General features: G+C 43.0%; 5 protein-coding genes and 1 long non-coding RNA gene across 49 annotated transcripts; 4 read left to right on the top strand and 2 right to left on the bottom strand.

Moving 5' to 3' along the window:
* Positions 1–3,737: 3,737 nt before the first annotated feature.
* Positions 3,738–13,868, top strand: SNRNP27 (small nuclear ribonucleoprotein U4/U6.U5 subunit 27). Its single transcript, XM_060658605.3, has 6 exons — positions 3,738–3,847; positions 4,850–4,970; positions 6,446–6,558; positions 7,357–7,436; positions 12,390–12,454; positions 13,466–13,868. Exons 1-6 carry the CDS (start codon positions 3,814–3,816, stop codon positions 13,518–13,520), a joined length of 468 nt encoding a protein of 155 aa, XP_060514588.1. The 5' UTR covers positions 3,738–3,813; the 3' UTR covers positions 13,521–13,868.
* Positions 13,869–24,075: 10,207 nt separating this feature from the next.
* MXD1 (MAX dimerization protein 1) lies at positions 24,076–51,629 on the top strand. Of its 2 annotated transcripts, none has more exons than XM_060658627.3 (6): positions 24,076–24,408; positions 25,153–25,252; positions 30,124–30,153; positions 44,822–44,936; positions 46,540–46,699; positions 46,936–51,629. In XM_060658627.3, the coding sequence occupies exons 1-6, from the start codon at positions 24,336–24,338 to the stop codon at positions 47,118–47,120; spliced, it is 663 nt and encodes a 220-aa protein (XP_060514610.1). In that variant the 5' UTR covers positions 24,076–24,335; the 3' UTR covers positions 47,121–51,629. The 2 variants fall into 2 exon arrangements, with proteins under 2 accessions (XP_060514610.1, XP_060514602.1); XM_060658619.3 differs by having other exon boundaries at positions 24,081–24,408; positions 46,933–51,629.
* A 13,162-nt stretch (positions 51,630–64,791) lies between these two features.
* Positions 64,792–176,038, bottom strand: ASPRV1 (aspartic peptidase retroviral like 1). Of its 40 annotated transcripts, none has more exons than XM_060658684.3 (10): positions 175,001–175,463; positions 174,098–174,186; positions 171,431–171,577; positions 160,318–160,368; positions 155,541–155,723; positions 146,204–146,342; positions 142,436–142,631; positions 78,783–78,937; positions 78,369–78,526; positions 64,792–72,435 (listed from the first exon to the last, which is right to left on the bottom strand). In XM_060658684.3, exon 10 carries the CDS (start codon positions 67,852–67,854, stop codon positions 66,727–66,729), a length of 1,128 nt encoding a protein of 375 aa, XP_060514667.1. In that variant the 5' UTR covers positions 67,855–72,435; positions 78,369–78,526; positions 78,783–78,937; positions 142,436–142,631; positions 146,204–146,342; positions 155,541–155,723; positions 160,318–160,368; positions 171,431–171,577; positions 174,098–174,186; positions 175,001–175,463; the 3' UTR covers positions 64,792–66,726. The 40 variants fall into 40 exon arrangements, 24 of the variants coding, with proteins under 24 accessions (XP_060514667.1, XP_060514732.1, XP_060514632.1 ...); XM_060658749.3 differs by lacking the exon at positions 160,318–160,368 and adding an exon at positions 148,354–148,433; XM_060658649.3 differs by lacking the exon at positions 160,318–160,368 and adding an exon at positions 74,723–74,786.
* LOC132694952 (uncharacterized) lies at positions 94,678–121,931 on the top strand. Of its 2 annotated transcripts, none has more exons than XR_009617572.2 (3): positions 94,678–95,117; positions 101,732–101,840; positions 121,684–121,931. It is a non-coding gene; the product is annotated as an uncharacterized LOC132694952 (long non-coding RNA). The 2 variants fall into 2 exon arrangements; XR_009617571.2 differs by having other exon boundaries at positions 94,687–95,117; positions 101,732–101,807.
* Positions 176,039–176,179: 141 nt separating the features above from the next.
* Positions 176,180–177,804, top strand: PCBP1 (poly(rC) binding protein 1). Its single transcript, XM_060658972.2, has one exon. It carries the CDS (start codon positions 176,347–176,349, stop codon positions 177,415–177,417), a length of 1,071 nt encoding a protein of 356 aa, XP_060514955.1. The 5' UTR covers positions 176,180–176,346; the 3' UTR covers positions 177,418–177,804.
* Positions 177,805–229,745: 51,941 nt separating this feature from the next.
* Positions 229,746–262,060, bottom strand: CA3H2orf42 (chromosome A3 C2orf42 homolog). Of its 3 annotated transcripts, XM_060659020.2 has the most exons (11): positions 255,835–255,900; positions 255,301–255,740; positions 247,369–247,649; positions 246,157–246,991; positions 245,097–245,207; positions 243,441–243,545; positions 241,461–241,565; positions 236,528–236,635; positions 235,150–235,250; positions 233,610–233,772; positions 229,746–230,434 (listed from the first exon to the last, which is right to left on the bottom strand). In XM_060659020.2, exons 4-11 carry the CDS (start codon positions 246,977–246,979, stop codon positions 230,226–230,228), a joined length of 1,725 nt encoding a protein of 574 aa, XP_060515003.1. In that variant the 5' UTR covers positions 246,980–246,991; positions 247,369–247,649; positions 255,301–255,740; positions 255,835–255,900; the 3' UTR covers positions 229,746–230,225. The 3 variants fall into 3 exon arrangements, with proteins under 3 accessions (XP_060515003.1, XP_060514987.1, XP_081651387.1); XM_060659004.3 differs by lacking the exons at positions 255,301–255,740; positions 255,835–255,900 and adding an exon at positions 261,979–262,060; XM_081795261.1 differs by lacking the exon at positions 255,301–255,740.
* Between the last annotated feature and the right edge of the window lie 2,019 nt (positions 262,061–264,079).

The raw sequence follows: 264,079 nt of genomic DNA, 5'->3' as shown, positions 1-264,079 counted from the left end.
TAACCGACCAAGCCACCCAGGCGCCCCAGGACATGTGTACTTTAAATACAGTTTATTGAAAACTGTCTGGTTGGGGAGGGAACTTAAAAGTGTGATCACAGGTGTTGACCTGGCCCCACTGAAATTCCATTAAAATGGAATGGGGGAACCTCAAACTATCAAAAATATAGAGGATTTTCTTCCAGATACTGTGCTGAAAGAGACACAGTGCTCAATAATCTACATCCTGAGAGAAGGCAACTTGATCAGTAAGGAAGCCCTGCTGAACCCAATTTCTGTCCCACATATTAAAGGGGAAGGAGCCTTTTGGAGACACCATCTCTTTTCACACATAAGGTTTAGTCTCAGGACTGTCCCTTTAGGGAACTTATTCCTTTGGTTTTTTCCTTTTCTCTTCTGTATCTTTACTTTTTTTTTTCTCTATACTAACTCACTCACATGAATACTTAAATGTGCTTAAATTTCTCCCATCTTTGAAAAAAACTTCATTTACTTCCACCCACTGCCATTATTTTACTTGCATCAGCTAAACTTCTCAAAGGGTTCTTCAAATTTCCATCTCCACTTCAAAAGCCATTCACAAACACTGAGTCAACAACTTTGTTGCTAAATTTTATGTTAGATGTGGTTTTATTGTTTTTTTTTAACAGTTAAAATTTACCACTTTTTGGGCGCCTGGGTGGCCCGGTCAGTTAAGTGTCCAACTTCAGTCATGATCTTGCAGTTCGTGGGTTTAAACCCTGTGTCCGGCTCTGTGCTGACAGCTCAGAACCTGGAGCCTGCTTCGGATTCTGTGTCTCCCTCTCTCTCTCCCCCTTCCCTGCTTATGCTCTGTCTCTGTCTCAAAAATAAACATTAATTTTTTTTTTTTAAATTTACCATTTTGTCCTTAAAAAGGAGCCTTTTTTTAAACTTCTCTGACATCACACTCACCCAGTTTTCATTCTGTTTCTCTGGCCACTCCTTAGTCTCCTTTTTTATTTATTTATTTATTTATTTTTGGGACAGAGAGAGAGCATGAACGGGGGAGGGGCAGAGAGAGAGGGAGACACAGAATCGGAAACAGGCTCCAGGCTCCGAGACATCAGCCCAGAGCCTGACGCGGGGCTCGAACTCACGGACCGCGAGATCGTGACCTGGCTGAAGTCGGACGCTTAACTGACTGCGCCACCCAGGCGCCCCCTTAGTCTCCTTTTGATGACTTGTCTTAGTCACCTCTGGCTGTCTCTAGGCCCTTTTCTGTCCTGCGCCTGCACCAGGTGATTTCATGCACTCTTATGGCTTCAAATGAACCTCTATATTCTGATGATTTATTTTTCTGTAATTCCAGGCTGGATTTCTCTTCCGAGCTTCAGATATACATCTAGTTGGCATCTCCTCTTGTGTGTTCAAAATGGCACCTTAAATTAGCTTGTCCGTATCTGAACATCCTCTTTCTCCAGAATTTATCATATATGCCTTATCTTAGCAAGTGATGCTACCGTCTATCTACCCAGTTTCACAAGCCAGAAACCTGGATGTCATTGTTGACTCTTCTAATTGGCTCATCCACTGTAGCCAAAATCATCAAATTTGTCCAGTTGTAGGAACTATTTCTCAAATTCGGCCACTTTCCACCTTACCTACTGATACCATTCAAGTACATGCCACTGTAATTTCCGATCTAGATTATTTTGCCAGCCTCCTAATATATTCTGCCTCTAGTCAAGTATCCATTATCAAGTGTTCTCTGAATACTCAAATCTGATTCTCTCCCATCCTTACAACCCTTCGAAGATTCCCTGTTTCCTTTGCCTCAGGATAACACTTTACCATAGATTATGAGCCTATTCTAGCCTCACTTGCCTCTCCCTTGCCCCTTATCCTTACACATTCAGTGTCCTCTGCCTGAACAATCTCTTCCATTTCTCCACACAAATGTCACCCCATTTCCCCTGGCTAATTTCTACTCATTTTTAAGGTCTTGTTTGGACATTATTTCCTCTTGGAAACTTCTTGACAACCCTCACCCTCAAAACCAGTTAGGGATCTGTCTTGTGTGTCCTCACAATCTTGTTTTTCCCCTATCAATGAATGCACTTTTCACACTGTTTACTTGTTTGTATCCCTCACTGGACTGCAAGCAGCTCAAGAGCAGACTTTTGTCTTTTCACTGATCAATCCTCTGCTATATAGGTGTGCAATAAATGTTTGGGTGAAAACTGTATTTGCCTTTTTATTTCTTTTTTGATGTTTTGCCATCTGGGGCCCTGCTGAGACTGCCCTTTTCAGGGCTAACTGTTCCTGGAGATAGCAAATGTCTCTCCTTCTAGCCAATAAAAGCCCAAACACTCTGACCACCTTCTTTATCAAACTTTCACAAGTGAAGGCAATATGGCTCTGCCCCAATGACCTCAGAGCCAGGTACCAAACAACTCCGGATAGCCCCAACATCTCAAAGCGGGCTGAAATTTTTCTAACCAATCTCAAATCTCTTAGTCAACTTACCATGTCTCTGCTATTCCTGCCTGCAAAAACCACAATAAAGTCTCTCATCCATGCCTGGCCCTTGCCCCTTCTGGTTCCTGCCCCACCCTAGCGCTTGCTTGTGTGGACTCAAACTTTGCATATGTTATGTTTAGAATTGGTTTGATATAAAATGTTTTATGCATGTCGGGGCGCCTGCGTGGCTCAGTCGGTTAAGCCTTAGACTCTTCATTTCCACTCAGGACATGATCTCACGGTTTGTTAGATGGAGCCCGGAATCTGGCTCCACAGTGCCGAGCTTACTTGCCATTCTCTCTCTACCCCTCCCCTGCTCATGGCACTCTTCTCTCTCTCAAAATAAATAAACTTAAAAAAAAATGTTTTATGCATGTGGACAAGAACTGGGAAGAAAAATGGGGGTGGGAGGAATAAGAACAGTATCGGGTGTAGTATTCCGCTTTACCAGGCCTTTCCATGATATCTAGCACATTTTAACACCCATCGTGGACACAGAAGATGGGGAAGCCACTGGGAAAGTGTGGCTGGAGGAGCGGAGAGGACAATTCTCTTCTCACCAAAATCTTGTTACCAAAGTGGCAGGGCTTTTTTTTTTTTTTTCTTTTCTTTACTACTCAATACCGTTTGCCAAATAACCAAACATATTTGATGGGAAGCAAGTTAATTTATTCAGTGGCCAGAGAATAGAGAAGGGGAGCTCATGCTCCAAAGTCACTTTTTCCCCATTTGGTCTGATGGTCAGGGTTTTATGGGGTTGGAGTAATTACGGGGCTGGTAAACAGCTGACCTGGAGGTTTTGAGGGGAAGGGAGAGGAGTCCTCTCAGAACCAGAGTGCCAACTCTTTTCTTCCCCAGAATGGTGCCCTCGAATCTATCAAGGCACTGCTAGCTGTGCTTTTTGTTATTACGATTAGATGGTAATGATCCCGAGGCCATCTGGAAGGTTCCCAGGTAGGCTGCCCTGAATCAAATCGGTGGGTGGGTCACGGGGCGGGAGCAGGAGGCTTGTTTGTGGACTGTGTGGCTTCCGGCATTTGGCCTTAGTTTCTGGTGGCAAGCAGCACCTGTAAGCGGGGCTCAAAAACTGGGCTTGTTTGGAACTTGTTAGCGAGTCCCTAGTGACAACCTCTGGGCTCAGGAGCCGTGGAATCCGGGCAGGCCGCTTGATTTCTGGGCAGGCTCAGCGCAGCCTGCCTTCTTCAGACGCCGGAACCTTCCAGAGAGACCTTTCTACGTTTTCCAGTCGGCGGTGAAAGCTCAGCGCCCGGCGCTCCCGGAAGTTGTTGCGCAATCGTTTCCGGGGCAGGGTGAGGTGGAGGAAGATTCTCAATGGGTCGTAGCCGCAGCCGTTCTCCACGGAGGGGTGAGTCCAGAAGGACTTGGGCTGGTCTGGGGCTTGGTCGGAGACGTGTCCTCCCTCTTTCCTTCTGCAAGTACGAACGTAACGGAGACAAGGGCCCTTTTCTCCCGAGAAGAGTGAGAGTGGACAGGGGAACGAGGACCTGAGCCTTATACTCCAGCGGTTTGAAGGCAGTTCCTCCCCAGCCCCTAAGTTAGAGTTCGTGGACACCTTGTCATCCTCATACAGTAATTTGTTATATTTGTGACTGAGGGATTTGAGTCAGACCACGATTCGCTCAATTTCTGGTGGCATTGTGCAAGTCATCCATCCTTTCTGTGTCCGAATTCCCGTAATTGGACATTGGGGGTGGGGGGTAATACTACCCATCTTTGAAAACTGACTTGAGAATTAATGTCACATGCCGTAACACTCAGCACGTGATAATGCCTGGTTCTTGAATGTTCAATGTTAGTTTCCTTCCCAGTTTATATAATAGGAAAATCGACATTTAGAATTTTGCGTTCAAGGAGCTCACCTCGTAATATCTTCTGGCTCCCACCCCCATAAATGAAGCAGTGGGATGTAAAGAACCCAGGACTTCGATCAGGAGATCTGACTTAAACCCTTGATTCTCCCCCTTTCTGGTTAGTTTTTATCACCTTCAACTAGTCAAGACTTGATTTTTTAAAAAGTTAATGAGGCCACGATGCACATACGACGATTGAGCACTTAAAATGTGCTCAATCCGAATTAAGAAGTGCTTTTTAAGTGTAGAATACACTCCAGATTTCCTTTTTAATACGGAAATAAATGTAATATCTCAATTTTTAATATTGAGTACATGTCGAAATCATAGTTGGGATATATTTGGGTAAATGACATAGTGTTAAAATTAATTTTACCTGTGTTTTTTTAATTTGACTATTAGAAATGGCTGGCATTATATTAATATTGATGGCACAGCTCTAGATATTTGAGGTAATATTTCGACTCTGCAAAAAGATTTTCTGTGTTTGTATTAAGAGCGCAGGCGGTCCAGGTCCACGTCTCGTGAGAGAGAACGCAGGCGCCGAGAAAGGTCCAGGTCCCGGGAGAGAGATCGTCGAAGGAGCCGCTCTCGATCTCCGCACAGAAGACGCTCCAGGTGAATGCAGAAAATAACCAGAAGTTTTACCACAAGTCCCAAAGAAACTAGTCGCTGCCCTTAATTTTGTTTTTTTATCACTAATAAGGCATTTACAGTTTCATGAAATGAGGGGAACTTAAGCCCACCTTATTTTATTTTATTTATTTTTAATTTTTTTAACGTTTATTTATTACTGAGAGAGAGTGAACAGGGGAGGGGCAGAGAGAGAGGGAGACAGAATGGGAAGCAGGCTCCAGGCTCTGAGCTGTCAGCACAGAGTGGACGTGGGGCTGGAACCCATGAGCCACCATGACCTGAGCCGAAGTCCAACGCTTAACCGACTGAGCCACCCAGGCGCCCCTTATTTTATTTTTTTTAATAATTTATTTATTGTTTAATTTACATCCAAGTTAGCATATAGTGCAGCTATGATTTCAGGAGTAGATTCCCTAATGCCCCTTACCCATTTAGCCCATCCCCCCTCCCACAACCCCTCCAGTAACCCTCTGTTTATTCTCCATATTTAAGAGTCTCTTATGTTTTTGTCCAACTCCTTGTTTTTATATTATTTTTACTTCCCTTCCCTTATGTTCATCTGTTCTGTATCTTAAAGTCCTCATATGAATGAATTCATATATTTGTCTTTCTCTGACTAATTTCACTTAGCATAATACCCTCCAGTTCCATCCGCTAGTTGCAAATGTCAAGATTTCATTCTTTTTGATGGCAAAGTAATACTCCATTATATATATATATCACATCTTCTTTATCCGTTCATCCATCGATGGACATTTGAAGCCCACCTTATTTTAAACCCAACATTTCCATTGGTAAAATTGGGTTAATAACACCCTGACCTAGAGTTGCCTTGAGGAGTAAATAAGAAATAGTACATGAAAAACATTAGCATTGGGTTTGGCGGGAGTAAGAAATAAGTGTATTGTATATTGGGGGTTTTCTTTTTTAATTTTTTTTTTTTAAAGTAATCTCTACACCCAATGTGAGGTTTGAACTCATAACCCCAAGATCAAGAGTCACATGCTCCACTGACTGGGCCAGCCAGGGGCCCCTGTTTTGTTTTTACTGACTTTTGGGTATTAAGAGTTTATTCAAGTATATAGCCAAGAATGTGAGATCTTGAAAGAACCTTAGAAATTGACTCTTGATTCTTAATAAGTGTCAGTTGCTGTTTTAGTCAACTTTTTGTGTGTTTGTAATTATTAGAAACTTAGTTACATTTTCTGCCTTAAAATTTTTTTTTAGCCCTAGCTGATGATTAAAGCAGTAAACTATATTTTTGGGTTTTGGTTGACAATCAAAGGGCCTAGGCAGAACCTTCTTCCTTATTCTGCTATGGGGAATGGACTCCTCATTCTCTGGAGCCTGGCTTTTGTTCAGCCTTTACCTTTTAGGAACTCATGTATATCATTGCCAGTCAACACAAGTGACCAGGTATATCTCTGCTTCTGACATCTTCACTTCTTCAATATTAGATCCCCAAGACGGCATAGATCCACATCTCCTTCCCCTTCTCGACTAAAAGAAAGAAGAGATGAGGAAAAGAAAGAAACAAAAGAAACAAAGAGCAAAGAACGTCAGATTACTGGTAATGTTATTAGATAAATAACTGTAGGAAGAGTACAGCCTTGTTTAGATAACTTTAGTCATGATAAAATTATATAAGTATAATTTGGGCACATTTTAATATTAAATTTTTTATACAGTTCATTGCATATGGTTTTGAGATTTTGTTATCATTTGTACCTTAGTGAATTCGTATTTAGCTGTGGTGCTCCTGAGATAGGAAGGACAGTTAAAAACATGAGAATATTCCATTTTGGAAGTACCTTTAAAACTAGTGTCAAATCTGATATTAAAGTCTCCAAATATGTCCTTTTAAAGCAGACCTCTCTGGTGGAGGATAGAGAGCACATTCCTTCTTAGCATCTTAAGTTATATTGTGTCCAGACTGAAGAAGAATTTTTTCCATTAGACCCAAGTCTTTAGCTAATTATTTTGTGTATTCTCTGCTGCTGAAGTGGAATGACTATTAACCTATTGCTACCTTTTTATACAGATGTCCCCCTCCCCCCATACAAAAGTCAAGCATTCCTATGAAACCTTACTTAAGCTGAAATGGCATAAAGCAAAGAGTATCCCTTACCTTCTGAAAATTTGTGATATGCCAGTTTGCTTTTACAAAAGACCTACATTAGCACAGTAATTGCTTTTTTCTTAAAATTAAAAATCCTCTTTGGGTGTCTTTTGGTTAACGAAAATAAGTACTAATGTAGGTCTTTCATAAAAGTAAAGTGTTGTACCACAAACATTGGGAAGGCGGGATACCTATATATAACGATGATAGAGTTTTCAAAAATATTTTATTTTTCCGTTATTTTTGCAGAGGAGGACTTAGAGGGCAAAACAGAGGAAGAAATCGAAATGATGAAGTTAATGGGATTTGCCTCTTTTGACTCTACAAAAGTAAGTAAAACATGCAGCCAGTTAAACATTCTGATTTGAATTAATCTATTATGATTATCACATTTTCCTATATTCTTTTGCTGTTGCTTGTAATGTCTTCCATTGATATGAGTCTTGTCTTTAGAAGACATTAAGTATCTATGTGAAGGGCATTGAGAACACAAAGAAGGAAGCAATGAACTGCCATTAGAATTCAGGGACTGTTTGCCTGATATTTGATTTTGATCTTAAAGGTGATCAGATGAAGAGGAGGAAGATCATTTCAAGTAGAGGGAAGAGCTCCTAAAAATGCCATGTAGGCATGAAGAAGCATAGTATATTGCAGGAATTTCAAATTCAGTGACTGGTAAAAGGGTGCTGATGGGATAGTGGCTATGAATGAAGCTAGAAAGAGGGATGGGGGTGCCTGGGTGGTTCAGTCAATTCAGCATCTGACTTCTGTTCAGGTCATGATCTCACAGTTTGTGGGTTCATACCCCATATAGAGCTCTCTGCTGTCCCCGTGGAGCCCATTTCGAATCCTGTCTCCCTCTCTCTCTCTGCCCCTCCCCTGCTCGCTCGCTTGCTCTCTCAGTCTCAAAAATAAACGTTAAAAAATATCTTTAAAAAAAAGAAAAGGATAGGAAGCAAATCGTGGAAGGCTTTTGATACTCTTAGCCATGCTAAGGAATTTAGAGTTGATTCTTTAGGTGTTGAGGAAAGGAAGCAATGATTTTTAAGCAGGATTACATGTGTGTTTATTTTTTTTTTCAAAGTTATTTTCTTTAATGTTTATTTATTTTTGAGAGAGACAGAGCATGAGTGGGGAAGGGCCAGAGAGAAAGGGATACACAATCTGAAGCAGGCTCCAGGCTCTGAGCTGTCAGCCCAAGACCAACGTGGGGCTCAAACCCATGAGCGGTGAGGTGACCTGAGCCTAAGTTGGACACTTAACCAACTGAGCCACCCAGGTGCCCCTATATGTGTGTTTAGAAAGATGAGCCAGGAGGGGCACCTGGGTGGCTGAGTCAGTTAAGCATCCAACTCTTAATCTCAGGGTCATGAGTTTAAGCCTTGTGTTGGGCTCCGAGCTGCGTGTGAAGCCTACTTTGGGAGAAAAAAGAAGAAGAAAGAAAGATGAGCTAGGACAACATGGAGGACAGATGGGAGACAGACGGTTTAGATTGGAGGCAGGGAGAAATGCTGGGTCATGCAAGTGAAAGATGATGAAGGTGTGAACAGAGACCAGAATATTGAGTCCCAGTCAGGAAGCAGAGGTGGTGGTGGTGGTGGTGGTGGTGGTGGTGGTGGTGGTGGTGGTGGTGGTGGTGGTGGGAGTGGAGTGGGTATGAGAGTGAGTAGTCATTGATGACTCTCAAGTGACAGGCTGAGAGACTGGGGGATAGGCTTAACCAAGAAAGGTCCTAGGAAGGGGAAGTGTTGTTAAGAATTAAATTTAGCTGTAGAGAAAGATGCCATTGGGTAGCTGCATGCATATCTCCTATCTCAGAAGAGAGGAAGATTAGAGAGTGAATGCTGTCTAGCCTCGATCATAACACTGGAGAGAATAAGGAAGTGGGGGAGGAAAAAGAAAAAAGGTTTGTGGAGAAGGAGATGAAGAGGGATAATAGGGAGGGAGAGGGGAAATGGAGAGAGGATGTGAAAGGAGAGAAGGGATAGAGAGAGGGAGCTAGTAAGAATAAACAGGGAGAGGGCTGCCTGGGTGGCTCAGTTATTTAAGCATCTGACTTTGGCTCAGGTCATGATCTCACTGTTTGTGGGTCCGAGCCCTGCGCTGGGCTCTGTGCTGACAGCTTGGAACCTGGAACCTGCTCTGGATTCTGTGTCTCCCTCCCTCTCTGCCCCTCCTCCGCTTACACTCGGTCTCTCTCTTTCTCTCAAAAATAAACATAAAAAAAAATTTTTTTTTAAATAAAATAGGTGAGAATTCATAGATCCCATAAAAATTAAGGAATACCATGAAGACAAATGGTATCAGTTATTTTTGTAAGGACATCTACAAGGATGTTAGTTTAGTTTGTATGCAGTTGCCTTTATGGCTGCCATCTATAAAGTCTGCTCCTTTGTGTTTTTCAGTAATGTTTTTTGTGACATTTCATCATTGATCTATGGTGATACCTTTTCATATGCCAATGTATTCTCTTATTTTCCCTTTTATTTTCACATTCTGGAAAGCTTCAAAGTTTGGTTATGTTTATTAAATGATAATTTTCTATTTCAGCATGTAAATCAAAACAGGCTAATAATATACAACTCTGCAAATAGTTTTCAAAAGTCAGTAAGCCTTTAGGAAATGAACTTAGTAAAAAGGTTAGCATCGTTTACTTTTTTCTAAGCCAGTCTTTCCAAGTCATGCCTATTACCTATTCTTGGGAAGGCAAAATTATATACCTCACGTAATTTCTCCCTCTCCCCGCCTCCCCCCTGCCTCCACACACAATATAGTGAAAACAGGAATAGAAAAATAAGACCAAAGGGTGCCTGGGTGGTTCAGTTGGTTAAGCATCCAATTCTTGGTTTCAACTCAGGTCATGATCTCATGGTTCATGGGTTCAAGCCCCACATTGGGCTCCGTGCTGACCGTATGGAGTCTGCTTGGGATTCTGTCTCCCACTCTCTCTACCCCTCCCCTGCTCACTCTCTCTCTCTCTCTCAAAAATAAATAAACATTAAAAAAATTAAAGAAAAGTAAGACCAAATATATTCATTTTTAGCTCCACCTCAAATATGTAGCTTACCTGTGCGTGCCTTTAGGCTAGTGGATAAAAATCCTGTTTAACCTAACACAGATACCTGGTAAGTGTGCTACACAGAAAGGGTATACTCTCATGAGCAGTAATGGGGGAGGGAGGGAGTTGGAGGTCGCATGTGTTTATGCGTGCATGTATGTGTGTGTGTGAGATGGCATTACCCAGTGATGGTCATATATTTAATAGTCATTGTCTGAGCACCTGCAAGTACAGTGGCCTAGGATGTGAGAATGCAAAGGTGACCCACATCCATATCCCTCCATCAAGGAGCTTTCAGTCTCATAGGGGAAGTAACATCATGTATATATGCATCATGATAATGCAAGGTAGAAATGGAGGGTATTGTGAGGGAAGCACAGTTAACATTCTGCAGAAGGGTAGAGTGTGCTTTCTGGCAGCTGAATCATTTGAACTGGGCCTTGAATGATGGATAAGAACCAGATGGTTGGGGTTCTTGGATGGGGGTTGAGAAGGCAATTCAGGCATGAAGAACAGCAAATAGTAAGTTAACTTGGCTAAATCAGAAGACCCATAAAGGAATTAGTGAAAAAGAGGGTAGATGCCACCTAAGAAAGGCCAAGATGTAAAGTGACACTTAACAGTAGCCTCTATTACTCTGTATTCTGATTCTTTTTATTTTTTATTTTATTTATTATTTAAAATTTTTTTTAATGTTTATTTATTGTTGAGAGACAGAGCATGAGTTGGGGAGGGGCGGAGAGAGAGGGAGACAGAATCCAAAGCAGGCTCCAGGCTCCAAGCTGTCCCCACAGAGCCCGATGCAAGGCCCGAACTCACGAACTGTGAGATCATGAACTGAATCAAAGTTGGACAGTTAACCGACTGAGCCACACAGAAGCCCCTAATGTTTATTTTTTGAGAGGGAGCATGAGCAGGGGAGAGGCAGAGAGAGAGAGAGAGAGGGAGACACAGAATCTGAAGCAGACTCCAGTCTCTGAGTTGTCAGCACAGAGTCCAACATGGGGCTCGAACTCGGGAACGTGGGGCTCAAACTCGGGAACGGTGAGATCATGACCTAAGCCAAAGTCGCACGGTTAACCAACTGAGCCACCTAGGCGCCCCTCTAATTCTTTTCAAAAATCAAAATTTGGGGGCACCTGGGTGGTTCAGTTGGTTGAGCGTTTGACTCTTGATTTTGGCTCAGATCATGATCTCACTGTTCACGAGTTCGAGTCCCACATTGGGCTCTGTGCTGACAGCATGGAGCCTGCTTGATAGTCTCTCTCTCTCTCTCTCTCTCTCTCTCTCTCTGTCTCTCTCTCTCTGTCTCTCTCTCTCTGTCTCTCTCTCTCTGTCTCTCTCTCCCTCTCTGTCTCTCTCTCTCTCTCCCTCTCTCCCTCTCTCCCTCCCCGTCTCTCTCTCCCTCCCCGTCTCTCCCTCTCCCTCTCTCCCTCCCCCTCTCTGCCCCTCCCCTGCTCGCACTTTCTCTATCTCAAAAATAAATAATGCATAAAAAACTTAAAAATCAAAATTCCAAGGCTATTCAAGAAATGGGATATCAATGAATGGTGACTATTCCAGCTGTGATTTGAGAATGCTATGAGCTAAAGTCGTAAGTTAAATTTTACGTGAATATGAATTTTCCTAGAGAAAATCTATAACTGGTATTTGGTTTCAAAGAATTCTTTGACCAAAAAAGGTTAGGATCGGGGCACCTGGGTGGCTCAGTCAGTTAAGCTTCTGACTCTTGATTTCCGCTCAGGTCATGATCTCATGGTTCATGAGTTTGAGCCCCTTGTAGGGCTCTGGTTGACAGTGTGGAGCCTTCTTGGGATATTCTTTCTCTCCCTCTCTTTTTCTCTCTCTCTCCCTCCCCCTCTCCCTCTGTCTTCCCTCCCCCCTTCCTCTGCCCCTCTCCTGTTTGCTCACTATCTCTCAAAAATAAACATTAAAAAAAAAAAGGTTAGGATCTGTTACCCTATTTCTCTGCATGCCTTGCACATAATCTATACATCATGAATGTTTGTTGGCTTGAATATTTGAATATGTTGCATTATGTGACTAAAATTGTGAACAGAGTTGTAACACTTGAGAATTCATGGAATATCATCAGGATTTGAAAATTCTCACTACCTTATTCATAAATGGATTTTGCCATGTAAGCATGTCTATAGGATCTAGCTCTTTGAAGCACTTAATATATCCTTTCCATTTTTTATATTTGTTTATTGCTTTTCTCCAGGGGAAAAAGGTGGACGGCTCTGTAAATGCCTATGCCATAAATGTGTCTCAGAAGAGGAAGTACAGGTAGGCTTAGCCCCCATTATTACATTTGAACTAATGATACAAATTATGTGCTTGAGAAAGAATTTATTTATGGGATAATCATGTTTGTAGGAAATGTACCAGTTTCCATATAGTCCTTTGTTTTAATATTCTTTGCTTCTATTCTGGTGTGTTAAAATAATTTCCAATTTATATGTGAACTAATTAACTATTATGGGGAAGGATAGTTAGCTTAAATGTTTTAAAGCTCTACATAGTTCTTCAAAACAGCATAATCTCAATTCTTTAAGCTTTAATTTCATTATAATTATAGGTTTAAAATAGATCCATCCTGAGTTATTTACCTAGATTGATTGTTTAAGGATTTCAACTGTAAATATATTTTTCTGTTAAGTATAGGCATATTTTATTAATGCCACAGAACAAACGAGTCCATATGTGAAATCTCACAGAATTCCTAATGAATTGAAAAGTTAAGACATTATCAAACATTGCCTTTCTCTTCTACCTTTACCATGGATAAAAGACTAATATTCTGATTAATTTAGAATATGAATAATGTAATCTGAGGATGCTGTGAGTTAAAGTGATGACCAGAATCATCATTAACTGTTCCTTGTAAAATTATCTTCAAATAGAGTCTTATGAGGAGAACTAGTACAATATGCAGTTGAATTTACTTGATGGATACCTATTTTGGAGCACTTCTTCATTTCTTAAAACTAGGTGTTTATAGGTAACAACCTATAAATATGGGTAACAACCTATACATACGGATTTTTTTCAGTCTGTAAAATCTTTCCAAATAATTTTGAAAGTATGTTTCCATACTTCTATTTGGATTTTAAAGAAATCTGAAAGGCTTTAGATTATTTTGAAAGTGAAACAATATCCTTAATTTGAATTAAATAATCATGAATACTTTTTACCCTAGGCTTTGCTATTTTAAAGATGATTTATGTTACTATTTTTTTATAAGAGGAGTTCAGAATTTTTTTTAAATAAACAATGAGTTTTCTCTTCTCATCATAGGCAGTATATGAATCGAAAAGGCGGATTCAACAGACCTTTGGATTTCATTGCATGAGAACTAAAATGTTAAAGAATGATTTTTTTTCCCTCATCTTGCTCAGAAGAGTGGATTTTGTATTTCGTATTTAATATTCATAAAAAAACATGATCACAGTCTTTACTCCCTGTAAAAGTAAGAAAATGTTATTTATGATGTGTGCATTTCACTTACCCTGACTCAAAAAAAGAAAGGTTAATATTTTTTCCGTTTAGGAAATGTCATTTGGGGCAATCATCAACCCCAGTTTTTTGTTTTTATTGTTGTGGAAGCTGTGTATGTTTTCTTCTTGGATGCTCGTTAGGACTTTTGAAAACACATAAAAGTAATTTGGATGTAAGTTTCTCAAATAAAGCAATATTTCTACCCTTTTGTATTTGATAAATATTTTTATTACTAAATAAAATTATCCCCCTACACATTTTCTTTTTTCCTACATAGATTTATATTTCATTAGTAATTTAAAAATAACTAGATTTTTGTATCTTCTGTGGTTCTTTCCCCAACTATTTACCCCATTTATTACCTTTTCCCCAGTTATTATTTCCCTCATTTATTTTTTCCCCTTTTCAAAAGCAGTACATGCTTATTATATAAAAACTTAGAAGAAACCAAAAACTAAACAGAAAGGCAAAAATCGCCTATAATCTACCCCCAGAAAAATCAATATTTTGGTATATGTCTTTCCAGCCCCTATGGTGTATATTTATTGACACCACCCATGATACTGGAATTTATATGCTGTTCTCTTGCTAATCTTTTTTCTCCCAAGTACTGTGAACATTTTTTAATATTCTTAGATATTCTTTAGAAACTTTTAGTAGCTACTTGGTTGTATAATAATTTATTAACTAATCTTTTATTAGTAAACATTGGCTTCCCTCCCATGACTTGCTGTTTTAATTAAAACTGAGTAGTATCCCTGTTACATATATCTTTTTGTGCTTGTTGCATTATTTCCTTAGGTTCATTTCTTAGAAGTGGCATTGCTGGGTGAGAACAGGGGTATATGTGCATGTTTTAGGAGTATGTATATATATATATATATATATATATATATAGTTAGAAAGGTAACAACCAACTCTCACCAGTAAAATATGAGCATTCCCATTTCATATATGTACACCAATATTGAGTGTAATAAATTTTTTTTTTTAATTTCCAACCTGGTGGGTAAAATAATACTTGGTTTAATTTGCTCAGTTTCTAAGGAGGATGAACATTTAAAAAATGCGTTAGCCATATATATATTTTTGTGGAATGCTAATTCCGAATCTTGGATCCACTTGTCTTGTGTCAAGACTTTCTTTTTCTCATTTGAAGGAAGCCCTTTTTATATTGAAGATAATAGCCACTACTCATTCTGTTTCATATCTTGCTGATATTTGAGGCTCTGTGGTTGGATTTTATTTTATTTTGAGTAAATAATACAAACACATGGAACACAATTCAGGTAGAAGAAACGGTATATAGTGATGAGCTAATTGTGTATCCTTTCAGAGATATTCCATATATATACAAACATGTATATATCTTATTCAGATGTAAGCAGACTCTACACCCTTTTGCATCTCACCTTTTTTTACTTACTAGTACATCTTAAGATAGTTTCTTATCAGTACATATAATACCACCTCTTTATTAAGGGCAGGAGTTCTAGTTCATTATAGGATGGACTATAATAGTCCCCACTGATGAGCATTCATTTTTTTTTTAATCTTTTACTATTTTTTTTAAGTTTATTTATTTTGAGAGAGAGAAAGAGCACAAGCAGGAGAGGGCAGAGAGGGAGAGAGAATCCCTAGCAGGCTCCGCACTGTCAGCACAGAGCCTGATGGGGCTTGAACCCACAAAACCGTGAGATCATGACTTAAGCTGAAATTAAGTCAGATACTTAAACAGCTGAGCCACCCAGGTGCCTCCTTTTACTATTTTTAAAAATTCTAAATAAACCTTTTTTTTTAATTCTATAATCACTATTATATGTAAATTATTTTACAAGACTTTTTAGCTGGATTTTTAAATCCTTATTGCATCTGAAATTTGACCGCCTACTGTAGTTCTTCAAAAACTTTCCTGACAAGTTCATTTCCTATAAAGAAAATAGTAGTACAGGGGCTCCTGGGTGGCTCAGTTGGTTAAGCATCTGACTGGCTTAGGTCATGATCAAATGGTTTGTGGGTTCAAGCCCCACATCAGGTTCTATGCTGACAGCTCAGAGCCTGGAGCCTGCTTCAGATTCTGTGTCTCCCTCTCCTATTTGTGCTCTCTCTCAAAAAATAAGCATTTAAAAATTAAAAAAAAAAAAGAATAGTATGACTACATTATATAATATAGTGTACAAAGCACCTTGGTTTATATAATCCTTATAAGATAGAGCAGGTACCATGATCTCCATTTCCCAGATGAGAAGGCTGAGGCTTTCAGACCAGATATTCAGACTATAAAGCCCAAAATATTGGCACTTATGCTACATAATGCCTTCAGTGCTTAAATATTTGAATGTGTTACATTAGTTGCACAACTTTTAGTGCCCATTGCACAAGTGTCACTGTCCCAGGTGGTTAGATTATTTTGCTTGGAATTTTTGCCAACTGAGCTAAATAATTACTACCCTACCCCTACTTACCAAAAAAGCTGTCTATCTCTAAATTATCCATGATAAAGACTATTTCTGACCACATTTGTGTACACTTAAGGAAGGCAAATCCAACTGTGGTTTTAATAAGGAAGCTAAAACTTCTGAGATAAAATAATATACCCAAAACCAAATTACAAGTTTTTGGATTGTCATCTTAGTGTGGTGTTCATAGGGATTTGACCTGAGATCCTCAAAGCAGCATACTTTGTGAAGTATGTGAAGGTTGGCTGGGTGGCTCAGTCAGTTAAGCATAGGACTTGGCTCAGGTCATGATCTTACAGTTTGTGAGTTCAAGCCCCTCACTGGGTTGTCTGCTGTCAGCACAGAGCCTGCTTCAGATCCTCAGTTTCCCTCTCTCTCTGCCCCTACCCTACTTGCATGTACACTCTCTCTCAAAAATAAACAAACCTTTTTTTTTTTTAATTGAAAAAAGAAAGAATGTGAGAATACCTGGTAGGTGAGTAGGTTTGCTGTCCATAGCTAACACCAAGAAATGGAAGAGGAGGACATCTTTGAACATCCAGAGATAAGACACCTATGATCCTAAGGGAAGTCCTGGTTTAAAGGAACTTTTATCCATCAGATCATCTGATTCTGTAAGAATAACAAATAAGGAGCATCTTTGTCTTCCTGTAACAAGTTGCTACCTCTCCGAGACATAAATTGTGCCATATCTTCTGTTTCCGAGTGTCTAAATATTGAAATTCTCTGGGACTCAATTCCTGGACTCTCCATTCTCTCCCTTAGTGAGTCTTCAGTGTGCCTTCAGATGTCTTCTGTCACGGCTCTCAAATTTATACTTCCAGCCTGGCCATTTTACTGAATTACAGGCTTGTATGTGCACCTAGATTATTAGGCACCTCAAAGTTAAGGTTAACTGAATTCTCATTTCCCTGCACAGCCTTCTCTGATGCTTCCCCAACTCAGTAAATGGCCCATCCGTTCACTCCTTGGCTCAGACCAAAATCCTTAGGGTCATCTTTGACTTCTCTTTTTCCCGTGCCCTACATTTGGTTCATTAACAAACTTTTCGGCTCCAACCTCAGAGTATATATTTTGAATCCAACCACTTTTTCCCCCCCAATTTATTGAGGTATAATTGACGTATAAAATTTTAAGAAATGTAAGTATCCCATCACAGTGATTTGGTAGGCATTGAATCCAACCATTTACTATCTATACTAACGTAAGCCATCTCTCTTGCTCGGACTACTGCAATAGCCTTCTAACAGCCTTCCTTCTTTTACCGCCTTAGTTTATTTGTATTCTTCACCTAGCAGCAGAAGCGAACCTTTTAAAATGTGCACGAGGTCACGTTGCTCCTGGCTCCAGTGGTTTTCTGTCATTTAAAGCCAGTCCTTACTGTAGTGTACAAGCCTATACAGTCTGGACCCTGGCTTCCCACAGCCTCATGCCCTTGCTATTGCCCTTGGCCATCCTGCTGACCTTGCTGTTCCTTGAGAACAAGTGTAAGTCTACCTCAAGAGTCTTCCCACTTGCTCTTCCTCCTGGAATGTTCCTTTCTGCTCCCCCACCTCCACCCCAATTTGTGTTTGTAGCTTCTTTAGGTCTCTGCCCCAAATAAGGTCATTCCTGACCACCCTATCCAGAACAGCAACCCCCTTCCCTCTCTGCCTTTTTTTTACTCTGTTTTACTTTTTAAAAATTACATTTAAAAATTACATTAAAAAAAATTGAGATATACACATACCACAGAATTCATCCTTTTACAATAGTCCCATTTCAGTGGTTTTTAGTATATTCAGAGTTCTGTATCACCACTGTCTCATTCCAAAATATTTCATCACCCCAAAAAGAGACCCAATACTCAATTAACAGTCACTCTTCAGCACCTGGCCTTAAACAGGTCTATTGATTCCTTCCTCAGGAATTTTGACACTGGAACTGAGTGGAACACATCCTCTCTCTGTAAGTGGCTGCACTATAAATGTTAACTTGGACACCTTCATCCCCCACCCCAGAAATTGCTAATGTACTTTTTGTCTATAAGATGTGCCTTTTCTGGACATTTCATATGAATGGAATCATACAGTGCATGGCCTTTTATATCTGGTTTCTTTTACTTAACAATATTTTCTAGCTTTGCTCATATTGTGTCACTACTTCATACCTATTTATGGTCAAATATTCTGGGAATATACCATATTTTTATAATTCATCAGTTGATGAGCATTTGTATTTCACTTTCTGGTTTTTATAAATAATAATGCTGTTGGGGTGCCTGGGTGGCTCAGTCAGTTGAGCATCCAGCTTCGGCTCAGGTCATGATCTCACAGCTCGTGAATTCGAGCCCCGCGTCAGGCTCCAGCTCAGAGCCTGGAGTCTGCTTCAGATTCTGTGTCTCCCTCTCTCTCTGCCCCTAGCCCACTTACATTCTGTCTCTGTCTCTCAAAAATAGAAAAACATTCAAAAAAAATTTATAGTAAAATAAATAATGATGCTATGAACATTAGTATGTTTTTGTATGAACATGTTTTCAGTTCTCTGGGGTATAGAACAGTGGAATTTCTGGGTCAGGTATGGTTTGGCTTTTTGAGGCATAAACCATTTTCCAAAGCAGCTGCACTGATTTTCCATTCCCACCAGCATGTGTGAAGGTTCCAGTTTCTTCACATGCTGTGCGAGGCTTCCTTTTCCTTAGAGTACTTATCATTCACTGCCCGACACACTGTATTCATTTATTACAGTCTGGTTCTTACACTAAACATCCAGCTCTGAGGATTGGGACTTTTATCTTGTTTGCTGCTGTAGTCCCAGCACCACACAGTGCCTGGCACCAGGTAAAGCACCCGATAAATATTTGCTCAATCCATGAAAATAGTTCAGTAATCTTTTTTTCTCTTAACCACTTCCTTTGATTTTTATGTTAACCCAAGTAATAAATGGACACATTTTTCCTAGAAAAAGTTTAAAACATGATGACAACGCCGAATGCCTTTTAACAGTACCCATAAGTCCCGGTCCTTTTGCCCCATCTTCACTATGAATCCTTTGCGGTGAATCCAGACCTTTGTCTATGCAGCTATGTATGTAACAAAGTTGCAGATAAGGAAAATGCATAGTTTGGACTTGGTTTTTTTTTTTTTTTTTTACATAAATAATATACTGTAGGAACGTTTTGCAGCTTATTTACTCAACACCGTCTTGTTTTGCAGCTTATTTACTCAACACCGTCTTGGAGGTCTTCCCATGCCAATATATATCTCTACTGTTTTAAACTGCTACAATAGTGTTTTGTGTAATATACCAGCACTGTTTAGCTATTGCTCTGTTTTTAAAATCACAAATATATGTGAGTAACCAATTTTTGGAAAGCAGAATTTTAGCTTTTTTTCTTTTATATTTATTCAATTTTTGAAAGACAGAGTACAAACAGGGGAGGGGCAGACAGAGAGGGAGACACAGAATCTGAAGCAGGCTCCGGGCCCTGAGCTGTCATCACAGAGCCCGAGGTGCCCCAGAATTTTATAGGTTTTTAAAGCTTAACATCATGATACTAGATCATCCAATAATATAATATGGGAGCATCCGAAGTAGCCACAAAAAGGGAATTACTATTATGAAAGTTGCAAATTTTGGTCCTGATTTTTACATGTCAAAGAATAAAATCAATTCCTCAGAAACGTATAAAACAAAATTCGCTATTTAATGTTTATTTTATTTTATTTTATTTTTAAGAGAGAGCAAGACAGAGCGCAAGCCGTGGAGGGACAGAGAGAGAGGGAGACAGAATCAGAAGCAAGCTCCAGGTTCTGAGCTGTCAGCACAGAGCCCGATATTGGGCCCACAGACGGCGAGATCATGACCTGAGCCTAAGTCGGACACTTAACCCACTGAGCCACCCAGGTGCCCCTAAAACACAATTCTTTTTAATGTCATAGTGGTTAGGTGTCAAACTCAGTTATAAATAGAGTTTTTTTAAATTCCCACAGTTTGGGAACTTTTTAGACATTTTGGGATTATAATACAACAGTTGTCTTCCCTGTCACCCTGAGGTACTCACTGAAGAGCCAGCTCAGCGTCACAATCCCCGTAGCATTTTTAATGGACCTGCCACTGGCACTGGCATTTACATACTATCCTATGCTTACCTGGAACATAAGCCCCTCAAAAGAAGGAGGCTGGGTCTTAGCCTCCTAGAAGATGCAGTAAAGGTTATCTAACAAGTATATCTTCTGTGTTCATGCTTCCCCATTTTCAACATTTTCTTTTTCCTTCCCAATTCTATTAGTTTATCTTGACGGCTGCTTGAAAATGTGAACTATTGTTGCACAGCCCATGTTTATGCATAACTTTTTAAAAATATTTTTTATTTATTTTTGAGAGAGTGCAGGCAAAAGAGGGACAGAGAGAGAGAGGGACAGAGGATCTGAAGCTGGCTCTGTGGGCTCTGCACTGACAGCAGTGAGCCCGATGTGGGGCTTGAACTCACGAACCTCCAGATTGTGACCTGAGCCGAAGTCAGACACTCAACCAACTGAGCCACCCAGGTACCCCTGTGCATAACTTTTTATTTAAAATTCTGGTCACAAAATGTAGGTTCAAACATTCTTGAATTCCCATTTTTTATTTTTGGGTTTGTGTCTCTTGGTCAATGCTTTTGTAATACCTTTGAGGCTCTGTGTACTGGGGGTCACCACTTATACTTTGTCTTAGGATTTTCACTTCTTTCTTCAACATTTGTACTTTTGGAGCGCCTGGGTGGCTCAGTTGGTTCAGCATCCACGTTCGGCTCAGGTCATGATCTTGCGGTTCGTGAGTTTGATCCCCACATCAGGCTCTGTGCTGACAGCTCAGAGAGTGGAGCCTGCTTTGGATTCTGTGTTTCCCATTCTCTCTGCCCCTTCCCTGCTCATGCTCTGTCTCTCTGTCTCTTTCAAAAATAAACATTAAAAAAAAAAAAACTTGTACTTTTAGATGATCTTAACTGCATTGTATACATCTGTGTAAGATAATTTCTAGAAAAAGTCTTTGTTTTATAACTTACTACTTGACGTCCAGTAGATGGCACTAAATCCCTTTGAAATTTATGACACTAATTCCTAGTAGGTGTTACTGGCTAATGGATAATTCGTTCCACCACAGCCAGGGAACAGAAAGGGTCCATTCTTTCATCTAATTCTGTGATTGTTATATAACTTAGTATTTTTGTTCACGGTTTAAGATAAACCTGGTGATGGGCACCTGTTGGGCTCAGTCGGTACAACATGCATGTCTGGATCTCAGGGTTATAAATTCAAGCCCCACGTTGGGGGTAGAAATTACTTAAGAATAAAATCTTAAAAAAAAAACAAAAACAAAAACACAACAAACGTGTTGGTATTTAAGTTATTAATTTACTATTTCTGACTCAGATTTCAACCTTTTTTCCTTTTTATGTGTGGTTTTCAATCAAGTTGATTCAAGGGGAAGGATCATGGTATTGAAAAATAAGACTGGGCTAAAGGAGTTGAGGATAAGAGAGAGGATAAAGAAATATGCTGAATATTCATGATAAAATCACAGAGAAAATATAAAAGTATACACAATCCAAATTTAAGATAATGAAATCAAAGTGTTTTCCGATTGTCAGTTTTGGTACTTTAGTAAAATTGTATTCATTTCATTATGATTTCAAATTTGTTTTACAAATAATTTGCAGTTAAAAAATACTCATTAAGGGCCGCCTGGGTGACTCAGTTGGTTAAGCGTCTGACTCTTGATTTTGGCACAGGCCATGATCTTCTGGTCCTGAAATCGAACCCCACATAGGGCTCTGTGCTGTCAGCATGCAGCCTGCTTGGAATCCTCTCTCTCTCTCTCAGCCTGCTTGGAATCCTCTCTCTCTCTCTCTCTCTCTGTCCCTTCCCCACTCATGCTCGTTTAAGTAAACATTTAAAAAATATATAAAATGGCCAGTTAAACTTGAATTTCACATAACAACAAAAATACTTGTAAAAAATGTTATATCTCCATTCTCATTTCTAGTTCTTTGTGCTTTCGTGAAAACCTTTATCTTCACTGTGTTCATTAGCTTTCATAAAGAATAACCTTTTAGATTCAATTAACCATTAAAACCAGAAAATGTTTCCTATGTGTCAGGCATGATTTACTACATTTATTCTACTTGTTAATTCTATTGAGTTCATTTAATTTTAATGGATTTGTCAAACATTAAAAAAAACACGTTTAAAAAATTCCCATCATGCCTACATGCGCATGTTTTTCGCCCCGCCCCGCCCCAGCGTTTGAGTGTCAGTGTTCTGTAACTCCGTCTGGAAACCTATTTCTTAACTCTTGTTTTTAGAACAACTACCAACCGAAGCATTGGTAGCATGGCCTCTAGGCGAAACAGACCTAGGTTCAGTCTCCATCTTTGGCAGAATGGATGACAAGGAAAGCCATTTAGCGTCTCTGGGCCTCAGTTTCCTTGTTTGCAAAATGTAGATAATTAACCTAATGGGGTTATTTGGAGGATTAGCGATAATGTAGGTGACACATAGTAAGCTATTATTTTCATGTATTAGCAACAAACTTTTTAAAAAAGCTTTATGAAATATGTTCAAGCTTACCAATACATTTCTTTTAAAAATGGTGATGTCCATATATTAATGTAACTTGGGTCTCAAGATAGTTTTCATCTCAAAAATCTTGATAGGCTTAGGGAATATTACTTAAATTTCTTAGTCACGGGGGTGGGGGGGGGGGGGAGGCTCTATGCCCAATGTGGGCTTGAACTCACCACCCTGAGGTCAAGAGGCGCATGCTTTACGGACTGAGCCAGCCAGGAGCCCCAGTTCTGTATTTTTATATTGGTACCATAATTTATAGACTTGAACAGAGGAAGTTTTTTGTTGTTGTTGTTTTGTTAATCTTTTCATCCAGAATTAGAAGGTAAGAAAAGACCCTGAACGAGATTTAGGTCAAAGAACCTCGGGATTCGACGCCACTCCGCAGGTACAGTAAGTTTTTGAGCTTTAAAGCCCCCTCGTGTAAGGGAGTGATTATGCCTGCACTTGGGGTAGGGGAGGGGGTGCCATTGAAGAGACGCACAAGACTGTATACAGCCGCCCGCGATTCCACTTTATAGGGAGAGAAAAAACGCTGCGCGGCGAGCATTCAACGAAAGCCAAGCTTTTCCCTCCTCAATCCCAACAGCCACGTGGCGCCCGAGGGATCTCCGGGCCCACCAGCTTGCAGGCGTCGCTCTCCCTTCAGGGGGATTCGACGCGGGGCCCACCACTGCCTAGGTCCGGGGAAGCCTGGAACCTCTGGGACCGTGGCCGCCACACCACGGGCTACAGCCCGGAACCCGATTGGGAGAGAGCGTCCGGCGACGCGCGGTACCAGCCTTCAACTCTAGGGATACACGGCAAGCCCTCGGAACTTTTCCCCGGGGACAAGTCCCGGCAACAGGTCCGAGGCGGGGCCGGGATGGGCCGGATAGACCATAGCTTCGCGGCGGCCGGTGAATCAGCGCCGGCGCCCAGGTCAGCCTTCCCCAGCCAGTGCCAGACCTGGGGAGGAGTAGCGGCGCCGCGGATCACGGGCCACTTAGGGCTCGCCGGGACTGGAGAAAGGTGACGTCACCGTAGCTGGGTGGGGGGGTGGTGTTCAGCAGGCTCCACCAATGGGAAACAAGCAAAGTGGCTTGCTTTCTGTAGCTCTGAGCCAATACTAACAAAGCAAAAGGGGGTTGTCGGTATAGAACCAATGGAAAACAGGGAAGGAGCACGAGGCGGAGTTGCGAATCCTGTCACCAATTGGAAAGAGGGGGTGGAGCCCGGGCCTTGTCAAGCGCAGCCAACCAGAGAGAGGAGCGGACTCTAGGGGGCGGGGCCGTAATGTTTTTCCCCAATCGGACAAGGCCAGGGGCGGGGCATTCTCTAGGGTGCCCAATGAGGAACGCAGCCGAAGCGGGCCTGTCAAGTGAAGGGGCTGGGGGCGGGGGGATGGTGAGTCGGAGATAAACACTCCGCGGCGGTGGCGGCTGCTGCTCTTCTTCGGGTTCTGTCACGGTGTTGGCGGTGCCCAGCTCACCGGCCCCCCTCCCCCTTCCGGCGAGCGCGGTCGCCAAAGAGGCTTTCTCAACCCTGCTCTGCGGGGTCCACAGCAGGGTGCGGGTGTCCGGCGGCGGCGGCGAGCCCGTGGGCAGTGGGGGTTGGTCCCGCGGCTCCGGCCCCCGGTGCAGAATGGCGGCGGCGGTTCGGATGAACATCCAGATGCTGCTAGAGGCGGCCGACTACCTGGAGCGGCGGGAGAGAGGTGCACGGGGATGGGAGGGGTCCGTCCCGAGCCGGGGCCGGGGGCTTTGAGGGGCCCCGCCGCGGGTAGGGGCTCCCAGCCGCTCTGGGGGTGGTTGGAAGCGCGGAGAGCGCGACCGCGAGCGCTCCCAACCCCTCCAGCTCTCCCCACGCGCGGTCCGAAGGGAGGCCACTGCTGCCCCAAAGGCGATGAATGGAGGTGGAAAAGGGGCCGCTGCCCCCCGGGGTCCCGAGCTCCGTCCCCACCCTGAAGCGAATGGGGTGCCCGGGGTCCCCTCGGCCAGGCCCTTGGTTTACCTCACCGGGGCTCGTCCCGACCGGCCCCCGAGTGGGCCTGGCGTCCCGTCCCCCAGCCGGAGGAGCAGCGCCTGCCTTACGCGCCCCCTTCCCCGCCCTCTGGGCTCCGGGTGTTTGCCTTGCACCTTTGCCTGAGGCTGGTCCCACTTAAAGCACACCAACCTGCTGGACTTTGCCAGTGGGAAACCCAGGCACCACGAGCTTAGCGACTTGCGGTGTCTTTCTCAACAATGAGCAGCTGGAATGCTCCTTACACCTGCTCCGAACTGAGGGTATTCACACAATTTTAAAAAACAATCATTGTTCTAAGAATTCCACCTTGCTTCGTTTATTTCTTTCCACGATATTCTTGTATTGAAAAATAAAATTTAAAAAGGAAATGCTGTGGAGGGGAGAGAGTATTGAATGTTCTAGGCTCATTCATTAACTGGATCCTTCGGTTTTCTAGAAGCTGAACATGGTTATGCCTCCATGTTACCATACAATAACAAGGACAGAGATGCCTTAAAACGGAGGAACAAATCCAAGAAGAATAACAGCAGTAGCAGGTAATTTGGTAAATATTTCTTTTTCTCTTTTAGATTATACTGCAGATGACACAAACTGCAGAATGGAAGTTGCCTGTTGTGATTATAACTCTGTAAATACATTAAGTAGCAATCATGATTCAGTGAGGCACACATGGTCTTAAGCCATTGGAGGAAGCAGCCCTTCTGTTTGGGTTGAGCGGACTGAAAAGAGTAATGGGAATGTTTTACATTTCTTTATGAACTTTTAAAATTAATTTTGCTTTTCTTCCCTTTTGGAACAAAAATTTTTGGAAACTTCCAGTGGGATTAGTTAACGGTAACCGTATTTTGCCTTCAGAAGTTGCAGATTCAGGGCAAGTTTTCTGTAATTGAAAATGCTGGATATTATCCATTTCTTTTACTTTTCATAGTGAAGATTTTATAAACATGTTAAAGTATCTGATTTATCATAGGTGGTAGGATTTCATATTCAACATGTAAATTAAATGCAGTTATTTGTCTGATAATCTGTCAACATCTATTTATAATGGCAAAGAGGAATGGTTGACGTTGAAGCCTGCCTTTTTGCTGATGGAAGAACGAATAATATTAAAATTTTAATATGCCACAGTCCTTTTAGGTTAGCCTTATAGTTCTTAAAATCTGTGAATCTCTCTGGGGAGTATGTGGTTAATGTCCAGTGAAGTCACATTAAAGCCCTGAATATAGTTTTTCTTATTAATGATACTGCCCCCTTTTTTCCTCTCTTTCCCCTTAAAATATGTTAGCTAGGAAATCTTCTAGATCTGTTTAATTACACTTTTCATTCCAGTAAACTAAGTCATTCACATCTTCATCACTGATTTAGAATCCTTATTCCTCTCCCGTTGTCATGAATAACTCCCTGCAAGTAACTGTATTTGATTAGCCTCTGTGGCATAATACAGACCACTTAAACCTAAAACTTGTTCTTGCTGTTGCTTCTGTCCTTGATTCACCCCATTGTTGGTAAAAACACAGGATGCGAGCAGCACACATGTGCTGAGCTCTTGAATAGGAAGGCACGTGAAGGATGAACCTGGTAATTAACTACCCCTGTGGTTTTTCCTTTCCCTCCCATCTTTCACATTACCTGAAGGTGGTGCCCAGTAGATCTGTGTGTGGGTCCTAAGGGCTTTTAAGAAGAATGTTAATACTGATTTGTATTGTGCAGCGGTATAAAACAATTCAGCTGTCTTGCATTTTGTTACATTATTTTTAAGCTTTTGGAAGAAATTTGAAGGCTTTTGGTTTATTTTTCTTCAAAAATGTAGTCCATTTCTTGCTTTTATGCTTATCCACAGGTAATTTGGGAGGAATTGTCCACACTAATAGTCAAGGTTTAATCCTTAGCACTTTTTCCCTAAGTTTCACAGGAAAGTTGGAGGAGGTTCAGTGGTGGGGAGAGGAATATGATGTTGTTGAAAGAGAAGGAGGCCGGTCCCAAAAGGTGATTAAGAAACAAAAATAATGATAGTTAAGAATTGCAAGCCAAGAAACAGATTCGTTCTCTTTAATATCCAGCGTTATTATTGAAGAAATAGCTGTAACTTCTGTTTTGGAAAAGCTCTTTTCTTTTAATGAGCTTGGTTTGCTTTCCATGGTTATCACATGTTTCCCATATTCTTGACTAATCATGAATTAGTGTAATACCCTCAGTGGTGCAGGGATCTCTGAGAAACCATGATTAAACCTGGAGATGGCACCAAGCAGATGTGAAGCAAGAGCAGGTTGTTTTAAATGTGATCACTTCCTTCATGCCCTGTTTAGAATGACCCTTACTGAGCAGTGAGACATCTCCCCAGAGAATGCAGTTTGACCCCTTGATTTGAATTCGACTTCTATCCAAGGCCATGTATGGTCAGGATTTTGAACTGAGGTGAGGGCTATGGAGAGATTACTTCTGGTTTACATAACCACTGGATAACAGTGTATTCTTGTTAATTCAGGTTGAAATGCTGTGCTCATTGCTTGTAGAGTCAGGGGGCTACTTTTTTCTAGGACAATTAAAAAAAAAAAAAAAAAAAGATTTAGCCACATATCCAGCTTCTTGGGAACTGAAAATGCAGATCTTAATCCAGTTTCTCTAGTTGCTTGTTTAAAAAACAACCAAATGGGGCGCCTGGGTGGCTCAGTTGGTTAAGTGTCCGACTTCAGCTCAGGTCATGATCTCACAGTTTGTGAGTTCAAGCCTCGCATCGGGCTCTGTGCCGACAGCTCAGAGCCTGAAGCCTGCTTTGGATTCTGTGTCTCCCTCTCTCTGTTCCTCCCGCACTTTCTTTCTCTCTCTCTCTCTCTCTCTCTCTCTCAAAAATAAAGGTTAAAAAAAACTTTAATAAAATAAACAAAACCAAATGAAATCTTGAAATTTTGAATATTGATTGTTTCAGAATCATCCAGAGAACTACTGGAATATAGGGAGGTGGAATCTTTTTCTTTTTTTTTCTTTCCTACTGATTTTTGAAATGAGTTACTAATTATTTAGAATTGAAATCCAGAGTTTTTAAAGGTATATTTTGTTAAATTGGTCAAGCAGGCTTTGGCATTCATGTGAAAGAGGAAGTTCACACCTGCCACCTAGCTCTTTTACGCAACCATGGCCATATAGCTGAGCTGATGTGGAGTCTTTTTGAACCCAAGGACTTTTTCCTATTCTCATACACTCTGTAGTCTGGCTTAGTTATCTTTTTGTTAGAATATATTTTTAATGGTGACATTCGACCTTTACCAGTGATTTCAGAGTTATCAAACATCTTCAATAATCACATGAAAAATAATCTTGACACAAGGTATCTATGTGTTCTTATAATGCTTTAATTAAAAATGTTTACCCATTAACAGAGTTGGCAAGCAATCTCTGGACTGAGGATTTTTGAAAGGCTTACTTTTATTAAAGACACACTCCGTTCCAGTCACCCAAATGCACTTCAGTATTGCTGTAGCCATTAAATAGAAGTCCCCTTGTAAAAACCATGATGTGTTCAATACTCTTAAGTAATCGAATAAGATCTGTAGTTTCAAAAACTGTTCAAAGTTTGGAAGGAGTTGTACTTCCTATGGAATTTGTTAAAAAGTTTCTCTTGGGGATTCAGAATTTTTCTTATTTGTATCTTCAAAGAATCCAGAAATTTTTGGTAAGAGTGCCCTGTGTGCTATTTTCTGTGATCAGATTCTATTTTCAAATATTCACCCTTCTCTACCACTGTCCTGGGATGGTCCTTGTCTATAGTTAAACAGGGAAATCCTGACCAGCTGCTGTTATATACTTTAAAAAATCTGTCAGACTTTGAACTTGCTATTCCCTGTTAAAACTAAAATGCCACGTGCTTTAAAGCCAAAGGTTTGCGGTGCAGGCCTGACTCTTGTTAACTATGATATCCTGCTGGCCGTTGCAGGAAGTAAACCCTCAGAAAAATGTAACTGAAGAAGGCTGAGGGAAAACCAGGTGAATCAGTGTAAATCTTTTAAGGCAACTAATTGTGAGGTCCTTTATCTAGAAAACAAATATTCTAAAACTTAAAATGTTGTTGTTATTTTCTCGGTTTTCTTCGTGAATAAAAATTGGTGTCCCAGATCCTTGTGGAAGAGAAGTTTTAGGGCTAGATTGAAAATTTCTCTTCCCAAGACTGCAAACCCACATGTACACCCTGCTCCCCTTCTCTGGTGTGAATGAACTTGGTGGTGGTTGTCCACCTGATACAAATGAGTGGCTGAGTATTTGTGGAGGTCCTGTTTCTCCGTGATTACTGTGAGAAGTTCTCTGTAGGCCCAGTAAGGTTCTGATTGTGGCCACGTAGAATTCATGTCCTGAGCCAGGGTGTTATCTCCTGAACTGGTTAGATTCCACTGAGTTTCCATTAAGAAAGGTCAAGATTCAGCTCCTTTATAATGCTGGGAGGTTCCTCAAGCTTATGATTAGTTAGGGAGGAGTTGTGTAAGGATAACACTGAAGTGGCCATGTTGACTGGCTTCTCGGGATTTCTGTGTAAACCTGTCCACAAATTCTTTGACCAGACCTTATATTCAAGGTCAGCTATAAACACATTAATAATGGTATTTCACATTCACCACAGCTTTCGTCCAAAGCTCTCTAATCACTTTTACAGTTGCTACCTCATTGATCCATGCATGTTCAGTAGATAATTGACAGTAATTTTTACTCCCATTTTACAGAAGGGTTAACCAAGGACAAGACAGTAAAGAATGTTATTTCTTCTACAGTACTGGTCAGTGACAAAACTGGACTTCAGATTTCACCCTAACTGTTGCTTTAACCAGTCTATGCCATCTTTAGGTTGAGCTGAGTTTTAGAAGCCCCTTCCTGAAATCATTTGGTAGCTAGTCATCAGTAGCATTTGTCAGGTTGTACGTGATCAAATAATTACGTCAGGGAGTAGAACGATTGAGGGAAGAGGTATTATTTTTATCCATTTAAAATTGTGTCCTCTTGTCAAACAACTTAACATAAAGTTTTGGTGTATATACCCCACCTAGAAAAAACTGCAGGACTAGGAGGGGGCTCCACCTCCACTGTTGTAACTGCAGCCTGAAAGCTTCGGTGTTCTATAACCCGAATTCGTATCCCATTGGGCAACTGCTTTCTTCTTTGTACGTAGAGACCCTTGATATTTCCACCAGGGATTGCACACCTCTTAAGTTTGTACCTTCTCCTTGAACTCTATTTTAGATATTTACATTTATCTAACCCCTCAGAGGGACTAATTTCTTTAGCAGAGCCCACCGAGTTTTTCTCCCTTTGTCAGTTTTCTCTACTACCAACTTTGGAGAGAAATTAAAGAATTGTTCTGGTGTTGAAGTAGTCCTTTAAGACAGGAAGAATCTTACTCTTTTCTTCTTGTTCCCTCTTTCAGATCAACTCACAATGAAATGGAGAAGAATAGGTGAGTTGGGGATTTTGCGGGTGGGATAGGGGCCATTTTGATGTATACTCTGTTCGTTGAGACTTGGTTGCTTTTCTTGTCTTTTCCCCACAAATAGCACCTGATACGAGAGTTTACTCAGGCTGTCTAAGCAACACTGCCCATAAATCACTTAGGTAGATGAAGGGCTTGCAGGTTCCAATAGACCACACCCCACCCCTCACTCCTGCAACCTGCTTCTCCTGAGGAGTGCCTTTCCTGGTGACTGTTTCACAGGCCAAAGCATTTTAGGTCATGAGCAGTGTTTCACAAATAGTGTTTTTAAAAAAATTACATGCTACTGAATATAATTGGTAGTTCTGTCTTTAATCATGTACACACCCAGATATATATAAATACACATACATATGTGTGTGTGTATTTACAGTTGTGAATAAAGATTCCAAAATTCAGGCAAATCTATGCATAGCACAAAATGGTGATTCACTAGAGGAGGCCTGCCACCCTCACTGGGATCCATCTGGCTGAGCCTGAGTTGATCTCTCTCACCTGGATTGCCTCTTTGCTATTTGTTTAAATCTTTATTTTCTAAATCAGCTTTGCCCCACCTTCAATAATGTAGCCTACTGGTTCTTGACTCTGGTCGTACATTAGAGTCGTTTGCAAAGTTTTTATTTTAATGTTTTTCTAAAAATATTTTTGGGGCGCCTGGGTGGCTCAGTTGGTTAAGCGTCTGCCTTTGTTTCGGATCATGATCTCGCAATTTGTGAGTTCAAGCCCCACAGCATGCTCTTTGCTGTCCATGCAGAGCCCGCTTCAGATTCATTCTCATTCTCTCTTTCTCTCGAATAAATAAATAAATAAATAACTTAGGGACGCCTGGGTGGCTCAGTCATTTAAATGTCCGACGTCAGCTCAGGTCATGATCACACAGTCCATGGGTTCAAGCCCCACATCAGGCTCTGTGCTAACAGCTCAGAGCCTGGAGCCTGCTTTGGATTCTGTGTCTCCCTCTTTCTCTGCCCCTCCCCTGGCATGCTCTGTCTCTGTCAATAATATTTAAAAATTTTTTTTAATTAAAAAATAACTTAAAAATATGTTAAATACATTATATATGCATTTATATATTTGGGGAGAAAAATTTTATTTCTGCTGATTTTATAAAATAACTTAGAGAAATTTTCAGACACATGAGAATGAATAATGTAATCAAGTCCTATGTGTCCATCACTCAACTTGAACAATTACCAACATTTTGTAAATCTTATATAATCAAAACCACCCTTCTCCATGGAGTATTTTAAAGCAAATCTTTTATCTCTAATAAAGACTTTAAAAAAAAAAAAAGTAACCACTTGCTTTTACCATGCTGGGGGTGGAGGAATTAATGGTAATTCTTTGTAGAGCTTTTAAAAGAAAGAGAGAAACCAATGCCCAGACCTCACCCCTAGCAATTCTGATTTAATTGGTTTGTGTTGAGACTCTGCTCTAGTATTTTTAAAAGCTCCCCAGGTGATTCTCATATGCTGCCAGGGCTGAGAACCATTGAGCAAGCCTCATTCTGGTCTCTGAGCGCCCATCAATTTGAAATACAGGCTACCCGTTCAGACTGAGTGGCTTTCTCAATGCTCTGCATGAACAACATGATGATGTGTAATAATGGCTCTGTAAATACATATGGTTATTTCATGCAAACCTTCTGTGAAGAGGGGGTCTGACTCTGAAAGTCAGGATCTGAATGACCTGTTTCGTCAGTGAAAGGACAGACCAGACTTACTAGGAAAGAGAATCTTGGAACAGAGTGAACATTTAGCATTCTTCCACTGAGGAATTTTGTGTGTGCACATGCGCGGGGTTGAGGGGTTGCATGTGCCTCGCCGCACATTTGCCTCTCCCCAGCCCTCTTCTTCCCTTTTAATTTCTCTGTGATTATGACTGACTGTTGTAAGTCAGAGCTTCCTTTATGCTTTAGGGATTTACATATCCTGAATTGGGAACTCAAAAGTATCTTTTAAGGTGGAAAAGTAGTCAAATGTGACTTCCCTTTCTCCTCTTTAGATTTTCTCTCAACTTTATGCCTTTGGGTGAACTGGGGACACTGGGACTCTTTGTGCTGAAAAGTCTTCCAGTTCTCCTCCCCCATTCCCAACCTCTTAGGCATTTATTTTTTTATATTTCCATTAGGCACTTATTTTTATTATTACTAAGATTTTAACCCTTCAGATCAGGGCTCTTACACTTACTACAACTCCATGCCTTTTACCTCTGCAAGAATGTCACACGATGTCAGTCATAAATAAAGGTCACTTGGACCTTTTATTTTAGCAGTTCAGGGATATTTCTTTTTTGCCTACAATGTCTCAAGAACTTGTGCTCCATACTAGGTACTAAATGAGTTCACGCTGGGGTATTAAATCAGCATGGTCCCCATCCTAGAGAAATGTAGTTTGTCTAACGAGAAAGACACAGAGACCGTTTCAGTGAGTATACTATGTGCTAAGATGGAGGTATGCACAAGAGGCTCTGGAGGCAAAGAATCTAGAAAACTGGAGTGGAAGTCACCACTGGGCAAGCTGCTTTTAATTCAGACTGCTTCTGTATGACCAGTCAACTTTTGCTTGTTGAAGGGTTAGATATCTGGTTTCCATATTGTCCTTTCTGTTCTGGAATTTGGTCTTTTAAAGTCTTGATAATTCCTTCTCTAGTCTAGAGCACATGAACAGAAAAGAAGGAAGTAAAGACTCAAATTTCTTTAACCAAGCATTGGTTGCTGCAGTCCAAGTGAAGAACAAAGTTATCAGGCTCTTCTCCCCTTATTAGTGTAGATGCTTAAGAATCTTCCGGTTTTGAAGTCAGTTGAATAGTTGCTCTTGTAGTCTCCCTGGTTTTAGTGGTTGATTCCTGTAAAAGAATCCTACCTAGCTTCATGCGTATACACTTTAGCCATTCTTTACCTTAAAACATCACATAAAAAAATTGACCTGTCTCTCAAAACCTTAGGAAAAGAACTTCTAATGATGGGAATTATTTTTCTCTTTGATATTGCAGAGTTGATTATACTTGGGTTAGATTTTTAAACAGAAACCTTTTCTGTGACACTTCAGAGATTCTGAATAATTATATTTGGTGTTCCTTTGGACTCTACTATGAGAATATTAGACTCAGCACCACCATATTGATAACCTTTGCATTGGTGAGAAGATAAAAGCCTTCTAGAATGGTGGAGGTGGGGGTATTTTCCATTCACTAGATTAGAAGATGTTAGAAGAAGCTGTGTACTAGGTGCTGGGAACACAGAACCGGATGAAGACGAAACCCCTGGGGTGGAGGGTTCAGTAATATCACTATAGATAGGAGTGCCTGTCCCTTAGCCTGTGTTTCTCTTAACTGTAACGAATTTTGTGGCTCTAGCCTCCTAAGGAAACACCCTTAAGTGAGTGTGTGGTGTTTTTCTTTGTAAAACTAATCTTCTAGAAAATTTTGAGAAATATAGAAAGTCTTTCTAAAAACAATTTATATCATCCATAATTCTATCAGCCAGAGGAAACCAGTGAATTTTGAAGTGTATCTCAACAGTTGTTTTGGAAGATATAAAAATCACCTGTAATAGATCTTGGGACAGTTGACAGCTGCTGACACTCCTGCTAAGTTCCATATCCATCTAGACTTTTGTGTATACTTTTTTTCATCAACATGGGATCATATAGTAAATATTTTGTATCTTCTTTTCAAGCTACATTATGAATATTTTCCAGTGTCCTTAAGTCTCCTTTTCTAACATTACTTTTAGCAGAGGCCAGTATTTACCTCAGACGGATGTGCCATAACTCGTATAACCAATCCCCTGTTTATGTTCTTCCCAGTGTTTTGCTAATATGAAAAGCACTTCCTTAAACCACCTTGTAGATAAATCTCTGTCCAATATCATAATTATTTCCTTAGGGTAAATTTATAGTTGTGAAATTAACAATAATATACATTGTTCTAATTTTTAGTGTTGACAGCTGGATTGTCCACCAGGCAAGTTATAGGCTGTATTTTCTGTATACTTTCACAAGGTGATACTCTAAGACCTTTATGAATTTGGTAAATAAAAAACAAAAACAGACAATTTGTTTTAGTTTGCATTTCTTACATTATTAGCATAGTCAAATAATTTTCGTGTGTGTATATCACCTATTAAATAACATTTGCCCAATTTTCTACTCTGACGTTTCTTTTTCCTTCTTATGAAGAGATTATATAATATAAAGGATATATATGAAAGAGATTGCCCCTTTGCATATCACATAATTTTCTAATTTATCATTTCCTTTAACAGAATATTTTCTCACTGTTTTCTCTCACTGTTTGAAGTTGCTGCCTCTATTGTATATTAAATTCTTGTTTACTGCTGAGTCTGTTTCTAGACGACTACTTCTGTTCCACTGGCCATCTGCTCTTCCTGTGCCAGTGTCCATTGTTTTAGTCACTGAGGTTTTGCCATGCACTTCAAGATCTGGTAAAGCAAATCCCTGCTCTTCCCTCCTCCTTTTTTAATTTTACCATGATCTTAGCTATTTTCACTAGTTTTTTTTTTTTTTTTTTCCCTGATGAATTTTATAGTCCATCCATCTCCCCATCCCTCAAATTCTTTGGGGATTTTCAAAATAAATACAAAATTTAATAATTTCAATATAAATTAACTTTAAAAGTTCACGTCCACATATTAGCTCTTTCCATCCAGGATGTGATGTGTCTTCAGTTAGATCTGTTTTCTGTCTCTAATGTTTTATGGTGTTTCCCCATAGATCTTGCATACTTCTTTTTTTTTCTTTAATTTTTTTAATGTATGTTTATTTTTGAGGAAGAGAGACAGCATGAGCAGGGGAGGGCAGAGAGAGTGAGGGAGACACAGAATCTGAAGCAGGCTCAGGCTCTGAGCTTATCCGCACAGAGCTCAACATGGGGCTCGAACCCACAAACTGAGATCGTGACCTGAGCCCAAGTCGGACACTTAACCGACTGAGCCACCCAGGCGCCCCTTGCATATTTCTTGTAAAAGGTATTATTGCATTTATGTTTTTTAACTTTTATTTATTTATTTTGAGAGAGTGAGCCTGTGTGTGAGTGGGGGAGGGGAAGAGAGAGAGAGGGGAGAGAATCCCAAGCAGGCTCCACACTCTCAGCAAAGAACCCAATATGGGGCTCAATCTCACGAACCACGAGATCATCATGTGAGCCAAAATCCAGAGTCAGATGCTTAACAGACTGAGCCACCCTGAAGCCCCTACATATTTTTAGATCACTACTGGATTCCCAATGTAATTGCTAATTAATTCTTGTTGGAATATAGGAAATCTTTGAATCTGTTGTTGTTATTATATGGCTTTGTTGATGATAATTGTATTTCCTTCTCTTAGCTGGGAATTCCTTTGGTCTGAATGCCTTTCAGTAGCATTTCAGCAAATGGAAACTGAGGGAATGTATATAAGCTGCAGCCAGTGGGTCAGGAGTCAGGTGCTAGAATGGACTCCCCCCTTCCCCCACCCAAAGAAGGCTCTGGTATCTTCTTTAATAATAGACACTCATTTTTCTGGAATGGTACGTATGCAGGCCTTGCTGGAATTAGGCAGCTGGTCTAGAGAGATTACCTCTGCTAGAGTCTTCTGAGCCTATGACAAAAGATTTTTGTGTGTGCTCTGTGGGGAGGACTCAGCAGCCTGATCTAAGCTATTATTTTCATTTGGTCTAACAGTATTTCAGTGGCATCTGGTCTGGCATGAGAAACCATTGCAATCAGGTCTCTTCTGGCAGGATATTGTAATTGATTGCAGATCCCTATAGTTATTTCTTTTGGGTTTTGGCTTTGCAAATGGCCAAGCTCCTTATATCAGTAGAGGGTAGGGGCGTAGCTTTTGCATCGGGTCCAAAGTTGTGGTAGGCATTGCACCATTCTTACTGCTTCTGAACTTTCTTGACCACGTTCAGATTGCACTCTAGGGTGTTGTAACAAATCCACATTGCTTTGTTGCCACATGAGGCTAAGGGCATGGCCTGGTTATTACAAAGAAGGGATGTAGTTATCAGTGTACAAATCTGGTCTGTGTTGATGGTGTGGAGGAGCCCCCAGATTTGTACCACTAGAATCTTTCTTTCTTGGACTATACCTCTTGAATAGATGGCATCTGCCCTTGGAAGAACTTGGGAGAAGAGACGTATGCTGATTATCCAGTGCCTACTGGAGCACTGGGAGTATTCACTGACCTTTTTGTCATAGTCATTAATAGTCAAAGGGTGAGAGAGCTATAGCAAGTACTGACTATAATATGTACTTGGATGTTTTTAAAATTGGGCTCCAGAAAGGAAATATTAATGGATATACTTATGTATTTCATACTTTTAGTAGAGAAATGATTTTATAGCTTTAAAATGTAACCGCCATGCTCCCATATAGCTATAGCACATATAACTACCTTTGTGTTTTTAACAAGGATTACTTTCACAATTATGAGAAAACTTCAAAACCTTCCAAGGTTCCAGTTAAGTTGGTAATAATGATGCTTTGGGCAATTATTTATAAAGGGATCAGTTTAGAGAAAGAAGGCGAATACTTTTTTACCTTAAAGCATGACCTGTGGTCTTCACGTGGACTTTTTGTTTAACCTGGCGAGGCTCTTTCTCAACCCCAAACCTGGCGAAAGTTAGTATCTCTTGTGACATAGAATCACTTTTAGGGTCTAATTTTTGACCCCTTAAGATTATTTGTTTCTTCTTACTCTATACTAAACCTGTTTTTCTCACTATATAGCTTATATGTACCATCTCTGAAATTTTTATTCAACCCCCAATTATCCTGTAGGATTTATGAAGCTATTTAATTGGCTGGATCTGTACCTACACAAAGATAGGAAATAAGAGGGTGAAATTTCAGTGTTAAATAGGCTATTGTTTATCGTTTGGTGTATTTTTTCTTCTTCGGTTAAGAATCTGAAGCCCAGGGGCGCTTGGGTGGCTCAGTCACAGTTAAGCATCCAACTCTTGATTTCAGCGCAGGTCATGATCTCACAGTTCATGAGTTCGAGCCCCACGTCGGGCTCCATGCTGGTGGTGAGGAGCCTGCTTAAGATTCTGTCTCCCTTGCTCTCTGCCCCTCCCCTGCTTGCACGCCTGCACGCTCTCTCAAAATAAATACACCTTAAAAAAAAAAAAATCCAGTCCAATTTTAATGAAAAGTAGTCCTCAGTGAGGTCCAGTGTATTGTGTTTAAGTGGGGTTTTTCTCAAAGAGAAGGGGCATGAATTGCCTAAGATACCAGTTTCTACTCTTGGATCAGCACCTGCAGATGCATTGTTATTTCTAGGCTCCAGTGGGTTAACAGGAGGTAAAGTCTTGGTCTTTTCCATTATTTGATAATGAAAGAATAGTCAGATACATAGGAGGGCTGCAGTGTATGAATGAGTGAAGAAATGAAGGTGATCAATTTGGAAAGGGGAAAACAGGTGATGATAGTCTATGAAAGCTTGACAACCTTTGCGAAGAAGTTAAGTCAAACGAGATATGGGTGAGGGCAAAGAATAGGTTTGGTAGAGGGCCAAGAGGACCCTGTTCTAGAACTTTCAGTGGGAGCTGCTATTTGTCATGGTCTGAAGGTAGCTCAGATCAATAATTCTGCAATAATATGTTTACATGTTTGATCCCCAACTAAATTTTAAGCTTCAAAGGCCAGGACTTGGTCTAACTCGACATCATATCCCAGCACCAAGTAGCAGTGCATAGTAATCCTTTGGAAACGCTAGTGGAGTAAATGAATGAGAGAGCCAGGTGTGTGTCTCTAGATTTCCACCTATGAACTTCTTTACTTATCTACCCTTTTCACTGGCTGCCTAGCCGTACACCCTGCTCTGACCTAAGTCATCTTTGTTTTCTGCGCTTTACTGTGAAAGGAGAGTGTTCAGTTATACCTTCGGTTAAAAAAAAAAAAAGTAATCTCTGATAACCGTGCCTCCCTCACAACACAGACATGTGCCTGATTTGATACCATTCCCAATCGTGATCACATTCAAGTCAGGAAGGACTTTTGGGATAACAGCAAATTCAGGAGCACTGTCTGCAGATAGCACAGTCCACCTATAGTCTTAGTCTTTTCTCATTTATTCCCCAGTTTACAAATCTGCTGGCCTGAGAGGGAGAGAGACCCAGATAGAATTGAGGAAGCTGAAGTCTGGAGGCAGAAATAAAAAGAGCCGCATTCAGAGCTAAGGGCATGCCACCTAGCCCAGATGCCCTCTGTCTGTGCCAAAGCTCCAGTAGGAGGTAGTGCCTCTTCGTTAATGACTTCCTTTCACTTGGATATTTAGTTTCCCATAAGTCATGGTCGAACAGAGTTAAGGAAAACTGACAACAGAAATTGTGGTATCCAAATATATTTTATTTATTTAAAAAAAATTTTTTTAACCTTTAATCATTTTTTTGATAGAGGCAGAGCGTGAGTGGGGGAGGGGCAGAGGGAGAGGGAGACACAGAATCTGAAGTAGGCTCCAGGCTCTGAACTGACAGCACAGAGCCCGATGCGGGGCTCGAACTCACGGACTGTGAGATCATGACCTGAGCTGAAGTCGGACGTTTAACCGACTGAGCCACCCAGGCTCCCTGACCAAATATATTTTATATTTAAATCTTTAATATATATTTGGAATGGATTTTGATGTTAATCTCCCCACTCTCCTATTTTCTGAATAATCCATTCTTTTCCCAAGGACCTGCAGTGTTCTCTCTGTTATAGGTTCAATTCATACCTATTCTTAGGTTTATTTCTGGGAATTTTTTACTCTGTGCACTTGATTTGTATATCTATTCCTGTTTTAGTGTATACTGTTTTGTTTTGTTTTTTTTAATTATTGAAGCTTTATAATACAGTTTAAGATCTGGTACAGCACATTCCTCCTCATTCTTCTTCTTTTTCAAAAAGTTGGTAATCCCTCACACATTTATTCTTCTAGATAAAGTTTAATTTCCCAGCATTAAGAACACTGTTGGGATTTTTTTTTTCTTGGAATTATGTTAAATTTGTGGACAAACTGGGTAACATTGACATTTTTACTTTTAGGTTTCATATCTAGAAATGTGCTTTTTTCCATTTAGATTTTCTTAGATCTCTCAGCAAAGTTTCATGCTTTCCTTCCTAGACCTCCTTCCGAAGCTGTTTTCAGTTTATTCCTAAATATGCTATCCTTTCTTCTTGCTGTTGTATGGGAGATATTTTAGGTTCTTTGAATGTAGATAGCACATTCAGAGATGTGCTTGCATTTCCAAGGTCAGTATTTGCCCCTGTATTTTCCTTTGGCTGTTGTGGTGCTGCTGTAGCTGGGAGAGGAGTGGGTACGCTTCAGACACTTCCCTCCCAACCTTTGGGTCCCTTCTATCCAGGCCTCTACGTGATGTGTGGCCATGAAAGAGTCTTTCCTTTCACATGAATTAGCTGTATAAGATCCTTGCTTATTTTTATTTTTATTCCAGCATAGTTAACATACAGTGTTATATTAGTTTCAGGTGTGTAATATAGTGATTCAACAATTCTTTACTCAGTGCTCATCATAAGTGCCCTCTTTAACCCCCTTCACCTGTTTCACCCATCCCCCAATCCACCTCGCCTCTGGTAACCACAGCTTTGTTTCTAGAGTTCAGAGCCTGGTTCTTGGTTTGTCTCTTCTTTTTTTTTTTTTTCTTCACGCGTTTGTTTTGTTTCAAATTCCACATGTGAATGAGATCATATGGTATTTGTCTTTCTCTGACTTATTTCACTTAGCATAATACTCTCTAGCCCCATCTGTGTCCTCGAAAATGACAAGATTTCATTCTTTTCTATGGCTGAATAATACTGTGTGTGTATGTGTGTGTGTGTGTATATATATATATATATATATATATATACACACACACACACACACCACGTTTTCTTTATCCATTCATCTGTTGATGGCCACTTGGGCTGCTTCTATCATTTGGCTATTGTAAATAATGCTCCTGTAAACATAGGGATGTGTCCATCCCTTTGAATTCATGTTTATTTTGGGGGTAAATATCCAGTAGTGCGACTACTGGACCATAGGGTAGTTCTATTTTTAACTTTTTGAGGAAGCTCCATACTGTTTTCCACAGTGGCTGCACCAGATTGCATTCCACCAACAGTGTAATAGGGTTTCTTTTTCTCCACACCTTGTCAGCACTTGTTTCTGTTTGTTTTAGCTATTCTGACAGGTGTGAGGTGACCTCCTTGTGGTTTTGATTGGTATTTCCCTGATGATGAGTGATGTTGAGCATCTTTTCATATGTCTGTCAGCCATCTGTATGTCTTCTTTGGAGAAATGTCCATGTCTTCTGCCCACTGTTAATTGGATTATTTTTTGCGTGTTGTATCAGTTCTTTATATATTTGGGATACTAAGCCTTTATCAGATATGGTATTTGCAAATATCTTCCATTCTGTAGGTTGCCTTTAAGATTTGTTGATGGTTTCCTTCTCTGTCCTTGCTGATTTTTTAAATGTAAAAAATAGTACCTTTAGCATAAGCAAGCTCTGTATTTCCATAGAAAATAGCTTAACATTTTCCATTAAATTTCTTTAATGACAGAAGATAGCTTTTCTTTAAGGAAGAATTGGATTTTACCAGATAGCCTCTATCTACCTAGTGAGACACTTTGAGTTAACTATTGATTTTAAAAGGAATTATAGTGCTATAAGTATCTGTTTGTTCCTGGTAATTATCAGTCTACAGAGGAAGCTAGGATTGAAAGAATAACTGCTACCAGCTAGAGAGCACTCCTGTCAGACCCTGGCCAGGGGCTTCCATACCTTGTCTCCATTAATACACTGGCCCTCTCAGGTGTGGCCATCCTCTATCTGCTGCTGAGGAAAGTTGTTATCTGCTGAAGGTCACACAGGGAGTGAGTGGCAAAGCCAGGATCCTAAACCCTTACTCTTACATATGACACTAACGCTCGGTTGTATAGTGACTGACCTATTCAGAATACTAAAATAACTAAAAACAAAAACGGAAATTGAGATCCTTTTCAAAACCTTACTGAAGAAAAGCTATAATTTGATCTAACTTAGTTATCCCTAGTTATAGGGCACACTTGATTCTGAGCTTTAGTGATTATAGCTCAGATCAAAGATTGGCCTCTTTATGCTACCATAGACCAAAGGTATATCAGTCCATTCAGAGTAATTAAAGCGATATTTCTGAAGAGTCAGCACATGAAGTTTGTCAAAGTTCGTGACCTAGGTACAAAGCAGTTGGGTCAACGTAAACAGAAGAGGCAGCTGGGAGCAGGAGGGAGCCAGGACCTGGCACAGCCCTCCTGTGCTGGGGGTGGGAGGCTGGTAGGCAGCTCTTGGCAACAGGAGGAGGACTGGCTGAAGAAGATGGGATGAGAGAAGGTCTAAGTAGGGATCAGACAGGAGTATCAAGTGGCTTCCTGTTAAGTCCATGTGGCAGAACCTCTACCGGTTCCCCAAAGGGGAGTTAGACCAGGTCCAGAGCAGGACATGAAGCCCCTCCTGGAGGACCAGAGTCCCGGGCAGGGGAACAGTCAGTATTGGGGAGGAGAGCTGAGACCGGTGTTTGTGTTACTTGCTTTGGATCTTGTGCTTCACGGGTACTGTCAGACTTGGCTGAGGGATTCCAGATCCCAGGGTGCGTGCGTGTGTCTCAGGGTCAAGGAGCTGCAGAGGGGCTATTTGCTTACTTATCTGGTTCAGGAATTGACTTTCACGACTATGTGATAGAATTGAGACTGCCCCCGTAGACCTCACCCCTTCCCTGCATTGGCCTAAGTTCCAGCCTGTGGATGTCTGCAGGCAGGTGGCAGGTGGGCAGGGCAGCCATCGGGCTGGAGCAGCGAGGCGGCGCCGGAGGAGGCCAAGGCAGGCACTGCCAAAGACAGAAGTTGGCTCTGGATCGGGACAAAAATCCAGAAAAGGCTCTGGTCTTATTTTCATAGAACCAGGCCAGAGAACACTGAATGAACATGTATTATCCTTAGCTTGAATTATCAGATGGCTTATTTCTAGTTTCACAACTGGAAGCGTTCTTTGGAAAACCCACATTTGGGTAGTGAAAATTACACTTCCTGGGCCAGACTCCTTGTGTAACTAGAAATGACGATGCATGGAAAGATGACTTTATTATTTTATTTTTATCAGTAGACAAACTTCCTAAAAAATTTACATACTCATATTTGTAGATAAACCCACATCATAAAATGACTAATAGGACCCTGTTCTGAATCATGAAGTCTTTGCAGATAACAAGCAAGCTGAAAAATGTCTAAATCTAATTTTAATTTTTAAACTTTTTTCCTAACTTGACAATTAGTCTATAAACTTTGGGAAAAATAAGTTGGGTAATTGTGTGACTAGTTTTACTTTCTCATGGTGTTTCTAATATGATCTGTTTTCATGGTTCTTTTTGAAGAAGATCTCATCCAAGGTGAACACGGACATTTTGCACACAGGTTCTGCTTTTTTCCCCTCATGTAGTAGAGGGAGGAGCAAACCTCTCATGTGAGTCTTCGCTTGTGGCCATTCCACATGGACAGGTTTTTAGGGCAAGTGGAAGTCTTCTAAAATAGTCAGGCATTTTTGTCCCATTAAATCTTCTAGCTCAGGAGTGAAGGCTGTACTCCAGTTTGTTTAGGCTGAGCGGGCCCTTGGAGCGTCTAGGACAGCTCCTTCGAGAGCTAGACAAGGAAGGAGGCTTGGAAGCAGATGAGGCTGGGGGCAGAAAAGGATGTCTGATGCATCACTCGTTAGATCTACCTGGGGGGAACATCCTGAAGTCTTGATGAGAAGGGTGAGAATTGCCTTCCTTGGTCATTTTCATGCGTATTGAGCTCTTAGAGCTTTCTGAAGCAGTTTTCTTCTTTTAGTCTGCATTCCCAACTTTCACTAATAGGTTCAAAAATGTTAAGGCGGGGGAGGGCAAATTAAGCTTTAAGATTGTCTCCCAGTTCCACTGGAGGGTAGCCTCGCAGGCTCCCAAGAGCCCTGGTCCAAGTGGTCGTGTATGGGCAGTGGGCATGTATTTAAAACCCCAAGAGCCTAAGCACTGTTGGTGGTGCAGGTGTAGAGACAGACCCTGTCCTCGAGGAGCTTACAGCCTAGTTGAATAGGTGACATGAGCCAGTCAGCAAACATTTATTAAGCAGGTGGGAGGGAGAGGCCCTGTGGTAACTCAGCAATGATTAAGTGGAAGTCCAACTTTCTAAGGAGCTTCTAATGAATGGTTAAGTACCAAATACCAAACAATTCAGGCAGAACAGTGAACTTCCTGATGAGTAGTATGAACAAGTGCTCAGAAAGCGGAGGAATCAACTGGGGGTTGGAATGGCCTGTGAAGGCTTTAAGGACCCAGTAGGCTGAAGCAAAAGCTCTGAATTTTGGCCGTTTCTCCCATTCTTGGGATCTGCTAGGTTCTAAAAGCACAAAGAAGGGTTTCAATGAAGTGTTAATTTCTAAAACTGGAGGGACTCTTGTGCTCCTGGCCAGCTTGCAGTAAAGGTTCTCTCTGGTGGCTTACTGCGGCTCCTGCTTCATGTGGCCTTGCTTTCTCCCCTCTGTCCCGCTGCACCATTCCGCCCACTTCAAGACCTGTGTGTGGTTGTCTCTAGCCGTTCTGTGTGCCTGTTAGTGTAGCAATGCCAGTGATGTGCATTTTCCTTATCTAAAAAAAAAAAAAAAAAAAAAAAAAGTAACTTTTTGAATAGCAGTTTACATAGTTGAAAAACCAGAAAATATATTCAGGAAAAATCCACTCCCTTGTCCCTGCCTAGTCCCTGACTTCTCTCTCCCTGCCACTAAGTTTCTTATTGATCACTCCAGACTTTATGTTCACATAAGAGAACAAAAATATATTTTTCTTCCATTTTACCAATATACAGACGGCATATTGGATGCATGGTTTGATATCGTTCTTTTCCCAATATATCTGAGAGTTCTTTCCTCATAGTAAATAGAAAACCTTCTGCTGCTTTTCATAGCTACATCATATCCCACTGTCTAGACCTACCATAATTTAACCAGCTCCCTATTGATGGCGAGTTGGGTTGTTTTGTTCTTTGCATAAAGCAAGCTGTGATGAAAAACCATATGTGTCATTCACATGTGTAAATACTCCATATAGCAGTGCTAGAGTTCTAGTGATCCTGAGTGGGAAAAGAGGAAATATGGGCTGAAAGGATTCTCACCTTGGCGTGTTCTGTCAGGTCACATCATAACCCAAAAAACTGGAACTAACCTGGTAAATGTGCCTCATAAGAGTAGACAGGAGTCCCTGCCCTAACACTTGTACTATAGAGACACTTTACAAAACCCGAGTTTTTGCTTCTTTGTGGCTTTCACCAGAGTTATCCAATTTCCAAACATGTTTGGCCAGAGATTTTTGGTGGCATTTGCCATTACTGGGTCTGGGCAACCTCATACTCTTTAAAAAAAAATTTTTTTTTGTTTATTTTGCGAGAGAGAGAGAGGAGGGGGAGAGGGAGGCAGGCAGAGCAGGAAAGGGGGACACAGAATCTGAAGCCGGTTCCAGGCTCTGAGCTGTTAGCACAGAGCCTGATGCGGGGCTTGAACTCACAAGCCACACGATCATGACCTGAGCCAAAGTTGGACACTCAATCTTAGTGCTACTGTGACCTTGTTTTCATAGGCGGGCCCATCTTCGCTTGTGCCTGGAGAAGTTGAAGGGGCTAGTGCCACTTGGACCTGAATCGAACCGACACACTACGTTGAGTTTATTGACAAAAGCCAAATTGCACATAAAGGTAGGTATATCCTTGGGATTCCTTTCAGCTTAACCTTCAGTAAAGGTTTGCCTGTTGATGCAGGATAGCAAACGTGTATCTCTAGGACAGTCCTTTCCCCTGAACTCCTCCACCTTGCCTCTTAGATGAATCCCAAGCATCCCAAACCCAACATGTCCAAGACCCCAACTGTTTCTCACTCCTATGTAGCAGAAATTAAATGGCCCATCCAGTTGTCCATTTGATTAAGCCAGGGTCACCCTTGCTAGCTCTTGCTGTGTAGCCACGATGTCTAAGTCACCTCTAAGACCTAAACATTTCATGGGCTCGTTTACTTCCATTTCACCCTGCCATCATCTACTGTGGTAAACTCCAGAGAAGCTTCCCTGTATCCCTCTGGCCACTGCTGAGCTAAGCTCCATGTTTCCCAAGAAGAATCCTTCGAAAGATCAAATCAACATGTCCCCCTTTTTCAGATTCCTCAGTGGCTCAGGACATACTCTGCAGCAGGCCTGCCCCAGGCTGTCCGACCTGGTCCTTACCTGCCTGTACAGCATCTTGTGCCCTAGGCCTTTTCAGCCCTTTGCACTTGTGCTGTCCTACACAGGGCCTTTGTATGTGCTGTTCCCTCTGCTTGCTAGGCTTTCCCCTCCCTTCTTCACCCAGTTAACTTCTTGTTATCCTTCAGACCTTAACATAGGTATCACTAGCTCAGGGAAACCTCTACTGCCCTGCTTACAGGCTTCCTGCCCCAGATGGACCTATTGTTGGAGAGTGTACTCTCTCAGCGCTGGTCACAGCTGACATCTGACCATGATTTGTATGACACTTTGGTGGTGGTCTCTGTTCTTGGAAGGGACCAGGTCTTTATGCTCACGTGCCAGAGGGTCTGAAAGAGAGTCCTTGCTTGGTAGTAGCTTGAATAGCAAAGGGGAGGGGAGGGGTATTCAAACTCCTGAGAGCCACAGCCAAACTCACTGTTTAGCATGTTTTTGTAATCCTTTAGTCACTATTGGACAAACGTCACTTTAGTTGTGGTTAGAGGCCTGTATACAGGACAATTCTGGGGGGCGGGGTGGGGGAAGAACCTCTATTCAGAGCAAAATAACTACAGTTAAACAGACTTGTAAAAACAAGTGGTCTACAGAAACGTGTTTAAGCTCTTATGTTGGACCGTTTGGAATCAGGACTTCAAAAGGGACCGTTTGGTAGCAGGAAACAAGTTAACTGGGATTTGGCACGACTCAAAGTGTTTCTCTAATCGGAATGTGTAGCTGAACACCCGTACTTGTAAATGGCAGCGCCTCATGGCTGCCGTTGCACACAGCGCCCCAGCTCAGAGAGGCGGTCAGGGCATCCCCCCAGCCAAGGGGGGGGCTGCCGGCCGTGCCCATCCCCAGGGCCCCGACAGTGCAGGTACCCGCGGCTGAGTCAATACGGAAGAGGTTAGATGAAGGCAGGAGTCACTCGCCAGTTTCCTGCCCTGTGAGAAGCTAGATAAGTGACCCCAACTGGCTTTGGGGAAAGGCTGACACACAGCTCACTGCGAGAGGGGAAGATGCAGAGTCATTGCCAATTTTGAAATCTGCCCATGAGCTCCAACAGCTACCCCTTTGGCTTGCAGAAACTTGAAGATTGTGACAGAAAAGCCATTCACCAAATAGACCAGCTTCAGCGAGAACAGCGACACCTGAAGCGGCAGCTGGAGAAGCTGGGCATCGAGAGGATACGGATGGACAGCATCGGCTCCACTGTCTCCTCTGAGCGCTCAGACTCCGACAGGGGTGAGCCCCCCACCCTGCATGTCCCCCGACCCGGCCCAGGCAGCGCAGGGGAGGAACTCGGAGCCCACGGGTGACTTAGACTCGTTGAGTAACGTGACATCCGGTAACAAGTCCCTTTTTCCTTTTTGCACTTAGGCACCAGGTCCAGAGAAGGGCCTGGCGGGGCTGGCTCAGATTTCCGGCCTGAGCTTTCAGAAGCATGGCTTCACCAGTGTCTCTTGTCCTCCCCACAGAAGAAATCGACGTGGACGTTGAAAGCACAGACTATCTCACCGGGGACCTGGACTGGAGCAGCAGCAGCGTGAGCGATTCGGACGAGCGGGGAAGCATGCAGAGCCTCGGCAGTGACGAGGGCTACTCCAGCTCCAGCACGAAGAGGATAAAGCTCCAGGACAATCACAAGACGTGTCTGGGCCTCTAAGAGAGCGTGGTCTCCTCGGCTGCCTCCCGATGGTTCTCTCGGCGGACGGGCTTAGGTAGTGTATTGGACCCGCCCACAGCCCCCCTGCACGTAAGCTTCCGTGTACCACCTCTACCAAACTCAGCTTTGTAAACGTTCTCGCGGAAGTGCTTAGGATTGTGGGTTTCTGATTGCATCCACTAGCTTCTCTCTCTGTCCCTAAAAATTCATCCGAGAGACTGTACATTCCAATCAATTTGAAGCACCCAAGAATTCTTAGACCGAATAAGCAACTTTCACATCTCAGCAGTTTCCCCCTCTTCCTTACCATCCCCGTGTAGTCTAGCAAACCTTTCTTAGAGTTTTCTGGCTATGTTACTCACCTAGCAGAAATGTCCGAATGTGTCTTGTGCTTAGGAACCTGAAGGAAACAAACTTTTAAAGTCGAGATCCTGATCTCAGAACTCCAAAGCAAGCTTTGAAAGCGGCGTTTAAGAGCACTTAACTGTGGACCTCACCCCCCGTGAGGAGTCAGGAATACCTCCAGAAAACACCCCCTCACACACACCCTGCGCTGCTTCCCCGACCCGCGACCCGTGACCCGCGACCCGCGTGCGGATGGGAGCAGTACTTCTCACTTTAGAATGGACATCTTGATGGCAGGTCTCTGGGGCTGCACAGCTTTATCAGAGCTCCAGCGGCGCTCGTTCCCACCCACCAGACGGTACAATCTCTGCGATGTGCTCTGGGCCGCGCCGTCCACCGCTGTCCCAAGACCCGTTTTCCCCTCCAAGTTTGTTATGCTACTTGTCTCTGGAACATTTTTTTTTCCTACCTCAGAGATAAATGAGATCTCCATTTCCCACTTAACACAAAGCGATTATGCCTTTTTTTCACCCCCCAAATAAGTGACACTTGGTCCAATTCTAATCTATTTTCCTATCTAACTTTCAGCAATAACTGAGCTTTGGCACTAGCTGAGCTAGTGTCCATCATCAGTGAAAGGAAAAGTCCACATTTCTACTCTGTTGCAGGTGAACAGGAGGGGAGGGTACAGTGTTATTAGAATTCCTCTCCTTATTTTTGGATACGCCCAGAATCTTCTTAATGGAGGCTTTTGGGTTGCTAGTTTAAAAGGCTGATCTTTCTTTTTGGTTATGATTTCCCCCTTAAGTGGTCTCCCACTTTGTAGCATTTTTATTTAAGCTAAAACAGAGCACATGTATATGTACATAAGACACATTAAATCTATAAATACTATTTATTCATTTTATATAAACTAATGTAATGGAAAACAAATTCTTATGACTTTGTGCTTTTATAGATGTTCTAGAAACTTTGTATGTAGGTATCTACAAAATTGGTTCGTTCCCCTTAATATTTTTGCATTCATATTTTTGACGTCGAGGTTTTCCACCTCTGACGAGTCTTTTTCATTGAATTTGAACCATTTGTAAACCCTGTGACGCTGAAACAGAGTGTGTGTCACAAAGTGACGAGAACATTCCTAAAATCCACAGACGCACTGCAACCTAAGGGCTCCAAGGCTGCACCAGCCGGCGGAGGGGTGGGGGGGCGGGCAGCCGCCCAGCGCTCCCCGCTGCCTGCGGTCTCTGGCCCCCTCCCAGCCTCACCATGCCTCCAGCGCCTCCGCCTTCCACACAACTCAGAGTTCAAACGTGCTCCACAAGGAAGCTCATTCTGCACGTGAAGAGCGGGCCAAACAAAGATTACTTTTGTTTTTTCATTTTAATGATTCTCTATTAAAAAAATTTTAATCGGAAGTAGTCGATTCCTAAATGCTTCCAAACTCATCTGTCATTCTTCTGTTTTTGTTTTCTTTTTTTTTTTTCTTCATTTCAGCTTTGGGTGGGGGGGGAGGGGCAGGTGACACAAAGGATTTTTTTTTTAATTGGAATCTTTTCCAATGACCAGCTGAAGATTTGCACTGAAATACAACTTGTATGCCTTTTGCATTTTTAAAGCCTGCTTCCTGAATTTAAGCAGAGTGATAGTGTTGAAAGAGCCAGCTCAGCCTGTAACATGTTTGAAAAGATGTATCTGCACTTTGAGGTCCCTTTCGAATGCCATTCACGAGACCTCTCAAGCATTTTAATTGCTACATTCAAGCGCCTCACAAGTCCAAGATGCCAGATGCCTTAAGGCATCGAAAACTCAAGACTTTGGGCAAAGCTTGTGGGCTTGCATCGGGGGAGGGAGGGGAACAGAATTTGTGTATTTGTTTGATTTCAAAATAAGGCATCTGAGAGATGCCATTATTTTCTGTGTTTAAGTTAAACTGCATTTTTGTCTTTTGGTTGAAATGTACTGTCCCAATATAAAACAGTAATTATTTGACCTTTGCACTGTCTGGTCCTTTTCAATTTGATTGCATATAGAAATGTGGAATTTGATCTATTTTTAATGCACTTGTGATAAACTGACACCAGGGTTAGACATTACTTTTCAAAGCTCGAGGTAGACCGAGTCGGCGTGCCAGATAGGCCTCTAACCAAAACTGTAAATTCAGGACCAGCAAACTCAGCCCAAGGCAGCTAATCCTCTTCCCTATGAGGGTGATCGGCAGCCCTCATTTGCCAACCTACCCTCTCATTCACTGATCCACCAGCGTGACTGTTAAGAGCTATAAAGTCTTTTTGGTTGTTTTGGTTTTTTTAAGCAAAATGAAAAACCTTTCTATTAGGGTTGTTGGGGGGAGGGGAATGGGCAAAGATATAAACCCCAGCCTTTAAAACTTTGACAATTGTACGTAAATAGAGATGTGTGTAAATATAGGCACATGCATATTTTTATGTAAAATTGATTTTTAAAAACTGAAAAGAAATCTATACTCTTACTGATACCATCGCAATGCAGATGGGAAGGTAAGAGTATGTAGTCCAATTTCATGCAGTGAGAAAATACCGGTGCGTGCTGTTAACATCCCAGAACACAGTTTTCCACGCCTGTTGGCTTAGAATGGCAGGTGAAGCACCCAGGGTATTTTGTTTGGGTTTCTTCTGCTAAGCAAAGATCTTGAATTCTCCAAGGTGCTGATAGTGACTGCTGACTCCTTTCTCTAGTCACAGACCTAATGTTAGTTTGTGATGCTCTCTGAATCACTTTTTTGAGCAGGACCTAAATTCTCCTCCCAATAAACCCAAGACTCCAATAATGCCCAGGACGATTCAAAATTGAGCACTGTAATAGGCCCCTGACCCTGCAGTTGGCCACTTGAGTGGTTTTAGTTTTTAAAGGAAGCATTTTCTTTTATCCTCTAAAAAAAAAAAAAAAAAAAGAAAAAGAAAAAAAGAGTCCTTACCTGGGTTTCCTATGGGCCTCTCTGATCCGTCCCTTAAGTGGCCAAGAGCAAATGCTGGGGTGCAGGGGGAAAAAAATGTCAACCTAGGATGGTGATGCTCAAAGTAATGGTCAAGTGGAGTCCTGGGGCTCACTATGGGTATTATGGGCTTTTTTTCTTCTTGCCTCTGCCCCATCCTTTAAAGAAAAAACCTATTTTTAGACAGCATATACACATTATTTAGGCTTTTATACCATGCCATATTGGCAAGAATACCACTTTCGTTATGCTTTATAACCTATTCCTGAATCTGTCTTCTCTTCCTCCTCCACTTGCTCAAGCTTCCTCCTTTACCTGCCCTGAGTGTTGAACCCCAGGAAGTCAATGGCTGCAAGGTGATTTCCTGCAGGTCAATCTGTTTTTTTGTGTGTGTATGTCTAACTCTTGGATGCAGTATGCTTAGGTAGCTGGCTACTGAGTTTTAAAATCCTTTCTGGGAGAAGATGACCCAAAGACCCTTTTAGAGGGGGGTGGCTTTTCTCATTCAGATCTCTGTGACTATGGGATATTTTGTTTGCAAAGATATCCGGGGGTGGGGAGGGGTGTGTGTACTATATGTGACTTATCATGATTTCTTCATTAATATTTATTACATGGATGATTTTCTTATACTACATTCTTCTGAAAGAAGACGACACTGCCTGGCACTGCCCGAGTCAGCTATTAAATGGCTGAAGAAATTGAGTATCTTGGTCTTCTCTCAAAATCATAAAATGAGAATTAGTAAGGCACCCAATTCCAAGATTTATCCACATTTTTAAGTTTGATTTCTTACTCTATGGGGGGTGGTGACTTAATGGGGCATTCTTCAGTTTAGCTTTTACCTGAGAACCAAACTTGCCTTTACCCCCCCGTCCCTAGAATTGGTGCTCTGGGAATATTGCTGTTAACCATCAGTGTTGGGGGCCATCTTCCTAATGGTAAACACAGCCTACAGAGGGGAGCAGCAGATGAGAGAGTATGGAATTCTGTTTCCAGATGTTTATTTCTTTATGTAAATATGACGCCAATGTAAATCCTGTGTCAAGATCTAGAGAATGGTGCTTTTTACTACAGTTAGCACATGCATTTTTAGAACTACTACATGTTTTAGAGAATCTTTGCTGTGTATATGTAAACTTCTGTATCGTTCCACCGTTCACAAATAAATTATTTCATTATTAAAGAAATTTGGGTCTTCCTGTTATTTTGTGCCCTCTCGGGGTTTCTTTCTACTTCCAGAACTGAGTTAATCAGACTTTTTAATTTCATGGAAAATTCACTGGCCAAAAGTTTTGAGCGCTTAGGCTCTGTGAGAAGACTTCAGATTGTGTGGCTCGGGCTGAGCTCATGTGTTGATCGGAACCGATGCTGGTGTAGCTGCCCCTCTTACCTGTTTCCTGTTCCACACTCGCCCTTGGGTCACTGGTTACCACGCAGTCACCTCTGCTGATGTGGGCGACCAAGATGGCTCCCGGTCTCTCCAGCCCACGCTCTGCTGGGAAAGACGGAGATGGAGTCACAATTTAATACCACATAGTTGTGGAATAAAGTTGGGCAGGGACAGTGCCATGAGAAGTCACAGAGGTGGTGCCATTCAAGTTGGGCCCTGGAGAAAGTAGGTGTCAGCGAGGACAGGAGCCTAGAGCAAAGGCAGGCGTTAGGAAAAGGGGGCAGCCCCGCAGGGCTGGGGTGTGGCCTGGAGGCCAGAGCACGTGGTGAACAATGGGACACGTGCAGGGAGGACAGACTGTGAAGGACACATGAGATTTACTGAGAGGAGAGAAGGCACCTGCTTTAGGGCATTAATTTACCTTCATTCATTCATTCAACATACAGGGGTTGAGCACCCTCCCTGAGCTGGGCTCTGTCGTAGAGCTGAGGACACATCTGTGGACAAAACACAAAACCCTGACCTCTGGTAACACTTTCTAGTGTCACTGGCTCTGGACCTCAAGTCCCGCCCAGCTAGCCTGATTCTTCTTGTTCCCTCAAGAAAGCACTTGTTCAGAGTCGAGTGGAAAGAAAAAGGTGGCTTTCTCCTTCTTTACTAGGGACCTCCTCTTCTTCAAACCACCTAAAAATTCCAGAAGGTTTCTGTGGGGCCCTGGAAGTTATCCATGATGGTGTACACTCTGCAGGGCTTATAAAAAAAAGGATCTTCCTGGTGTTTCTACTTGGGAGAAGTAGCCTTTCTCTTCCGCTTTCTCCAAAAAGCATGGGCCGAGCACTGGGCCGGTCTAGGATGTGAGATTCTAGAACCCACCTCTGTGGACAGACTCCAAACTGAACCCACCAGGCAGTGAACTGTCAGCAAATGGACAAAAGCTGCGCTGACCCACAGCACCAGGCCCCTGCTCACTGTGGCTGAGGGAGAGGAAGCTCTGGGCCGCAGATAATCACGGAGGCAGCTCTCACATAAAGAGCAGCCCCCACAAGATGACAAATCTTATTCCCAAGGTTTCCTGACTTTGCTCGCTCACGGCAGCCTGGTGAGGTGTCCTTCTTTCTGCCGTATGGGTCCGCATCACCAAAATGGTCAACTCACGGGTCCTGAGGGCTCTGCCTCCGCGCCTCGGGGAGCTCCGACATCAGCTCTGCTGGTGACTGCGGCCACTGTCCCCGTCACTCAGAAGAGGATGCAGGCAGAGGGAGGGGAGGCATTTGGCCCCGAGTCCACAGAGCTGGGGGGCTCGAACACCAGAGCCCACCTTCCTTTGCCTCAATTGTTGCAAGAGCGGTGTCAAACTCTAATCAGTTTTCCATACATAGCATTTTCTTTTTTAAGCCTTTGGATGCGGCCGTTTTCCGAGAAGGGGCCTTAGGCCCCAGTTAATGAGGCAGAAACTGGGAAGGCACAGGACAAGTGTGGATCACCACTGCTAAGTCATCATCCTCACCTTCATCTTAACATCCCTCTCTGCCTCTTGTGAGGAATAACCCCTGACCCTTGAAACTCATGGGGGTCTTGTGACAATAACCCAGCATGCTCCTAGAGGAGGACATTCTGTATAGCACTCGAAGGCATTCTTTCTACACCAAGTCTTCTTGGTTGTAGACCCTGTGACATCATTTCATTCAACTGTTATTTACTTAACACACTTCCACGTAGGCCGTGGAGTTCCCCTTAATCAAGTGCCACTTTGGTCCACCTCTTAGATGTCACCATGACCTAGATGAGGAGGAACACGGCAACCCTCTCTGTAAAGAGACTCTGGAGTAGCAGCCTCTTGTTCCCATCGCCCACTGGGCCTTCCCATTAATTAAGGGCATCGGGCTTCCCATGGCTGAGGGCTCCAGAGGCAGGAACCCTGTAGGAAAGCACTGTTCAGGGCTTGACATGGATTAGGCGGCATGTCGGCCCTCTGCCCACACTGTCCCATGTGGAATTCAGGGGACGTCCTTGTGGGGACCACACAAAGCAGATAGGGCTGCTCACTGACTAGGGGTGAACGCTTGCCCAGAGGAACAGGAAGCTGCATGCTGGAGGAGAGTCACTGACACCCTTTCAGCAGACAGGGGGGCAGGCTGTGCCAGGCCACAGCTTCCGGGACCCTCCCTCAATGTGCACAAAGGCAGCATCTCTGGTGAAGACAGGCTCAGGATTTAGTGGGACAACTGAGGCAAGAGCCGGTACAGAGCAAAGGGTATAGCCCCAAGGCCAGGACGGGGCTGGTGGACTGGGGACTCAAGGGCTGGAGAGGTTCACTGAGGTGCTGAGGGAAAAGAGAGGAGTCTTTTATCAGATGCTCTCGGCCTGACCTGGGGCAGAGGTGAGCGATGACAATCACGGTAGGGAGCTCTGTGTCAGAAATAGGTCTACCTTTAAGGAAACCATGGGCCTGGGAGAGAAGACACGTGGGAGGGCCTGGTGGACAGAGGAAAGGGAGAAACAGTAGCCCAACCAAACTTGCTGGCCAGGCTGGATAACACCCAGCAGCAGTCCCCAGCCCTGCCCCAGAAGGTCTGGGAGACCCAAACCGTCTCCTGGAAAGGTCACTTAAAAATGTCTGAGAAATTCTTGCCTTGCCTTACTGATATTCCCATCGCCCAGAAGGGATAGGATGCTGTTATCATGGAGCACTGGAGTGAATTCTGATCAGCAGTGGAATGAGAGATCGTCTGGGGGAATACAATGTCCTTTAGATACCCTGGATGGGGGGGGATCAAGCACACGGACTCTGGTCAGATGGATCCAAGGGCCAATGCCTGGGGCAATTGTCCTGGACTCCTATTTTCCCTGTTCCGTAAAGTAAGGATAATAATAGTATTTATTTCCTGTGGCTGTTGGGGGGATTATGTGAGACAGGGTATGGAAAGAACCTAGCCCCATGCCTGACTTTCAGGAGCATTCAGCACATGGGAGCAATCAGGATTATTTTACCAGCAAGGAGAGAAACCCCGCACTGTCAGAGACATAACTAAGGCTTTCAGAAGACAAAATTCTAACATTCAGAAAAGAAATCAGCCTGGAAGGGAAAATTACATGAGATGGCAGGGAAGTGTTCAAATATGTTGTTCTGACTGTGCTATTTAGACAACAAACAGCAGGCAGGAAGTGGCTAAACTGACAGGAGAGAGAGGAGAGTGACTCAGGGATAGAATATGGCCAAAGGTGGGGAAAGGGGCTTTTTTTTTCAGGTTGTACCTCACCTAGATGCTGTTCAAAAAGTCAAAACAAATCCTAAAACCCCTCTAGCTCTGCAAGGCGGCTCAGAGACTCTCAAGGAGAGACCAGGAAGTACAGGACTGGTTAAACCAGAGACACCCTTGCTAAAATGCCTACATTTTGCAGGCACCTAATCAGAAGAGTGGGAGGCGCCTTAGAGACTAGGTCTGCAGGTGTCTTTCCAAAAGCAAATTTAGAACAATAGTAGTTAGAGTGCTAGCCAGTCAACAAAGACTCCACATTTCAACTGTGAACTCTGCAACTGCCAGGGCTGTGACAGTTCTCCACAACTTGGCAATTAAAAGCTTTGGTCAAAGCAGCTGCAGGGCAAGCACAGACCAGCACAGGACACGGAACAGCATGGAGCCTAGAAGAGGCATTAGTGGAAACAGATGGCCAAGAGAGGACTTGGGTGAGGCACTGCTTTCTCTTTCCCACACTTAGATCCCTCAATGATGGGTGAAACCACTTTTCAGAACTCAGAGCAGGAATCTAATTGCTTTTCCTGAAGAATGGGTGTGTGTTTCCTCAGGGAAAAGGTGAATCATTAAATGGATCACCTTTCTCTTATTGCTTAGGCTGCCAGGAAGCTCAGAGCCAAATTCACACCTTGCCTTTAGTAATTATGTGAGACCTTGAGATTTGTATATCTAAATTCCCCCTAGTCTTTTCCCTGACCTTGATTTTTATTTAAAATTTCTTTTATTTTAATATATGTAATTTTGGAAGTCATTTAAGTTCACCTTTGCAGAGAATAGGGAAGACACAGTTGTATAAGAGTGCTACCTATGTATGATAATAATTTTTTAAAAATGTTCTGTTCCTCTCTTCAGCAAGCAGAGAGAAGGGAGGTTGACTAAGCAAAGGGTAAGGTTATTGGGGTCCAGAGTGCGGAGAGGGAAGGTTAGTATGGGTTTTTGTTTTTGTTTTTAAGCAATGGAAATAAACTTGCCAAAGGCTAGTAGGGAGCTGCATCAAGGCTGAAAGCAATCCTTACTTGTCTATAGGAACTGGGGCTCCTCTGGGGGTTTCCACAGAGGCTGGAGGCAGCGGCAGAGTTGGCCTGGGTCTGAGTCACCTGTCAGAAGCAGAAGGAACACCACCCTTTCTCCCCAACTCAAGAAAGTTCATTGAATTGCAAGTAAATGAGAAAATTGTTTTCACCCCACTAGCCTGGAATCTGCTCTGTTGTGTATTTCCAAAGAGAAAATCAGTATTCAGTAAATTTCAGTATTAAAAAACTCCCTGTGGTCCCACGGAGATTAAATTAGTGGATGCAGGTCTATCTACAAGAAGGCATCCAGTGGCATGAATGGAACATGTTCCCCAACCCTGTCCCATTCAACATGAACACAATAATTTGGACTCAGGTATGGATGGCACATTCTCCACATCGGAGGATGACCCCAAGGTGGCAAGATGGCACTCAGATTGCCTAACAGAAGCAGGATCCAAAACTTCTTGAGCACTAACGTGAGGGGGCATCTCAGATAAGTGCATCTGAAGAGATTAAGTGCAGTCCCCCACCGCATCCTTGGCTGTGGACACGCCAGTCCCAGAGGGGAGTGCTACCTACTGCCGCGGGTCAGAGATGAAAGGGGTCTCAGTGGCCAGTGTCTAAAAGTGAAGGGGCCACCACAGAGTGAAGCCATGGGGAGGTCACTGGAAAGCTGGTCTCCCCCTGTCTGCCCCCAGGATCTCCAACAAACACCATTATCCTTTTAAAACAAACCTCAGATCCCAGCCTTCCTCAGTGCAAAAGGCAGCTGTGGAACTCTCTCAGTGGAATATTAGAGCCTCCTCAGTGGCAAGTACCCACCTGACCTGGCCTTGGCCACCCTCCTTGACCTCAGGTCCTGCCGCCCTGCCCCATGGGCTGTTCCCTAAACACCCCTGGCGTTTGCACTTGCTACTCCTTCTGCCCAGAATTCCTTCCCCCGACACCTCCGTGGCTTTCCCCTTCCTTCACTCCTGTCTTTGCACAGAGGTCACCTTATCCACGAGGCCCCTGACCCCCTCTGTATAAAACTACATATCCCTCCTCACTTTCTAATCACTATCCCTGTCATCCAGACTCATCTTTTCTTACCACAGGACATTGTTTTGTCTGTCTGATATTAAAATGGATTCTATAAGAGCAAAGACACAGCTCTCCACACCAGTGGCGCCCCGGTACCTACACCCGTGCCTGGCACACGGCATGTTCAGCTGTCCACATTTGCACACAGATGGACAAGGAAGTGAATACGAGCAAGAGACAGACTTCAAGCTCCCAGCTGAGGCAGGATGAGAGTCTCTGGGGCCATGTGGCCCAGAGGGCAGATGGTAAAACACGGTGAGTGAGGGGTTCACTACAAATGAAGGACTTTATCACGGGCGGGGTCAGACGAAGGAGGGCAGAGTGCCACGGAAAGTACCTGTGCTTTAGAATAATCCGCACGACTTCGTCAAAAACAAAAGCAATTTGATAGAAAACAATCTGGTTTGAGAACAAGTTGGTAGGAGTGCGGGGAACAATTCAGCCCAAAGGACAATTCGGTAGAAAAATATAGTCCACATTATTTTTCAAAAATTGGGATTTGGGGGTGCCTGGGTGGCTCAGTCAGTTAAGCATCTGACTTGGTTCAGATCATGATCTCACAGTTCATGAGCCTGAACCCATCATTGGGTGACCATGAGCCCCACTTTGGGTGAGCCCCGCTTATCTCTCTCTCTGCCCCTTGCTCACTTGCACCTGCTCTAAGTAAATACACTAATTAATTAAATAAAAAGCTTAAGATCAACTTTTTTAAAATGGGATTTTGATGTAGAATGGAGGTGGCATGCATCATTTTGTACCATCTCAAGTATTTTGCCTTACATTTCTAGTTAATATTCTAGCAACCTGTCTTAATACTGTTCATTTTTAAAAATGTATTGTGAGGCACTCCTGAGTGGCTCAGTCAGTTAAGCATTGACTCTTCAGCTCAGGTCATGTTCTCAAGGTTTGGGAGTTCGAGCCCCACATAGGGCTCTGTGCTGACAGCACAGAGCCTGCTTGGGATTGATTCTCTGTCTCTTCCTCTCTCTCTGCCCCTCCCCACTCTCTCTCAAATAAATAAACATTTTTTTTTAAATGTATTGTGAAATGCCATGCACATAAAGGTGCAGAGAACATAAATGTTCTGATTAGTGAAGTATTGTAAAGTAAATGCCCACATAAACCCCATCCACTCAAGAATCAAGACACGGCTGGCCCCCAGATGTCCCCAGATGCCCTTCCCGACACATCATCACAGCCACCCTGCTTCTGTCGTAAAAGCATATACTTTCTCTTGCCTTTATAAGTCTGCCTCAATGGGTATCTCTACACACCATGGCTTCATTCGGCCTATTTGTTTTGGATTATTATCTAAATGGAATCACACTGCACATGTTGGTGTCTGGCTTCTTCTACTTACCGTTATGGCCGTGAGGTTTGTGTGTTCTGTGTGGCTGCTTTACATTCCATTTCCTCACTGTGTTGTGAGGTTTGTAATGGCAAAATGTTGAAAACAATCTGAATGTCCAAGATAGGGGATTAGTTACATAAAGTATGGAGAAAATACTACGTCATCCTATTTTTGCTAAAAAGGAAGAAAGAAAAAATAACAGTAGAAGAATGAAGGAAAACGCATCCCTGTAAATGTCCATAATAGAGATAGGTCTGGAAGAATAGGTCATGTCTGACCTTGGGAGGGGGGTGGCAAGTGGGTATAAGGTCCCTCATGGAGTTTCTTTATAGATTTCTGGATTGACCTAATTTTCTGGTTTTCCCATAATGAACACTCACTGCTTTTGTAAAAACACCAAAAACAAATTACTAAAAGGAATTTAAACAATGAAAAAAATTAACCAAACAAGTAACAAAAGGATCCGAAATTTGGGGGGGCCGTTTAGGGGAGTTCTTCCTCCCAGTTTATTCTCAGCCAATTATGTCTCTTCTACTTGTTTGGTAATTTTTATAAATTTTTACAAATTGGCAAAACAAAAAAAAAAAGTTTTCTAACCACAGTGAACATGTTTGGAAGTTTCACAAATACCTTACATACTGTTTAGTTAACCAAGACCTATTTATTGAACATTTCAGCTTTTCACATTCGTTTCCTCCCACTTTGTCTTTCCTTGCTCTATTTATAATAGATGAAAACAAATTCGTTTTTACCAAGTCTTTGCGTGGACTGCCCCAGCAGAATGAATTGAACATTCTGGAGTAAGAGGGCCTTAAACTCTAATTCAGCTCAGCTATTTACCATTTGAGCAATGTTGAGCCAACTAACCTCCCCCAATGTCAATTTTCCCATCTGTCAAATGGAGATAAAACCTACATTCCGGGGGTTTTGTAAGACTTAGAAAGAAACTGCCAAATCAGCAAACTGTGAGTTACCTCAGGCCAGTTTCTCAGCCTTGGCACTGCTGTTGACATCCAGGCCTAGAGGATTCCACATTGGGGGACCACTCTGTGCATTGTGGGAGGCTTAGCAGCAGCCCTGGCCTCTATCCACAAGATGCCAGTGGCACTGCCCCCCACACCTCTCTGAAGTCTGTGACAACCCAAGAGGTCTTCAGACATTGTCAAATGTTCCCTGAGGGGCAAAACCACCCCTATTACCTCAGAAATTGGTCCCTCTTCCCCACTGACCCTGCTTATTAGCCTCTTCACCCTGTACCTGGGCCATTGCTGTCTCCCCAACAGACAACCCCTTCCATCCGGTCTTATGCCTGTGCCCCTTCCACAGGATGCTGGAATGCGCATCAGAGCAGGACATGAAAACAACAGTGTGTGCTTTTGCTCCAGATTCTTCTCCTGACTCTTCCATCTCAGGCAAGTAGCCTGGCCTTTTAGGGTTTGCTTATGTTCCTGGGCTAAAAGCCAGTGTTACCTGTAAGATATGGTACTTTTCCTCCCCAACTTTTGTATCTGCCTAAACCCACGGATGAGAATCTGTCCAAGCTCCCTGGACAGGGAGGTGTGGGATGGGCTCAGGTGCATATGAGATGAGGAAGACAGATGTGCCACAAGGGATGGATGGCGGTCAGTCTTGGAGTGAACAGGCACCCATATGTCACTCAGTGGCCTCACCCTAAAGAAGTGGCAGGACATCACAGGGAGGGGCTGCCTGGTGTCCCTAGGAACGCAAGACCTGAGACCCAGGCTCCTAGTACCCCTGTGCCTAGCACAGAAAACAGCACAGCCACGTGGCCTAAAGGGATCACGTGAACAGGACATGGGCATCTCCATGATAACAGCATACCAGGTGTCCATGACTAGCCTCCCCTCTCCCCACAAGGCTTCAATGCCGCATAAGGTTCTGAGAAGGCCCCCAAAATGACTGAGACTTCTCAATAGTCCAGATGTAGTCAGCTTTAATTTTGGAAAAACATTTTAAACTGTCATTTCCCACACATCTCTGTGTTTGTGAATTGGGGCTCAGATGCATCACTCATGGAGATGTCATGTTAACTGCCTCCCTATAACACTTCCACAGCTCCCCACTACCTAAGGATGAACGCCCTGATTGCACACAGTAGAGGAATCAGGTGCTCACTCTCCACGCTGGCTCCCAGCGTGTTCTGTCCCAGAACAGACATCACTAATCGATCACAGCATCTTTCTGGTTGTGTCTGAACACAGGCAGGACCAGGATGCTTTGCAGCACCACCCACCAGACAGCTGCACGGGTCTGGTTGGTACTAGAGATGAAATCAAGTATTTTCTCTACTTTAGACCTACATCCACCACCACCTCTCTCTCTCTCTCCCTCTTTCACACACACACACACACACACACACACACACACACACACACTTTACTGCTTCTTGAATTGGGATATACCATTGGCACATACATTTATGGTTTTTTTTCAAAAATAATTATTATATTTATAATGTACTTTTTAACTGAGTGCATCTTAAAGCTGAAGGAATCCATCATCAACTATCCCTGGCCTTCTGGAGCCACCTCAAAAGTCATACAAGACCCTCCACGCCTGGTTCTCTGTGTCTCCCCATCCCCAATCACTCGGTTAGCCAGCCCAGCCCCACTGGTCCTTGCTCCCTTTCCTCACCCTCCTCCCTCCACCCCACCTCTTCTTGGGAACAGCCACTTGTCTTCAGCTTATAGATCTCCTCTGTGAAGCCCTTCCTGATCCCCACCATGTGACCTTGTGCTCCCAGTCCTGCACAGATGGGAGTGGGGAGGGGACACAGCACGGAGCCACTCTGAGGCCTGGGGTTCCTTTACAGAGCTGCCTCCTTCCTCAGACTATAAATCCCCGGAGCTCAGGGCTCACTTCGCACACTTCCTAGGGTAGGAAGATGCTCTAATAGGGGCCCAGAGAAGCAGGGCGAGGGGAGGCAAGGCTGGCTGAGGACAAGCCTCACAGACGGCATGTGCTTTGGAGAACTGCCCCACTCCAGGCTGAGGGGAGGCTGGCCCACAGTATGTGAGCAGGCAGAACTTGAGAGCCAATGTGTGAACTCACACGGAAGAACACAGCAGCTAGTTGGAAGAGGTGGTAAGCGTGGCCTGACCAGAGTTTGCCCTCCTTACAGCCCAGCCAGGGAAGCCACATTCATTACCTGGATTGCTTGGCAACAGTGGACTCTGGATAGGACAGTGACTGATGGAACTAGAGCGTGTGGTGGCATCAGCTGACCGCTGCCTCAGTAGCTCTTCAGTGGCTGGGGACCAGGTGGGCAGGCCAGGTGACTCCTCTGGGGCATGGAGGCCAGCTACTCCCTCAGCACTGCCACAAGACGTATGGCCTCCAGTCTCTAACTCCAGCTGCCCTAACAAACACCTTGTGTCCTCAAGACAAACTAATACCTTCAGGCTGACACGTAGGGCCTCACACACCTGGGAGCCTTAGGTCTCCTTAAGATGACTGCAGTCTGATTTCATAATTTATTTTTCTTATTTGCTGCCAAGGACCACCCACACCTGAGTAGGTGATTAATAAGTGGTTGCTTGTAGGTTTGTTTTTCACAGTCATATGGGCTAACAATTCTGAAACTACTTTCTGGGTATTCTAACACTAAGAAAGTAGGTCACTTGGAGTCAGATTTCTCATTGGAGAAAGAGGTTGCAAATGTGGAAAGGGAGAAGGTTAGAATAAACCCTATGGTTCTGGGTTGAAATTGGAGGTATCCGTATGAACTCATTTTTAATACAGAGATAGAAACACATAGAGATATACTGTTGTTGTTTTTTTTTTCCCCTTAGATCTGACCACCCCAGTAGCAATGTAATAGAAGGGTATCCCAGTAACAAGGAACACACCTAACATCCAGATCCTGGTTTCTGAATATCCGACTCCACCAAAAGGAACAAGGGCTCCTTGGAGAAATGGCCTATTCCAAGGCTGGTACAGCGAAGATAGAAGATGAACCTGGAATATCTCATTACAGAAAAGAAGTAAGGGCCCAGATCATGATGGGGATATGGCCCAAGAAGACAGAAGCCAATTTGAAGAGGTTCCCAAGGCCAAATCTGAAATAATTTGAGGGCCAAAATAATGGTAGTAACCGACCATAACTCATGGAATAAAATAAGAGTCTGAGTCTATGATGACATGAATAATAGACAGTAAGGGAAAACTCAGAGTTGAAGGACTGCATATAAATGTAGGGAGCAGAATTGGAAACATCATCGGCAGACGAAGATCATCCATGGATCTAGTGGTTAAGTCTGACAAGACAAGAAACAAGCTATTTGTATAGTCTCACAGGATCAACCCAGAAAACATTAATTATACACAACAGAATAGTCTACAGTGGATAAACCTGGGCAGACACTTTGACCAATGGATTTAAGTCATCACCAGTAATGAACCAACAGGCATCTCGAGGCTCCCGATGTGCACTGGCAAGGACACATCATCACTTTTCTGGGCATTCCCACCAAAAATGCATGACTCGAATCTAAGCCCAAGAAAGCATCAGTCCGCCAAAGGTAGACTCATGTTCTACAAAATAACTGACCTGGCCTCTTCATAAATGTCAAGGGCATGAAAGACAGACTGAGGACTCATTCAGGTTAAGGAGGCCAAAGAGGCATGGCAACAAATGCAGTGTGTGGCTGGACTGAGTCCTGGACCAGAAAACAGTGGTTTTCTTTTGCTATAAAGGTCACTATTGGGATAATTGGAAAAATGTAATAAGGTCTGCAGATCAGGTAAAAACAGTGGTATACCAACGTTAGTGTCCTGATTTTGATCACTGTATTGTGGTTATGTAAGAGAATCCCTTGTTTTTTTAGGAAATAGACACTAAAATCTTTAGAAGTAAATGCATATCTATTTGCAATCTTCAAACAGTTTATACACATCGATACAGACAAGGAGAGAATGAGAAGATAAGATTAATTGGTAAAATGTTACTATTTGGGGAAACTAGGTGAAATGGATGGAAATTTTTTGTACTGCTTTTGCAGCTTTTCTGGAAGTCTGAAATTATTTCAAAACCAAAGTTTAAAAGTAGAATAAATGTTTGCTGGATAAGGCATGAGGAATTATGTAGCATAGTGTGGGGAATTAGTAGCCATTTAGGGTGTGATGGTCTTATTTGAGAAGTGGGTACCTTGCAGGAGCCATGAGTTGCCCCTTAACTAGATTGCTCTTGGCCAGAGCTTTTCAAACATTCCCGTGCATGAGAATCACCTGGCAAGCTTGTTCAGTGGAGGCTCAGGTGCAGGTCTGGGGGGATGGGTAGAGATTCTGCATTTCTAAAATGGTCCGGGGGCCACTGATGCTGCTTTTCTGCTGGCCCGGGTGTCACCCTTTGGGTCACAAGGGGACATAGACAGGTGGGATGTAGACCACAAATTCTGCAGCCTGGCTGCCCGGTAGGACCCTGAAGAACCAGCTTTAGTTGATGCTCCCAGGTGATCCTAATGTGCAGCCAGTATTAAACCTTTACAACCTTCCCTGTCTCCTTCCTATCATCTCAAATTCAGACCCTAAGTCTGAATAGTACCCTAGCTTCCAGAGCTACACTCGCCGCTGCTGCTGTACTCCCATCACACACTCAGAAGCTGGAAGGGTCTTTCTGATCCTCCACAGTTTAAATGTTTGTGTGCAGGTTACGCACAAACTCCTCACAGGCACAAAGCCCTCTGCGATGTGCCCACAACCTACTTTTCCTAGCTGCTCTCCAGGGCTCCCCCCTTGATGCTCTTCTCCCAGAGGCTCATGTCACCGGTCTTGCAGCCCAGGCTCCACCTTCACGTATTTGCATTTGTAACCACACGCACAGCATTTGTCTCAGGTCTCTGGCCCCCAATCCCCGCCCAGGTTAAGAGCCACCGCTTAGTTCCTTCCTCCATGGGAGCCTGTGCTTCAGAAGTCACCGATTTCCCCTCTGGCTGGACCCACCTTGGGGCTCATTTTTCTCCATGGGAGAGAGCTGGTGGCTCAGACCGGCTCCCCTCACTCAGAACAGGGGAGCAAGCATCTCTGCAGCAGAGATACAGGTTACCCTGTTCCTGTTCACATAGGACGGGGCTCAGCAGCTGCTGTACCTGGGGAAGGGCAGAGCAGGGACAACCTGGGTGTTGGCCAGGAGTTCCAACCTGGCACCCAACTCCCCATCCCCTGTCCACCTCCCTACCCTCCCACGGCTCACCCTCCCTCCTTCAGGCTCACCCTCCCTCCTTCAGCCCCACATGTGCTTCGGATCTGAAGGACCTGAAGGAAAATAGGTTACAGGGAGGTGCCACCTGGGTTGTCCCCTGAGGGGAGGGCTTGGCCTAGGAGAGAGGCCACATTTGTTAGGAGCTGAAAACCAAACTTGAGAAAGGGACCTGGGAGGCACAAGGAGACCATCCCCTTCCCCAGTCCTCCTACCTCCTTCTGGAGTTCTCCCACCTCCACAGCCAGGCCTCTCACAGGGCACCCCCTCTCCAGGCCTCACTTCACCGGAAAAAGACTTCCTTCTGATCCAGCACCGCCCACCGCCTCACGTGCCCTGAGCCTGGAGCCAATTCCTTTTAATACGCTTGGCTGCGCAGGGATGGGCTGCAGTAATCATGAGGATTAGGGCTGCACCTGGGCCTCAGTTTCCAGGAGAATCACAGCTGGACTCTGAGAAGGAAGCAAGCACCCCTGGCTCAGAGCAGCTTCAGGAGGGCCAGGGTCAAGTCCCCAGGGGCTTCTGAGAAAAAAGACTCATCCCTGCCTCTGGCTCCTGCTTAGCTATTTGTCTCTCCCCTGGGGACGGATGTCTGGGTGGAAACTTCCAGGAGAGGCTCATCCCACCCTCGTGAAGGGAAGATGGCCTTCATCTTCAACAGCTCTTGAGGCTTTGCACCCTTGGTCTCCCTGCAGATCTTTTCGCCTGGGTGTTTCCAAATTTCCAACCCTACTGAGTTCCAAAGAGAGAGGCAGAAACCTGGGAGCAGATATGAGGTAGAGCCCTAAAAGAGATGAACACCCCATTCCCAGATCTAGGAATGTCCTCCCCACTTCATCCCATCTCTCTCTTTCAGGCCCCAAGTCCCTCCAGGAAGGAGCTGTCCTCCTGATGCCAGAGCGCCCACTGCTACCTGCTCCTCTGTCCTCCAGACTCCCTTGGGCTGCCCCGTGCAGGTCAACACTTGTCCCCTCACCTTTCTGCCTCCAAGGTCACCTCTGTTTCCCCGGTGGCTGTAAGAACTATTTGTCAGGAAGGTACTTGCCCACTTGTTTACAATAACCATAATCTTCCTATCTCCAATCAGCACCTCACAAATAACTTTAGGGTCACTCTTGGGGATAAGAGGCAATTTGGATGCAAACATATTGGAGTTTGAAATAATTAGAGGAATTATGGAAGAAATAAGTAAAAATATTTGAAACTGAGGCTATCTTAGAAAATCCAAAACACATATACAGTCACTGTGTATATATTCTCTTACATCTCCAGGCTAGTCACTCACTGACTAGATCTTCCTTCTCTTTGACATTTTCTCCCTGTTGTACCCAGCCTCTCACATCCATTCCATTCATCCCCAGTCAACACATTATGTGGTTTTTCCATGAGTCAATTTTTATTGGTTTTTGAAGTAATGAATTATTGGCATAAGGCTCGATGGGTTTCAAAGCAATGACAGAAGGAAACTACATCATACAGGTAGGTGGGAAGACCCAACAGGAAAGAATCCCAGAGCAGCTGTGACCCTCATCCGCAAGCGCTGGGTCTTGCCTGTGAGGATCTTGCAGCCAGGACCCAGCCCAGCTGAAATAAACTGCATGCACCTCAAGGTGACTGAGCCATAACTCAGGGGATCGATCTGACGGGGTGCCCCAGTTCTCTCTCCAAGACAGTCACTTCTAGCCTTCTTGGAACCTTCTTCCAGCCTTAAATCTTTGGCAGCAATAACCGCTTGACCACCAAGAGGACTCTCCCTCCCACTGAGATGGCCAGCCTGTTCTCCCTCACCTGTGCCTTTTCAGATAGAAGCCTCCCCCACCAGCGGCAGCTTAAGGCCCCTGCAGAAAGAGGAGGAGGCAAAACCCAGAGGGCTGGCAAAACCCAGTGACCCCAATGGGGATATCTGCCCTTCCCCTCCATTGTGGTGGGTCTTCCAACCAATGTTTGGGGGGTAAAGAAAAGGGGGCTTCTCAGTAGGAGAGCTGCTGTCCCCCCTCCCCTGAGGAGGGCTCCTCCTCTATGAGCTCCAGGTCGAACTCATCTTCCAGGGACCCTCCAACAGGCAGGAGCCGGAACTTCTTCCCCTTCAGGGTGCACGTGCGATGCTCGAAGTCCAGGACGGCATTGTGGTCCTGGAGCACATCGGTACCAATGATGGCTTCTTCAGCACTTGCATTGGCCACTAGGAACTCTGCCTTCAGCTTCAGCTTGCCCAGGGACACCACTGTATCCCAAATGCCCAGGATCTTCATTTCAGCCCCATTGGCCACTTTTACCACATTCTCAAAGGGCCGCAGAGTGTCCAAGTCACCATCTGTGACCTCCTCCCACAAGTTGGGGTGGACCACAGAGACCTGGGCCCCCGAGTCCACCAGGAACCTCACGGGCACTTTGCCAATTTTCCCCTTGAGGTAGTAGCCCTTACCCATGCTGTTGGCAAAGACGATCTCCTTGGGCAGGTGGCTGTGGGTGGCCTCGGGCCCCCCGAAGGCCTTCAGGAGGGTCTCTTTCACAGCCCCATAGTCTTCCTGGTCCTTGGGGCTGAGTCCACTGTAGACCTCCAGGGCATCTCCCCTGAGGGACTCCTTCAGGAACCTTAGTTTGGTGACATGGTCCCAATGGTTGAGGTCATTGATGGCCTCGAAGCGGTGCAGCCAGAGGTGTGGGGCTACGTTGGCTCCATCAAAGGGCTCCGGGATGAAGGCATGCTCCCGACGGCCCTCCCGGCTCCTGGCTCCACTCTCAGCCATCCCTCTGCCCTCCTCTGGAACTGCAGCAGCAACCCACACCAAGTAGAGAAAACCACAGAGCAGTGTGGGCGCAATCACGCTGGAGAACAAGGCCTCTCTAAGCAGAGTGTTGTTTGGTGCCCGTCTGGGGCAGGCAGAAGGGACCGGCGCAAGCTGGCTGACTGACTGCTGGACACAGAGGCAGGCAGCTGCGATAGCCTGCTCACTCTGCAGAGCCTTTTTGATGCCTAGCCTGGGCCCCCAGGGCTCCCCATTCTCCTTTGTTCTGGAAGCCCCGCCCCTGCTCATCCCCGCCCTCCTGCCAGCATCCTGCCCAACAAGCAGGATTAGTGCCTCACCCTTCTGCATCCATCCTGGGACTGGTACAGGGCAGCCCACGGTGCAAGAAAGTCCATCCTCAGTCAGAGGGGACCTACTCAGGTACCCTCCCCAGCCTGTGTCCCAGAATATACAGGTGAGGACACGGAGTATGTTATGACATCCAGGTATCTGTCCTCAGCTGGAGAGGGAAGAAGGAGGGGAGGCAGGGACCAAGGCCCATCAGCTTCTAGGCTGGGGAAGCCCCTTTTCCCTCAACCCCAAGTGACCACTTTGAACGGCTAAAGAAAAGGCACATGCATTCACTAGGCTCCTACTTTGTGCACAGCACGGGGTGGGTAGGTGTTTTTCCTACATTCTAAACCAAGCTTGGAATCCCATAAAATTCTCCAGAGAGGCAGAGAGGACAGTCCCAGAATCAACAATGCACAGAGATTGTTTTTTAAATGAGGGGACACACACACAAGCATTTGCCATGAACTCAATTGCTACAGTCATTTTCCCTCTTTCATCACATCCGATCCAGAGTCAGCACTTTGTGGGGGACCAGACCTCAGCCAGAGCAACCTTTTTAAGGCCCTAAAGTGGGTTGGTGCCAACCCTGAACTTCTGGGAGGGTACACCGGGATCCAGATGGGCTCCAGCTCTGGGCAGACCCCATCCTCTAGGCCACAGTATTGTCTCCTCCCCTCCTGTTCCCTCTCACCTTCCAGGAACTTTCTAAGAGAGCCCCTTCCCCAAGTGCTACAGCCCTCCTTCTCCCCCCTCACCTGCTCATTCATGGAAAGAGCAGCCAGAGAATCTCACTCCCTTATGTTCTGAGAAGGGGAAATGTCCACCATGTTGGCAAAGCCAGTGGTGAGGTTCTGGAAGGCTTTGGATGGAGGAAGTTGGCTGTGTGAGCTCTTGCTGAGGAGGGCAGGCTGCCTTGGGCCACCCCAGGGATTCCCAGAAGGCAGATCTGTGAGTCCTAGGGTTGGGGCCAGTCTGTGCAGAGAGACTGGGGCTATGGAGGTGGGGGGGGCCCACTTTCATGACCCCATTCAAATGGTCAAGGGGTCAAATGACCCCTCCATGGAGTCTTCTACTCTGTCTCTCACATGTGTGCCCACTCCCAGCCAAGCATGTGTTGCCGTGAGGTGTGCTGGGTCATTTGTAACTCTGTCTCCTGCAATGACGTGGAGTGTGACGTTCACAGAAACCAGACAAATGTGACCATCTCCATCCCCCATAGAAATTTACTCTCAGGTCACCAGGTGTTCCCTGCTGGTCTCCAGGCCTGGCTGAGTGCTGTCACCAAACAGGAGGGATTAAGACAGGAAAGGAGCAGGAACAGCAGAACACCTGTAGCTCTGGGCTGTTTTTCCTGGCCCAGAGCCTGTTTCTCATCGGCTCCCTGTACCATTCATCACCCAGTGTCTGGCTGACTCCCAGAGGACCCTGGCCCCAGTCCTGCCTCCGGACAGTCCCAGGGTCCCTGGCCATACAGAAAGATATGGCCCTGCTGCTCTCTCAGCCCCTTCCACCTGACACAGTGAGCTAGCAGAGAGGCAGCTGGGTCAACACCTCTCATCACAGCTGCCTGGCTAAGTAAGGTGGGGCCCTTGTACCATTCCAGAAGCCCAGAGGAGGGAGAGATGGAGTCACTGGGAAGGAGTCAAGTACAGGTGGGTCTCTGAGAAGATTGCACAATGAAAACCCTGCACCCAGAGAAATGGCCTGGCCACAATACCAGGAAGCCCCTTCTACAAGTGGACTTTTGTGGATAGATTCCCAACCCCTGGGATGGGTGTTGTGTTGTTCTGTGGTTCAGGGAACTGACCTAGTGGCTTCCTGGCTACCTGGTGTTCATCACCCTGCACACCTGGTCTCCTGGAAGTGGGAGTGTGTGAGGCAGCTGCATGTGACTGAGGGAGGGGAGAGGCAGGGTGGCTTGTCAGATGGCAAACTGCTAGATGCTCCAAACTAGGGCTTGTCAAACCATTGTAGTTGGCATGGAGTCAGACTTCCCCACTGCTCCAGATTAGAAATAGGTAGTCCCTGGGCCTTGGGCTGTGGCACTTCACTTGACTAGGTTTGCTGTTCACTTTGGCAAAGTCATTTCACATCCATCACCTCAGCAGCATCATGGTAAGCCGCAAGGCTGACCAGCCAGCCTTCCCCCAGGACTGAAGCACAAGGAGCATGAAGGGCTAAATGGCCTGTCTCAAGCCTGGGCTCATGCACTGTCCAATGCGTGCATACATTTTGCAATACAGCCAGGGAAGTGGGAGCCTGGGCTCAGAGAGGCATGCGGATGGGTCCTGGGGGCTTGTGCTGTTGACGGCCTCTGGTGGGGACAGTGAGCTAATGGGAAGTGAGTGAGAGCTGGCTGTTAAATATTCAAGAATTCTGTAAGCCAGTTGTTAAACCAGTGGCAGCTTGAAATTGGACTTGGTGGGAGTATTTACACCACAGACATTGGAAGATTCTTAACAAGGGCTTTTTTTTTTTTTCCTGGAAAGCCAGCTGGTCATCACACCCCTGCATGGGGGCCTTTGTCACTCCCTCTCTCTGGGGCAGGTCAAACCCCATGGCCAGTGATTAACAAGTTTATTGAAATCTCTACTCCTGCTCAATCACTTGGGCCGGAATCCCCTTTCTTGCCTACCTTGCCCTGTACACTTGCCCAAACAACCTTTACACTTCTGGGTCCTTTGGCTTAAGGCCATTGGCTTTCCTCAGGGAGGCCCTCCAGGCATTCTGTTCACACAGTCCCATCTGGAATCCCCAGGACAGAAGACCACAGGAGTCCCATGGTTACTAGGGGAGCTGGAAGGGCTTGAGTTTAGGGACCGGTCTCTGGCTAGGATCAGGAACATGGTGAAGTAACTTCTCAAATTCCCTTAACCCTTGGGAGAAGCCATACCTGGAATACCCCCAGGTATGAGTGGAATACCCCACTCAGGGACCTTGGAATTGCTATGCTAATGCTACAATGATGAGTTAAACCAGCTGGGGCAGGCCGGGTGCCATTGCCTCCTCCCAGAACCTAGGAAATCATTGCTAATTATTGACAAGTATAGGTATTGGGGCGGGAACACCCTCTTTATTATCCATTAGCATCTCCTGAGTGTGCTCTGAAGCAGGCACACCATACTTAACTGGAGAGGAGGTAAATCAGGGCAATAAACAGGAAGGACTTAAGGAGTCCCCACCCTCCACACCCCCTCACTGAGAATTCGGGGCTGTGAGCTCTGCTGCCCCAGTGCTGCCCCAGCAGCAGCTGATCCCCTTTGCCATCTCTTCCCCACAGGTAGTTGTGGTATGTGGCACAAGATCAGTAGAGGGCCCATCAGGGCTCCCAGGAACTGAAGCCCTTGATGGGAAGTGGGGGGTCTTGGAGGGGGCGTGCACATCCCCAGGAGACTATTTTTAGCAAGAAGCAGAGAGACACCTGATGGTACCCGTGATGAGGTCCAGACTGAAATGTAAGGAGGACCAGGAGATGCGCAGGCCACCTGCTATAGCTCCTCTCTGGGCTGCCTCTGGCTAGCACCATACACTCCCCAAATCACCCCGGGAACTAGATGGGGAAAGAGCAAAGGGATTCAAGGACTTACCAAGGTAGTAAAGGAAGGCTGAGGGGAGAAAGGAGGTGCACACTCTCCAGCCAGGGATCGTGGGCGTTCAACCTATAAAGTCATATGGGGCTCCACGCTCAGAAAGGCCAAGCTCGGTTTGACGTGCTGTTGCAGCTGTCTTGAAATTCCCAGTAATTTTGAACAAGGGGCCCTACACTTTCATTCTGCACCAGATCTTGTAAACTATGTAGCTGGTTTTTTCTCCAACCGATCTGACGGAGACTTCTTTTACATACACACACACTCACACACACACGACACAAACATATACGTACACACACATACCCCTTACCTCACACCACACATATATAGGCTATCCACAAAAAAACACTCCCTTCACCCTGTACACACGTTCTGTAGTCCAAAACCTATACCATCCATACACAGTCACACTACAGTTCTTATTTCAAAACAGCTAAGAAATTGTGCAACTTGCATATAGAATTCAGCTCCCGCCTTTCATTTCACAGATGTATTTGCACACACATTTACACTGAGTATTAAAATCATATTTATTAAAGGCATCTGCTGTTTATTAGCCTCTGGGCACACTTGTTAGCTCAGAGAACTAGACAGGTCCCCATCACCATGGCTTACAAGCTAATGAAAACAGGATACAGATGTTTAACAGCCCCTTTTGAAGAGTTTAAGACTGACATGTATATGCAGACTGACCATGTGAAGCAGTCCCAGTCACAGCCATGCCACTCTGAAAGTGGGTCATCCTGCCCTCTGCCTCCCCCTGACTGTGTGAGGCCAAGGACATGATGTCCTCCCTTCTTCCTCTCTCTGGGTACTCACCACCATGAGCTGGGCCCCGACTGCCTGCCCCACTCCTGCACAACCCCCCCAGCCTAGGCTGAGGCCTGGGCCCTGGGGTTGGTGTGGGTGTGTGCATGTGTAGGGTGGGTGGCACAGCTCCTAGGAGCAGGGGCCACAGCTGCTGCTGGCATTCTGCTTCAGTGGGGCATGGCATCAGGTCTTCAAGCTGAAAAGAAGGGCAAAGATGTGAATGCTGCACAAAAATCTAATTAGGGATTCAGATCAGAGACCAAGAGGGTCTGGTGGGCTCTGAGCAAAGCAGGGCATATGGGGAAACCCAAGACACCAGCAGGTTCCTATTTCCAAACCACAAACCCTCAGACTACAAACACCACTGTTCGGAGCAGGAACTACCCAGCAGTCACACCAGTCATGGCCAAAGGTACTTAGGAAAGATAGTTTTTCCTTGACTGGTCCCCCTTCTTGGTCCCACTGCCCTGACTAAACGGTACTTCTGCCTGTAGGGCCCTTCCCCAGTTCTCCACTGTTCCAGAACTTCTTTTTTTCCCATTTGAATTGCCCTCCACCCTCCTTTGCCATCCAGTTCAGAAGCCCTCTAAGAGGAAGTCACCCAGCTTAGCCCACCAGTTGAACCCACTCTGTCAACAGGCAGCAAGATGTCTGGTGCCAATCGTGGAGGGTCCTGAAGAGTTGTGGAGGTGTTTAGGGAACAGCCATCTCAGGCCCCAATGCTACTGCCAGTCCTCCAGGCCCAGGGTTAGGGCCAGGGCCAACCAAGAGTTAGAACAGATTGCTGGCTAACTCCCTAGAAGTCCAACATGCCAAAAGTGGTTCTTTCCCTGTTTTTATCTTTCAATCAAATATGAGTATCACTTAAGATGTTCTCAAGGCCTTCCTGCTCCCCTCCTCACAGCCTGGCCCTCCCAGTTGGGTTCCCACCTTCTTCCCAAGTCCTGATGCCCCCACCCTAAACCAAGCCCTCATCTCTTCCTGTTCTGATTTCTGCCACCCTCACTCTGGGCCTAGGGGTTCCACCTGGCCAGAGGGCCTGGCTCTAAGGAAAGACCCTCTGCAGACCCCTACCTCTTCTCCCATCTCCATGGTCCCCTTCACTTAATTGAGTGGGAGAGTAGGACATGTAAGACAGTCTAAACAGCCCTGGGGGCATTGGCCCACTTGTGACAATCACCCCTGAAATTTATGAAATGTTCAGGCAATCAAAATATACAGATTGGGTATTCTCCAAATACAAGTGGGCTTCTAATGACACCAGGAAACTTGGTTTAGAGCTAGATACATAGAGGACTTTGGTCCAACTTAAAATACCTCAAAGACAGCTTTGAACTGATCCTGAAATAGTTTTAATTACTGCTAATGATAATTGGTATTGTGAACAATGCAAAGCCTCAGAGCAAGGAACTGCTTCTTGTGAGTCCACTGCCAACTTAGATCTACTCCCAACTTACAGAAGACAGGGGGACAAACAGGGGGCACCTTCCCTCTGGCATGTTGAAATGGTATCTTTTCTTTACCATCTGGAAGTAGGGGGAGGCAGGAAAGGGAAGAAGGAAAAAACGGCAGAGACCTAACATGTATAGAAATCCCCATGTTATTGGTAGCGGCAGTAACATACATTTATTGGGCACCTATTGTATTCTAGACACCATGCTGGTGGGTGTAAATTAATATAAGGCAAGAGACTGCAGCATAGATGGGACTGGGCAATGCCAAATAAATGGGCTGATTCAGTTCCATACATATTTCTTGAGGCCAGCTGTGCCTTACGTTGAGATGAATCAGCAGAGCCCTACCCTCAGAGAGTGCTCAAGTGAGTTGGGGAGAGAGGCTCAGACACAGATGTCCCAAATCCAGAGATGAGTGTGGGAGGCAGGCAAGATGGTGGTTCAAGGAGCACTGGACAACTCATCCCACAGAAATCAACCAATATTACCCAAGAAAAACAAAAATGAGAGGAATGTTAAGAGGAAACCTGAATTAGCACTGAAACCAAGGAATGAGGGCACCCACAAACCACAAACTTGGATCAATTGTTGCTCTCTGCAGTCTCTGTGGAGGGCTTTGGGGGTGAGGGCCCTGGGACTGAGCCAGTTCATATGGACACACCAATCAGGAAGGTTTTGAGGAATGGGGTTATTTTCTGGGTAAAAGAAGTCCAATTAAAAATATGTACATAAGGGGCACCTGGGTGGCTCAGTCAGTTAGGCATCTGACTTCAGCTGAGGTCATGATTTCGTGGCTTGTGAGTTCGAGCCCCACATTGGGCTCTGTGCTGACAGCTCGGAGCAGGGAGTCTGCTTCAGATTCTGTGTCTCCCTCTCCCTCTGCCCCTCACCAATTCACACACACACTCTCTTTCAAAAATAAATAAATGTAAAAAAAAAAGAAACAGTTATCTTTTAAAAATATATGTATATAAAATCACAGAAAAAAAAGACCAGAAGGAAATACACCAGAAGAGTGATAGTACTTACTTTGGGGTGGTAGGGTCATGAATGATCTTAATTTTCCTCTATATACATTCTGAGAACATATTCTCTAATAAGAAAAACATGATTTAAAAATAAAGAAACTTGTCCTTGCAATTTCTGTAAGCTTAAAATTATTTCCAAATAAAGTTTTCAACCAGGGATATATGGGAAATCTCTCTGTACCTTCTGCTCAATTTTGCTGTGAACCTAAAACTTCTCTAAAAAAATCTATTAAACAATTTTTTTTAAAGTTTTTAAAAAAGTACTTACGGGGGGGGGGGGTCATACAATAATACTGACAATCATTATAATCACTGAAGTCTAATGATAAGAGGGTTCGTTTGAGTTTCCCACAACCTTTGGGCGTGTTTGAAAATTTTCCACAGTAAAAGGTAAATTAAGTAAACTAAAGCTCTGTGCCAAGACCCTCTCCAGCCTGGTCTGCCCAGTTCTCGACCCAGAGCCTGCATTCTAGATGTCACCCGGTCCTGGGCACCGGAACCACTGGTCCCCCGGGACTGGCAGTCTCAGCTGTGTCTCAGGATCCCTGCTCAGCTGCAGAGATTCTCAGCTGACTCTTGCCAGCAGGAGTGGCCTGCACACTGGGCCCCAGGCTGTGGGCTCAGCACACAGCCCTGCTCCTCCTCAGTCCCTTCCCTTTCTCCATGGCAACAACACCAGCCTTGCCCCTAGCACACCAGAGGCATGCCCCTTCCTGCCTGTCTGCCCACCTGCCCACCCAGCCTATTGCAGATCTCTCTGTCTTGTCACAGGTTCCCCTCTCTCATCCAAGTCAACGTGCACCCGTGTCTCACATCCTAAAAAAATAAACCCCTCACGTGGTCTTGGTCTATGACCAAGCACTCTCCTTGGTCAATGACTCCTTCTCTCCTTCTTTCCTATTTCTGGAAAGGCTGGCCTACACTCAGGGCATTGGCATGTTGATGGTGGGGCACACAGGGCCAAAGCCCAGCCCGCATCCTCTGGCCAGGCCAGCATGCTGGGATGAGGGGGTTAATCTGCCTGGAGGCAGGGGACCCCTTTCTGATTTGCACAAAGGTGCAGCCCTGCTTCCTCCCTGCCTCACTGTGTTACCCCACTCTCTCCCAAAGCCTCTGGCTCCTGCCCCACCACCCACCTCTGCACCCTTGATGGTGCATCACTGGCCTCCCAAATGGCCACATCCCATGGCTCCTTCAGGGAATTTGGTTTTCTGAAGCATTTGCATGACTGGTTTTCCCCCTAAGTCTTTTCTGCCCCATTGGCTCCTGGGACCCAAATTTCTGGATCTTGTGCCTCAAAGACCACTCGCCTCAGTCTCTCATGAGCTCCTTTCTCCCTGAGGCCCCCTTGATAGTGCTTTCTCCTCACTCTGCACTCTCCCCAGGCTGTATCCCTGGCCTAATCTCTCTCCTCTATTCCAGCAGAGAGATTCCATTGTCATGCCCACCTATAGGTGCCATTTTCTTTTCTTTTCTTTTTTCTTTTCTTTTCTTTTTTTTAGTAATCTCTACACCCAACATGGGGCTTGAACTCATGACCCTGAGATCAAGAGCCGCACACTCTACTGACTGAGCCAGTCAGGTGCCCCTTTCAACAGTGAACATGTTATCTTGTCCCTCGGACCCTCTCGGCCCCCTGTGTTCTTTTTCTGGGCAAAAGGTACCATCACCCAGCCAGTTTCCTGAGTCAGCCACAGTGGGGGTCACCCTTGCCTGCTCCCTTCTCTTAGTGCCCAATCCAATCACGGACGGGTGGCCAAGTTCTGCTGGCTCCTCCTGAGTCTCCCCCCTGCACCCCCACTGCCTTCCTTCAGGCCCAACTATTGCAGTAATGGTCCTGCAGGTATCCTCTCCATTAATCTACTCTCCTCAGGTTGCCAGAGTCCTGAGATGTAGGAACATTCATGTCATCCTTCTGCTCAAAATTCCCCCATGGCTCCTCATCCCAAAATAAAATCTCAACTTACAACACAGCACATGAAGTCCTCCTCCCTAATTCATGCTCCACCTATACCAAGTGGCTCATGGTTCCCCAAACATGATGGGCTTTCTTGTGCCTCTTTATAAGATCCTCACTTGACCAGGCTTTTTCCACATGCCTGTTGTTCTGGCAACAGAACAACTCTCCTCATCTAAGGAACTGCCACCTCTGGGAAGTCTCCCTGATTTCCCTGGCAGACTTATGGGCTCTGTCCCCTAAGCTCCTATCACAGGTACTACAACTCTTATGCTATCTGCAAGTCCCCAGTGGCATGACCCAGGCCCTCTTGGAGTTGGACACACAATCTAGGCATGAAAGTCATGGTCTTTCTGACTTTGCTAATACTGTTCCCTCTGCTCATCCATAACCTGGACATCCTCCAAACCCAGCTCACCTTTGCTCGTTTCCCAGGAAGCATTGCCTGCTCTTCCTCAGCAATCACTCTCCCCCTTACACTTGGAACACCAGGCCTGGCAATGTCATCTTTATCTGCAGACCAGTGGCACTCAAACATTTTTATTTACCATGATCATAGAAAGACAGACATTTTCCATCATACGCTAGTACAAACATGCATTATAATATATGAAATATATAACTAAATGAAACAAAAATGTATTTATTACATGTAATATAATCTGATATCTTCTATTTCACTTGACTTCTTTTTCTTTTTTTTTAACGCTGGTAATGACACATGTAATTAAGTTCCACAAACCAGTCCCCACCTACCATCTGAAACCTCTGCTACAGCCAGCACGGATCACTCAGGGTTTCTAGCAGAGGAGCAATGTGATTAGAAGGATGGGTTAGAACAGTGCTTCTCAAGTGTTCTAAGGGGAAGGACTGATTTTCTAAGTTCCCAGTCTGCATGTACTTTATGTTTTAAAAGTACAATAAGAATGAGTTATTAGGAAACAAAGTAACGAAGAAACTTACAAAATGCAAGCCAATTCATTATCATTCGCTTTCAGTAGACACTGCGGAGTGGTGGCAAGAATGTGCTGGCTGGCAAACACCAGACGGGCCACAGGCTGAGGAGGCTTTGCCAGTACTTTTGATGCCCTGAAACCCTTGCCAAGTGGCTGGCCACACCTACCCTACCCATCTCTGTCCTGAAGAGATTCCTATTTGCATAGTCTAAGGGGCTTTGCCAAGGAGAGATGTGCCACTGTGCAAGCTCCTGCCTTGTCAACAGAGCCTAGCTGCCTCAGTTTGCATCCTGACTCAGCCGCTAACTGGCTCTGGGCCTTGGATAAAGGACTTAACCTCTCCCAGCGTTGATTTCCTCCAGGATTGTCCCGGGAGATAAAATAGCAATCCTCACTGCAGGGCTTGGCCTATGGCCAAAATCTAGGTCACTCCCCCACCTTGTAACCCACATGGTTACAGTTCTGCCACTATGGTCATCCCCTGGCTTCCTGAGTCAGCCTCATCCTCCCAGGTCCCTTCTCTGTGTCCCTCACTGATCACTTGGGCCAAACCTTCATCCCGCCTCCGTTCCTCACTTGTCTGCCTCTCACTCTCAGGACACAGCTTGCATCCTACTTGGCAGAGGAAATAGTGAAGCCCAGCTGCCTCCCACCCCAGATTCTCCTCACCCCTGCATCCTTTCTCAGAACTCTCTACCCCTCCAGCCTAATCCCTGTACCTAAGCCTCACTTACCCATCCCTCCTCTCTCCATTGATGGAAGCGTCTTTCCATCGATGAGTCCCTCCCTCTTCTGGGAATCTTTCCAAAGAGTCCAATCTGGTCTCTGGTCTCTCCTCAGCCTAAGGCAATTTGCCCAGTGGTGTGCTGGTAAATATATAACAACAGGCCCTCTGGAGGAAAAAATGCAGGCACATATGAGTTTATTGTAAATTTTACTGACATAAAATATGTTTAGCAATTTACAAGTAGTAGTAAAATATACAGTAGTCTATACTGCAAATCGCATATAGTAAATTGAATCTTACAGAATACTTTCATTGATTTTTACCAACCTGCTAAGTCCATAACTAACCTATAATTGTAATTGACAAATGAATATAGTTCTAACATGAATATTGGTTGATATTTTTGCTTGTGCCAACTTACTGGTTGAAACAATGAAAGTGAAACAATGAAGATACATGTTGCAACTTCACTCCTTTGTCAATGGTATAAGCAACTTCTTTACTGAATCAGGTAATATTTTTTGAATACTGGAAGAACATCTGCTCAATTTCTCTGTTCCATTCACAATGTAATAGCTACAGGCACAATATGTATATAAGTTCAATGTGCATATTAACATTTTCTCCATAATTTTAAGTCTAGACAGTCAACAAAACAATAAATCAAGCCCTGATGTTTGGTGTTTATCAATTTCCATGGTGCAAATATTCCTACCATGGCTGATTTCAAACTACCAATGTGATGCCTCTGAATGCAGAGTTAGGAAGAAAAACACAGTAACACAACATCATATAGTATATTCATAGATATAACAGATGTAAATCATCTTAAAAGCATAAACAAAATACTCTGAAATCCTTAGAAGTGATGAGTTTCTGTTTTTAATATAATTTACTTAATTGTAATTTTATATAATTTAATTTTTTAAAAATAGCCAAATTTAACAATTGTCTCACAAAATTCCTGAATATTTAACTTCAGCTCTTAGGATCATCTGAGCACACTTGGATCTGACCCCATCCCTCTAGCTCTGCCTTGAACTCACAAAGCTCTCCAAACCTGATGGTCCCTTCCAACGTACATTTTTCATGTCTTTTTTTTTTTTTTCAATATATGAAATTTATTGTCAAATTGGTTTCCATACAACACCCAGTGCTCATCCCACAAGGTGCCCTCCTCAATACCCATCACCCACCCCCCCCTCCCTCCCACCCCCCATCAACCCTCAGTTTGTTCTCAGTTTTTAAGAGTCACATTTTTCATGTCTTATAAGCAAAACTGAACTCATTCTCCTGCTCTCGAATCTGCTCCTCTCCAGGCTGCCATTTTGGTGAGGGGCTTCACCACCCACACAGGAACTCAAGCCAGAAACCATGGAATCACCATCCCACAACTCTCAAACCTCCTCTGACTGCAGGTCATGGCCATCCAAGCCCCACTGGAGTCTGCCCCTGATCTTTGTCCCTTGGCCTGCTGCTCTGCTCACACCCCCATCACCTTCTTCCCAGTCCCCCACAGCGTGGCACTGCCCGCTCCTGTCCATCTTCCTCATGGCATCAAAAGCACTATGTCCTGCTCTGTTCTGTACTCAGCAAAGTCAGGCTTCCCAGAGCCCAACAGTCATTGCCCCTTGTCCCATCTCTCCAGATCCACCTCTGGCATATCCTGCATACTCAACCTCTGCCCTAGCTGCAGAACTAGCTGCAGTTCCCTTAATGCATATCACTCTCCCAAACCTCCATGCCTGGCACATACCATTCCCTGTCCCTGAAATTAAAATTCCTGCTTCACAAATTCTTAAGTCATTCTTTTGGACTCACCTCCAATATTATCTCCCTAGTGAGCACCCCCTACTCCAAGCAGAATTCATTCATTTGTTCACTAATGCATTCCTTCATTACTAATTTTTATTTATCACTAACTATGCGCCAGATTCTACGCTAGGTACTAAGGATGCAAAAATGAGCCAGGCTCTTGGAAAACTCTAATAGGAGAAATACAACTAAGGCAATCAGCCCCCTGATAGAGCTCTGTGGAGGGTTCTGGGGAAGAGCAGAAGGGGGACACCTTTACAAAGGCTCCTGGGAGCTGTAGCCCTTGATCTGAGCTTTGTAGGCAGGAGTTAGCTAGGGGAGGAATGTGAGAGAGTGCTCCAGGAAGATGGTGCAAAGGCCCTGAGGCATAAGAATGCAGGCCACTATATGTGATTCAGTTTGGCTAGCCTTCAAGGGTCAAGAGAAGACCATGAAGGAAGGCAAGACCAGATCTAGAAGAGTTTTAACTGGCATATGGAGAAAGCTTGATAAATAGTGATTCTGACAGTGATAAAGGCAATGGGTAGCAATGGAAGTCTTCCCAGTCTAGAATTACAGGCCTTTCAGAAGGATCGATTTGAGAAATAGAAGGGAGAGATACAGGGTAAGAATCAAGACACTGGGTGATAGAATTGGCCACTGGGTTCTCAGAGCAGCTGTGGTGGCAGTTTTCCTTGGAAGCCAAGATGACTGGACTGAGATGTGAGGAAGGAAAGGGGTGTTCTAGGTGAACAGGGGGGATGGTGAAGTGGGATCATGAGTGAGGCACACAAAGAGATCCCACTTACCCATCAAGAGCCCAACCTGCAAACTTGCCTTTCCTTTCTTGTCACACTACCTTCCCTCAGTTTTTTTTTAAATGTTTATTTATTTTGAGAGAGAGAGAGAGAGAGAGAGAGAGAGAGAGAGAGAGAAAGTGCACATGCATGAGCAGGGAAGAGATAGATAGAGAGAGATAGATTCCAAGCAGTCTCCATGTTGTCAGAGCACAGCCCTGAAGTGTAGCTCAATCTCACAAACTGTGAGATCTTGACCTGAGCCTAGATCAAGAGTCTGACACTTAACTGACTGAACCACCCAGTAGCCCCTTCCTTTAGGTTTTTAAAGGGGCCTTGCTCCCTTTAGCAGAGGGCCTTTGACCATGCTGTTCCTCTCCCTGAAGAGCTTCCCAGCCTCCTCCCCCATTCTTTAGGAAATTGGTAAGTTTGGAAAGCACCCAGAATTACTTGAGGAAAAGGATCTGTTTGCAGCAGATACATTTGAATTTGCCAAGAGACTTTACTACCAGTTTCACTCACTTAGAGACAGAAGCCAAGTCATGGTTTTCTCCCTGTGGCCCATGTCTTCATAAATAAAACTTGGGCCGTGTCCTTCACTGTGCATCACACAAAGCAAATGCCCAAAAATTATTTGCTGAATGAACAGTCAGATGAATGTAAGAGCCTGGCCAAGGCTGCGTATATAATGTACCCCTAACCTTTTCCCCATGGTCAGCGAACTTGTTTTCGATTAGAATTTCCAGATGTCCTTAGGGCCACAGGCATATATGTTGGAGACTGCACACCTCAGGACACAAAGGGTTATACCTGTTTTTGCTCAGAAAGTAGAGGAAGTTGCTAAATGGACCAAAAGAAGAACAGCATGCTTGCTGCTCTCCATCTCTCCTCTGGTCCCCAGCTGTTGCCTCATGGAGGGTCAAAACAGGCCAGATAAAACCTGTCCAACTCACAGCTCCAAAATAACAGGAGTTAGAAATGTGACCCAACCGAGGTTCTGTCCCACCCAGCCCTGTTTCTCCCCACTTGCGGCCCAGGGAGGCTCTGACCCAGGACTGGCCACCTCAGGCCTGCCCCATTCCTGCACCAAGTTCCCCAGATTTCTGTTTTGAGACTCTATTCTGATCTCTCATGAGATCCAAATCTGTGTTCACTTTTGGGTAGTGGGCCCGGTTTTCATCTTCTCTGACAAAAAGTCAGGTGTAAGTCAGGGAAGGATGGAAACCTATGATCCTCCCACCCCTGCTTCTCCACCCACTAGCTTCTCAGAGGAGCTACAGTAGCGACTGTCCTTAAAAGCCAGACTCAGCCCCACAGTACCTCCCTCTCTCCAATCTGATCTTGGTGATGTAGCAGTGTAGATGAGCAGTCTTCACCCTCATCCCAAACCCAGAAGGTGGAACCAGCCAGGACTCAACCCCAGAGCCAATGAGGTGGAGTTGGGAGCCCTCATGCAGGCCATGGGACCTGAAGGAGACTGATTCTCTCCCACAGAGCAGAGACCAACCAAGACCTATCCCTGGATATAGAACACATCCTTCCTGGAACCTGATACAGGGCCTTTGCCCAGAGGTGATTTTAGACCATTATGTATTGAACGTTCTCCAGAATTATTTGAGTGAATGAATGACTGATATCAACACTGAGTCAGGAAGCAATCAAAACCTGTATACTTCTGGGTTAAGAAAGGGGCAGTCATGCAGACCCCCTTCTCCCTCCAGGTTCAGAATGTCACAGTCAGTAAGATGGCATGACATCTCCTTCCCGCATGGGCGCAAGTTACCTCTTCCCCATACTTCATTCCCACTTTCCTCTTTGTCACTGTGCCCTGTGCAAAGCATACATGGAGAGCCCTAACCCAGATCAACCTATGTGAAACTGTCTGAGGACAGGAAGTCTAGAATACCTCCCATAAAACACACACACACACACACACACACACACACACACACACACACACTCTCTCTCTCTCTCTCTCTCTCTCTCTCTCTCTCTCTCTCTCTGAAAAAGCACAAACTGGGCAAAAATCTGGGAATTCAATTTCAACAAATCATTTTTTTAAGTTATGGGATTTCCCAGTCTCTCAAAAGAAAATTACACCCCCAGACAAACATATATAAGTAAAAAACATAAAGACACTGGCAGCAAGCCAGTGGGTGGGAAATCACCAGCAAGGGGATCTCTGTTCCCCTTAGAGTTCTATAATTGTTCCAAAGCCATTGTTCCTGCTCCTGCAACCAACCATACTGTAAGTTGTGTAAGACGCTGTCGAAAGAGCACAGGGCTGAAAGGCAGGAACCTCAAGTTCCAAACCCACAACTGCCCCAAGTAGCTGTGTGACCTTAAATGAGCTCCTTAGCATCTCTGGGTTGTCCTATTTCCATCTATAAAATTACGGATGTCCTTTAAATCTTCTGTCTTGGATTTCAACTATATTCACAGTTCCTGGCCCAGTGCCACCCAGGAAGCGATTAACAAGTACAAATGAGGAGAAATGGTCCAACACGATTTTTGCATCAATATAACCTCAATATGAATTAAGATACCATTTCCCAACAAGTTCATCAGGGAAGTTGCACAGAAGGCATCTTTGGAAGGTCACAATGTCTTGGGATTTTCTCCTTTTCCATAGCCAATTTTTAGCCCATGGCATGAAAAAGAGAGAAGTAGGAGTAACTCTATGGGGACAGTGAAGGGATTAACTTTACAGAACCACTAAGGCAGAGGCTTGCTTGTGTCAGTCTGAGCTGCACCACTCCAAGCCCTCTTGGACCTGTCTCTAGGTAATGAGCCCTACATGTGGGTCCCTGCCGTTGAGTGGCAATGACAGTGTCATGTGTCTGCCCAGGGAGTGGATGTAAACCCAAACCTCATCAACCCCACCCCAGCCCAGGCTAGGGTACTCTCAGACCACTTTTGCATGAACACAACTAGTGCCTGTCCCCAGCCACTGGAGAAAGGAAGACAGCCCTTTGCAGGGTTGGCATGCAGCCAGGGTCCTGGGCCTGAGTCCAGGTAGTGACCCCGAACTCAGAATATTTCCTCAGAATGCTTGCTCTCATCTCCAGAGAACCCTAGGGAGAGAGTCCTTGTGTTCCTCCCAACACTCTCTCCATCTCTTCAGCATCCAGGGAGACACAAGCACCTGGGAGTTGTTTGTTTCAGGGTGGGTTTTCCTAGGTTAGTTCTGAGGATGGTCACACAGTGTTCCCAGGACATTTGCCTTCTGGTCCCCTCTGCATCCCTGAGGGGACATAAGCCAGTGGGCTAGAAAGCTTGGCTTCAGAAGGACAGCTCTGCCCCTCACCTACCATGTGGCTGTGGGAAAGCTACTTGACCTCTGTTTCCTCTTTCATGAAATGAAAGTTATCTGGACTGAATGAGCACTCAGGCCAAGCCCAGAGCTAGCTCATATTTACTGTGATGATTACACAGACCTACAAGAGAAACCCTCATAGATTAGACCAACAACAGGCCTCAGGGAAAATCCATCAGAAATGCTGCTAAAGGGGTCCTGGTCAGGTCACACGATAGGGACTGGGAAAGGTCAAGAATGTCAAAATAAAAGAAAACCTTGCCCCCTCCCAAGAAGACTCTGGGATGGTGAGTGTCCAGGGCTGCTTTAGAGCTTATGGAACCCATCCCCTCACTGCACAGCTGAGGAAATAGCCTCAGAGACAATGTATGGCATGCCTGAGGACCCACCACAGGTTTGTGACAGTATTTGGACAAGAGGACATATCTTCCAATTTCTTCTCAGTGTGGCCAGATTATTTTCTCAAACATTAATTTGTGTTTAGATGACTGCATTTTTTTCTTTTCCTTCTCATTGCAAGAAAGTCTTAAATCTGTCCTCTTTTGAGTTTCAGAACTAGACAGAAGTCACCCTGGGCCCTTTTCTCCTTTGCATCTATTTTCCTGAGCCTGAGTTTCTTGCAGACTCAGAGGAGTGTCTTGAAGGCCATCCTGGGAGGGAGAAAATGAAAGTAGAGAGGGAAGTGGGACCCTGAGGAGTAGGAAGAGAATCCAGACCAGTGCCCTGCACCTTCAAGAAGCAGTGGGCCTCAGAGGTGGGGAGGTAGGGTCCAGGGCACAAAGCCTCAGGCATGGCCTGAGGGCAGAGTCTGAGCCTCCCAGGCTACCTGGGCCCGTGAGACAGAGCACAGCCTACAGCAGTACCTCTTTCCTGGGCACCATGAGCCTCCTGGATTCTGGGGTGACCCTTATCAGGAAGGGGCCTATAATGATAGCAATAGAATTTCCTCCCCGTCAATACAATTGGAGCTCAGGGTTAGAACTGAGTCAATCCCAAGAGCATTTCTTGTCCTTCTGGGATGGTGAACTGAGATTCATACTATCCACATAAGGCACTGCTCAGTCCCCTTCATGACATCATTCCCTATAACCGTATCACCCACCCATACAGTGCTTTACAAAGTGCTTCACAACAGTCCATTCAGTCCCTGAGATCCTCACCATTAACCAGATGAAAAAGAGAGAGCCCAGAAAATGGACCAGATTTGCTCAAGTTCACATAGGTGGTAAAAGAACCAGGACAAAATCCTCATTCTCCTGACTACTGGACAGAGCTCTTTATGTCACTGCCTACCAGTACTGCTCTTTGTACACAGCTGGCCTCGGGTTACTAGCAGAGCTTGCTCTCTCAGAGAACACACCTCACTGTCACCCAGGTTCCATAGCTCAGGGCAGGTCTCTTCAGGAGAAACAAGGCCTGCAGGGAACATCCGGCAGTCCAACCCTTCCTGGGTGACACTGCCTTGGTGACTTTGCAGGATGCAGTGATGACTTTCTAGATGCTTACCTGACATTGGCTGTATGTCAGGTTGAATTGAAGCTAAAAGCTTAGACATTGACAAAACCCCCTATCAATGATTGGGAAATCAAAAACAAAAAGTATAAGTGATTACCAGACAGATGAAAAGAGTCTATAAACCCACTAGCCATTAAAAAATGCTCAACTTGGATGCCTGGGTGGCTCAGTCAGTTAAGCATCCAACTCTTGATTTTGGCTCAGGTCATGATCCCAGGGTTGTGGGATTGATCCCTATGTCAGTCTCTGTGATGAGCATGGAGCCTACTTGGGATTCATTCTCTCTCTCTCTCTCTCTCCCTCTCTCTCTCTCCCCCCACCTTGGCCCCTCTCTCTGGCTCACACTCCCAAAAAAAAAATTTTTTTTTTTTAATTATTAAAAACAATGCTCACTGGATGCCTGGGTGGCTCATTTGGTTATGCGTCCAACTTTGGCTCAGGTCATGATCTCATGGTTTGTGAGATCGAGCCTCACATCAAGCTCTGTGCAAAGAGCACAGAGCCTGCTTCGGATCCTCTGTCTCCCTCTCCCTCTGCCCCTACCCTGCTCACACATGCTCACTCCCTCTCTCTCTCAAAAATAAACATTTAAAAAATGCTACCTTAAAAAATGGACAGAAGACATGAAAAGACACTTTCCCAAATAAGACATCCAGATGGCCAACAGACACATGAAAAGATGCTCGGTATCACTCAGCATCAGGGAAATACAAATCAAAACCACAGTGAGATATCACCTCACACTTGTCAGGACGGCTAAAATGAAAAACACAAAAAATAACAAGTGTTGGTGAGGATGTAAAGAAAAAGGAACTCTCATGCACTGTTGGTAGAATGCAAACTGGTACAGTCACTGTGGAGAACAGCATGGAGGTTCCTCAAAAAGTTAAAAACAGAACTGCCCTATGATCCACTAATTACACTACTGGGTATTTACCTGAAAAACACTAATTCAAAGGGATACATGCTGTTTATAAGCAGCATTATTTACAACAGCCAAATTATGGAAGCGGCCCAAGTGTCCATGGATAGATGAATGGATAAAGAAGATGAATAGATAAAGAATGGATAAAGAAGTGTAATATTATTCATCCATAAAAAAGAATGATATCTTGCCATTTTCCATAATGTGGATAAATCTAGAGGGTATAATTCTAAGTGAAATAAATCAGTCAGAGAAAAATAAATACCACAAGATTTCACTCATACGTGGAATTTAAGAAACAAATGAACAGGGGCACCTGCGTGGCTCAGCTGCTTGAGTGTCAACTCTTTATTTCAGCTCAGGTCATGATCTCACAGAGAGCAAACCTGCGTCCATCTGTGCTGGGCATGAAGCCTGCTTGAGATTCTCTATCTTTCCCTCTGCTCTTCCCTCTGTTCCTCCCCCACATGTGTGCTCTCTTTCTCTCTCTCTCTCTCTCAACAAACAAAGAAACAAATGACCAAAGAAAAAAAGACAAACCAAAAACCAGACTCTTAACTCTAGAGAACAAGCTAATGGTTACCAGAGGAGAGGCGTGGGAGGGGATGGGTGAAATAGGTAAAGGGGATTAAGAGTACAATTATCTTGATGAGCACTAACATATGAAATTGTTGAATCACTGTACTGTACACCTGAAACTAATATAACACTATGTTAACTATACTGAAATTAAAATTAAAAAAAATTTTTTTTCATTTTTTTTTTAATGTTTATTTTTGAGAGAGAGAGACAGATCACGAGCAAGGGAGGGCAGAGAGAGAGGGAGACACAGAATCCAAAGCAGGCTTCAGGCTCTGAGTTGTCAGCACATAGCCTGATGCGGGGCTGGAACTCACGAACTGTGAGATCATGACCCGAGCTGAAGTTGCACACTTAACCGACTGAGCCACCTAAGCGCCCTGAAAAAAATTTTTAATTAAAAAAAGAAAGAAAAAATCCAGAAAGAACAATATTTAAAATTTTTTAAAAATGTTTATTCATTTTTTGAGAGAGAGAGTGTGCGCACAAGTGGCGGGGGCAGAGAGAGAGGGAGGGGCAGAGAGAGGGAGACACAGTATCTGAAGCAGGCAGCACAGAGCCTGACGCAGGGCTCAAACCCATAAATGGGGAGATCATGACCTGAGCTAAAGTCAGATGCTTAACCAACTGAGCCACCCAGGTGTCCCAGAAAAAAACAGTACTTGAAAAGTGACAGGGGCACCTGGCTGGCTCAGTGGGTAGAGCAAGTGACTCTTGATCTTAGGGTCATGAGTTTGAGCCCCACTTGGGGGCTTACTCAAGAAAATAAATCTTTAAAAATGAATAAATTCATTGGGGCGCCTGGGTGGCGCAGTCGGTTAAGCGTCCGACTTCAGCCAGGTCACGATCTCGCAGTCAGTGAGTTCGAGCCCCGCGTCGGGCTCTGGGCTGATGGCTCGGAGCCTGGAGCCTGCTTCCGATTCTGTGTCTCCCTCTCTCTCTGCCCCTCCCCCGTTCATGCTCTGTCTCTCTCTGTCCCAAAAATAAATAAAAAACGTTGAAAAAAAAAAATGAATAAATTCATTAAAAATTAAAAAATAAAAAATAAAAAGAGTGACAAAACATTGTTTCCAAAACTGTATGCTTATTTCTATAGCTGGCATCATAGCATTTACATTACATTTATCATTCATGTAATGATATATGTTTTTTAACTTCCTGCATATATGATCTAATAAAATATTCATATACTTAAAAAAAGAAAAAAGAAATGCCCACTAAATTCACACTATTATTGCTGCTGTAATACCTATTAGCTTGGCAAAGTCCTTCCCCTATACTACTGGTGGGAATATAAATTGACACAACCTTCCTACACAAACATCAAAAGCCTTGAAAGTATTCACATGCTCAAATACAACATGGTATCCCAGACTGGATCCTGGAATGGATAAAGGACATCAGTAAGAAAACTAATAAAAGTCAAACTCAGGGGGCATCTGGGTGGCTCAGTCGGTTAAGCATCTGATTCTGGGTTTCGGCTCATGTCATGATCTCATGGTTTGTGAGGTCAGGCTCTGCACTGACAGCAAGGAGCCTGCTTGGGATTCTCTCCCTCCCTTCTCTCTGCCCCTCCCCCCCCCCCCCCCCCCCACTGAAGCTTAGTTAATAGTAATGTACCAATGTTAACTTATTAGTTTTGATGAATATACTCTGTCTGGTTAGATAAGATATTAACATTAGAGGAAGCTGTGTGAAGGGTATGTAGGAACTCTGTACTATCTTTGCAACTTTTCCATAAATCTAAAATTATTTCAAAACAAAAGGTTTATTTCTAAAATGTTTATAGATTCTTTTACCCGGAAATTTCAATTTCTAGGATTTTACCTCAAATCTTATCACAGATGTATGGAGCACCTGGCTGGCTCAGTCAGTAAAGCATGCAACTCTTGATCTTGGAGTCTAGGTTGGGGGCATAGAGCTTACCTAAAAAACAAACAAACAAACAAACAAACAAACAAAACCCTTAAAAAAACCACAACACCTAGCACATTAAAAAAACACCTATTAAAAAAAACCCACAAAACTTATCAGAGATGTAGATGGACATTTACATACAAAGATACTGCACCACCTGTGATAATCGCAAAAATGTGGAAATTATCCACATGTCCAAGAATAGCAGGTTAATTAAATAAATTGTGATGTATCTAATGATGACAGAATGTGGTCAGAAACAATATTACAATATTTGTTGACATGAAAAATGCTTACAATAGAAAGTAAAGTGAAAGAATTAAGACACAAAACTGTATCTCTTTTAAGCTTAATACAATTTTTTAAATGATGTACATAAGCAAGATATGAAGAAATACACAATATATTAAAGGTAGTTATTAATGGGTTATATAGAGAATCTTATTTTCTTCTGAGTACATTTGTATACCTTGTAAATGTTCTACAATGAACATATATGGGGTTTTTGTTTCATTTTTTGTTTCTTTTTATTTTTAGAGAGAGAGAAAGTGCAAGTGGGGGAGATGGGCAGAGAGAGAGAGAGCCTTAAGCAGGCTCCACACTCAGCACAGGGCTTGATTCCACAACCCTGGGATCATGACCTGAGCTGAAATCAAGAGTTGGACACTCAACTGACTGAGCCACCCAGGTGCCCCATGAACATATGTTTATAATCCAGGAAAAAAAGGTATCAAAAATCCCCAACCCACAGCACTTCCTCAAAAATTTAAGCACAGAATTATCATATGACCCAGCAATTCCACTACAAGTATATATTCAAGAAAACTGAGAACATACATCCACAATAACACTTGTGCATAAATGTCCATAGCGATATTATTTATAATAGCCAAAAAGTAGAAACAATCTACACATCCATCAGGGTAAATAAAAGTTGTATATCCATACAATGAAATACTATTCAGCACTAACCAGAAATGAAGTACCGACACATGCTGCAACATGGATAAACCCTGAAAACATTATGTTAAGTGAAAGACACTAGACACAAAAGGCCATTTATTACAGGATTCCATTTATATGAAATGTTCAGAATAAGCAGATCCACAGAAACAGAAAGTAGACTAGTGGTTGCCAGGAGCTAGGGGATAGTCTGTAACTACTAAAGGGTCCAAGGTTTCTTTTTTGGGTCATGAAAATGTTCTGCAATTAGTGATGATGGTTGCACAACCTTGAGAATATACTAAAAAACATTAAATTGTATACTTTAATGGGTGAATTTTGTGGTTTGTGATTATCTCTCAAAAAAGGAAGGAAGGAAGGAAGGAAGGAAGGAAGGAAGGAAGGAAGGAAGGAAATTTCCCTATCCAAATGCTACATTTCACTGCTTCTCATAATTTTCTTTCAAAAAACTGTTTTCTTACCTTTAAATAATGCTCAGGCTGGTGGAGTCCAACTGGCCCACCCCCCAGGCCAGGCCTGTGTACGCAGAGCAGACAGCCATCCATTTATGTGGTGGATAGAATCCTCAGAAAGTGATTGTAATTGTGAATCTCCCCCCATTAGTTCCTTCCTTCCTCACTAGTTCATTCACCTGTCTGTCCATCCTTCCCTCCCTCCTTCCCTTAAGCACTACAGCTATACTACCCAGGGGGCCCCCACAAGGAGGAGCTAATCCTTATAGTTACCCTCTGAAACCGACACTCTGTCCTTTTATATCTCCCCTATAAAATACAAGTTTTCTGGGATTTTAAATTTACCACAACTGTGGAAATTAACTGATCTAACATACAGCAGTCTGAAAAGACAAGAGATACAGAAGAGAGAAGCTTTAACAGGGGAAAGGGGAAGGGGAAGTCTTGCAGCAGGCAATACTGGAATACTTGGAATGAACAAGCCTTGGTGAGGTATGAGGGCACCGGCGGTAGGAATCTTCCAGGAGAGAGGGGAAGACAGGGCACAAAGGCAAATAACTAATCAATCCTGAGAAGATAGGCCTGCTTCTTTCCCTTATTGGGCCTGAGACTGTTTGCCATGAAATCTTACACCTCTGAAGTGTGTCCCTCACACCTAGAGGCCTTTTAGATACCCCGAGTAGATGGCATTGTTGTGGAAGAATACTGGGAGCAGAAAAGGGGAGAGGAGGAAAGCAGAAAATACTGGCAAAGCTAGGGTGTCAGTCCCTCCCTGGGGCCCTGTGGAGGGCTCAGTACTTAAGGACACTTGGCAATTCTCAGTATTTGTCTCTATTTGTCTCAGTTGAGCCTTCTCATCCTACTGGAAACCCAAGATCTCCCAGCAGCCTTCCTAAGAACACATTTCTTGCAGGTCTGGGACAAGAATAGAGTCAAAAGAAAAATCAACATTGAAAAAGTAAAAGTAGGAAAAAACAAATGAAAATTTCAAAACTGACCGGAGGCTCTTTTCTGTAGGGTGTATAGAACTTTGTAAACAGCAGGTGAGGATTTGGGTCTGGAACTCCTGAGAAGGATTGGGGAGGAGGCTGGAGGCTCCGGAGCAGGGCAGCCCTTTGGGTAAAGATGCCACCCTCCTGCTCAGGGTGGGGCTGGGCTGGGCCAGCAGACAGTGTGTTGAAATTAAAAATTGATGGAGGAATTTGAACAAAGTCGGTGGGGGAAGCAGTAGTTTGGCACATGAGGGCTCACCTAGCAGGCCTACATACATAGACCACCAGGGTAGGGGTGGGCGCTGAGGATGGAAGGGGAGTCTCATGTGTGATAGTCAAAAGCTCTGCCTGTCTAGCAGTCTCCCCTCCTTTCTTCTGGATACAGCACCTCACTTTTTTCTTTTTTTTTTAATGTTTATTTTTGAGAGAGCATGAATGGGGGAGGGGCAGAAGGATGGAGACAGGATCTGAAGCAGGCTCCACATTGACAGCAGAGCCCAATGTGGGGCTTGAACCCACGAACCATGAAATCATGACCTGAGCCGAAGTCGGATGCTCAACCGACTGAGCCACCCAGGCACCCCAGCACCTCACTTTTCAGAAAGAGAACTCCATCTCCCTCAATCTCCCACGAGACTGTTAGCACAGGATCCAGACCTGCCAATGAGACTGTCTCAATCACACAAAGAGGCTGGCACTGCCTCTACCCAAATGCAGCCTTCCTTTTCCTGAAAATCCAGGCCCAAGTTTCCTGTCCTTCCTGAAGCCTCAGAGTCGACCCTTTCTTCAAGGCTATGAGCTAGGATTCTTCAAATAAATGATCTTTTTTGGCTTATGTTAGCTGGACCCTCACTGACACAGCCTAAGATACATGATGCTATGGTACTAATAATTCTCATTATTTACTGTCTACCATGTGCCAAGAATGGCATGGGGCCTATCACATGTATTAACCTAACTCTCATTCCACAGATGCAGAAACTAGGACTCAGAGAGATTAATACCATGTCTGGTAGTTCTAGATTTAAAGGAGATGAAAAGGCGATTCAGGCCCACTTTGATCTAGCTTCCAAGCCCAGGTTCATTCTTTCTCCTTCCTTCCTTCCTTCCTTCCTTCCTTCCTTCCTTCCTTCCTTCCTTCCTTCCTTCTTTTCCTCCTTCTTTTAAATTTGGATATTGGGGGCGGAGAGCTTAGTTAACCAAATTCCTCAGTTCCTGGCCCTTGAGCACCAATGATCCTCTCCCTGTTTCACTACCTAAGTTTTTCCCACCTCACCACGCTACCTTCCGAATGCCCAGCATCATAGCTCACACGTGACAGGGTCTGACCCCTCCCTAGTAGGCACTCCAGATATTGGAATTTGGTATTTTTTTTCTCCTTGAGGATCAAAATCTAGTTGGACCTGAGAAACTTTTCCAGGTGACTCTCCAGCACTCCCACCCAATAGCCAACCTATTAGCCTTATTACTGGTTCAGCTCTGGGCTAGACTGAGATGTGGGATTGATAAGAAAGGGAAAGACTCAGTCTCTACCCTCAAGAAATTTAAAATTCACACATTGGTCCACTCCACAAAAACATACGGAGACCTGACCTCATGTGCCAGGTCCAAGGATAGAAGGATGAATGCAACAGTCGCTGCCCTCTGAGAGCTAAGAGTCTACTAGGGGAGAAGACAATTAATTAGACTTTTGCCACAAGGCTATGGTAGGGGAGATGCAGCAAAGCGGGATAGACAGAATCCAGACCTGGGCATGGCTCAGATAGTAACATTAATCCAAGAAATCATTACGAAATATAAATCCGTAAGTACATTTATTTCTGCTCATTTGCCTCAGCATCTTGCAGCAATGGTGGATAGAATTTTCATCACTTGGGGCGCCTGGGTGGCTCGGTAGGTTGAGCATCTGACTTCAGCTCAGGTCATGATCTCGCGGTCCGTGAGTTCGAGCCCCGCGTTGGGCTCTGTGCTGACTGCTCAGAGCCTGGAGCCTGTTTCAGATTCTGTGTCTCCCTCTCTCTCTGCCCCTCCCCTGTTCATGCTCTGTCTCTCTGTGTCTCAAAAATAAATAAACATTAAAAAAATTTTTTAAAAAGAATTTTCATCACTTGGAGGGAAAGTGTGGGACGGCTAGAACTAAACTAAAGACAACGTGGCATGCAGTAAATTAAGTGTGAGGAGTTCAGGGAGACACCTCAGAGAAGGAAGCAGTCATCCTAGACTAGACCTGTGAAGACTGGGATAAGGGAGTCCTGCCTATCGAATGGGGCACAGATGTCCCCATACATAGATACCTTCACTGGAGAAAACAAACAGGGTATCTAATATAAATCCCAATCAAAAGGCACAGCATAGGGGCACCTGAGTATCTCAGTCAGTTGAATGTCTGACTTTAGCTCAGGTCATGATCTCACAGTTAATGAGTTCAAGCCCTGTATTAGGCTCTGTGCTGACAGCTCACAGCCTGGACCCTGCTTCAGATTCTGTGGTCTCCCTCTCTTCTCTGCCCCTCCCCCACTCTCATTCTGTCTCTCTCAAAGATAAACATTAAAAAAAAAAAAAAGGCACAGCAGATAGGAGTCATGGTTGGGCTGCTGCTCACATGGGTAACTTTTTACATGGCCCAGGATAGGTGGCAGTGGGGGCAAATTAGCTAACAGTGGTGAATGGTCTTCCTATACAGCCCAGCTGCCAAGCAGGTAAGAAAGCAGCACTGAGAACTCCCACCACCACCTCCCCCATCAGGTTAGGCACAAGTGTGCCCAGGACAGAGTCTGTTCACCAAAGGCTGCCCCCTGGGGAGTAGGTCGAGGCCACCCAGATCAGCAAGTGCATGTGGGGACTCTAAAAGGTTCTTTAACTTGGGCCGTGGTATCCCCAGCCCAGCTGTTGTTGAACAGCAAAAAACCCACACTTGTTAGTGGGATGACAGTTTCCCAGACCTCAACCAAGCAGACCTCAGGAGGTGGTTCTGACATCAGTCCCCAGCTCCTCCTCACTCAGGGCCTGGGGACCACTTGACCCAGATGATCAGGGACATGAGGGCCATGAGAAGCCCCTCCGGGGGTCTCACAGCTGGCCTCATGCTGACTTGAACACACTGATTGGGGCCCCTGCCATGTGTGTCTCTCACTGGGAGCCAGGAAAGTAGGAGGGGATTGTGAGGTCACTCAGTGGGGAAGACTTTTGTCCTGTGCCAAACTGGAACTGAAGAGGGTTCCCCATAGGTGCAGTGTCACAATACATGCCAGGAACACCATTCTTCCCATCCCTGCTGGTCACAGACAGTGCAGGGCTGGGCTTGGCAGGGATGGGAAGTCAGAAAGGTAGGGAAAGCCTCATAGTGAATATGGGCCTTCCTTTAGGCTTTGAGGGATGAGCCACCCTGGGTTGGGAAGAAAGAGAAAGGAGCAGGAATGATGTTCCAGGGAGGGCGAACAGCCTGGACAAAGATCTAGAGGTGGGCCAGTCTGAGTAAGAAGAAGAAACCAGGAAAAGGATTCCTGGTAAGACTCTCTTCCCCACTCCCAGCCCTCTGGCAAAAGACGCCAACGTTTCCCCAAGTGTCATATCCTCTAGGCATCTCCTGTTACTTCTATCTCCAACCTCAGGTCCAAACAGCCAAGCTCCAGGATCCATAGAAAACTAGGGTGGGTTTTCCACAGTCTGTCACTGCCTCCCTTCCTTCTGTTCCTCTAGACCTCCTGACTCTGATCTTTGCCCTGGATGTACTTTTCCTTTCATGTAAAAATAAATAATTTCTCTCAACCTGTCTCTCTCTCTCTCTCTCTCTCTCTCTCTCTCTCTCTCTCTCTCACACACACACACACACACACACACACACACTGCTACACCTGCTTAAACTCCGGTGGCTTCTCACTGCCTTTAGGATAAAATCCCAAATTCTTACTCTAGGCCTGTCCCACCTTGTTCCTGGGCCCTCCCTGAGCTGGCTCAGCCACACCCACCTCCCCTTCTCAGCTGCCTTTTGTTCCAGGGTCTTCTGGGAGCCCATAGCCTTTCCTCATGCTGCCACCTCTGTGGAGAAGGCTCTTCACTTGCAGGTGGCAACTTAACCATTATTCCCTCACAGAAGCCTTCCCTTCTAGTCTAAACCAGGGTACCTTTCTCATAGGACTCTGTTATTTTCAATCACACTGCTCATGTCACTCTCTATAACCATTTGTCTCTGTGTGACTCTTACTTCATACCAGCTCCCCACACTGGGGTGATGGCTTCTCAGGTTTCATTCACCCTAATTCCCCAGAGCCTAGTACACATCCTGACAAGTATTTGTCTTCTAAATATTCAAAAGACACCCCTCTGGCTGTAGGGTGAAAACCTAAGCTCTTGACACAAAGACCTTTTCATATCTGAGCTTTGCTTGCTCTTCTGCTCCATGCCCCCCAAGTTGCCCCCCCCCCACCTCTGACCTCCTTAGGACCCTGGACTCCGGCCAGACCAGGTTACTTGCCATTTTTTGAACATAATCTGCCCTTTCTCATCTCCATCCTTTCCCATAAGCTTTTCTCTTAGCGGAGAATAGCAAATTCCTATTCACCCTCCAAGGCTCATTCTGGCTCCTTCCTGGACTCCCCCGGGCAGCATTCCCATCCCTCCATTCCCACATCAGTCTATCCCTTTCTTCTTCTCCTACCTGTCTTCTCCATTAACTCCTGTAGGCACCCTCTATTCCTCTTCATCTCAAGTGCCTATTACAGGTTCTAGCACACAGTGGGACCTCAAAGGAAAGATCTGTCAGCTGAATGGTCTCCACTCAATAAAGGAGGAATATTCCAATGTTTCAGCAAACCCCCAAGCAGCATAAGTTTACTTGTGAGGCAATAAACTCCCTACCACAAGGAATTCTTTAAGCAGAGGCTGCATACCCTATCCAACAGTCTTTTTCAAATTCTTTGTGATCCATTACAAACATACATAAATATCACATTAAAAACAAATTTTCACAAAACGATATTTACTTTTTCTTCCATGTGGTATACCCTGATTTTTTTTTCTATTTCATTTTTCATAAATGCTGGTTTTAACCACTAAAAATGGGGTTTCAGGAGCCACAAATAAGTTGAGACCCACAGTCTGACAGACTCCCATGCTGGCCAGCATGTTAGATTCACTGATCTCCAGTGAACCATTTCCTCTTTGACACCAGTGGGCACATTTAGGTAACTTACCTCATCAAAAGGGTGATCCTCCTAGAGCTGAGAAGGGACTAGAAGGAAGTCTCTGTTGACTGCTTAATAGGTAGGAGGGCTCCCTGGTACAGCTGCCCAGAGACCAAGGCCTCCCACTCATTCAACTCAACAAATATTTTTAAGTCCCTACTACATGCTAGGCACTGTCCTAGTCTCTGCAGATACAGCCATAAACAAGATATTAAAAACTCCTGGGGCACCTGGGTAGATCAGTCAGTTAAGTGTCCAACTCTTGATTTCAGCTCAGGTCATGATCTCACAGTTCATGAGTTTGAGCCCCACGTTGGGCTCCATGCTAATAGTGCAGAGTCTGCTTCAGATTCTGTCTCCTCTCTCTGCCCTTCCCCTGCTCATGTGCTCTCGCTCTCTCTCAAAATAAACAAACTTTTTTTTAATGTTTGTTTTTTAATGTTTATTCATTTTTGAGAGAGAGAGCATGAGCAAGGGGGCAGGCAGAGAGAGTGGGGAGGGACAGAGGATCCGAAGCAAGCCCTGACCTGATAGCAGCGAGCCTGACGCGGGGCTCGAATTCACGAAACATGAGATCATGACCCGAGCTGAAGTCAGACGCTCAACTGACTGAGCCACCTAGGTGCCCCAATAAATAAACTTAAAAGGGATTAAAAACTCCTGCCATGATGGCAAGGCCGTAGAGAAATTGGAACCCTTGTGCATTGCTAATAGGTATATAAAATGGTGCATCTTCATGGACAATGGTATGATGGTTCTTCAAAAAGTTAAACATAGAATTATCATATGATCCAGCAATTCCACTTCTGGGTATATACACAAAAGAATTAAAAGCAGGCATCAGAACACATATTTGTACACCGATGTTCAGAGCAGCGTTATTAACAACAGCCAAAAAATGGAAGCAACTCAAATATCCATCAACAGATGAATGGATAAATAAATGTGGTATATACATATAATGGAATATTATTCAACCTTAAAAAGGAAGGAAATTCTGACACATACTACCACATGGATAAATCTTGAAGACATTATACTAAGTGTTTGATTCCACTTATGAGGTACCTAAAATAGGCAAATTCATAGAGATAGAGTAGAATGGTGGTTGCTAGGATCTGGAGGGAGAGAAGATAGGGCATTATTGTTTAAAGGGGTACAGAGTTTCAGTTTGGGATGATGAAAAAGGTCTGGAGATGAATGGTGGTAATGGTTATAAAACAATATGAATATACATAATGCCACTAAACTGTATAGTCAAAAATGGTTAAAATGGTAAATTTTATGTTATGTATATTTTACCTTTTTTTTTTAACCTGGCACTTGGAACTTAGGTTCTAGAGGCACAGACTGGGAAAACAGCTCATTAATAGAGTAGCATTATTTCTCCCCACCTCAGAGCAGGAGCCATAAACTACATCTGGGTTCTGGAGAGTCTGCGTACGGTAGTAGGAGGGGGTCAGGAAATGGGAGGCATGCACAGGTTTCCCCACAATCTCTTGGCACAGAATAGTTCTCTTTGTATCTGTTTTCAATTTTAAGCATATTAAGATGAAATTTTGTTTGGATAAAAGGGCCACAACACAGATTCATCAATTCTAACAAATGTATCAATCTGGTGGGGGGTGTTGATGACAGGGACAGCTCTGCATGTTTGAGGGGCAGAGGGTATATGGGAAATCTTTGTACCATCCTCATAATTTGCTGTAAACCTAAAACTGTTCCCCCAAAAATAGTTTTTACAGGTGGGAAAGACCACTGCTGCCTAAAAACATGTTTCTAGACTACAACCTTCCTTTTCTAAAATGACCACTGGTTGAGAGATGTTTTCATGAAGAGTGGGCAAGGACCACTCTGCAGGAGGGGTCCCCTAAGCATTTCACAGGCAGGTGTTGGCTCTGTGGGGCAGGGGGAGGAGTGGGTCCCATGAATGGACAGTGATCTGAGGAGAAGACTGACCTGGAAGCGTAGGCCTCACAGAACCATTCTAGCCTTTCCCCTGGGCTGAGGTGGTCAGTTATTGGACCTCTGGCTCCATCTCCTCCCAAAGGCAGGTTTCTCAACTGAGTCACTTCCGGTCTTGCCCAGGGTGGGGTATGGAAACAGCACCCGATTTTGGCCTTGAAAACTTTGGCTCCAAGTCCTGGCTCTCCCCTTTATAAGACACTTAACGTCCCAGCCTGTTTACTTAGTTATAAAATGGGGATGACCTGATACCAACCATCTCCCAGGATATGATGAGTCATGACACCACTGGAGAACGCCCAGCACAATGCTAGGCACAGAAGAGACACACACAGGAAGCTTTAGTGTTTGGGCCCTGAAGCTCAGGAATGGTGTTGTAGGCCCCATCTGTGGGGCAGGGCCCCACACCCTTAGACCTGCCAGGCCAGCCTGGCCAGTCCTAGCACTTGCTCTGGGTGCACCTTGTGCACAGCCACCCCCACAACAAATAGCCAGGGAGAGCACTGGACTGATAAAGACAGCAGACCTCATGCCTTCAGAGCCAAGTCACAGTTTCAGGAGCTGGTTTCCAAGGAAGGAAGCCTCTGCCTGCTGCCCCGACCCACCCCTTTCCTGAGGGACCACACCCTGCACTGCCTTGAACTCATCTCTACATATGACAGTTTCTACATTGGGGTGTGACTTCTTGAAGACAGGTGAACTTTGCCCCAGGCAGGGGTTAAGAATATTCCACTAACATCTCCTCTACTATTGGGTACTTCATTTCACTCCATATGATCTCTGTTGTTACTCCTCCCCCCCACACCCCACCCCCCACCATTCAACGACTATTTTCAAGGACAACAAAGTTGGAAACAAATGGAAATAGGGCATTTTTCTTTCTCTCTTACATTAACACTCTGTGTCTCTCCCTGACAGAGGGCCTGTTTTTGCCTCTTTGCCTGTTCATCCTCTTGCTCATAACAGACTTCAATAAGGAAGCAGACAAGCAACCTCTGTGCTAGACGGGCTTCCTTTACAATCACTGCTAATTCTGGACTTCGGTCCTTCTGGACATTCTGACATGGGTGTATCACACACAAGGAATCACATACATGAGAAAAATCAGTAGGAAAATCTAAGCTCATCTGTCTTTTGCTGCTGCTGCCCACCCTTCTCCCTGTTAAAATCGTTTTAATTTCATCATAAGAATCTAATTTCCACTAGTTAGAATTGGGTGATTTTTCTCTACCCCTCACATTATATTCCTCCTGAAAAAAAAAAAAAAATTTATTATGCAGTTTCTTAGAACCACCACTTGACCAAACCCTACTCCACTTCTGGCCTTGGGGACACATCAATGAATGGCTCTGCAAACCTCTGAAATCTTTTCAAAGACTTTTCATATTGTTATTTTAGTTTACTATTATTATTATTATTATTCTCCCCCATTAGGAGAAATGTTTCATCATTTTGTAATCAAACAGCATTTGCAAATATCAACAAGAGAATGTGTAATGTATTATGCACACACACTATATAACCATCTATTGTTAAGACAGAAACCTCCTGGTGGTGGAACACATCTCTAACCCCACTGGCTTCTACTTAATGTTCGCTTTCTCAGATGGCGTGGAATAAATAAATAATCTTTGTCTCAGAAATATTTGGCTTTTCTCTGAGGTCCCCTCACTGATTGGAGCACCCTTGCAGTCATTCGGGGTGACTCACAGCAGCAGATCTGGGGACTGGGTGGCCAGGGAGCCTTGAGTGGACAGGCTACAGAAGAAACAGATACCTGGCTCTGCCTCAGCAAGTAGTCCATTTTCAGGCAAAGCAGTGAACAGGGTGGAATTGGTCTTCCAAGTCCATCTCTGCTACTCTGTAAAAACTCATTCCAGACCAAATCCCAGTGGCTTTGTCCTGTCCTCTGGTCATTTAGGCCACTCCACCCAGGCCTGCCATCCCCAGGGAGTGTCCATCTCAGAGTGTCCTCTCTATACCTATCTTCAGGGCATCAGGGAGCCACTATCAGCAAGCTTTCAGATGGGAAAGTATTTATGCACGATTTCACTCTGATGAACAAAGGAATCCAACAGTAACGGAGAGATTTTAGGCTGTGAAGCAGACTTAGAGCTGGGTGGGGAGGATGTGCTCTGTGAACCTGAGATCAAACCCATGAGGAGTATGGCTAGCCCTAATCAGGATCAGCTCGACAGCATTGAATTTATCCAGAATCACTTAGGTTCCAATAAAATACTTTTCCTAAAAAGTGAAGCTTCAATTGCCAAAACAGTATTTTAATCACTTGGAAGGGAAATGTTGCTAAAATATGGCTCACAGTCCCCCGGTGCCTTAAAAACTATCCTTTTCCCACTGAAGTTGTCATCATTACAAGCAGTCACTGTGAAACTAGACAACAACATGATTTTTGTTTCCTCACTCTTCCTCTGTCCTTTCCCATGGCTTTCACTTTCCTGTCATCTACATGTCTGCCTCTAAAAACTACCTACCACCACCACCCTTCCAGGCTGTTTCTTTTCTTCTGCAGGAGTTAGGAAATCAGACAGCCACTCTTGTCAGAATAGTGTGCTGTCAACAGACTTGAGGCCCTCAGAAGGTTAAAATACACCTGGTTTAGATGCAAGGATTTTGATGCAGTTATTTCTGCAGGTCCTATTTTCAATAACTTCCAGATCAGGGTGCGAGTCCAAAGGGAAATGAGGCTTCAAGACTTAATTCCACCCGGAATGTTCCTGCCATGTATTTGCCATCCATCCTCTGGCTAGTAACATGTTTCTATGGTTGTGGCCTTGCATACAGAGCTCCATGTTTTGCTCTTACTCTAGTTGTTATTTCATAGCCCTACTAAGTGAGCAGCACTGATGAGCCCCACGAGGCCTGGAAGCTTTGCCTCCCTGAGGAGCTTCACCAAGAGGAATGAGATGTACAGCCCTGTGATATCTGACACTGAGCTGCCATCTTTCTTCCAGGTTTCTGGAGCGCTTTACAGACTTCAGCCTCCTGCCACAGCACTGAGACAGCATCTGTGACCATGGCCACTTTATGGTATGACCAACTGGGACTCTGGTCCACCACCAGGTAGACCACCACCACGGGCACGTGACTGCCAGTGCCATCATGAGTTGGCTCTTTAAGGAACCCAGTGGGTGATGTCTAGACAGGGTCACTTGGCCTGTGTTTGGAACGATGATCTCACTCTGCATTTTTTACCCTGTGGGTTGTGACCCATTACTGGGTTATGAAATCAGTTTAGTGGGTCACAACCAGCAATTTTCTTTAAAAAATAAATAGAACAGAAAATATCCAAGTGCATCACACACAGTGAGGGTGTTATTTTTAGAAAACTTATGCTTCGGTTTTATAGATCTGTATGTAGGTGTGTGTGGTAGCTGGGACATGAAATATATTTCTCACAGGGAGTGGTGGTCAAGGAAGTTTGAAATGCAGTGATCTAACACACATCCATCCTGCACCTACATCTTCCTGACACCCACCCCTGCTACTTGCACCCCTAACGAAAAGCCAAAAAGAATCTGTTCAGGGTCCTAAAAATGGCCTCATCTGGAAGGCACCGGAGTCAGGAAAGCCTTCTTGGAGGAAGTGGGGCTTGCTGTGTCATGAGCAGGAATAGGGAGGGGGCAGCATGGCAGAAGGAAAGGCATGGACAGTGTACTGTGGTAAGAAGGAATGAGGTGAACAAGGACCAGGGAAGGCCTACAGGGGATAGCTATAGATACCTGCCTTCTGAGGGAGGCAAACTGAGGGGCTGAAGCTAGAGGAGTGGAAGAAAGAAAGCTGATTTGATTCCAAATACCCATTTTCAAAGTTACCTTTGGGGGACATGTGATAGTGGGGAGTGAAGTGGCGTGTCAGGCCTAGTGCCCCTATCTCTCATTGATCCAGTGATAGTGCCTGCTTTCTTTTATCTTTGTAAATTTAACTTTTAATCAATTAAAATGAAAAACCTTCAGTTCCTCAGTCACAATAGCCACATTTCAAACACTCAATAGCCACATATGACTAGTGGCCATATTCTATAACACAGAACATTTCCATCAATGCAGAAAGGTCTACTGGACAGGGATGTTCTAGAGTGAGCAAATGATTAATTCATTCCAGGACTTCCTTCCCTCAGGAATCCAACAACTTCCATTATTTCTATTACACCCATACTTCTAAATGCAAATATCTCTGGGAGAGGTACTGGGATGGCTTGAAAGAGTAACTGGTTGATATTAACGGCCTGAGGAAAGCCAGAGTCTAAGAAGCCATCCACCATAGGCTGAGTATATGTGACAGACAGAATACGGGATGAAGGGATGTCAGAAGATAAGACACTGCCATAGCCAAATGTGCTGTCTGAGGATACTGAAGAGTAAGGATAAGCTCCTATATCAGGGGATGTGGAAAACTTAGAAAACTGTGAGGAAGTGACCCGCAGTTATTACTCATCTTCAAGTAAGAGTTTATGCCCCAATAGTCCTTGGCAAGGGGGTTACTGTATGGGAAACAAGCACTTCTCTACTTCTAGGGAAGGAGTAAGAAAAAGTGCATGCAGGCCTTCCCTATGAACTTGGCCCTCTTCTGCCCTCTGTATGTGCTCTATGACCACGTCCATGGTTCTATCTCCTTTATACCAATGACTCTCTGAAAAATATCACAGGCCCAGGCCTAGAGACCCAAATACTAACTTGTTATTTCTACCAGGAGCCTCCATTAGCAATCCCAATGTGAATTTTAACAATCTCTGGCCCACTGCCTTCCCTACCCCGCTTCCTGTATTCTGGCTTCTGGCTCACCCTCCACCTGCTCACTCCATCATCCAGGTCAGCACCCTATGAGTCACCACAGACTCCTCCCCCTTTTTCTTTGCTCCCCACCCAAGGTCACATCTTGGCCACTTCTCCACTCTGCTATGAATCTGCCCAGCTCTGATCCTCTCCAGCCCTCACTATCACAGGGACCACCCGCTGGTCTTCCTGCTTCCAGTCACAGCCACCTCTAGCCTAGTGTTTCTTAACCACAGATAAGCAACAGAATAACTTGGAGGCAGTTAAAATATAGATTCTGAGTCAGTCGATCTGGCCAGGTTGAGCATGTGTATTTTGCGAAAGTGCTCCAGGTGATTCTGATGTGCACCCTTCATTAAGAACCACTGCCTCCTCCTCCTCATTACTAATAACAACAAAAACAACAATTAACATTTTTTGTGTACTCACATGCACTGCCTCATGTAATCTTCATGACAACCTTGTGAGGTAGGAGCTATCATCTACTCCCATTTTACAGTTGTTGAAACTGAGGCACAAAAGTGTCATAGTTAGAGGCAGGACCAAAACATGACCCACCACTTCTAACCATTCTGCTCTCTACACCACTGTATAGACATGACTTGATGTGTAGCTCCCTCCTTAGCTTGGGGACACACTCATGATACCCTTCTCCATCCAACCTCCCACAACAGCTCCTTCATGCAACAAGAAAAATCTTGGGGGGTGGCGGGGAGAGGGGAAAATGGGTGATGGGTATTGAGGAGGGCACTTGTTGGGAGGAGCACTGGGTGTTGTATGTAAGGGATGAACCACGGGAATCTACCCCAAAAAACAAGAGCACACTTTACACACTGTATGTTAGCCAATTTGACAATAAATTGTATTTTAAAAAAAAGAAATATCTTGATCATGGTGGTGGTTATAGAGTGTACACATTATAAAAATTCACTGAGACGTGTGCTTAGGATTTGTGAATTTACAGTACATTCACTACTCCTCAGTAAAAAAGATCCTGAGGGGCGCCTGCAGTTAAGCATCCGACTCTTGATTTCGGTTCAGGTGTAAGATCGAGCCCTACGTTCGGCTCCATGCTGATAGCACGGAGCTTGCTTGGGATTCTCTTTCTCCCTCCCTCTCTCTCAAAATATATTTTTAAAAATCCTGGAAAAGTCACTTAAGAAAGGACTACAAAAATAAAGAAATAAAATAAAGGGGCACTTGGGTGGTTCAGTTGGTTAAGTGTCCGATGCTTGATTTCAGCTCAGGTCATGATCTCATGGTTGGTAAGACTGAGCCCTGCATGGGGCTCCATGCTCAAAACGGAGCCTGCTTGAGAGTCTCTCTCTCCCTCTCTCAAAATAAATAAACATTAAAAAAAAAAAAAAGAAATAAAAAGAAAGACCCAAGCAAATGTGAAATCAGTAAAAACAGGCATGCACAGAAGAAACTAGGAAAAAGCCATCACAGTGCTGGTGATTATGAAGAATTCTTTCCGGAACAACACATTTAAGAACAGATTAAGAAAAGATTCTCAGAGCTAACCCACAAGAAATCCTTAGAGGAGACCAGGGTTGAAGACAGCACTACCTGGAGGCAGGATCCTCTGCAAGATGGACAGGAAAACCCCAGTATAGGATGGCTTGGCTACAGTGGGGAGCATGTGGCTAGCCACAGCAGCAGAGACACAGGAGCTCTGAAGGTCCACAGGACTGTCTTTGGGTCAGAGACTGGGGAATACCCCCAAGTAGAAGTCAATGGCAGTGAGGGGCTTCTTCCTTAAAGGACCATGTGATTTCTGCATCAAGAAGTCCAGCCCCATCAAATCCAGCTCCTGTTATGGTTGGATAAGGACTCCACTGGGATCACTCATGTTTCTAGCTCCCCTGTGCAGTCACTTGGCACATTGATTTTGAAGTCTATCCTAAAAGAACAAAGAAAAATCTGAGAAAAGAAGTGTGATGAAGTATACCTCACACTAGCACCTATTAAGATATATTTAAAGAAAATGTGATCAAAACAGACAGTAGGAACAGACAATTCATTGGAACAGACCAGAGAATCCCAGGTATACATGGAAATGTAAGATGCAATCAGTATTTCAGACCAGGAGGCTAAGAATAGGTATTTTAATTATTAGTGACCAGGAAAAAGAAGTTAAATCCTTAACTCTCACAATTCACCAAAATATGACAAACTCCATCTAGACTAAGAATTAAATGTAAATTAAAAAAAAAAAAAGAAACCATTTAAGTATTGCAAATTTATGTGAACATATAACTCTGTAGCAGATAAAGCCTTTCTAAGCCTAACACAAAGACAGAAACACACGCCAGGCCTAGAGATCCAAATACCAAGTTCTCTCCACCAGGAGCTTCCATCAACAATCCCAAGGAGAATTATAATAATCTCTGCCCCTGTCCCCCACCCCTACTTTTTCATGCATTCCCAATTCTGGCTCATCCTCCAATTGCTCACTCTGCCATCCAGGTCAGCACCCTGTGAATCACCTTACACTCCTCCTGCTCCTTCCTCATTCTCCCCCTTCCCAAGGTTACCACTTCTTGGCCACCTCTCCATTCTGTCTTGAATCTGTCCAGCTTGATCTTCTCCAGACTGACCCCCACTGAGGGCCTCACCTGTCACCCCTGTTACCAGCTCAAGGATTGCCCATGGGCCTCTCTGCTTCCAGTCACAGCTGCCACCTCCAGCCCAATGGTATGGAAAGCCTATAAAGACTACCTTGATTACATGGACATTTTAGATTTATGAATTCTTAAATAGTGAACAAAACTAAAGGACAAATGACAATCTAGGATAAAGTATTTGTTATATAAGAAAGAAGAAGAGTTAATAGCCTGAATATGTATCAAGTTCTCTCATAAATCAAAAAGACAAAAAAATAACATACACTAAATAATAAAATACTGCACAAATGAAATGAAAACAAGAAAATAATATACCAGTAGAAAACTGCACATAATCAATTCTTCAAAGAGAATTACCAATGACTAATTGGCCTGTAAAAAGAGTCCGAGTAATAAAATAATTTTTTAAAAAGAAAAGCAAAATAAAGAAGCAACAATGAAATACTATTTTTGCTTATCAAATTTGCAATTTAAAAAAATAATAATGCCTAATATTGGAGAGGATGTAGTCAAAAAGATGCTCTCATAGGACTGGGGTAAGAGCCTAAGCTGATACATCTGGAAGGCAACTGGGTAATATGTATCAAAATCTTTGAAAATGTGCATATTCTTTGATCTAGCAATTCTACTTCAAGACTATATCCTAAGGATAAAAATAAAGATGTACACAAAGTCAGCATTATGTATAAGCCACAGCTGTTAGGAACTTAAGGGGCAATAATAAGGGATTAGTTAAATGTTGGTAGGTACACAATGAAATACTACAGATCTATAAGAAGTTTATTGCCAAGGAAAACCATTTACAACGTATTGTTAAGTATAAAAAGCACGTCATAGAACAGTATGTACAATATGGACCCATTTATGTAATGAAATGTGTAAGGGTGTATACATCCATATATATGCACACAAAAGAGATCTACAGGCATGTAACTAAAACAGTAATAATAATACAAACCTTGGTCTAGTATTTTACTACGATTTCTTATTTCCATCTTTGTTCTTTGTATTTCCCACTTTTATTTTTTTTTAATTTTATTTATTTTTTTTAAATTTTTTTTCTAACTTTTTTTATTTTTGAGACAGAGAAAGACAGAGCATGAATGGGGGAGGGTTAGAAAGAGAGGGAGACACAGAATCTGAAACAGGCTCCAGGCTCTGAGCTGTCAGCACAGAGCCCGATGCAAGGCTCGAACTCACAGACTGCAAGATCATAACCTGAGCCGAAGTCGGACGCTCAACCGACTGAGCCACCCAGGTGCCCATATTTCCCACTTTTAAAAGAAACCCGGTGGTATGATATAGACCTCCTTCTCTACCATCCACCTGGTATGGGGAATTCCTATCCAGCATTCCCACTTGACTCTGAGCATCTACATCCCTTACATGTGACATATATGGTATTTCTTATGTTCCTGTTTAACTTTTCAAACTTTATCTTGTCTCTTCAACTCTCTAGACCATGGGTAAGAGACACCATGGGTGTCTTACAGTGCCTATACATAGCAAGTTCTTGGCAAATGGCCCAGGAAAGACACCTCTGTGCCCATGCCCCTGTGGACTGCCAGAGCATGGACTGGTTGGCTCCACAGGTGTGACATTCAAGCTCAGCTCCAGGCCAGGCTTGAGGCTGCATGTTGTGGGACACCTGTCAATCTGGTCCTGTTGAGGTTGCTTATTGTTGCTGCTAATTATTGTGGAGTGATGGAACTGTTTGTTTAAAGCATAGGCTGCTGCCCCCACACCCAGAGGCAAAGCCAATCCTATGGGCATCCTATAATTAATGAGCCAGTAAGTATTTCCTCTGGTGTGAAGTTGGCTTTGATCCAACAGATCCCTTCCCACTTCTTCCACCACCTTCACCCCATTTACGACTTCCCATCTTGGCTGCTGGAGGCCTTCATTGGAGAAGCACCCCCTTCATCAAAACTATAGGCCTAGTCAGAACAGTCCTGTGTCCCTGGTGTCCCAAGCTTGATTCACCAGCTCCTCCTTGTCCTCCTAGGTGACCAAGTTTGCTCTCATATCTAAGGAAATCTGTTACCCAAGCAGCCCAGCCTGTAGGCCAAGAAACCAAAAAAGCCCTGGGAGACCGCTGTAGGAAAGACACAGGATTTTTTCATGCATATTCAATAAGTCAACCTTCACAGTTGTCCACAATCTCTGTGATCAGTACTCACTTTGATCAAATTCTCTGGAGAAAAAAAATACAAAAGCCATCGGACATGGAAGAGTCAGGATCTGGGAGAAAAGGCCGTCAACTGCTTTTTTTTTTTTTCTCTCCCTGTATAGATCTAAACAATCTCTGGTGCTCCCAAGGCTCTAGAAGGAGCAAAAAGAGAGGTCCTGGATGGAGTGCTTGCCATGAGCATGTGTAAGAGGCATATGGAGACCAAGCCTAGACTGCCACCATGGAAACCTTGGGCTAGGTATTTTACAGCTCCATGCCTCAGTATCCTCATCTGCAAAATGGGATGATAATAGTGGAACCTGCCTCACAGACTTGTTGTGAGAATTAAATGAGTTAATGGATATAAAGCACTTAGAACAGTGGCAAGCTACAAGTGAACAAGGCGTAAGTGTTTGCCACTGTTAACAGAAGCAGGAGGAGTCATACGGTGACAGCCATATGCTCGGCACTGTCTGCCCTTCTGTACCTGATGGTTTCTCAGCCTCAACGCTATTAACATTTTGGGCTGGATAAGTCTTTGTTGTGAACAGCTGTCCTGTGCACTGTAGGATGTTTAGCAATATCTCTAGCCTCTCTCTACCCAATATTCCAGTAGTATCTCCCAGCTCTCCAATACCAATTTGTGACAACCAAAAATATCACCAAACATTGCAAAATGTCCCCTACTAGTGGGTAGAGGCGAAATTGCCCCATTTCAGAACCAGTGGTCTAGTCCTATAAAAGCCACTGTCACGCGGGCACCCAGCTGGCTCAGTGAGTGGAGAATGCGACTCTTGATCTCAGGGTCATGAGTTCAAGCCCCACACTAGGCATAGAATTTATTTAAAAAAAAAAAAAAAAGCCACTGCCATGGAGAAACTATGTCTCACACTCAGCAGGTCTGGTGTGGATCCAGACCTAGAGGTCCCACAATGGAGCCCCTTGTGGTTTGATGCAGGAGCTGCAGGTGGGGAAGTAGAGAGCAGTCAGTTCCGGATCTGTAGGTGGCTGCCATTTTCTCTCCTTGCAGATGGAATGGGAAACTGGGGCCTAGGCAGCATTCTATTTGGGAGGTACCTCACCCATGAGAGACTAAGAGGGTGCAGAGAGAAAAAGAGTCGAGGAGCTGACTTCTTTGGCAGGCTGTGTCTATAGCCTTAATTAGAGGGAGCCCTGCTGAGTCCAGAGGGGAGAAGGCCAGACAGGATTCAGAGCTAAAGCCTTGGCCATGGCAGAAAAAATTCCCCTAACCTAGTGAGGCCTCTGGGCATAGGAGCCTCTGCAGCCCCTCTCTTCTCAGGAAACAAGTGGGCTCTGCACTTGGTTATGAAAAGAAATACACTGTTCCTTTGATAAAATAACCTCCTGACCATTTAGCACTATTAAAGCTTAACGTGCATTTATTTTGACATAGGAGTTGCTACAAATATATTCTATGGTTACATTAGCACAGATGCACAGCATCTCTGCAGGGACCTCACTGCCCGGTTCAAATCCCAGGGTTCAAATCCCAGATCTACCACCTAGCAGATACGTGACTATGGGAAAGTTATTGATCTCTTTGTGACTTAATTCCATCATTTCTGAAGCAGGGGCAATAACAGGACCTATGTCACTAGACTGTTACAAGGGTTATATGAGCTACTACATGCAAAGAACAATGTGGTCAACAAATGCTATAGTTATTATTGTGTTCACTGTGTCCTTAGCTGGTAATAGCTAAAAATTTGGAAATTTATGCCAGTCAACTGGTTAAATGCATGTGGCACATCTATTCTATGAAATACTAAGCACCATCAAAAGAAATGAAGTTGAGGGCGCCTGGGTGGCTCAGTTAAGCATCCAACTTCGGCTCAGGTCATGATCTCATGGTTTGTGAGTTCAAGCCCCACATCGGGCTCTATGCTGTCAGCTCAGGGCCTGGAGCCTGCTTCGGATTCTGTGTCTCCTTCTCTCTCTGCCCCTCCCCCACTTGTGCCCTGTCTCTCTCTGTCTCTCAAAAATAAATAAATGTAAAAAAAAATTTTTTTAAAGAAATGAAGTTGAACTGTATCTAGTTACATAATAGAATTCATTTAATAAGATCAAATTGCTAAATAAAGAATCGAACATGTTACAGATAAGTATATACAGTTTGGGATTATTTGTATATAAAAAGAGCTATACAGAAATACATGTATGTCACTTTATCTACATAGAAAATTTCTAGAAGCACCCTCAAGCTGTTAGCAATATTATATCTCGGGATTGGGAATGGAGGACTGGAGAACTTTTGCTTTCTCCTCTGGTACTGTTAAAATTTCCAACTATGATGGGGCACCTGAATGGCTCAGTCGGTGGAGCATCTGACTTCGGCTCAGGTCATGATCTCAGGGCTCGTGGGTTCGAGCCCCATGTCAGGCTCTGTGCTGACCACTTGTTCAGAGCCTGGAGGCTGTTTCAGATTCTGTGTCTCCTTCTTTCTCTGCCCCTCCCCTGCTCACGCTGTCTCACTCTGTCTCTTAAAAATAAATAAATGTAAAAAACAGATTAAAAAAAATTTCCAGCTACAAGCCTGTATTTTGTTTAAATAATATTGTTTAATTTTTTAATGTTTATTTATTTTGAGATAAAGAAAAAGGGAGAGAACAAGTGCGTACATGAGGAAGGGGTAGAGAGGGAGAGTGAGAATCCCAAGCAGGCTCCACACTGTCAGTGCAGAGCCTAACCCAGGGCTCAATCTCACAAATGTGAGATCAAAACCTGAGCCAAAAACAAAAGTCAGATGCTTAACTGACTGAGCCACCAGGCAACCCGAAAATAATAATGTTTTTTAAAAGGAACAAGATAGGGGTGCCTGGGTGTGTCAGTTGAGTGTCCAACCCTTGATATTTGCTCAGGTCATGGTCCCAGGGTCATGGGGTCAAGGCTTAAGACTCTTTCTCTCTCTCCCTCTGCCCCTCTCTGCTATTTGCAGGTGATCTCTCTCTCTTTCTGATAGATAGATAGATAGATAGATAGATAGATAGATAGATAGATGATAGATATCTACTGATGTGGAAACATTTTTAAGATACTGCAATTTTTTTTCAAAAGTAGAATATGAATAGCACAAGCCACAGGAATGAATCTCATTAATAAATTCAAGTATGCGGGAAACCAAACTTTAGTTTCTATAACTCAACTCAATGTTTATGGTAAGTTTCCATCGTGCCAACAGGAAAGTTAATTCTAGGTGTGTCTGAGTTTTCCAGAACACTGAGAAGTGCCAGTCATGGGACAGAGGAGGTGGCTGTGAGGCTGGCTGAGGCCAGATATAATAGCCTCCACTACTCTGTGCCACCCATGGGCAGCCAGGAGTCTTGCACTTGGCCCCACCATATGGGGCTCTCTTAGCTCTTACTCCTGCCTGCCCAGGTGATCTGCTAGAAGGCAAGGTGGGACTCTGGACACCACAAGATCTTTCTCCCCTGTCTCTCCTGCCCCCACCCCCAGCCAGTCTGGGGAGGGGAAGTCTACAAAGAGTTAGAGGTCTTTCCACTCCAGGTGAAATCCTTCTTCCATCTCGTCTCTTGCCAAGGTATTGAGTCTGTGAAAGAGAATCCTCTTTCTTTCTTTCTTTCTTTCTTTCTTTCTTTTTCTTTTTTTCTTTCTTTTTCTTTCTTTCTCTCTCTCTCTCTCTCTTCTTTCTTTCTTTCTTTCTTTTTCTTTCTTTCTTTATATTTATTCTTGAAAGAGAGAGACCAAGAATGAGTGGGGAGGGTCAGAGAGAGAGGGAGACACAGAATCTGAAGCAGGCTCCAGGCTCTGAGCTGTAAGCACAGAGCCCGATGTGGGGCTTGAACCCACAAGCTGTGAGATCAGGACATAAGCCAAAGTCGGACGCCCAACCAACTGAGCCACCCAGGCGCCCCAAGAGAATCCTGTTTCTTCACTGAGCTATTCAGCAAACCCTAAAGTTTTCCTCAGTGCGTAAACTTTTGGCATACAAGTGCCAGAGATACCTGAAACTTGATTCCATTTTCTAATCTGGGGAGCTAGCTCAGGAGGAAATGAGCTCCAAGAATGTGACAGTGGGAAAAGGGAAAATCCAAAGGGAGGAAAGAGATTTATTTCTCAAATATTATGCCAGCCACACATATGTGTAAATGCAGAGCAAAAAGTCTGAATATTCCCATCAAAGAATTAATAGTGTCTACCAGTAGAGTAAGTTTCAAGACAGGGGAAGGGCTAGAAGGAGAGCTTTACCTTTTTACTTTATGTATTTCTAAACTGCTTTTTATGCTTTAAAGATGAAGTTCTACTGAGTATTGCTTATATAATCTACTATTTTAAATATATAAATACGCATATATCTTTTGCCTCCAGGCTGAAGTTGGGAGGGTGATGCAGGTCACACCTATCTGGCCCACTGATGGGCAGAACCTTGGGGGGTGTATTTGCATGAAGAGTTGAGAGACTAATGTTAGGAAAAAACTCTTTCTAAGGGAAGAAGGCAACAAGCACAATAAGCTGACCCAAAGCCAAAACTTTGCTCAGTGGAAAGAAGGAAATAATTCTGAGCTAAAGTGGTAGTTGTGATGTGCACGTATCAGTGGAACCAAACCTCAAGGCTCTCTCTGTAAGGCAATGGGGGTGCCAGCAGCCTCACAGCCCTGCTCCTACAGTAGAGCCAGCTGACCTCATGCCAAGAGGAGTGTCAGTGGCTCCCAGCAGGCGTCGAGTGTCTGATGGGTGTGGCAATGTCCAGCAGAACTGATAGCTCCATAGGGTGTGGCAGGGGCAAAGGGAGGTTGCAGAGCTGGAGGAGGGGAAAAGATAGCTGGGAGTGGGGAGGGTGTAGCTGTCTAACCTTATCCACCAGCACATGGGAGACATACACCCTGGGGACGCCCAGAATGCTCTCAGGGTGAGGGTGTGGGAAGTAGGCAAGACCTGGAATTCTACACTGGCAGGGAGGTAGGGGTAAGAGTCAGAGATACACGTGGACGAGCTATAATGATGTAATGAGTGCACAGGTGTTCAGGTGCATGCACAGGCGGGGAGCACAGAAGAGGGAGCCACAAAGTCTACATGGGAGGAGGGGTCAGGGAAGCTCTCCTAAGTCAACTGACGTTGGTAATTCAGAGTGGGTGGAAAGGGTGGAGGGCATGAGGAACTGTGTGTGCAAAGGCCTGGAATACAAGGGAGCTAGCCAGAGTTTGGGGGAACTAACTGAAAGCAGCTCAGACTAAATACAGGGGAGTGGTCAATGAGGCCACAGATTATGTTCCTTGGTAAGGAATTTGGACTTTATCCTGCTGGCAACAGTGAAACTCAGAAGAGGGCTTTATGCAGGGAAATTAGATGAACAAATTAGCAAGAAAGCTTTTCACCGTTATGCTCCCACCACTCCTAGCTAACTCCCCCTGGTCTCAGAGGGCTGCTTCCTCCAGTTAAGTGTTCCCTGACCACCTCTTGGACTTAGGCAGCCCTCAGCTCAGGCTTCTAGAGGTTCCCAAGCACCTCCTCTTTCCCTCTCCATCACACTGTGTCTTGATTACCTATGCCCCGTACGTTTTTCTCTCCCCTCATACACTGTGAGGGCTGGAAACCAAGAACTATGTCTATTGAGTTCTACATTGTATCCCCAGCACCCCACACAGTGCTTGGCATAAGTATTCCATATGTATTTACTTAATAGGGAAAAAGAAAAAAAAAAAAAAAAAAAAGCCCATGAGAAGATAATCCTGTGGTTTCCAGCCAGGGCTGAGGATTATAGGTTGGAAAGGGGAGACAAGGGGACCAGGGAGAAGGTTTTTGCAGTAGTTTAGTTAAGGAGTGATGAGGGCCTGACCTCAGGCAGTGGTGGTAGAACTGGAGAGCAGAGAGAGATTGAGAAAATATTAGGAGGCAGCACTGGTAGGCTTGAGTGACTAGATGAGGGAAGTGAGGGGATCAGATAAGGAGAGGAGGGCTCCTGGGCTTCTGATTTAAGCAGTGGGTAGATGCCAAATTAACCAACACTGGCTATTCTGGAAGAAGAGGCAATGTGTTGAGGAAGATGATGAAATCACAGTTTAGACATGTTGACTTTGACATGCCTGTAGGGCACACAGGTGGAGGGGTCCCAGGGGCAGCTGGAATCATAGCACTGGAGCCCAGGACAGACATCAGGACTAAAGATAGAAATTTGGGAGCTGTCAGCCTACAGCTGATTAAAGATCAAGGAGGGGACAAGATACCCCAGGGAGCAACAGAGAAGGGGAAACAACAAGGAGGATCCCCACCTATAAGAGGTAGGCTCAGGGGGAGCTATGGAGGGAAAAGGAGACATGAGAGAGGGAGGGAGAAAAGAAAGCAGTATCACAGGGGAGAAGTGACTTTAAGGACTAGCAAACAGGGTCCAACAGTGTGTAGAAACTTAGAGCCAGCCCCAGCTCTGGTCTCCCTTAACAGTTGAGAAAACTGAGGTCCAGGGACACTGAGGTGTTCAAAGCCACAAGCTATTATTGCCCATAGTCACATACATCAGTGGCTCTCAACTATGATCCCTGGAGTCCGGGGCGGGGGTGGGAGGGAGTCCCAAAGACCCTTTCAGTGTGGTCCAAGAGGTAAAGAACATTTTTATAAGAATACCAATACTTTTTTTGCAGTATTCAGTTTGTTGACATTTGAACTGATAATGCAAAAGCAAAAGTGGGTAAAACTGCTGGGGACCTAACACAAACCAGTGAAGTTATATTCTTCACCGCAGGCACTCTGGTTTAACAAAAAGGCTAGCTTCACATAAGAATGCCCGTGACAGAATAATAATTACTGATTTTTTTAAAAACATGACCCTTGGGACACCTGGCTGGCTCAGTCAGTGGAGACTGTGACTCTTGATTTCAGGGTTGTGAGTTCAAGCCCCACGTTGGGTGTAGAGATTACTTAAAAAAAATCTTAAAAAAAGAAAAAAAACCATGACTCCTGAGTACATCTTGTTAATGGTCTATGCATAAAGCACTTCTGTTACATATCAGGACATACCAAAGTACTACATACATGTATGTGATTGTTGGCATTGAGAAGTGAACCACCTGCTTTTTTCATGAAACATCATTTTATTAGAAAAGCAACAAAAAGAAAAAAGGAAAGAGCGCTGACAAACTGTGATTACTCAGACTTGGGTATCTGCAGCCATTTTCTCAAAAATGAATGAAGTGAGCTTATCACGTCAAGGAAAACTGATAGTATTTTTTTGCCAATGATAAAATTTGAGCTGACAAGTGAAAATCAGAATTATAGAAAACTTGTCCCCACACCATGAGCTTCACAGCTTCCTGGTACTTAAAGACTTTGCTGAGGAAATAAGTGGTAATATTAATGAATGTAATACTATGGATTGAAATGTGTCTACATTTGGAAGATCTGCATAAATCACTGATCCATTATTTTCCAAATGACTAATGCATGATGTCACAAAGAATGAACAAAAGACCCATTCAAACTACAAGACAGATCAATGGAGTTGAATATAGCTGAGGATGAGAAGTTCATTGATATACTTTCAGATCTCACATGGTGATTAACCTTTCAGAAACTGCCATTAGTCCTATTTTGGTGAAATATCAAAGAAGATATCCACAATTATCTGAAAAGTCTATAAAAAATACCAAATACAGGGGTGCCTGGGTGGCTCAGTTGGTTAGGCGTCCGACTTTGGCTCAGGTCATGATCTCATGGTTCATGAGTTTGAGCCCCGTGTTGGAGCCTGGAGCCTGCCTCGGGTTCCGTGTGTGTGTGTGTGTGTGTGTGTGTGTGTGTGTGTGTGTGTGTCTTTCTGCCCCTCCCCTGCTCATGGTCTGTCTCTCTCTCCCTCAAAAAAAATAAACATTAAAAGATTAAAAAAAAAATACCAACTACAAATCTGTATGAAGCAGGTTTTTAGCAATGTATCATAAAAGACTGGTAAAGAAGCAGATATGAGAATCCAACTGTCTTCTTTTAAGCCAGTCATTAAAGAAATTTCCAAAACTGTAAAATAATGACTCACTGAGTTTAAAGTTTGTTTTTTTTTAAGTTTTATTTATTTAAGTAATCTCTACACCCAAAGTGGGGCTCAAACTCATGACCTCGAGATCAAGAGTTGCATGCTCCTCAGACTGAGCCAGCCAGGTGCCACTGAATTTTTTTTATTTTAGATGATATATTTTTATAAAAGGTATGTTGGGGCACCTGGGTGGCTCAGTTGGTTAAGCATCTGACTTCAGCTCAGGTCATGATCTCTGGCTTGTGGGTTCAAGCCCTGATCTCATGACTTGTGGGTTTGAGCCCTGTGTTGGGCTCTGTGCTGACAGCTCAGAGCCTGGAGCCTGCTTTGGATTCTGTGTCTCCCTCTCTCTATCTACCCCTCCCCACTCATGCTTTGTCTCTCTCTCAAAAATAAATAAACATTAAAAAACATACATACATATATATATGTGTATTTTAATATATAAAGGATTTATTACTGTTATTTTTATATAATTAATAAGTACTTCTAAAGCCTGTTTCTAATGTATGTTTCCATATTTGTATTATGGTAAATATCTACAGCTACAGAACACATAAAGGCATCTGAAGTCTTCATTAATTTTTAAGAGTGTAAAAGGGTCCCGAGACCAAAACATTTGAGAATGCTGATACAGACCACCCTTTCCTGCCTCCCAGTTCTTGGATCTTATTTCTAGTACACCCACCCCTCCCATGCATTTCTCCACAAAATACAGAATTATAAAAACTAAAAAAAAAAAAAAAAAAAAAAAAAAAATCAAAAACGAAACTTAGCTGAGGAAGAGATGAGAGAGCAGGCACTGTGAACTAAACAGACAATAAGACCCTTTCCTTCCCTTCAAAATAATGTTCCTTTAAGGGCCAGGTCCTGTTAAATAGCCCTGCCAGGCTAGGCTGGGTTCCTCCAAAAACCCTTCCTACTGCCACCTGTGGGAGAAGAAAGACTGGGGGCAGAGGGCTCAATGGGAGTTCAGGTGTCATCTCCTTCATGTTCAGTATCTGAACATGATGCCTCTCTTCCCCACTCAAGCCTAGAGGTCCATCAATCATTAAAGATGCATTATTTTACTTGCAACTAAGGTCTTCTCTTTAGTTTATAAGCCACATAGGTTTCTTTTTTATCCTCTGTTCATTCTTATGGGTAACTGGTCTTTTTATAATAATTTGTAAGAAAAAGTGACTCTATTACTTTTCAATTGCAAAATTAGTTTTAAAATGATTAAAAGTTGGGGCACCTAGGTGGCTCAGTCAGTTAAGCATCTGACTTCAGCTCAGGTCATGATCTCACCGTTTGTGCATTCGAGCCCCACGTCAGGCCCTGTGCTGACAGCTCAAAGCCTGGAGCCTGCTTCAGATTCTGTGTCTCCCTCTCTCTTGGCTCCTCCCCTGCTCACACTCTGTCTCTCTCTATCAAAAATAAATACACATTAAAACATTTTTTTAAATAAATTTTTAAAAATGATTAAAAGTAAAATTAATGAAATAGAAGGCAAAGAAACAATAGACATAATGCAAAAGTCGGTTCTTACAAAACAGACCTCTAACAAAATTATCATGAAAAAAGCATGAAGCATTAAATATGCAATATTAGGAATGAAAAAGGGAAGATAGAGTACAATATAGGAAAACAAGACTAGGAAAATTTTATGCTAATAATTTTTTTTTTTTTCAACGTTTTTTATTTATTTTTGGGACAGAGAGAGACAGAGCATGAACAGGGGAGGGGCAGAGAGAGAGGGAGACACAGAATCGGAAACAGGCTCCAGGCTCCGAGCCATCAGCCCAGAGCCTGACGCGGGGCTCGAACTCACGGACCGTGAGATCGTGACCTGGCTGAAGTCGGACGCTTAACCGACTGCGCCACCCAGGCGCCCCACTAATAATTTTTTTTTAAGAAAAATTTTAAATTACCAAATTACTTGACTAGAGGAGGAGAAGTAATAGCTTTACTAAGATTTATATAGTAGTAGTAGTAGCAGTAATATCCTGGGGTCTCCTCTTAAATGCAAACCCCTCAGGGAAGTGCTAGTGAGTTCCTTCTTAGGTTGCCTTTTGTGACACAAAAGATGGGTCTTTGGAACCTAGGCCTATCTGGATGGAAGGAAAGAGGGTGCTGAGAATACAGAGAAGGTGCTGGCACTTACCCTTGTTTGACATCCCTGGTTGGCCTGAAGTCAGATTACCAGGTTATACCACGCTGCCAAGACATCCCCTGCTTGCTTCCACAAGACTCAGCACCTCAAACATGAGATTTTGCCTGCCCTGTCAGCCTACAATCCCCTCTTCCTTACCTGCTTCCTCCTTCCCTCCCCTCCTCACTCCTTCCTTTCTCCTTCTCTTCTTCTTCCCTCTCCCAACCTCCTCTCCCCCATCTTCTGTTGGAAGACAGAGTAGCTTCAGGTGTGGTTGGAGTCCTATCAGGTTCTGTACCACCTCTCCCCATATCCAGTCCTCTACCTATGCCCATCGCCTGGTACTTCTGGCCACAGGAGTTGCAGCAAATATGTGGAGGCCTGAAGCCTAACCCTCAGCCTGTCTTTGCCCATTCCCCAAACTCATTTCTAAGTCTGATGTCAGAATGGGATAGAGAAGGTGTCCAAGGAGTGTGATGGTATGTGCAGTAAAGAGAAGTAGTTGTCTAGCTCTGAGTCCTGGTATTGAAGTTAATGCAAGAGATCTATCATTTATATCTTATACTGTCTGTAGCTCAAATGAATGTCTGAAACATATAAGCACTACTGTGTCTCTAATTTGTCAGTTGGATGAATAAAAGTTAAATCTATTTAAATGTGTTACTCTGTCAGGGCACCTGGGTTGATCAGTTGGTTAAGCGTCCAACTCTGAGTTCAGGTCATGATCTCACAATTTGTGGGATCAAGCTCTGTGTTGGGCTCTGCACTGTCAGCATGGAGCCTGCTTGGGATTCTCTCTCTCCCTCTCTCTTTGCCCCTCCTCCACACACACTGTCTCTAAATAAATGAACATTAAAAAAATAAAATAAAAATGTGTTACTCTGTCTATACCAGCTTGTGACCACTAGCACTATCTTAAGCAACAGACTCTAGAAGCACCACCACTACTGTGTGTGTGTGTACACAGTGTGCGTGCACACGCGCATGTGCATGAGCACACGCATGCCCTCACATTGGCAGTGGAAATCCATTAAATATTTTAATGACAGAAAAGATGACCTCCTTCAGAATGGGGATGACCAATGTATACAACATTGCTGTGGTCAAGTTGTGAGGTCATGGCGAGTAGGAGTGGGAAGGAGGCCACAACAGAGAATTTAGTTTAGCTAGAAAAGGTTCCTTGGTGAACTTTGCAATGATTTAGTCTTGGATTGACCCTAGCCCCTAGCAGCCCCTAGGGCAGGTACTTCAATGGACTCTTAAACATTGCTCAAAGCCTCAGGGGTGGGATAGGATGTGGAGGACAGATACTCACTGAGACCTACAACTTCTGCTGACTACCTGGGTCTTGAGTAGCCAGCCTGTCCAGATAACAAAAAACTGATGCTGTAGTGACACTGACCACACCCAAGGGCAGGACACTTGACCGCGCATGTTCAAGTGCATTAACAGACACAGTGAGTTGGAACAATTTAAAATCTGGACCATACCAGATGTTCAGTGGTCCTTACCAAAGTCAGCCTCTGGTGAGAATGTAGATAGGAACCCAGCAACAGAGAACTAAAAACCTACAGGAATAAGGAAAAGGTGCCACAACATGAGCACTTCCTAGTCCAGATTGGTATTATGATTTGAAAGGCCCTAAGGAAGGTCCCCAAACCCTCCACCTATTTAGTAAAATGATGCCTAAAATCCCCAAATTAGAGTGCTCTTCCTTTCACTGCACTTCCACTACTTGGGGCAGTGCTGGGTGAAGCTGGGACCAGTGTTACTCTGAGCTGTTGGCACTCTTCCACCCCAGATCAGATGAAGATTCTGAGAAAGAAGTGTGATGGAAGTAACAATCAGGACACAACTTTCTAACATTGCCTGCAACTGATTCTATTGCCAATCTAGACTTTCAGGTCTCTCTCCCTAATTCCACCAAACCTATCTGAGTTCAATATTCACCAACATCAAGGTGCTTCTTCAAAGTACCCAGCACTCCCTGCCACCTGAGACCTACTAAGTAGGGTGCTCTCAGCATGGGCTCTATGTGGGTCCAAGGGCTAGAAGTGAGTAACTCCAGACCTCCCTCTGCAGCTGCCTCTCTATCCAGTATGAGGTAGGGACTTTGGAGGTGACACAGTAGGAAGCCTGGTATATTTTGGTGTGATCTGTCAGGCCCTTAGAATAAGTCCCCCTTCCAAAAATATCCCTCCTTCTCCAGACCCACCTGGCACCTAATATTTCACCATTAGACGGCCCTTAAAGTTACTCAATAAGTCTCCAGAGAAACACAGAGATCTCTTAACTCGGAGTGGGGGTGGAAGATTAGTGAGAAGTCACATAAAAACAAATCAATGATAGCCCTGGAATTCCTAGATGAGGGGTTTAGAGGTGGCAATCCAGTGGGAAGAGGAGTGAGGGTGGGGAAGTCAGAGGGTCGGGAGTATCTATAATAAAAGCATGTTTTCATAACAAATACAGTTTTTAATTACATCAAAACCAGTCACTTCCCCCCTGGGTCATTTTGCCTGTCAGAGGCAGGCAGACACTCAAGGCTGAGCTGAGGAATATTATAATTCTCTGCAAAGTCTCCTCCCTGGAGGAGGCTGAGGAAGGGAGTGCAGCCCCTTGGGCCAAGAATGGCAGGAAAAGAGCAAAGTTGTAGGCTGGATTGCCTAGTCACATGATGAGATCTCACTGCTTCTTGTCACGTAATCTCTTTTTCCCTCCTCCTCTGGTCTCTCCCTCTCCTCCTTTCCCCTCCCTCTGCTCTGTTTTGATTTGGTTAAAATAGATGCAAACGCTGGTCTTTTCTATTTTTAATACCTAGCCATTACATAATCCACAACGTAATTGCTGACTTGAAAAACTACTGGCAAGAGTAGAAAATCCCCAGAGTTTTAAAACAGGAAAAGGATTATTACAGCACAAAAGCCTCTAGCAGTTTTACTGACTGGTAAACTGTCTGTAATCGTCACTGCCAGTGGAAGTCACATGGGCCCTGGGAAACACTCTTCCCACCCCAGGAAAAGCAGGCTGGGGGAAGGGATGAGCCACAACCTTAGCTAGAGGGAGGCTGCTTTTTTGGGGGGGGCGGGGGGGGCGGAGGGGGGGTGGATCCTGGAGCTCCTACCAGCCCAGACACCAGGGCTGACGGAGTGAGCTTTAGGTTATCTGACCTCCCCAGGACTCCATTTAACTGCTTTTGTTTCTTCCTAGAGAGTGAAGTCTCCAGCAGTGGACATCCCTCATTAACTTCCTGGGCCTTCTACAGCCTCAAACATCCAGCCCCTGAGTGAGGGTGGACTATCCCAGTTAAATATATGAGTTTTAAAGACAGAGGAGCAAGGAAGACTGCTTGTTAACCACTGAGACCTGACCCATTCCTCTGCTTTCCACACATTAGGCCAACCCCTATACTATTTAATTATTCAATAAAATGAACCAATAAAAGTATAATAACTAGAGACTTGGTAAAGGGTTGGAAGGGAAGAAGATTTTGCCGCCCCAAAATATGTCTCTGGCATAAGGATTTTTCTGAGCTAAAAGTAATCAAAATGTGGGGCACCTGGGTGGCTTGGTCAGTTAAGCCTCCAACTTTGGTTCAGGTCATGATCTCATGGTTCTGAGTTCGAACACCACATAGGGTTTTCCACTGTCAGCCATACCAAAATTATCTCATTAAGACAAAACTGTCTAGGGGCACCTGGGTGGCTCAGTCGGTTAAGTGTCTGACTCTTGGTTTCTGCTAAGATCATCTCTCACAGTTTGTGGGTTCGAGCCCCACATCAGGCTCTGTGCTGTCAGCTTGGGGCCTGCTTGGGATTTCTCTCCTCCCTCTCTCTCTGCCCCTCCCCCACTCACACTCTCATACTCTCTCTCAAAATAAATAAACTTAAAAAAAAAATGAAATTGTCTATGTGTGTTAGGGGTATGGCTATTGCAAAAGATACAAAGGGGACACGGATAGCTTTCCCTGATTTTGGCAATTCTGCCACAATCCCAACCCCAATAATCAAGGTCAGTCCAATTTAGGTACTTACAAGTGACAATTCCTTCAAAAAACGTTTGCTGAATGCCACACACTTGAACTAGTTGCTGTGGACATAACAGTGAGCAAAATCACTGCCCTCATAGAACTGCCAATTCAGGGGCACCTGCATGGCTCAGTTGGTTAAGAGTCTGACCCTTGATTTCAGCTCAGGTCATGATCTCAGGGTCATGAGTTTGAGCCCTGTGTCGGGCTCTGCACGGACATGAAGCCAGCTTGGGATTCTCTCTCTCCTTCTTTCTCTGCACACCCCCCCCCCCACCCCCGGACGCACATGTGCTCTTTCTCTCTCTCTCTAAAAATAAACTTAAAAAAAACAAAAAACAAAAAAAAAAAAAAACCTGCCAGTTCAGTGAGAGAGATAGGCATTAATCAAAATATTACATAAACATATCATTACAAACCATGATAAAGGCTTATGAGGGTAAAGTATAGAGTACTAGGGGCATTTAGAACAGGGGGGCCTGATAGGGCTTGAGGGTTCTTAAAAGATTACCTTAGGGACCTCAGGGTCCTTTTAATTCAGCACCTGATCTTCCTTCCCTTCCCCCTCCACTCCCTCCTTCCTTGCTTCCTGTAGTCAGTATTTACTGGTTTTTTTCCCCCTATGTACAAAAGATAATGCTAAGTTATTTATTTCTTTTTCAAAACGTTTATTATTTTGAGAGAGCGTGCACATGCGCACAAGTGGGGGAGGGGCAGAGAGAGAGGGAGAGAGAGAATCCCAAGCAGGCTCCATGTTCAGTGTGGAGCCCAATGTGGAGCTCAATCTCATGATCACTTTGCTAAGTGATCTAATGCTAAGTTCTTCTTCATATGTATGGTCTCATTTGATTCCTACAACAAACTTACAAGTTAGCACTTTTTTAAAAAAAAATTTTTTTACATTTATTTATTTGTGAGAGACAGAGAGAGACAGCATGAGCAGGGGAGGGGCAGAGAGAGAGAGGGAAGAGACAGAACCAGAAGCAGGGTCCAGGCTCCAAGCTGTCAGCACAGAGCCCGATGTGGGGCTCGAACCCACGAACCATGAGATCGTGACCTGAGCTGAAGTCGGACGCTTAACCGACTGAGCCAACCAGGCGCCCCATAAGTTAGCACTTTAAAAGGGTCTGATGAGAAAGGCCAAATCATACTTTGTAATGACAGCTATATACAATTCATAATATGAATTAAGACTCTACTGGCTGCAGGTGACAAAAATCCAAATCACACTTTCAAAAATAAAAAAGGAGAGCCTGGATCCATATAAATGAAATGTCCAGAGTGAGACTAACATAGAGTACGGTTAGATCCTGGTACTCAAAAGAAGCCATTCAGGCTCCAACTCCATCTCGTAACTCAGCTCTCATCTGTGTTGGCTTCAGCATTCCCCTTGGGGTGGCAAGATGACCACTTAGGAACCTCAGAGTTATTCACATTCTACAGGCTTGGCAACCCAGTTGGAAAAAAAAAAAAAGAGAGAGAATTCACTTAATGGTTCCAACAAAAGTCCAGAATCGTAACTGGCCTGAATTTGAGATCATGCCCATACCACCTGCTGTTCTCTGATTGGCATAGTCATGTGTCCTCCCTCTGGAACCAAGGGATGGACTCGACTCCACCAAAACCCAGTCTGAGAATGGAAAAGGACATGGTCCCCCAAAGGAAAATCAGTATGTTCTAACCTAAGAAGAGAGAAATCATGCTGAGCAGTCAAAGTCCACTAAGCACTATTGTCCTCAAAGTTTGGAATAAGAGTGGATTTTAAAACTATACTGTAAGTTCTTCCATCAACTGGGTCTTCCTCCCTAAGGCATGAACATGAGTCCTCATTTAGTGTGACAGTGGCTGGATTTGCCATGGTCCTACTCCAGCTGTTCAGAGAACTTGGCTTCTTGCTCTAGGGCACTTATTGGAGTCTTAATAGATACTTACATACTTACTCAGAGCAGTCTCTAAGTCCCAATACTTTGTGGAAGACTTTTCTGCCTCCCTTCAACTCCCAAATGAAGTGCCCTACTCAGTGCCGCTGTGGCCAGCGAAGCTGCAGCTCTCTAGCCCTTTGACCAGCATCACAGGGTCTATGTAAATTATGAGGAAGAAAGGGAATAACAAGCCCTTTGTTGGGAAGTTCTCCTCCCCTTTTGGAGTCTGAACTGAAAATGGCTTCCACTGAGCAGAAAGAGGAATATCAGGGTAGTTCCTGAACTATCTAACAAATAGATCTCCATAAGAAGGATCTTGGGGGAGGATCAAGACTAAACATTCTATGAGTTGTACAGCAAGTACTACAGCAGCAATCAGATGTCAGCTGCAACCACTTTGTGAGCATGTTTTTTTTTTTTTTTTAATATTTACTTATTTTGAGAGAGAGAGCACACAAGCGTGGGAGGGGCAGAAAAAGGGAGAGAGAGAATCCCAAGCAGGCTCCACACCATCACCACAGAGCCCAACGTGGGTCTTAATCTCATGAACCGTGAGATTGTGACCTGAGCCGAAATCAAGAGTCAGATGCTTAACCAACTAAGCCACCAGCATCCCCAGGCATGTTTTAAAATCAGCCTGGATCCCCCCCATCCAGTGACCCTCCCACAATTTCTGTGAATTCCCAGCAGCTAATGCTTTTGGCTATGATTCCAGCTCCTGTTGCAGGAGTCCTTTTTGGCTATGACTCCAGCTCCTGGTGGATTTTTTATCTCACTCACATCACACTTCCTGAGGCTGATCTCTTTCTTCTGCTCTGAGCTGTCCCCCCAGAGGTGGGACTCAGCTCCCTTCTTCCACGCTTTATCGAAAAGAAAAAAATATGCATACACAGACAGATTTAAAACACTGTGTGTTCATCAGACTTTCCTAAATTTATGAAGAGACAGAGGAGTTTATTGTTATCATGCTTCTTGGCTCCTTTACCCTCTCCAAACATTGCCTATATTTAGGGGGGGGGGGGTCTTCCCTTCCCTCAGGAAACTAAATTCCCCTTATATTATTCAGAGACTTAGCTCTCTATCCCCCTTCCTCTGACATCCAATGACCCATACCTGGAGTCAGCCCCAGGAACCATCCACTCCAGGTTCCACTCCTGACCAGCACTGAGGAACAAAAAGAAAATTCGAACTTCACTCTCTCACCACCACCATTCTGTACTGGTGAAGAGAATGGAACGACTTTTTTCCCCTATGAATATGAATTGGCCCACCTTCAGAACAGAACTGGCTGGAGTCAGTTTTGGTTTTAAATAGGTTTCTATTAAACCACCCTATGTAAACTCTCCAGCTCACAGAAAAACCTATGTTACATGTCAGAAACAATTCTCATACACCCATACTGGGGTCTACTGACACTGGTAATGTTATTATGGAAGGCAGTGTTTCTGTCCCAAAATGTTGCCTGTCTTTGAAAGACAAAGAGGGGTTTTTGTTTTTGTTTTTGGCCTTGTGCCACCCTCTGATGGCATTCCTGATGCTTCCAAGCTAGAGTTCTAGAGCCTCAAATTCCAGGGAAATAGGCAAAACTATGGTGTGCACTTCAAGGTCTCCTTTCACCTAGGTTGGCAGGAGCCTGAGACGAAGACTAAAACTGGCTGAGAGGCTTCCCCAAAGGAGAGGCAAGGACAAATGCAAAGAGCAGGTTTCCTCCCAAAATTCAGGCTGGCTCTAAGTCTTGCCTACCTGGGCCAAAAAAGGTAATTTTCTGTTTTCTTCCAAGGTAATGAGAAAGCAAAGCCTCTCAAGCAGAGGAGGCCCCAGCCCTTTCCACTGCATCAGAGGCAACAGGAAAAGAGATTCTACAAGGCCATGAATACTAAAATGCAGCCAATCCTGGGAAAAAAAGAATTCTGAGCTTTGAATTCCTTTGTTCCTCACACCAAGAGGTACAACTGCAGACACCATGGCCCAGTAGCCTCATTTTAGTTTCTGGGAAGGGAAAGGTAGCGAGGAGTCTCTAAATTCTTCTCAGAGGCTAAGATTTATAATACTAGATCAATCTTTTACATAAGAGGAAGACAAAAGTGAACATTTCATTCGTTAATGTTGTAATTAGCAAAATACAGCCTTGGAGTGCCTGGGTGGCTCGGTCAGTTAAGTTCCCAACTCGTGATTTTGGCTCAGGTCATGATCTCATGGTTCGTGAGATGGAGCCCTACATTGGGATCTGCTCTGCACTGACAGCGAGGAGCCTGCTTGGGATTCTTTCTCTCCCTCTGTCTCTGCCCCTACCACTCCTCCATGCACTCATGAGCTCTCTCTCAAAATAAATAAATAAACATTTAAAAAATTTTTTAAAAATACATCCTTAAATATTTTTTAATTCCAAGGAATCTTTTAATAAAATTTAAAACAGCATAAATACATTCCAAATCAAATAGGAATGTTTTTTAAACATAAATGGGAACACTGTATTCATATTGCTCTGCACCTGCTCCTTTTGCTGATAAAGTTACTTCAAAGTTTTCACAGCCACACAATATTACATAGCACCATATTAATGGATATTTACCAACACAGTGAACATTCCTATCCAGAGGATTCTGTGCTCATTTCTTAAATGAAATTCCAGTTTCATCTGGAATAGATGAAATAGATAAGCTTTTTTAGATGAAATTACAGTTTGCCCTGCTGTGTCTCACCTATTGTATTCTTCACCCATTTTCTATTGGGTTTTTTTTTCCTTACTTATTTATAGAAACCTTTTATAGATTGTAGACATTAATCCATCATTACATATATTGCAAAAACTTTCTCCCACTCTGTTGGTTGTCTTCTAACTTTGTTTATAATGACTTTTTTTGCCAGACAGAAGTTTCTCATTTTTGTGTGGCAATACCAGTTAAAAACAATTTAGAAAGTACTGCCATGGGAACAGTGCACCCTGAGCTCTGAGCCACACAGCCTCTTCTGCTGGGGGCCACACAATCTTGTTTGGGTTCCTGTGCTGAAATGGCTGATTGGGCAATCATTTTCTGAGCTGTTCACTTCTGGCCAGGGTGGTGGTGTAAATGAATCAAGTCAAGAAGGAGCAAAAAGAATTGCTAAGATTTGGTTTGTTTCCAGCTATTTGGAGGCCCTTTCTTAAATGTTTGGAATCATATACTAACAATGTCAAAAGAATCCTGAAACATCAAAAACCCCAAAACATCTTCATAAACAATAATCTGAGTGTTTCCAGACTCTTTTCAAACTGTGTGGGCTTTAGGGCATTGTTTGCTGTCACTGTGCAGGGAAAAATAAATTCCAGACCCCACAGGAACAAAAAGGCTCAAGAGTCTACTGACTCCTAGAGTTTTAAGCAAGAAACCCTTAGTTTCCTTTCAGCCTCTCATAGATAGCACTGACTCAATCTGATCCTGAACAGTTCAAAAACCCCTCGTGGCCAAATAGGATTTTCCCTGCAAGCATTCTTAGCCTGCAAACTCTGCCTAAAGGCCCAGTACTTTGTGGAGATTGTCCCACTTGGCCAGAATCTCTCTCCTCCCACAATTCCACAGTATTGAGGCACACAGTGCAGGCCTAATAGATGGTTCTGGCCTCCTTCCCCTATCTGGGACCTGGCATTCCTTGAGGAACTTGGTTCCAGGCAGTGAAGGTTCTGCCATAAAATCATTTTTCAGTACCCAGTAGTACCAAGAGGAGAAACAGATGGTCTGTCTCAATGTGGCTTCAAAGCCATTACACCTACAACCTTACCAAAAAAATCCTTTCTTTGCCAAAGTCTGTACCAAACAACCACACTCTTCCTCACTGCTGTCAGCTCCTGACCTCTTGGTCATCAAGACCTTTGGCTCCTTGATCACAGTCTGCCTTTACACTCCAAGTCAGACCTTTTGCCTGGTAATGATCTCCTATATCTTTCTACATTTCTACCTCTCCTTGTCTTTACTTCTACAGCTTCATTCTTCAACTTCATTGAGATTTCCAGCCCCTTGACACCCAACCCCATCATTTAGTTGCCTATCAGTCCTTCCCTAAATTCAGTCCGTTCTCTAACCAACTGGACAACAACCACTTTATTACCAATATCCTAGACCCCATTATTCCAAGTCTTCCACTTGCCCCACAAAACACAGCTCCCAGTTGAATACAAATGTCCTCTGCTTTAATCCTGCTGAATACTGCTAAAACCACGATTAAGTCATGAAGGCTGCTTCCTCTAAGAAGTCATTGTCTGCAACATTACCTAGACCTTCAGTGCTACTCAGCTATCCACCTACATGTCTTCAGATCACTGTCATTGGCTCAACAGCTTTTAAAAACTAAGTCATTGTCCCCACTATACCACCTGCTCCTATCAGATGACTTTAATTTCTTCTGTCCAGAGAAAACAAAGCCAAACAGAAGGAAACTCCAACTTTCTGTCTCTCCCAAATCTCAACAAATCCCTCTGCCCCATCACATCCTTTGTCCCTATTAAATGAGACTAGAAAATGCTCAACGGAGTGCTAGCAAAAGGTAAGAAGTTATAAATGGTGGTGATGGTGGTGATGGTGGTGATGGAGTTAAATTCAGTGGTAGCCTTTGTCCTTTCTTTAGTTCAAGTTTAATCTCCCCACCAGTGTTCAGGATATAGTAGACCCTTTCCCACAGGGGCCTTGCTCAATTTTTTTTTTTCTCTTTTCTACCTTCAACTTCTCCCTCTCAACTGGCTCTTTCCCCCACAGCACAGGGACATGCATGGATCTCAAAAAATAAATAACCCTCCATAGACCTTGCATTCCCCCTTCACTTTTCTCATTTCATAAACAAGCTTCATGTAAGACTGGCCTCCCTGACTGGGTCCATACCCTTGCCTCCATTTGCTAGCTGCAGAGGTACTGTCTAGTAAAAGAAAATGGACTGCTCTTATTTGCCAAAGGTCTGCTCTTTGGGAAACTGCTTTAGAGATTAGCAAAGAAGTAAAGAAAATACATTATGTTGCTATTAATTCAAAGTTTTAATAATATGAATAAAAATAAATTTTAATAATATAAATGAGAATAGACTTACCTTTGTATCAATACTACCTCCAACTAGAGTATAAGCTAGATTATTTAAAATGTTCTTTAAAACAAAGAAACCTGGGACGCCTAGCTGACTCAGTCAATAGAGCATGCAACTCTTGATCTCAGTGTATTGAGTTCAAGCCCCACGTTGGGCATGGAGTCTACTTAAAAACAGGATAGGATAGGATAGGATAGGATAGGATAGGATAGGATAGAATAGAATAGAATGGAAAAAAAATAAAATAAAATAAAATAAAATAAAATAAAATAAAAACCTGTTTTCACAAAAGCACCCTGATTCTCTAAATCTAAAAACTAGAAACAATCTCTCCTCTGAGTTCCCACAGCATTGTCTGTACCTGTAATACCCTACCACTTCATCTTCAGTTATTATAGAACTCTCTGCCGTTAATATATATTTGATAAATTAATATATTTTACAAGTACCTATTCAGATAATTCTAATCAAATAAATTCAAATCAATCTAATCAAATCAATCTAATATTGCCTAATTAAATCAGCCCCCCCTGAAGAATCTCTATTGACATTTTGCTAACTTAATATAAGGCTTTTTTTTTTTTTTAACACACTGAATTTAATAAAGTTGCATTCAATCACTCACATCCTGCAATTTTTCACTTACTTAAATGTGCCTTGCAAAGTCTCAAATACTGAGGTCATTATCACTTTGGGTCCAGTCTGAGAAGACAAAGGTAAAAGTCAGTGAGGTAGGAATTACCCAATCCAAAGGCTGTGAGTGGGGCATTCAGGGGGAAGGAATGCATTTTTCCTCTCCCTTACCTAAAAAATACCCAAGAAATGCTCCTCCTGGAGGGACTGAGACTTCCTTTCACACAATGTCTACTCCCTTCTGCTTCAATTACTTTCACATAATCTGAATGTCAGCTCAACAAAGACACAGCTTTGCCCTGCTGGACCTCCCAAAGTTTGCTCCTATCTGAAATAAGGAAGTTTGCCTAGAAAATCTACAAAGTTTTTTATGTAAATAACTGCACATTACTTACAGTGTGAAAATCAAATTTTACTTTGAAAAGCAAGTTCAATGCTTAAAGAAACCCAGTTGTAAATTCTTTTGTGATACGGAAGAATCTTCACATCCACAACCACCCCCAACATAACTGTTAGATTATCTACATGAGACCAATAATTCTCCTAAAGCAGGACACTGAGATGGGTATTAGGAGCTTCTTCCAAAGCATTGACATTCCTGCCCACACAGTCCCTCTGTAGAAGCCAGTCCTTAATCCTTACCAAGGCAGAATTATGGGCTTAAAAGACTGTGCTAAGGGTAAAAAAGGTAGCCAGGAAGCACAGGCCAGGGCCAGGTGACAGGCTCCAGTCCCTATGGAGCCAGAGCCAGAACCTCCCAGTTTGCTTTACCCTTGCAGAGGGTGTAATTTCCAGCAGGCTAAAAATCGCCAATGGCATACAGCCAGAGGGCAGGGCCAGGCTGGGTAAGCAAAAGTCAGCGATGAGCCAGAGAGACTCCAGATTTAGAATGTAAGCAGTAAAGAAGGGTAGTAGAGAGCCTCCTACAGAGGACTTATAAAGTAGCTGCCCTCTTTGGGTAAGATCCAGGTTGCCAATAGGAAATCTCCTACCTCTATGGGCCTCATCACTTGCTCCAGAGACTTTCTCAGCAGCCTCATGTTTTTTAGAAAGAGATCAGCCTACTGATTTTAGAAACATCCCTCCCCTGTGGAGTCAACAGCTCAAGAGCAGAAACTTCCCATGGTACCTCTGTTTCCTCCCTCCCCAATACAAAATCCATGTGATAAGATTAGTCCCAAAACCACCCAAGCCAACCTATAGTATCAAGCTGTCGGAAGATTGTTTTACACAGTTCAACATGCCTCAGGGATAAAGATTCCTTCAGTCCTTGACTTGCTCACTCACTCATTCAGCCAGAGCTGTCTGACTGCCCACTATGCTCCAAGCACAGGGCTGCAAAGACACCTTACAGGATTCTTAGCAGATACCAGTCTAGCAATTACCCAAGAACCTCTCTAAAGTAGACCCTGTTGGTTCAGAATTTCTGACAGGAGATAACTTCTTTTTGTGTTTGTGCTATCAGGAAGGGGTTAGCAAAAATATTTAATTGCATAAATATGATTATCAGTTGGAAAACTGAAGTAACTTAAGAGAATTCTGATTTTCTACTCATTAAAGCACGTCGTCTTAGGATCTCTACTAGTTAGTACATATATACATAAGTGAATTAACATGTGACTCCAAAAGTAAACAAACTTAATGACTTCACAAAAAAATTTTTTTTCCACATAATTAAAGCAGACAAGACCTTCCCTCATAGGTCTAAGTCAATATGCTTCTACTATATTTCTTTCAAAAGAATGAAGCCAGAATTCAATAAACTACTAAGTCACCACACCAACTTGGCTGTAACCAAATTGGCCAACCTTACATCCAAAACACCTCCAGCTATTTGAAAAGATCAGGACTTCTTTTTTCCCCTTAAGTTCAATAGAACACCCGACATTCTCTGGTTTAGAGGAATGTCAGGACCTACAAGGGCCAAGAGGATAGGACAATGACCATGAGTAGCATGGTATCTTCCCTGGCTGTCTTCTTCCTCCCAACTCTTCACTGTGGCTATCCCTAGCTCTAGGCTGCCACTTTTGCTCCAGTCTTTTTCTCCTTGGAAAATTCATCTCTAAAATGGAAAGTGGAGAATGAGAAACGGAATCTGAGGCCTCAATACCTGAGGTTTGAGTCCTAATTCTACTCTCTGAGATTCAGTGTCCACATAAAGGAAGAAAAAAAATAATGCATAGCATACAAGACTGTGTTAGCCAAGTCACTATACAATGGCCTTTGTAAATTGCAGAGTGATCTCTAAACAATGTTGTGGCTGCTGTTTTACTATGGTGATTACTGCTCACTCCTACCTCCTCCCAAGCTCTACTCTCAGGTTCCAGTTGACACCAGTACCACACACTCCTCTCCAGAGTCTGTTAAGACTACCAACAAGAAAGGGAGAACCAACACAATACCACCCTCACCCAAACATCTCAAAAGGTCAAATCTAGAGTCCCACTCATACTTATTACCTCTGCTTTAGAAGTACCTTTTTCTCTAAATGGGAATTCTTGGCCTACAGAATACTTCCTATTGGCCCTTGAAATTCAATTCCAAGAAACAAATTTGTCTCCCCCTTCTAGAAGAGTGGTTCTCCCTTCCAGCTACCCCCTTTTTGTCATGTCGAGTAATTTTCCAACTTCAAAGGGTAGACACACACTTTGATATAATATAACTAACTGTCTGGTTTCAACCAACCCACCACCTCAAGTCAGAATCTGTTTCCTTTTTCTAAGATTTTATTTTATTATTTTAAATTTCTTAAAAATGTTTATTTTTGAGAGAAAGAGTGCAAGCAGGGGAGGGGCAGAGAGAGGGGGAGACACAGAATCTGAACCGGGCTCCAGGCTCTGAGCTGTCAGCACAGAGCCCGACGTGGGGCTCGAACTCACAGAGTGTGAGATCATGACCTGAGCTGAAGTTGGACACTCAACCAACTGAGCCACCCAGGCACCCCTAAGATTTTATTTTTTAAGTAATCTCTACACTCAATGTGGGGTTTGAATTTACAACCCTGAGATCAAGAGTCACACGCTCTACCAACTGAAAAAGCCAGGCACCCCTATTTTTTAAGTGCCTTTTTTTTTCTGAATCAGAAAATTTCTGTTAACAATGTGTTGTATGATTTTTTAAATATATACACATAGCTACAGCTGTATTTATTTCAATCAAAACAGGTTTGTTTGCTACATATTTTTTCCTGTATACACTGTAGGCACCTTTCTATGTCAATAATTATATATTGGGGAGCCTCAGTAGCTCAGTTGGTTGAGCATCCAACTCGTGATTTTGGTTCAGGCGATGATCCCTGGGTTGTACTGAGCGTGGAGCCTGCTTGGGATTCTGTATTCTGTTTCTCTCCTTCTGCCCGTCTCTCCTGCTCATGTTCTCTCTCAGAAAAAAAAAAAAATAATAAAATATATATATATATATACACAACTTATATATATTATATATATACATTATATATTAATATATAACATATTTATTGTAAATATATATTATATAATATATAGTTTATATATATTATAAATACATATTATATATAACATAAAAATATATATATTATATATATGCATATGTATGTATTTACTTAATTTATCATTGTATGGACTTACCACAGTTTATTTGGCCAATCTTCTGATGGCCATTTTGACTGCTTTATAAATTCTGTAGTGACAAATATCCTCATAAACATATCTCTGTACACTTGCCATGGGGATAAATACCTAGAAGTCAAATTGCTAGTTTAAGAGTGTGTACTTCAAATTCGATACATACTGCCAAACTGAACTTCAGAGAGACTACATGAGTTCCAAACTGTAGTCAGTAATAAGTATTTTTTTTTCTTTTTAATATGTGTCAACCTAACAGCTGGAAAGTGAGGTCTCATTTCTATTTGTATTTTCTATATTGTAAGTGAAACAGCCTTTTTCTATAAGGTTTTACAAGTCATTTATTCACCTATGACTTTGGTCCATTTCCTTTTTGTTTTTACTTTTTTCCTATTGATTTATAAGAGCTTTGTGCACACAGATATGTTGAAAACTCTTTTTAACCAGTTTGTCAACTACTTTTTATTTTGCTTATGGTGTTTGTTTTAATTTTTTTTTTAAGCTAATACCCCACACTTTTTCCTTTATCATTTCTGCCTTGGGTGCCACACTAAAATAACTCTTTTCAAGGGGTGCCTGGGTGGCTCAGTTGGTTGAGTGTCTGACTTCAGCTCAGGGCATGATCTCACAGTCTGTTGAGTTCGAGCCCTGCGTCGGGCTCTGTGCTGACAGCTTGGAGCCTGGAGCCTGCTTCAGATTCTGTGTCTCCCTCTCTCTCTGCCCCTCCCCAGCTCACGCCCTGTCTCTGTCTCAAAAATAAATAGAAACATTAAAAATAAATTAAAAATAAAATAAAATAACTCTTTTCTGCTATACTTGTTACTTTAGTTTTTGTTAAGAACCTTTAACTGGGGTGCCTGGGTGGCTCAGTCGGTTAAGCGTCCGTTTTCAGCTCAGGTCATGATCTCGGGGATTCACAGTTCGAGTCCCATGTCAGGGTCTGTGCTGACAGCTCAGAGCCTGGAGTCTGCTTCAGATTCTGTTTCCCCCTCTCTCTGCCCCTCCCCCCACTCACACTCTTTCTCTCTCTCAAAAATAAACATTTAAAAAAAAAAAACACCTTTAATCTATCTAGAATTTATTTTGCTAGAAAGTGACAGGGGTTTTTTTTCCCCGCCCAAATGGTTAGACATTTATCCTAAACACTATCCTTTCCCACTAAAACCTAGATCTGGACTTCCTAATCTACTTTGAGCTCTGCTCACCAAGAAAAATTCTTGTCTCCAGTTGGAATACTTTTTTCATCGCCCACAACAGGTTTTACGTAGGCTGCTGCCTATACACACATTGTTGCCCTTGCCTGGAACATCCTCTCACCTGCCCTACACAGTTCCTTCAAAACAAAACCATTTCTGAGATAAGAAGTAAATGCTGGGGTGCCTAGGTGGCTCAGTCAGTAGAGCATGTGACTCCTAATCCCAGGGTCCTGAGTTCAAGCCCCAAATTGGGCACAGAGCTAGAAGAAGAAGAAGGAAGGAAGGAAGGAAGGAAGGAGGAGGAGGAGGAGGAAGAGGAGGAGGAGGAGGAGGAAGAGGAGGAGGAGGAGGAGAAAAAGTAGTAGTAGTAAATGCTATTTAAAACAAGAAATGCTTTCAAAGGAGAGATATAATGTAAAATAACACATCAGATACTTTGTGTGGCTAAAGAAGTAGATGAACTTTTTACTCAGCTGAGCCATTCAGTGGGCTTTGGACATACAGATGTGAGTTTGGGAGAAACAGTAGAATTCATTTATTTTGCATAATAGAGTAAGAAATATCTGGAATGTTTAGTGGCAACAGAAAAAGAGAAGATTTTAAGCGATCAAAACCATATACATGGGTGATATGAATAGTAGTGAATCCCTAATGGAGAGGTAGACAAAAAAGGACTTTAAGGGACAGGGACAGCCAATATTAGAATTCAAGTTGCTTGCTTTGCTGCAATATAAAGTCTGCTACACACATAAAGGCTTTAGCTGGGAGATATTTGAGTTCTACATCTGGGTCAATATGGATGGAAACAGGTACAGCATGCTTGAGACGGTAAGACCATCTATAATCTGAACTAATTTGGTGGAAGAAAGAGCTCAAAATTAAAATGACCATCAATACATGAGCTCCCAGGAATTTGAAGAATCTGGGTAAAGGAATCAGACCCTACATCTAGACTCCAGATGTAGAATGGCACTTTCAGCCAAATTTTTAAAGGAAAAGATAGCTCCTGCTAACTAATGGGTTACATAAGGATACTCAATCCTTAGAAGCTTTTAAAAAGAACCAAGTGAGTGAGGTTCAGTGCTGATTTGCAGAAGAAATCAGTGGGGGAGGAGCCAATTACTCTGCTTGCACAAGTAGTAAACTAAGGATTATACCCCATCCCTTCCTCACTCCACATGTTCCCATAGGGGTATTTTGGTCCCTACACCACTTAGGGTGTCCTTGGTCAACTCTCCCCTCTTCCATGAAAGTTTCTCCTAAGGTTTTAGCTCTCAGATGATTCCTTTCCAAAATGTCCATTTACTTAGAATCTGAACCTCAGTGTAACCTTTGTGGGTTTTTTTTTCTATTTGTTAACTTCTCTGTTGAATTCAGCTATAGATGCCTTGTAGACAAGAACTCCAACAAGAAAGAAAGAAAGAAAGAAAGAAAGAAAGAAAGAAAGAAAGAAAGAAAGAAAGAAAGAAAAAGAAAGAGGAAGAGAAGGAGAGAAAGGGAGGGAGAGAATGAGAGGGAAAGACAGAGGGAAGGATGGACATTCTAAACATCTTCCATTATACTCAGAGCTTCCTTAATTCCTGGTGGACAAATAGTGGAAGATAGTGATATAGAAGTAAGCTTACTAATGACCATGGATGGTGATGCTCTAAGTCAAGAACAAAGGAGGAATAGGTATAGGAAGAAATAGGGGAATGGGGAAAGAGGATGGCATAATGAAAATATAATTTGGCTTGGGACATGCTAAGTTTAAAGTACCTAAGGGAAGTCTGAGTGGCTCAGTTGGTTATGCATCCAACTCTTGATTTCAGCTCAGGTCATGATCTAAAGGTCGTGAGATTGAGCCCTTGTCAGGCTCATGCTGGGTGTGGAGCCTGCTTAAGATTCTCTCCCTCCTTCTCCCCTTCCCCTGCACGTGCTCTCTCAAAAAACAAAAACAAAAAAACAAAACGATAATAAAATACCTAAGAACCAGGTTATGATGGCAACTGTGTTTGGTCATCACGAGTCAGGAACTCAGAAGAGAGATTTAAGAGTTTTTAACATATCAGTGGTAGCTAAAACCATAAGCACAGGTGACATCACCCAGGGATAGTATATAAAGGGAGAGGGGAGGGGGCTAAGGATAGATTCTTAGGAAATGTCTTCATGTAGGAAGCCTGTAGGAGAAAATAAGCCTTTGCAGTTATAGGAAGTTATGGTTATCATGTCTGTAAATAGTCATGTGCCAATACTTATAAATACCTACGGATGGACCAAATAACTGGCTCTACAGAACACCTCTAAAGGCCCATTTCAAGCCTTCTTTCAACCTTGCTGTGAGCCCACTCCCTGATCTTCACAGTTAAAACCAGAGTATTTCAGAGGAAGTGGCAGAATGGACAAGAGCCATGGACCAAGGCCTCCAGAGTGGGGCTTGTGGGTGGAAGATGCTATGTTGGATGTTCAAAGAACATCATACCTAAGGGCAGGATCAAAGCTAAGCCTTTGTGTACAGTTTGTTTCATGATTAGCTCATCCAACCGAGTTAAGTTTGGTCAGAGATCTCACTCATGACAGTAAAGACACATACATCAGGGTCTCAAAGAAATTTTTTTAATCAGGAGTCTTAGTTGGAGATTTCTGTTTCAAGCGGTCTTTTCCTGGTTGTCCTGATTGACAATAGCATACAGAGGAAGTGGCTAGCTTCCTCTTTGGTTACCAGCTCTGCAGGCTGGAGCTCCTGGCACTTGGTCACCTACCTGCCAGATTTAAATGCTCTCCACCTGAAAGACTGCCCTGCCCACAGTGCATGGGTTTATCTCCAGTGGGGAGATAAGGATTGGGGGAAAAAAAACAGTCTGGCATGCCTATGAGCTATAGAGGGATTTCACAGGAAAAGCAGAAAATTTACAATGTCATAATCATTCTATCCCACTTGGCACTGATCTTATATGTGAAGTCGAAGTCCTAAACTAGCAGTGAGACTTGAGACTGACGCTAAGATGAATATTGCCAGAGTGGGAGCGAAGGGGTGTTCAGGAGTGCTAGAAAAATCCTTGAAGACTTCAAACCTGCGGAAAAAAGCCTTAGAGAAGCCTCCTTCCTTGGATTTAGAAGCTGATGATGGTATCACCCCATTCACTACTTCCTGTATCTGAAGGAAAAAGGAAGAAGATCCGAACATCCGAACTTGTTCTCCGAACAAGGAGAAAGAATGTAGAATCCTTACTCTTCCCCACCTTAGATCTCCACTCCAGATCAGAGCTGTCTTTATGCAGACACACAGTTAAGTAGTCAAATACATGATGTGATTCCATCAGAAAGACTGGTAAATAGTAGGTGCTCAGTGGGCATTTGTTGAATGAAAAGCACCAGGAGAGATTTACTACTTCCAAATAATGTTTTTTCACTGACTGTTCACATTACCTTCACCTGGAATTCCTCCCATTTGATGTCCATTCCTCTAGTATAAAGCCTCATACTTTCCAAAACTGTGTTCCACCAAACACCATATCCTGTGAGATTTTAATATTCCTTCAAAAAAATGGTTCTCTGGTTAAATAAGTTCGGAAAATGTTATATTCTCTATTTCCCTTTTGAAGCCTTTTTTTTTTTTTTTAACGTTTATTTATTTTTGAGACAGAGAGAGACAGAGCATGAACAGGGGAGGGGCAGAGAGAGAGAGGGAGATACAGAATCCGACACAGGCTCCAGGCTCTGAGCGGTCAGCACAGAGCCCGATGCGGGGCTCGAACTCACGGACCGTGAGATCATGACCTGAGCCGAAGTCGGCCGCTTAACCGACTGAGCCACCCAGGCGCCCCTGAAGCTTTATAAATACATATTAAAAGCTGTTTTTGAGGCAGAGGCAGTAGGAGAACTTGCATGAAATTCAGGACTGGGCCTGACTAAGCTAAGAAGCTTGTTCCAGAAGTGCAGCTGAGCAGACCAGCATGACATCCAATTAGCCCAAAGAGCAGTAGGCAAAGTTCAGGGTGGTCAACAAATGGGAGATCTGTGCATGGGCAAGACTCTACCTACCAAAGCCTAGATACAAGAAAAGTCTCGGGGCGCCTGGGTGGCTCAGTCGGTTAAGCGTCCGACTTCGGCTCAGGTCACGACCTCGCGGTCCGTGAGTTCGAGCCCCGCGTCGGGCTCTGTGCTGACTGCTCAGAGCCTGGAGCCTGCTTCAGATTCTGTGTCTCCCTCTCTCTCTGACACTCCCCCGTTCATGCTCTCTCTCTGTCTCAAAAATAAATAAACATTTTTTAAAAAAAATTAAAAAAAAGAAAAGTCTCTAGTATCAGAGAAGTGACCTGACCTTAGAGAGGCTGGAAAGCAAAAGCCCCAGCCCCTGTTGAGGGGTTGACAGCAGAGTTCTAGTCCAAGATAAGACTAGGGGGTCAAGGCAGGACAACTGGACAGATCTTTGTCTTCTTAGGGAAAAGACAAAATAAAGGTGAGATGGAAGAGAGGCAGAGAGTAGTGGACATAGGTGTCGTTCACAGTATAGTAAACCTATCCAGGAGTCCCTCCCTGCTGGGGGCACTGGCTACAAAGTCCTGGTGATCAGCAGATCCTAGCTACATCACTAGATCTTCTGCATGGGTGTGGTGGTTGGGGAGACAGGAAGGGGTGTGATATATCCAGACACTTCTACAGAGTTGCACTAATTTCACAAAGAAGAGAGGTCCAGACCCTGTCAAATTTCAGGAGGTGAGGGGTGGAGACCATTCCTAGAATAGCCTTCTGGGAAATGTGTTGGAAGGACCCCAGAGGCCTGAATGAAGCCAAAAGTCTGATCCAAAACAAAATGCTCTACACTTAGGGTAGGAACATGGATAGAGTAGAAGTTGAAGCAAGTGGGTGAAGGGCATCCTCTGAACCCAACTGTGAGGAGCTGGGAAAGGCATGAAGATTTAAGTTGCTTCTGTCGAAGACTCCCTGGGGGAGAAAAGATGTGAGAATTAGATTACTAAGGCAGTTTGAGAGCAGTGCTAGAAGAAAGATGATGAACAGTCAACTAGAAAAGCTCTCTTTGGAGGAATTCAAGCCAAAAAAGCTGTAGATCTGAATCAAAGGCTCTATGCTGGCAGCCTCTGGATTAGTTATTCTGGCTCCACCAAAGTTAGTGGACAAGGGGGAACTGCACCTTTGCACGGACACCCCAAATGCTTTGTCATTCCTTTTTATGTGGCTTATTTTGCTTTCTGGTAAAGCCCTATCTCAGCACAACATATTGGGAAATCAAGACCAGAAGTTGTCTGCGACCAGCAGCCTCTGAGGAAGTGCCCTGCCCATGTTGTCATCAGCAGCCTCTTTTGCGCCACCATTTTACATCACTTCTGGGAAGCTGCCTCCTACTTCCTAAGATCTATGCCAGTCTTGTCTGAGGACATCACAGCAAACCACAGACCATCACACTCCTTGTTACATTCTGCCTGTCAGCTATTCTCCAGACAACATCATGCCTAAATTCTTCATATCTTCGTTTTTAATAGGGTCTCGAAGACTTAAATTAAGGGAAATAAATTTCACTTGCTGAATTCCAAGCACTAGCAAAGAGCTGAAGTAAGTCTCAGAGGGGCAGGACACATTCTTGGTGCCCCTGAAATTATACCACTTGACAATCCAGCCTTGTTTCTTCTTATTCCATCACCTGACACACTCAAGCTGTCTCCTCTGCCAGCCCAGAGGCCAGGCTCCCCTGGACCTAAGCCAGCAACCACTGCCATCTGGTCTCCCTTAGAAAGGCAAAAGAGAGACACCTCTTGTTTACTCAGTAATAATTCACCGTAATAGTCACATAACAGGTGCCACCAGCTCCAGTACATACAGTAAGGGCACACCACACCCTCACCTCTGCCCCCATCATAGCTTACTCCTTGGGTCACATCAATAAATGTTATCTGGAGAATAGGATAAGTGCCTCTTAAGCAGTAAACCAGAGTTACCAGTGGTGTTTTGACACTTGTGGATTACACTGCAATGAAGACCTAGAGGTAAAGAACAAAGACTTTTTTAAAATCCTCCCCTAGAGCCAATTGGTATCTTTCCCACATATGTTGTTGCAGCATCTCTATATATAGAACCTAGCATTCTATAAACAAGATGCTCTGGCTAAACACGTCTCAACAAGTAAAACTGTGAGGCAGAGAAAGATGGCATCTCTCCCATCTTCTCTGCCTTCCCTACCCTCTTTCCTTAAATCTTGTCAGAGACAGACAAGCTCTGTGAAAACAGCATGGGCTTTGGAACTGGACAGACCTGAGGAGAAGTAAATCCTAGCTCAGCCTTTTATTAGCTGTCTGACATTGGGCAAGTTACATAACTTCTTTGACTATCAGCTTGCCCATGTGAAAAAATGAAGATGATACTTCATTGGTTTCCATTATGATAATTAGGTAAGAAACCATATGAAAAAGAAAAAGAAGAAAAAAAAAAGAAAACATATGAAAAGCGTCTAACATATGCCTGGCTCTCCAGGGATAAAGAGTTTGTTCTCTCCCATCTAGTTCATCATGTACCTGGTGCCCTAATGTTATTCTCTAGCTGTCCAAGGCCAAGGTGTGTGCCCCACACAAACTTAGCCTTCTTTTCCTAAGCCTTATCAGTTTCCATCCCTTAGAACTGATCTAATCACACTATTAAAAGGAAAGCAATTCTGATGAAATGAATTCAAGTAAAATGTGGATGTTGCTGGGTTCCTATATTAATTCTGTACGTGTAGGATTTCTACATTTAAAAAAAAAGAGTTACAGAGGTGCTTGACAGGCTCAGTTGGTGGAGAGTGCGACTCTTGATCTCGGGGTTGTGAGTTCAAGCCCCACATTGGGTACAGAGATTACTTAAAATAACAAAAATCTTTAAAAACTAAAAAAAATAATAATAAAATAAAAATAGAACTAGAAATTCAAATGAAAGGCAAGACACCTAATGATGAGCTTTTCTAGATCACAATGCCAGCCTCTCTCTCTACAAGCATGGCCCACCCACATCACTCTGTGCTGAAGATGAGAAACCATGAGAGCTAAAGGACATCATCTCCGATTGTCAAATGTCTCACCTCAAATCAACAGGTCCAGAAAAGAACTTGGGAGCCTTTGCTACCACATCTTCTCTGGCCACCATACACCACTTCCTTAGCCAAGAAGCTACAGTGGTGCTTTAATCCTATGATGTTTCCAACACTATTCTAAGTTCTTTTAAATGAAGCAGCAATAGATTTGATCACGGTTACAGCCTTAGAATAGCCTATAGGAGGCCTGGGCTCTACTTCCAGAAACATACCTTGCTTCTCTGAATGGTTTCAACAGTCAGATTAATACAGGTGGCAGAGTGGGACTGTGTCTTGACTTCTTAGTGATCCAGAAACGAGGACCACAGAGACACTTCTGGGCTTTCCACATACAGCATCACAGAAGCAGATTATTACAACTAAAAAAGGCCTAAGTGTAATCACTTGGCACAATGTACTATGCTGCCTATAAATCACAATTCAGTATGGGAGTTCTCTGAGGTACTCTTTAGCAACGTGCATGTTCTACTTACTTGACTTTCTTGGCAAGCCCCCAGGAAGCATGAGGCACTAGCATAGGCTGGGATTTCAGGAGCCGGATCCCCCTCTGGGGTGAAAGAGGCTGGCTGGCAACTTTAGCAGATAGAATAAAGAGGAAAAGAAGGTGAAGTCCAAGGTGAGGAAAGGACTGATCCAGGCAGGATTATCCAATAGCATGTGCTTAGAGAACTGGAAAAGCAGAGACAAAAACAGATATTTCAAATTATATTGATCTAATTAGTCATCATGGTAAAAATCAGAATTTTGCTGGATTTTCCTTATACTTATTTTGTGTTTAATATTGTTTCATTTCTTCATTCAATATACATTTCTTGAGGGGCTAGTAAGTACCAGGTTTTTCCTCATTCCTAGGATATAGCAGCAAACAAAACAAATATGGTTCCTGAGTTCCTGGAGCTCAGCCTAGTGAGAGTTGTTAAGAGTAAGAGCAGGACCCAAAGCAAAAGGTCCAAATTGGAAAATAGGCAAAATTCTGCAGCCAGCAATGAGATGCTGAGGAAGGAGATCCCTTCTGGGATGCCAGCAAAAGAGACCATGGGCAAATAAGGAGCTGTTTAGGTAGCTGGGCTGGGTCAGAGAACATCCTTATCCCCCACTCACTTTGGCAAAGGACAGAGCCACTGTGGTATGTTCGGTTTATCAAAAACAGGTGACCAGGGCCCTCAGAGCCAATGTGGCCATGATGCTGCTCCTTCTCTGCTCACAGCCATGAACTGTGGTATGTGCCATCTGAGCTGTGTGTGATATCCTGAAGCTCAAAAACGAAAACAAAAAACCACACCAAGACTTGAGTCGTCTACTGACAGGAGTTCTAGGAAGTATAGCAGGCCAGAAATGGGAAACATAAAAACTGTTAGAAACTGAATGACACTCCCCCCAAATGTCACCCACATTTCTCTAACACTGCATGGAAATGAAAAATAGAAACCCAGGGGCACCTGCGTGGCTCAGTTGGTTAAGTGTCCAACTTCGGCTCAAGTCATGATCTCATAGTTCATGAGCTTGAGCCCTGTGTTGGGCTCCATGCTGACAGCACAGAGTCTGCTTCAGATCCTCTGTCTCCTTCTCTCTCTGCCCCCTCCCCTGCTCATGCTCTCTCAAAATAAACATTTAAAATTTTTTTTTTTATTAAAAAATAATAAAAGCCTGGTATCACCTGGAGGAGTGGGGCTGGGAAGCAACCTGCGGAAATGATCAGGCTATAGTCAGAAGCCTCCTGAGAGGAGTTTCTGCTTTAGGGTATGAAGAAGGCAAGAATGGGGAAGGGCTGTGGCCTGCTGTGTTAGAGGAGGAGCCATTCCTTCAGCTCAGCCCCAGCACTACCAAAAGGTGTAACGGTCGTGGTGCAGAGCTGACAACAGCAACATGAGGAGCTTCAGAGTAAGTGCCCAGCCAGCAGAGCAGTGGCCTACAGAGATCTCAAAGTATCTAACCTCTCTGGGCCTGTTTCCTTATTCGAAAAAGAAGATGATAAAAGAGCATGTTTGGTTTCTCAGGGCTGCTGTAACAAACACTACAAACTGGGTGACTTCAAACAAAAGATATTTATTCTCTCATTGTTCTGGAGGCTAGAAGTCCAAAATCAAGGTTTCAGCAGGGTCATGCTCCCTCTGAAGGCTCCAGAGGAGAATCTTTCCTTGTCTCTTCCAGCTTCTGGTGGTTGCCAGTAATCCTTGCCATCCCTTGGTTTGTGGCAGCACAACTCCAATCTCTGCTTCCATCTTCATACGGACATCTTCTCTCTCTGTGTCTCCCTCTTCATATAAGAACACCAGTCACTAGATTAGGGCCCATCCTAATCCAGTATGACTTCATCTTAACTTGATTACATCTACAAGGATCCTACTTCCAAATAAGATCACATTTATAGGTTCTGGGTGGACATGAATTGTTGGGAAGACACTATTCTACCCAGTACAGAACACCTATCTCATAAAAACTTTATATATGTAAAGTGCTTGGAACAGCTGCTGGCACATAACATATGCCCTGTAAGAATTAGCTACCCTTCTTCATCATCTTTAGCAGATGACAGCTGCCATGGGATATGTGAACACTCTGTTATATAAGACCCACTCTCCCTCCATCTTGAGTCAGAGGCAAGAAACTAGATGGAACAAGAGTTCTTTTTTTTTTTTTTTTTTTTTTTTTAATTTTTTAACCTTTATTTATTTTTGAGACAGAGAGAGACAGAGCATGAACGGGGGAGGGGCAGAGAGAGGGAGACACAGAATCTGAAACAGGCTCCGGGCTCTGAGCTGGCAGCACAGAGCCCGATGTGGGGCTCGAACTCACGGAGTGTGAGATCATGACCTGACCTGAAGTCAGACGCTTAACTGACTGAGCCACCCAGGCGCCCCATGGAACAAGAGTTCCAAAAAGAGCTGCTCTACCTGAGGGCACAGGTAGAAGACAATGGGTTCATTACCATTCAATACCCCCTATAAATACACTACCAATACTCTGGGCTGGAGTGAGGAAACATCCACTACAATTACTTCATTTGTTTTTTGAAAGACACAGAATTTACCATTCCAAATTATCAATAGCCCCTTCAAAGCAGTCCTCAAAGTAGGACCTATTTAGAAGGAGCCTCCAAAGAAGAGCCAGCAGAGAAGCCTACACTAGTGAATGCAGCAGTCTCATCACTTAGAGTCAAGCTGTGAGTTCTGATCCCAAACTGCTTTACACAGCATATTCATCCCACAGCTTAGCAACTGAATGACTACTGAGTCCAAACATGAAATTCATTCTCTGAAATGGAGATTTGCTATCTCTAGGATATCTTACTTTCAAATTAGGGGAAGGAAGATTAAAGATTAAAGGCTGCTGCTCTTTCTTTTTTAATAAACAGGTTTGGGACAGTACACAACTGAAAAGAAATAGAGCCAGATATCTACTGCTATCTTCATATCAAAATAAATTCCAGATGGATCAAATACTTAAAGATTAAGTTTAAACACACACACACACACACACACACACACACACGCACACACATGCACACGCGCGCACACACACACACCCCAAGTATTCAAAGAGAATGAATAACTACTTTTATAATTTTCAGGTAGGGAAGCATGCCTTTTCTAAATATTGGCCTAGCAGTAGGAAAAACTATAAGAAAAGATTATTTTGACCACCTAAAAATGCAGAATTTCCCAACAACAACAAAAAACTGCATAAACACAGTCAAAAGACAAATGACAAACTGGGGACAATTCTGCACCATATATAATGGTCAACACTTTAGCTCTTATGAATTATTAAGAAAATAATACTGGAAAAATGTGCAAAGGACATGGATCAATGACTCAAAAAATATAAACGTCAAAAATACATTTGAAAAGATATTCAATCTTTAATATACAAAGAAACATTAAAACATACTTAGTGAGGGGCGCCTGGGTGGCTCAGTCAGTTAGGCATCTGACTTCAGCTCAGGTCATGATCTCGCAGTTCATGGGTTTGAGCTCTGTGCTGACAGCTTGGAGCCTGGAGCCTGCTTCAGATTATGTGTCTCCCTCGCTCTCTGCCCCTTACCCACTCATGCTCTCTCTCCATCTCTCAAAAATGAATAGATGTTAAAAAAAAATTTTTTTTAAATACTTGAGTGACATATCTCCATGACTATTTGAAACATTTTAGATTAACTGATTTATTCTTCACGAAATAGGAGCTATTATTATACCTACCTTATCAAAGATGAAACTGAGAGATAGAGAAGTTAAATGACTTACCCAAGGTCACACAGTAAGTGGTTATGTCCGAATTCAGGCCCCAGCAGGCTGGCTCCAGAATCATATACCATATCACATCACATCATATCAGAGTCACATTCTCAACCACCATATTTACAGTGACAAGACCACTTTTCACCTGTCAAATGGGGAAGATGAAAAATATACAACCCAGTATTACTAATAATGTGGAGAAATAGACAATCTCATGTTCTGTTGGAAGAAGTTAACATTTTTAAAAAAATATTTATTTTGAGAGAGACAGACAGAGAGAGAGAGAGAGAGTGAACACACATGCACAAGTGTGAGAAAGAGAGGGAGAGAGTGACAGGGAGAGAGAATCACAAGCAGGCTCTGCACTGTCAGTGTAGAGCCCGAAGTGGGGCTTGACCTCACCAACCAAACTGTGAGATCATGACCTGAGCCTAAATCAAGGGTCAATCACATAACCAACCAAGCCACCCAGGTGCCCCTAGAAGTTAACATTCTTAAGGGCAGTTTGGTTCCATGAACCAACATTTTAAATGTGTATATCCTTGGGGCACTTAGGTGGCTCTGTTAGTTAAGTGCCCAACTTCGGCTCAGGTCATGATCTCATGGTTGGTGGGTTCAAGCCCTGTGTCGAGCTCTGTGGTAACAGCTCAGAGCCTGAAACCTTCTTTGGATTCTGTGTCTCCCTCTCTCTTTGCCCCTATGCTCTCTCTCTCTCTCAAAAATAAATAAACATTTTTTAAAAATTTAATAAATGTGTATATCCTTTAAATCAGCCATTCTATTTCTTAGAATTCATCCTAAGAAGGTAAGTAGACAAGTGTACAAAGATTATGTACAGGGTGTTTATCACAGAATGCACATAATGACATAAATGCTGCAAAGAAGGCTCCTGGCTGGCTCAGTCGAGAGCGACGCATGATCTTGAGGTCTTGAGTTGAAGCCCCATGCTTGATGCAGAGATTACTAAAAAACTGCAAATAAAAAGCCCATCAGGGGTGCCTAAGTGGCTCAGTCAGTTAAATGTCTGACTTTGGCTCAGGTCCTGATCTGGCAGTTTGTGAGTTTGAGCCCCACACTGGGCTCTGTGCTAATAGCTCAGAGACTGAAGCCTGCTTCAGATTCTGTGTTGCCCCCTCTCTGCCCCTCCCCTGTTCACATTGTCTCTCTCTCTCTCTCTCTCTCTCTCTCTCTCAAAAATAAATAAACATTAAAACAATTTTTAAAAAGCCCAACAAAGGGGAGCTTGGGTGGCTCAGTCAGCTCAGTGTCTGACTCTTGATATTGGCTCAGATCACCTCACCACTTGTGAGATTGAGCCCGCCATAGATCTCTGCATGACAGCATGGAACCTGTTGGGATTTTCTCTCTCCTCTCTGCCCCTTCCTTGCTCGCACATGCATGTGTGCTCTCTCTCAAAATAAAATAAACTTAAAAAAAAAAAAAAAAAAAAAAAGCCCAACAAGTACACCAAAAGTCCAACAAATTCATTCATTCAACAAATATTTATCAAGTACCAATTGTGTACCAGGAACTGTTTCAAGCAACAGCTACAGAGCAGTGAATAAAAAAAGAAAAAAAAAAATCTGTCTTCATGGAGCTTACATTCTAATGGAGGGTGGTGGGCAATAATAAATAAGAAAAGTATGTACCAAATGGTGCTGAATGCTATAGACAAAAACAAAGGAGAGAAGGGAGAAAGGAAAGAAAGGGGGTTTGCTACAATTTTAAGTAAGGGGGTCAGGGAAGGGCCCATTGATAACAAATGAGATAAACATATTCAATACTGAAGAATAAAATGCATTATGGTACATCCATACAACAAAATATAATTTAGCGGGGCACCTGGGTGACTCAGTTGGTTAAGCGTCCAACTTCGCTCAGGCCATCATCTCAAGATTCATGAATTCGTGCCCCATATCAGGCTCTCCGCTGTCAGCACAGAGCCCACTTTGGATCCTCTGTTCCCCCTGCCATGCCCCTCCCACACATGGGCCTGCCTGGCAGGCCCGCCCTCCCTCCCTCTCTCTCTCTCTCTCTCTCTCTCTCTCTCTCACAAAAATAAACTTAATTTAAAAAATAGAAATATAATTTAGCCATTTATTCTGTATTTATTTACATGATAAAGTGTCTATAAAAAATTATAAAATGACTCTTACCACACACACACAAAAATAGGTAACTATGTCAGGCGACAACCATATTGTGATAATCATTTGTCAATTATATCTCAATAAAGCTGGAGAAAAAATTAAAGAAAATTACAAAACAGTGTAAGTAAGAAAAACAGTATTAAGGTATGATTCCACTGACATGAAATTACATGTGCATACACACTTATGCTTTAAAAAGGAGAAGAGAAACAACACAGAAAGAACATGATAATACTAAGCAGGGGTCCAGGCTGAGTGCCAGACAAGTGGTACCAGTAGCCTTTATTTATTCTCCCCACTCACTCACTTCCTCCTCACACCTACACTTCGTTCCAGAAAAGATTTAAGGACCACAAATCCACCTACCCCCCACAAGTTATTTAACTCTCCCCTTCCTTCCTCATCCTTTTCCCTCTCCTTTCCAGAAGCCAGGTCAGTGACAGGGGGAAAAGGATAAAAGCTTAAGATCAAGGCAAGTTGATGCAGCCTAAGAAGGATGAAGGGACACCCCCATACATCTGGATGGAATTCCTTACTTCAGCATGTAGGAGGTGATTCAGAGGACTGAGAGATCCTGGGAGGCACACTTCCTTCCTACAGATCTATAAGATCTGAAGCAAAGCTATCTGGGATTCAGATTTCCTATTTCATCTCCTACTAAATCCCAAATGCCTTGCAGGGCAGCCAGGAGTAAACCTGACTCTCACAGCAGGCCAGAGCTCTGCCCCTGGCACACAAGTGCGTACACCTTCCTACGAGCAGAAAATTACAAAGAGTTGAGCCCATTTTGCTCCCTATTTTATCCCTTCCTCCATGTCTGCACCCAATAAGCTATCCTGGCTAAGTTAAACTCATGTTCGACCCCCATACATTCACCACCTCGCATGACCATCCTAGAGATTCGCAGTCTTCCCCACTAAGATTCTCAAGCCTAGGTACCTACCAAGAAAGTTGCCCAAGGTAACATTTTCAGTCTGGGGTAAGATTTTGAGTAATCTGGTGGACAGGGTCCAGATATATATGCTCTCAGATATGTGGAAATCAATTACACTTCTTGCCTAAGCATAAAGCCACCAACAAGGAATCAGCAAGTTCCCAAAGGTGGAATCCATGTTGCTATCTCCTATTTAGCCTGAGGGTAGGAGGCACAGGAGTAGAGTTAAGGGACCTGGGGAAAGACTTAACAGTTTCAAAATATTTCTCACATACTCTGTCACCTGTTGGAAACCTACAGTGTGCAAAAGGCCCTGTGTTAAATGCTTTCATATACTATCACCAAAAATGACAAATCACTGTAATCAAACATTCCTACCATATGCTACTAAATTTAGGAAGCCAATGATACATATAGGTCCAAGAGGCCCTGCTGACAGTTGAATACCCAGGCTTGAAATTAGGAAGAGGTCAGAAATCTGAGATTCTCCTCAGGCCTGCAACACAGAAGCCTCATTACACACCATGGGGCCACAGCCTTTCATGCACCATCTAGCTTCTGCTCTTTCCTGGGCTTTCAACAGGGAACATCCCTCCCACACATGCATGCACACACGCACACACATGCATGCACGCACACACACACACACAAACACACACTTTCATTACCTAATTAAAAACAACATCTCTTTCACTTCAGTGTCTCTAGGTCTCTTTGGTTTCTTTTAGAGCAAGCAAGGTGGATTGAGTGATGGCTCTACAGATACATAGGGGTTTGAATCTCAGTTCTAACCGCTTCCAAGTTAATCCACCTCTCACAGCTTTTGGTAAACCAAGGGCAATACCATCTATCTCTTACACAGATAAAATCACCACACAGGGCAAAAAGTCCATTTGAGAGGACCAAAGTGCTAACTCTATTGAACTAGCACTGCCTGGGAAAGTCAAAGACTTGCTCAGAGAAGTGGGAAAGGACAAGAAAAAGTCTGACCAGCTGATGAGAGTAAGGGTGCTTCTGGCAGAGGCAACAACACATACAAAGGATGAGAGTTTGTGCAGAGCCACAAAGAACCCACATGGGTACTGACAAGAAGGTAAGGAGTAATTTAGTCATCAAATACTTCCTGAATGCCTCTAGGCACTGAAAATACAACCTCTAGCAAGAAGGTCCCTACCTTAATGAAATTTATAATCTGGTAGGCAAGAAAGACAAACTATTAAAAAAGCAGTAAGGGGTCTAATGAAAGCAAATGAGGTACTAAGAGAGTAACATGGAGTTACTTTGTATTGAGTGGCTGTACATTTTGTATAAAGGGGGAGGGAAGAGGGGAACCGAAGGGGCAGAGAGAATCGCAAGCAGGTTCCACACTGTCAGCGCAGAACCCCTTTCAGGGCTGAGAGCGTGACCTGAGCTGAAACCAAGAGTCAGACACTTAACCAACTGAGCCACCTAGGTACCCCTATTTATTTTTTATATTTTTAAAATGTTTATTTTTATTTATTTTGAGAGAGAGAGAGAGAAAGCAAGCAGGGGAGAGACACAGAGAAAGAGAAAGAGACAGAATCCCAAGCAGGCTCCACACTGTTAGCACAGAGCCTGATGTGGAGCATGAACCCACGAACTGCAAGATCATGACCTGAGCTGAAATCAAAAGTCAGATGCCACTGAACCACCCAGGCACCCTTATTTTTTATAAGTAATCTCTACACCCATTGTGGGGCTCAAACTCATGACCCCGAGATCAAGAATCACATGCTCTTCCAACTCAGCCAGCCAGGTGCCCCCCGGAATTTGCATTTTTTTTAAGTAGGCTTCACACCCAGAGCTGAGATCAAGACCTGAGCTGAGATTAAGAGTCAGACGCTTAACTGAATAAGCCACCCAGGTGCCCCAGAAATTTGCATTTTATTTATTTATTTTTAATGGTTATTTATTTTTGAGAGACAGAGACAGAGTGCAAGAAGGGGAGGGGCAGAGAGAGAGAGGGAGACACACAATCTGAAGCAGACTCCAGGCTCTGAGCTGTCAGCACAGAGCCTGACATGGGGCTCGAACCCATGAGCCATGAGATCATGACCTGAGCCAAAGTCGGATGCCCAACCAAGCCACCCAGGCACCCTGGAATTTGCATTTTAAGTAAGTATACAGCAACCTCCTCCTTTGCCTGCATGGGTAATTCTGATGCATTAAAGCTTCAAAATCATACCTCTACGAACAGGGCTCATGGAGGAAGGCCCACACTTGAAGCTGACTGGCAATGTCAAAATTAGAGGACTATGTAGAACCAAGAATCAAGCTAGGCATGGAGTAATCTAGAAAGAAAAGTCAGAATGGATTATGAAATTTGAAGGTACCAAAGCAGAAAACAGAAGGCAGGTCATCAGAGCATGGGGCTTAAACAACAGAGGAGTCAAAGATGGGGAGCATTCCTATGGGAATCACTAAGAGTGGCCATGATCTCTGGCCCTCTTAGGTTGGTTTTCCCAGCAGAGCCCTAGGAGGGGAATACAGATACCTTGCCTCACACAGGCAAGGTGACTGGGCCTTAGACTGCCCAGGATGTGCACATAATCACTCCATCCAACCTTCAAAAGAGAATATATCCCTCTTTAGTAAGTACTGCTCCTATCCCCGTGATTCTCCCCAGGTACCCACCGTGATGCCAGCTACTGGTCAGTCTGTAGAAGACTTCCAGGCCACACAGAAAAGCATATAGAATGCCTCTAAGGGCTAATGACTGGCACCAATCACCAAGATTCTCTATTTGGCATATATTAGAGCACACTAACACTGCCATACATTCAAAGACCATTCCAGGTCAGAAACTTTGAAGCCCACTGCCTATACAGCTTCAAATCTCTCATCTATGCACACCCACCCAGTCTTCCACTACTACTATGCCTCACCAACAGAATCTACACTCCCATGTCCTTCCCCACAATTCAGACAGAAATTTCACAGATTCAGGCTAGGCAGAGTCCTGAATTCCTGAGACTGCTGAAGCCAGTTCCTATGCATGGTTTGGTAGGAGATACAGCCTGAAAGAGTGATCATTCTATGTAAAGGGAATATCCTCAGCCTACCTAAAGGGAGCACCAAGATTGCTACAGGCTTCTGTACAGGAAACTTTTTTTGAAAATTAGCTAGTTAAACTTAGTGTATTTAAAAGGAGGGAGGAGCTCCTGGGTGGCTCAGTCAGTTAAGCATCTGACTCGATTTCGGCTCAGGTCATGTTTTCACAGTTCGTAAGTTTCAGCCCTGCATCAGGCTCCATACTGACAGTGTGGAGCCTGCTTGGGATTCTCTCTCTCCCCCTCTCTCTCTGCCCCTCCCCCGCTCATACTTGCCTTCTCTCGCTCTCTCTCAAAATAAATAAACTTAAAAAAATAAAAAAATAAAAAAATAAAAGGAGGGGAAGTCAGCTCTTCGGAGCAGAAACTGAAGTGTGGAGAAAGGTACATGGTTGGATTTCTGAGGATTTCACATTCAGGTAATTAACTTCTAAAATACAAACTAATGTGAAATCTAGCTCAAACCTTTATATGTCAACTACCTGATTCTTCTTTTAATCCAAAAGCTGGTTCCACACTAAAGAGATGAGAATGCCAAAAGATGATTTACGTAATCCCCAAGATTATTTATGGCCTTAATCTTGAATTGCTTGCCCTGTCCTTTCTTACACTCCACCCACCATCCTGATTCTCTAAGTTTCTGACTTAATGATTCAGCTTCCTGTTTCATCTTTGCCTCACCTTATCCCTAAGGCCTTTTGTTTCTTTCCTTGCTGAGGATTGCATTCCACTCTCAGTTATTCTGCCCTCAGCCACTCAAGAGTAAATAATCTGCCTACCCAGATCCCCAACTTTTATCCTCAGCACTCATGCTCCCTTCCACGGGCAAGTTCTCTGCCAGACCTACCCTGATTTTGTGAATATATCTGAGAGAGAGACAAGTGTATTAGATGATTCATCTCAAGCATGTTAGATGGCTCATTCAAGAAAATACTGGAATCACCGAAGATGGAATAAGGAGAATGACAATGAGCTAGGGCCAAATGACTAGACCTTACTCTGACATTCTAAGGCACACTTCTTAGTCCTCAAGTACTACTCTGGGTACTCCTAACCAGCACCTCATCTCAAGAGATGCTTCCAGCCCAAAGCAGTAGCACTAAGAATACATAGTAAGCAAGACCTAGGCCTTTGCCCAACAAAACTTACCATCTAGTAAGGGAGACGAATAATTACAGTATGTATAATTAAAGGTAATGCACATAGAGCTGGAAGACTAAGGACAGTCATGGGGCACCAGGGTGGCTCAGTTAAGTGTACAAATCTTGATTTCAACTTAGGTCATGATTTCATGGTTCATGGGATCAAGCCCTGCATCAGGCTCTGCACTGACACACAGTAGAGCCTGCTTGAGATTCTCTATCCCTCTCTTTCAAAATAAACAAACATTAAAAAAAAAAAAAAGACAGTCAGGTGAAGTTACACCTAAGCTGAAACTTGAAGGATGAATAGGAGATACCCAGGCAGTGGCAGAGCACTTGAGGAAAAGTGATCCTTTTTTCTTTTTTAAAGCTTATTTACTCTGAGAAGAAGCAACTGTGAGCAGGTGAGGGGCAGAGAGAGAATAAGAAGCAAGCTCTGAGCACTGTCAGCGTGGAGCCCAACATGAGCTTGATTTCACGAGCCAAGAGATCATGACCTGAGCTGAAATCAAAACTGTCACTTAACCTGAGCCACTTGGGCACCCTGAGGAAAAGTGTTCTAAGTAAAGGGAACATAATATAAAAAATTCTTGCAGCAAGAAAACACATCTGAAGAGATGGGGGGGTAGGGAAGCCAAAGTAGAAGGTGTCCTGAAGCAAATGATGCTGGGGAGACCAAAAAGGGACTCCTGAGACATGCGAAGTTGTTTTGTAATTCACTTAACAAATATTCACTGAGTGCCTACAACGTGCCAGGCATTGTTCTAGGCATTAGGAAGAGAATAGCGAATAAAACAAACAATACCCTCATTCTCAGAAAATTCTTTTTTTTAATATAAATTTATTGTCAAGTTAGCTAACACACAGTGTATACAGTGTATTCTTGTCTTCAGGAGTAGATTCCCATGATCCATCACTTACATACAACACGCAGTTCTTATCCCAACAAGTGTCCTCCTCAATGCCCATCACCCATTTTCCCTGTTCCACCAACCCCACACCCCCATCAACCCTCAGTTTGTTCTCTGTATTGAAGAGTCTCTTATGAAATGCCTTCCTCTCTGTTTGTAACTGTTTTTTTCTTCCCTTCCCCCATGGTCTTCTGTTAAATTTCTCAAATTCCACATATGAGTGAAAACATGTATCTGTCTTTCTCAGAGAATTTAATTCTAATTGAAGGAGACTAGGGATGCCTGGCTGGCTCAGTTGGTAGAACATGCAACTCTTGATCTCAGGGTCATGAGCTCAAGTCCCACACTGGGTGTGGAGCCTACTTTAAAAAACAAATTAAAAAAAATTAAAAAAAATTAATTGAAGGAGATTATAAACAAATACATGAATAAGACAGAAAAATAACATATTAATAAGTGTTATGCAAAGATTAAAAAAGGTGATGTGATAGAAAGCATAGGAATGGCTACTTTGGAATAATTAGGTGGTCAGGGGAAGGCCTCTCTGAGAAGATGACATTTAGAAACAGGTATATCGAAACAACAAACAAACAAAAAAACAAACCACCATGCAAAGACCAAGGAAAAAGCATTCCAGATGGGGGTGACAGTACATGTAAAAGCCCAATAGCAAAATCACCGAAGTTTTTTTAAGCAGGAAAGTTAGACCATGATCATTTGTATATATTACAAAGATCACTCTGGCTACAATGTGCAGAATGGAACAGAGGTAGGGAAGGATAAAATCAAGACTGGAGGTAGATATGAGAATGGATTATGTACACTAAGATGAGAAGACCCCAACAACAACGGTGACGATGATGATGACAACAATCAATATTCACATAGCACTTACTGGGTGCCAATCTATTGTTCTAAGCATTTTATGTGTGTTAATTTATTTAGTACTCACAAATACTCTATTTTATAAATCAGAAAACTAAGGGACAAAGTACCCGCAATGAAGAAGGAAAGAAAGCAACTGGATCCAAGAAATAATGGGGAGGAAAAGTCCTAGTGATAGGCTGGTTGCTGGCTGTAGGAGGGGAAGGGAATGACTACCAGGCTTTGGGCCTATCAAGAGTGTGCTACTTACATGTGATGAGGACAATGGATGAGGAGCAAGTGGGGAAGAGTAGGAGGCTGCATTTTGCCGAGTATGCAAAACATCCTTGTGATGTTGTCTACATGAGCAGTTGGATACTGTGGTCCACAGAAAGATCTGGACATCATCCATGTGTAGATGGTTAAGTGGAGCTGTCAGAGAAGTTGAGATCACCTAGGAAGAGTATGAGGAAAAGGAAAAAAGAAGCCCTAGGAAAGAATGCTAACATTTAAAACACAACAAAAATCACTTATAGCATCAAAATGGAAATACCTTAATGTCTCTCACTAGGAAAGTAGCTATACACAGTGTATCTATTATACAAAAAAAAACTACACAGTAGCCAAAATAAAGGAGAAGTTATCTTTATGTATCAACATGAAATATTATCAAGGTACATTACTGAATCAAAGAAATACTGAAATAATACATAAAATGTGACCCCATTTATATAAATAAACACAAAAATAACTCTTTTTCTGGGTTCATACACATGTATGTAAACACAAAGAAAAAAATCTGGAAGCTACATTTCAAACACTAACAGGTTACCACCTTTGAGGAATACAAAAATAAGTGAAATGAGTATGGGAGGAGAACAAGAGAATTCAAAATGTCTACCGATTTTCATTTTTTTAGATTATATTACTATATTCCCTATAAAATTAAAGATCAATTTTTCAAAAATAATGGGGACCTCGGGGTGCCTGTCTGGCTCAGTCAGGTGACTGAGAAGAGAAGGTGACTCTTTTTTTGTTTTGTTTTAAAGAGAGAGAGGATGGCACAAAAACAGACACATAGACCAATGGAATAGAATAGAAACCCCAGAACTAGACCCACAAACGTATGGCCAACTCATCTTTGACAAAGCAGGAAAGAATATCCAATGGAAAAAAGACAGTCTCTTTAACAAATGGTGCTGGGAGAACTGGACAGCAACATGCAGAAGGTTGAAACCAGACCGCTTTCTCACACCATTCACAAAAATAAACTCAAAATGGATAAAGGACCTGAATGTGAGACAGGAAACCATCAAAACCCTAGAGGAGAAAGCAGGAAAAGACCTCTCTGACCTCAGCCATAGCAATCTCTTACTCGACACATCCCCAAAGGCAAGGGAATTAAAAGCAAAAATGAATTACTGGGACCTTATGAAGATAAAAAGCTTCTGCACAGCAAAGGAAACAACCAACAAAACTAAAAGGCAACCAACGGAATGGGAAAAGATATTTGCAAATGACATATCGGACAAAGGGCTAGTATCCAAAATCTATAAAGAGCTCACCAAACTCCACACCCGAAAAACAAATAACCCAGTGAAGAAATGGGCAGAAAACATGAATAGACACTTCTCTAAAAAAGACATCCGGATGGCCAACAGGCACATGAAAAGATGCTCAACGTCGCTCCTTATCAGGGAAATACAAATCAAAACCACACTCAGATATCACCTCACGCCAGTCAGAGTGGCCAAAATGAAGAAATCAGGAGACTATAGATGCTGGAGAGGATGTAGAGAAACAGGAACCCTCTTGCACTGTTGGTGGGAATGCAAATTGGTGCAGCCACTCTGGAAAACAGTGTGGAGGTTCCTCAGAAAATTAAAAATAGACCTACCCCATGACCCAGCAATAGCACTGCTAGGAATTTACCCAAGGGATACAGGAGTATTGATGCATAGGGGCACTTGTACCCCAATGTTTATAGCAGCACTCTCAACAATAGCCAAATTATGGAAAGAGCCTAAATGTCCATCAACTGATGAATGGATAAAGAAATTGTGGTTTATATACACAATGGAGTACTACATGGCAATGAGAAAGAACAAAATATGGCCCTTTGTAGCAACGTGGATGGAACTGGAGAGTGTTATGCTAAGTGAAATAAGTCATACAGAGAAAGACAGATACCATACGTTTTCACTCTTATGTGGATCCTGAGAAACTTGACAGAAACCCATGGAGGAGGGGAAGGAAAAATAAAAAGAAAAGAAAAAGAGGCTAGAGTGGGAGAGAGCCAAAGCATAAGAGACTCTTAAAAACTGAGAACAAACTGAGGGTTGATGGGGGGTGGGAGGGAGGGGAGGGTGGGTGGTGGGTATTGAGGAGGGCACCTTTTGGGATGAGCACTGGGTGTTGTATGGAAACCAATTTGACAATTTCATATATTAAAAAAAAATAAAATAAAATAAAGAGAGAAAGGGACAGCGTGCGCAGCAGGGGAGAGGAGCAGAGAGAGAGCATGTGACTCTTGATCTCAGGGTTGTGAGTTTGAGCCCCACACTGGGCATAGAGCTTACTTAAAAATAATAATCATGGGAATCTCTGTTATCTTCCCCTCAATTTTTCTGTGAACCTAAAACTGTTATAAAAAAACTTAATTTGTAAAAATTTTTTTATTTTTATTTATTTATTTTGAGAGAGCGCAGGCGTGCAGAAGTGGGAGAGGGGAAGAAAGACAGGGAGACAAGGAGACAGAGAATCCCAAGCACGCTCTGCACTGTCAGCATGAAGCCTGACGCAGGGCTCAAATTAACAAACTGTGAGCTCACGACCCAAGCTGAAATCAAGAGTCCGACATCCAACTGACTGAGCCACCCAGGCGCCCCTTAATTTTTTTCCAAATGAGCAGAAGAGGGAACCTACAAAGGATATTCTTTGCTTCAGATGCTAAATTTTCTCTGTCCCTTCCACCCCAGATGGCTCTGGTGTTCAGATCTTACAGTTTCCCATCTGCCCACATCTGAGATGTTAACACCAAGCTCCCTAATTCCACCGTCTACCCTGAATCACTAGACCCAGGCCAAACCTGACCACCAATCCCCTAGCCTGGGCCAGAGTCCCAGGAGGAGAGGTCAAACACTAAAATTTTAAACAAACATGGGAGAATGAGGGGCACCTGACTGGCTCAGTCAGTAGAGCATATAACTCTTGATTTGGGGGTTGTGAGTTTGAGCCCCATGTTGAGTACAGATGCTAACTGTACTCAAGGACAAGGATCAGGTAACCTTGCTGGCCAGCAGAAGTCTCAAAGGTGGAAAAGTATTTGAAAGTCTGGAAGCAGTTTTGCAGTGCTGAGGGATGTGGCTGGGGGACAGTCAGGTAAAATCAGGGGGAAGTGGTATGGGGTGAGTTACAGAAAGAACCAGTACCACTTATAAAGATTCCAAGCAAAGTGCTATAGCATCATGGAAACTAGTTTCACAACAAAGGGAAAAGGGGAAGCTAAATTCTGTGAAGGGGTTGGGGCAGGGCATGTGTGTCTAGGGGTATCTAGAGGAGACACTTCACATCAAAGCAGCAATTCCAGGAGGCACAGTATAAACATTTAGAAGCTGGAGCAGCAGAAAGAGGCCAAGGACTTGGCTCCTTCCTGAAAAGAATGGAGGTTCTAAAAATGAGGCGAAAAGACACTGAAATAAAACAATGTCTTTCCTTCTGTAGTAACCCAAGGCAGAAAGATCATGGCAGATCTCTGGTGACTGTACTCTTAAGTTTCAAGTGTCTGAGGATGAAAGACAACATATTTGGTCTACATGTTTTCCTGGTTACCCAAAGAAATGGCACTACCTGGGCCCTACCCAACAGGTGATTCACCATCAATTAGTCTATATCACAGCCTGCTGAACCTTACACTTCACACAGTCACATACCAGACTCTAGAAAAAAAACAACCTGGTATGAGCTGTCAAAGTTCTCTCAGTACCTGACCTCACCCGGTGGGGTAGGTTTCATTTCAAAACTGAAAGGGACTGAGGGCTGGGGAAATCCAAAGATCAACAGAGCCAGGGACAGGTGGTTCCCAGCAGAAAAGGGTCCCAGGCTGGAACTCAAAACAGAAACCAGACCACTGATAAGACACAATTTATGATGTCTGTCTCCAAGCCTTCAGATACTCATATGTTTTCCAATATTTACAATAGGGCATGACCATACTTATCCAACTCCTGACAACTAAGTATCTAGTTATCCAAGTGTTCAATAAACTTCCTGGCTTTATCAAGTTTTTCTCCCTTGCAAAACTAGCTTTATTAAGTTTTAGAGCTCTGGGTTAACTCCAGTAACTGGGATACCTTGTGAATTTTATAGTTCTTCAAATGGGCCACATTTTTATTTATTTATTTTGAGAAAGTCTCAGAGAGAGAGAGCTTGCAAGCATGAGTGGGGAGGGGAAGAAAGAAGGAGAAAAAGGAAGAATCCCAAGCAGGCTCCACACCGTCATTGCAGAGCCAGAAACATGGTTCAAACCCACAAAACGTGAGATCATGACCTAAATTGAGATCAAGAGTCAGATACTTAACCAACTGAGCCACCCAGGAGCCCCCAAATGGGCCACATTTTAATCATAATTAATTTTATCATCTCTTTGTCCTTCTTCATGTCCCCACAGACCCTCAGCAAAATTCGTGTCTCACTAAAAAATTTCCCAAGTTTTTCATGTTGGCCCTCTCAACAGAGCAATATTCAGTACAATGAAAATATAGGTCATCAAAGAAGTCAAGTTATTTGCTTGAAGTTCATTTTTAACTAGCTGTGTGACCTTGAGTAAGTCACCTTTCTGGACAGTTTCTTCTTCTGTGAAGGTTGGAAACAGATGGAAACTTCCTTGAGTTAAGAAAAGACTTAAGTTTTTAGATCTAAAAAAGGTTAACAAGGGGCAAGCAGAGTTACTTTAAAAAGAAACACACCCAAAGCATATCATGATGAAATCTAAGCATGAAGAAAAAAATTTACAAACTTCCAAAGAGAAAGGACAGGTAATTACTTACAAGGAAAAACAATCCTATTGGCACTGGACTTCCCATGTGTATCACTTGAAACTGAAGACAGGAGAAAGCTGCACGTAGACTTTGTAGTGGCAAGAACGACTATTTGAGAATCCTAAACCAAGCCAAGACATCATTCCTACATTATGATAAAATACAGGAGCACCTGGCTGGCTCAGTTGGTAGAACATGAGACTTTTGATCTCAGGGCTATAAGTTTGAGCCCCACGTTGGGTAGAGATTACTTAAAAATAAAACCTTTAAAATATACATATACATAATTGGGCACAAAAGAACCTTGAAAGTACCACCCAGGCCCCTTTTCTAAGATCACTCAGAGAAAGAAGTACCCTATTCAAATTAATATTTAAAATTGGAATAAAGCTGGGAAAGACAAAGTATACACAAGACATGTTTCCCCTCCCCCATCCCCAAAAGACCTTTTAATAAGGTTGTACCAAATGAGTTCTGATGGCCTTTCCAACTACAATCTAAAACTGTCCTGTATACAACTGCCCCTGAAAGTCTGGGTTTGTGAGTTGTTCATCACCTAGTGGCCTGATGAAGTAAATGCAATTTTGTCAAATGCCCGGATAAACTTCCAGCCATTTTGTGAGCTCTAACAGTGTGTACAGGGCAACAGTCTAATGGACATTAGATTACAAGAGTAGGAAACTGCAAACCCTTCAGACTCATATACTATTGTAGAGACTCAGCTCACCATTTATTCGTTCTCCAAAGATGTGGAAAGAGCCCATACTTTGTGCCTAACCATAAGAAGTGAAGCATAGATCTGTTGCAAGGCTGCACTTGCAAAGCAATAAAAAATAGAGACTGCTTTGTGCAGACCAATCCAAACTGAAAGCAAGTTTAGATGCTATGAGAAAACTACAAATGACTTATAAATAGGAAAAGGGTCTTCAAACATTAACAAGATTGGTATATGGAAGATGGATCATAATTATCCTAAATGGTTCCAGAAGACAGGCCTAAAACTGGTAAGTCATCTCAATTAGATTTAATTTCAAAACAAGAAATAATCTCTTACCCAAGAGAACAAGTCACATATAATGGGATTCCTCAAGAAGTAATGAGCTAGCTCCCCAGCAATGGAAGTATTCAAAAAGAACTTGGGTGATCATCTGTCAGGGGGATGATGGAAAGCGTTCCTGTAACCAGATGGCAGATAGTAGGCAAGGAGACTGACTATGGTAAAGGCTCTTTCCAACTCCAAGAGTCTACTATTCTAAAGAAAACAAAAACAGGGCACTTGGGTAGCTCAGGGGTTAAGTGTCCAATTTGATTTTGGCTCAGGTCATGATCTCACAGTTCATGAGTTCAAGCCCCACAATGGGATTCTCTCTCTACCCTCTCACTCTACCCCTACCCTGCTCACACTCTCTACCAAAATAAATAAACTTAAAAAAAACTTTTTAAAGAAAAAACAAAACAAAACACCACCAATAAATAAAGAGTCCTCCCTTTGCTTTTTTTTTTTTTTAAGTTCCTACCAGGCAGTACAACATAGTGGGTTGAATACCACTTTCCACTTGAGTAACTATGGACAAATTATTTAACTCTATTTGCCTCACTTTCATTAACTGTATATTTAGAATAGTACTTACCTCATAAGATTACAATAAAGATTTAAATAACAAACTCCTGTTAAATACTAATATATACAAGTGTATCAAACTGGGAGCATGAAAAGGAAAGGTAGCTGGGGGGGGGCGGGGTGGAAAGTGAAACCTAAATGTGCTGCTTGTTTTAGTTATCTGTAGCCAACTCTTAACCAAAGCATTCCTGACAGTTGCTGGCCAGAGGCTAGGTTCCCTAGGCAACCACCCTCAAAAAAGAGCCCAGACCTACCTTCTTCAGGAAAGCAATGTTCTCTGTCCTAAAATCTGGCATCTTCCCTTACACAAAGCAGACTCCCTAAAACCTCACAAATACCACCACTCCAAAATCAAGGAGTTGAGCAGGTGTTATTCTCCTTACTTCATATGGTCAATCAGAACATTAAGAGTTAGAAGGGATCTCAGAGACCATCTAGAGTGACCCTTTTGTTTAATGAATGAGGACAATGAGGCTAAGAAAAGTGAAGTCCTGGATGTGGCAAGTTGGTGACAAGGTTAGGACAAGATCACAGGCCTCCTTATTTCTAGCCCAATAGTCAAAATCTTCCCATTTTTCAGATGGGAAAATAGGACTGGACCTACTAAGCCACCTACCATATACTATATACTTTACACAGGAAAGAATAGAAACAATAGAGTGTAGAGATCAAGAATGTGGACTCTAGAGTCAGACTGTGTATTCAAATCCCAGCTCCACCACACACACTATGTGAGCTTAAGCAAGTTTCCTAATCTCTCTGTTTCTATAAAATAGGGTTAGGAGTGACTACCTCATACGGTTACATTAAGGACTAGATGAGATAATCTATGTCAAATGCATGGCACATAAAGTGCTCAATGTAGGGGCTCCTGGCTGGCCCAGTTGGGAGGGGATGCAACTTTTGATCTCGGGGTTGTGAGTTCGAGCTCCATGTTGGGTGCAGAGATTACTTAAAAATAAAATATTTACTGGGTGGCTGGGTGGCTCAGTCAGTTGAGCACCCAACTCTTGGTTTTGGCTCCGGTCATGATCCCAGGGTTATGGGACTGAGCCCCGAGTTGGGTTGTGTACTGAGCGTGGAGTCTCTTTGAGATCCTCTCTCTCCATCTGCTCCCTTCCCTGACTCGCACAAAAGAAAGAAAGAAAGAAAGAAAGAAAGAAAGAAAGAAAGAAAGAAAGAAAGAAAGAAAGAGAAAGAATTTTAAAAATAAATGAATAAAATAAAAAATAAAGTGCTTGATATATACACTGCTCAGCTTCTCATCATTACCAGTTGTATAAGGAGTAACAATCATAATAACAAAAGACAGTAGACAAGCTCCTACTTAGGTCCAAGAGCAGTGGGTAAGATACAGGTGTTTATTCAGCTCCATTTCCTGGCCCCAGCCAGGGAACACTCAACCCCTCAGCAGACCATAAATAACCCATCACTCATTCATTTGTTTGGATCTAAGGAACAATCACTTCAGAGAATAACCAGTACATGCTACAGTGTTAAGAGCACAGATAAAGGGGTCCCTGGGTGGCTCAGTTGGTTAAGTGTCTGACTTCAGTTCAGGTCATGATCTCCTAGTTCATGAGTTCAAGCCCTGCTTCAGGCTCTGTGCAGAGACTGAAGCTGCTTCAGATTCTGTGTCTCCCTCTCTCTCTTCCCCTCCCCTGCCCTCGCTCTCTCAAAAAATAAATTTAAAATGTTTAAAAAAAAAAAAAAAGAGCACAAATAAAGCTTCCATAGGTCTGAACCCAAGTGTGACCTTTAGATCTATGCTCACCTCAAGTTGGACAAAATGTGGTTCTTGTCCAGGCTCTCACCCTCAATCCATAATGGCGGTACAATGTAATGGTTAAGAAACAAGAGCGCTGAATGGGGTGCCTGGCTGGATCAGTCAGTGGCATGCAACTCCTGATCTCAAAGTTGTAAGTTCAAGCCCCATGTGGAGCCTATTTAAGGAAGGAAGGAAGGAAGGAAGGAAGGAAGGGAAATGGAGTTTGACTTCCCAGACACAAATTACTGTTCTGTCATTTATATTTGCTGTGTCACTAAGGCAAATTAACTTCCCTCTTTCTAAGCCTCTGTTTCTCCATCTACTTTTATTACAATAAAATTTGGTGAGCACTTTCTATATGCCAAGTACTGTGCTTTACAGGGCTTACATCATTTAATCGTTACAACCTCATGAAGCAGTTACTATTATTACCTTCATCTTACAGAAGAGGAAGAAGAGGCAGTTTTCTCACTCAAGACCACACAGCTAGCTACTGGCAAAGCTGTGAAGTCAGTATAGAAAGTTTGACCCCAGAGTCTATGCTCTTTACTCCTACACTGCTGTACTTCTGAAGGCACCAGCCTTCATGTGGTTGCTATGCTGTTAAAATAAGACAATCTACATAAAGTGCCTGGTTCATCAGTTAGACACTACTATTATTGCTGTTGTTATCATCATCAATCCCTTTGAGCCTCTTCAAATAGTACTTCCTGAACTCCAACTTCACCTAAAAGGAAATGGTTGTTTGCCTACGTAGACACCAGCTCACTGCACAGCCTGGGGTGGGGTTCTAGTATTTCACTGCCCTTCTGTAATACAAAAGTAATTACCTGAGTAGAAACACAAGGAAATATTTTCTAAAAACCTGTTACTCTATAGAAAACAATATATTAATGTATTTTTTTAAATAATCATTTTTTTTTAACGTTTAACCCTAAAGCCCAAACCCAGGACCCTAACATCTTTGTTTTTAAAAATAAAATCTTTATGGGGCTCCTGGGTGATTCAGTTAAGCAACCAACTCTTGGTTTCGGCTCAGGTCACGATCCCACGGTTTGTGAGATCGAGCCCCACGTCAAGCCCTGTGCTGACAGCGTGGAGCCTGCTTGGGATTTTCTTGTCTCCCTCTTTACTCTTCCCCTGCTCACACTCTCTCTCTCTCAAAATAAACAAACATTTAAAAATATATATATTAAAAAAAATCTTCACTACTCTCGGTAGAAATGAAACATAAGTGTATTAAAAAGTTTTTTGGGGGTTCCTGGGTAGCTCAGCTGGTTAAGCATCTGACTTTGGCTAAGGTCATGATCTCACAGTTTGTGAGTTCGAGCCCCACATCGGGCTCACTGCTGTCAACGCAGAGGCCTCTTCGGATCCTCTGTCCCCCTCTCTCTCTCGGCTCTCTGCCCCTCCCAAGCTCACACTCTCTAAATAAATAAACATAAAGAAAAAAAAAATTTTTTTTTCAGTGGCACCTGGGTGGCTCAGTTGGTTAAGCATCTGACTCTTGATTTCGGCTCAGGTCATATTCTCACAGTTTGTGAGTTCAAACCCTGCATCGAGCTCTGTGATGATAGTATACAGCCTGCTTCGGATTCTCCCTCTCCCTCTCTCTCTGCCCCTCCTCCACTAGCACACACTCTCTCTCCCTCTCTCTCAAAATAAATAAATAAACTTTAGGGACACCTGGGTGGCTCAGTCAGTTAAGTGTCTGACTTCAGTTCAGGTCATGATCTCACCATTCACGGGTTCAAGCCCCACATCAGGCTCTGTGCTGACAACTCAGGGCCTGGAGCCTGCTTCAGATTCTGTCTTCCTCTCTCTGTTCCTCCCCTGCTCTCTCAAAAATAAATAAAAGATTAAAAAAATTTAAATAAATAAACTTTTAAAAAATACCTTATAAAAAAAAAGGAAATTGTTCTCTCTTTCCCTTCTCTACTGCCCCACTCTCAAAATCAGTATTTACTCATTTCATCCTCATAAGAAGACAGACTGATGTCGGGGTGCCTGGGTGGCTCAGTCGGTTGGGCGTCTGACTTTAGCTCAGGTCATGATCTCGCAGTTTGTGAGTTCGAGCCCCACATTGAGTTCTGTGCTGGCAGCTCAGAGCCTGAAGCCTGCTTCGGATTTTGTGTCTCCTTCTCTGTTCCTCCCCCACTCGCACGCTGTCTCTGTGTCTCTCAAAAATAAAGATTAAAAAAAAATTTTTTTTAATTTTTTAAAATTTTAAAAATTTTTAAAAATTTTTTAAAAAGAAGAAAGACTGATGTCATTTATCATTATCTCCATTTGACAAGTGCAGAAACTGAGGTTCTGAGAGGTTCAAGACCAAACAGTTAGTACATGGATGACCACAGTTTCTGGAAAAGAACTTTCAGATATGGAGGAAGGTAAAGATAGTAAACTCCTTCACTTATCTTGAAAAAAGTGGCTATGACAGAGGTTCCTAGAAGATATCTAAAAAGAACCAAGACTGATAGCAGGATTTTAAAGAAGCTCCTGCTCTAATAAGACAAAACTAAACAGAAATTATAATCCAAAAAGCCAGTAATGCAGTGAGCTATCAGCAATCCTGCCCTCCCAGAACCAGTACACAAATTATTGATAAGCCTGATAAAGCAAGACTTTACCTCTGGAGAGATCCATACCCTTGCACACTAGTCCTTACCTCCACCTCCCCAATTCCAAAATGATGTAACACTTTATCCTGTTAGAGAACACAGTACTGTTCAGGTCAAAATAAGCATATTTTAGACTGAGCAACTTGAGGGCAGGAACAATATATTATTTATACATATCTTTCCCTCATTATCTGGTACACAATCCCCTATACATTCAATACGTTTTTGTTTAAAATCTGAATAAATGTATTCATTCAACTGCAATGTGCTAGACACTATTCTAAGAGATGGCAATATAGCAACAAGCAAAACAAAGTCCTAGTCATCAGGAAATTTACATTCCAGTGGCAGGTGACAAATAATAAACAGACTATAGTAGAGAGAGTCCCCAGTACAGTGCTTGGCACATAGTAGGCATCCCTCAATAAATATGTGAAGAATGAATGAATGAATAGTACCTCAAACAGTGATAAGTTCTGTGGAGAAAAATACAGCAGGAAAAGGGAAGAAGGAATGAAGAGGGCAGGAGATGGCTTTTACTTTAAATAGGATGGTCAAGGAATGTTTCACAAACTAGGTGACAAGAGCAGAAACCTGAAGGAGGTAAGGGAGGAGACCATACTGGTAACTGGAAGAAGTATTCCAGGCAAAGAATACCACTAAGAAGTTCAAGGCTTGGCATGCTGGAGCAACTGCAAGGAGACCAATGTGTCCAGAGCACAAGGAGAAAGTGATAAAAGATGAGGTCAGAGCAGCTGGGGGAGCACTGAATATGCTATGTGGCCTCTTAGATCACTGTAAGGACTTTAATTTTTAACATGGGTGGGACCCAGTGAATAGTTTTCAGCAGAGGAGTGGAATGATTTGATATAAACTTAACAAAACGACTCTGGTCACTGTTCAGATTAGACTGAGGGAAGACAATTTAGAAGGCTATTCTAAAAGTAGCAGGGGAGGTGGTGAGAAGTGTTCAAATCCTGGATGTTTTTTAAGGTAGAGCTCATAGGACCTACTAGTAGATTAGATGAAGAGAGCAAGAAAAGGAAGAGAGTCAAGGGAGAGTCCTCCATATGTTCAATACAACTGAAACTAAAATGGGGAAGAATTGGCAGAGGTACATGTTTGAGAAGAGAAGTTCCAGAATTAATTTGCTGAATACGTTAAGCTCAAGAAGCTATTAAATAACCAAGTGGAGATGATATCTTGTAGGCAGTTGGATAGGAGTCTTGAGTTCAAGGGAAGACATCCAAGCTAGTACTATACACTTGAGAGCTGTCAGGGTATAAATGGTATTTGAGGTCTTGAAAGAGAGCACCCAGGGAATGAGTATAAACAGAGAAGGGATGCAAGGACTAATCTGAGTACTCCTTCATTAGAGGCTGAGGAGATAAGGAAGAATCAGCTAAAAGGTGGGGGGGGGGGGGGGGGTGAGAAGGAGGGGCTGGTGAGGAGGGGGGAAACCAACAGAGTGGCATCCTGGAAGTTAAACGAAACTAATGTGCAAGGAGGGAGTTTCAGGTGCTACAGGGTCAAGAAGATGACTGAGAAATGACCACTGAATCTGTGTGCTATTTTCCAAGCATGTTCTTCCCTACTCTACATATAGTACTTTTTTTTTTTCTTTTACTCCAGGTAAAATCCCAGTATTGTCCAATGAATACACATAAGGTTTTTATTTAATGCAGCTATATCCATGTCCACAACAGATTTTACATAGAGAATAATGTTAAATGCTTTGTCTGGTTGAATTAACTGTCTAACAATGTTCCCTAAGTCTTGTTTGTGCTCAATAGGGGAGATCAGAAAAATGAGCTTTAGGGGCACCTGGGTGGCTCAGTCGGTTAAGCGTCGACTTCAGCTCAGGTCACGATCTCGCGGTCCGTGAGTTCGAGCCCCGCGTCGGGCTCTGGGCTGATGGCTCAGAGCCTGGAGCCTGCTTCCAATTCTGTGTCTCCCTCTCTCTCTGCCCCTCCCCCATTCATGCTCTGTCTCTCTGTCTCAAAAATAAATAAACATTAAAAATAAATAAATAAATAAAAAATAAACATTAAAAAAAAAAAGAGCTTTTTAAATGTATTTCTTTTGTTCTGCCATAAAGTAGCAATTATTCTTGAAATCCTTTCCCTCCCCCCTAACTCAAAGATCCTAACCAACTAAACAAAGACCCTAAACTTCCACACATACACCTCCTTAAAAACAAAGCAGAATACAATCAAATCCAAAAGTTGGATAAGAAAGGGATATGCTGGGGCGCTTGGCTGGCTCAGTCAATGGTGCATGCGACTCTTGATCTCAGGGGTTGTAAGTTTGAGCTCCACATTGGGCACAGAGATTAGTTAAAAATAAAATCCTGAAAAAAAAAAAAAAAAAAAATGGCGGGGCGGGGGGGATATGCTATGCCTTGCACCTTCTTTCCTTTATTGCACAGAAGTTTAATAACCATTTGCTAATTCAAAGACTGTGCTTTATTTACATTTTCTTCTTACAATCTATAGACCAGAAGTACAATTTCTGATATCTTCATCTTTTACAAAAAAAATTTTTTTAATATTTGAGAGAGAGAGAGAGAGAGAGAGAGAGCAAGCAGGGGACAGACAGAGAGACAGGGAGACATAGAATCTGAAGTAGGCTCCAGGCTCTGAGCTGTCGGCACAGAGCATGACACGGGGCTTGAACCCACAGACTGTGAGATCATGACCTGAGCAGGAAGTCAGACGCTTAACTAAGCCATCCAGATGTCCCTCTGATACCTTCATCTTAAAAGAGAATCCTGCTACAAAATAAGGATTTAGACTTTCTGTGCTCTAGTAAGCATAATCAAGTCTCAATAATGTACACTTCTAAAGCAGTACAACAATCACGAAAAACTGGATCATGCAAACATCCTTCATACCTTCCTGAAGTGGCTTCAACTTCTGAATGGACCGCATACTCTCTGCCTTTGGGCTTTTGCTTCCCTGCCTGGAGTTACTCTTTCCTGCCCTCCACCTTGTAATCTGCCAACTTGGGACTCAGCCTAAATGTCACCTTCACTAGGCAGTCATTCTGGATCCCCTCCAAGGCTGAATCAAGGGCCTTCTTCTAAGCCAGTAACATCCTCTGCTTACTTATATCCTAATACCTTAACATATTGTACTGCAAATCTGTTTACTTGTCCGTGTCCCTTTCCAGATCATAAACATCTTGAAGGCAAGAACAGGATCTCATTCATTTTTATATCCTTAGTGTCTGGGACATATCAAGCAATCCATAAGTATTTGCTGACTGGGGTGCCTGGCTGGCTCAGTTGGTAGAGCATGCAACTCTTGATCTTGGGGTAGTGAGTTCAAGCCCCACACTGAGAGTAAAATTAAACTTAAAAATAGTAATAATTGAAAAAAAAATTGCTGACTGAATGAATAGGATAAAATTTGACCTGGAATACTTTAATGTGATTTTTATAGCACATTTTCCTTGATAAACCAATAGGACTAAAGCTAATATTGAAACTATTGGTGTCTAATCACATCCCCAGCTGATAGTAGAAACAAATTTTCCCTACTTGATATTAGAAAAAGAAGATTAAAAAAGAGACATGGTGGTTCAGATCAGTTCATGAGTTCTCATACCAGCTGTTCTTTCTTGGTGCAAGCCTATGCTTCCCACATCACATAAGGAGCAAATGAACCTCGGAATTGTTCTCTTCATATCCGTTCCACTGATCTTGTTTTCTCCTCTTTTCTCTGCCCTTGTCTTTTTCCTTTTCTTATCTTTTTTCCTTCCTCATTTTCTTCTATACTTTACATTTGTACTCTGTTCTCATTTTTCCTTTAATTTTTCTCTGCACTCCATTCTCCATGACTTATTTCAGTCAGAGTAACCCTTGGGAATCCACAGGCATTACTTTCCCCAACCAGGAGAACTTAGACCAAGGATGTTGCTGTATTTCCTGGGCACTTTTGTAAGGCACACCAATATATTTCTTAAGTTTCTGAGAAAACTCAGTATTAACCCCATAACGGTAGCACAGGGTCACCAGTATATGAGATTATTATTGTAACTATTGTTCCTATCTACAAAGTGGGCAAGAAATATTTCGTAGGTTATACTTTGTAGTATCCCAGAAAGTGATAGGGTAAAGATCCTCTCAATTTACTATAATTTCAAATAAAAGAAAAATGAGAAGCTAAATCTGAAAGAGTAAGAGAAGAAGAAACCATGTTGGTTTTTTGTTTATTTTTTGCAAAACTGCATGTTGGTAGGGCAAAGTTAAAAAGCTGTAGTACAGGGGCGCCTGGGTGGTGCAGTCGGTTAAGCATCCGACTTCAGCCAAGTCACGATCTCGCGGTCCGTGAGTTCGAGCCCCGCGTCAGGCTCTGGGCTGATGGCTCGGAGCCTGGAGCCTGTTTCCGATTCTGTGTCTCCCTCTCTCTCTCTGCCCCTCCCCCGTTCATGCTCTGTCTCTCTCTGTCCCAAAAATAAATAAAAAACGTTGAAAAAAAAAAATTTTTTTAAAAAGCTGTAGTACATTTGCTGGAAAAGGTATATTGGGGGGGCGGGGGGAGGGGGAGGGATGTGGTCCCTGCCTCCACAGCCTCATCGAGGAATAATTCCCACCACTTCCCAAACCCATAAATGTAAACATTAGACAAAAAGAGGAAAGAGCTTTTCTTAAACCAAAAGAATCAGGAACCTAACATAAATGGACTAGATGCTCTGGGACAGAAAAATAAAGGCTGGATTGAAAGCTTTCTGAGTTAAAGATAAAACTATTCCATGTGTCAAAGTTAGTGCAACTAGCATCAAAAGCCAAGGAGAGGAACAATCCACAACTAGAAGTCAAGAGACCCAGCTCAGGTCCTGACAAGCTGTGTAACCTTGGGCAAGTCACTTCATTCCTCTGATCTATAGATAGCTCTTCCATAAAACAGGCATATTTATACTTTCATGGCAAGGGTGTCTGTGATGATTAGTAAATAATGTGAAATCACTTTAAAACATTTCATAAACATGCCAATGAGAGGTAAAAGGAAGCAAAAATCCCTCCTCTGAATGGAATATAAATCCTGTGGTTCAATTTCCAAAGTCTAAGCCTGACTCACCTTCCCAAACTCATTAAACCCCTTAACTAACCTGCAGTCATTCAAATGGGAGGAGAAGAGTCATGTGTGAGGCTCCAGGGGTGGGTCAGTGACTAGTCAAATGTTCCATATCTCAGTGGCTTCATCTGTAAAATGGGTGGTGTGGAATTCAATCACGTATACACAAGATACTGCAGGTCTGAGGAAGGGAGGGGGAAATTTACCATAAGTAAAATATTTACATAATCCTCCTCCCTCCCAGAGATACCCAAGATCATCAAGTATCATCACTCCCTGGATAGAATTAGAAAAAATCATTTAATCTGTTGTTTTACACGTGGGAAAACCAAAGCCCAGTTTTGAACTGGGTTGTAGACTTCTCAAAGTTAGACAGTGGGAGAGCTGGAGCTAGGGGCCAGAGCCACAGATTCCCAAGTCCAATGTCCTCTTTACCAGATCTCTGGGTCACCCATGACACCAATGCCCTGTACAACACACTATCAACACCAATGCAGATTACAATTTAATTAACAGCCAAACGTAGCCTTCAGGGGGGCGTGGGGGCTATAGGACTCTGGGGGAAACAGAGAGGCTGGGAAGGGGAAGTCTTTATTGAAGGAAGAGGTGAGTAGAATCAGGGAGGTACTCAGATAAGAAGGAATTAATGGAAAATTTCAGGCAAAAAGGCTTTAAATAGACAGGAAGAAAGACCCAACGTGTACATTTTTCTTCAGGGGAAATAAATATGTGACAGATTTAGAGACCAAAATATTTTGTTTTGTTTTAACTTTTTTTCACATTTACTTATTGTTGAGAGACAGAGAGAGACAGAGTGTGAGCAGGGGAGGGGCAGAAAAAGAGGGAAACACAGAATCCAAAGCAAGTTCCAGGCTCTGAGCTGTTAGCACAGAGCCCTATGCAGGGCTTGAACTCATGAATTGTGAGGTCATGACCTGAGCTGAAGTCAGATGCTGAACCAACTGAGCCACCCAGGCACCTCATACAGACCAGAGTGTTTTGAATAAGGATATAACTCTTCATTACAAGAATTTCTCTTGTTGCCTCTTCAGTTTGTTTGTAACATTTACTAATAATTTTAATTCCCTAAACAACTCTGTCTCCCTTAAAGACAAGGCCATCTGCAGAGACCACATCTAGCTCAGTGGTAAATATACAGGCTCTGGGCTCAGACTGCCCAAATTCAAATCCATATTTTACTATTTAATAACTGTGTGTTAGACAAAATCCTTCACCTTTCTGTATCTCTGTAAAATATAAATTGCATCACTTTCATCTCAGGAGTTTTGTGAGGATTAAATGTGTATATTAATCATTTTGGTCACAACCTTATAACGGTTTGTCACTTCAGTTGTGATATACCTTTTTATTTCACGTAAACAAACAGAAATTACCAGAGTACACCGCATACAGTAAAAATAAATACTGTTTTACAAAGATTTGGTTTCTGTTACATATGTCTATGCATATATGAATTATTTTGTAAAAATGTTATGTCTTGATGGCTTACTTTTAAAACTGTTGGGGTGCCTGGCTGGTTCAGTCAGTGGAGCACGTGACTCTTGATCTTGGGGTTGTGAATTCGAGCCCCACAATGGGTATACAGATTACTTAAAAATAAAATCTTAAAAAAAAGGAGGGGAGGACTTGGGTGGCTCAGTGAATTAAGCAACCAACCCTTGATTTTGGCTCACGTCATGATCTCATGGTTGGGTTCATGAGATCAAGTCCAGCTCCATGCTAACAGTACAAAGCCTGCTTAGGATTCTCTCCCTCCCTCTCTCTCTCTCTGCCCCCCGCCCCCAGCCACACACACACATACCCCTACCCCACTCAGGGGCTCACGTGCACACTAGCACACTCTTTCTCTCTCAAAATAAATAAACTTAAAAAAAAAAATGTGAGAGCCACTGAAAAAACATACAGAATAAAGCTTCAAACAGTGCCAGTCACAAAGTTAGCACTTAATGCTAGTACTGCCATTGTTGCTATAATGTACCCACCAATTAAAGTTGGTTACAGAATTACACAAAGTAACGCAAAGGCACTTTGAAAACTATGATATATGACATTAATGTAAGTTAAAAGAAGCAAAAAGCCCTTCTCTCCATCTCTAACATCCACACAAGTAGAGCCCTGTTCAGGCACATATTCCTTGCTTGACCTACAAGTTATTCGTTACACTGAACTGAAGAGTTCACAGACCATGATTTCCTTAACACTGTCATGCTCTGTCAATATTTGCAGAGAAATGGAGGCTTGGCGCTAAAGTGAAATTATTTATTTTTACTTGGTTGGGACACTGGGGTGAGGAAGGCGGAAGTCGTGCCCATGGGTAGCTAAAGGAAGCAAGTGAGTCAGAGAAACTGCTTGCTTCCACAGAGCCAGGTAGACTTGAATGTGCCACAGACAAGGCTGGACTGACACATACTTCAGCCTTTGGGTAGGGCTGAATCATTTCCCACTCCCAATTCTCACCCAGACACCAATTTTTTAATTAAAAAAATTTTTTTAAATAGCATTTGAGCCAAGGTATAGTTCACACCAGGAAAAGCTGGGAATCCCCAAAAGATACAAACGGGGTGACTATGCACCAAAAGGTTACCTGAGAGGTTCTTTTAAATGACAAGCTCACCTAAACTTCAAATAGCACTTAAAGTTTAAAACACTGACTTACAGAAAAATTTGAGAAAGTGCTCACCAATAAGGAAATCAGAAGGTCTGGAATCCATCCTCCACTGTGTGACCTTGAATTAGTCACTTCATCTCTCTGGGCCTAAGTGAATTCATCTGTTAGAAAAAGAGAGAGAAAAAGATAACACCTACCTCAGATCACTGTAAAAATTAAAGATAGTATGCAGTAAAATGCTAGCACAGGATCTTGCGCTGGTAAATGCACAATAACATCTGTCCCTCCATACTGAAAGTTAATCCCACTTGTGGTAAACTTAGGTTCACCGGTCAGCTAGCCTCTGAAAATGGTCACAGGTATCCAAACTGCTTCATGGAAATTCTAAGAAATTTTATAAGACCATTTCTCAGTCTCTCCAGCACACCAGCCTGTGCTAGAGGTCTAGGAAATCAGTAACTTCCCATCTTATTTCTTAAAGCAGTGATTCCTAAATGCTTTGGTAACTGGGGGCCCAAATCATCCACTGGCACTGCCCCCCCATTACCCATTATTAAACTTAAGACTATGAGAGACTCGGCATCACACCTACATTTTACAGTTATAAACATGCCCATTTCAAATTAATGGGGGAAATGCATTCAAATTCGGCAGCTTAGGTTTGGACCAGAGTGGTTAGAGCACTGGCTGCGAGGGAAAGGCGCTGGCCAACACGCACGGGGTGGGGAAGTGGGGGCATTTTGGAGCTTTCGGGTCGACCCCAATTTCTCGTTGGCAACGAATCCAGGCCACGTGTCGCCATTTTGTGTTCTGGAAACATGGCGGCCACCCCGTGGGGAAGGAAAGGGGCGGAGGGACCGCCACGTTAGCTGCTTTCCCTGAGGGATCCTGAAGCACGTTGTGCACACGTCTGTCTGTGTGCCTTTTCTGTCTGGCTTAGCCGCAGGAAAGAGAAAGGGCTAGAAATAAACGTACACGAGCCTCCCAAGCGACCTTTCTTTGGCGAGAGGGACGTGCGGTGGCGAACCGGCAAGAAAGGCCTTCCAAGATGGCGGGGCCCGACAGGGGCCGCCCCCAAGGGGAGCGGGGCGAGGCGATCGCACCAAAAGGGGAAACGGGGGAAAGGCCGAAACGCAGAAGCGGGAAAGTGAGGAGTGTGGGGGGAAATCGCAAGAATTCTCCAAGCACTAGTCAGCAACCCTGACTAAATGCGGTCCCAAAAGGAGCACACCATTGTCCTAAATGCCTGACGAGACTGCCACGACTAAAACGACACTGTGGGATTTCTGTAGGTTCAACCGAAAGAAACTTGCAAAATGCAAACAAAGCATTATGTAAATGGACGCCATTCTTTTTTAAGGCCCTGTTTCCAACACTTCCCAGAAGTCATCAACAGAGCCGCGACTCTAGCGGTGGCAGGGGTGGGTTTCGGTCTTTCTCCTCACCAGCTGCCGTGGGGAGACCAGGACAGGGGTGGGGGGCCTGGTACGGGGCGCCCGGACGCCTGGGGCGAAGGGGCCCCACGTGCCCGCGCGCGCGCGCGCGCGAGCACGCGCCCACCACACAAGCCTCGCCTCGCCGCCCCTCCCCCCCGGAAGACCGCGGCTGCCCCTCCCGTCTCCCCACACCCTCGCGCACGCGCTCTAGCCACCTCACGCGCACGTTTTAAACCGGCGGCGTCCCAGCTGCCGCCTGCAGTTACCGCCGGGGCTGCCCGTGTCGCTCCGCATCCAAGCCCTTTTTGTAAGGCGGGAAAATAATATGTCGCCCCCACTCACAACATTAACATTCCCAAACATCTGCCTGTGACGCTGGAGTTAATAAAATGCACGTTGGTTTTAAAACCTTGCCGGACTCACAGATTCTGCCCATCGTGGCTTTATCTTCAATGCTAAGCTGTTAAAAGAGTTTTTTTTAAACTACCATGCGAAGGTTGGCGCAATCTTGTGACCTAAAAAATACGGGTCCTCAGTTTTTTTCAAGGGGTCCTGCGCGGCAAGCACTTCCGGGGTCAGAGGGTACGCGGGGTTGAAAGCGGGCTTCCCGCCCCGCCCAGACCGCCGAGGCTGCCGCCGGAGTCGCCACCGCCGCGCCCTCGCCCACCCGCCCGCCCGCCGCTCCCGGCCCCGCTCGCCCCCTCCGCCGCCGCCGCCCGCCCCTGCGACGACGCCGCGGCCTCCCGCCCGCGCCCGCTCGCTCCCGCGGCCCTCGCTCGCCTCGCGCCGGCAGTTTTGGGCCTACACCTCCCCTCCCCCCGCCAGCCACCAAAGACTTGACCACGTAACGAGCCCAACTCCCCCGAACGCCGCCCGCCGCTCGCCATGGATGCCGGTGTGACTGAAAGTGGACTAAATGTGACTCTCACCATTCGGCTGCTTATGCACGGAAAGGAAGTAGGAAGCATCATTGGGAAGAAAGGGGAGTCGGTTAAGAGGATCCGCGAGGAGAGTGGCGCGCGGATCAACATCTCGGAGGGGAATTGTCCGGAGAGAATCATCACTCTGACCGGCCCCACCAATGCCATCTTTAAGGCCTTCGCTATGATCATCGACAAGCTGGAAGAAGATATTAACAGCTCCATGACCAACAGCACGGCGGCCAGCAGGCCCCCGGTCACCCTGAGGCTGGTGGTGCCGGCCACCCAGTGCGGCTCCCTGATTGGGAAAGGCGGGTGTAAGATCAAAGAGATCCGCGAGAGTACGGGGGCCCAGGTCCAGGTGGCGGGGGATATGCTGCCCAACTCCACCGAGCGAGCCATCACCATTGCTGGCGTGCCGCAGTCTGTCACCGAGTGTGTCAAGCAGATCTGCCTGGTCATGCTGGAGACGCTCTCCCAGTCTCCGCAAGGGAGAGTCATGACCATTCCGTACCAGCCCATGCCGGCCAGCTCTCCAGTCATCTGTGCGGGCGGCCAAGATCGGTGCAGCGACGCTGCGGGCTACCCCCATGCCACCCATGACCTGGAGGGACCACCTCTAGATGCCTACTCGATTCAAGGACAACACACCATTTCTCCGCTCGATCTGGCCAAGCTGAACCAGGTGGCAAGACAACAGTCTCACTTTGCCATGATGCACGGCGGGACCGGATTCGCCGGAATTGACTCCAGCTCTCCAGAGGTGAAAGGCTATTGGGCAAGTTTGGATGCATCTACTCAAACGACCCATGAACTCACCATTCCAAATAACTTAATTGGCTGCATAATCGGGCGCCAAGGCGCCAACATTAATGAGATCCGCCAGATGTCCGGGGCCCAGATCAAAATTGCCAATCCAGTGGAAGGCTCTTCTGGTAGGCAGGTTACTATCACTGGTTCTGCTGCCAGTATTAGTCTGGCCCAATATCTAATCAATGCCAGGCTTTCCTCTGAGAAGGGCATGGGGTGCAGCTAGAACAGTGTAGGTTCACTTATAACCCCTTTCTGCTGTTTTCCCATGATCCAACTGTGTAATTTCTGGTCAGTGATTCCAGGTTTTAAATAATTTGTAAGTGTTCAGTTTCTACACAACTTTATCATCCGCTAAGAATTTAAAAATCACATTCTCTGTTCAGCTGTTAATGCTGGGATCCATATTTAGTTTTATAAGCTTTTCCCTGTTTTTAGTTTTGTTTTGGGTTTTTGGCTCATGAATTTTATTTCTGTTTGTCGATAAGAAATGTAAGAGTGGAATGTTAATAAATTTCAGTTTAGTTCTGTAATGTCAAGAATTTAAAAATTAAAAAATGGATTGGTTAAAAAATGCTTCATATTTGAAAAAGCTGGGAACTACTATCTTAAACTCTTTGTTGGTGCTTTTTTTTCCCTTCCCTGTTAGCGTTAGGCCTTTGTAGGGAGAAGGTTGGGCCCATCCTTGGTGTTCTGTCTAGCCCTTTTCACCTATTGGTAAGATTCCATTCCCTTTCTGTCCCAACAAAGGAACATGGCAGGCTGGGCCTGCTTTGGGATATTTGCAGAGACAGAGGGGTTCTCCCGGAGAGTGACATCCCTCCAGCCAAGTTCCAGAGAGAGATCTCTGCCCATTTCTCTGGTAGAAAACCTGGGTTTTCTCTGAAAAAGTATGGCCATTCGGTATAAATTCTGATGAATGGCAGTGTGTCCTCCCCTCTTGCCAGCCCCACCCCCCACCCCAGTCTCACTGGGAAAACTCTTAGCCAGGAACAAAAAAATGTTCTGAGGTGGGAGGAGCCTGGGGGGACCCAGAGAAGAGGTGGGGGAGGGAAAAGGGCTGGGCTGGAGCTGGGATGGGAGGGAAAGGGGCAAGGGTGGGTTTGAGGATTTGGAAGAGGGCAGGGGTGGTGGTAGGGATGGAGGGGTCTTGGGCACCAGGACAAAATGGGGGATGGTACCAGCGGGGTGCATGTGTCGAGCATGCACCTGTGGCAAGCAGCCTGTCAGAGGATGTTATTACACCTGCCAAGTGGTGAATCCAGAAACAAAAGAGGCCCAGCTTCTAACTCTTCAGCTGTGTGCAATGTTAGAGAAACCATACCAGGAAATAATCCTGCCTGAATGGGGCAGGCCTCACAGACAGGATTGTAGACAGATCCATTGACTATAGTCTGAAATGGTGTTAAAAATGCAGATACCTGGGTCCCACCCCCCAAATCTAAAAAGAAGACCATTTTTAACAAAACCCTGAATCGTTCTTAGATTTGAGTGCCACTGATTTCACCGGTGGATTAGGAAGATCTTGCTGCGAAGGCCTAGTTGCCTTATGTCCACACCAGCCAGTAGGATTAGGCTAGACTTCATGAGAAGAAAAATTCTCTACCATTAGGCAAAGACACGCTAGAAACAGCAATACAATATAAGATAGTGAACGATTAGGTGCCAGAGTGATTAGTTCAAACCCCAGGCACTGTGGGAGATCACTAACAGCAAAGAGAAATTCCTGTGGGAGGGGAGTATTCCACACAATATTTGTTGAGGCTTATTCTCTACAGGATATCTGTTCTTTTTTTCTAAACTACAGACCTGGTTCCAAGAGTCCCTGGAGGTAAGATTGGGGCCTACCATACATTTTATACACAACTGTGGAGTCAGACAGGCAGTCACTGAAGGGAACCCACATTCTGGAGTTAAACCTGAGTTCAAATTTGAGTTCTGCCTGTCGTGGCCTTGGGCAAATTAGTTAGCCTCTATATAAAATAGAGGTGTTAAAAGTACACATCTCTTGGGCTTGTGGAAAAAAATGAGAGCGTGTATGTAAAGCACAACACTGCTTACAAAGTAAACTTCAATATACTTAAGACTAAAAAACCAAAGGCCCATTTCTGTCCACAGTGTCTCTGGACAGAAAGGACAAATATTTAAAAGTTAGAGAACAAACCAGTGTGTACTAAATGACAAGCCAGGAGAAGACCATTGGACTGAGGGACCAGGACAGGAAAGGGATGACCTAGTGAGGACCCAGAGATAGGTTCATTGTCCTCTGGAGATAATGAGCACAAATCATGTTTTCATAGAGTAGGGTGGGAGTGGATAATTAAATTAATCCCTCAAACCCAGGCCAAATGGTCTTTGAGGAGTCCCTAAAATTGGTTAGGTGAAGTGGTTTAAATGCCAGATCAAAATTAGGCCTCAAATTTCCCTCAATGTCTTTCCCCTCCCATCCATTCAAAGGCAAATCTGGCAATAATTTGTAAAATAATGAGTTAGGCTGCAAGGCACAGAATGAATGGCAACTTGGATGGACTAAAGTCGGGAACAGCAGTTAGAAAACTACCTCTAGATTCTAATACAGGTTGGGAAGTGGCATCACTAGGAATGCATGTAGAAAGGAGCCAATGCAAGGGAGATTGAAACCGAATGTGGAGGCCAGGAGAGATATAAGGAGGGGAGCAATGAATTGAGACCTGAGGATGGTAGTATTTGCAGGGAGGAATACTCAACAAGTAGCTAGAAATAGACAAACTGAAAGAGTGAGCTACATGGAGACAGGTAAAGGAGGAAGATTAAGCTTTGGGGTAAGGGACCTAGTCTACTTGTTCACCATGGTATTTCTGGTGCCTGTCACCATAACATATTAGCAGTATTTGTAGAATGAATATAGAAGAAGTAGCCAATGAAGAAGTAGTCAAAGCAGCAGGAGAAAAACCAGGGTAGTGCCCTTGAGAGGAGTCAAGAAGGAAAATTTTAAGGAAATTTTCAATAATGTTACAGAGAGATTTAATAGATTTGATTGAACATTTACTTTGAACAAAATACTTTGACCTAAAATGATGTTTTGGTAAAATTGGAAGATGTGTAATAGCTAATTAAAAGCATGGTATGTGATAAAGAGAGGGAAAAGGAGTAGAGGAAGCCACAAAATCATTTGAGGCTAAAGTAGCCTTGAATGCCAGAATAAAGGGTTTGAGCTTTATCCTGAAAAGTCGTGAGCCCCAAATAGTCTTTAAGTGTACCCCTTCAGTAAAAAGTCTTTAGCATATACACTATTACATGTTTATTTCTAAATTACTATATGTATATTAGTCATGCTTACTTATAAACTTAATACAAGCATAATCCTAAATATTATATAGTTAGAAAACAAAAATTTTATAACAGTTCAGGTAAACAAATTGAAATCTAATTTCTAATCATTTTTTGTGTTGTTTTTTTTTAATTCCTTCCACTCATTTGTAGAGACCACTTCAAGGTGATACTGAGGAAGACACTTCCAATGTCATGGATATCCTTGGGAAGCAGAATGTCAGAAAAGTGATGGGAAGAAGGCAGATTACACCAGGAGAGGAGGGCCTGGGAGTAAGGAATTGGAGACAGGAGTGTAGATCACTCAAATGCTGAGAGTGCAAGAGAGAAAGAGAAATAGTACAGTAACTTGAGTCAGGGAGGATTGGGGAAAAGATTTGGGGTTGGGGGGGGGAGTGGTTTGTTGTTTTTGAAAGGAGCTTCACTAAAGGCAGATAATAAGGAACCAATAGGAAGCTGAAAATAAAAGCTAGGTAAGAAAGGACTATGGAGGGGCACTTGGCTGGCTTGGTCAGAGGAGTGTACAGCTCTTGATCTCGGGGTCATGAGTTCAAGCCCCACATTGAGTGTAGAGATTACTCAAATAAATAAAACTTAAAAAAAAAAAAAAAAAAGGACTATGGATAGAAGAGGGTCTTGGAGCAATGAATATCAGGTGCCAGGCCAGTCTATTAGAATTTAATCCACTTTGTCCCCTTTCCTATCAGGACGTGCATTTCAGCACTCTTCTCTTGTCTCTTTGGGGCAGTCTGAGCATGTCCCATCCTCTTCTGGATTGAGGACTGGAAATCAATAAGCCCCCTCTGCAGTTGCTGTGTTTCTTGCTGCAGCCCTATCCTACCACCAGCTGTTAGGCCACAAACAATGCCACAGTCGAGAAGACTGAACAGGTCAACAAGCACCTGTTGGGTCATAGCCATAGGAGTTGTCCCATGTGTTTAGAAGTTTTCCCCAATCCCCAGGCCCCTCTCTTGCCCCACTCAACATACACACGTGTATACTACCACTACATACGCCACCCCAGCCAGCAGTTTGGGCAATGAATCACCACTCAGGTTCACCCCATCACCACTCAGGTTCACCCCAAGAGCAGCTACTTATTCTGTCACCTGGACAGTAACATTGTTGGCTAAGGGCTTGCGGTTTGTGAGTTGAACACACCTCACTCCTGCTTCTCATGGCTACCCTTAGTAGTGAACCACGCACTGTCCAGCATCGCTAGGGTTGTCACTTCCTGCCAATGAGGCAGCACCTAGCCAGACATATAAATAGGCAGTCACCACCAGAGAAGCCTTCCATTGCCAAGTCCTCTGGCCACCTTGCCTGGCCTGGCCACTGGAGGGGCCTTCCTAAAATTCCAATCTGACCACATCACTCCCCTACTTAAAGGCCATCAAGTCCCTCCTCCACCCATGGTCTACAAAAAAAAAATCCAAACTCCTCAGCATAGCTTATAGATCCTTCTGGATCTGTTCCCCCCAGCCTCACCAGTGCAAGGCCTGCCAGTCTCTTATCTCTGTCTTCATTCTCCCATAGAGTATGACCTGTCATTCCCCAAAGTCACTCTGTTTGGGCATCCCTGCACCTGGGAAATAATGGTTTCTCTATAATTCTAACCCTGGCTGTCCTCTTTGTTACCTGCCTGGGGTTCTGGGACACCTAACTGGGGCTCCTGCTCTTGAGTATCAACATTCTAAAAGGAAAATTACACTCTGCTAAGGATCAGGAGAGCTGAGTTCTAGTTTTGGCTTCGGCATCAACTCCCTGGGTGATCTTGGACAAGTTTTATGGGTCTTTCTGGGTCTTAGTCTTCCATCTGGGAAGAATGAATAAGATCATATCCACAATTCTCTGGCTGCCTTGGGAAATAATACTGCCTTTGTGGGCACCCATCCCTGCCTTTGCCTCTTGCCACAGGGCTGACTTCTGACACACAGACCTTCTATAAACACTCTAAAAGAGAAAAACAGAAGTTAAAAAAAAAAACAAAAAAAAAAACTGGCTGCAACAAGCCCCAGCTTGCCATTTTGGGTAACTATTCATGGGAAATTGATTAAAGAGGAAGGAGGAAGGAAGGAACTACCAGGAAGATTTGCTTTGAATCTCCCAGAAGGTGCTGTCACCTTTAGATGTTACCGGGAAGAGGAAAGGACAGTAGAGGGGAAGGCAAAGGGCGCAGACAAGAGAAGGCTAGTCCCCCAGGCAAAACCCAAACTCCCTTCTCCTCTTTTCCCCTGCTCTCCTGCCCTAAATATAAGGGCTCTGTGAGGGGGCTCTGGCTCCCGAGTGCCCCCTGGACCCAAGTTCACTAAAGTAGGGAGACAGTGGCTTAGCTGTTCCCCTTCTCCCAGCAGCATTAGCACTGGAGACATCTGCCACCAGGCTAAGTACACCTTGGTGGGGAGCTAAGGCAACAGTACTTTAGCAACAGCAAACATACTAACTACACCATTCACTCCTGGGTGGTGGAAGACATCAAATTAGTTATTCCCTGAGAAGTTCAACCATAGTGAGGGGACACACTTTCTTAAATCTTACCTCTACATAGATGAAAAGCTGTGCCTGCATTTGTTAGTTCACCTCTACTTCAAAAAGCATTTTCTAGGGACACTGGCTGACTCTCAGAAGAGCATGGGACTCTTGATCTCAGGGTCATAAGTTTGAGCCCCAAATAGATAAACTAAAAAAAGAGCATTTTCTATTGTGTATCAGCTATATTTAAAGTAAAAGATAAAATAAATATCAGGGGCACCTGGATGGCTCAGTCAGTTCAGCATCTGACTCTTGATTTTGGCTCAGGTCATGATCCCCCGGTTGTGGGATTGAGCCCCATATCCAGCTCTGCACAGAGCTTGCTTGGGATTCTCTCTCTCTCCCCCCTCACTCTCTGCCCCTCCACAACTTGCACTCTCTCACGCACATATTCTCTCTCTCTTTCAAAATAAATAAAGATTTAAAAATAAAATAATAAAAAATAATTTAAAAATAGAAACGATAAAAACAAAATTCCCTTCTTAATTAATTAATTAATTAAAAATTTTAAAGCATTTTCAGAGTTTGTTCAGTATGCCCATAAAAGAACCTTCTCTCACTGGCTCCTGACTTTAGTGCGGTTAAATGTAGTCATTCCCCATCCTGGAATCTGAGCCACACCAAGCAACATCTCCAGGACTGGCTAACATGTATGAAAAGCTTACTATATGCAAAGTGCTGCTCTAAACACTTTAAATGAATTAACTCTGATTCCACCAGGCCCTGTACAGTAGATATTTTGATGCCATTTTACAGGTGAGGAGACAGTCACACAGCAATTAGGTGATATGTCCAATGTTACAGAGCTAGTCAGTAGCACAGCCAGTATTTCAACACAGGCAATGTGGCTCCCAAGCTGCTTTCTAATTTTTTTATTCCCCAAGCTGCTTTTTTAATCACTATTCTGGACTGTCCCACCAGGCCAGAAAAACTGCCCCTGGGAGAGTCTAAATGGACAGATAGTGTGCACATTATTTTGTCTTCGATAACTTTTTTTTTTTTTTTTTTTTTTTTATTTTTGGGACAGAGAGAGACAGAGCATGAACGGGGGAGGGGCAGAGAGAGAGGGAGACACAGAATCGGAAACAGGCTCCAGGCTCCGAGCCATCAGCCCAGAGCCTGACGCGGGGCTCGAACTCACGGACCGCGAGATCGTGACCTGGCTGAAGTCGGACGCTTAACCGACTGCGCCACCCAGGCGCCCCTTCGATAACTTCTATTACCCAATTTTCCAATTAAGATGGCAAAACATATTTTTATAGAACGTACATGAATATGCAATGCATATGAAAATCCATGCTGTTAACAACCTCTATTTGTTTTATATACTCATCTTTTATTTATTTTTATTTATTTACTTTTTTAGAGAGAGAGCAAGTGCAGGGAAGGGACACAGAGAGAGAAAGAGAATCCAAAGAAGGTTCTGCACTGTCAGCACAGAGCCCAACTCGGGGCTCCATCTCATGACACTGAGATCATGATCTGAGCGAAAATCAAGAGTCAGATGTTTCACCAACTGAGCCACCCACGCTCTATATTACTTTTTAAAGTAGCATATATATGCTACTCTTTTTTTTTTTTTATAATGGGATAATACTCTACACACTAATTTGTATGGTGGTTTTCTTTTAATTGAGATATCATTCAGATACCATAAAATCCACCATTTTAAAGTGTGAATTTAGTGGTTTTAGTATATTCACAAAGTTGTGCAATCATCACCACAGTCTTACACCAGACATTATTATCTCCTCAAAAAGAAACCCATATCCATTACCAGTCACTCCTCATTCTTCATCCCCTCCATCCACCCCCATCCCTGGCAACCAATAATCTACTTCCTGACTCTATGGATTTACTTGTTGAGATATCATATAAATAGAACAATACGATATGTGACCTTTTGCATCTAGCTTCTTTCATTTAGCATGTTTTCATGGTTCCTCCATGTTGTAACATGTATCAGTACTTCGTTCCTTTTTTTGGCTGAATATAGTCCATTGTATAACTATACCACATTTTGTTTATCCATTCATCAGTTGATACACATTTGGATTGTTTCCACTTTTTAGCTATTATGAATAATGCTATTATGAACATTTGTGTACAAATTTGTGTGTGGATGCAGATTTCATTTTTCTTGGGTATATACCTAGGAGTAGAATAGTTGGGTCATATGGTAACTCTGTGTTTAACTTTTGAGGAATGGCCAGACTGTTTTCTACAATGGCTACACCATTTTCTATTCCCACAGTTGAGTATGAGTTTTCCAATTATTCTACCTTCTTGCTAATACCTTTTTTTTTTTTTTTTTTGGTAGTTATCCTAGTGGGCATGTGAAGTGGGACCTCATTTTGGTTTTGATTTGTATTTCCCTTATGATTTGCATGTCATTCATTGAGCATCTTTTCTTGCACTTATTGATCATTTAGATATCTTCTTTGGAGATACATCTATTAAAATACTCTGCCCACTTTAAAAATTGGGTTGTCTTATTTATTGTTGAGTTGTAAGAGTGCTTTATGTATTCTAGGGGCACCTGGGTGGCTCAGTGGATTAAGCGTCTGACTTCAGCTCAGGTCATGATCTCGTGGTACATGGGTTCGAACCCGGCATCGGGCTCTGGAGAGGGTTTCGGATTCTGTGTGTCTCTCTCTCTGCCCCTCCCCGCTCATGCTCTGTCTCTCTCTCTGTCTCAAAAATAAATAAAACATTAAAAAAAATTTTTTTGAAAAGAGTACTTCATGTATTCTATACACTGGATGATTCTTCTTTTTTTTTTTTAATGTTTGTTTATTTTTGAGAGAAAGAGAAAGCATGAAAGCAGGGGAGGGGCAGAGGGAGAGGGAGATGCGGGCTCCGAAGCAGGCTCTGTGCTCAAACCCATGAACCCTGAGATCACGACCTGAGCTGAAATCAGCTGCTTAACTGACTGAACCACCCAGGTGCCCCTGTATACTAGATTCTTATCTGATAGATGATTGCAAATATTTTTTCCCCATTCTGTGGGTTGTCTGTTAACTTTTTTTTAATCAGAATTTTTTTTAAGTTTATTTATTTATTTTTGTAATCTCTCCATCCAACATGGGGCTCAAACTCATAACCCCAAGATCACGAGTCACATGCTCTACTAACTAAGCCAGCCAGGCACCCTTGTCTCTTAACTTTCTTGATGATGTCCTTTGAAACACAAAAGTGTTTAATTTTGATGAAGCCTAGTTCATCTATTTTTTCTTTGACTGTTGTGCTTCTGGTGTCCTAAGAAACTACTTAATCTAAGCTCATGAAGACTTATGCTAATGTTTTCTTCTTATTATTGCCCCAACCAATCTCCTATTTAGACATTTAAGTTGTTTTTACATTTTGCTGTCTTAAATAATACAGCAGTGAATATACTTACAAAAATATTTGAGATACATCTATTTCCTTAGGACAAATTATTCAAAAAATGGAAGGCTGGATTAAAGGGTAACTCTATGGGGCACCTGGCTGGCTCAGTGGAAAGAGCATGTGACTCTTGATCCCAGGGTCATGAGTTCAAGCCCCATGTTGGGTGTAGAGATTAAATAAATTAAAAAAAAAAAAAAAAAAGGTAGTTCTACCTTCAAGGCTTTAGATGCACATAATCTCTTTGCTCTAGAGCAACAGTTCTCAAACTTTTTGGTCTTGGGACCACTTTACACTCTTAAAAATTACTGAGGTTTCTCAAAGATTTTGTGTGGCTCATTTCAATCCCTATTGTCTGTCTTAGAAGTTAAGCCATGGAAAAATTTTAAACATTTGTATATTTACATACTCATTTAAAAATAACTATAGTGAACCATTAAATGCTAACACAAGCGATACATATTTTAATTAAAAATAACGATTTTCCAAAAGAAACAAAAATATAGTTAGTGAGAAAGTACCCCTTTTACATTTTTGCAACTTTTACCTTATTTGCAACAATAGAATATGCTGGAGTCTCATATCTGTTTTTGCATCAATCTGCTGTGACATCACACTTCATCCAGATTCTGGAGAACTGTACTCTACACTAGTGAGAGGGAATGAAAAGGGCAAATAACATCTTAGTATTGACATGAAAATAATTTTGACCCCTCAAACCTCTTCAAGTCTCAAGGAGCCCTAGGGGTCCCTGACTGCTCTGAAAAATGTTGCTTTATAGAAAGAATTAACCAAAGTACACTCTCACCAATGTTTCCTTTTCCCTGCACCTTCATCAACACTGGGCATTATCATTTTTTTTTTAACATTTGTAATTTGTGAAACAAAAAGCAGTCTCTTTTTGGGATTTAATTTGTATTCTGTAACTTCTAATAATGTTGAAACTTTTTTCCATGATTTTTGCAATTTATGTTTTTCTTTTATAAATTGCCTCTGTATCCTTTGCACTTTTTTTTTCCTGGGATGGGCATCTTTTTTTTTTTTAATGTTTATTTATTTTTGAGACAGTGCAAGAGACAGAGTGCAAGCAGCCGGAGGGGCAGACAGAGGGAGACACAGAATCTGAAGTGGGCTCCAGGCTCTGAACTGTCAGCCCAGAGCCTGACGCGGGGCTTGAACTCACAAACCATGAGATCATGACCTGAGCCGAAGTCGGACACTTAACCCGACTGAGCCACTCAGGCGCCCCAGGGATGGGCATCTTTTATTTTAATGATTGTAAGAGCACTCTTTTTATTCAGGATATTAGCCCTTTGTCATAAACACTGAACATATTTTTGATGTGCAAGAGGTTTAAAAGTTATGATTATTTTTATGTAAAAATACCTATCATTATCTTTTTAAGTAAAACCTACGCCCAACATGGGGCATGAACCCATGATCCTGAGATGGAGTCCCATGCTCTGCAGACTGAGCCACCCAGGCAGCACCACCCCCCCATCAGTATTGTTACTGGTTTCATCCTTTCCTTTTGCCCAACACAAAGATAAATAACGTCCTCTAAATTAATTTCCTTCCAGCAGTGTGTGAATGTGCTTGTTTGGCCTAGGAAGACATCAGGAGGAACCCGATTAACTTTTTTTTTGGTTTGTTTATTTATTTTTGAGAGAGACAGAGCATGAGTGGGGGAGGGGCAGAGAGAGAGAGAGAGAGAGAGAGAGAGAGAGAGAGAGGGAGACACAGAATTTGAAGTAGGCTCCAGGCTCCGAGTGGTCAGCACAGAGCCCGATGACATGGGGCTTGAACTCACCAACCTGGGGATCATGACCTGACCCGAAGTTGGACACTCAACCAACTGAGCCGCCCGGGCGCCCCCCGATTAGCATTTTTATAGTATTAATAAAATGTTCCTATTTTTATTCTATTGATTATTGGGGTATTACACAATAAGAGTGAAATCGCATTTGAGCCAGAATGAAGATGATCTTGGATGTCACAATCCCAGGACACTTCCCAACCAAATGTCCTTGGGAGAAAACTGCTAACCCAGAACAAGGTGACAATGCTGGGGTTTACTGTTTGTGTCAGATGAGGTGGGTTTCACCTGCTTAGAAGGGTAGAGACTTGTGAGTCTCCAGTTCCACACAAGAGAGGAGACAACCCACGCAGGTGGGCCCCCTGGCCACATGCCAACATTGTGGTGCCCAGCAGGGGGCTGTCTCATCGTATCCTGAGGTGGGGCCAGTTTATACCCAAATTTAGCAAGGGATTTGGGTATCCAAGCAGTTAAAGCTTTATTAGGGGACAATAGCCTACACACTCATGACCCATTTCTTAGGAAGAGACATTTTAAAATAAGAAAAGGAAACTAGAACTTAACAGTCTGACAGGATATTCTAGCTAACCACAAATTTACAGAATTATAGTTTAGCTACAAAGATCTTCTTTCACAACTTTTCTCAGATCTCTCCAGTAAATGCTACCTGTAATAGCTTGACTGCTCTCTGAAAAAACTACTCAGAAACCATTACAAAGTGGATTTTGTGCAAAAAGCGACTAGGCCCCATTAGCTGGGATTTTCTCAATATTGTTTCCCACATTCTTCACCACACTAGAGATTTTTCTTTGCCAGTCTGGCAGGTGAAAAAAAAAAATGGCATAGCACTGTGTTCATTTTCATTCCTTAGATTACTGGTGAGTAAAATAAAATTTTTATGTTTCTCAGCTGTTTGCACTTCTCCTTTGGTGAATTACCTATTAACAACATCTTTTTCACCTTTTTCTATTGGTGTGTTCATACTTTTCTTAGTGATTGAAGGCCTCATTATGTAGTAAAGTATTAACCCTTCATCAGATATGCTGCATTTTTTTTTCTTAATGTGCCAGTTCCCATTTAACTTCTGCTTTGCAGAAGTTTCTAATGACTAAGTAGCTAAATCTATCAATGTTTAACTTTATGGTTTCTGTCTTTAGCATCACGCTTGGGAAGTCTTTCCCTCACCACAATAATTACTTTCAAAAATTTTCCTCTTCTTTCTTCTAGTATTTCATACTTTCATTTTTTTACATTTAAATCTAATCCATCTGAAATTTATTTTGGTATATACAATAGGAAAAGCTAGTGATTCCCCTCCCTGCCAAACTGCTAGCTAGTTGTCCCAATGATATTTATTGAATAACACAGGAATGAAAAATATGTGGTCTGAGTGTAGTCTTCCCCTCCTGGGCCTCTGGAAGACATTTCTAATCAAACACAGAACCCCTGGCTAAGCCTAGACTAGGCCTCACAGCCCTCCTTGAGCTTCAGGCAGCCACCTCCAACCTGTGAGATTTGGCATCAGGATGAAACTTTGTGTCATTGCTAGACTAATCCACCCTTTACCCCATTGATGTGAGAGGCCTTTATTAGATAACACATTCTTTTTTATTCTACACTTTCCTTGTATCAATGTGCCTGTCGTTTCCTGTGCCAGCTCTGCCCTGGTTGGTTACTGCATCTGTGTACTAAATGGCAATAACTGGTAGCATAAGCCTTACTCCCCTTTCAACATTTTCTTGACTATTTTCTCTCATCTAAACTTCTGACTAAACTTATTGCATCGAAGAACATTCAAAATTAATTAATTAAAATTAAAATTCGCATTAGATTTTCCAATCTAGATACATAGTATTTCTTTCCATTTTTAAAGATTCCTTTATGTCTTAGATGGTTTTATTCTGAGAGGTCATACACAGTGCTGGTGAAGTTCATTCCTAGAGATTTTATATTTGTCGTGGCTATTCTAAATGTCATCTTTTTTAAAAAATATAATATCTAACTTATTACTAGAAATAAGCTGCACGTGAGCAAAGACCAACATCTTTTGTTCATAACTGTAGCCCTAGAGCTTAAGAAACGTTGCCTTCACATTGTAGGCTCTCAATAAAAGTTTTTAAATGAGTGAAGGAATAATGCCATAAAGCAATGCCGCTTCTTAGTATGCCATTCATTTGTAACAAGCAAACTTGCCAAATTCTTTTATCAACTCTGTTTTAAAAGCAATTCTCCAGGAGCGCCTGGGTGGCTCAGCTGGCTGAGTGTCAGACTGGCTCAGGTCATGATCTCAGGGTTTGTGAGTTTGAGTCCCACATTGGGCTTTGTCTCCCTCTCTCTCTGCCCTCCCCTGCTCAGATTCTCTGTCTCCCTCTCTCTTTGCCCCTCTCCTGCTTGTGCTCTCTCTCTTTCTCAAAAATAAATAAACATTTTTTTAAAAAGTGATTCTCTGGAATTTTCTACATCTGCAAACATTGATAATTGCCCCATTTCCAACAAGTATTGCTCTTATTTTTCTCTTAAGACTTACTGAATTGAATAGATTTTTCTATTCAGATTTCTATCGTTCCTTCAGAACAATTCTAAATAACAGTCATGACAGCAGGCACCTTTTGGTGTTCCGAACTTTTATGGTAATACTTTAGTGCTTCGCTGTTAAGTGTGATGACTATAGGAAGAGCAAATTTGCTGGGAAGAATATAATGGGTTCCGTTGTGGACTTGTTCAGAGGGGTATTAGTGTGAAGATGTCCAGTAGACAGCTGGACATTCAAGACATCTGAGCTAGAGACAAAGATTTGACACTTAACAACAGGCGGTGGTTGAAGCCTTGGGATAGAGAAACTCACATGGAGAGAAGGCCAAGGATGGAAGTGGGGGACACAAAGCTCAAGGCTGAGCAGAGGAAGAGGAAACCATCCAAGAGATAAACATTAATTAGTAAAGAGAAGAGTCACAGGGAACCAAAGATGAGAAATGATGAACACAGCCAAAGAGTAAGGGGGGGTGGGGTAGGGATGGAAAACAGGCCAAGGATTTAGTATCTAGGTTACTGATGACCCTAGTGAGTGTCAGGTGTGTCAGTGTTATGATAGGGCTGAAGTCACCTGCAGTGATTGAGGTGAGGTGACAGGCTACTATAAGGAGTACTATAAGGACTCCTTCCAGAAGCATAGCAGGGAAGAGAAGCCAAGAGATGAGGTACTAAACTGACAGGGAGACAGAATTGAGGAAAGGATTCGGATTTTGCAAGTAGTAGTGACACAAAGCTATTTATAAGCAGAAAAAGAAGACAGTGAGAGAGACTGAAAGATGGAGAAAGAGGAGGAAAATCTAACCAAGCAAAGAACAAAGGGTGTGGAAGAGATGGGCTCCCATGTAGGCGCCCTATTAATCTCCATCTCTGCATTCTCTGAAGTGGGAGGGAAGGATGTAAGATGGATGAGGATTGGTGTCTCTAGAGAAAATTTCCAACCTCTGACCTTTCTCCACCGAACTTGCAGTTAGGAGGTGGTAGCCCTGAGAACAGGGGATGTGTGGAATCACTGCCCTAGGGCCCTGCTGACTGGGGAGGACTTCAGGGCTGCTGGGCAGAGCTTAGGGTTTCAGATGAATCTTGAAATTGTAAATATACCTGGTCAGAGTAAAGGCCTTAATAAGAGAGCCTGATTTAATCGGTCTGATTTTTGTCCTGGCTATCAGGAATTTAAAAAGCTGCCCCAGTGATTCTAATGTGCAACCATGGTTGAGAATTGCTGAGGTCAAAAAAGTCAATTTGTGCGTATGAAGGCTGAATCTCCACCCCTGGGTGGGAGGACCAGGAGAGGCTCTGCTGCCCTGGCTGAGGCAGCGGGTTCCTGCGGGGGCTGTGGACATCCCCCCAGTCAGAAGAGGATGAATTCCTGCCTTGTTCTGCTCTTCAGTTAGGATCTGAATTATTCTCCAACCTCCTCCCTTAAGTTCAACCGCAGACAGCTTCCCTAACAGGGAAACCCAGAGACCCCTGGAATAGCAGTGGAGGGCCAGGCTCAAGGATAGGATGGTAATTATGGCAAACAATACGCTTTTCCGCTTAGGAACCACGCCCTCGGCTGGGTTCACCGCGCGTGCGTGTGCGTGTGCGCGTGCGTGTGTCTGTTCTGGGCTGCCTATTCAACTGAAAAACAAAAGCGGCTCTGAGACTGGAGCGAAGGTTTAACGAGTGACCACGATGACTCATGCTGCTGAGCTGTGAGGGCCACGGGGCTGCCACCCCCAGCGGGGCGGGGCCTGAGTGGTAAGAGTCACAGGTACAGCAGCTCCTGTGAACTTCCTGCCCTGTCCCTCCCTGGGCAGATGCCTTTTTTTGTGTAAAAATTCAGACAAAATGTAACTTTCCTTTTATGGCCACAAATGTCCCAGTGTCAGCAGGCAAGCTGAAGCAAGGATGAGGCCAATGGAACTTGCTAAGGCATGTTGATGTTCACACAAAGATTAGGGTTTACAGTATTAGGCTAAAAACTGTGGCCTTTTTCAGAGTGGGTTCAGGTTAGAACAAGTGGCCTGGGCAGAGCATGGATGCCCCTGTGAGCAGGGGTCAGGAGACGGGACCAGCCCAGAGGTGCACAGTTAATGGAAACTTACAACGTGCAGATCTGGGGACATGAAACCTGTGCTGTCCAGCACGTAGCCACTTGCCAGGAGCGTGTGGCTGCTGAGCATGTGAAATGTGACTGGTCTGAATTATGATGTAAAATATCCACCAGATTTCAAAGACTTAGTATGGGGGGAAAAGCATAGAATAACTCAGTAATTTATGAATACTTTTTTACACTGACTACATGTTGAAATAATATTTGGATGTATTAAGTAATCTGTGTTATTAAAATTGATTTCATCTGTTTCATTTGTCATATTAAAATATGACTGCTAGAAAATTTGTAATTCTATCTGTGGCTTCCATGATGTTTCTGTTGGGCAGTGCCACCCTATGCCCACCAACAAATGAACTTTTACTGAACACTTACTTTGCTCATGGAAGCACGAAGGTATAAAGCTATATATAATAATAATAATAGCTCCAGTTTTTACAAGGTTGACTACTTGCCAGGCACTTTGCACTGATTCCGTAATTTGCCCTAGGTAAGAAAGAACCTCCATTATTAACCTATTGGCCAAAATGCCTCCCTGGTGGCAAAGATGTTGGTGTCAGGTTGGGGTGCATCACAGATACATGCCCTGATACAGTAAAGGAGTTGTCACATGGCAGAGAACATCCAAGTTAAAAACTCACCCTCAGGAATACGTACATTTTAAATGGTTTTTAATGCCAATGAAATACACAGCAATCTATCTGCATTCTTTCCCAATTTCTTTTTTTAAGATTTTATTTTTAAGTAATATCTACACCCAATATGGGGCTCAAACTTACAACCCCAAAATCAAGAGTCACACGCTTTACCAACTGAGCTACCCAGGCACCCCTTTCTCAATTTCTTTTTTTTTTTTTTTTTTTTTTTTTTTTAATTTTTTTTTTTTTTATTTATTTTTGGGACAGAGAGAGACAGAGCATGAACGGGGGAGGGGCAGAGAGAGAGGGAGACACAGAATCGGAAACAGGCTCCAGGCTCCGAGCCATCAGCCCAGAGCCTGACGCGGGGCTCGAACTCACGGACCGCGAGATCGTGACCTGGCTGAAGTCGGACGCTTAACCGACTGCGCCACCCAGGCGCCCCTATTTCTCAATTTCTTTTACAAAGATTGCCAAACTGTTTTGGCATGCCGGTCAGAGTATGCCGATCACCATCCCACCTTGGCTGCCTAATATAACCACGTGGGGGGCTTTAAAAAATCCTGAGTCCTGGGACCTATCCCCCAGGCATTCTGATGTAATTAGTCTGGTTTGGGGCCTGGGCTTTGGGATTTTTAACAGCTGCCCAGGTGATTCTAATATGCAACCAGAAATGAGAATCACTGGAGTAAAAAGTTAACTGGTCTAGGAGTACCTGGGTGGTTCAGTTAGTTAAGCATCCAACTCTTGATCTCTGCTCAGGTCATGATCTCATGGTTTGTGAGTATGCGCCCCTGAGTCAGGCTCCATGCTGACAGCATGGAGCCTGCTTGGGATTCTCTCTCTCCCCCTCTCTCTTTGCCTCTCCCCTACTTGCATTTTCTCTCTTTCTCTCTCTCAAAATAAATAACCATAAAAAAAAAAAAAAAAAATTAACTGGTCCTGGGCTGCCTGGGTAGCTCAGTCAGGTAAGCGTCTGACTTTGACTCAGGTCATGATCTCCTGGTTTAGAGTCCCATGTCAAGCTCTGTGCTGAGCCTGGAGCCTACTTCAGATTCTGTGTTTCCCTCTCTCTCTGCCCCTCCCCTGCTCATGCTCTGTCTCTCTCTCTCTCTCTCAAAAATAATAAACATTAAAAAAAAAAATTACTTGGTCTAATGGATACTGGATTCCCCAACTGCAGGCTCCCTCATTTACCCTCTCCCAGTCCATTCTGCTGTTCTGACTATAACCATTTGAAGCTGTGCCAGTGTTCCAAATTCATGACAAGGGGTTTGCCAGAGTGAACAGAGTTCACTACAAGGAAGGAAAGGGGACAGGCCTTTTTTTTTTTTTTTTTAAATGTTTATTTATTTTTGAGAGAGACAAAGAGAGAGAGAGAGAGAGACAGAGCATGAACGGGGGAGAGGCAGAGAGAGAGAGACACACACAGAATCAGAAGCAGGCTCCAGGCTGTGACCTGTCAGCACAGAGCTGGACACAAGTCTCAAACTCCTGAACTGTGAGATCATGACCTGAGCCGAAGTTGGACGCTTAACCGACTGAGCCACCCAGGCGCCCCAGGCCATAAGCTTTCTTAAAGGCTGAGCATTTTGACTCAGACTTTTTCTGAATTGCTGCATTTAAAAAAAATATTTTTTTAACGTTTATTCACTTTTTTTTTTTTTTTTTAATTTTTTTTTTCAACGTTTTTTTATTTATTTTTGGGACAGAGAGAGACAGAGCATGAACGGGGGAGGGGCAGAGAGAGAGGGAGACACAGAATCGGAAACAGGCTCCAGGCTCCGAGCCGTCAGCACAGAGCCTGACGCGGGGCTCGAACTCACGGACCGCGAGATCGTGACCTGGCTGAAGTCGGACGCTTAACCGACTGCGCCACCCAGGCGCCCCATCGTTTATTCACTTTTTGAGAGACAGACAGAGTGTGAGCAGGGCAGAGGTAGAGAGAGAGAGACACACACACACCGAATCCAAAGCAGGCTCCAGGATCTGAGCTGTTAGCACAGAGCCTGACACAGGGCTTGAACTCATGTACCATGAGATCATGGCCTGAGCTGAAGTCAGACGCTTAACCAACTGAGCCACCCAGGTGCCCCTTGAATTGCTGCATTTTAAAATTGTAGCTACTTTAGGGCACATTATGTTTAGTTTTATTAATCTCTCAAATGTTATTTATAAGCTTATACCCACATATACACATACTAGTGGGATGAAAGCAGCCAGGGATTGTGGAAAGAACACTGGACATAAAGCCAAAAGCACTTGCAATGAGTAGTAAATAAAACCCTAGAGATCTAATGCACAGTATGGGGAATACAAACAACAATATTATATTATCATCAATGTAAGAGACTAGAACTTAATGATTCCAACCACTAAAAAGAAAAGAAAGGATAATTATGTATTGTGATAGAGGTGCTAATTATTGCTACAATGGCAATCATATTACAATATATAAATGTATCAAATTAATCAAATTAACTTGTTGTACACCTTAAATTTACATAGTGCTATATATCAAATAGTTTTCAATTAAAAAAGAAAAGCCAAGAACATTTGTCTCTAGGCCTGGTCTGCCACTTCCAAGATCTCAGTTTCCCCATCTGTAAAATAGGTGGGTTGGCCTAGACAGGCCTAAGGCCCTTTCCAGCATAGCCATTTCAGGATTCTATATTGAGGTCAGACTCTGCCCTAGATTTTGTGTCTGATACCACAGCCAGAGAACAGGGCTGGTTTCCTTGCTAGTGGCAGCCACAGTGGAGACTTCACCTTTGAAACAGAAATTTCCATCTGCAGCCTCTTGGCAGATCTGCCTATCCTCATCCTCCCTACCCCACCCCCTCCTCATGTAAATCAGCCCGGGGAATCAGATCTTGGAGAAACTTTGATCTCTTTATCTGAAGACACAAAGATAGCATTGCGAAGCCTGCTGCTGGTGTGGAGGTGGCACAGTTAGGAATGCTTCACATTTTTCTAGCAAGTTTCATTCCTTCTATATTCTCAGAGGAGGGACTTTCCTCTGGCAAGGCTGGGGGGAAACTGGCAATTGAATGAGGGGAAGAACATGACAGGGTGGGAGTTGTCTTTGAAAGGAAGTGTCAGCAAATTCTGATATGCAAAGTTTTGAAAAATCCTACATATGCAGTTGCTTAAAAAGAACCTGGGACTGGGCTATGAACTTGGTTCTGTCACCGAGTAATTTTAAAAAGACCCTTCATGTTACCAAGCCACCAAGTGCAACAGGCCACTCACTCAGCCCCCAGTCCCATTTTGCACCCCTCCAGCCTACCATCTGTCTGCACTGCCACCCAAGCTCGCTCTGACATGCATGCATCTGACTGTATTACTCCCTAGTCTAAGATCAGACTCCAGTTCCACAGCCTCTGTTACCTGTGGGGGGAAAAAAATAAAATCTAAACTCTTCTCCATGGCATTTAAAGTCCTTCAAAATCTAGCCCCAGGCTACATTTTAATCTCATCACCTGCAGATCTCTGCTTCTCTCCTGCCCTCCAGCCCATTGAACCCACTGCCCTATGGTGCGATTTGTCATGTTCACCTGTGCACAGTCATGAGCTCCACTGGGAAGGAGGTAGCTTGGTCACCCTGGCTGTGTCTGTCCTCCAGCACCCATCCCAGTTCCTGGGACACAGGCTCAGTAAAGATTTGATGCCTGAATGACCACTAAATGGGCAAGCATGTAACGTAAGGCCCTTAGACTGGATGATTCCTAAATTCTCTTGTAGCACTAATTTCTGAGAACTGTTACCCTGCATAGAGCTCAAAATTGCTTAGGACTTGACCCAGTTCATACTAACAGTCATAGTTTTCAATCCCGAAAATAGAGACAAGCAGTCTGACAAAGAGTTTTAAAGTTTTTGTTCATTTTTGGTAAAGTTTTAGTAAAGCATACAAATTAAATTATAATGCAAGTAAATATTTTAGATCACAGTAAAAGAAAACCATCTTATAGTTGCATAACAATGCAAATACAGTTAATGCCACTGAAGTGTACACTTAAAAAGGGTTAAGATGGTAAATTTTATGTTACATGTACCTCGCCTCAATTTTTAAAAATGGACCATTCCAGGGGCGCCTGGGTGGCGCAGTCGGTTAAGCGTCCGACTTCAGCCAGGTCACGATCTCGCGGTCTGTGAGTTCGAGCCCCGCGTCAGGCTCTGGGCTGATGGCTCGGAGCCTGGAGCCTGTTTCCGATTCTGTGTCTCCCTCTCTCTCTGCCCCTCCCCCGCTCATGCTCTGTCTCTCTCTGTCCCAAAAATAAATAAAAAACGTTGAAAAAAAAATTAAAAAAAAAAAAAAAAAAAAAAAGGACCATTCCAGGGGTGCCTGGGTATCTCAGTCAGTTACGTGTTGGACTGTGGGTTTCTGCTCAGGTCATGATTTCACAGTTCGTAAGATCAAGCCCTGTGTCAGGCTCTGCACTGACAGCCCAGAGCCCACTTGGGATTCTCTCTCCCTTCCTCTTTTTCTCTGCCCCCCCCCCCAAAATAAATAAATAAACACTTTTTTAAAAAGAAGAAGAGGGAGAAAGAAATTCCCGATTTAATAACATGTTCAAATATAACAATACCTAAGGTACCCTAATATCACTAATTTCCAGTAGCTACAGCTGTCATGCATCCCAGGACTAGGAAATAAGCACAAATAGCCTCTGAATGACACAATAAATGTCACTTGACTAATTAAAGAACATATTTTATGAGGTAGGTGATCTACATTTCATAGTCAAGAAAATTAAGGCTCAGAAAGGGTAACGCCTAAATTTATCCTGCTGGCCAGTTAAAGAATCAAGATTCAAAATTACCCTGGGCGTGGAAAGAGTAAAAAGAAAAACACGCTCTTTCCATTTCACTATGCCTCTGCTCCTTGGATGCTGTAATATTTCTAATAGTTTTCTTGTTTGGCTTGGTTTGGTTTAGGTTTTGATTTTTTTTTTTTTTTTTTTTTAGTCTTCCCAAAGCAATTTTAACTACCTGATCCAAATGGGACTTTACTGGAAGGGGAATGTGGTGGCTCAGAGAACAGAAGGCAGAACTAATAGATAGGACCAGACCAGCAGGAATGGGGCAGCTGGGGGACTTTCTCTCTAGAATGCAATGGTTCATGTGATGCAGCTCCAATCTTGCCAGGCTCGGAGACTCTCTGTTCAGGTTTCAAATTTCCAGGAGAGAGAATCTAGTTTGCCTGCTTGGGTTAGATGTCTTTAGCCCTATCAGTTTGCTCTGCCCAGGGAAATGGAGTCCTGAATCCCAGACTGGGCCAGTGGGGCTCATTTTAAGTGTTGGCTCTTCCTAGAGAAGGAGAGATCCCTGAGGGCCAAGTAGACCCTCAGGTATGTCCCCAGCAGGAAATTTTCTGGGAGAGGGGAGAAGGGAACAGGAATACCTTGTCATCCAGAAAAGGCTCTATAGAAATATCCTAAGTTACCAATTCAGCCTAAACTTTGCATATTGTTCCATTCATAGTTTCACTGTTATCCAGGTTTGCAAACTTTGGCAGCATATCTGCAGTTACAACCTCAACAGCCCCCTAAAAGTATTAAAACTCATCTTCACTGCACCAAGGTAGCCACTCTGGAGCTTGTCTTCCAAAGGCACTCTTGGGTGTTTAGTAGGACAGAGGGTGGCTCAAAGCAGGGAGAGATGAAAGCATACAATCCAGAAAGCTCAGAGCTTGCCTGGGAGGCAGGCTGTGTCTCTCTCCAGGAACCCCTGAGGCCGCTCTAAAAAAGAAAATTAAAATTTATGCCATGCATTTGACTCCATTGACTGCGTTTAGGCTCATTGCATAGAAACTTGCCCATGCACAGCTAATCCTAATAAGCAATAGCCACAGTGCCTGGCCTAAATTCTAAAACTCATTTAAGGCTATTAGAACCATTAGTTCTAACTCAACTTCAGCTATAGGCACAAATCACTAACCAAATTAAATGGCCAGCAGTTCAGCCAGCATTTCAAAGTCAGGAAGGCCTATGTGTGAACAAACAACAACAGCAACTCCCATATCACACAGCACCTTACTGAGAAAGCTGCTATTATTATAACCACTTAGGGATAAGAAAAATGAGGCACAGGGGAGTTTTGACTTAGACTAGAACAGAATATTGGGAAATCCCAGACAGAGTGGGGACTTAATTTCAGGTCTTCTGACCCAAATCCCAACTGATGTATCTTATGAGGACGTTCTTTTTCTTTTTCTTTATGTTTATTTATTTCTGAAAGAGAGAGAGACAGGGAGGTGCAGAGAGAGAGGGAGACATGGGTCTGAAGCAGGCTCCAGGCTCTGAGCTGCCAGCACAGAGCCTGACACGGGGCTCGAACTTGTGAACCATGAGATCATGACTTAAGCTGAAGTCTGACACTCAACTGACTGAGCCACCCAGGCGCCCCCTCTTATGTGGACTTTCTAATGGATTCATCACTTCTTTATTTCCTTTATATTATCACCCTTCTGTCAGAGTATATTACTGAATGATTCTCCACCTTTACATGGAAGGGCCGGCTTCTCCATGCCAGTCTAAATGCACATGCAAAGAATGCACCGGATTAGTTTCTGCCTAAGAAAATCGTGTCACCCTTCTCTTGGGCTCTAATTTTAAGAACAGCTGAGTTGGAGCAGATCCGGTGGACCATTTGTTGCCAAATCCCGGATTACACAGAGGACAAGAGGAGTTTTCTAGGACTACATTAAATGGACTTTAGTTAAGGGTGAGGATTTCAGGACCATGGCACTAGAAAGAACCTTATTATAAACCTCAAGATTGAAATCCAAACCCAGAGTTTTTGCTTTTGCCTGTTAGATGTCAATCAAAGCTCAGTTCAGCCTCAGTGCTTATACACGGGTCTTCACTGTTCCTCTATGGACTGATGATTGGCCTCTCCATCACCCTCCTGGAGCAGGAGATGAACGCAAGTGGCATTGAAGTGGGCAAGATTTGGGGAGAGAGAAAATCAGCCTCTTCATGGTTTCGATCTGTGTTTTGCAAACTCTGGGGCAAGACTCCATTAATGTGTTGTTAAATCAACTAAGTCAAGACCAACACTTTTTTAAATGAAATAAAATAAAATAGAAGTAATCAAACAGGAAATATCAGGCTATATCACATGTAGGTAGGGTAAGTAATATTTTGTGAAACATTTTAATTTTTTAATGTTTATTTTTGAGAGAGAGAGAGAGAGAGAGAGAGAGAGAGAGAGAATGAGAGAGCAAACGTGAACAGGGGAGAGGCAGAGAGAGAAAGAGACAAAATCTGAAGCAGGCTCCAGGCTCTGAGCTGTCAGCAGAGCCTGAAGTGGAGCTCGAACTCACAGACCACTAAATTATGACCTGAGCCAAAGTTGCACACTTAACCTACTGAGCCACCCAAGCGCCCCTTCATGAAACATTTTAAAATAATTTTCTTTAGGGGTGCCTGGGTGGCAAGGTCGGTTAAGTGTTCGACTTTGGCTCAGGTAATGATCTCGCAGTTCGTGAGTTCCAGCCCCATGTCAGGCTCTGTGCTGACAGCTTAGAGCCTGGAGCCTGTTTCAGATTCTGTGTCTCCCTCTCTATGCCCCTCCCCTGCTGCTGCTCACTCTCTCTCTCTCTCTCTCAAAAATAAACATTAAAATATTTAAAAAATTTTAATACATATTTTTGCATGTCATATTTTGCAATATAAACTGTGTATTTTTACTACAAATCACAGGGGGAAACATTTGAAAGCCATTGATAGGTAGACTGAGAGCTGGAATGTCTAGGTTTATAATCCTCTGCAGTTAATACAAGATCTCAGCTGTCAGGGAATATCACGGGGGCTATTTAAAACTTGCCACCTAGAAGCATGAAACCAAAACCAAAAGCTGCAGAGAAAAAGATTTAGAAACCCATAAATATTTCTGAATTTTCTATGTTAAAAAGTGTAAAATAGAATTAAAAGGTGAAAAACAAACTGAAAAAAATACTTGCACACACATTTCAAATAGTAAGTTTGTTTAAAATATTTTAAGTAATCTCTACACCCCACATCTCATAACCCCAAGACCAAGAGTTGCATACTCCACCAACTGAGCCAGCCAGGCAACCCCAAATAGTAATTTTTTTTAAGAGCAAAAAAATTTTTTTAAGTAATCTGTACACCCAACGTGGGGCTCAAACTCACAGCCTTGAGATCAAGAGTTGTGTGCTCTACTAAGTCAGTCAGGTACCCCATAAATATTCTTAATATAAAAATAAGGATTCTAAACCAGGAGGAGAAAAAGCCTAATATCTCAATAGAAAAGGGCAGAGGCAAACCATTTTTTTTAAAGTTTATTTATTTTTGAGAGAGAGACAGAGCGCGAGTGCACAAGTGAGGGAGGGGCAGAGAGAGGGAGAGGGAGAATCTCTAGCAGGCTTTGTGCTGTCAGCGCACAGCCTGATGTAGGGCTGGAATCCACAAACTGTGGGGTCATAACCTGAGACAAAATCAAGAGTCAGATACTTAAGGGACTGAGCCACTCAGCCACCCAAGACAAAACATTTTTTAAAAAGAGAAATAAGGGTGTCTGGGTGGCTCAGTCAGTTGAGCCTCTGACTCTTGGTTTCAGCTCAGGTCAGGATCCCAGGGTCATGGGATCCAGCCCCGCATAGGGCTCCGGGCTGAGCGTGAAGCCTGCTTAAGACTCACTCTCTCTCCCTCTCTGCCCTTCTCTGCTCATGCACTCTCTCTCTTCCTCTCTAAAATAAATAATAAACATAAAAAAGGAAATTAAAAAATAAATTGAAAGGGAAATAAATAAAAAGATGTCCAACTTCACTAATGATGTCAGTTAAGACAATATATAATTTTTTCATCTCCCAGTGTTTTTTAAACACCCAGTTTTGCCAGGGATGTAAGAATATAAAAGTCATCACATACAGCTGATGGGACTATAATTAGATAAACTGGAGGAAAAATTGGGAATACACATGAGAAGTCTTAAAAATCATGTACCCTTTGGCTCAATAATTCCTCTTCAAATAATTTATCTCAAGGAAACAATCATGGGTGTGTTCAAGGTTGCCTATAGTAATAAAAACTTGGAAAACATCTTAACTGTCCAACAATAGGAATGTTATGGTCTCCTTTGTGTAAAAAGTATAATGAATAAATAAATACATAAATGCATGAATAGCAGAGTTCCCCAGCAAAGTCTGTCCTAGGCCATTTGAGCCATTTGTGGGATGGCCTGGTGGCTCCTTAGGAGTTCCTTTTCCTGAACTGGCAGGTGAAGACAGTAGGAGGGAGGAGTTTGGGGAGCATAGGCTTGGGGGTGGGGAAAAGCAGACAATGGGCCTGTTGAATATCAAGAGAGAGAGGTTTGAGACAGAAAAGATGTTTTCAAGAGAGGTTTTGTGAGTTTTTAAATCTGGGGGTGGGGGCGGGATTAACAAAAGAGATATCATAGGTGTGGCAGTGAAAGGTGTCTGGGAGAAAAGTAAAGCAGATAAGAGGGTACAGCAAATGTGGGACGTGAGGGAACTTTGCAGGTTTATTTAGGGTGGTCAGGAAAGACCCCTCTGATGGGTTGCCATTTCTCAGAGACCTGAAGGAAAAGTGAGAACTACCAAAGAAGTCTAGGCAGAGGGACCAAGAGCAAAGGCCCTGAGGCAGCAACATGCTTGCTATGTTTGAAGAATAACAAAGAGGCAGCATGGTTGGAGTGTGGTGAGCAGAAAGGAGAGTGGGAGAAGACAAGGTCAATGAAGTAGCTAGATCAGTCATGTAGGGCATTGATTTGCCTTTTTCTCTGATTGAGATGGGGAGCCATGGAGAGATTTTGAGTAAAGACATGACCTAATTTATGCTTTTAAAGGATCACTCTGGAAAGTGCAATGTAGAGAACAGACTTGGGAGTCAGGTGTAGGGACTGAAGATAGAAACTGGAACTAGCTAGGAAGCTACAGCAATAATCCAAGCAGAAGGCAGTGGCTGGGACCAGAATGACAGCAGAGAAGGTGGTAAGAAGCATTTAGATACTAGATATATTTGAAGGTAAACTGGTAGGATTTGCTAATGGATGGGGTAAGCTCTGTGTATGTGTGTGTGTGTGTGTATATACACTGGGATCCCACCTCATTCCAAATGCATCAGATTCTCGGCAGATAGTTCATAGTATTACTTAAAGCTCCCCAGGAGAGAGGCACTTGGCTGGCTCAGTCAGTGGAGCATGCAACTCTTGATCTTGGGGTTGTCAGTTTGAGCCTCATGTTGGGTGGAGAGATTACTTAAAAATAAAAAAATTAAAAAGAAAAAAGCTCCCCAGGAGATTTTTTTTTAATGTTTTATTTATTTTTGAGAGAGTCAGAGACAGAGCACGAGCAGGGGAGGGACAGACAGAGAGAGGGAGAGACAGAATCTGAAGCAGGCTCCATGTTCTGAGCTGTTAGCACAGAGCCTGACACGGAGCTGAAACCCATGGACTGCGAGATCTTGACCTGAGCCAAAGTCCAGAAGCTTAACCAACCAACTGAGCCACCCAGGCCCCACTCCCCGGGAGATTCTTTTTTTTTTTTAATATAAAATTTATTGTCAAATTGGTTTCCATACAACACCCAGTGCTCATCCCAACAGGTGCCCTCCTCAATGCCCATCACCCACTTTCCCCTCCCCAGGAGATTCTAATGTGCAACCAGGGTTGAGAACCACAGCTCTAGGTTGGTAGGGTTTGGGGAAACTTGTATTCTTTTTCTTATCTTTATTTTCCACACTTTCTACAATAAAAACTGAAATAAAGTAGGAAAAGATATTTTAAACAAAACATCTTCCCTCCCCCATCCTGGGATACGAAATGAATAAGATAATAGCCATTGAGCTTTATTTTTTTCCATATATATATGTATATGGAAATATACATATTTCCACATATATATATATTTTATATATATATTATATATATATATTTATATATATAATATATATTATATATACATTATATATATAATATATATATTATATACATTATATATATTATATATATAATATATATTTTATATATATTATATATATATAAATATATATATTATTTTTTATATATATATAATATATATATTTATATATATATTTTACCATTTTATTTATTTTTTTAATTTACATCCAAGTTAGTATATAGTGCAACAATGATTTCAGGAGTAGATTTCTTTTTCTTTTTCATTTATTTTTGAGAGACAGTAGAGGGAGAGAGAGAGTGAGTGTGTGTGGGGGGGGGAGGGGCAGAGAGAGAAGGAGACAGAGAATCTAAGCAGAGTCCAGGCTCCCAGCTGTCAGCACAGAACCCAATGCGGGGCTCGAACCCACAGGCTGTGAGATCATGACCTGAGCTGAAGTCGGATGCTTAACCAAATGAGCCACCCAGGCGCCCCTCCAGGAGTAGATTTCTTAATGCTCCTTACCCATTAACCCATCCCCCCTCCCACAACCCCTCCAGTAACCCTCTGTTTGTCTTCCACATTTAAGAGTCTCTTATGTTTTGTCTCCCTCCCTGTTTTTATATTATTTTTGTTTCCCTTCCCTTGTGTTCATCTGTTTGGTATCTTAAAGTCCTCATATGAGTGAAATTATATGATATTTGTCTGTCTCTGAGTAATTTCACTTAGCATAATACCCTCTAGTTCCATCCACATAGTTGCAAATGGCAAGATTTCATTCTTTTTGATTGCTGAGTAATATTCCATTGTGTGTATATATACATATAAATATATATACATATATATATATACACACATGTATACACATATATATGTGTATATGTGTGTGTGTGTGTGTATGTGTGTATATATATATATATATATATATATATATATATATATATATATACCACTTCTTTATCCATTCATCCATTGATGGACATTTGGGCTCTTTCCATACTTTGGCTATTGTTGATAGTGCCGCTATAAACATTGGGGTGCATGTGCCCCTTCTTTTTTTTTTTTTTTTTTTTTTTTTTTTCAACGTTTTTTATTTATTTTTGGGACAGAGAGAGACAGAGCATGAACCGGGGAGGGGCAGAGAGAGAGGGAGACACAGAATCTGAAACAGGCTCCAGGCTCCGAGCCATCAGCCCAGAGCCTGACGCGGGGCTCGAACTCACAGACCGCGAGATCGTGACCTGGCTGAAGTCGGACGCTTAACCGACTGCGCCACCCAGGCGCCCCATGCATGTGCCCCTTCAAAACAGCATACCTGTATCCCTTGGATAAATACCTAGTAGTGCAATTGCTGGGTCGTAGGGTAGTTCTATTTTTAATTTTTTGAGGAAGTTCCATACTGTTTTCTTTTTTTTTAATGTAAAATTTATTGTCAAATTAGTTTCCATACAACACCCAGCGCTCATCCTAACAGGTGCCTTCCTCAATGCCCATCACCCACCCACCCCTCCTTCCCACCCCCCATCAACTCTCAGTTTATTCTCAGTTTTTAAGAGTCTCTTATGGTTTGGTTCTCTCCCTAACTTTTTTTTTTCCTTCCTCTCCCCCATGGTCTTCTGTTAAGTTTGTCAGGATCCACATAAGAGTGAAAACATATGGTATCTGTCTTTCTCCGTATGACTTATTTCACTTAGCATAACACTCTCCAGTTCCATCCACATTGCTACAAAAGGCCATATTTCATTCTTTCTCATTGCCAAGTAGTATTCCACATACTGTTTTCCAGAGTGGCTGCACCAGCTTGCATTCCCACCAACAATGCAAAAGAGATCCTCTTTCTCCACATCCTCACCAACATCCATTGTTGCCAGAGTTGTTAATGTTAGCCATTCTGACAGGCGTGAGGTGGTATTTCATTGTGGTTTTGATTTGTATTTCCCTGATGATAAGTGATGTTGAGCATTTTTTTCATGTATCAGTTGGCCATATGGATGTCTTCTTTGGAGAAGTGTCTATTCATGTCCTTTCCCCATTCCTTCACTGGATTACTTGTTTTTTGGGTGTTGAATTTGATAAGTTCTTTCTAGATTTTGGATACTAACTCTTTATCTGATATGTCGTTTGCAAATATCTTCTCCCATTTCGTTGGTTGCCTTTTAGTTTTGCTGATTGTTTCCTTCTCTGTGCAGAAACTTTGTTATTTTGATGAGGTCCCAGTAGTTCATTTTTGCTTTTGTTTCCCTTGCCTCCGGAGACGTGTTGAGTAAGAAGTTGCTGCAGCCAAGGTCAAAGAAGTTTTTGCCTGTTTTCTCCTTGAGGATTTTGATGGCTTCTTGTCTTACATTTAGGTCTTTCATCCATTTTGAGTTTATTTTAGTGTATGGTGTAAGAAAGTGGTCCAGGTTCATTTTTCTGCATGTCGCTATCCAATTTTCTCAACACCATTTGCTGAAGAGACTGTCTTTATTCCATTGGATATTCTCTCCTGTTTTGTCAAAGATTAGTTGGTTATATGTTTGTGGGTCCATGTCTGGGTTCTCTATTCTGTTCCATTGATCTGAGTGTCTGTTTTGTGCCAGTACCATACTGTCTTCATGATTATAGCTGTGTAATACATCTTGAAGTCTGGGATTGTGATGCCTCCTGCTTTGGTTTTCTTTTTCAAGATTGCTTTGGCTACTCACGGTCTTTTCTGGCTCCATACAAATTTTAGGATTGCTTGTTCTAGCTCTGTGAAGAATGCTGGTGTTATTTTGATAGGGATTGCATTGAATATGTGTATTGCTTTGGGTAGTATTGACATTTTAACGATATTTGTTCTTCCTATCCAGGACCATGGAATCTTTTTCTATTTTTTTATGTCTTCTTCAACTTTTTTCATAAGCTTTCTATAGTTTTCAGCATGTAGATTTTTCACCTCTTTGGTAAGATTTATTCCTAGGTATTTTATGGGTTTTGGTGACCATACAGCTGTATGTTAATGATCATTTCCCCATTTGCAAATCTTTTTTTAAAAATATTTTTTTTAGTGTTTATTTTTGAAAGGGAGCGAGCAAGCAGGTGAGGGGCAGAGAGAGAGGGAGACAGAATACCAAGCAGGCTCTGCGCTGTCACACAAAGCCCTATGTAGGGCTCAAACTCATGATCTGAGCTGAAACCAAGAGTCAGAAGCTTAACTAAGCCATCCAGGTGCTTCCCCACTTGCCAACTTCTTACCTTCTTTCCATGGTCAGAATAAATGCTACCTTCTCTCTGGAGTCCCTTGAGCTTCCCCAGCTGTCTGCGATGGCTCATTTCTGCCCACTTCTATGGCTCATGGCCCCACTTTTTGGAGCCTAGTTCTTCAGTGTTTGTGCTTGGAGTCTACTTTTTGGTTGGAGGAGGACTTTCCTGTGAACCTACTCTGGAAACTGTCAAAGCAGGCCCTTAGAAGTTCTATTTGTCTGAAGTCCCCAGTCCGGTTGGGAAAAATGGTGCAAAAAACCCTGGAATATCAGGTCATGGGGACACAAGCAGGCCAAAGTCTGTCCCTGGAACTGGGACATGCTGTGGCCTCCCCTGAGGCACTAGCTTCCTGGTTCCTTGTCCTGAATCCCTTATTCTTGGGAGGCAAGGAGTGAGCTATTTGTGTAAGAGTCAGGCCTTGGAATGTGTCCCAAGTTCTCTGGCACCAGGTGCCCTGTTTGGAGGCCTAATAAAAAGCTATGAAGAGTGGTGGAGAAAGCCTCTTCTCCTCTTACACATCCTCTGCCCACACACTATTTAGTATCTGGCTTTTATAAAAAAATCTTTTAAGTTATAGGAGTGCTTGGCTGGCTCATTCAGTAGAGCATGTGACTCTTGATCTTGAGGTTGTGAGTTCAAGCCCCACACTGGATATAGAGATTACTTTAAAAATTAAAAAAAAAAACAAAAACACTTTTTATGGGGCATCTGGATGGCTCAGTCGTTTAAGTGTCCAACTTCGGCTCAGGTCTTGATCTTATGATTTGTGAATTCGAACCTTGAGTATGGCTCTGTGCGGACAGCTCAGAGCCTGGAGCCTGCTTCAGATTCTGTGTTGTGTCTCCCTCTCTCTGCCCCTCCCCCACTTGCTCTCTCTCTCTCTCTCTCTCTCTCTCTCTCAAAAATAAATGAACACTAACACATTTTTAATCTTTTACGTCACGACTAATTATATTTTGCTCAAAAATATAATTTTGATGACCACACATTATTCTCATTAACCATAATTTAATCATTCCCCATTGTTCAAAATTTAGATTATTTTTAGCTTGTACTACTATATGTAATGCCACCTGGTAAATGATCTAAAAGGAATAATTAGAATGCAGTCCCCATATTTTGAGACTTCAACTAAGAGGAAAATCTCATTTTCCACAGTTTTCCCCACCTTCTTTTTTTATTCTGCTTTGGAAAGGCAATCACTGTTGCCAGCATCTGAATAATATTTATCTTTATTATTATTATCTACACTTGTAGATAGCTTTACAGTTCACAAAACACATTCTCATACATTATCTAATCTAAACACAACTATAAAATAGGTTATTATCCCCATTTTACATTTGGGTAAATTGAGGCTTAAAGAAGGTATATGACATGTTCAACATGACACAATTACTTAAACTTTTTTTTTTATTTGAGAGAGAGCACGGACACATGAGCAGTGGAGAGAGGCAGAGAGAGAGAGAAAGAATTCCAAGCAGGCTCCACCTTCAGCACGGATCTCGACTCAGGGCTCGATTCCACAACCCTGGGATCATGACCTAAGCTGAAAACAAGAGTCGGATGCTCAATGGACTGAGCCACTAGGGCCCACCCAAGGTAACGCATGAGAAGTTATCTGGTGTCAGAGCTGGGACTTGGGCACAGGTCTGGGACTCCCAAAACCGTATCCTCCACCATGTACAAAGTCACATGCTAGAAGTCACGGGAAAGAGGTGGATGGTGGCAGAAGGAGAGGTAAGGAACAACTCTACAAGTTAGAGTGGTCAGTGCCATCAGTGGAATACAAATACATTGCTACAGCTTGTAAGGACAAAGCGTTTCTTCTCATTGGGGACCACTGCTGAAAGTTTTTCAAGAAAAACAATGACTGAAAGTCAGGTCTTCAAGGATAAGCAGGATCTGTATATTCAGAATAAGGAGGGCTTTCCAGAGGCACAGTGAAAGGGAAAGGAAAGTGTGGCTGGTTGAGAAAAGGCCAGCACAGGGAGTAAGAGATGCGGGAAGAATGGAATTGTAGCCTCACAGAGGCTAGAGCCACAAGGCCTTGGAGATCATCTGTAAGGACACAGAGACTTAGAGCAATCCGCTGAAGGAGGTACCAAGCAAGAAAGGGCAGGGTCCTGATTTTACCCTGGCCTCTGGTCACCAGGACCAGTGTTCCTTGCATACAATAAACTTTATAAACCTCCTGAAACTAAGGGTTCATTTCCTTGGACTAATATTTGCTGTGGAGTATGGGATCAATAACCAATGGGAAGATGAGAGATCAACATCAGATCAGAAGGCTACTGCAGTGGCTTGGCAAGGTGACAAATGAAGCCCAAAGAAGGTAGAGTCAGAGGAACAAAGAGGTGGGACTGGAGAAGTAAATATTGCAAAGGTTGCACCATTAGCGCTGGTACCTGATCAAATACGGGAGGCAACACAGAAGAAGGGACTAGACATAGGTTTTCAGCTCCTGAGAGAAAGCAGCTTCAGTGGTGTGAGAAGGGCAGAAGGGCAGGAGTGGTAAGAAGTTGGTGAGGAGCCAGAGAGAGCAGGTAGACTTCCAAGAAGTTGTGAGCCATTGCAGAGCATCTGCACCCATGCTTCTGCTGTTTGTGAAATATCTATCTCATATATATATATACGTATATATATACATATATATATATACGTATATATATATATACACACACACATATATACACACACACACACACACACACACATATATATATGCAAAATATATATATTTTGGGAAAACACACAAGTGATGTCACTCGTGGCCTGGAGGGTAGGGGTAAAATAGGTGGTTCGTAGGCAAGGGTCAGCTGTCTCTCCTTTTTATATTATACTTTTAGATTATGAACCATGGGCACATAATATTGAATAGCAAACTAATTCGAAAAAGTCTTTCAAGTTGTGTAGTAAATGTTAGGAAAGAAATAGGGCAATAACAGAAGGGAGTGGCAAGTTCTCCTTAAAGCACCTTCAGAAGATGAAACTGAAAATGTGAGGGGGAGGGGTTAGGTGGAACAAGGCCCGGAGTGGGAGGAGAGAGGCCCAGGGCCCAGAGGAAGCTCTTGCAACAACGGAGGAGAAAGGGCCTTCTGTGGTGGCGGGTGGAAAATGGTGAGGAGGCGGCGAGGAAAATGGAGAGGGCGCTGCCAGGATTCCATCTCGGCCGAAAGCAGGCGTTGATGTAGTGATATTTACACTCGTCGGACATGCAAAATGCTATGCAGAATGCTCGTGGGCCTGAAAAGAACGAGTTCTCAGACCTTACTGGTGTAAATGGGAATTGTTCCGGCGTCGGGGGCTGAATATTCCAGGCAGCCACGTTTATGGTGGTAAACACAGTAAACAAAGAAAAGGACATGAACAACATAATTATTAGATGAGCTGAGGCGCCTTCACGCCGTGCATCAATATTCAGCCATTAGTAGGGTAAACCCGGACAGGACTTCGGGTTTCCGAGGTGTGCTAGAAAAGCAAGATGCCAGTGTAGTATGCTATGCGATGCCATCTTAGAAAACAAAAGGAAACACCGTGAGAGAGAGAGAGAGAGAGAGAGAGAGAGAGAGAGAGTGTGTGTGCGCGCGCGCGCGCGCGCGCGCCCCCGTAGTTTTACGTGAACATGGGGGTAAATACTCTGGCCAAAATTGGGATGGCGGAAGCAGAAGGAGAGAGGGGGAAAATCCTTAACACTTGCAGAGTAAAACGAGCAAGTACAAAGTAAAAAACAAAAAAGCTACGTAGGGCGCCAGGGTCGCAGGTAAAGACCGTGAGGCAGGGCTGATCCCGGCGCAGGCCAAGCGGCACCGGACCAGGGGCACCTCCGGCTTCTCCGCCGGTGGCTATACTTCCAGGTCCGAGGATGTCCGCTCGGCGCGCGTACCTCGGTGCGAGATTCCCCCGAGCTCTTTGTTAACGGAGGGTGGGGAGAAAGCGGGGCAGGCGCCTAGTGCACGGGCAGCGGCGGCTTGGGGGGTGGGGCGGGGACGGCCCAACGAGTTGCTTGCCTCGCTGCCCTTCCCCCACCGCCCGGCCGCAGCCCCTGCCGGCCGCCCAGGTCTCTTCCCGCCTCACGGCCGGCGCTCCCCGGCCCGGGCCGCTCCGCACGCCTCGCCGCCTGCTGGGCTGCTGATGCCCTCCATCCACACAAAGACGCGTGCGCCCGGGCGGGGAGCGCAGGGGCTGGCACGCACCACCCGCGGGCCTTCTGTCTGCACCCCCTCTCCCGGCCGCCGCCGGCGCACTCCCACGGCCCCCACTCCCTCGTCTCTCGCCTGAGCCGCCATTTGCTCCTCGCCTCCCCGACTCAGCCACGGGTAATCTCAGATCTACTTTCCGTCTCTTCGTAGGTATCTCATGGAATTTAAATCCTACAGTATTTATACTTTGTTATCAGGTTTATTTTGCTTAGCATGTTTACAGGGTTCGTCCATGTTGTAATATGTGACCATTTTTTTTTTTTACATTGTACATAAAATGTACATAACAAAATTTATCATTGCAACCAAATTTAAGTGTACAGTTCAGTAGCACTAAGTACATTCACATGGTTGTGCAACCATGGCCACTATCGATCTCCAGAATGTTCCCAACATCCAACTGAAACTGTGTACCCATTAAACAATAATCCCCCCAACCCCTGGCAACCACCATTCTACTTTCTATTAATTTGGGGACATTCACCTTTGTATTTGCCAAGGGACAAAGCCACGCACTGGAGACTATCCAGATGCGGATAACAAGTTAGTAAAGCCTGGTTGTATGAAAAAGAGTGGCGGGAACTGAGAACGTTCAAGAAAGAGGTCCTGGGACGCCTAGGTGGTTCAATCGGTCAGTTAAGCATTGGACTCAATCTCTGCTCAGGTCATGATCTCACTGTTAGTTCCAGCCTCACACTGGGCTCTGCACTGACAGTGTGGAGCCTGCTTGGGACTCTCTCTCCCCTGCTTTCTGCCCCTCCCCTGCTCTCTCTAAATAAATGAATAACTTAAAAAAGAAAGTGAGGTCCTGGGATTATTTTAGTTCATGTAAACAAAACAAAACTAGAGGTTTTAGTTTAACAAATAGAAAGGCCAATACTATGATAACTGGGAAAGACTCAAGGGACCATGAAGACTGCCTTCACCCTCCTAAAGAACAACAGTATAGGAAAGTGGAACTGTCCTGTGGTTCATATTTAAAATTTTCTAGTAGCAGGCATCTGGGTGGCTCAGTCAGTTGAGTGTCCAACTTAAGCTCACAGTTCATGAGTTAGAGCCCCATATCAGGCTCACTGCTATCAGCATGGAGCCCACTTGAGATCCTGTTTCCGCCTCTCTCTGCCCCTCCCTCGCGCTCACTCTCAAAAAAATAGTAATAAAAAAATAAAATATTCTGGTAGCCACATTAAAAAAATAAAAAGAGGGGCACATTGGTGTCTCAGTTGGTTGAGTGTGGGACTCTTGATTTTGGCTCACATCATGATCTCAGGGTCATGGGATCAAGCCCCACTGAGCATGGAGCCTGCTTGGGTTTCTGTCTCTCCCTCTGCCCCTCTTCCCCACTGGCCCAATTGCTCTAAAATAAAAAATAAATTAGTTAATTAAAAATAAAAAGAAACACTAAAATTCTTAACTTAGCACAATGTATCCAATATATTATTGTTTCAACATATAATCAACTTTAATAAGATATCTCCCATTCTTTTTTACCATACTTGGTCTTTTTTTTTTTTTAATGTTTATTTATTATTTTTGAGAGAGAGAGCAGGGGAGGGGCAGAGAGAGAGGAAGACACAGAATCCAAAGCAGGCTCCAGACTTTGTGCTGTCAGCAGAGCCCAATGTGGGGCTCAAACTCACAAACCATGAGATCATGACCTGAGTGGAAGTCGGATGCTTAACTGACTGAGCCACCCAGATGCCCTTCATACTTGGTCTTTCAAATCAGGTTAGCCACATTTCAAGTGCTCAACAGCCATTTATGGCTACTATATTGGACAGTGCAGGGTTGGAACCTGGGACATAGGTGTCAGACAGGTTTAGGATCAAGATCCATATTCCATTCCTTACTAGGCTGTGTGATTGGACAAATTACTTACCCTCTCTTATCTGTTTCTTCACTTACAAGGTGGAACTGACAAAGCCCCCCTCTGTAGGCTAATTGTGAGGACTAATGGTATGTGAAGCATTTAGTACATGCTCACTAAGTGTTGATAATTATTAGTGGTAAATAAGGTGATTATTAATTTGAAATAATGAGATTTCAGTATTACTGTTAGTATGACCTCATTCACTTCCATTAGATGTTATGGCTTGGAGACATTCCAGGGGGACAAAGTTAAAAGACAATGGACAAGGGGCGCCTGGGTGGCTCAGTCGGTTGGGCGACCGACTTCGGCTCAGGTCATGATCTTGCGGTCCGTGAGTTCAAGCCCCACGTCGGGCTCTGTGCTGACAGCTCAGAGCCTGGAGCCTGTTTCAGATTCTGTGTCTTCCTCTCTCTCTGACCTTCCCCCATTCATGCTCTGTCTCTGTCTCTAAAGTGAATGAATGTTAAAAAAAAATTAAAAAAAAAAAAAAGACAATGGACAAATTGGGAAAACCTATTTGCAACACATATAACAAACATTATTTTTAATATGTAGGAAGTGCTTGCAAATAAATAAGAAAATGGGGAATATGAATGGGAAATTCAAAAAAGGAGACAAACATCTAAAGTGATTTTTTTGGGGGGGGCACCTGGGTGGCTCAGTCAGTTGGGCGACCGACTCCAGCTCAGGTTATGATCTCGCAGTCAGTGAGTTCGAGCCCCATGTTGGGCTCTGTGCTGACAGCTCAGAGCCTGGAGCCTGCTTTGGATTCTGGGTCTCCCTCTCTCTCTGCTCCTCCCCCACCCACACTGTGTTTCTCTCTGTCTCTCAAAAATTAATAAATGTTAAAATTTTTTTTAAAAAAATAAAGTGATTTTTTTTAACAAAGACCCATTTGATGTAAGTTCAATTCTCCTAGGAACTGAATAAAAATAAACACATGAGACCATTGTTGAGTAATAAATTGCCAACGACCATAATTTTGCAGCGCCTAATATTGAAGAAAGTGTGAAGAGATCAAATTTCTTTTCAAATCAAGATTTTCTGAAGTTTTGATAGTCAGATCTGATTCCAGATTATCAGGATAAACAAGCTGAGTTCTTGCTTCAAAGGGTGGGGGGTGGGGTACTACCCAGACAGCCTATTCCGCCCACCTTTTTCCTATTCCAAATGAAGCTGGACAGCCAACACATACCTAGCAAGTTTGAGTTTTCTGCCTTATCACATGTGCAGTCACTTCACATTTGCTTTGCTAATAGTCCTTCAAAACTAGTGTTGACATTTCTCAAGGCTTGAAATAGTCCCAACATTGTTCCAAATTTGGGCAGGGCTAACTTACATTCTTACTTAAGCCATAATACCCCCAGAATATTCTTAGACTTCTGGCTAACTCCTTTGGGAATGCCTTATCTGCCAGCAGGGTCAGCTACGTAATTTGTGGGGCTCAGTGTGAAATCAAAGTGTGGGGCCTCTTTTTTCATAAAAGGGAAAAGGCTGTTTATGTTCTGCAGTTGCTGTCTCAGTCTCTCATGGTGTTTTTTATTTGCTATTTATTGTTGTGCTCTTAGGTATGGGGACACTTGAAGGACAAGTGCAGACCCTCTGAGGTGCCAGGTGCCACTGCCCTGCCCTGAGGCAGCATCCATATCCCAGTCTGGGAAAACTTGACCCAGTGGGCTTGGGGGGTGGGGACTAATCAGACTCGTCTAAGTCTTTCGTCTTCTGTTCCCTGCATTGTGCTGTACAGTGGTGCCTTGAGACAAAAGATGCCTCACAGTACAGGCCATCTCAAAGGGAGGGAGGGTTAGAGGGTAAGAGGAAACTGAGAGTAAAAAACACATTGGTTAGGAGATCAAAATACTAACGCTGCACCTACATCAGTGTCTGAGAGCTGGGTTAATGAGTCAGCCCCCGGAGAACTGATCCACTCTTTGTGTGTTAATAAATCAGGTCTTGAGCCAGGCAAGGCTGAGGGCCAGACTAAGCTCTGAGGTGAGTTGACACCAGGGGGATCTTTGTGGGTGGCCAGCCAGTCTTACCACAGTGACCCCATTCTGTCTCCCTGCATGTACTTCTAGAAAGTTCCTCGAACTGTTCAGGGGCTCGAATGGGAGAGAGGATGTGGTTAGTTATAGGCTAGAGGTGGGGTCTCACCCTTTTTCCCTCCCTTCCTTTAAACTCTTACTACATCACAAATCGCCTCTCTTCAGGGGTACTTCCAGGCCTCTGCCTTAGAGGGTAAGCCTACAGCCTTCTGAACATTTGGAAAAGGATACTTACATATGAAGCCAGTGCTAAGAATGCCTTCAGTTAAAGTTTAGGGGCCAACCTGCTGCATTCCACGTAAAGCCAGATTCTACACATGGGTTTCCCCTTCCTCCCCCACTCACTGGAAATCCAGCATTAAAAGAAACCAACACAGGTCCCGCACTTTAGTCAGACAAAGGATGAGAAATGGTTCTTTCCTGACTCAGAGGGAAGGGCTCAGCACCCAAACACTGGTAACTACATGAGCCAAAAGAGGAGGGCTGGAGTGGGGCAGGAAAGCACCAGGCTGGCTCATCTGGTGTCCTCTCCAACAACAGCCACCTCAGTGTCTTTAGCCAAGACAACTTTCCCACTCTTATCACTTAGGAAAGTTAAAGGGTTTTAGAAATGGGATAAAGAACCCCCTCCCCCAAAAAAAAGAAAGGAAAAAGAAATGGGATAAAGACCAAATATATACTTCTTATTATAAATCACAACTGCAAGGGCGCCTGGGTGTCTTAGTTGATTAAGTGTCTGGCTCTTGATTACAGCTCAGGTCATGATCTCATGGTTGGTGGGACCAAACCCCACGTGGGGCTCCATGCTGATAGTGAGGAGCCTGCTTTGGATTCTGTCTCTCCCTCTCTCTCTACCCCTCCCCTGCTTGTGCACACACTCTCTCAAAATAAATAAATAAACATTAAATATAAAAAATATACATAAATAAGTCACAATGGTAAAGATGTCAATTTTTCCCTGTGGTAAACTGAAAAATGGTCCCCCCAAAAGATATCCATGTCTCCATCTGTGGGATGTGTAAATGTTACCTTATTTGGAAAAAAGGTCCTTGCAGAAGTGATTAAATTAAGGATTTTTAAATGAGGGAACTATCCTGGATTATCTGAGTGAGCCTAAATGCCATCAAAGTCACACTTATAACAGAGAGGCAGAGGATCTGACACTCAGAGAAGAGGGGATAATGTGACTATGGAAACCGGAGCAATGCAAAGAGATCAAAAGTTAGCAGTTTTGAGTGGTAAAACCATACACAGGTAATTTATATTTTTCTTTTTAATTACCTGGTCTTTTTAAAACAAACATGCACTGATTCTAAAAAGATGTACTTAAATGTATATGATTGCTCTCTGTTTCAATAGGAGCAACCAAAATGTCTTCTTTTTCAAGAACATGTTTTAGTATGCCTAGTTGCAAGGTACATTGTTTTCACCGAGCACCTACTATCTCTTAAGTTCATTGTATATTATATTATTCAATCTTTCACAGCGATGTTATGGGACAGGTAATAAAAATATAAAATAATTCCCATTTTACAGATGAGGCAATGAAGCCCAAAGTCAATCATCTATTAACATCAGGACTAGGATTTGAAAGCACATTGGTCTTTTTTTTTTTTTTTTTTAATTTTTTAAATGTTTATTTGAGAGAGAGAGAGAGAGAGAGAGAGAGAGAGAGAGAGAGGGATCCCAAGCAGGCTCCTCACTGTAAGCATGGAGCCCCATGTAGGGCTCGATCCCACCAACAATGAGATCATAACCTGAGCTGATATCAAGAGGTGGACACTTAACCAACTGAGCCACCCAGGAGCCCCAGAAAGCACATCTGTCTTTAAGGTCCATGCCCTAATTTGTAATTTTGAAATAACCTAAATGTCCCTCAGTGGGAACCAATTAAATTACAGCATATCCATACACTGTAAAACTCTATAGCCATAAAAATAAAAATGACAATGCTCTCTCCATATTGATAAGGACATGTTTCGAAAATACAGTGTTAAGTGGGCAGAAAAAACCAACAAAGTGCAGAAGGTGTGTATAACATGGTACCATTAAAGTTAAAATGCAATAAAGAGTATATTTTTGTTTCAGCTTGTATATACATGAAAACAACATTAGAAGGATAAACAAAAACCTAAATACAGGGTTATCTATTTGGGGTGGGGGAAATGGGCAGATGGGGCATAGGAACATGACAGATACTCTTCACTCTATACCTTTATATATATATATATTTTAGTTTTGAGTCATGGAGTCAAATTACCTATTCAAAAGTAAACATATAAACCTTTTAAAAGCAAAATATAATCAAACATAGCTCTTTTGTTTTTCTACTCTTTTCTACTCTTCCACACACCTCAGACATCCGTGGAGGGCAGTGTGCATCCCCTTTTCAATGAGACTCCTCTAGTGGTGCTGACAACAGCATCAGCACACAGACCAGGAGAGACTGCCTTGCTAGCAAGCAGTGCCAGACCAACCACACTCTTTCCTTATCCCTGACTTAGAAAAATAAAACCAATAGGCAAATACACTAGTCAGCATTTCTGAAGCCAGCTGTTAACCAATCCTCTTCTTGCCCTTTACTTTCTTTTCTTCCTTTTTCCAGAAAAACCTGGAAAGCTCTGCAGAACTTTGCAAAATGCTTTAGTAGTGCTGGCTGCCTTGTTGTTTTCCTTCTTTCCTTTGGCCTGTGTCATCCTTGCAGGCAAGGACCGCAGTCTGACTTCCTGCCAGCTCACCCTGCTGGGTTCATCTCAGTGCCTTAAAAAAAAAACAAAACAAAAAAACCCCTGCATTTTCCTAAATCTACAAACCTCAAATTAGAGGTCATTTTGTACAACTCTCCACCCAGAGTAGAACATTCCAGTTGTAAAATTTAGCAGAGTAAATATATTTGGTTTTAAAACACAATCCCTTGGTTTCACTTTGTCTAACCAATCAAGTCGAGTGACAGCTCTCATAAAATATCTGCTCTTGCTAAGGATCCCACAGGGCAGGTCTATTTGTGTGTGAAGTCTAACAGTGCAGAGAGCCCCAGTAAATTTCCATTTAGTAATTCAGTGACTGTTAATCGACACCTAATGTGTATCCATGGCTGTCTGAGGCCCTGTGCTGGGGATAGAAACAAACATGAGACTCAGTTCTTGCCACCGATCTCTAATAACCCTGTTAGGACACCATCAGCTCATAGATGTGTCGGGACTCACTAGTTTTGTTCTTTAAAGCCATTTGCAAGGTATCAACTATATCACTGAGTTATGGACATTTTCGTGGTTAGCTGTTGTCAGAAATATGATTTATATGAACAGTTTTCTCCTTTTTTAGGGTATTGGGGAAATACCTTTTCTATTGCAAAGATCACAACCAGAGGTTGAACTCTAGGTAATGTAATCCATATAAGACTCACTAACCTTTTCAGGGTGTTAATTTAGTCATAACAGTGTCATAGCTTTCAGTTTCCAGCTTTCATTAGCTGGAATTCTTTCGCTAATGTGCAGGAAATTTGAGATGTATGTATGCCAGATGTGTTCAATGAAAGGTTCTGCTTAAATCAGATGTGAGTCTAAAAGCAAGCCATTCCCAGCGATGCTAAGCTTGGCAGGGATTCAGGTGTCTAGAACCATACCACATACATCCCCTGAGCGTGCTGGGCCAGAACACTACCATCCAGCGTTGCTAAATTCACTAGGGCTCAGAGCAGAAGGCCCCATGGAGACTGCATACCCACTCCTTATTACACATGTACAGCATCACCAGGAGTGACACCACGAGATTCATTCTGTGTTGGGTTATTCTCAGAGGAAAACCCCAACCAGGTTGAGGATAATGAGCACCATACACTGTAAAAAGCATCAAGAAGCTATGTGGCTTCCACATATCCACACAGAACACATCAGCAGGAAGAAGGAGCATTATATTACCAGGTTTCCTGTCAGGACATCCTGGCTCAAAACACAGTTTTGTCACTGAAAAACATAAGATAACCGGCAGATGTGAAACTGCAAGATTGTATCCTTGAGGCTCTCAGAAATCTGTCAGCTTAAAAGGAGAGCTCAGGGGTGCCTGAGTGGCTCAGTCAGTTGGGTGACTGACTTCAGCTCAGGTCATGATCTCACAGCTCATGAATTTGAGCCCTGCATCAGGCTCTGTGCTGACAGCTCAGAGCCTGGAGACTGCTTCAGATTTTGTGTCTCCCTCTCTTTCTGCCCCTCCCCTGCTTATTCTCTCTCTCAAAAATAAACAAAAAGAAAAAAAAAAAAAAAAGGAGAGCTCAAAAGCAGGTATGAAGATCACTCATTCCAATTACTGAGAGGTAGTTTGTTTTTATTTCCAGGCAAGAGGAGCATGGGAATATGGAGACATGAACTGATTCAAGGAATCTGGCCTGAGGAAGGCCTCATGCACAGATTCTGAGCAGACAGGGTCTTGTCTTAAAGAGCCTTGGACCAAATTTACTACCAGCCTTATCCCGACCCCATTTCCCCAGCTTCAAAGAGAATATAGGTGACCACAGACTCCGAAGTCTTGCAGGTTGGTGCAGACTTTTGAGAACCTGTTGTACATCTCTCACCCTTGTTCCAATGGGTACTATTTGTTAACACTAGAACTCATACTGTCCCACATTTGATCTTTCCTTCCTCAACCACAAACTTCTACTTCCTTCTACTATTGTCTTCAGAATGCCAATATTTTGTGTCCCAGTTTCATCTTGGGCACCAAGGAGTAGGATGAACTTTATAGTTCTGAAATTCTAGGTTCAGAAAATAGTGCTGTGGAGCACAAGGTGGGTGGGTTTCACTGTCACTCATGCCTGCACCTGTGAACAGGGAACCTCCTGAGGAAACACATATGGTCTCATCATATTCCACAGCCACCCAGCCACATCTCTCAAGGCCTGACTTCCTTTCCTCCCCACGTCCCACCCTCTGGGCAGAAGTAGCTGAGAAGGTGCTTCTCCAGCTCTTTCCTCTTCCCTGCTTAGCTCTATTATAGTTCACTAGGCCAACACTTTTCTTAGAACCAAAGTGTTTCTATTTAGGGGTCTGGGGAGCAATTCCATTTCCCTCTATCATCTCACCTGGATTTTCTGGCTTTCAGAAGAAAATACTCCACTCAGAGATCTTGACTTATTTCTTCCCAAGCAGTGAGTCATATTCACAGACAAACCTTATCTCCTGGGCCACAACCTGGTTGGCTCCCAACTCACAGAATATGATCAAAGACTGTGTGTCTTTGTATCTATATTAACTTGCACATAATTCATTTAAACTTTGGAGAAAAACGCCTCATCATATCCTCCTACCTCCCCACCACTTGTTTTAATTTTCTCCACAGCTCATCCGACATACTATAACCATCCTTCCTCCCTCCCTCCCTCCTTCCCTTTCTTCTTTCCTTCCTTCCTTTCATACTCTTTTTCTCTCTCTCCTCATTGGCCTATAAACTTTTTGAAGGTAGGGCTTTTGTTTGTTTTGTTCATTTCTGTATCCATAGGACCCAGCTCAATGCCTGGCACAGGGTACTCAATAAATGTTGAATAAACAAACTGTTGAATGAATAGTTGCTTATCCTTACTTTTCTCTGGGTCCTACCACTCCCTCTCCTGCCACAACAATGTTTTTACCTTGGCTTAACAGCTAAGGGATCATATGACTATATATGTTACATCAGCTCTGGAGGGGAGTGTACTTCTCCACCTCTGACATCTCCATCTGCTGAAACCACATTCACCTGGCAAGTCCTACCAACCTTCTTGTGGCACCATCCTTTAACCTCCCACAATAATCTTACCATGGTGATCTAGAGCACTCCAAGCCTGCATCGCTCAACTACAGTTTAACACTTTCTGCCTTGTGCTGAGAATATAATTTTCCTGGATGCAATTTTCCTGATGCAACAGGGAAGTCAACAATAAGACAAGGGTAGTCTTTCCTTGGCGAAGCTAGCTTCCCGCCCCTGCTCTCTCGTCTCCTACCCCTTTTCCACAGGTCCCCCTAGGCAGTACTTAATTGCTGAATTAAAAGAAGAACCCAGATCTGGGCCTTACACTTTCAGGCTGGCCAACTGCAAGGGGACCCATCTCTCAAACACTTATTAACTAAGTTCACACAGAGGCCAAGGCACATATAAACCAAATGCCAATCAATGTATGGATTCAAATGAAGAATAACAGACTTTCTGAGGCTCTGGAATGGTTGAATTGACTTGACTGGCTGATCTTTTCCTCATGGCCTAAAGACTGCTTGGTAAATATGGAACTTAGAATAAAAGTAACTGGGGCTCAGTCGGTTGAGCGTCCAACTCCTGGTTTTGACTCAGGTTATCATCTCACGGTTTGTGAGTTCAAGCTCTGTGCTGACGGTGCAAATACTGCTGGGGATCCTCTCTCTCTCTCCCTCTCTCTCTCTGCCCCTCCCCTGCTTCTGCTCTCTCTCAAAAATAAATGGGGGAAAAAATTAACTTAAAAAAAAAAAAAAAGTAACCTGAAGTCACATCTCTCCTTTAGGGCAGGGCCCTTCTTCCCTGCTGTAAGAGCAGTCTGACCAAGGAAATCATGGAGCTCAAGTCCCCTTAGTCAAGACCTACCCTTCTTTAGGCAGTGCTGGTGCTTCCAAGGATGGCCAAATCCCTTGTGTTCAGGTCTCCAAAACACTTTATAACACAATTGATCAGACTTAACCAAAATTATGACCATTTTCCAGCCCTTCCTTCCTGAGATTGCTCTCAGTCATCTGATCAATGTTCTGGGTGTCCTCAAACTTTCAGGCAATACACTTGAAATTTCATGGTTTACTTTCCTGGATAGTTAATCACCCATCACATGTAATTTTACTGGTCTGAAGGGAAACTCATTTCCTGTCACTTAGGTGTGCATGCTGTATTAGACAAAACAAAAGACATTTCTCCAATTAGACTATAAGCACCTAAGGGTCCATACCTTGTAGGTTTTAATAAATATGCCATGAGTCAGGACAGCAAGGATTGCTTTGCCAGCAAAGAGAAAGAAAAAAATGAAAACAAAAACAAATGCCTATTCAAAGTGACCCTGAATCAAGTAGGCTCATCTGTTCTCTTGATTGGAAACTACCTGCCTTGCTCAAAACCATGGAGTATTTACTTACAAAGTTCTGGGTTTTAAGGAATTACTCCAAAATACCTGAGTCCTTATTAGCTTGCCTCATCTTGGCAATTTTTTTAACTATTGTGCTAGCCAAGTTCAAGAATTAAAAGAATGAAAATGGAGAGGGGATTTCTGCCTTTGTTGCCTTTCTCTTGTCTCTTGCAGTTCCACGTACAACTCAGCAGTGAGTATGAGCCGCCACTCTCACAACATAATATAGAGAACACAGCCGTCCCCGAGGTACATTGGATCCAACTTACTCAGACACCACATTTCTGCCTTTTGCCTTGCTGACTGGCAAATGAGCAATGGTTTGTAGAAGCAGCAGGTGCAAGGAGAGGTGGCTCCTGCCAGGTGCTAAAAAAAGACTCAACTCTGATACACAGGAGTCCTTCCATTAACACATCCATGACTGAGGCAAAGTGGGGGGAAGTTACCCCTTCTCTGTCTTTTGGAGTCACAAATGCTGCCCTTTGTCATTTAACCTGGTTTTGCTTTGATACAAATGGCAGGAGTGGCCAAGAGAGTGGGGGTATGGAGGTGAAGCCCACACTGTAACATGCCTTCACTCATACCCTCTAGGATGGTCCTGGGCATCACACATCCTAGAGAAAGGCTGCCCAGGTACTACCTGTTTCTTGCCACTGCCACAGAACCAAACTTTAGTATGGAATCCCAAACACATGACTCTACCATATCCTTGCTGTGAGTTATGTCACTTAACCTGGTGAACCACAGTTTCCTCTTCTATGTAAAGGGATGATAATTCCACCTAGCTCATAGGACCGGTTGTGGAAATCAAATGAGATGGTAACTTGTGTGAAAAACCTAATACATGGGAATGCAAGCGGGTGCAGCCATTCTGGAAAACAGTATGGAGGTTCCTCAAAAAACCAAAAATAGAACTACCCTAAGACCCAGCAATTGCACTACTAGGTATTTATCCACAGGATACAGGTGTGCTGTTTCGAAGAGACAGATGCACCCCCATGTTTATAGCAGCACTATCAACAATAGCCAAAGTATGGAAAGAGCCCGAATGTCCATCGATGGTTGAATGGATAAAGAAGATGTGGTATATATATACAATGGAGTATTACTCGGCAATCAAAAAGAATGAAATCTTGCCATTTGCAACTATGTGGATGGAACTGGAGGGTATTATGCTAGGTGAAATTAGAGAAAGACAAAAATCATATGGCTTCACTCATATGAGGACTTTAAGAGAGAAAACAGAGGAACATAAGGGAAGGGAAACAAAAATAGAAAAACAGGGAGGGGGGCAAAACAGAAGAGACTCATAAATACGGAGAACAAACTGAGGGTTACTGGATGGGTTGTGGGGGGGGGGGCGCTAAATGGGTTAGGGCCACTAAGGAATCTACTCCTGAAATCATTGTTGCACTATATGCTAATTTGGATGTAAATTTTAAAAAAGAAAAAGAAAAACCTAATACAGTTTGTGACATGCTAAATAGCACTTCAGGATACATTAGTTTTCCTCCTTCAAGAAGATAGTCTTGCACTGTTTACTCAGACCAGCCTCCTACATAAGCTACTGGAAGCTAGCTTGTCCCCAGGGATCAGGCCATCCCAGGAAAAATGACTTGGCCACAGCAACGTAATACGAGACGAAAGATTCTGACAAGGCACAGCAACAGGAGAGAGACAACTGAAGGGTACCTGGCAGTGTGTGCCCTAGACAGGGTTCCCAGCAGGAAATCCTGTGGTGCCTCAGTTAAGTAGTTTCACAAGGGCTGGGGCCCAGAGAAAAACTCCAGTAACCACCCGTCCCTAAACTTTCATTAGGCCCCATGTTCAACTCATCAGGTCGTGGATGAGCCCCTTGCCCCCTTTTCTTTCAAAGCCACTGGGCAGGCTGTGGAGTTCACATTAAGAAAAGGGAAGCGCTTCTCTTAAAAACCAGTACACGGAACTACACTAAGCCTTCTAAGGGCTACCGAGGGATTAATGGCCCTGCAAACTGGTTCTAAGGACCCAATGGCAAAAGGTGGATTTTAAGTTTCATATTTTGACTGACCACCTACCCTGTGTTAGGGACAGACTAATACATCTCTTAAGTGGATGGTACAATCCGTATTTTACAAAGGAAGAAACCGACACTCGGAGAACTGAATGACTCGCCCAAGGCCAAGACTAAGCGGCGGGTCGGGATTCAAAGCCAAGTCTCCTTCCAGAGCCCACATTCCTCCTCTCTCCCGGCGCAGGCAGGAACGGCAAGAGTGGGGGCGGACCAATACTGGGAGGCCGGGGAGGAAGAAAGCCTGAGCCACGGCGGGGAGGGGCCTGGGCGCGGCGACTCCTTCCCCGAAGAGCCGCGCGGTCGCAGCTGGTGTGCGGCCCGGGCCCACGTGCCCCGAGTCCTCTCCGCTGCCCTGAGGGCGCGCCGGCCGCAGCGCGGGCTTGGACCCGCCCCCACGAGGGTGCCAGGAAGTCGGTGCTCGGCTTAAAGTTGGACCCAGAGGCGCCCGGGGCACGTCTGAGGGCGACCTGGGCGAAATAACGACCTCGAAAGGGCCTCGCGCAGGGACGAGTGCCCCTCCCCATCCAACCCGCCTCGTCAGCACCTTTCCAGCAGTTCGGCCACACTGTGGGTCACGAGGTGGGCGTGGCCCAGTCAGCCTGCGCGCGGCGCCACCCGCCCTCCCCTCTCCTGCCGCGCCACGTCCCCGGCCCCGCCCCCGCGAGCCACGCGGGGAACCCCAATGTCGTCACCACCCTCCTGCACTCGCCTTCCCGCGCTCTCCAGAAAAGACGCGAAAGTGGTGACGTGTCCCGGGCTCCAGTGAGGCTGCGCAGAAGGCGTCGGCAACAGAACGTCCTGCGGCGCCGCCTGGTGGAAGAAAGAGCTGCCCAACCGGCCGGAAGGAGCGGCGAGGGCGGGAGGGGTACGTGACTTACGTCACCTCGCTGAGGAGGGGGAAAGGGGGCGGACGCCACGTGACCGGCCCCCGCCCGCGGCGCCAAGGCGTCTTTCTTTTTCTTTTCCACCTTTCTGTGGAGTAACCTTTATGTCCTTTGTTTTAAGGGTAGGACTTTTCCTTTTTGGAACTTACCGAAGTAATACTGTTCATCGGAGAAATTTTGAAAAAAAAAAGGGAAAAAGATAACGAAGAAAATGAATGCCAGCACTACACACACCCTTTCATATTGATTTGTAGCTTTTCTGTTAACATTAAACAAAACATTCCAGTCTCAAGGCCAAGTTAGAAAAACACGACTGAAAAGGAAGGGAGAGCAAACAATAGGCAAAAAGGTAATAGATGGTATTTAACGAGGATTTCACACACAGTACCTTATTTAGTACACACATCATCCAGGTGAGGTCACCGGACCATAGGGTTGAATAACTTGCCCAAGGTTGCATAGTTAATAAGATGGTGGCAGAGTCAGGGTTTGAACCCAGGGTTTAAAATCTGAACCTTAAGGTGGTGTGAAGAGGACAGTTGAAAAAGTGCTGGAGAGAAGGGAGGAAAACCGCAGGGAATGTCGTGGTGGTTACAGATAACACTTTTTACTTCTGAAATTGTGGAGTTGGAACCAGTTGGTAGGAGGAAGGCCAGTGCCTCCAAGGGTTGGAGCAACTTCGTGGGAGCATACCATAAAGCATCTCAACCTAACACACTGCCTTGAAATGCTTAGGTGCATGCTAGCTATTGCTCTAGCAGCTGCTGCTGATTGCTTTGTGTCACCGACCTCCAGCCCTGCTCTCCCATTAGTGGCAGTGAGAGGTGGGAGTCACAGTACCAAGTCAGGCATTAGGTCTTGCTATGGAGAGTGCATTCTGGAGTCCAGCTGCATTTGTGCAGTCCAGTACATGCTGCATCCAGTTTGAGGACATAAATGCAGAATCTTGGACCCCACCCTAGAACCTCTGAATCAGAATATGCTAGATTGTAACTAGATCCCTGGGTGATGCCTATGCATAGAGCACTATGGTAAAACATGGTATCCTATTCCCTTGGCGAGGCTGGTGTGATGGTACAAAGATGTGAAGGGAGCTTGCAGAGCTGGATGGTGGGAAGGCATGCAGACAAGGAGCAAGGTCTGTAAGGCAGTTTTTAAAAAAGCATCCAGGGGTGTCTGGCTTGCTTAGTCAGTGGAACAGATGACTCTTGATCTCAGGGTTGTGAGTTCGAACACCAAGTTGGGTATAGAGATTACTTAAAAAAAGAAAAAAAAAAACTTAAAAAAAGCATTCAATAAGGAGTATCAGAAAATATCACAAAATAGGAAGAAAACTAGGAAGCCAGAATCTGGGAGATGAAAAGAGAAATAAGCCAAGGGGGTGAGAAGGTTCATCTTGGGAAAATTCAACAAAAAAAAAAAAAAAAAAAAAAAAAAAAGACCCAGGAATTTTTCTCTGTGGCTAACTTTTCTGTGTTGTATGTGATGAGTACTTGAGAGGGTTCAGGTCATTCAAAGGGCTGGAGGAGGGCAGCCCCTGCCCATTCTCTCACCTTTAGCAGACACAGTGGGATTTCCCTTGGTTATTCTAATAGAGAGCAGGTTTTGGGCTCTGACCTGGGAGAACCAGATACTGACAGAATAGTGCCTCTTAGATGATGTACACAGGCTGCATTCTGTAGGTGGCCAGAGCTAGATGAGTAGGAGGCCAGAGTGTTGTGGTGTGTGTGCATATATATGCATGTACACATGGGTTGGAAGGAAGGGTGGGTTACTGGCAGAAAGGACATAATAGGAATCAGTGAAAGGGTGAACTTATGTGACTGGGACTGATGACATCTGGTACCATGAAAGAACTAGGTGGCAGGCCTACAGACCCTCACTTATGCGGGTGGTTCTTAGAGTCAGATTTTCAGGAGGTCTCTGAGTGGCTTATCGTTCTTCTAAGCCAGCGAGCTGTTGAGATGACAGTAGTTCTGGTAGAAGCAGGGACATGATAGGTTAGAACCAAAGTGATCTGGGTGGAGTGGCAGCAAGTTGTTCTCATTATGCCCACAACATTAGGGGCCCAGCCATTTTGTCTGGAGGGGTTAAGGTGGCATCCCTCTCGTACCTATTAATATTGTCTAAGGATCGTCAGTCCGTGCACTAAACAGGTGACTACGTGGACATGGAGGTTTTTGAGCTGTTCACTCCGAAATACAAATGGTGGCTGCAATGTTGAAAGGCATTAGCTTTTCTCCCAGAGATGGGAGATTCCTATGACTAATGGAGGTATGCAATGGATAGCAGATGGGAGCATGGAGAGGTGGGGAGGCAGATGTGTGCAGAGTTTGAAGAGCCTTTTTCTGCTTGGAGTATCTGGGATCACCCTGGGGTGGTAGTGTGGGCTGAGTCTGAAATGAGGTCAATGCTAGTGGTGTCCCAGAGGTCTGGATGTTGAGAGTGGGTACAGTACTCTTACTGGTACTTGTAGGCCCATGCTTGACCTGTTAGAGAGAGTGCCAAATTAGAATTATTGGTCAATGTAACTCTGAACCCCATTCCAGATTTTGATGGACTGTGAAGGTGGGTTGGGGTGGTCCAGGGTAAAGATCTTAACACTTGAGTACTGTTCCTCTTTGGGTGGATCATTTGTCCCAGCCATGTGTTTTATGGCCTTTGTGGGTATTCTCATCCGTGGCTATAGTCAAGTACTACTAGATCCAGGCATTTGCCTGTTACTCACAGGTCTGCCTTGGTCAAAAAGCTGTAACCAATGTCCTTAAAGTACTCAGGTTGCAGGATTTCCTGAATGGACCAACCACTGTGTTTCCTTGGGTGGTCTTCCTTTCCAGCAGGCTCTGCTTTACCTAATTTCTCTTCTCCATATCTATAGAAACCCTTTCTCCTTTAAAGCCCAGTACAAGTTCTAAGTTCTCTGTGAAACTTTCTGGAGTCTCCCCAAGGAATTCCCCCACTGTCGAAAGCATTTGTGAGCTCTCCACACAAGCTATTCCCTCAATCACACAGGATAGACAACACTTAATTTGCCTACCCTTTCCCCCTTGTAGGGACACAGCTCCCCTTTTACCAAAAATGCCAATCAGAGTCTTCCTTGTGGGTCTTTGCCCTTCGGAGGAGAGAGAGAGTAGAGCAGCCAATCCCGCTCCAGTGTAAAAGTGTAAGTCTTACTTTCAGGTGCCTGAAAAGTCGGAATTCTGGCTAGAGGGTGCTGCTCTGTGCTAAGAGTGAGTGAAGCCCCAGGAGAGACAGTGATGGGTCAGATGGACCTTGGCTCCAGGGTTCCTGAGGCCTAGTTACACCCTAGTGCCACCCAGGATGGATGGCTGTCCAGCCCTATGTTAAAGTCCATGAACCATTCATTCCCATTTTTGCCTGAGCTGGTTAGAGTTGGGTTTTTGTTACCTGCAGTCAAAAGAAAACCAGGAGTCTCCTTTATGTGGGATTTTTCTTATGTTCCCAAGGACAATGGTTTACAAGGAATTTATATCAAAGTAAGATAATAAAGTAGAAACAACATGCCCTTTACACTAAAATGAAACATTTTTAATGCCATTTCCAGCAAGAAAAACAGGCTGTCTCTTTAACTTAAAAGAAGAGGTGATATCTAAACTCAAACAGTAAGGACTAAATGAGAAAAATGGGAATATAAATGAAAGTGTCTGGCACATAGGAGGCATATAGGAAATGGTCACTCCCTTCTTTTCTCCCTGAAGACAGGCTTCCACTTCTGTGTCCTTCAGTATCACCATTCTGTGATCAATGAGCTCAAAAACAGGAATTGAACCTACCAGCTCTTAAACTTGTTGGAGAATAAAGAAGGAAATAAATATCTAGGAACAAGTAATTAGAAGCATTAGTTTGAAATGTCAATAATCCCTTGATACCTGGACTTCTTTTTCCTATTTCACTGTTACTTAAATCTCCCCAAAGGCTTATAATTTTATAATCAGGCCAACATGAGATATACTTTGGAAAAACTAGTGACATTGTGCTTTTATTTGAGAACAAAATAAATGGGCATGACTGGAACTCTGTCAGGATGGTCCTTAACATTCTGCCCTAAACAGGGTATTATTAACTTTCTAACACTGTTGGTGTAAGAAGTGCTGCGAACATCTTAGAGAATTAGAAAAAGTTTGAAACAAACTCTAAAGGTGAGTTCTTTAAGAAGGAAAGAGAGCTGGTTTCCTTTTTGTTCCTTTAAAAATTCTAGCCAGAAATATCACCCAATTTATAACGAAGACCATACACAGCAGCACCAAAAGGCCATTTACAAGAAGAGTTTTTCTTCAACAGAATCCACTTGAATGCGATAAGAAATTGCATCTTGGCTAAGAGCAGTTCACTAGGCGACAGAGCCATCTAAGTGCCTAACTAGTATTTAAATTGTCAAGGGTTGGGAATGTGCAAATTTAGCAGCAAAAGACTCTTGTTTTTTCCCTTGTCATGGGAAAGTGATGGTGGTCAGAGGCGCCAGTTCCAAGGGCTGGTCCAGCGGTGGCCGCTGGTCTTGGTATTCCGCCACATGCCCGTTCCGGTGGTGACCGTACTCAAACTTGATCCGAAGCTCACCAATCTTGGACTGAGGAAGGATATCTGGAATCCACTCAATGATGAATGGTGTTGGCTCCTTTTGATCTGGGGAAGTGTTGCCTGAAGACCAAAAAAAAAAAAAAAAAAAGAACATTGATTAGTACCATTCCAAAATTTGAGGCTGGACAGATGTAACTCTGTTCAGTAATTAAAAAAAAAAAAAAAAAGGAGAAAAAAATTAAAACAACAACAACAAAATAGGAGAGAGAAACAGTGGAGAAGAATCAAGGGAAGGGAAAAGTGATTACTGGTGTATCTATCCAAATAAAAATTTCAGGGAACTGTCTGGTACCCTCAAATGAAATAAGACCCAGCCTCCATGGAAATAAAGCCAAAAGAATACTAAGGAGAGCCCAGATTAAGGAGAAAAGATAGCTGGGTGAGATTAAAAGGGAGACTAGCAAGAAAAGGTCAAGTTTCTTTTTTTTTTTTTTTTTAATTTTTTTTTTTTTAACATTTATTTATTTTTGAGACAGAGACAGAGAATGAACGGGGGAGGGGCAGAGAGAGAGGGAGACACAGAATCGGAAGCAGGCTCCAGGCTCTGAGCCATCAGCCCAGAGCCTGACGCGGGGCTCGAACTCACAGACTGCGAGATCGTGACCTGAGCCGAAGTCGGACGCTCAACCGACCGAGCCACCCAGGAGCCCCAGGAAAAGGTCAAGTTTCAAGGAAACCAGAAACAATTAAAATTACATGGTTCTAAAACATACTACAAACCCATAATAACCAAAGGAGTGTGGTACTGGCATATGTCTAGACGGATTAAATGAACAAAACAGAAAGATCCAAAGTGGACACAAATAGAACAGGAATTTAGCATAATATAAAGGTTGCATTTTCAATTACTAAAATTAGTGATTAGTAATTTCAGTTAGTAAAATACAAGTGTTTCTTATAATAGTGTGCATCAATTAGATAACTATCTGGAAGAAAATAAAAGGTGGCAGAATCATACCTCATACCTTACATCAAAAGAAATTCCAGAGGATCAAAGATTTAAACATGAAAAACTCAGGTTACAGAATGCTTTCAAAAAAATATAAAACACTAGCAGGGTCCAACTCTTGATTTTGGCTCAGGTCATGATCTCACGGCTCACGGTTCATGAGATCTCTCTCTCTGACCTTTCCCCCACTTGCATTCATGCACTCTTTTCTCTCTCAAAATAAATAAACATTTTACTAAAAAAAAAAAAAACTAGCAGAATTTAAAATAATACAATATACCTTTCAAAACTATGGGGCATCTGGCTAGTTCAGTTGATAGAGCATGTGAATCTTTTTATTTATTTATTTATTTATTTATTTATTTATTTAATGTTTATTTTTGAAGGGGAGAGAGAGAGAGAGAGACAGCGTGAGTGGGGGAGGGACAAAGAGAAAGAGAGACATGGAGAATCTGAAGCAGGCTCTACGCTCCAAGCTGTCAGCACAGAGGCTGACAACAGAGCTCAAACCCACAAACTGTGAGATCATGACCTGAGCTGAAGTCAGACGCTTAACTGAACCATCCAGGAGCCCCAGAGCATGTGAATCTTGATCTTGGGGTCCTGAGATCCCATGTTGGGCACACTGCTTACTTAAAAAAAAAAAAAAAAAAAAAAAAAAAAAAAAAGGGGCAAAGAAAATTTGACACTTGCTACAACATGGATGAACCTTGTAGACATTATAGTAAGTAAAATAAGTCAGAGAAAGGAAAAATACTGTATGATTCTACTTACATAAGCTACCTAAAGTAGTCAAATTAATAGAGACAGAAAATAGAATGGTTGTTGCCAGGGACCAGGGGTGAGGTGAGAGTGGGGAGTTACTAATTAATGGTACAGTTTCAGTGGAGGAAGACAAAAAAGTTCTGGAGATGGATGATGGTAATAGTTGCACAACAATGTAAATGTGCTTCATGCCTGAGAACTATACACTTAAAAATGGTTAAAATGGTACACTATTTTATTTAAAAAATTTTTTTAAGTTTATTTATTTATTTTGAGAGACAGAGAGTGAGCAGGGGAGGGGTAGAGAGAGAGAGAGGATCCCAAGCAGACTTGGCACTGTCAGTGCAGAGCCTAATGTGGGACTCGAACACATGAACTATGAGATCACGACCTGAGCCGAAGAGTCGGACACTTAGCCAACTGAGTCACCCAGGCACCCCTAAAATGATAATTTTTATATTATGTATGTTTTCTAAAATTTTTAAAAAGTTAAAAAAATATTGTTTAAGAGGCATCTGCGTGGCTCAGTCGGTTAAGCATCCAACTTTGGCTCAGGTCATGATCTCACAGTTTGTGAGTACGATCCCCACGTTGGGCTCTGTGCTGGACCCTGCTTCAGATTCTGTGTCTCCCTCTTTCTCTGCCCCTCCCCCACTCATGCTCTCTCTCTTCCTCTCTCTCTCTCTCTCAAAAATGAATAAACTTTAAAAAAATTTAAAAAATAATGTTTAAGGTAGATATGGAAAGCTGTCATGATAATATTTTTAAGTTAAAAAAGTATCTGAGGTATGAGCCCATGTTTTGCAAACTCTTTTCATGTGTAGAACAGAGTCTAAAAGGAGATATGCCAAATTCTTTTTTTTTTAATGTTTATTTTTGAAACACACACACACACACACACACACACACACACACACACACAGAGTGCGAGCAGAAGGAGGGGCAGACAGAGAGGGAGACACAAAATCTGAAGTAGGCTCCAGGCTCTGAGCTGTTAGCACAGAGCCTGTTGCAGGGCTCAAACTCACAAACTGCGAGATCATGACCTGAGCCGAAGTCAGAAGCTTAACTGACTGAGCCACCAGGCACCCCTAAAATCTTAATGGTGATGTCTTCTATGGTGCATGAGCTTATAGGTGGTTCACTTTTCTCCTTTATGGTCTATAATGAAATCTATGATTTCTCTATAATGAATATGTATTACTTCTATTCTATTCTATTCTATTTATTTTTAGAGATTTTATTTTTAAGTAATCTCTATACCCAACATGGAGCTCAAATTTACAACCCCAAGATCAAGAGTCATGTGCTCCACTGACTGAGTCAGCCAGGTGCCCCTTATAATTTTATTTTAAAAGCATTGTTTCAAAAGAAACAAAACACTTTATTCCATGATGGCCTTTACAAGATGAATGCATGTGTCTTCTTTGTTTAAGGTCAAGATCCAATGTCTAGGACAGTTCAATGCACACAGCTAATCTTCAAAGGAAAATGCTCTATTGAAAGCACAATTTCACTTACCAACTTTGAGAAAAGTTTTTAGTTCCAAAGGTCGCAGCACAGGTTGCTTTTCTATACGACCATAGGTTTCTGCTATGCTCTCTACTTCCACTTTAGGGCATTTAAACAGCTCATAAGTCCCATCCCGGTTCTGGATAAAACTCCGAGTGATTTCCAAGGGCATCTGGACACGAAGTCAATACCAAGAAAGGTGAGAAAGGAAAAACTTTCAAAGTAGACAAACATTTGGATGACAACAGATCTTTCACTTATTCTTTTTTGTTACACTCAAATTAATGGAAACCTCCTCTTGTATTTTCAAGTAAATGCTATCAAGAAATCTGCCTTTTCTCCTTTACATCATTCATGACTTTCCTTTTTTCTCTATAACTTTAATTTGAACCCCAGCCAAACTATCTATGAACTGAACCTCTAACATCTTCATGGCTATGCAATGGCTACTGGCATAGACTTGCTCTCAAATCAGTTTTGTTCCCTTCCCTCCTGCTCTGCTAGCATGATTCTTCTCCTAAAAGCTCTACTGACAGCATCTACAGCTGGCCTAACACCTTGTATGCTTCACACCATCCTTGGGACTAAGCCAGACAGAACTTGAACTGGTCTTTGCCACTAAACAGCAGGGCATATAGCCTGTTTCTCATCGGCAAAATTCAGTTAATACCAACACATGGTTGTGAGTTTGAATGAGGCGATGCAGGTAAGTAATGCCCAAACAGACCGACACTCCAAGATTATCAATTAGTTCTCTTCCTTTACTTGACAGTGACAGTGCCTCCCTGAACACTTGCTCCAGGCAAGAAGCTATCTCTGTAACATCCAACAATTAAAGAGGTTCCTCAGTGCCTTTAGTGCTAACACAGGGCTTTTCTAGGGTTCACATGTAAGTTTTATAACTACCAAACAACTTATTCTTTTTCTGAAAGTAACAATGCCTTGCAATTAAGCTAATCTTAATGTATCAAACCACACTATGCTGAATTTTCTACAATATTCCATTACTGTAGGAAGGGAAAAGCCTCAAATTTTCAGGATCTGCTTGAAAAAGAAAATGTTTAAAAATGTCTAATATTCCTCTTGTAAAAAAGAATGCCAAATAATTAAAGGTCATTTTTCTAATGAGAACTAAATTGCAGTTTGTGGAGAAGCATTTAATTGTGCTGAGTTCATTGACCTCACAAATAGTATATTATCTCAAATTATTTATATAATTTCTAGCTCCCTGCCGGTTAATGTAGGGCTCACCATAGCTAGTAGGGGTTCATTATCTAATTCACAAGAAAAATGATCTCTGTTTTCTGATCCTAAAGGCAAAGAAAAAGGATATTCCAATTTAAGATACTTTTTCAAACCACAGGGAATACCCATTAAAATCACAGTCAGAACTATACGCCATGAATATTTCTGAATAATCTTTTAGTATGAAAAAAAGGAATTCTCTTCAGTGTCTATAACTCAAGGAATTGGTGCAAACATACTTCCTGCACTTGCTTCTCTTTCTTCCCCTCTTTGCCCTCCTACTATTGTAGAAATACACTCTTACCTCTGGGGTATCTAAGATTTGTTTAACTTGCAGGATATTAGTGATATGCCAGGTATACTTGGAAAAGGTTCCCAGTGGCAAGGCGTCTTTCCGAACAAAAGCTTCAATATAAGAAGGGAACAAGATTAGACTACCAAAAAAATAACATTCTCTTTCATTGTATTTGTTATCCAGTTTTTAGAAAGTTCAGTGCAGTGCTATCCTTTCCTTATAGAATCTCAGAACTTTTAAAAAAGAAATTCTAGAGGCAAATCTGTAATAGGTTTGGCAGAAATGTGGTAAATCAAATGATATGGATTTCTGCTAACAGATGTCTCTGATGCTTCTTTGAGATGCTACTTATTTTTGCTACCTTAGCAACTGATTTCTTTGTTTGGTATAGCTACATGCACAGGACTCCATTATAAAACAGCACCTTACAACCTCTCACAACTTTAGATATACCAGAGGTCAAATTATAGTTCTTAAAAGAATTACATGGAGTTTAGGCCAGTTAATATGGTTGCCAACCTGTTGCCTTGCCTGAAGGATTATAAAGGGGTTTCACCAAAAGGCCTGCAAAAATAGCTAAAGGATGGGTTGAAAGTAATGTATTAGGAGGCCTAAAGTTTAAGGTGAAAGAATCAACACTGCCTCAGATAGATAAGCTGTGAAGACAAAGATTTTTATAGCCCTAAACAGTGATTCACAGATAGAATTCAACCTCAAAGATAGAATTAAACCTCAGTCCCTATTATAATCATCAAATAACTACTAACTAAAGAAATAGCATTGATGTCCAGCTATAGTTACTCTTGGGCTATTTATCACTGAGCCATCTATTCTTCCTCCTCTCTCCCTCGTTTCCTTACACTACCTAGTTAAGTATCATGAAATTTCTAGTAGAAGATGTAATAGAAAACCAAGAAATAAGCACCAGAATAATGTAATTATAAAGGGTTCCAAGCCTAAGAATTACTCTAAAAATAAAATCTTCCTTCATCAAAATTGGGAACCATGAAAAACAAGTTTTTGTTTTTGGTACAGATTGTAATATGCTTCCAAGAAGCCAGTGCAAATAACAACTGGAACTTACAATGCTTTTGCTGAAATTGGTTCATATCTAGAAAATGTCACACTTCTTAGTGGGCACCCTCATTACACTTCACTGTCCTTTTACCAAGTTTGTGCTTTCTGAATTTTTCCATTAACTCTTACTGGAATAAGTATGGTACCTTTGAGGGGAGTGATCATTATTCCAAGAGCTGACTGGCTAAGGCTTCATGTTCTGAGCATGTGACTAGAAGTCCTAATCCTGAAAATACCACACGGTTTCTCTAAGCATAATTCTCTAAGGTCAAGATATCTATTGTTGTTCCTGAGGAAAAAAATCCCATACCTGTGGTGGAGTTGGGAAGCCGTTTCTTTGCACTTCCTATAGATATTCTTTGTTGCAGAGCATCAAAAAAGGACTGAGGAATGTGGAACACCAGTGGCTCTGGTTTGCCTATATCAAATAAGAAGAAACTCGTTTAAAGAAGCTCAGTGGGCTTTCTGACACGTAGGGAGAAGTGGAAGAAATGGAATTGGATGGCACTAACAACTAAAAATGCCACTGAGACTGCTTTATACAGAGGCAAAAAGAAGGCTTTGATTGACCTTTATGAGTCAAGCACTGTCACCAGCCCTACTCTTGATCTCTATTATGACAAATACAACAGACCCTTGTCATCTGCCAAAGATAACTTTTCAGTTCCTCAGTTTCCTAAACACCAGCATAGCCCAGACTTTTCCCTTTAAAGAGTATCTGAAATGAGGTGAGTACAATGAGGCTGAGTTGAGAAGGTAAATTTGATTCAATCCTGCTCACTGTCTCCAAGCATTTGCTATGTGCATTTATGTCCAAGCAAAGTAACTGCAAGGTGTCACTCAGATGGTCTGGGCCAAGAGTGCCACAAAGTCAGGACACTGTTTATCCAACAAGCATCTGTCTTTCTCTCTGAATATGATCTCTAAGAAGGCAAAATGTTTTGAAAATACGTAACAAACCTCTTATAGAAACTTGCAAGACACTAACTAAGGTCAACAAAAAGTCAGCAGAAACCATGTTAGCGGAGGGGTTGGAAGAGGTCAGAGTTTTCTTTAAAAACTGTCCATGAGGAGGGTGCCTGGCTGGCTCAGTGGTAGAGCAAGTGACTCTTGATCTCAGGGTTGTGAGTTCAAGCTCCACATCAGGTATAGAGCTTACAAACAAAACAAAACACAAACAAAAAAACCTGTTCCAGAACTACTATCTGGCTAGATACAACTTAAAGAATGGTTCTTTTTTTTTTTTAATTTGAGAGAATGCGTGCAGACACAGGAGTGGGGTGTGGGGGAGGAGCAGAGAGAGAGTGAGTATCTTTTTTAAAAAAATATTTATTTATTTTTGAGAGAGAGAGCATGAGCAGGAAGGGGCAGAGAAAGAGGGAGACAGAGAATCCCAAGCAGGCTCTGCACTGTTGGCACAGAGCCTGATGTGGGGCTCGAACTCATGAACTGTAAGATCATGATCTGAGCTGAAATCAAGAGTTGGACACTTAACTGACTGAGCCACCAGGTGCCCCTGAGAGAGAGAGAGAATCTTAAGCAGGTTCCACATTCAGTGTAGAGCCCAACATAGGGCTCAATCCCACGACCCTGGGATCATGACCTGAGCCAAATTTAAGGGTCAGATGCTTAACCTCCCGAGCCACCCAGACATCCCAAGAATGGTTCTTAAAGAAGACTCTTAAAGACAGTTCAGATGCCTTTTTATTTAAAGAAGTTTTTGTTGTTGTTGTTTTGTTTTTTGTTTTTTTAGGTAGGCTCCATACCCAGTGTGATGCTTGAACTTACAACCCTGAGATCAAGCGTCTCATGCTCTACCAACTGAGCCAGCCAGGCACTCCTCCGATGCCTTTTTGAAACAAAGGTCAAACCAAGAAAAATAAAAATAAAAGGTTTTCTAGAAGTCCACAGAAAGACTTTACGTTCTTTCAAATGTTTTTATATACTTTATTGAATGCAGAATGTCAATGACAAAACTGTCACCATTTCTGAGTAACTAAAACAGTGATATATGGACAGTTTGGAAAAGTCACCATACAAAGGGATCTTAAAATTTTTCATCTTGAACTTAGATTGTGGGCTACATGCAGAGATCATGACTAGTCTAAAAGAAGTTCTAACTAACTAGAACTCAGGTGATGTGATGCCAGGGCTTAGACGTACAAATTACTCTTGAAAAGCCCACATAAAACATACAGACTCACAGTCCAGGAGAGATGATGATGACTTTGACAAAGGTAGTGGTAATGGAGATGGTGAGGAGGAGTGGTAATGGAGAATGGGACAGAGAGGGACCACCGTGTGCATCTTACATTAGTGTTGGCATTCTGTCTTTGATTTGGGGAGGTCGGTTTATAGGTACTTATTACATTACTTCAAACAGTAAATAAATACAATTTTAACAGGAAAAAAACAGACTATTTTATTTATTTATTATTTTTTTAAGAGAAAGAGAGCAGGGGAGGGGCAGAGAGAGAAAATCCCAAGCAGTCCACATGCTGTCAGTGCTGAGTCCAATGCGGGGCTCAGTCTCATGAACTGTGAGATCAGGACCTGAGGTGTGATCAAGAGTCAGACACTAAACTGAGTGAACCACCCAGGCAGACCCAAACATAGACTCTTTGAAACTCTTAATTTATTTCATATTTCTAAAAAGTAACTTCTGAAGTTTTATTTATTCTGAGTTAATATAAACAAAATTAAACATGTATTGTAAGATCTCCATTCTTGTCTCTTCCCTTACCATGAAGCCGTAACTATTATAATCTTTCAAAACTCATCTGTTGATTGTCTCCTTTCGAGCTACTATTCACTTTGGAGTGTCTTATTTATTTATTTATTTATTTATTTATTTATCTATCTATTTATTTATAAATAATTTTTTCAAGTTTATTTATTTATTTTGAGAGAGAGACAAAGAGAGGGAGTAGGGGAAGGGGAAGGGCAGAAAGCAAGGGAGAGAGAATCCTAAGCAGGCTCCGTACTGTCAGCACAGAGCCTGATATGGGGCTTGAACCCACAAACCGGGAGCTCATGACCTGAGCCAAAACCAATAGTTGGATGATCAACCGACTCTGCCACCCAGGTGCCTCGTATGTATGTATGTATGTATGTATGTATGTATGTATGTGTGTATGTAGGTATGTATGTATGTATTTATTTATAAAAGATTTTATTTTATTTTTTTATAACTTTTTTTTAATGTCGATTTTTGAGACAGAGAGAGACAGAGTGGGGAAGGGGAAGAGAGAGAGGGAGACACAGAATCTGAAGCAGGCTCTAGGCTCTGAGCTGTAAGCACAGAGCCCAATGTACAGCTCTAACTCATGAACTGCGAGATCATGACCTGAACTGAAGTCAGTCACTTAATGAACTGAGCCACGCAGGTGCCCCTAAAGATTTTACTTCATTTTATTTATTTATTTTTAGAGACAGAGAGAGAGTATAAGTGGAGGAGGGCCAGAGAAAGAGGGAGAGAGAATCCCAAGTAGGCTCCACAGTCAGCATGCAGCCCGATATGGGGCCTGAACTCACGAACTGTGAGATCATGACTTGAGCAGAAACCAACAGTTGGACGCTTAACCGACTGAGCCACCCAGGCGCCCCCCTAAAGATTTTATTTTTAAATAATCTCTACACCCAATGTGGGGCTCAAACTTGCAACCCTGAGATCAAAAATCACATGTTCTACCGACTGAGCCAGCCAGGCACCTGTTTCATTTTTCAAATGACAGTCATTGGACGCCTGGGTGGCTCAGTCGGTTAAGTGTCTGATTCTTGATCTCAGCTCAGGTCATGATCTCATGGTTCGTGAGATGGAGCCCCAAGTGAGGCTCTGCGCTGGCAGTGTGGAGCCTGCTTGGGATTCTCTCTCTCCCATTCTCTCTGCCCCTTCCCTGCTCACGTTCTTTCTCTCTCTCTCAAAATAAATAAGTAAACTTTAAAAAAAGATTAAAATGATAATCATAAACTGCAACATATTCAGCAAAGAACATTACGATTATATGAGGTCTGCAAATATGCTATGAGGAGTGTTTGAAGACCTAAGATGTATCACTTGGAGAAAAGAAGACCTATCAGGCAGCATGATAGCTATGTGTGCAGTGGTAGGGACTGTCACTTAGAACAGGCCTACTCCATGTGGCTAGAGTGAACCAGAACCAACAGGAAGTGTTGGAAGCAAATATTTCTACTTAGTGTGAGGAACACTTTCCTCCCAGCTCTCACTGTCCAGCAATGTTATGAGCTGCCTGAAAAAGTGGTGAGCGCCTCACTACTGGACAAAGCCTGGAAAACTAGCCATCAAGGATGTTTTTAAGGCTATGGGCCAGGACTGGTTGGCTGGTCCACCTCTGAAATTGCTGAGGTCCCATGAAGTTATCACAATCAACCCAAATCCAGCCTGTATTCTCCAATCTTCCTTAATATGTCTATGTAATTTTATATAACTATCTTAGTCTCACATATTTAGATTTTTCTCTAAACGTTTTCCTCCCTTGCTCTGATTTTAAGTTTGAGAGTTAGAATGATCTTCTAAGGCTTTGGCATCTCTCTCACCCAACACACATCCATATACGTGCGTGCACAGACAGGCATACCCTAAGACCAAGGCCATCTACCTTCACTTATTATTTACTATTTGCGCTCCTCCATCTCTAAATTCATTCTGCTAGTCCTGTGTTTTAATGATGTGATTATTCCTTTATTTCATTTAAATCTCTACTTTCTTGTGGCCTAATGCACGCTGGACTGAAGCCTAATTACTTTTCCTATCAAAACAGAACAGAACTACCATTTGCAACAACATGGATAGAGCCAGAGAGTATAATGACAGGTGAAATAAGTCAGTCAGAGAAAGACAAATATCATAGGATTTCACTCTAATGTGGAATTTAAGAAACAAAACAAAGGAAAAGAAGAGACAGAGAGAGAGAGAGAGAAATCAAGAAACAGACTCTTAACTACAGAGAACAAACTGATGGTTACCAGAGGGGGAGGAGAGTCGGGGGATTGGTGAAATATGTGATGGGGATTAAGGAATGCACTTGTAGTGATGAACACCAGATGATGTATGGGATTATGGAATCACTATATCGTATATCTGAAACTAATATAACACTGAATGCTAACTATATTGGAATTAAAACAAAAACTTAAGTCAAAAAAACCAGGATAGAACTACAACACAATTACTTTAATTCTTCTACTTTCAGCAATAGCTAAGTTGGGCGACCAATACTTACCATCAAACTGATAGTGCATGGTTTGATGGATGCGTTCCGTGACACTGGCCAGCCAGTCTTGGAAGGACAGGGTCACTTGAGCCTCATCTAACAGCTGACCACAGGCTAGGAAAAACAAACAAAAAACTTTTCAGTAATTTTTATGGGTTTTTTTGCAAAAACAACAGTTAACTGAAGTCTGAAAAAGCTGCGGATTTTGTACAGAAAAGAGCAACAAGCTGAAATTTAAAGAAATTAGATACATTAAATGAAATGGAAAATTCTAGGATTTTTTTTTTTAAACATTTATTTTATTTTTGAGACAGAGAGAGCATGAACAGGGGAGGGTCAGAGAAAGAGGGAGACACAGAATCTGAAACAGGCTCCAGGCTCTGAGCTGTCAGCACAGAGCCCGACGCGGGGCTCGAACCCACGGACCGTGAGATCATGACCTGAGCCGAAGTCGGACGCTTAACTGACTGAGCCACCCAGGCGCCCCTAGGATTTTTTTTTTTAAGAATCCATCTAGAGGGGTGCTGGGTTGCTCAGCTGGTTGAGCGTCTGACTCTTGGTTTGGGCTCAGGTCATGATCTCATGGTTTGTGAGTTCAAGCCTAGCACCGAGCTCTGTGCTGACTGTACAGTGCCTGCTTGGATTCTCTCTCTGCCTCCCCCCCTGCTCACTTTCTCTCTCAAAATAAATAAATAAACTTAAAAAAAAAAAAGAATCCATCTAGAAAAAAACTGAAAAGTTGTGATTATTAACCACAGAAGGTTTGCAGCCTTTCAACATTAAACTGCAAATTGGAGGAGAGCCTCGCTGGCTCAGTCAGTGGAGCATGTGACTCTTGACCTTGGGGTCATGAGTTCTATCTTTACATTGGGTGCAGAGATTACTTAAAAATAAAATCTTTGAAAAAAAGAAACTGCAAACTTAAGAATGGCGTTGTATAATGGTTGCTTTAGAGATCTATAAATCAGGAGATAAGGATGCCACAACTACTATTCATTTGAAACTAAAATTCTCATTAGGTAAATGTATTTAGTGATAATTTGGATGAAAATCTATTTTATTTTATTTTATTTTTCCTTTGTACCAAAGGAAGTGATGAAAATCTGTTAAAAATCTTCTACCTGATATTTTTGATTTGTTTACTTCTTGACCTTCCAAAAACATTTATTCCTGGAATATGTCAGTTCTTAGCTAATTGGTTAATTAAGATTTGGTTTTGTATTATATGCTATTTATGTACTGATCTTGTCTTTAAAACCACAGTATGAGTGCAGGGATGATATCTAGTTTTTAATCACTCAGCCATAATATATGAGAGTTAAGAAAATGTTGATCCCCAAATGTATGGGCCTAATTATGCTGAATAGAAAAGCAAATATATAGGCTATGTTCAAATTAAGTTATTTTGTCTCATAAGTTCAGAAAGATAACCATGCTACTGCTTTTAGGTATGTTTTCAAACTTCATTTTTTTTTTAACACATGTTGACTTTTAATTGATTGATTGATTGATTAAGTAATCTCTATGCCCAACATGGGGCTTGTACTCACAACCCTGAGATCAAGAGTCACATGGTCTACTGGCTGAGCCAGCCAGGTGCCCCAAACTTCAACTTGGGAGAACAGATTATATTTGCCTTTCTCAGCGAATATTTATCCCTGCAGAATTATAAAATATATTTCTTCAAGTTTGAGGCTCCACACCAACTGCATGTGGGTAACAGGCAACAAAAGGAAAATATCTTATAGAACATGTGCTGCCAAAACATGAAGGAATCTTTGCTGCATTTGTCGTTAAAAAGACACGATTTGGGTCTGGGTATGATTTGAAACCAGTGGAACAGAATAGATCGCAGCCTCAGTGCCTGCTCGTGTTTATCTTACCACTCTTTGGGGGATAACATGCAACATTTCTTTTGATTATATTGCTTTGGGCTTCTTTAGGATGATTTTCCACCTCTTTAGCCTACCCTGGCTAAGGGAAACTTACCCTGCCTTTTTAATGAAGAAGCAACCACAGGTTTTTTCAGGCCACTTTTCCTTAGATTACTGCTCACTGCGTCCTGAGGCAGCAGTGAACTGTTCGTCTGTGCACCTAAACCACACATCATTATAGTGATTTAATAATTTAATAATATGTCTGCAGAATATAAATCAATTCAATATTAATTTCTCAAGAGTCTAAAACATAAAATGTCTTTGCTAAGGTCTAAGTTAGCTTCAGCTTCTAGAAGGAATTAACATTAGCATTAATAAATACATAACATTTTAAGTTTTATATGCTCTTTACTGGAAATTGGGATGTGGGTGTGGGACCTAGAAGTGAAAAGAAGAAAAAAATTCACCCACTGTTCCCACTTCTCAATCACTATCAATTTTCTGGTGAACTACCAGAAAAATTGTGTGTGTATGTGTAGCTGATTTTGCTGGTTTAGTGATTTTAAGTAACTGTGATTATCCCAGGATCACCAAATTTAGCAAAAAAAAAAAAAAAAAACAACAAAAACTAAATTTCAAATAAATGGCTTTTTAATATAGGTATGCTCCAAATATTGCATGGGACATACTTATACTAAAAATTATTGTTTGTATGAAAATCAAATTTTACTGAGCATTCTGTATTTTACCTGAGTTATCTAAACATTTCTTTATACTTCTTTATAATAATTTTTAATGGCTGCCTAATATTCTATCAAGTTAATTTATTATGGTTTATTTAACTACCCCTAGCGGTTGGCCCTTTTTTGTTTTTAATTTTTCAATATTATAAATAATTGTAAAGTTAACATCTGTGGACAAAATGTTTTTCCTGTATCAAGGATTATTTCCTCAGAATCAGGACTACTGAGTCAAAGGATAAGAACTTTTTTTTTTTTTTTTTTTTTTTGCTTTCAGGTTTTCTTGGGAAAGACCAATAAATAAACATTTAACAACAGTCTCTGCTCTATATTGCTGCCAGAATTACTTCTCAAAAACAGAAATGCCCATGTCACTTTTTTCTCCATCTTTCTCCAACATCCCAGCATCAAAACTCCTGTGCATGACCATTTGACCCACTTCCAAAAATACTCCCTCTCACCACAAAAATGTTCCTACTTACATGTGTTGACTGGTAGTATTTTTCTTTTGTTTAGAGTCTAGGACTTACAACACTTATTTACAAAAGCACTTCACTATTTTCATATTGATTTATATGACTTCTTAATTGCCACTGGTACATTTACATTAAAAAAGAAAAATATATATATGATGCCACATGTTGAAAATACAGATAAGAAACTATACTCTTAAATTAGTGCAGAAGATATAATTAACCATTGTCACAAATTTTTAAAAATGCTCTATGGATGAAAACTTCATAACACTATCCTATGGCAAATTAAGGTGTAAAACTGGCCCAAATATTTAAGGGATAAATAAAATATACAATAATAAAAGGAGAATCTGGTTGGATCTTATACTCGGCCAAAAGAACCAACTCTTAGCTCAATTTCACAAAGAATTATCAATGAGGGATAAAACTTTTTTCAGGAAAAAAACATAACAAACATTATTTCTGCATTTGCTAAGACTGAGTGAAATACATAAAATACAGTAAAACAATCTCTAAAGACAACACCACCAAACAAATGAAACAGCTGCTCACCAGGTACTTCCTCTTTTTTCCTCTTCTTTGGCTTAGAGGCAGTAGACTCACAAGCTGATACTGTCGATTCTGAATGGCAACCTAACTGGGGCACAATAACCTCTTTAAGACCTAAAATATAACACATTTCTTAGTTATTAATACCATCCAAGAGTAAGTATGGGACCCTACCTAGAGAAAAATTAATTTATAAAACACAAATTATGGAGTGATTGCCTGCTTTAAAATAAATTCCTATTTATTTATTTATTTATTTATTTATTTATTTATTTATTTAGAGAGCACATGCATGAGCAGGGGAGGGGCATAGGGAGAGGGAGAGAATCTTAAGCAGGCTCCATGCTCAGCATTGAGCCCAACTTGGAGCTCAATCTCGTGACCATGAGATCACAGCCTGAGCTGAAATCAAGAGTCGTTGGATGCACAATTGACTGAGCCACCCACCCCTAACATAATTCCCTTTAAAGAACTCCCCAACACATAGGTTTTTGTTCATGGACCATTAACATGATAAAAGACTCTACAGAGAAATAACACTAAAAAGTTGGGAGTTACTGCCAACTAAAGATCATTAAGAAATGAAAATAAAAAGCATCTATAAGATAAAACTATGTAAAAAACCACAACAAAAGATGATGTAGTCTTTAAATGTCTTTTGAGCAAGGTATTAGTTTTCCTCATCTTCAAAGATGAGAAACAAGCAAGCAAGCCAAAATAAAAGTGTTTGTTTGTTTGCTCTTTGTTTTTATTAATATAGGGCATCTATGAAAGAGTTTAAAAAACACAACAAAAAAGCAAAGCAAAGTTAACTTTTGCTAGATTGATTGTCTCAGTGAAAATGCCCAAGTCTCTTGATCATTAATTTCAATCGACGAACCAACCAGCCAACCAACCAACTTTATGCAAGTGTGCTTACTGGGATTAAAAGAAGGAATGCTTTTCATTTGAATTATCTAGCAACTGCTTCTGAAGGTTGCTAGGACAATCTCCAAATGCCATCAGGGAACTCTTTCATTGCCATTTTAGAAAAACAGAGTAACTGTGTCAACACACCACCTACCGCTGGAATCAAAATTTAGGAAGTCTGAGAATTCCTGAGCCAATGTCTCGTCACTGGCAAAGGCACAGATGCAAGCAAAGAAATGAATACACCTCTGGGCCACCTCATCCTTGGAGGCATTCGACTTATGCGATTTCAGAGCCTGGCAGGAGCAGAAGAACCGGCGCTCGGGCAAGCTTTTGGCACTGATTTTCTGCACAAAGGATGTATGCAAATACCCCAAACTATGCTTCTGGCTTGCCTTGCATTTCACCACCAAAATGTTTTTAGTAATCCTCTGTACAAGGGGACCTGTGGGCTCTGTGGCCAGCTGCCAGATGGTCTGCTTGGTTTCTGGGGAGGCCTGCATTGCATTCAGGACTGAGCTTTTCAGAGTCAGAGGGGTGGCTTCTGCCTGGCAGTTCACTGCCAGCTTGATGTGCTGGCACTGATTCTCCACAACGCTCTGGGTGGCAGCTTTCAGGCATGAGGGGACATAACATCGTCCAGAGCTCAGCTGAGTGATGATTGTCCCATCCACCGTCTGGATTGTCGTCTCTGACACACCTAGCTCCACAAAGCACCGGTGATCGGGGCCCCGGTCTCTTTGCCGCACCGAGTAAACCTGCAGATCAGAGCCTGTTATGATTTTGACAGCTTCAACACTAGGCTGCTTCCGTGCACCGTAGCGGAATATGGTTCCACATGTCTTGTTCTTACAACTCAGTCCCCGGGTTCCATTGTATGTGCCGCATCGGGGACACTTTCTGATTCCCCTCAGTGTGGCCTTCCCCAAATCAGACAAGAAAGCTGGGACTTTAGTCCTCAGAGAGTTTGGCTCCATTTTTCAAAGGCCCTAGAAAGAGCAATAAACCCATCAACATGAATACACACTCATACATACACACACACCAAGTTAAAATCATTTATAAGATTTAGTACAGAAAATAAAATGTAAAGAAATAATCTACCATTTTCAAATTGTACCCTCATAACAGAACATTCACTTAAGCCATCAAGCAAAAGGAAACTTTGCCTTTCACATTATTATATATTTTTAAAAACCTAACAACTAAAGCATTTCTCTAGGTTCAGCACTGTTTTCTACAACAACCTAGATTAGTTAACCTAATTTTTACATGCACAGGTGTTTAATTTGAATAAGAACTGGAGAGTTGGAGAGATGAGTTCTTTCCTTTCCAACATTTCCCATAAAACACAAGCCTATCCTACCTGTATCAGCTGCCACAGCATCCAGAATACAGTGTAACCTGAATCCATAAGACCTGAAAGGTGTTTCATTAGTTTAGGATGATCATAGAAGACAGGCAAAGACACAATCATTTGCAGAGTAAATGATACTGTTTAACCCAAAGTCTTTTGAAGTTTGAACTCTATGGTGTAACAATGCAGACATTCTGCCTCCCCTTTCTTGGCCAGCCAATGGCAAAGCTCCTGCCCAGTGTTCCCAGAGTCGAAGATTCCCAACTGCCCTAAGTGGAGATCTTGGCAGTCTACAAAACAAGAAAAAATGTTAAAGTTATACAAAAGTCTCTCCTCTTAGAATAGGAATCTAAGTCTTCCATAGATATTTGAAAAATATTTGACAGAAATTCTTATGGAAATGCTTGGCTTGTACTTCTAATTTAAAGCAGGTAAAACAGTGCTAATGTCATTCATTACACAGAGAGTTGTCAAGAACACCCAGAGCCATGATACATAATCAGCCAAATAATCATCCTTCTTAATAATAATGTATTGCATCTTAGAGTGCTTTATGCTAGTCAAAGCGCTTTCACATTATTTCATCAGAACCTCACAATACTAGGATCTCATTTGAGCCAAACAACCACCACTCTTCACATGAAAATTAAAAAGCTAAGTAACTTGAGGCACCTGGCTGGCTCAGTCAGTAGAGAATGTGATTGTTGATCTTGGGGTCATGAGTTTGTGCCCCACACTGGGCATAGAGATTACTTAAACAAAACAAAACAAAATAAAACAAAACATGGCTCAGCTGGTTGATCCTCTGACTCTTGGTTTTGGCTCAGGTCATGATCTCACAGTTCATGGGATTGAGCCCCGCACTGGGCTCTAAGCTGACAGCACAGAGCCTGCTTAGGGTTCTCTCTCTCTCCCTCTGCCCCTCTCCCCTACTCTCTCTCTCTCTCTCAAATAAGCTTAAAAAACAAACAAACAAACAAAATGCTAAAAAAACTTAAAAAAAATTTTTTTTAATGTTTATATATTTATTTTTGACAGAGAGATAGATAGAGAGCAAGTAGGGAAAGGGCAGAGAGACAGGAAGACAGAATCCCAAGCAGGCTCTGCACCATCAGCCCAGAGCCCGATGCTGGGCCTGAACCCACGAATCGCAAGATCATGACCTGAGCCGAAACCAAGAGTCGGATGCCTAACCAACCGAGCCACCCAGGCGCTTCTTAAAAAATTTTTAAATTTATATAAAAAGTAACTTGCCTGAGGTCACCCAGCAAAATCATCAATGTGGTTTCCAGTGTCTGTTAGGAAGAGTGTGAATCTCTGCTTTTAATTTCCCTCTAATATTATGAAAATTTTCAAATATAAAAAAAAACAGAATTATACAGTGCACCTCCATATGCCCACCCACTAGATTCTACAATTAACATTTTACTATATTTGCTTTATCACATATCTATTTATTCCTTTCTCCATCCATCAATCCCTCTTATATTTTACTGTATTTCGAAGTAGTTTGCAGACATCAATTCAGCATGCATATTATTAATTAAAGTTCAACATTAAAAAAAATTTTTTAATGTTTATTCATTTTTGAGAGACAGAGCATGAGCGGGGGAGGGGCAGAGAGAGAGGGAGACACAGAATCAGAAGCAGGCTCCAGGCTCTGAGCTGTCAGCACAGAGCCCAAAACGGTCTCAAACTCACGAACCAATAAAATCTTTTTTTTTTCTTAATGTTGAACTTTATGGGGAGCCTGAGTGGCTCAGTCGGTTAAGCGTCCGACTTTGGCTTGGGTCATGATCTCACGGTTTATGGGTTCCAGCCCCTCATCAGGCTCTGTGGTCCAGCTCAGAGCCTGGAGCTGGCTTCGGATTGTGTCTTCCTCTTTTCTCTCTCTACCCGTCCCCCGCTCGCATTCTGTCTCTCAAAAATAAACGTTAAAAAAATAATAAAATATTTTATTAAGATGGGGGGGGGGGGTGGCAGGCACCTGGGTGGCTCAATTGGTTAAGCGTCTGACTTTGGCTCAGGTTATGATCTCACGGTCTGTGGGTTTGAGCCACGCATTGGGCTCTGTGCTGCCAGCTCAGAGTCTGGAGTTCAGATTCTGTCTCCCTCTCTCCCTGCCTCTTTCCCACTTGTGCGCGTGCTCCCTCTCCCTCTCTCTCAAAAATAAATAAACATTTAAAAAAAAAAAGTTTTTTTGGGGGGGGTGCCTGTGGCTCAGTTGGTTGAGTGTCTGACTCTTGATCTCAGCTCTTGTCATGATCTCATGGTTTGTGGGTTTGAGCCCTGCCTCAGACTCTATGCTGACAGTGCAGAGCCTGCTTGGGATTCTCTTTCTCTCTGTCCCTCATCACTCTCTCTCTCAAAAATAAACTTAAAAAAAATATTTAAAAAAATCTTTTTTTTAAAGTTTGCCCAGGGGGAGGGGAGGGGCAGAGAGAGAGAATCCCAAGCAAGCCCCACATTCAGCTTGTAGGCTGATGCAGGGCTTGAACTCACAAATGGTGAGATCATGACCTGAGCAGAAATCAAGAGTTGGACACTTAACTGACTCAGCCACCCAGGTACCCCTTTAAGTAATCTCTACACCTAACGTGGGGCTTGAACTCACAACCCTGAGATCAAGAGTCATGTGCTCTACAGACTGATCTAGCCCGGTGCCCCAAATTTCAATATATATTTTTAAGGCAATCTGCTTGTGGTGTTGAAATTGGCTGTTAGTATTGCTCTTGCCCCCTGACCCCAAAGGATGATGTTGATGAAGTATTTTCCTTCCACATTTTCTATAGTCTATTTGCTAATCAACAAATTGTAAAGTACAAATAAGGAAAGTCTAAGAATGCCCACGTTTTCATTAGTGCTATAAATTAATGGCCCAACTGTAATATGTGTTGTGATGTATCCACTAAGTGAATAAAGCTTTGTGAAATATAATCTATTGCAGTTTTCCACCTTGGCACTACTGACATTTAGGGCTGACATTCTTTGTTGTAGGGAAGAGTTCTATACATTGTAGAATGTTTGGTAGCATCCAGGGTCTCTACCCACTAGATGCCAATAGCAGTCAACTCTTCCTCCCTATGTGTTAAACAAACAAACAAACAAACAAACAAACAAACAAACAAACAGTTTCCAGATATTGCTGAATGTCCTCTGGGAGGCTAAGTCACCCATTAAACACCCCTAATCTAGGAGAGCCAGGGTGGCTCAGTCTGTTAAGTGTCTGACTCTCGATATCGGCTCAGGTCATGGTCTCACAGTTCGTGGGATCAAGCCCTGCATCAGGCTCCATGCTGACAGCATGAGCCTGTCTGGAATTCTCTCTTTCCCTCTGTCTGTTCCCCTCCCCCCACACACGCTCTCTCTTTCTCTCTCAAAATAAATAAGTGGGGCACCTGGGTGGCTCAGTCGGTTAAGCATCTGACTCTTGGTTTTGGTTGAGGCCATGATCTCATGGTGAGCCTGCACTGGGCTCTGTGCTGCCAGTATGGAACCTGCTTGGGATTCTGTCTGTCTCCCTCTCTCTGCCTCTCCCCCCGCCTCTCTCAAGATAAATAAATAAACGTTTAAAAAAGTTTAGAAAGGGGAACCCTCTTGCACTGTTGGTGGGAATGCAAACTGGTGCAGCCACTCTGGACAACAGCATGGAGGTTCCTCAAAAAAGTAAAAACAGAATTACCCCATACCCAGCAATAGCACTACTAGGAACTTATCCAAAGGATACAGGAGTGTTGATATGAAGAAACATATGCACCCCAATGTTAATAGCAGTGCTATCAACAATAGCTAACATATGGAAAGAGCCCAAATGTCCATCAACTGATGAATGGGTAAAGAAGATGTGGTGTGTGTGTGTGTGTGTGTGTACACACACATACACATACATATACACATATACATATATATATACAATGGAACACTACTCGGTGATGAAAAAGAATGAAATCTTGCCATTCGCAACTACGAGGATGGAACTGGAGGGTGTTATACTAAGCAAAATGAAGTCAGTCAGAGAAAGACAGATACCATATGATTTCACTCATATGTGGAATTTGAGAAACTTAACAAATGACCATAGGGGAAGGGAAGGAAAAATAAGATACAAACAGAGAGGGAGGCAAACCATAACAGACTCTTAAATACAGAGAACAAACTGAGGGTTAATTGGGGGTGGACGACTGGGGGAGTGGGGATAATGGGTGATGGGCATTGAGGAGGGCACTGTGTTAGGGTGAGCACTGGGTGTTGTATGTAAGTGATGAATCACAGGAATCTGCTCCTGAAGCCAATACTACACTGTATGTTAGCTAACTTGACAATAAATTAAAAAAAAAAGTTTAAATAAATAAATAACTAAGCTTTAAAAAAACAAAACCCTAATCCAGAGACATTAGTTTGTTTACACAGCATTTCCTTTCTAGGCCAATAAACTTCTTTAGCAGGTATTTTCATTCAGCCACACGTGGGTTCTTAAGAGAGAATGTTGTTCCAAAGTCAAAAGATAGAATATTTAGTTTGCTCTTTACCACCAGTTATTTCTTTGACCAAGTTTAACTTCTGAGTTTCAGGTTGGCTTTCATTTGCAAAATAAAAAATATATATGTATATATAAATAAAATATAAACATATAAAAATATATATAAATATATAATATATTATAATATATAATATATAAAATATAAATATATACAAACATATAATACACAATATATTAATATCAATATAATTATTTACATATTAACATATATTAATATAGAAATATATTAAAATATAGAATATATAAAATATAATATACGAATATATATTTGTATACATTTATACAAATATAAACAATAAATATATATTATATATAAATATATGTATAAATAAAAATATATATGAAAGAGCTTAATAAAAATTTATTTCTATTTTTAAAGAATTCTTTTTAATTTTTAAAATTTATTTATTTTGGAGAGAGAAGCAGGCATTCCTGTGCACATACATGAGCAGGGGAGGGGCAGAGAAAGAGAGAGAGAGAGAGAGAGAGAGAGAGAGAGAGAATCCCAAGTAGGCTTCATGCTGTCAGCTTGGGGCCTCACTCAGGGCTTGAACTCACAAACTGTGAGATCATGATCTGAGCCAAAGTCAAGAGTTGGACATCCAACCAATGAGCCACCCAGTCACCACCGGAATTAATCAATTTCCAAATTACATTGATGATGATGACTTAACATATCATTAAAATGGGAAAAAAATAACTTTGTTCATTAAGGAAGGAACTGGTTTGCCAATTATACATGGTGAAGCCTTAAGGTGCTGTAGTTTCAGCATCATCATAGGAATTCCACTCTCCTTTTATTTTTTATTTTACTTTTGGGTTATTCTCTGAAGAGGGCAATTTGTTAGTATCTTTCAAAATAAAAAATGCACACTTCTTTAAAAATAACTTTTAATTTGGGAATAACTTTAGATGTAAAGAAAAGATAAAAAAAATCGGAGAGATTCCTGTATACCCACCCAGCCTCCCCAAGTGTTAACATCTTATCGAATCATGAGAGATTTGTCAACACTAAGGTTTTAATATTGGTACAATACTATCAACTCTACTACATACAGACTTTATTAGGATTCACCAGTTTTTCCACTAATGGCACTTTTTTTTTTTTAAGTTTATTTGAGAGAGAGAGCACAAGGAGGAGAGGTAGAGAGAGAGAGGGAGAGAGAGAGTCCCAAGCAGGCTCTGCACTGACAATGCACAGCCCCATGTAGGGCTCAGACTCAGAAACTGTGAGGTCATGACCCTAGCTGAAAACAAGAGTTGGATGCTCAACTGACTGAGCCATGCAGGAACCTCCTAATGGCACTTATTTAAGAATAATTTTTTTTTTAAGATTTTTTTAAAGATTTTTTTAAAATTTAATTTAAAGTGATCTCTACACCCAACATGGGGCTCAAACTTAGAACTCTGAGATCAAGAGTCGCATGTTCTACTGACTGAGCCAGCCAGGCACCCCAACAATAAACTTTTTATTTTAGAATAATTTCACATTTTCAGAGAAGTTGCAAAGATAAAATAGAGAGTTCCCAGATACCTTTCACTCAGTTTCCCCCAACGTTAACATCATATGTTATTACCACAGGACATTTGTCAAAACTAAGAAGCCAACATTAGTACATTATTATTAACTAAACTAGACTTTCTCCTTTTTTCTGTTCCAATCCAAAATACCACATTGCATTTGTCATGTCTTCTTAGTCTTCTTGGAGCTGTAGTTTTGTCTTTCCTGGTTGTTCATAATCTCGGTAATTCTGAAGAGTCAGGTATTTTATAGAGTGTCCCTTAATTTGGAGTAATCTGATGTTTTCTCTGCATATTTAAAAATTTTTTTTATTTTATTATTACTTTTTTTTAATGTTTATTTTTGAGAAAGAGAATATGCAAGCAGGGGAGGGGCAGAGAGAGAGAGGGATGGGGGATCTGAAATGGGCTCTGTGCTAACAGCAGAGAGCCCAACATGGGGCTTGAACTCACAAACTGTGAGATCATAACCTGAGCCAAAGTTGGATGTTTAACCAACTGAGCCACTCAGGTGCCCTTACTTTTTTTTTTTTTTAATTAAAAAAATTTATTTATTTATTGAGAGAGAGAGAGAGAGAGAGAGAGAGAGAGAGAGAGAGAGAGTATGTGTGTGAACAAGCAGGGGAGGGGCAGAGAGAGGTGAGAGAGAGAATCCCAAGCAGGCTCCATACTATTAGTGCAGAGCCTGCCACGGGACTTCAATTCACAAACCTATGAAATCATGACCTGAACTGAAATCAAGAGTTTGAGGCTTGGGGCACCTGGGTGGCTCAGTTGGTTGAGGGTCCAGCTTCAGCTCAGGTCATGATCTCACAGTTGGTGAGACTGAGCCCGGCGTGGGGCTCTGTGCTGATGGCTTGGAGCCTGAGGCCTGCTTTGCATTCTGTGTCTCCCTCTCTCTCTGCCCCTCAACCACTCATACTCTGTCTCTCTCTCTCAAAAAAAAAAAAAAAAAAAAGAGTTGGAGGTTTAACTGACTGAGCCACCCAGGCGCCCCTCTGCCCTCTCTGCATATTTCTTTTGACACAGTAATTGCACTAATTAGAATTTATCTTACAGATATTCTCCCACATATGAAATGTGGGATATATAAGGTTATTCACTAAAGCACTTTTGTAACAACAAAACATTAGAAACAACCTAATGCCCACCAAGAAGGAACTAGTTGGGGGCGCCTGGGTGGCTCAGTTGGTTAAGCGTCAGATTTTGGCCCAGGTCATGATCTCACAGTTTGTGAGTTCGAGCCCTGCGTCAGGCTCTGTGCTGACAGCTCAGAGCCTGGAGCCTGCTTCATATTCTATGTCTCCCTCTCTCTGCCCCTCCCCGACTCATGCTCTGTCTCTCTCTGTCTCAAAAATAAATAAACGTTAAAAAAAATTTTTTTAATTAAAAAAAAAAAAAAAGAAAAGCAAGGTATAGAACAGCCAAGTATGATATGCTGTCAACATATCAGGAGAAGGAAGGAAACATACATACACAATATACATATACAATAAGATAATTTCCTAAAATTTCTTTTTTTTTTAACTTAAAAAAAGTGTCTTAAAATTATACAATATAAAAGCAAAATTTAGGGGCAAAAATTATCATTAAACATATCTTATCCTATCTCACTTTATATACTCAAATAAATTCAAGGCAGATTAAAATGTTCAAGTATAAAAGTTGGAACTGTTAACATAGTAGGACAAAGGGAGGGGATTTAACATTTTTTAAGGATATCAGAATGATCATGGCCTAAATGACACAAACCCCAGAATCCTGACTGTATTAGTGTGTTTGTGTGTTTTTTTAAGAAACCTCTTTATTGAGGTATATTTTATAGACCACAAAATTCATCCATTTTAAGTATACAATTCAATGACAGTCATTATACTTACAGAGGTAGGCATCCATCACTACAGTCAGTTTGAGAACACTTCTATCACCCTAAAAAGACCCCTCTGGCCATTTGCAGTCAATTACCATTCCCACCCCCAGGCAATCACTAATCTGTCTTATTGTCTCTCCAGATTTAGATTTTTTGGACATTTCATATAGATGGAATCATACAATATGTGGGATTTTGTGTTTGTATTCTTTCATTCAACATGCTGTTTTTAAGGTTGAACCACATTGTAGCATGTATTAGTAATTCATTCGCTTATATTGCTGAAAAGCATTCCATTGTATGGATATATCATTTTGCTTATCCATTCACCAGCAGACAGATAACTGTTCTGTTTCCAATTTGTGGCTATTATCAACATGCTGCTGAGAACATTAACATGCAAGTCCCCATGTAGACAAGGATCTTCATTTCTCTTGGGTATCTAGATACCTAGAAGTAGAATTACAGGGTCATAGTTTAACTTAAACTTTTAAAGAAATGACCAAACTGCTTTCCAAACTGAAAAGCATTGTTATATTCATACCAGCAACATAAGAGGGTTCCTGCTTCTCCTCTTCTCTTCCTGGCCAACATGTATTATTATCTTCTTCTTTCAAAAAAAATGTTTATTGATTTCTTTTGAGAGAGAGCGAGAGAGCAAGGGAGGGACAGAAAGAGAGGAAGAGAGAGAATCGTAAGCAGGCTCCTTGCTTTTAGCACAGACCCCTACATGGGGCTCACTCGCATGAACCACGAGGTCATGAACTGAGCTGAAATCAAGAGTCTGATGCTTAACCGACTGAGCCTCCCTGGAGCCCCTTGTCTTATTATGGCCATTTGGTTACAGTAGGTGTAAAGTGGTACCTCCCTGTGCTTTTAACTTGCATTTCTCTAACGAATAATGATGTGGAGCAACATATTACATGCTTCTTTAGCCACATCGATATCTTTGGGGAAATACTATCAAAGATTTTGCTCGTTTTACTTTATTATTAATTTTTAAAGTAGGCTCCACGCCCAACACCAGGCTTGAACTCACAACCCTGAGATCAAGAGTCAGACCCTCCCCTGACTGAGCCACCCAAGGACCCCTCGCCCATTCTAAAATTAGACTGAGGGGGGTTGGCTGGCTAAATCAGTAGAGAATGCGACTCTTGATCTCAGCATCATGAGTTCAAGCCCCACATTGGGTTGTAGAACTTACTTAAAATAAATAAATACATACATACATACATACATACTGATTATATTTGAATACATAAAAATGAAAATTTTCTGCATGGAAAAATATATCATAAGCTAAGTACAAAGGTGAAAAAAAACTTGAAGAATAAAAGAAGTGCAAGGCTTGTACACTGAAAACTTCAAACGTCATCAAAAGAAATTAAAGACCTAGCAAAATGGAAAAGCATCTCATGCTTGCAGACTGGAAAACTAATATTGTTAGGAAGGCACTACTCCCCCAACTGATCTACAGATACAACGTAGTCCCTATCAAAATCTCAGATTTTTTTTGCAAACTGACAAGGTGGTCCTAAATTTTATATAGAAATGCAAGGCACCTGGTAGAGCCAAAACAATCTTGAGAAAGAAGAATACAGTACAAGGACTCACACTTCTTCTTCTTCTTCTTTTTTTTTTTTAATGTTTATTTGTTTTTGTGAGAGAGAATGAGAGAGAGTGAGCAGGGGAGGGGCAGAGAGAGAGGGAGACACAGAATCCAAAGCAGGCTCCAGTCTCCGAGCCACCAGCACAGAACCTGATGTGGGGCTCGAACTCATGAATCGTGAGACCATGACCTGAACTGAAGTCAGATGCTTAACCTGAACCGAAGTCAGATGCTTAACCAACTGAGCCACCCAGGCGTCCCTCACACTTCTTGATTTCAAAATTTACTATAAAGCAAATTAAGGCAATGTGGACAGAGAAGACAAATACTGTATGATTTTACTTATATGTATAATCTTAAAAAGCCAAACTCATAAAACAAAGGATGGAATGGACTGCCAAGGATTGAGGGGTGAGAGAAATGGGGAGATATCAGTCAAATGGTGCAAACTTCCAGTTATAAGATGAATAAATTCTGGGGATCTAACATACAGCATGGTGATTATCGTTAATAATAGTATATTATATTGCTAATATATGTCAGCTAATAGCTGAAAGCTGCTAAGAGAGATGTTAAACGTTCTCACCATACACAAAAATGGTAATTATATGACACGATGGAGGTGTTAGCTAATGCCTTGGTGGTAATCATTTTGCACTGTGTAAGTGTATCAAATCACACCGAACACCTTAAACTTACATGATGTTATGTCAATTATATCTCAAAAAAGCTGAGGGCCAAAAAGACAAGAAGGCACTGGCACGAGGGTAGATATACAGAGCAACAGCATATAATTAATTAATCAAGCATATAATTAAGAGGTCAGAAATAATCTCTCACATTTACGCTCCACTGATTTTTGACAAGGATGCCAAGATCATTTAATGGGGAAAGAATAGTCCGATGAACAAAAGGACTAGGACAAGTGGATATCCATCTCTAAAAGAATCAAGTTGGAAAAAAAAAAATTAAGTTGGACCCATACCTCACACTGTATACAAAATTTAACTCAAAATGGATCACAGACATAAATGTTAAGAGCTAAAACTATAAAACTCTTAGAAGAAAACGTAAGGGTAAATCTTTGTGACCTTGGATAAAGCAATGGTTTCTTAGATATGCCACCGAAAGCATAGATGACAAAAGAAAAAAAGAGAAAAATTGAACTTCATCAAAATTAAAAACATCTATGCTTCAACCAACACCATCAAGAAAGTGAAAAGACAACCACAGCCTGAGAGAAAATATTTGCAAGTCATATGTATGATGAGGGACTTGTGTCCAGAATAGATTACAAGACTTTGTTACAAGTCAACAATAAAAAGACAGATAATCTAATTTAAAACCAGGAAGGGGCACTTGGGTGGTTCAGTCAGTTTAGTGTCTGACTTCAGCTCAGCTCATGATCTCATGGTTCGTGAGTTCAAGCCCCACATCTGGCTCCATGCTGACAGCTTGGAGCCTGCTTGAGATTCTCTCTTTATCCCTCTCTCTCTGCCTCTCCACCACTCATGCTCGCTCTCTCAAAATAAACTATAAAAAATAAAAATTATAATAATAAAATAAAACCAGGCAAAGAGGGGTGCCTGGGTGGGTGGTTTAGTTGGTTAAATGTCTGACTCTTGATTTCAGTTCAGGTCATGATCTCACAGTTTGTGGGGTTGAGTCCTGTGTCAGGCTCTTTGCTAACAAAGGGAGCCTCCTTGGGATTCTCTCTGTCTCCCTCTCTCAAAATAAATAAATAACACTTTAAAAAAATCTATAGGGGTGCCTGGGTGGCTCAGTCAGTTAAACATCTCACTTTGGCTCAGGTCATGATCTCATGGGTTCATGAGTTCTGGCCCCACATGGGGCTCCAGGCTGACAGTGCAGATCCTGCTTGGGATTCTCTCTCCCTCTCTCTGCCCCTCCCCCGCTAGTGCTTTCTCTCTCAAAATAAATAAACTTAAAATACACACACACACACACACACACACACACACACACACAAAGGATCTGAATGGATATTTCTCCAAAGAAAATAAATAGCCAAGAAACAACAAATGAAAAGATGTTCAACATCATGTAATCAGGAAATTGCAAATCAAAACCACAATGTGACGCCACTATACAGCCATTAATAACTAAAAAAGGCAGACAATAACAAGTATTGTCATGGATATTGAATAACTGGAGCCCTCACACATTGTTGATGGTATTGTAAAATGGCAGTCATTTTGGAAAACTGATTGTCGGTGGTTCCTCAAAATGTTAAACAGTGTTACCATATGACTTCCAAGAGAATATATATCCAAGACAATTGAAAACACACAAAAATTTGTACATGTATGTTCACGGTAGGAGTATTCATAATAGCTAGAAAGTGGAATCAATCCAAATATCCAACAACTGACGAATGGACAAACAAAATGTGGCATATCCACACAATGGGATATTATTTGGCCCTAAAAGAGAATGAAATTGATACATGCTTTATGAACCTTGAAATATACTAAGTAAAAAAAGCCAGACACACCCCCGAACTGTGAGATCATGACCTGAGCCCAAATCGAGTTGGATGCCTAGCCGACTAAGCCACTCAGGCGCCCCCCCAAAAAGAAAAGTGATTTTAAACATCCAAAATTATGTCTTACAATAAGCAAGAGGCAAATTAAAACAAGACAATACTTTGGCAAAATGACAAAAAGGATAACTGTTATTACTGTGTTCATGAGGATGTGGAGAAGCAGGTATTGCACACTGTTGGTAGGGACATAAACTGCAACATCCTCTTTAAAGGGATGTAAATAAAATAAATGTATAACATATATTTTGACATAGCAATTCCACTTTTAAGATTTCATGAATTCTACTCTCACATGTACACAAAGCATGTACAGGGGCACTCCATGCAAAGTTATCCAGAACCGCAGAAGAATGGAAACAGTCTTAAGAGCTGACTAAAAAATTATGGTGCAGGCATACGACATGCTACTATAAAGGGATTAAAAAGAATGAGACAGATCTATTATGTACTGGTAAGGAACAAATATCAAGATATACTGTGGGGTGAAAAAAGGCACTTCATATATGATACTCCTGGTTTAAAAGAGAAAAAAAGATAGGGTGTATGCACACACACGCGCGCACACACACACACACACACACACACACACACACACACACACAATATGTCCATGGTCCAGAAGTGACTTAGAACTTGGGAAATAGTAGGAGGGAGACTTACATTTCACTGTTCTATACTATTTGAATTTTAAACATGAACTAGTATTACTTATTATAGATTCTATATTGCAAGCATATACAAACAGGTAACACAACTTGTAAAGAAACTGTATTTGCCAAAGAAAATGAAAACGCTAATTTGAAAAGATATATGCAGCTCTATGTTCACTGCAGTATTATTTATAATAGCCAAGATATGGAAACAACCTAAGTGTCCATCAATGGATGAATGGATAAAGACTTGGGTGAGCGTGTGTGTGTGTGTGTGTGTGTGTGTGTAAAATGGAATACTACTCAGACATAAAAAAGAGGGAAATCTTGCCATCTGCAACAATGTGGATGGACCTCAACAGTATTATGCTGAAATAAGACAAAGACAAATACCATGTAACTTCACTTATATGTGGAATCTATAAAACAAAACTCATACATATAAAAAAAGACTGGTGATTGCCAGAGGGGAAGGGGGTGAGAGGGTAGGAGAAATGGGTGAAAGCGGTCAAAGGTACAAACTTCCAGATATAAAATAAGCAAGTCATGGGAATGTACTGCATGATGACTACAGGAGATAATAGTATATTGAATATTTGAAAGCTGCCAAGAGAATAAATCTTAAAAGTTCTCATCACAAGGAAAAACAATTTTTTTTTTTTGTAGCTTTGTATGGTGACTGATAACCAGACTTACTGTGGCCATCACAGTGTATACAAATATTGAATCATGTTGTACATCTGAAACTCATATGTTACACATGAATTTTACCTCAATTAAAACAAACAAACAAACAAACAAACAAAGCACCTGGGTGGCTCCGGTGGGTTGAGTGACAGACTCTTGATTTTGGCTTAGGTCATGATCTCATGGTTAGTGGGTTTAAGCCCTGCACCTGGGTCTGTACTGACAAGTACAGAGCCTGCTTGGGATTATCCCTCTCCCTCTGCCCCGCCCCCCCGCCCCAAGATAAATAAATAAATTAAAAAAAAAAAAAAAAAAAAAGGTAAGAAAAGAACCTGTATTTGAATCCTGCCTAAAAAAAGAGGTCTCTTTTCGTCAAGTTCACAAAACAGCCTCCTCAGCAAGATGGTGTAAAGGGACTGGTGCTGGCAGAGCTAACCCACCCACGATTCCTGGAAGTGGTGCATTTTCATCCAGGTACTGTTCAGCTGCAAAGCCGTACAGTTTAGGGGATGCAGTTTAATGCTTGTGAAGCAACAGTAACTCAAGAGAACAAATGATTATCATGAATAAAAAAACTTGATAACTTTTACTGAGTACACGTAAGCCCTTCCCATGCATTTACTCAGGTATTGCTCACCACGATCCAGTAAAGTGGGTACTATTTACCATCTTACAGTTAAAGAAATTGGCTCAAAGATAGTGATTTGATGAATGCTCACTGCCAGCAACCAATCTAACGAGAGTTTGTAACTGATAGGATTCCTTGTCAAACCACAAGGGGAAGGGACATGCCTAGTAGCCAAGACTCCCGACTCCTGCGCCAGACAGCTTCTATCAGACCCGCGCGGCTTCGGAGTAGCAGAGGAAGGCCAAAGCAGCCATGCGGGCACGAGTCTGGGAACCCCGCTTCCGGGAACCGGCCCACCCCAAGAAGTACCACTCGGGGACCTGCTTCCCGGCATCCTTCCCGCGCGACTGCTCACTTCCGGCCCTAAGTGGGCCCAAGCATAAGCATCACCTGGCCAGCACCCTGCTCCTTGGGCACGCTCTCCGCCGGGATTCCTGGCTTTACACCCTCGTCCCACCGCCGCCCCCGCCTTCTGTCAACACAGCCCCCTTTCCTGCCCTGCGCCCCCCGCCCCGGCCCCAGGCCCCGAAGCTGATGACCGCCCTCACCTCCTCTCTCTTCGCCTGCCGCGGCCTTTTACAAACGCGTCCAAACTGTTCGCTGTAACAACAGTCGTTATTGGTCAGGGCCGCCCACGCGCGGTAAATACCCGCCCACTCCTTTCGCGTTGTCTGATGGGAGTTGTAGTTTACTCCTGTAGGCGGGTAAGAATTGCGGCGGATTGCCTTGGTGGAGTCTGAGCTAACCTGGAGGTTGTAGCGCTCAGTGGGGCCAGAGTGCTTCTGGCCGACCCTGCTGGGACAGAAGGCACCGATAGGGTTCTAGGGCTAATCATGACTGCTTCAGCCCTGAGAGAACCCTGTTTCTGGTAGAATTCATTGGTAATTGATTTAAAAACTCGCCTAAGATGATCTGTATTATTACTATGATTTATCGTTTTGTCAAGGGAGGTCATGTTCCAAAGTATTCACTGTTTCTAATACTTGTGTGTTTATATCAAGTTATCTTTTTCTACCTTCATCACATGCTGACATACTAGAACGTTTTCCCTTGTAATGAATTGAAATCGGCTTCCTATGTGTTTTAGTTCTGTTCCTTGGAATCACACAGAATAAATCTTTGTTCATTGTTGAAGAAAGCTTCTGAGTGCAGTGTGTTAAGGATGAGGCCTGTGTGTTGGAGAACTCTGGAATGAGATTTCCTGAAGTTTTGGGCCTTGATTCTGTTACTTATAGGGGTGGCACAGTGGGCAGGTTGTGTAAGAACCTTAGTCTTCTCATCTACTAATAAGAGAAATGGTTCTTTCCAGGACTCTAATTTGCTATATTGTTTCTCAAACTGGAGGAAAGTGGATTAGGGCACACTTTTCCAGAGTATTTTTCCAATTTTGTGACTCTGTTTTGATTATAAGCTTTTAAAATGATGATCAGTATATCCTGGGTCATCTGGATGATCACCTAATAATACCGTAGAGTTTCAGTCCCGGTTTGTGTTTATGATTGTATCCGTGCAAAGTGATTCTCTAGAGCAGTTGTTCTTCTTCTGGGAGCATTGCTACAAGCATCTAGTGAATAGATGCCATGGATGTTATTTAAGATCCCATGGGGCATCAGACTAGCTCACTCAGTAGAGCCTATGACTTTTGATCTTGGGGGTTGTGGGTTTGAGCCCCATGTTGGGTGTAGAGATTACTTAAAAATAAAATCGTAGGGCACCTGGGTGGCTTAGTCACTTAAACATAAGTCTCTTGATTTTGGCTCAGGTCGTGATCCCAAGCTCATGGGATCAAGCCCCAAATCAAGCTCTGTGATGAGCATGGAGCCTGCTTGGGATTCTCTCATCCTCTCCCTCTCTGCTCCTCCCCCTCTCCTGCCCTCTCTCAAAATAAATAAACATTTAAAGAAATAATAAAGAAAATAACATCTTTTTAAAAATCTTACGGTACACAAAACAGCCGAGCCCTCACAACAAATAATTATCTGGACCCAGATATCAATAGTGCTGGGGCACCTGGGTTGCTCAGTCGGTTAGGCGTCTGACTTCGGCTCATGTCATGATCTCACAGTTCATGAGTTTGAGCCCCACGTCGGGCTCTCTGCTGTCAGTGCAGAGCCTGCTTTGGATCCACTGTTCCCCTTTCCCCCTCCCCTGCTCTGTCTCTCAAAATAAATAAATAGACTTTATTAAAAAAAATTTTTTTTTTTAAATTTTTTTTTTCAACGTTTTTTTAAATTTATTTTTGGGACAGAGAGAGACAGAGCATGAATGGGGGAGGGGCAGAGAGAGAGGGAGACACAGAAAGGGAAGCAGGCTCTGGGCTCCGAGCTGTCAGCACAGAGCCCGATGTGGGGCTCAAACTCACAGACCATGAGATCATGACCTGAGCCAGAGTCAGATGCTTAACCGACTGAGCCACCCAGGTGCCCTAAATAAATAGACTTTAAAAAAGAGTTAAAAAAAAAAAAAAAAAAGTCACTAGTGCCAAAGTTGAGAGACCCTATGTTAGAAAGTGGGGAGAAGGGACTGTAAGGTATCCTCCAAACTGAGAAGGCACTTTGAAAACAAAAAATGAAGCAGGCAGGCAACTCCATACAGTTTACAGAATTTTATTCAGGGTAACTTACTGACAGGGAGGATCCAGAGGGTGAT

The sequence above is a fragment of the Panthera onca genome, chromosome A3, assembly GCF_046562875.1.
Source record: "Panthera onca isolate mPanOnc1 chromosome A3, mPanOnc1 haplotype 2, whole genome shotgun sequence".
NCBI lineage: Eukaryota > Metazoa > Chordata > Mammalia > Carnivora > Felidae > Panthera > Panthera onca.
This window is presented reverse-complemented; position numbering and strand designations above follow the sequence as displayed.

What these genes read in the sequence shown, in the direction of transcription:
- CA3H2orf42 (XM_060659004.3), bottom strand. Translation starts at nt 246,979, where the DNA reads ATGGAGCCAAACTCTCTGAGGACTAAAGTCCCAGCTTTCTTGTCTGAT. An exon ending in GAAAAAAGAGGAAGTACCTG is followed by an intron (nt 243,546 to 245,096) that starts GTGAGCAGCTGT and finishes TGTGTGGTTTAG; the next exon opens with GTGCACAGACGAACAGTTCA. An exon ending in GCTTCCCAACTCCACCACAG is followed by an intron (nt 235,251 to 236,527) that starts GTATGGGATTTT and finishes CTTATATTGAAG; the next exon opens with CTTTTGTTCGGAAAGACGCC.
- SNRNP27 (XM_060658605.3), top strand. Translation starts at nt 3,814, where the DNA reads ATGGGTCGTAGCCGCAGCCGTTCTCCACGGAGGG. An exon ending in CAGCCGTTCTCCACGGAGGG is followed by an intron (nt 3,848 to 4,849) that starts GTGAGTCCAGAA and finishes GTTTGTATTAAG; the next exon opens with AGCGCAGGCGGTCCAGGTCC. An exon ending in CCTCTTTTGACTCTACAAAA is followed by an intron (nt 7,437 to 12,389) that starts GTAAGTAAAACA and finishes GCTTTTCTCCAG; the next exon opens with GGGAAAAAGGTGGACGGCTC.
- MXD1 (XM_060658619.3), top strand. Translation starts at nt 24,336, where the DNA reads ATGGCGGCGGCGGTTCGGATGAACATCCAGATGCTGCTAGAGGCGGCC. An exon ending in AAGCCAAATTGCACATAAAG is followed by an intron (nt 44,937 to 46,539) that starts GTAGGTATATCC and finishes TTTGGCTTGCAG; the next exon opens with AAACTTGAAGATTGTGACAG. An exon ending in GCGCTCAGACTCCGACAGGG is followed by an intron (nt 46,700 to 46,932) that starts GTGAGCCCCCCA and finishes TCCTCCCCACAG; the next exon opens with AAGAAATCGACGTGGACGTT.
- PCBP1 (XM_060658972.2), top strand. Translation starts at nt 176,347, where the DNA reads ATGGATGCCGGTGTGACTGAAAGTGGACTAAATGTGACTCTCACCATT.
- ASPRV1 (XM_060658741.3), bottom strand. Translation starts at nt 67,854, where the DNA reads ATGCAGAAGGGTGAGGCACTAATCCTGCTTGTTGGGCAGGATGCTGGC.